This window comes from Tyto alba, unplaced genomic scaffold (assembly GCF_018691265.1).
Source record: "Tyto alba isolate M040663 unplaced genomic scaffold, T.alba_DEE_v4.0 Super-Scaffold_21, whole genome shotgun sequence".
In the NCBI taxonomy this organism is placed as follows: domain Eukaryota; kingdom Metazoa; phylum Chordata; class Aves; order Strigiformes; family Tytonidae; genus Tyto; species Tyto alba.
This window is the reverse complement of record NW_024881295.1, coordinates 10,593,282-10,881,639: the sequence shown is the minus strand read 5'-3', so window position 1 is coordinate 10,881,639 and position 288,358 is coordinate 10,593,282. Positions and strand designations below refer to the sequence as shown.

General features: G+C 39.2%; 3 protein-coding genes and 1 long non-coding RNA gene across 28 annotated transcripts; 2 read left to right on the top strand and 2 right to left on the bottom strand.

Moving 5' to 3' along the window:
- Positions 1 to 313: 313 nt before the first annotated feature.
- Positions 314 to 33,915, bottom strand: ETNK1 (ethanolamine kinase 1). The gene is made up of 8 exons (XM_042795211.1): positions 33,584 to 33,915; positions 21,445 to 21,704; positions 20,458 to 20,598; positions 19,657 to 19,799; positions 13,005 to 13,088; positions 11,179 to 11,339; positions 8,539 to 8,612; positions 314 to 7,347 (listed from the first exon to the last, which is right to left on the bottom strand). The coding sequence occupies exons 1-8, from the start codon at positions 33,737 to 33,739 to the stop codon at positions 7,275 to 7,277; spliced, it is 1,092 nt and encodes a 363-aa protein (XP_042651145.1). The 5' UTR covers positions 33,740 to 33,915; the 3' UTR covers positions 314 to 7,274.
- A 16,254-nt stretch (positions 33,916 to 50,169) lies between these two features.
- LOC122153689 lies at positions 50,170 to 57,245 on the bottom strand. The gene is made up of 2 exons (XR_006165532.1): positions 56,547 to 57,245; positions 50,170 to 54,604 (listed from the first exon to the last, which is right to left on the bottom strand). It is a non-coding gene; the product is annotated as an uncharacterized LOC122153689 (long non-coding RNA).
- Positions 57,246 to 57,399: 154 nt separating this feature from the next.
- Positions 57,400 to 125,133, top strand: C2CD5 (C2 calcium dependent domain containing 5). Of its 25 annotated transcripts, none has more exons than XM_042795153.1 (30): positions 57,404 to 57,524; positions 57,732 to 57,859; positions 61,826 to 61,912; positions 63,767 to 63,938; positions 66,193 to 66,288; positions 66,852 to 67,007; positions 70,301 to 70,499; positions 73,105 to 73,256; positions 76,099 to 76,293; positions 78,702 to 78,787; positions 79,729 to 79,761; positions 84,455 to 84,563; positions 86,358 to 86,423; positions 98,702 to 98,816; positions 101,445 to 101,573; positions 103,290 to 103,481; positions 106,252 to 106,438; positions 107,458 to 107,622; positions 107,947 to 108,087; positions 110,842 to 110,905; positions 114,231 to 114,292; positions 115,288 to 115,386; positions 115,810 to 115,899; positions 116,680 to 116,767; positions 117,833 to 117,919; positions 119,407 to 119,457; positions 120,509 to 120,580; positions 121,415 to 121,605; positions 122,342 to 122,488; positions 123,175 to 125,133. In XM_042795153.1, exons 2-30 carry the CDS (start codon positions 57,770 to 57,772, stop codon positions 123,304 to 123,306), a joined length of 3,453 nt encoding a protein of 1,150 aa, XP_042651087.1. In that variant the 5' UTR covers positions 57,404 to 57,524; positions 57,732 to 57,769; the 3' UTR covers positions 123,307 to 125,133. The 25 variants fall into 25 exon arrangements, with proteins under 25 accessions (XP_042651104.1, XP_042651087.1, XP_042651086.1 ...); XM_042795152.1 differs by having other exon boundaries at positions 120,479 to 120,580; XM_042795150.1 differs by having other exon boundaries at positions 101,445 to 101,633; positions 120,479 to 120,580.
- A 20,621-nt stretch (positions 125,134 to 145,754) lies between these two features.
- ST8SIA1 (ST8 alpha-N-acetyl-neuraminide alpha-2,8-sialyltransferase 1) lies at positions 145,755 to 279,147 on the top strand. Its single transcript, XM_042795337.1, has 5 exons — positions 145,755 to 146,033; positions 179,022 to 179,166; positions 215,479 to 215,588; positions 221,662 to 221,754; positions 266,672 to 279,147. The coding sequence occupies exons 1-5, from the start codon at positions 145,783 to 145,785 to the stop codon at positions 267,156 to 267,158; spliced, it is 1,086 nt and encodes a 361-aa protein (XP_042651271.1). The 5' UTR covers positions 145,755 to 145,782; the 3' UTR covers positions 267,159 to 279,147.
- The last annotated feature ends 9,211 nt before the right edge of the window (positions 279,148 to 288,358 follow it).

Sequence of the window (288,358 nt, the reverse complement as noted above, 5' to 3'; positions counted from 1 at the left end):
AGCCCAAACTTTGCATGCTTTCCTCCATTTCCTCGGTAGTAGTGATCCCTCCCAACAGCCACACTTCACCTAGTTCCTGTCTCTCAAGTTTTAGTGGTCAAAAACTAAGCCTATTTAATATGCAAAACTATTAAAAGAGTTCACTTTGTGCAAGCCAAATACTGGCACAAAGTATTTATTTTTAGCTGGGTTGTTAATCTCAGAAAGAGGTATGCATTTGAACAAGTCAAAAGCCTTTAAGAACTCTTAAGTATTCTGTATCAAGTGCTTTCAGACCTGGGGAAAGCAAAATCATCACAATACATGCTAACAGTGCAGTTAGAAACAAACTTTATTGTTGCAATTTGAAATTATTTACACAATATAAATCTCTTTGAAAGGTACATCATTTAATCAGTGGTAGAAGGCCTTATAATAGCTTCAATAACATTTAGTTGAAAAGAAATACAATTCACTCCGATGGATAAATGATGCATCTAATTCCACAACATACAAGAAGGATCATGGGACTTTTGGGGGGGATGACAGTGCTGGAAGGTGATAAAGGTTTATTTGGAAATTGAGCTTCTTTTATTCACAGGACATAAATGGGACTTGTGTTTAAAAGAACACTGAAAAATATGCAGTAACAAAAAACCACAAAATGGCATATATCCCTAATATGCTATGGCCCTGTTTCTGCAAGTATCTAAAGGTTTTTAGACAGCTGGACTAAGAGGCTTGAGACAGAACCAATGAATCTAAGTCATATTTAAGATTGGATACATTCTCAGTGCTGAGACTATTCAAAGCACTTGTGTACAAAGCAGCATTATTAACTACCACAGACTGCATCTGAGATACAAAATATTAAAAGAAACATTTCTAGGAAAAAACAAAAACCAAAACAAAAAAAAAACCCTTCACACTGAAGACTTGGACACCTACCATTTTTTAAAAACACTTAAGAACTACTACTACCAAAGCTGAGAAACATATACTTTTTTCCAGTTCACGCTGCATTTTATGGCATTGTATACATTTTTCTTGTTTCTTTTACATGGTCTTTTTCACCTTGTTTTTTGCATGGGGAAAAAAAAACCTTAACACAGAAAAAACAGTTGCAATACCACAAAAATAGGCTGGTGCAGTACCTGAAGTTATTTCAGCGTTTATTTTCAAAGTTTGTTAGATTTCAAGTAATTTGCTTTCTAAATGTTCACACAACTTTTAATTTCCACCAAGTTTTCTCTGTCATTTCTCTGTAAACATCAAATCAAACATATTTGGGAACCCCATTAGGTTCCACAACATAGGGAACCTGAGACAGCAGCTCAACAATTTTAGAAGGCTTCAAAAACAGCTAATATAAAAATCGTGAACCAGAAGTTTGGTAATCTGGTGAAGTATGGCCACCTGTTCTAAGATCATAACAGGCTTCAGGGCCATTCCAGTCAGTTTTCTGACATTTCACAATAATAATAAAACCATTAAATAAAGGACTTGTGCAGACTACCACTTACACTATTAAATAAACAGAAAATCCCAACACACACTTAAGTGTTGCAGATTAATCAACTGCATGGGGTTGTTTTGGGGTTTAATAATCTTTTGAAATGTTTCTTCTCTCTTCCCCAGGCTGACTCATTTCCTAATCACAGGAAATTAATCTCTACAGATCAGATCAATTGCAAAAGTCACTTTTGGAAATAAAAAAATTAAAAAACCAAACAATGCTTTTTCCAGTGTCTCACCACATCATTATGACAGAGCACCTCCATACACCCAGCACATGCAAACGTTTCACACATTTTCCTTTCCACTCCAGAGGTCTAAGTGCCACAAATTTAGCTTTCTTCCAATATGTCCCAACTGCTGCTGAAAGCCTCTTTCTTAAAAGTTGTGTGGTTGGCTAACAGAACACCTACCTTGCTCAAGACCAAAGGCCATGGCTGTTTGTGTCTTTCACAACGAATGAAAACAATCAGCTTGCAGTCCACAGTAATAAAAAGAGGGGAAGAGCATCAGCTGCAAAACTGCTCAACATCAGCCTTGCTTTGTGTCAAGGTCTGATCAAATGCTTTCTGTTCTACTACCATTCCAACCAGCCTGGTGTGGAAAAGATGATACGAGACAGTTGCTAATTCCAGTAGTTTAGTAATCTACCACACCTTACAATGCATCCAAGAGCACTAAACAATACAAAAACAAAGAATAGACAGGAACCTCAAACGCAGATGGGTAAAACGTGGTCAACCTCCTCGGCAAACAACAGGAAGGACTACCCCAAGCAAGAGATGATATTCCACTGGGCTACAGAACAAAGTTTTGTTTAATCAGAAAGTTACCCAAATTTGTTTTAATGTTTGTTTTTTTTTTTTTTTTGTAGAAGTAACAAAATAGTATTTTGTGAGATTCTGTTAGCTACCAAAGACTTTTAAAAAAACCTGAACTTCATTTTGAAACAAACTTTACAATTTGCTCTTGTCCTTAACCATTGTCCAATACCTTGCTACATCAAAAGCTTAAGCATGAGTTTCCACATGTACAATTTCCTTTTACTTATATTTACTGAGCCCATCCCTCCTCTTTACTAACACAGCTTTGATAAACTCAGTTCCCAGGACTCTTCTAACTTCAAGTGTCAACACTGATAACCATGCATACCTTTCATCCAGTGCAGGTAAAGCTGACAGGATGTACAACCTGTATCAAGATCAATTTGTCAGATGGACAATGAGATTTGCACACCAGTATTTTCCAGCAGTTATTAAACACCGCAGTGACAGGAATAAACTAACAGCTTGAAGGACACTATGGAATTCAAAACAGACAGCAAAAGGCAACAGTAATGAAATATAGTCAAGCATTTGGGGAAAACTATGCTTCATTACATCTATGCTTCCAAGATTAAAAGCCTCTTCAGAAAGGGACTTCCTACTTAAAAAAATTCTGATGAGCAGTTATGTACTGACATAACAGACCACGATTTTAGTGAAAAAGGAAACTGTGATAATTAAGTATGGAAAGGAATCTTTTCTATTCATGTTTCCCCTACTGAAGTACAGTTGTGGGCACGGGGGGGGGGGGGGGGGGGGGGGGGGCGGGGAGAGAGAATGGCACACAGGGAAAATACCTCAGGTAAATTTCAAATAGTCTGATGGGGCTACTAGTAGTTCTAGTGTTGGAAAATGACTGGCAGAACTATTTTAGTGATTTGGGCATTTAGCATAAGCATTTACAAGTTAGCATCTAATTCTATTATAAGGCTATATCCACGAAAAACATTTAAGTTGGGGGACTTCTATCACAACTAACTCAATTGCTGTCACCGTGGGAACGCACACTTTAAGAGTACTTCAATTCAACATGCTTATGTTTAGAAGTCACCAGCATTCAAGAATGTATAGGAATTTCTTGGAAATTTAAATAAACAATTTTAACAGCTTTCCCTATGCCACAGGTACCACATGTACCTCTGACACAGTCTGCCCTATTATTAGAATACACTTTCTCTTCATTTTAGTACTGTAAAAATTCCTTTATTCCCAGAATCATTCCCAAGAGCAAGATGCCAAAAAAGCTAACAGGAAAAAAACACTGGATGCCCAAGGCTATAAATGGGTACCTTAACATAAAACTATTATGATTTGTTACAGGTCAATTTAACAAAAGAAGTCTGCACACAGTTAGATTTCTTCTTTACATCAAAATTTCTACAAAATAGGAGAGAATACAATGCAATACACAAGTCCATAAATGCAAGATACAATACAATTCACACTAATTTACAAATGGTTATTTACACTGTTGTATATACACATACAGTCAGACCTGGTTAATGCAAATTTGGTAAGTCTTTTTAAAATTCAAATCAAGAAGTATAAATGAAGGAATTAAAAATTATGTGAAAAGAGACTAGTTATCATTCAGAAATCTTTCATGCTTAGGTGACCTAAGAAATTAGGCAGGAATTAGCCAGATCTGACTGCAGAAATGAGAAGAAAAATTCACACTATTCTGCTTTACAAAAGCAACCAGGCCACTATGGTCTATTGACTTGATGCTATTTATGCAAGAATGCCATTACTAATAATCCTCTTTATATTTACAATATAGGTTTAGCTACAGTAAGAATTATTAATTTTGGCATTCATGCCCTTAGCTTAACATAAAGGCAACAGAGTATCTTCTTGGCAAGTCACAGTCAAAACTACTACAGGATGTTTCTAGAGCTCAGTCATTTTTTGTCCTCTTTCAAATACCTTAACATTGCTAATAAAGAGACTGAGATAAATTAATTGAAACAAGTACATGTTCTCTAGTACCTAACTTACATTCAGAATGTCCTGTATTCACAGTTTCAAGCTACCTTATAATCTGCAATGCTATTGCAAACTACTGCTTCAAACTTAACACATCTGTAGATATTCCTTAGCAAGTCAGAATATCGGAATGCTACTGGCTCAAACGGACATGGAACAAGGCTCAAGGTAACTGGCATTTCATTTTGGAAAATGTTTTACAGTATTTCCTCAGAACTTATCAGGATTTGTTTTAATCTGTGCTTGTCTTGAAAGAAAGCTGATGCAAAGCAGCATTTAAGTGTGTAAAATGAATTTCAACATGCAAAATGAAAGCCTCTACCAGTACTGCAAAGTCAACCACCGTAACCTGTGATAATCCTTGTGCTTCTTCGAAGTGGCTCAGGAAAAGCTTGCAGTATTTACTATCTGCTTCAAAGTGCTTTTATGGGATTCAGTGGAACGTCAATCCACAAGAATGAGATTGAGCTGCACTCATGAAGAGCTTTGGTTCTGCAGAAGCAAGCTTCCACTCCTACAGTTATTGCTACTTGAACTATACAAACAAAAATATTACTGAAGAAGAAATACACTAACTCCAAACTTAAATAGTACTGGTACCTGAAAAGGGAATGTGTTTTGCCAACTGTTGGGAAAGTTAGGATCTCTCAAGTGTTGGGTTTCCCAAGACCAAGTGAACTTCACAGTTTTTTTCAAATATTTCACAAATACAAACCAACACTGCCAGATATAAAGCCACCTCTTGAAGAAAATAGTAGTAAGAGTTCAAAAACCTTCATCCATCTTGCTTCCAAGCAGATCTTGCTGAACTCAAAGGGACTACCAAGACAGCAGGATGTTATTCAACATATGTCAATAATGTCAACAGGGAAAAAGTACAGAAAATTAAAGTCTTCAGTGCTTTTATGAGCTCTAGCAACATCCTTGATAACTGCTACAAAGGAAAATATAAATGTCTATTTTAGCTATTTGTTTTTATTTAACTACCAAGAAAATTTGTCCAGTAAAATAGCCTCCAGATAACAAATGCTAACGGAAATGGTTACCTAATTTCAAGTTACAAAAAAATCCCAGTTCTCCCATTTTTATCAGTATTTTTAAGGTTTTGACTGAAGGAATTTTTTTTTTTTAAATTGGAAACATTCAGAGATGAATATAAACAAATTAAGAAGGAAAAAAAATCCCAAACCTTGCTTTTGTAAAATAACAGAATGCCATTCAAAATGGTCTTTCAAGGTGAAAATTTTTCATTCACATCAATTTTCTTTGTCCTGAATCAATCCAAGCTTTTGTAAAGCACATATGTATATATATGTGTACATATGCATACACATATATACACATACACACACAGCTGTGTGCCATAAAGCAATTTTGAATAAATATCTTTGCTGGAGTCTGTACAACAGACTCCCCACAATATTTACTCTTCAGGTAAGTTTGTGTTTGCGCGCATACATGCACACACACAGACTTTGTATGTGTGGGCACTTATGTGACCAAAGTGCAAAGTTTTTCAGAGTATAATCAGAGTTGAGCACATGCCTGCCCAACTCCACACTGCATTGTTGGGTTTTATTTTTCTGTTGTGGGTTTCTTCCCCTCCCACCCCCGTTTAGATTTAAAGCCTCTTTTCCATGCAAGCTTATGCATTGTTTTTCTAAGTAAACATTTTCTTTTCAATTCACATTTTGTAATCCAGACCATTCTTGGTATAATAGCTTTAAGAAATAAGAAAACTGTGTGATGATCAAAGCCCCATTGTTCAAGTCGTATACTTTTCCATATTATCCTTCAAACTGGAGACCTTGAAAAGTAATTTGCTGCCACAGGAAGAAAGAGAGAGGGGAAAAAAAAACAACACCAAGCAAAAACAACAAAACAAACTATAAAATAAAATTTAAAAAAACCCAAACACATAAAACCAGACATACCAGAATCTGCAACTACAAGACCAAGCATTTAAGACTAGAATCCAAGGTTAGAAGATGACAAAGCAGAAAAATGTCAATAATTCACAAACTGTAAACCTAAGCGTCTTGCTCCCCAGTGCAACAGGATCTCTGTTCACTAATCTTCAATTCAATAATCCATTCTGCTAGATACTGCTGACGCACATCAAATATAGACACCAGAATAGTGTTCAAATTTAGAATCAAGTTTCAAAAAGGAATATAGATTTGGAATAGTGGTCTTTTGCTTTAAAAGTACACTAAATAAACAAGCAGCTTTCCCACAGAAGTTAGAGATGGTACATATCCTCAAAGAATGATGGCCACAGAAATTTCACATTTCTACAGCTTAACACATCAAGAAGGAAAAATCAAAACATTATTTATCTTTCCAGCAAGCTGGTTAATTCTTATACAAAACTGAAGTACCATCATATGGAAAGCTACCTTGTTCTTTTTTTAAAGAGATGGGGGAAAAAAAAAAAAAGATCATCCTAACCTTTTTCCCTAGTTACATCACACTGGTGTTCTCACAAGTCTATTATCACTCATTTTACTTGTATACATCTAAAAGGTTAATATTCTCTCATCATGTTTTCTTTAATATAAGTTAATGCAACTTCAATAAAATAAGTTGTTAAACAAATCCTTTGGAACAACTTCACTGTCTGAACTCAACTTTTACAGAAACTGATGAAAGCAGCAATGGAATCATGTTAAACTTATAATAAATAATTCACATACAACATATGTTAAATCACAAAGAAGGATTAAATTGCCATTTCTACAACTTTTTATAGGTTTAGCAAGTTTCTAATCTGTTTTATATCAACAGCAGTACGTATGCTCTTCATATTAAATTTAACATCGAAGGACTGTTTAGAGGCATTATTTATAAAGCAAGAACCACCAAGTGAGCATTATAGAACTTCAATAAATGTTTAGCTTTTTTTCCAGTATCTGTTCTCAGAAAAGATTCAGGGGTTGTCTATCCACTTGGTAAGTTTCTCCCTCTTCATTACTCAGGAAGAGTTAATGTCATGACCTCCAGCTTCATTTTGAAATACTGGTTAAACCGAACAATTGCATACCTGTTCAAAGGGAGAGAGAGATTTGAAGTTACGAGCAGGTAACGCCTTATATGAACACAGTCATGCTAGGTAGGACTAGTCATAAGCCCACCTACCCCAGCACCCCGTTTCCAACACCGACCCTTCGCAGATGTCAAAGGAAGACATTAAGAACACAGCAACCATATTATGGTACCTCCTTCACCACTACCACCCACCACTCCCAGCTTGCTACAGTTTGCAAAACAAACACTCTTCCAGGATTATCAGAGGTGGTGCTTTTGTGTTTAATAGTTCTTAATACTGTCCAACAACTGACAGCTACAATTCCAGAGAAATCTGATCCTGATCATTGAAAGAATGACATTTTATTCAAAACTGACAAGCTTGGGAGTTCTACCACCTGTGCTTTAACTTGTTTTTTTGTGCCATCTAGCGGTTACTAACAAGTACTTCTACTTGAGAGTAGTCACAAGAAGAAATCCACACTTGCCTCATTTACAAAATGACACAACTAAGCCTAGTGAACTGGCTTAGTCAGTGCAAAAAATTCTGAAGTGGCATCTTTTACCAAGCAAAATTATTAATTTTATCACCTCGCCAAGTCCTTTATGGAGAGATCAATTCCTCTGCTTGTTGCCATTAAAGACCAATTAAAAAAACGCCAGACACATATCTACCTGAAACAGAACACGACTGGCCAATGTATCAGGAAACAGAACTTAACATTCATTGACATTACAAAGACTCTTTAAAAATGATTAGGAATTTCCAAGATCAACACTCCATGCAGTAAGAAGTAAACAAGCTCTTTTACAAAAGAGCCCTGTTTCTTGACTCTTGCAGTTGGAAATGTAGGTCTTGCATCTGACAGATAGTATAACCATGCTGACCCAACTTGGCTTTTATGCCTTTGTCTCTCCAACAAAAAACACTAAATGTCCAAAACATTTATTCCTCTAGTTATCTTCCTTGCCTTGCTATACCATGCCTTTTAGCGAAGGACACATACTCATTTAGAGAACTTACAGCAACAAAAAGCACAGACAGCATTTACTGGCTTGTCTTCTCTTAAGAGTTATAATATGATCACACAGATTAGGTCTGTTGCTCAGACCTCAGTTTCTAATGTTTGGGCTGTTGGACTAGATGGCCCCCCAGGTCCCTTTCGGCCTCAAGTATTCTATGATTATGTGTAGCAAGCATACTTACCCTAGAAAATCAAAGTCAATGGTGGAATATTTGGCTTGAATTAGAGCCCACAGTCCCCAAAAGAAGTGGGAAGCCTGAAAGGAAGAAATTTTTTAGTGAAAGCTTAACATTCTATAAAATCAAACATGTAAACATATTCTCACACTGAGACAAAAAGTTATTTACAAAAGAACTCTCAAAACCCAATCTTTTTGTAAAGTTATTTAATATCTCTTTACTAAAGAGATTGGTAAACAAGTATTATAGAACTAATTACTGGCAATTGGAGAAATAAATCTACTGGGGCCTTCTGACTCTCCATGTGTTATTTTCAAGAAAAGTAATGTTGCATTTATGAAACAGGTCATCTACTAAGTAAACTGCTGTACAACTATATACACCATGTTAAAAAAATGCACAGAAATACAACTAATTTCTACTACTGCTAATCAAATACGTATTATTCTACATGTATTCAACTCCAGTGCAAATATGGAATTCCTTTTGAATCTTTGATTACAAGCTACTAGGCCATTATAACTACAACTCACATTCACTGCTGACTTGGATCTATGTAAGAGAACCTCTAACTCATCAGCATTTACACAAATTTCTCATCTGTTCCAAACTTACTTCCATTAAGACTCCATCTAAGTAGTCTGGAGGCCTATGTTCAGTTTCAGATTGAAACTATGGATTACATTAATGATACCATTGTTAGTATACTTCAAATGAATAAATACATGTAATGGCCATGAGCCTGATAGTCTCCCTGTGGAAGACATTTCTAGACCACCCAGGTTATAAACTATATACTTCAGACTTCTGTCCAGTAAGTAACTGCTTACATTAATTACCTAAATTACTTCCTGAAGTTTGAATGTAACACTTTACCATAAGTGTAGACACATGCATACAGACACGTCTGAAAACATCTTAAAATGGCAACTACTGTTATGTACGTGTGAATCTCCTGTACATCCAGTTTAGCTAACTTCATCTGATAGTGAGCGGTTTGGCATTTTACACCAGCATCCATAAACTTTATTTCATATTTTCTCTTACCAAAGCTTCCCACATTAACTGATACAAGAGTGTGTGGCAGTATTTGTGCATCATGTGTGGTCTATATGCAGGTCTTGAGCTGTTCTCTAAACAGAACTCTATCCTCTTAAACATTAGTGCGACCATAGTTTAAAACTGACAAAACAATGCTATATATTTTAAAACAGACCACCAGCCTACTTAATTGCAGATCTAACTTTCCTAAATGACCGGGACAGCGTAAGTTAATGTTAACTGCTGGATAAGAGATTTTAAATTAATAACAAACAAGCCAGTATTTTTAAGGGCTTGTTTATTAATCATCTTCCTAGAATGTGAACTGTATTGCCACACAGCAATTATTCCCTTTTGCCAGAAAACTGAAGGTATTACAGTAACAGAGGTATGCTTGGATTAGTCAGAAAGATGACTGAAATAAGGCCAAACTTGCTTCTTAGCCTTAGCCCTCTTATGAATAGTTTGGCATGATACTCTTCAGGAGAAAGTAAAATAAAGTTATCTAGCTATTGGGTAAAAGGCACTTTTGCAGTAACATTTTCTGTCACATCCTCTAGGTAAAACAAGATCAGGGCTAGTCAGAAAACTTAAAAATAATATGAACCTGTAAAGGATTTATGGAAATCCCAGAGAGATAAATCTTGGAAAAAAAGAGACAGAATCAAACTGCTCCTAATGGTATACATAATTGGGACATTCAAAGACTCAATGCCACACTTGTTTGACTTCTTATTCTACCTCCATGAATTATACTTGATGTTTTTTCCCCTGAAGGACAAGGCACCAAATCAGCACCAAAGCCAGATCAAAATTGAACACACTCCATCCTTTCAAAGGGAAAGAACAAAGAAGTAAAACTTTTACATCCAAACTCTATGAAAAACAGACCAACAGACAGGAGACAGCTTATGATGCACAAGACATAGGAAGAGCAGGGAGCAGACTCACACAGCCAGCCCTCACACTCTGCAACAAAGCAAAACTTCTGGGGAACCACAGGAGACTACATGTGCACTTTGCTACAATTTAAACCACTAAGGTGACAAAAAACAAACATGAAAGCAAATCTTTCCTGCCAATACACTGCAGACAAGGAAGGAGTTCAGGTAGTACTGAAAGTTTCTAGTGACTCAATTATGGAAAGGGGGGAGAGAGGAGAGCAGATTATTAAAAAAAAAAAAATCAAATTATCCTAGACTTACTCTAACAAAATTTTACCATCTTTTTTTTAAAAGGATTTTAAAGTCAGAAGATGTATAGGTCTTTATGAAGCAATACCTTGCTCTTCTGTCTTCTTACCATTATAAGTTCAACACAGACCCACCATAAAGGTCTAGCCAGCTCAAGAACTTGCCAGAACAATAAATAGCCAGTAGAAGTACTAGCTAAAAGCTCACCTCCTTGTTTTCTGATGCTGTCTCTTTCACTAGAAATACTCTACAGAGAACTTTTAACACACAACATAGCATAGAGCAGGCTAAGGAAGTTTTTCTTTCCATGCCGCAGCACTCAGTAAGAAACTCACAATCACATTTGTCCACAGAATGACAGGCTTCTCTATAGCACTTAATATATTCTAATCAAGTGTTTGTTATTTACCAGTGCAAACTGATTGACTTGGACATATAGAACTTCAACTTCTTTTTCACTGACTTCTGTGCCAAATCCTTTATATTCTTTGTAGGCCTCAAGGTAAGATCTCAGCCATTGTTCCTGTAATTTTCTGTTAGGATAAAGGCTGTAGTCTACCTCATTTACTCCTAGAAAAAGAAGAAAATACCTATTAAAACCTTACAGTGTCTAATAGAACCATTAGAATCACATTACTGGACTACTTTCTTCCCCTCTACCACCACCCTCATCCATACACATGCACAAACATCCATGTTTTTACTTTGACCTGACTTTATCAGATACATGTTGGCAAGAACTTCTCATACACAAATCAGTGTTCAAACATCGTAGAAATATTTATGCTGGATATGTTTTCAGCCACATACAAATTCTAATTGTATTTTGAGATTCAACAAATTTAGCTTTGAAAGAAACCTCAAAAGTATTTGTATTATGAAACAAAATCCCTCCTAAACTTACCAAATATTACACACATCTCATAGGAAAAGGGACTTGCATGCAACAATATCCAAAGCTGAATCCAGATGCACATACATTATCACCAACTAAGTTCGCATTTGAGAAAAATTTGTTAGAAGTCTAACTCTTTCTTCCACAGGTTATTGGTAGAATTAGAAGTCTTATCTCCATAGCCATACTTTTTGTCCCATTTTTCTTCCTATACTGGAGATGCTTAGTCACTAACGATATGAAGTTTGCCAGGAGTCCTAAGCCTGGATCACAGTTCACTCCCACTAGCTATTACTCCCAGAGCGTATGAGAATTCTCCTTAAGTCCTGCTTTATGAACAGTGCAATCCCCTAGCACCTAAACTCTTTCCTGTGTCAGATCCACACAGTTAGCTTTAAAAGAAAATAATAATCAGATTTTTACTGTATGGATAGAGAATAGCAGAGGTGAAGCACAACTCTTCTCCACTGGCCAAAAAAACCCTATTTGTACCTTTAGTCATCTTACCGTACTTAGCTCCTTAAAGATGTAGTCAGACTCTGACAAGTCCCAGATGAAAAATCAAAAGTTCTCAAATATGTTTTGTAAAGAATTTAACTTGCTTTTCAAATACTTAAATTACCAAGTATACGCTCTGATTTTTTTTTTTAAGTTACCTATACTTAACATTCAGTTTATCAAACAATGACGAGTAGATAAAGGCTTCTAATTTCACCATACTGCACCTTCCATCTGTACTAATCATTATGTAGCTTTTTCCTGTTGCCTCATCTTCTGAAATAACACAGCATACACTCAGGGTTATGTCTCTCTTATGGAGAAAACTGAATGGGCATTCACTGAAAAAATTTGAACTAGTTAATGAATGAATCTACCAACACCTTATTCCTATCACACAGTCTTAGACTTTACTTCTCATTTTAGGACATGACTCAAGGGCAAGTACTTAGCACACACATTCAAAGCCACTAAAAACCCCACATATGCCTGATATTTGGAACTGTGGAACCACACTGTATTCTCAAAATACACCTATTGCTGTAAAAGACTCATCTGCAGTATTTCATTACAGAGTACTGTCTCCGCTGTGTCATTTCACAGAACGATACCGTAGAAGCTGTAAGTTCTGTATTTATGTAACTCTACCAAGACTTAGGACATGATGTTCCCATTTCTGGCCTAGCCAGGCTGCAAATGAAGCACATAACTGACCTGCAAGATGAGACATTAACAAATTTTGATACAATCAGGTGAGCAGCTATATACATGTACATAGATATACAGAGAAAAAAGAATGAGCTTTTTTTATAAAACCTTTACCTCAGAAATCCCATTTTTACCTGCAAATTCATTGAAGTGATTTCCAATGTCATAAGCCAGGTAGTTGTATCCAGAATACTCATAGTCTATGAACTGCACATCACCTATGTGAGACACAACAACAGCAACATCAGAGACCATAACAACAGAAGTCACAGCCCTAATCCTTTGGTGTCCTTTGAAGTTTGGGGGGAAAAACAAAACAAAACCACACACCCATCTTACTTGTGCCCAGTTGTGTGCACTCAGACATTCCAGGGTATGGCTGTGATTTTTATGATAGGAGATTCTCTCAAATATTAATTCAAAAATGATCTTAAATATTTACTTAAGAGCTTACAATTCTCTATTTTGGAACTCTGAATAGCAGAATTTCAATTATAACTTCTACCACATGAGGGCATCCCTTACCTTCAAAATAAGACATACAGTAGAGGATCCTTTATTTAAACTTTATGTAGAAATAGATCAATTTTTCCCTGACTTAAAGAATAGTCCTGTTTATTCTCACACAAGTGTGCAACCACAGTGAACTAACAGGTTGCAACATGTTGCTATTTTCCAGTTCCTCCAACCACACTTGCAAAAGCAAGACTATTCTTAATTGTTGCTTTTTTTCAGCTGGCTTACCAATCCTCAAATCCTCAAAAATATGAAACTGTGGTGCTGTGCAAACAACGGCCGAAACCAGCAACCACAGCCCCAAACGTTTCAAAATTACATTTACCTACAGTGAAGCTGGGGAAAATGCTTCACTTGAGGTAATAAGCACTGAAGCTGCTTGAGAATGTCTACACCACATCAGTCAACACATTAACAAAATGGATTAGGTAAAACTAGAGCTCATGTATTTTAAGGGAAACACCAGCCAGCAAAATTACTAAGAACATCAGAAAAGGAAGCAATGAGTTAACTTAAGAGCTGTTTGCACTAGAACATTAAAATGCAAAATCTTACATTTTCCACTGCTATGCTGAAAAGGGTATTTTCAGCTGCACCCTTCTCCTTCTCTATACCCATTCTTTTGATGACTAGCTGCATATTTACTTGATAAAAACATATTCCTTCTATTACAATGAACAATCTTCTTAGCATGACTTCTAACATCTTACAGATACTAATGCCAAATATCAGAACTCCAGGTAAAAAAACAAAAGTAAATGAAGAATAATGTTAAAGTATTTCCTAGACTAAGGATTTTAAGTGTCTAATATACCACTTCCTTAACATTTAGGGATATTGCACACATCAAATACAATAGTTTTGCCAGATAAATGTCCTGACCAAATTATTACAGAACAACTTTGTAAGTGTTCCTTACTATGCAGTTCATCTTTACCGTATTTGAAATACTAACACATTAATGTTTTTCCAGACTGATAAATCTTCTCATCTGAGCACTTGTAATTGAAATTAAACCCTACAACACAAAATCACTTAAGTCACAATCCTCCAAGTCCAAGTTTACCCTTACTTTCACAGAAAGAGAGGACTGTTTACCAAGGTTATGAGGTAAATGGCCTGCACAGTGGCAGGCTCCTCCCGGAAAAATCTTGTTGGCAGTGGAAAATTGAGGCTCTCGAACTCCGAAGGGACAGGAAATTATACAGCAGCTGCAGTCAAGATCTTATAATATTGTCACAGATTAAATTCTACCACTGCTTGACTGTCAGGTTCATATGCTTGCACTTCCCACTGGTTCTTTAGTACTACTTCTAAAAAGAAACACCTGTAAATTACATGCCAGGCAAAATGCACAGCCCAATACTGGTTAATATTCTGCTACACAACTGATCTTCTGAACTCCTTCAGGCTCCCCAGCATTTCATTCGTCTTGTATTTAGAGGTTTGGGTTGTTTTTTTGTTTGTTTGTTTTTCTGTTGTTTTGTTTGTTTTTGTTTGTTTTTCCTTCTTTCTCCCTCACATAAAATACAAACACAGCAAGTAAAAGTCTGCTTGCAAAATAAGAACATAAGAAGTATTTTAATTTTTTCACGTGCAAATTTCATTTTGAACACATCTATGTGCTATTATGCTTTTTTAAGTACAACTAACATTTAAAACTTACTTTCAGATATAAATACAAAATTGAATCTAACAAGATTCAGGTGAGGCCATTACTAGGCACTCTCCTGTGGGGAAATGCATGTGAACAAATGATGCGATAAACCTTCAGTCATTACACAAGTAGCACAGTGCATGGTACCACAAAAGGCAGCAACAGTGGCATACCTAATCTGTAGCAGATGAAAATTTGGCAAACTCACATTTGATAAGACAGAAGTTCAAAGTGAACAAGTCCTGCATTTTTACTAATCTCTTTCGGACTCATGCTACTGTGGAACTCAACCTTAAGTTTTGCATGAAGGTTCAAAATAAAGATGCACAGTTCTTTCTGTGAAACTGAAAGCAAGCAAAAACTTTAAGTTTGTCACTTCATAAATGCCTACCACATACATGTCCCAGCTGCCTTGTTTTAAAAAAAAGCAGAAGAAACTCTGCATTAATTGTTTAAATATCCAAAGTATCAGAAGTTCATTTTAAGATTTACTGCAGTTCATATGGCAAAGCCACTTCTAAAAGATATGGCTTACATTAGAAGTTAAGGAGCTAGCTTTTGTTTAGAGGTTTCTAGTATCTACAAAGAGTTTCTACATCCTACTGATACCACTGGGAGCTGGCAGATCAACAAGAGACACTAGTCTAAACACATTTGTATTTTATTGAGGTGAGACATGACTTAAAACTAAGCTACATCATCTCTCTGGAGAAGCTATTGTTAATCAACAGGAACAGAGATATCAAGAGAACTGAGTATTTCAAGTTGAAATACATTCCTTTCTTCCAGGGGTCTCCTAGTGTAGACAACATGCAATGTAATGTATGAAAACCACATAAAGATACAAAATGGAATACATGTCATGTTCCATATACCAAAAATAATTTTTTAAAATAGATCACGTAGTAGTCAATAGAGCATCTGCTAGATCTCCTCAGGGAACTGAAAGGTTAGGATGGTGATGACATCTCTCTCTTTCTAGCTGCTCTTCACTTTTAATGGTTTAGTAAGGTAAGCACTTTCAATGTGCTAGTCCTAGCTGTAGTTACCACAGCAGAATGATGTATCCTGAGTTCCATCCCATCCTGCTCATCAGGTGAGCCACTGAGGCCCTAGAAGACAGCTTCGGTAAAGACAATGATCTATGCTATAAACATACTTGCATACTTAAATTCACAAAACGGGTCATATACCCAAAGAATAATTTTAGCTATAAATACCCAATAGAGCTTTGCAAAACAAAATAGGTTTTTAGATCAAAACCAGAAGCCTTAAACATACCTCAGTCTTCAGAAGCACTGAGCACCCACAGACTCCTACCAAAGATCATAGAAAACATTGGGTAGGCAGAGGGAATAAACAGAACAAAACTAGCCATCTACCTACACACTTAACTTCCTGGAAGGTGATTTTAATACATTCAAAAAGAACACATATAGATACAGACAAAAAAATACTGATATTTGGTCTTATTAAATAGCAAGTATTTGAATACTCTTGAAACACCAGGTATTTTTGGAAACTCCCAGGTCACGCTGGAAAACAACAATCCCAAACTTTAAGAGCATCAGAACACAAGGTCTATAAATAAGCAGTACCAAGCATCAAGCATATTTTGACTACCTTGATGTCCAAATTATAATTAAAAGCAACATGAAGCTGACTTGCAGCCTTCAGCGAGTAGATGACACTGATAATTACAAGTTACATACAGTAACACTTGCAAATTTTCATATCCTGAGTGACTGAAAGCGGACATTAACAAAACAGCAAGAGGCAGAGTTCTCTCAGCCACAGCATGAACAAATTCAAATCAGATGAGTAAAACTCCCATTAAGTGAAGCTAGCACTCAACATGCTATTCCAGTCTCATAAATAAAATTTAAGCACATGAGACTGATTGTTCTTAAAAGCAGTACATGGCACAACTATGATTTTTCTTTCAAGTCTGAAAACTTAACGCGAATTTAATGAAGAGGACAAGTCTAAAGCAAAGCACTGGAACAAGTAATCATTCTAACTGCATTGGAGAGGAGTCCTCATATCTGCTGTTAAGTCTCTAGCTTACACACATCCACCCCATACCTAGTAAATGTGCAAATTAAACATTCACAAACATGATACAGTGTTGCTAAAACAAATAAATGAGAGTTGGGGTTTTTTCTCCTAAGTAAAGTTTGCACAAAGCTGGTAGTGTTCATCTGGCTTTTCAGAAGCTGGCACAAAGGAAAAAAAAAAAAGTAGTTCATCTAGAAGACCAATTATCTCTCCTTTAATTCCAGTTTAAGGTCATCATGGTCTTTTTCATATGCAGAAGCTTTTCTTGATGGAAGAGTAAATTTAGTAAGAGTACAGCATCACCAAAGCTGTTAACTACCTTCAGACAGTTTGATGCCAGCCCTAATGAAGCGCATCTTTAAAGATTCTATTTCATGCTCCGGCAAAGCTATTTGTATACCAATAAGCTTTTCCTCTGCTAGACAGAATTCTAGTAATACATGCTTATTTTCAGATAAAGCTGAGCTTCCACTTCCAAAATCAGGTTCCTCATCTTAAGATTGTACTAACAGACAGATTGGTGGCTTTTGTTCTGTAAGAAGTACACTATAAAAAACAGCTTTCAAATGACAAATATTCTTTCTACAGATGGCATTGAGGTTTGGTTACTATGAAAATGGTACCTGCTGTATCCAGATTGCAGAAGTTTTACAACACAGTATACGTGCAACATTCAAACATAAGCTGAATAAATAAATATTTTGTATTTCTAGGTCTTTTCACTTCCCAGCTGTTTATAACTAGCTTGAAACCAAAGTACTTTACACCCCTCCCTCCTCCCCACCCTGTCCCCAAACACTAAGCACTCACACACTCGTTATTGTAGGATTGCTCCTAAGTGATGCACTGCTGGCATTGCTTTTTCCTCCATTCTGTTTACAAAAAAAAAAAGCATATAGCATTTGTTTTAAAAGTAGGAACTTCAAGCCTATTGACCGTGATAGTGAACCTTTTAAAGGAATGCCTCCAATTTATTTTTTTGCAGCGTGGTTCTACTATGAGAAGTGACTATAAAAATTATTTTACCCCAATGGATCTGTTCTGGAATGCTAAAGCTCAAGGTAGTTTCAGCACTGAAAACACCCACACAGTAAAAATAGATTTACTTTTGGTACTACAGTATCACAATTCTAATGTATGCAAGACCACAAGCTGATTTTTTTGCCTATCTTCTAAGGCTTCCTTTCCCCCCTCCCCCCCCCTTTTCCTCATTTTTCCTCATCATTGAAACTAAGTTAAACCACTGAAGTTTGGTACTGAATTATGAGAATTTAAAATTTATGTTAATAGCGTTGTACAGTTATATAAACATATATATACACCTATATAACTAGAAGTACTAACAATTCCCTTCAAAAGTGGTATTACCCAGAGGGAAACTTGTATACAAACCAAGACAATTTTCTCAATTTTCTCAATGCGTTCAGTGCATATCTGACACAGAAATTGGTTATGCATTGCATATACAGCCTGTTCTCATACTAGAACCAACTCCAGTATGTTTTTGTTAGTTTTTATTTAGAACTTAAGGCACATAAGCTTAAGATGTCAGAGACCAGTGATGACTGATGGAGAAGACTTCAGTTCCATTCAGTCATTTACTTCACACACTTTTGGTTTACACATCAACAATCTTATCAAACTGTCACAAACAAGTATGGAACTACTAGCAGGAATATGTTGTCCTTACTTCAAAAGAAAGTATGTACCTAATTTGATGAATTTGTTGCACTCAGCTGAGCTCATAAATTTGAAATGGGTGGAAAGTTGTGCATTTTTACTGCACAACGGCTATTTTAATGTTGCAAGTTTGCCTTTGTTGGTTTTAATTTCCTGTTTAATTGATTCATTGAGTAACCGAACCTCAAACCACTAAAATCAAGAAATAAAAGAAACTGTGGGTTTATACAGAAGCTTTAAAGATTTCAATAAAGGCATTCTTTAATAATATGGATTATGAGTTAAATGTCTTATAATAAAAATTAAAAAGTAATGCATCTTAACTAAGACATGTACTGCCTACAACTGTACAAAGATTTCTTTTGTACATACATAAGACGCCTATGTACCTCAAAGAAAATTGAGTCACTGACTATAGTATTAAGTATCACTAAGATACTTCATTATGAAAGTGTCTTCCCAGAATCACAAACCAGAAAAATACATATAGTATAGGATATAATGTCTTCAGGTTATTTTATAAACTTGTATAATTATTTTTTCCTTCCTAAAAGCTTTACATGATTGGAACAGAATTAACATGAGCAATTACATACTTTGAAGTCTAGTCATACAAGCAAGCTAGGGATTAACAGATCCATTAATCTATGGAAGAGAAGCAAGGAACACCAATATTCTTCCTCTGTACAGCAATGTACAGATGAGAATTAGCTAAGCAACTTAGTATTTACACAGGTATCGCCACCATTACATTGGGTCTTAAAAGCCCAAACTGAGTTCACTTGAACAAGTCAGTAAAATGACACCACTGATGTAAACAAACGCAATCACAGCATAAACAAAGCCACTCACTTACTGTTTAGTTCAATACCTACCTCGCTTCTTGTTGTAAATAATATTCTTACACAACAGGTCATTGTGACAGAGTACCACTGGTGATCCTAAATTTGACAGTCTTTCCTTCATCCAGGCCATCTCTTCCTGAAGAATTTGAGGACTTGGAATATCACTTAAAAACCTTTTCAGGTATAAGAGGTTTGAAAGTTAGTATTTAATACCACATGTTCCATACCGAGCATTTGTAACGAAATAACTTACTTTCCTTTCACAGGTCTATAATGACTGCATGTACACCTTTTACTCCTCTGGAAAACACTTTGGGAGCTCATCCCACCACCCAGAACAGCCTTTCATTGACTTTACTTTTACATCACCCAATTTTGGACAAATTTAGAAACTGAATACAGGACAGCTAAGAAATACAGGTTAGAATGAACAACAAGCAGTATTCCTGCAACCCCAGGAAACATACTTTTAGTATTCACCCCAGAACACAGATCTCTACTTGAGATTGATGGGTCTCTTAAAAACTCAGTACAACTACCTGAAGAAGTATATGACTTGACCCTTGTTCTTTAAAAAGAGTGAAAACTACCATCATTTAAGTGTCCAATCAAGCCAAGAGCTATCTGTATATATACACAAGAAATTAATTAAAAGAATTTCCTTATCGTATTTGACATATATACAACTACTTCAGTATACAAGAGTATGACAAAACTCAAAAATTTTACAAACTTAACATTATATGGTAGTGCAAACTTTTTTAAAAATATATGTCTACCCCTCAACCAGAAAGAATGGGAAGTCAGGAAAGCACATAAAGAAATACCCACCTTTTATTTACTTCCTCATCTGCAAATTCTGCGGGTATGAGAGAGAAGTATTTCCCCATCTTGAGCCACAGATTAGATTTAGGGATCCATCCATTGTGTGCATGAATAGTATGGATTTTAGCAAGCTGTCTGGCAATGAGTCTAAAAAAAAAAAAAAACCACAAAAAAACGTTTACATTGTTATGTTTAACGTATATCTGACAGTCTTCATTATATATTTCCTAGCAACAAGAGAAGACAACTGCAATATACTTAACAGAAAAACTGTAAAAAATGCAGCAAGGGAATCCAAAGAGGGTTTAAACATGAGCAGCACAGCTATAGGATATCATCTTTCAAGACTTAAAACATCATTAGCAGTGCTACTTGAGGGAGGGGAGGTGGGAAGGATTGGAGTTCAGTTACCGCATGCATATTTCACCTGTATTTACAGTCTACTCTTCAGCTTGTTTATCTTTGTAAGAGTTGGCTCAAATTAGCTGACATTGTTAGGCAAGTAAATTTCAGTGCATACATGAAAAAATAAAATCTGAAGACATCAGCACTTTCTGTTCATTGATAATAGTTTAAAAAATTTTGTCTCAGTGGAAGACTACCTTGATCCTATTCACAAAAGGAATATATTAGAAACAGAGCTAGGAGTACTTGCTTTAATCAAGCCCAGAACCCTACAACTTTACCATGTTAAATGATTTCCCTAACAGTATTGTGCAAGTGTTAAATATTCACAATAAGCAGAGCTCTAATGATTACATGTATAGTCTTCTGGGGAGGCAGCAAGGATCATTTGTTCAGTACTAAAATACCGTAACTAAGATAGAGGACAGTGAACTGTCAAGACTGTGAATATCAACTTAGTGCAGGCTTATAGAAATACGTCTTTTCTGCCTGCTCATAAACTAAGCTTGAGATCCCTTGCCCCTGACAGACCATAAATGAACGACAGAACCTGAATAATTAAATAATAAAAAAAAATTTAAAACTTACCTGAAAATATCTGGATTGCATACATGCTCTGGATCCAGGGCTTCTCCCTGCATGAACTCGTAGCACAGGCCATTATTGAAAGTACAGTATAGTTGAGGTGCGCAGCCATGGGCCTGCAGCACGCGGAAACTCTTCACTTCTTCATCTCGATCTACTAAGAGCTCGGTCTTATTTCCATAGATCCTAACTAGGACGACATCATCCGTTATGTCACCCACATAGCAGCCAATTAACTTATTGGTGATTCCATCGGTGAACAGCTGAAAAGTAAAAACAATACATAAGCAACTCAGATCTGCATCTGCACTTTTAATGTGCAGGAAAAGAATGCAGAGTTATTTAGTTCACAAAACACAAATGTTTACTAGATTGAGCATTAACAAAATAAATCTTTAAAATACAGGAAAAACATGAAGAAAATTGCAAGGATTTTTACCAGGAACACATGAGAAGAGGAAAATTTGAAAACATGCTACAGTGAACTAAATAAATATTACATATAAATGGCAATAACTGAAAGCTCAGTACTGTAAAATGAGTTTCCACATAACCACTCTGAAACTGATGGATTAAAATGGCTGAAAGCAAAGACCCAACAAGGCAGCACTCCTAAACCAGTAAAAACCCCCAGTCATGAATACAGGCAGCACAAAAAACCCCACTATTTTGATGCACTTCAGAATTTCAGTATTTGCTGATCAGTGCACAACTAATAAAAGATACTCCTGGAGTTCTAAACTACTCCTTTCAAAAAGCAAAATAAAATTCAAGTCAGAAACAGTTCAAATTCAGTGGTTATCATCTTCCCACTAGCCTTGATGTTTTACTGATTGAGAACAATTCCTAAAGTCACTATGGTTCCTTTGCAATTTGAAACCGTATTTAAAATTCAAGACCCTAGCCTTCAGCATCAAGTATCATTCCAAATTTTAAAACTTCTAACCAGACCTACTATCCACTCATTTTACTTCATAACTGGCCTACACCATTTAAAAGATTTAAAAAGCATTAAGTCCTTACCATTAAGATGTAGATAAATGCAATTTTTAAATCCCTGCTATTTACTAGACTTTGATCAGTCTAGTCACTGATGCCTGAACTGCAGCAAGTAACTTCCTACAAAAGTATTATGTTTACATCTAACGACAACCTACTCCCCGTCCTTTCAAATAAGGAGAGAAGTATGGATAGTACAAGCTCCCAGCTATGGAAAAGGGGGAGGGAAGGAAGGTGGACAGGAAAAAAAAAAAGAAAACCCACCCACTCTACTTAGCTGCTGCTCCTCCTTTCACATTTGATGATGCCTAAAATATGTTGCAGATGCTACCTGACAAGCAGACTAGATCCTGAGTAACTGGGCTGTGCATACCCAGCTGCACATAGTGAAGCATTCGAAATCCCATTCAATGCCTGCAAGAGTAACACAGCAGCTCCTAATCTCCTCCTACAATCTGGGACAGTTTTGCAGCTCAGAAAAACAGATGTTTCACACTTTCAAACTCTTTGCACTCTGTCAACTCAGACTGAATGCGTAAGAACTTGCTAGATGAACACTACCCATATTAATTCTAGCTCTTAGGCAAGTGACTGAAGGACAAGCCATTAATGTTCTCCAGTGACAAGCAGTATCACAAGCAAGAAAACCAATGTTTTCATAACTATTGAACAATCTCTTGCAGCCTTCAACATAAGTAAACAATTTAAAGTCAAGGTTCTCACAGCAACTGCAACTTGTATTCAACTATAATTTTTTTTTAGCATTTAGAGTCATGTCTCTTCCTACTCTGTTGCCCCCAAAACCCTAATTAAAACTTAACTTTAAAAGGAATACGCCCTCCCACAAAGCACAAAAACGCCTCTCAGGCAAATAAGCAGCAAGAAGTAGCTTCAAGTTGGTTAACATACAGTTAGACATACACAATTTTCCCTTGAGTGGACATCCTGCAAGTTTAACTTAACAGCTTTCTTTAGGAGATGCTTTCATCATTAATTCTCATTTAGTTAACTCTTCTGGCATATGTACACGAGACAAATGGAGATACGGTCTGTTCCCCTTTATTAGAAATTTTTCAAAGTATGCAGGTCCTTGAAGCTGCAAGCAGCTTTTATTTAAAGGCTACTTGAAGACCCTTGATATTTTTAAATCCTAACTGTAATGCAAGACAGAAAATCAGCTGAAAAATTAAACCTATTTATCAGAATTAGATACTAAGTGTTCCATGACAACAGTTTGAATTCTTTATTTACTGATGTCCATTCATGCGGCCTCCCATGTCTTCTACCTCAAGACCTAAGCTGGGCCCAGAAGAAAAACACTAACAAATGGAGCAATTAGTTGTGTTTCAGATTTTATACTAAACCTTAATGTTTAATGAATAAGTACTTTTATTAAAAATACACACCAACAACAGACAAATTCTCTTCAGGCATCATCTTTTCTTAGAACCTTGGACTGTTTGGGTGGGGGTTTTTTGTTGTGGTTTTTGTTTTTTTTTGTTTGGTTGGTTGGTTGGTTTTTTGTTTGTTTTTTTTTGTTTGTTTTTGGTTTTTTTAAAATGCAAGTCAGAAACTTTGACTTTTCCTCTCCCCCCCTCCAAGAAGTAGCCTTTATTTTGAAAAGTAAAGTTGCATCATTCAAACACAAGTGACAGCTTATTTCCGAATCTCAGGGGTTTAGAGAAATTAAGCATTAGAAGCAATTTAATTCCCAAAGAAAAGAATTATGAAGCTGGGTCAAGTCTCCCTATTTAGGAAGACACGACTTTCATATTGAAAGATGCTGTGTTTTAGTCATTATACCTTGCTTTCCTCAGCACCCCTATGTGATGAGGTCAACTCACTCATCAATAAATGAAAAAAAGGACGAGGGAAGCTTTAATTATCAATCACAAATAACAAGAAATAGCTCAAGTTCCTGTGGAAAGATGCAGAATAGCTGAGGATACAAATAAACTCCATTTTCTTAAACAGTTACGAACACTCAATTCTGAGGTTCAGCAAATCTTTTAAGTTTAAATGGGGTAACCATAAATTCAAGTAAACCTACTTACAAAGCCTCCTTGGTTGACTCAAAGTAAAACTGCACAATTTATGGACACATTTTTTTACTAGCTATTATTTTAATAACCTAGGAAACAAGTAATGAAAAATCTTGTCTTAAATAGTCTTCATAACAACTAAATGTTAAAATGTTAATCAGTGCAACTAAGAAAACTATACCATTTAGCACCACAGATACAGGTTTTCACATTAAAAAGAATACACCTGTACTATAACATTATCTTTTGCTTGACACTTACATAGCCATTTTAAGTTTTCCCTGCGTACATAAGCAGATTGTTGCAACAATGCACATGCTATACTGAGAGATGAGTGATGTGCTTGAGCAGCGTTACCTAATTTGAACAGGCAGTACTTAAATGCATTTCAAGTATGGCTAGTAAATAACAAATAACATCTTTATATTATAATGTATTCATTCATAATCTTCCCCCCCGCAAGCATATCGTCACAGAACTATTTCAGAACTATTGAGATCAGAATGGACCTCCTGTTTTCATCTAGTTCAACCTCCCTGCTCAAGCAGGGCCCACTAGAGCCAGTCATTTGAGTCCAGCGAAATCACCAGAAATTCTCAAGACTCTACCAACCTTTTTGAGCAACCTGTTTCAGTGTTTGGCCACCCTCACAGTAAATAAAAAAAAAAAAAAAAAAAAAAAGAAGTGTTAAAAGTGTTTTCTTGGGTTCAAATAGAATTTCACATGTGTTTTACTTTGTGCTCATTGCCTTGTCTGTCACTGGGCACTGAGAAGTACCTGGCTCCCCCTTCTTTCCCTCCCATCAGGTATTTATACATATTGATAAGATCCCTGGCAAGTCCTCTTTCTTCCAGGCCAAACAGTCCCAGCCTCACCTCATATGAAAGATGTTCCAGTTGCTCAGACATCTTCATGGCCCTTTGCTGAACTTGCTCCAGGGAGCCTGCACCTTTCTCATACCAGGGAGCCAACATGACACAGCACTAATATGGCAAATCAGTGCAGAAGTACTGATTCTCATACCTTTTAGCATAAAACCAGAATTAACTCATTAAAAAGTTTAAAGAGCACTTTGCAGAAGTGGTATGTGTGGAGCTGTCAATCAAGTTAAGAAGTATCATGTCTGCCATACCTAAATGAAAACTTCTGAAATGTAGCATTAGAGAAAGCTCTTACGCTGTCACTACAGGGCAGAAAGAAAAGTGAAAGTTCTGTTGAATTAAGAATGATCAAAACCAGTAAGTATAAATAAAATTCACTACTTCCTCTGAAGAAGTCTATCATCTTCATCAAATGGCAAAGGCAGCAAACAAAATAGACAGCAATTCCTAACATACAACAGCACTATTTCAAATCACTGAAACTTGTGCTACCATTTTCTACTTGTTATAAAACAATCCTCTGATAAAGCTTGCCTTTCTCTCCCTACAAAACTGCCTTATGAAAAACACTAGGCTATAAGGTGATCGCAAGTAGTGATACCACAAAAAATGAGATGTTAAGTAGGGCTGATGCAAAGAAACAGTAAGAATTTGACTTGTTTATGCTGTTAAGCAAACTTCTGGCCACTGTAAAGCTTTTGTCATACTGCACAGGTCTATTATCCTCTTAAAGCAGGTCTCATTAGTGTTAATAAAAGCAAATCTACAACAAGGAAATTGGACTCCCTCAACTGATAATTTAGGAACTCTACTTCCTATTAGCATCCATTTGTAACATGCTGCTATAAGTAATTATTTACACGCAGGAGCATTCTAGTTATCGCTTCTTAAAAAGGTAGAAGGGTTTACTTTTCTAATAACATTATTCAGAGTAGACAATTTCCATATTCCACAGCAAGTAAACATCTAATGTTTGCTACTGGTAAAAGAACATACTACTCACTTCTTTTATTCATAATGCCTTTAGTGTAGCATTTAAAGAACCAGCTTAGAATGCCTTGCCTGAAACGTAACCTGAGATGCAGCAGAGCAGAACAGGAGTTCTGTAACAAAAGCATCAGTTGAGCAGCATAAAGAGACTAGACTCTGATGACATAGATAAAATAAACTCTCAAGGCCATGTGGTGTAAGATGAAAGAATCTACAGAATGTTATGAATAGCAGGTAGAAATTTCTGGAAATTTATAAATACAGAGAGCCAATAGGATTCAAGAACACAATGTAATGCATTACAAAATCCAGCAGCAAGATTCTGGTATCACACTGCAATAGGTATTTTCAAGTGAGGTGACGCAAAGCTAGCACTAAATTCTGAAAACATTTCTGGAAATGGTATTTATACTGGCCCACAGTCCAGTCCGAGATCTAGTTTGAAGTCAAGGCTTTCTAGCTCTTGGGAACAAACAGAAACTGTTTACTGAAATGCAGAGCAAAGGTGATAAAGCTATAGGTAAGCTTGAGTTACTCAAACGAAGTCTCGGAAAGCAGCACATGGTAGAAACAAGACAAGCCAAGTGAGTCCAGGAAGAGCAGAGAAAACTCAACCAAGACATGAAGCATCTTTGAGACACAGTTTCCCCTAAAAGTGCCCTTATCAGCAACGATCAGGATTAGGTTACTGAAAAGGACATGTGATGGATATATTCACATCTCATAAGCAGGTGGTTCAAGAAAACCTTATATCTGATCCTATTGTTTCAGGTGTTCAAAACAATGAGAAGAATGAGAACAAAATTAAGATCACATGTAACAAGCATAAACAGGCAGAAATAAAATGTCACACAGCAAAGTAGAAAGCGCTTTATCACTCACAGAATACATATAAAACCAAGCAGATTTTTTTTTCCTTCTCAACTGTTGTTACATCCATGGCAGGAGAAATACACAAAGCAGTTTTGCACTGCTGTAGAAACATAAGTGATGTGAAGTTTCAGCATGAGTAAGTAGGGATTGCACATTAAGATCTCCAGATGAAACAGACTTTTAATACGTTCTTCTTTAATGCTCACAAAACTTCAAATTTATACTGTAAGATGTAACTTTATATTTCTGGAAATGTATAGTCTATACAGGCACATCCACAAGCACGTATCGTTCAAGACTTTAATTTCTTGAAACAAGGCTAGTAATTTCTCCATCTCTTCTTTCTGTAGCTATTCATAAAAGGACAAAGTACAACTACTAGAAAACGCAGGCCTTAGGTAAATTTTCATATATTCAGCAGGGCTTATGAGAAACATCATTCAAAGATCCCCAGGCTCTGGAGCCATATCCTCTAGATCATTACACTCGGCAGGTGAAAGCCATTGTCTACATTATTTTGGTGGCCAGATGATCACGAACAAGACCATTTGGTATTAAAAGTAGGCTTTTGGCTAGCAGGGAGCCAGGAAGATGGGCACCACTCTATGGTAAGTTTGGCCTTACTTGCAGTTTTTTACTGAAAAAAAAAAAAAAAAACCAACTTACTTTTTACTGAACTCTCAGGGTGCTCTGCCATGACAGCAGCATGGCAACAGCAACACCATCAGCACCTATGCTATATAGTATAACGTAGATTTTTTTTTTTTTTGGCTACCAGTCAACCCTGCAGCTTCAAGGAAGAACTCAGCAGGTTTTTTCATTGCGTGTGGGCTTGGATTTTTTTGTTTTGTTTTGTTTGTTTGGTGTTTTGTTTTGGGGTTTGGTTTTTTTTTTGTTGTGTTTTTTTTTTTTTTTTTTTCTGTTTGTTTGTTTTTTTCTTAAGGTCTTAACTGAAGTTTCACATCCTCCATATTCTCAATATAAACACCATTTAAAATTAAATTCAATAGTTTATGATTAATTGCTATAAAGGTGTCACCCCTTGCAAGGACTGGTTCTGATCTAAATGTGTGACAAAGTGAGAAAGCTGTTTTATGTTTATGTCAGAAGAAAGCCCCAAAAAGAAGTTACATATTTTTCATCTTCTTTCTGATGAATATTCTCCTACCTGAAAAGTCAACATCAGGTAGCTAGTTAAGAGTCTTAAAGTGGTGAATTACTTTATATGTTTTTACAAATTTTCTGATACTGATGAAAACACAGATAAATCAAAAGAAAAGGTAATAGAGAAGAAGTCTAAGATTTTATTCTAACTGAAAGAATTAATTTGCTGCTCCTCCCCCTGGAAGATTTTGATATGAAATGGCCATGTAACTGGGTGGGGCAAAGAGGAACTAAAGCATCTAGATAGCTACCTTCCTTTCCAATGTTAGGAGTCCACAGCATACGTTACAAGCCATTACATAGCCAGATCCAAGCTGTGCCTAAGCAAATATCGATTCTCTGTAATCAGAACCACAGGAATCAATACAAACATACCTATATCATGCACAACTGGATTACATCATGCACTGTGATGTGGCACATCAGTTACATAAAATGTCACATACACAGTTGCTGCCCCACCCACTGATACCATAAAAAACCTTTGCAACAAGAGATTAAGATTATAAAGTTTAATCAGAAGCTTATTAAGAATGGAGAAACCGACCCAGTCTCAAATGACATTTAATACTGTCTACATTTCCCAGTTACTGTGACAGTACATTCAAGGTACACCTCAAATTACAGTTTTTCCACAATGCATCAGCAATGTGGCTCATTCTGCAACTCTAACTTTTCTTATTCTTTCCTTCACTCATCGCTTCTCCATTTAGAGATGTTACCACTTCAGGATGTTAACCTGTGAACTCAGTCCTTCCTCTTTATGTGGTAACTACTTTCGCAACTGAAGAGCACGTCCTAAAAAAGATAAGCAATAAAAAACTCTTGAAAAATGCAATGACACTGGGATTCAAAATAAAAAGTTAGTTTACTTTGTTTCCAGAGACCGCATTTTCTGTTTCCATTCAATTATTTCAATGCTTTAAGTCCCACACTCAGTCTGTTTAAATAAACTGTGAAATATTTTAACTAGTACAGAAATCTGAACCTCATTATAGTTTGTTATAAAGAAAATACCAAGATTGACACACACAAAGAACTCAAGAGCAGGAGCCAGAAAATACAGCTTGAAAAATTGCTGAGCACAAGTCAGAAAGAAAAAGCAAAGACACGGGGGAAAAAAGCTAACCTGATATATATATATATTTAAAAATAAGGGGGGCAGGGGGTGGTGTTTGCTTTGCTGGTGAAAGTATAATTCTTCATGAGCATGGCTCCATCTTATATGTTCATATTTCATAGCTACAGGAACCAACTTTTGCAAAGAATTACAAAACACTGCAGTAGTGAAGTCATGCAAAGTGTTGATAAATGTAACTACATGTACATCTTGCCAAAAAAGACACAGTACCAGAAAACAAGCAAGGTCCAATTATTTCAAATAAAAACCCAAACCTAATTACAATTATTTGGAGATGATAGAAGCTTGCAGGATTTGGGGTTGGGGGGAGGTAGTCTTACTGAAGAATTTGACCCCCATTGAGAAAACTTTTTTTTTTTTTTCATCTCCCCTCAGGTTTGGGCCAGGACAAGAGCACTGTTAGTATGTCATTTATCATTTTAGATCTTTGAACAATTTTGCAGCTGATTTTTTTCACGTGAGATACGCTACTCTATCCAAATTAACACTATATAGTCTTTTCACCAATAAATAGAAGCGGCCTTTATTCTCAATGTTAAAGATTACTTCAGAACGTAAAAAAATACAGATTGTTTCTCCCGCACCATAACATCACACTGAAGAGAAGAAATTATGTATTAAACCACCGAATCCTTCATTATGACCAGAACTACAATATGTAAAGACCAGAGGTCATGGGATAAAAAAATCCTGAATCCACACTTACTGAAGTGGTAACTAACCTTCCCATCCTGTAACCAAACACTGATCCTCCTTCCAATACTGGCACAAATGAATCTCCACAAAAGAGCAAAAGTAAAAAATTCTTAAGGTGGGCAACAGATTCTAAACTGTGATTTTATTTTTACATTAGGAAGGGTAATACAACCTCTTTAAGATGGAAAAGAGTTATAACAATTAAGCTTCTATATTTCATTAATAAAGAATTGTCCAGAACACAAAAATTGTAATGTCCACTGTCACAATTCAAGCCGCTTACCAACTCAAAACAAGGTTTAATTGAGTTTTGAAGAGCATTTTTGTTTATGAAATAAAAAAAAGCCACAAAACTTTTTTTCATGTCCACCACAGCCAATTTCTGAATTTAGTAAGCAGTGAGCTTTTCAGCAGGAGGTTGAGAGACACCTCCAGAGATCCCTTCCAACTTGAACTGCTCTACAATTTTATTACTAACATCAACTGTTACAGAATCAAAAGTGACTGCTGCAAAAAAGCACAGATTTTTCTTAATGACATTGCTTTGTATTATTGTAAAGGAAAAAAAAGCAAACCTCAAGAATTTAGGTTAGAAAATATAACACCCAGTTCTGTGCAGCTCCTAGTACATCCTCAGACAACTGCAAAGTATCTACACAAGGATCAGGAAAATTTTGTTTCTCCTTACCAATGTGAAAACCTGAATATTTGTACTTATCTGTAGTAATAATATTCACACATAAGTTGAGATAGAGGAGATATATTACAGTAGAGCTGCTTGCAATGGAGCAAATAATTGGCAGTGCTTATGGGTTCTATAGACTTTCTGATAAGTAATGCAATAAAAGAATAATTTAAGCACAATTTAATATTTAAATTATTTTAATCATCTGTCCTTGACTTATGTTCTATGCTACAACGCAAAAAAATTTAAAATGTTTGAATATATTAATGATTTTAGATACATGTAAATCTTACAGAAAGTGAAGATTAAGCATTAAAATTTTCTAACTACACTGCTTCAGAATTGTTTAGCTGACTAAACAATTTGACACACAACAGTAATTTTTTGCAAGGGAAGTTAATTAACTTTTTAAAGTCCAACTATGGACTCCAACTTCCTAATTGTTTTGGTCCAAGAAGTACTATGAGCAAAGGTGGCTAACAGCAGAGATCAACAGAGGAAGTAGCCATTTGTTCCACGTATCAATGTTCTTCATCTACTTTGCTATGATACTGCTGTTCCAGATTAGTCAGGCATATTTTCCATGCATTACATGATTCTCATTTTCGTCTCCCTCCTAAATATATGGCACTCTAATGAGGGAACTCCAACCTAGACCTTCACTCCATCCTCTTAAAAACGGTCACCTTTCACTTCAGCATCTTACTGTACATGTGATGCATGTGTAACAGACTGCAGCAGCAATGCTGGTAATACAGCTAGCTTCAAATTACAGGCATTCTTGTTTTGTACACACAGCAGTTTAAACACAGACTAAGGAGTTAAAAATAAAAGGCCACTAAAGAGCTTCAGGAATAGGATGTTCTCCTGCTGTTCAAAGGAAGCAAAAGGAAAAAAAATGTGAGTTGCAAAGTTTTAGTCTTAAAATAACTTGGCTGAAACAAAACTCAGACAATTTTTAGACAGAAATCTCTAACCACAGACAGTAATCTACTACTTTACTATTGCATGACCAGTCAGATGAGCCACTGTTCCACACCAATGTTACCAGTGGTTTTTATTCTGTTAATTCCTTCTTCCAAAGAGGGAGGAAGGAAGCAGCATTTTTTTTCCTTCAAAGTATGAGAACTTTCCCAAAAGGTTAGAGGCATCCCACCATAAGAAAATGTTTGGGTTTACTTTATTAGCATTCCTGTATGGACGAAGAAAAATAATCTGTTGAGAATTACCCTCATCAGAAAGCTAAAGTAACAAAAACATGTTTAAATTTACGTAGTCCTGCAAGAAGCAGGGACTTGGACTTGATGATCCTTATATGGGTCCCTTCCAACTTGAGATATACTATGAACCCTAACAACCCTGTTTAGTATTACAAGTTGTAAAGCTATTTTCATGACACCTCAAGATGTTGGGACTGTGCTTAGCATGTGGCTACAGTCCTGAAAGAAATTACTTAGAAAAACCTCATTAGCTTTATTTTCACACTAACTGGACTGATATGCCTCAATTTTCTTTTCCTATCAATAAGCTTCAGAAAATTTCAGTCAATTTATGTTTTATTACCTCAATTTGATCAGTTTTCCTATACAAATTAGTTCCAGCAGCTCTCTTCAGAGGAACTTCACCGAAATAAGACACTTACACGTATTAATAACTGCTGAATAACGCAGTTTAACAGCACATAATAAAACACTCAACTAACCACAGGCTGCAACTGAACTGTTATTTTAGCCAGGTAAATCGACTGAAGACTTGTATGGGGCCAGGTTAAGTATATTCTAGAAGCACAAAAGCAGCCAATCCTCCAGCAGATGACTCGTCATAAATACGAGCGATCGCTCACCTCGCGACTACCAGCGACCGAGCGGCGACACTTGCGTGCACGGTCAGGACGCAGAGATGCGGGCACGGCCGTTAACGCGGCCGATACTTACCGAGACACCGTCAGCCTAAAACCGAGCTCCGTCGCGAATCCGAGGCGTGTATTTATATTTATTAATTACATGCGGCAGCGGGGGGGGGGGGGGTGAGGGGGGAGGCGCCGCCAAGGGCTCCGCGGCCGATGGCGCCCGGGGAGCGGCCCAGCCCCGCTCCGCGCAACGGGCGGCGGCCCCCCCGCTGCGGTTCCCCTCCTCTGCCCCGGGGCGGGGGGGGATGTCCCCTACCGCGTAACGAACACGCCCTGCTCGGCACCGACCCCGGTGCGGGCAAAACCCACGGGGCCCTTCAATTCCCCTCGCCGAAATCGCAGCCCTCGGGCCGTCGGCGGGGACGCCAGCCGAGGGCGGGTGGAAGATCTGCTCCCCTCCGCTACCGGAGCAGGGGGGTGCGCGGAGGCGTGGGGAGAGGCAAGTTCCAGCGGGGAGGGCGCGAAGGGAGGAAGAGGAAAGCGAGCGATAGGGAAAGAGGGGGGCTGGGGGATGCTGCCGCGCCGACACGCCCCGCCGCCAGGCTGCCTGGCAAATGGGGCTCAGCGCAGGGGGCTGCATTTGGAGAGCAAGGAGGGAGGGGGAGGGGAAGGAAGCGAGGCGGCAGCTCCCCCGCACAATGGCCGCCCGCCCTCCCCCCCTTCCTTCCTTTACCCTCCCCTCCCTCCTCAAGCTCGGGCTGCCGCATCGCCCCGCCAGGGACCCGGGCGCAGGCCCCGAGGCGCGCCCGGCCTCTCCCGTACCTGCAGCGTCACCTCCTCGGGTCTCCAGTGGGGCCGCAGGCGGCGCAGAAGCTGCAGGGCGCCCTGGCGGTAGCCGGGCCCCTCCCGCTCGCTGACAGTGATGTCCAGCTTGGGCACCTCCGGGGAGCCGGGCGGGACGTGGATGTAGTTGGACATGGCAGCGGGGCGAGCGGTCGGGCGGGACGGGACGCGACACGGGGCGAGGTAGGGCGAGCGGCTGTCGCTGGCGTCTCCTCCGCGGCGGAGCCGGCAACTGAGAGGGGGAAATTTCCACTTCGGCTCTCGATAAAGCGGCTCCACCTCCCCCGGCTGCGGCGCGGAGCAGCCTGGGAGAGCGGGCGGGGCCTGGCGGCGCCCTGCCCGCCGCCCCCCTCACCTGCCCGCCGCCCCGAGGCAGCCGGAGCGGGGGTTGACTAAAAGCTCTCGGCGGCTGCGTGAGGGGGAGCCGCGCGGGCGGCCGGTGCGGGAGAGCGGCCCCCTCAGCCGCCGCCCGCTTCCCCGGGCCAGCGGGGCGTGAAGGAATGCGGCCCGCAGCGCCGCCCGCGCCACCACCGGGCCGCGGGCCGATTTTAATCGGGCTTTGAGTTATCTGCTGCGGTTGATTTTTTTTTTTTTTTTTTTTTTTTTGTCTTCCATTTCTGTGCCAGCCTTCGTCACCCCCACCCCCCCCCCCCCCCCCGATGATTCCCCCCCCCTCCCCTGCGGGGTGCCGGCCTGCCAACCGCCTTGCTCCACTTTCCTGCTTGAGCCAGCGGTAGTTTGATACCATTCGTGGTCCCCTAGGGCACTGAGAAAGTATCACGCTATATGCCCGCCTGATTTAAACATCTTCATGAAGTTCATCCTTCTCATGAGCAGTACAGAGCAGTTACTTTGTGGCGGTTTTGGTTTGGGTTTGTTTTTTTGTTTTTTTTTTTTTTGTTTGTTTGTTTTTTTTTTTCCCTGTTTTATGCTGAAAACCTTGCTGCCTTGGAGTTACTTTCAGTCAAAAAAAAAAAAAAAAAAAAAAAAAAGGGGGAGGAACAAATTATCCTGTCTTTTTTTTTAGAAATATTTTGATGTTACCCCTAATATTCCTACAGCTACCTGCCTCCTGTCACGTTCTCTGATCTTCCCACGTAGGAAATGCTGAAGTTTCAAGAAGTTCCTCTGTTATAAAGCAAGTTTGTCAAGTGAGCCTAACACACAAGAACTACGCAGAGTAATGGCCAGCCTATTCCCTGGAAAGTTGTTACTCTAAATAGACCTAGGCCAGGGAAAAGGGGCATAATTTACACTCAAAATGAACAATGCCATGAGGGAAACTGCTAGTTCTACAGGTTTAGTTCTCATTAATTTCATATGCATTTCCTCTCCAAAAGTGCAGGGCAGTAATAACCTTCCCACTGTGTCATCCATGACCATCTACTTGTGAATGTGTCTTGTCTTTTACCAAGAATTGCTGTTATCTTGTCACTGAAGGGTTTTGCACTACCTCACTATGTAAGTGCATCATCGTGTCTATTCCTGTTATTTCTGTTGAACACCTCACCTTCCCCCAGTATCTCTCTGTTCACTCACCTGTATGCCTTTCTCCTCAGGCAAGATAAAACACTTGGAATAGTCTATCAACAACTTTTCAAGTAACTTCCTTCTTGAATCTTTTTTCTCTCATTCTTCGTGAACATTAATCTTAGTATTCTCTTCCATCTAAACTTTGGTTCAGACCGAGTGTTTAAAATCTTTAGAGGCAGAATCCATCTTTGTGAGTATTCAATAAACAAAATTTCCTTCTGTTGTATTTTAAATTAAAATGTAATGTTTATGGGTTGGTATTATTAGTGTAAATATGTTATTCTATATTAATAGCCTTTTTCTATCAAGGATTAAAAGGGTAAGAATATAGGTGTCTGAATCAAATTTCAAGTGTCATAAAATTTGCAGACCTAAGTGTTATAGCTTGAGTATATTTCTAGTGGTAATATGCTTTTAGCTTGCCTTTGTTTAAATCTGTTCCCTAAAATAAACCTGTTTCAAGTTTTACAACCCTCTTTCATGGGATTTTACGTCTGTCATATATACACTAACTCACCACTTCCTTAAAATCTTCTTTCTCCACCTCACCTGATTGGACCTACCCATTTCTTCTATTAGCCCACTCCACTTTTTCTTCTTTAAAAGTAAGGACATTTTGAAAGTTAAACTCTTTTTTTATTTGAGAAAAAAAAAAATCTTTAAACACACTCACCTTTATACATTGTTTAGTCCTATAAATTAGTGATATCATACTACTATGGTAATAGTATCTGATCAAGCATGTGATACACAGTGCCCTCTGCTTCTGCTCAGGCAGTTTAGTAGATGATAAACTAAGACTCATTTATGGATTAAGGGCAAAGTGACATTTTTGTTGAAATAAAATATCAAAGGTTGAATGTTCCAGCTCCTGTATGTTAATTTCAACAAGAACTGGTCTAAACAGAGATTCAATCTTGCTGATGCTGAACATAATATTCCCACCAGAAGCTTTCTGTCGTTAACTCTGAGAAGCCTTGCTAACTTACTCAAGTCTGACTAAATTTCCAGACGTCAGCTGTGAGTATACTTTAAACATTAAGAGGCGTTGGGGGGGGTGGGGAGGGAAGTTGGAGCAGTCACGGTACTTAGGTTGTTTGGGAATTAAAGGAACTGAACTTCTGCCTACTAAATACTTATAAAATAGATGAAAGAACCAAGAACGCTTAGGCAGTAGCACCTTCATCTTTCTGGTCATGGTATAAAGACACATACATCCTATTTTCTTGTCCTCATCGTGCATTGGGTATTCTTAATTCCTGTTTTGAAACAGTTCAATAAAGTTGTAGTTGGCTACTCACCCCATTTCCTTTCCCTTCTGTTTCCTGCAAATACTTGCTCTGTCCAAATCAAACCCCAGGAAACAAATTCTGAAGACTGGGACTCTTTCTGAAGTTTCTAAGAAGGGTATTTTTTTTCCTTCTTGAAAAATGTATTTTCCTTTTCCCCGCTCCTGACATATGTATCCTACAAACTGTGAAATTTGTTAGTAAGAACTCTAGTGGGTCCCTCACAGGCTACAAAGTGTTCAGGTCAGCAATAGGTTTGTTCTTAGAAAAACCTGATGATACATGAAGTGAGGGTTCAGGAATAAAGAGAATGTGTTTTCTCTTCATGCCTGATACTTTTGTAGGTACAGCATAATAAATTAAAGTCATCCTAAGGCTGACCATAGATGTATGCAACAGGAATCTGAAAAAACCAGGGTGCTTTATTTCTCTCCCAGGCCTCTACTCTACTAGGTGGTCTGGGTACTGACCACAGACAGCCTGTCTGACCTGCTTATCCTCTGTTCTACCATTCTTTTTTCCTTCTGCTAATCAGAAACCTGGTTGTCCCATTTCATTTATTCCTACATTTTTCACCTTGCCTTTAGGTCAATGCTGGATGCTTTATAAGCTCTTAAAAAAAAAACAAACCAACAACAAAAACCACAAAACAACAACAACAACAACAAAAAAAACACAAAAAAAAAAAAAAAAAAAAAAAAAACAACAGAAAAAAAAAAAAACAACCCACACAAAGGAAAGAGTAATGTCAGGTTCAGAACCAGTTTTAACTTCCCAGGTGCAGTTCTCCTGGCTGCTTTCCAAACCCAGTAAGTCGGTAATTGCTTCAGAAGAACTCAGCACATAAATGAGACTATAAATGGGAAATGTACCCCTTCTAGCCATAATTAAATTTAATAACATTTTGCATAGCTGAGAGTCTGAAAATACTTTCTCTTGTCCTAATCTCACAAACAAAAAAACTGAGTCATCAGAAGGTTAAACCTGCCATCAGACCAGTCAGTCAGCAAGTCTGTAAATAATTTTTGACTTCCACTCCAGTCCTTTGATCGCAGGCTTTCTTCAGTGCTTTAAAGAATGTCATCTCTGTTGATTATCCAGCATGTATTTGCGTCAAGATGAATCACGTCTCTGTACACACAGTGTTAAACTGTAATTCAACTCTTATACTTATTTAATATATTGATTTTTAAAGTGTCTGGTGCCCTAGCATCCATATTGATTTACCAGCAACAACTCTCAACACACAAAGTTGATAGTTCTGACATATGTTTATTGCAGTCTATAAACAGATTTCATTTTAATTTTGGTGAAGACTAGCTTGAAATAGATTATTTTATAAAAATCTTGACAGTTTACAAATTTCTCTAAGATGGATACTACTTGGTATGTTGTTGAAAAGGTAAAACCCCTTTTCTTGTGCAAGTTGCTTGACAGAATAGTAAGTTATAGCTTTTTCAAGGTATATATTGAAAACTGCATATGATAGCAGAGTAAAAGCCTCAATGCTCACTGAAGTTTTATGGCTGAATTTTCTACTAGGACACCAATTAGTGACACTCATTTGACACGTTCCATGTGAATAACCTAGTTCCTGACTATCTAACCCCTATTTTTTTCAACATGGGAATGGTGTGGTGCATAAGGTAATGTGATAACAGATATGATTACATGTGAAATAGCTTAGTGGTTTCCAGGTCTTTCAGCTTTTCAGGGTTTCACCTGGAAACCTCAGAAGTTTCTAGTGGAGGTCTAGACATCTGTACCAATAGGCTTGGTTACCTACAGGGCCCCCTCAGATGAAAGCACAGATGTCTTCCCTCTGTGCTGTCCCTGGATCTGAGTCCATGAACTATAGGCTGAGCTGCCATGAGTAGTTATCCAGTTACACGTCCTGCCGGAAACCAAAGCAAACTAAGCAAAATGCTTGAACATGCATGTTAATTAATCTCAGCGCAGCAAAAAGACAAAACCTGACAAAACCTGCTTAAGTCAGTAGGACCAAATACATGCTTACGCTTAAGCAGGTGCTAAATCAAAATGAATGGCTTGGCAAGGAATTCTGCAATTTCTCCCTGCTGGTGGGGCTAAACTGTACAATGGTTTCAGGTTATTTATAACATATTATAGCCACTGGGTATAGAGAAAGAAGAGAAGATCTTCATATTAATTACACTACTCAAAAATACAAGTTAAATAAAGCAGCACAAAATCATAATTAAGGCCAGCATCTGCATTCATCTTATTAGGCATACCTGTATTTTAAAATATGAAGAGTAATTACAAGTTGACTGATCCTTGACTAAATTTGAACACGCATCCAATTATTTACCATATTTTGGTGTTTTTCTCAAGGGCAACCAATACACATACTCTGTAAGTACCCAAAAAGAGTCTATGCAGGCAGATTTAGGATGCTTTTCACACAAAAATTAATTCACCTGCAGCAATATAAGAGGAGGAGTTGAAGGACTTTTGTATCTTTTAGAAATTTAAGCCTTTCTAACATTTTATTGACTAAGAAAACATCCTTCTATGAAGAAAAGTTATAAACCTCAGCAACTGAAAACATTCTCTATGAACAAAGACAGTATCAAATGTGCATTTAGATGTTACGTAAGCCTGTAAAAGAAGAATAGAATACTTTTTCCTATTTTTAAGGTACTATCAGAATGCCATTCTGTATTCTCTAGTGAAATCTGTAATCAATTTCATAGCATAAAAAGTGTGTGGGGGAGTTAGCTGAACTAAATTAAAGCAATTAAAAAATGTGTACAGAATTATCTTGAGAGATTGAGAGTATGGTCATCACATATAAATGACTGCCAGTTCACATTAAACCTGAATCAGTAATAAAGAAGAAGGAAAGGCAAAGAAGGGTGGCAAAGAGGGGAGCTGAGAGGGAGAAGGGGAAAGAAAGAGCAGGAAACTGTTGTGCTTCTATGTCACTGAGAAAATAATTAAATTAAGTGTTGTCTGCACAAAAACACCATTCTCAGCAACTTTCTTGGTAGGTTCAAGAAGTCAAGGACTGAAAAAACCCCATAGAAATTATGCTGTTTTCTCATGCTTATATCTGGTTCCTTTACATCAAGTTGATAGACAGCTAACCAGGAGGGCTCTGGGGCAACACCACCGCATCCTTTTCATAAGTATTTGAGCTTGTGTGCCGAGGCCTGCATGCCCAGTAGACTCCAAGCTCTTTTGGTGCCCCTGTGTGTATCTCTTCTCTAAGCCTTACTTGCATCCTTGTTTATAGCCTATTTCCTACAGAACTAAGGTTAATGTGACCAGATGTTTTGTCTGTCCTCCCTTAATAACTTGAGGAGGAGCGAGTTTAGAATTTCACTGGGACTTTAAATCCCAAAGATAGTTTTAAATCCTGTAACTAGGAATTACCGAGCAGGTAGAAAGAATCACTATTACTTTTTTCTGAAAGAAAGGATAATTGAGATAACTTTTATCTATTCTCTTGCTGCCAATGAAGTAATTTGCTCGGGGTTTTTCCCTGTATTTGCCACTTCTCAGCTGGGTAGGGGGGAGAGGTGCCTTCGCTTTTGAAGGGTGCGTAATCACATTTTCTCTGGACTAAAATTGACTAGCATAACCTAGTTTAGTATCCCCTGCTCAAATTTTGTCTCTTTTTTTCTTTCGTTTGATCCCCCTGCCTTGTTTCTCATGTAGTGTTTGTTCTCATGCTTCAGTCCTTTCCGGCTGGTAGAGTAGAAATACGTAGCTCCTCAATGAAGGAGTTGCATTGCATCCAAGGAACAAGCAACAACACCCCAAGTTAGTCCATGGGTCTGCAGTCATTTTGCTTTTCCTGAACTCTTCTTTTGGTTCTATAATAGACATGCTTCTTTTTGCTTGGTTTGGATTTCTGTTTTTTTTTTTTTGGTTGGTTGGTTGGTTTTTTTTTTTCCCCACTGCCTTTTGTTCTGTTTGTTTTGTTTGTTTGTTTGTTTGTTTGTTTGTTTTTAGCTGATCCCTGTTTACTTTTGTTCTTCTCTCTGTTTTATTGTATACCGGCCTGGGTAATATCAGTTACCCCGGAGGAGCAGACCTCTGAGCGGCCTGTTCAGTTTCCGTTGCCGTCACCAGGAAAACCACCACCGTTTACTTCATTAGGAGCCAAACGAAGTGAAACAGGCTACGTACACCTGCACAGGCACAGGAGCTTGGATTAAAGTTCAGAGTGGAGCACTGCTCCCTCGCTGCGGTCACCACTCACCCAGTGATGGTGTGAATTCCACCCACCTCCTGGGGTGCGGCCCCCGGCAGCGCCCTGGGGGCCAGGGGCTATGGGGGCTCCCCCCGGGCAGGCTGGGCAGGGCTCATCCCACCACCCCAGCCAAGGAGCAGGGCAGGCAGGGCTGAAACAGGGTCCTGGGAGGGCTGGGCAGGGACATTAACGCCCATGAGCACCCCAGGGCCTGGCAGCACCCCCCCTGGCTCCACCCAGGAGCAAAACAACCTGCTCTCAAGGGGGTAGAGAAGGAAACCTGACTTTCAGAGGGGCAGACTTTTTATATTCTGAACCTACAAGCTGCAAGTCAGCATCCTGGGCTGCTTCAGAAAGTCCGACAGGTAGTATCGGTTTCCGTATTGTTTATTTCATTATTTACCCTACAGATTTTATTTACTCCCGAGGCATTGAATCTTAAGGGGTTTGCCAAAGAAGTACAGTAGGCATAAGAGAAGAATGGCTCAGAACAGCCTGATATTTAATCATAGGCTGTAAATATCTTTTACAGACTTCTCTGTTTGCAACTGTTGCTAAGCATGGGAAATTACTGAATTAGTCAGCTTCATTTGTGTTTTTGTTAAGGGAGAGCCTAGAACATTAATTAAATTACATTTCAAGTTTAAGGATAATAAAGCTATGTATTCCCATTGCAAAAGTAACAAACAAGAATATGATAAAAAATAAATACAAGGTAATAAAACAACAGCAAATATACCAAGGGTAAAGGGCCAAACTTTGCCAAAGTCTCCATCTTCCCCTCCCCGGTGTTGTAGAGCTCAACAACCACAGAAGCACAGAGGACTGCAGGGGAGGAGAACTGCTTCCCCGGCTCCTGCCAGCTTGGACAACAAGCAGTATGCAAGCAGGAGGGTAATCAAGGAGAAAGCAAGAGTTGCTACTACAAGAACATCATGTCTTACTAGGAGCTCCCAGTGCAAGTGGAATTCAGAGTTTAAGTTTTATCAAAATACCTTGAAAGAGAACTGGAAGCCTCCCTGCAGTGTAAGCAAACACATATTCTTAATCATTACCAGCTTTCCTAAATTCTTTCTCATCTTCCCTTAAAATATTTTGGTTTGCGCAGCAGATTCAACTCTGTAGCCTTTACACTTGAAGATGTGACATTTCGTTTCTGGTTTGTTTGAATCCACAAAGCTTTTAACACATGAAAAGGAAAGAATAGTCATTCCAGCTTCATCCCCCTCTCTCCAAAGCACCAGAGGTGCAGAGTGATGCCTCTGCTTCTCTCTCACACACTGGAATTTTGCATTTCTATGTCAACTGGGCCTCCCTGCCTGCAATCCCTAAAGGCTGAGGTTCACCCAGAGTACAGCAGAAAATCTTCTGCAAGCAGCTCAAAACTGCACCACTTTGTTTCACTGTGATCTGCGTATCTCCTGCCTCAATGTTATTGTAAGATTTACATTTTTATCTTGACTTTAAGTTTCTACGTGAGCAGCATTTTTGTTTAGAAGACATTGTTTCCCCTGGTATTCGTTACAACTGGCTGTGCTTCGAGTATGTCAGGAGCTTAGTCAGCTATTAGTGCAACCAAGACTTGTTTTTCTTCTTTTTATCCAGTGGAAAAAGTTTCCTGCTGCTCTCCCTGCTGACATTTGATATCCTGTCTCCCACTGATGTACGTCTTTAACTTTTAAAGAACAGCATGTCAACTAGAGCTGTTAATTATCACTCATTTTAGTTTGAGTTGGTTTTTGGTTTGGTTTGGGTTTTTTTGGGGGGGTTGTTTTGTTTTTTTTTTTTTTGCACTGCAAGATTATTTTGGAGGTGTTACTTCTCAGGGGAATGACTTTTTCTAATCCAACTCCCTCTTCTCTAATGAAAATAATCATTTAAAAGATTACTTTCTCATGCTATACAACATGTATTTATTCCATCTGAAGGAATGCTTAGAGTAAGCAAAGCAGCCAGTCAGCAGCTCTTCTGAATGTCTGTTTAAAGTAATATTGTAATTCAAAAAAGTAGGGACTTTGAGATATTTTTTTTTTTAGTTTCTCTTGAAGTGGTTTACATTCTAATAGATTTTCCTGATAATCATCCTTCCTCCTCTTTTTTTACCAGAAATAATCTTTCTGGCACCAACAGCAGCTACCTACATTGGAAAGAAACAATGGGAAGCCATTACTATGCAGTGTAATTGATCCTGCAATCAAATGTATCACTAAGCTATGCTAAAAGCTGTCCACTGGTCTTTTTACAATGAGTAGACAACAAAAAACATTTCCAAAACCTTTTTCATTGAACTCCTTGCTTAGCTTTACAAGTATTTGTTTCCCACTGCCTTTAGGAATAGGAAGCTTTAAGTGGTAAAAAACCACAAGTATACAAAAGCAAAAATACTGAAGAAATGTTTGAAATGTAGATTGACCAATCCCACCATCACAAGGATTAATTGCCCAGAATTATGTATTTATAGAAACACCTGTGATACCCTTCCTTAGCAAGGGACAAGTGGAACTCATGAGATAGCTCTTCTGTAACAGTCACATCTAGTTCAATAAATCATTGTCTTACTTTGCTTTGCTAAATTGCACAAAGTCATTGGCTCAAGGTCAACTTCTATGTGATTCCTAAAGTGTCCCCAAACCAGCCTGGCCACAGCCTCAACCAGATCCTATCTTATCAGCCAGTACCACACATGGGCATGTGATGAAGAAAGTAGAATAAATCCAGATGTTTAAACCTTCAGAACCCATTAAAAAAAACAACCAAACAAACAAACAAACAAAACCAAAACAAACAAACCAAAACCAAGCCACCACCACCAAAAAAAATACAAACCAAAAGTAAACCACCCTTAAAATCCCTTTGATGAATTTAAGGTTGCAGTTTATTTGTAGTTCAGTTTCTGCCAGTCAGGGATTTATTTTTTCTCCACCAAGGAGGAAAACTTTTCCACCAAGAAAAGTTCTCCTTAATCATGTGTTTACATGAAAGTTGATGCCAGAAACCAAACCTCTAGCAGAAGATATTTTTTCCTACAATAACATCTCCCTTGCTTACTCTCTTATAAAGAAAACTCTTTAATTGTTTCCAGAAATATTCTGGCTTTCTGTCCTTCTCTGGTGTATTTAAACTTTCCCTTTTTTATCTCTGTGGTGTTTTTCAGCATTCTTTCTTCAGCTAGCTGTTCAAATCTGATCTTCATAATTCACTAGAGGTTTTCATAAAAAAAGTGAGGCTTCTCTTAAAAAGAAAAGCTCACAAATAAGAGGCTTTACTTGGACAAAAGAGTCTAGCAAAATCTGAATTTCATATAGGAGGGATCACAGAGCAGAACATAAATACAAAAACAAAGCACACTTTTGATGCAGTTGATGAAAGCATACACAGAATCAGAAAAAGGTTAGAAAATTAAATGTAAACAGTACAGTGTTTGTTTTTTTTGAATACTGTATCAGAAAACACAACCTTAATTTTAGGGTGTTAAAGAAGAAAAGGGAATGATAGAAAAACTCCATGGTAGACAAGCTTAGTTCAAGAAGCTCAAAGTTCAAGAAGCAGCTGAAATAGGCACAGAAGTGGCTGTGGAGATGCACTTCTTATGTCTTTGACCTATTTTAAAAAACCCTGAAGTTAATTTTACATGACCAAAAGATGCTTCTGTGTGGACACAAGGTGAAGGAAAGCAGTACAGGTATTTAAAAAATAAGATAAGCTGTTTCCATAGACATAGCTTATGGAAACATTTTCCAAAAAGTAATCCCTACTTTTATGTCCCTTATCAGCAAAACATGGAATTAATTCCAATAAAATTTATGTCCAATGAATTTAGAATAAATTAAAGAAAAGCATTTTTAACTGAGATAGGCATATGGAAAATAGTGCTGTGGGCAGTTTAGGTAAATGTTGTGGCTGGATAATTTTATGACTGATAATAATACCTGCAGTTACTGCACATACCAAGTTAAGGATAATTAAGATAAGGGTAATTAAATCTTATTATTGTAGGGTATAAACTAAATTGGCAAAAGTCAGGAGGGATTTTTTTTCTTCCAAGCCTTGTTCATTATTGCACTCTGTATATTTTTAGGGAATATTAGAATATGTTCACCTATTTTTGGAAGCCTCTGCTTCTTGGATACTGCTGATAACAGAAGCATGGATCACTGATATCATCTGCATCAGATTATTTTTGGTGTCCTCAGTGGAAACCCACAAGGCCTGCAAACACGCAAGCAGAAATTCATAGTGAGAACAATGTATTGCATTGTGTATATATTCAAAAGTATGTTAAAACATGAATGTAGTCATCTTTAGTACATTTTTAATTTCTTAGCTTGGTGCACTGTAAGAATTAGAACCTATTTCTACATCAAGTAGTCAGAACACATGCTGCAGCATGTCGGAGTGGAGATCTGTGAGAAAGAGGGAGTTCTGCCACAGCCTTTCTGCTCCCTTAATGAGCTCCCCAGACCCTCACAGAGTGTTGAGGAAATCCAGGTCCTCAGAGGGCTCTGCATAATTCTCAGTGGCTTTTTCATACACAAACCCAGCAGCGTATCAACTGGTGCTGTGTGCAGAACACAAATAGATTAGCTTTTAGTTTCTATACTTTTGTTTTCATAATTGCGCCCTGATAGGGCATTATTCTGTTCTTATAAACCTGATCGTCATACAAATCTGATATGCGTGTCAAAAAGGCAAAAGGAATCCTCGGATGTATCAGGCAAGATAGTCCCAGCAGGGACTACCTACCAATACAGAGGTACGTGGGATACAGAAGTAGGGGGATTATAGTACAAAGCACTGTTGAGGCCTCATCTGAAGTACTATGTACAATTCTGGACCCATATATTAAAAAACAAAGTAGGTATGGATAAAGAATAATAACATGATTTGTAAATGGAGACCCCCATTCTCTTGTAAGAGAAGCCTGGAGCTTGGCCAGTTCCATCTAGCACAAGAAAAGCTGTGTGTGGGCAGAACCACCCATCACAAAAGTTTCTGGACAGATGTATCTGAAAGAGAAAAGATCCATTTAGGCTAAAAACCAATATTGGTGTGCACAAAATAGGCATAAACTGATACTGGAGTTCTAGCTGGAAATTTCTAATCATGCATGAAGGTTCTGAATCAGCCTTCGAATATGAGTAACAGGGACGAGAAATGTCTTTTAATTTTGGAAAAAAAACAAGCATAGTTAAATCACAAGAAACTAGATAACTCTGTCCTCTTTGGTACTGAATCAAAAATAATAGGCTTCTTAATGTTGGGTAGTATATTATTTCTAAGAAATACCAGACATTCCTGTGTGTTTATTCCCATCTGAGAGGGAAGCGGAGAACAAGAGCTAGTTACTAGTACTTTAAATTCAGTGTCCTACTGTTTTCTGTTGTGGCCATTTGGAATGAGAAAGGTTAGGCAGAGAAGCATAACCCAGTCTACATCCGGCCCACACCTACTTAAGAATTTTGATACTTCTCCTATCTGGCCATGTGATTATTTTACGTGGCCAAAACAGAATTATTCTTTTTCCAGAGTACTCTGCACCTGCATCAACTTCAACTACCTGATTGTGTTCATCACAATTTAGTTACTGCCAATTAACGAAGCTGTGAGTGAGGATTGCATTTTACCACATACCAAAGTACTTTTCAGCGACTGTGTGAAAAAAATGTATACAGCAAACAGAAAATGAAACTGTGATGCGTATCTGGTTTAAGAGCTGAAGGTTTCCTTTCCTCTGGGAGCCATTCAATATCACAGATAGATTTGAAATATAACGTCTGTAACAGCGTGCTCTGATAACGAAGCTTCAGTTTGAGACTGGAAAAGATCATAGCTGCAAACGTTGCATCTGAAAGACTAAGCTGTTACTTCTTTGCTGTGTGCAGATAACAGTGTCCATGGACCCAACTTTGTATGCTTATCTAACAATCACTGATGAGCAAAAAAAAAAAACCAAAAACTTGCAAGATGTAAATTACAAAGGACAAGCAAATATTTAAAATTAGAGAGGGAGTCATCATCCTTTCTACACTTTTCTATTAGTTCCCATAGCTTGGTAGCATCACTCCCAAAGAGATTTTGCCTCAGCCTTTTTGTTCTCATCCATGCTCTGGTCTGTCTAAGGCACCAAGCTAAGAATTCCTGGCTCAGAAGAGTATCAGAGTACGTGACAAACAGATCACATGTGTTCATCTCAACCACTAAATAACATGTGCATTAGAATTACTGCCTGTGGAGAATAACCAGTGCACTTCTAGCAGTTTCCCCTTAGGCCACCAACTCTGCTTTTAGACTATGAGTGGTCTGACCACGCCAACTACCAACACCATATCAGTGGCTATATATTAATTCAAATAGGCGATCTGCAGTATAACTCATCTGTTGTGATAATTCACACCATTTCTTGTCTCAGTGACACCTAAAAACCTAAAACAAGTGCTACATGCATGTTTTTATAATGCAAGATCTTACACAGCAAATACCATAAGGAAAATGTTTAAAATGTTATCTGAAACAGTTTGTGCTTTTTTGAACTTGAAGATAAATGCTATCAAGCTGTTTCCCCACACATGCAAATAACAACAAGGTTAAAATAATACTAGGTCTGTCTTAATTGCAAAACAATCCTCCAAAATGAAGGCTGATGAAGTGATTAATCTGTTGATTTAAAGCACTGAAATTTACACAGCACATTGAGATAATCTCTGGCATAAATGGAAATCACTAGAAAGGAAGGCCACGGATAAAATATGATACTACAGGTGATGGCAGTTAACTCTTTGAATTCAAAAGCTGTGTGAAAATTAGCCTTCAAAAATTCTAAGGCCTTGTCTTCACACAGATCACAGCTATGCTTTGCAACAAATTCTTTAACCGGCTGACCTTTGCAAAATTACACAGAGGCTCGTCTTCGCAAATGGATTATATCCATCTTGCTTGCCTTTCTTCAGTGGAGGTTTCAGGAGTCACAGCAATAAAATCAGGAGAACCACCAGGTTTTCATACTATTAAAAGTCATTTGTGAGACATCTCAAGACTGGGAGTATAAAATTTCAACACAAAATTAGTGAACATGTCTAAAAATGAAGACGGATGTACTAGAATATTCTTATTTCTCCTTTCCTCTTTCAGACTGTTAAAATTAGCCAAGGCAGATCTGTTCCTAGTGCTTACATTTAGTAATGGAAAGATAGCAGAGATCTTTCTTACTCCAAAAGCTTAAATTGTAAGATGCAGCTCTTATGGGATGGCAATCACATACTTGTGTACATGAGAACTCTTCTCAGCTACTATAGAGAGGAATTTTTTGTTACTCCTTAAAAATACAATAGTGTGTCTCCTTATTATGTATTAAGCATTAATTTATTTTTAACAGAATTTCCCTAGATGCTTTGGTGCTAGCTAGCAGCCTACTCACTTAACTTCCCACTTTAACAGGATACCCTCCTCAGGGCCCTGGTCACACCAACACAATTAGACCAGGTCAAATTGCTTTCACCAGCCTCCTCCATAATCCATCATCCTCTGTAATCCTCTTCTACAATCCCTTCCACCTCTCTCCTCAATCTTTAGCTGTCAGCATCCAAGATGAGCAGTAATATGCCACAACTGTATAGCTTCTGTGAAAACAGGTAAGTGGTGAGAAAGTTCTCACCTGTGGCCTCTGCTGCTTCTGCCCCCCTGGGCCAAGGAGCTGGGCATGGGTTTAGTCCTTGCCCAAAAGCTCTGGTGGGTTGGCTGCATCCACCCTTACAGACCATGGCCTCGCCTTGCTGCCTCGTCTTCATTTTCAACCTGCCTCATTACTATAGACCTGACTGATAATTACTGGGCTGTTAACCGAACTCTGTTACCATCACTAGACCCGCTCAGCTCTTTTTTGTTGGGGCGATGTGGGACAGCACCCTGGTGGGTGAGGTCATTGCCCCTGCCTGCCTGATGTCACATTTAGCTCCTGGCTTGCCTAATTAAGGTCTGTGTTTAACTTTCATGCATTGGAAGAGGCTCAGTCATTTTATAGAATTATTATGCGTAATTAAGCAATGTATTTAGCATATATTTCTCAAGTTGTGCTGTTCATAATAATCTTTGCTACTACAATCAAAACAGTCCCTCCCTTAGCTGCTATCAAGACAGTCCAAGGTAATGATCATAATTCTCCTGTACATAAAAGCAGAGAAAGGCAGAACGACTGATGAATGAGAGTTTTTGTACTTTAAAGGCAGTTAGAAGACACTGTCCTCATATTTCAAAAAGCCCTATAAATTTCTGTTAACAGGGTCAAATGCAGCATTGAACACAATTCTGTCAGGAATGAATTAAGATAGTATTCATAGAAGAAGCACAGATGACAGGATTCTACTTTAGTTAGATAGGTTTTACTCTAGAAGTTTTTACTTAAGAAGTAATGTGGTAAGCAGTGAATATAAAGAGTTTATTTCAATGGTTAGTAATTAAGAGAGTGAACTGGATTAATTCCAGTTACATAACAACAGGTCAGACCCAAGACCATCCATCTTTGCTCCTTTCCACTGTACACAATTCAGTTATATGAATCCACAGCTATATATAAATTCAGATTTATTTTTTTTTAAGTGTGCTTTGTGGGGCTTCGGCTATCCTGCAGGTCTTAAACTATGCTTTCTCTGTGAATGGATGCTTCCTTCTGACCTCGTGCAGAACTCAGGAATGCATTCAGGAATCATGATAGGACTGAAAAAAAGATTTGCTTTGTTAGAAGTAGTCATCCTGATTGCGCCAATAATCCATCAGCCAAGGATAAAGAGACTCTTTTCTACTTTAGACGTCTATGTGGCTTCTTATACTGTGTAAGATTTTATCACCAAAGCTCCTTGGTGCAGAGCCTCTGATCCTGTAGCAGCAGCACCGTTCTCTTGCCATACCACACAATGCACGTTCTCAGTAGAAAACACAAAATAAATTTGGGACTTCTATTTGGGGCTCCCTGCCCACCCCCTTTCCCTGAGAGCTCTGCACACAAAGACGACAGTTTCTTCTCTTTGTTCACCTTTTTCCTCATCACTGTGCACTTGGAGGGAGAGTTTTTCTAATCGTTTCTGAAGTGCTTCATCTCACAGCAATCACCATTCCCCCGACTTTGCCCACATGATCTGCCATGACCACTTCGCTAAACTGAGCTTGACTGACATTTTCTGCAGCTGTAGCACATACTTTTCACAACAAATTGAATGGTGATGGAAAGTGAATTATAAGGATATTTCTTTTGGTTTATAGTTTCAGCTTCTAACTTTACCAGCCTGAGTTAGCAACCTAGGTTTTCTGCTTCTTATGTACTTAGGGAGGAAACAGAATTCAGATCATGAGCCCCTCCTGTCTCCTTTGGCTTGGTATGAAAGTTAAACTCTTAATAAACTATGTGAACCCCTCTGCATCAGATGTTTTGATAGCAAATGAGTATCACTGTGTAGCCACAAGCCTGCATTCCACTTTTGTAAGAAGCTGAATGTAAGGCATTACATGCTGCTAAAAACAAAACTCAGTGGTTTGCTTCATTAATGTGTTTTTATTGTTTACACATTAAAAAATGTAATGTTTAATAACTCACACCATCCTGCCTATTCCAAATGGAACACAAGAAGCAAAAGCATCACATGGCTATTAAGAACTGCATTAACTGCAGTTTTATAATACAAAGATTTATTGTTTTGATTGTAATCCAATTTAATCTCTTTAATGCACCAGGAAATAACTTGCATATCTTGCGAAGGATCTTGAAGACTACTCTATAGATAGTTTATGCAGAGTTACTATACTTAAAATAGTCTCCTCTGAGACACAGACCGGCTTGCTGAGCAGCATGTATGTACTCTTGCTGCCTGTGCCATACCTGTTGACGAGACAAACTACAAGGACCATAAGCATTAACCTACCTCAGAATTTCAGGATCATCGTCTTTAATCCTGACAGTAATTTCAATATATAAATACACACATTCATTAATATTTCCATGTTTTGGGATGGGACCTGAATAAATTATCTATTTGCTACATTTATACAGGAAAAAGGAAGAGGAAATACCAACCATGTTAAGCAGAATTAAAAAACTCCAGCTAATACAACCATTTTAATAACTGTGTAAGTCTAATACATATTACAATCACTGTTAAATAGTTAATTTCTTTGTCTCAACTGTTAAAATGATGAAGGCAGAAATGTTGAAAGTGTCACTGAAGGACTAATTATCTTCTAACAATATAAATAATGCTGCTGACAATTACATTTAATTAAATTATTAACTAGAGCTTTGTAAGCATGAAGCACTCTGAATAGCTATTATTATTGTATATTGCTTGTAACAAAATATCTTTGCTAGAGCATGTGTACACAGGATTCTTCTGCAATCTCTATGAACTGATATCCCAGTTATGCCATTGCCACTCATTGCTCATAAAACGCTCAAAGTCGCATGTAATGTTATTTCCTTCACAGAGCTGTAACAAAGATAAACAATATCCAATTACTAGCTGAGAACATGACATCAGATCCAGTTGTTTGATTCCGCCAGTACGTAATTGCATACATTCCTGTGTTAGTGAATATTTATTTTATCCAATTTAAGTCTCTGTGGAAATTGAGATCTTCCTACAGCAATAATAGCATGAAGATGAATATTTTGATAGCTCTCTGTTCTTACGAACTGCTTGGTATGGACCAAATCATAAACTGCTGAAGTCAACAGAAGATTGACTTGAGTAGACTGTTGGGTAGATGTGAAAAAATGTGACATTCAAAAGAATATGAAGTGTTGGGATCTCATTTCCAATGAAAATACCTTCATTTGATATCCAGGAAATAAATGTATATAATTCAGAAATATAATTTTAGGACTAAGACATATTGGGCCTTATTTTTACCCTCTTAACGTAAGCCTCAACAATTCTTGGCTTCTGTTTTTCCTTAAAGGTCAAACAGGTTTTACTCAACTCATTAAATCTGCATGGAAATAATACTTTAGAGTATCATTGGAATTAAGGAGTTTTCATTGGATAAGATTTTTTCCATATATACTATAAGATATTAGCACAATTATCTGGATCTGTCTATCAGTTGTGTCACCAGTACAGTATTTGAATTTCCTGACAATGTTTAACTTCAAAAACTAATTCCAAGATACTATCTCCAAGTAAGTTCTGTATTCCATTCCGATGTAATATAAAAGAATAGACTGTATTATCCTTATCACCAATGTCTGCTCAACTTAGCTCCACTAGTCTGGGAATGACTTTGAATAGATTCAGGAAAAAAGTCAACCACCCGTGTGTACCATTACTCATTTCACGTACTTTAATTCCATCAGCGAAATCATTTGGTATGATCATTTGATTTTTACCTAACAGTTACAGCATCAAGATTAAAAAACATTACTCCAGGCTCACCCTCCCCGAGTTCTGTGCGTTTGACAAGAGAGGGGTGGAGGGAGTTGCCCCAGCAGTGGGGCGACAATCATGGAGGGCTGCAGCCTGCCTACAGTCACTCTCCTGCTTCCTTTAGTGCACACCTTGGCAAGGCCATAGGCCTTTTCTTTTTTGTTCTTCACTGGTCAGCAAAAAATGCAGTCTCAGTGACAGGACTACAGATTCTAAATACTCCAGATGATTTACGATTACAGGCAATTAAAAAATGGCTATCTTTGATAACTTGCTCAGTAACTCACGTTACCATTAGTCACATATACATATTTTGAGTTTTAATTTGTCCTGCTGAGACTTCCATCCATTCCTTATTATGCCTGCTATGTTAGAGAACCTTATAGTAGCAGGAATTTGTTCATGTAGATAGTAATAGACGTTAATACTGCTCTTAATCTTCTGTTTGAAACAGGCTAACTAGTGAGCTCCTCCAGGTTAAGTTTGAAACCTCAGTAACAAAGCCTTGTTCCCCCCAGGAGTTCATAATAAAACCCACCTCTTCCTTTCAGGGAGAGAGTTTCACCTTACTGATTTTATTGAGACAGGATTTCACTCCGTATCTTTTAATCTAATGAGAGGGATTAGGGGTTGCAATGCCACATCAAATACATACAGGCAATAATAAATAGAAGTGATCAGGATTTTGCCCATCTAAATCCTTGTGATGAGCACTCAGCATAGCACTCACAGAATGGAAGTAAGGTTTGTTCTTTTTTTCCGGGATGTGGGGATGCTTTATTAAGACCATATATATATATATGTATCACATCACTCTGGAAATAGAACCCCTCTGAGCATTATCAAAAATATTTTTGGATTGGTGTCCTGTAGATTGCTTTGAAACATGTAGTTTTACAAAGAAATACTGGGATTTTTCAGGCAACCAAAAACTGGCACTGCAGAGTTTTCTTTGTTGGTAACAGTTGACAAAGACTCCTGTTTCAAAGACTACTTACCACAGTAACTGCAATAGAAATGGAGCCAGTACCTTCTGTGAATGCTAGTAAGCAAAAGCACATATAAAGTCTCTTTAGTGTGCTTCAACAAACTAAAAAACAAAAAAAACATTTTAATTCACTTTTGTTCAAATCAGCTCAATGCAATATAATCAAAAAGCACCTTTCCCCATGGTGCAGACACAGCCCAGCATATCTCAGGTCATGCTGTAACCTGAGGAAAACCCAGACCACCACCTTCTAATCTATATCTTGAAGAAGGCTAGTAAACTAATATAATTGAAACCTACCCTGAAGTGATGGGTCAGCAGATTGAAGTTATGGGGGAAAAAAATCTTTTATTTGGAGTATTAATTTCTAAACTAAGAGTTCTACACACATGTCTATCACAAAGGAAGTATCTTTGTTGAAAATACAAGCATACAGTGAGCTAGTAGTTAATCAGAAAACAAAACACAAAACAAAATCCTATCATAGTTACAATTGGAAAAGGAGGGCTACATGGATCTTTACATTCAGATTGTAAAACCTCCCAGTGTCCCCACACAAAACTCTCCTATTTTTATGACACTCATTGTTCCACACAAGTTGTCTTTAATACTGTAATTAGAAATATTCTTGTATAGTTGTGTTACATTGACATTTAATACATGGCAATACTTGCTCAGATAAGATAATGCTGTTCTTTAAGCATATCATACTTGTTATCTTACTGAAACACAACTTCTATTGTTACAACCTGCTAAAACATCGCTTCTAAGCGGAAGGGAAAAAACTCAGCAAGAAACAAAGTGGATACTAAAGTGCAAAGTTAGGTGTCACATGTAGTTTTTTTCCTTATGATGAAAATACACTTCATTTCTGTGGACTTTTAGTATGCTTATTACTGAGAAAGTACATACTGTAGCTTCGGTTTCAAGTATATGCATTACATTGAGCATAATTTGCCCAAACCAGAGGGAAATATAATGCTATTTTAGATGCCTCGAACAGTTTGTATATTCTAGGGCTTTGCCTCAATTTCCAGCAGAGTCCCTTCTAACTTTCACTTCCCTAAGTCCCTGCTGGCCCTAGAGAACTGGAATACTATTGGCAAGAAATGTGCTAAGTAACATGCTAATTTATGGAAAGACAGGTCTCATTCTGACAGTATCAAATGTCCTCAGTCCTAAAACAGATCCAATACTCCAAGCAGGTTTCTTAATGCATTAAATAATATCTATTTGATTTTTCTAAGTATCTAAGAAACAGATTTTAACTGGTTCTCCAAAACAGGTGTTTTTCTTGTTTCCAGTCCTTTCACTACTAAAATCTTCCATTAAAAAGCTGGATCCTTAGACAGATTTTTTTTTTTTTTTTTGAGAAATATGCATTGCATTAATCCCCGTATTTCATAATCCCAGACAGAGGGAGATGTTCACTATGCAACACTGGTAAAGCTTCCCTGGAACTTTATTTCCTGTTTGAGATACTACACTTTATGAAAAAATATAGCCTGTTCAGTGAGTCATCGGGGGAAATGAGAAAGTATGCTCAGAGGCATGAAAAGAGACCTATGAAGAAAGAATGAAAATACTAAAGTTACTCATTTCAAACAAGCAAATTTTTAAAAAGTTAGATTCTAAATGCATAAAAAAAAATCCATAAAAAACTTCACATGAATAAAGGGAACAATTCTTCCTTCTCTCTCATGAATTAAGAGATGGGAGTCCACAAGTGAAATCAGAGTAGGTTGTTAACCTGTGAATTCTATTGGCCCAACAAAAACAGATTACCTAAAAGAATATGTACCATTATTATCAGTCTAATCCAGTAAGAGTCTTCTAATATTACTACGGGATAATCTGTTCTCTAGGTTCAGTGGGTAAAACAGGAACAGATTTGGATTTCATCACACACCATATCCCCACACCACCCCCAATTTTAAATTTAGAAAAATATCATTTAAAAGTTTAAGAATAGGAAGGATTGAGGTGGATTGTCTGGGAGGATCAGAGAGGTCTTTAAGTGTCAGGAGTTTACAAGTGCAGGTTTACAAGAAGGGGGGGGGAGAGATTACCATGTTGGATGTTCTCTTAAATGTTTCCCTTTCAGCAAGCATCTGATACAATAATGCTTGAATTGTTGAAAGATTCTCCCAAAGTGAAGCTATTGCATGGAAAAAGGCAGTGCATTTAGCCAGCTGTTCACTGCATTAACTGACCATTAGTCAGGCAAATTGTCCAATCTTTGGTGAACAATAAAGAGCTCCAGAGTTTTGTTTGCTGTGTTCAGTGACTAAAGAAGGGTTTAGGAAGACCCTGTCAGAGGCACCTACCCATCTCTAAAGAGATAGAGCTAAACTACATTTGTGTTATTTTGCTTATAATGTAGAAGACAGTTTAAATCTTTTGTTCAATGGTCTAGAAATTTCCAGGTTATTGACATTTTTTTTTCAAGGAGTCATAAGCTGAAAAAAAATTTCTACATATCACAAGACATGCTGTAAAATCACAGTAACCACATAGTGCTTCCTAACAATTATTGCATTGTAGTTTAGCTAGCAAAAGAAGCAAAGAAATAGGCATTTGATCAGGAAAAAAAGAACATATGATAAAGTTTACTTTTAAAGTGTTTTTACCTTTTCGTAGCCAGGAACTTGGTTCACACTCCCTACATCTCGGGCTATAAAGCAGTACACCACCAATTAATGAAAGCCAAACAATGCTGTATCTAACATGGGCAAAACGGAATGTCTTTTTGTAGTTCCACCATCTGCTGGTTGTTTTCTACTCTAGTAGGGAATTTAAGACATAGGAACAGCTCATCTTTAGGATGAAAACAGTGCTGAGGATTTAACAACCACAATGTATGCAATTCAGGGGGGTCAATTTCATACTACCTTCAATTTCCTGCCACAGCCCAAATACCCTTAAACAGCTAGAATGTATTTGGTGTATTGCTAGCTTACGCTTTTCAGTTCATCCTTATCCAAATGAAATAATCCGTTCATATGCTCTGTAACTGCTCAATTAAATGAGCCAAAACATTTAAGTAGGCGAGATCAGGAGATCCCATTCAAACAAGATATTTCTAGTCTAAACTAAAACCCTATCATTAATAGTAATGCTTTCTGGTTTTGATTCCCCTTCCTGGGTCTTTGCTCTTTACTGCTATTCTGCCCTGGGAGCAGTCTCAGTCCAGTGCTCCACTCAAACAGGGATGGATAAGGAAGAAACATGCATCTAGCGTGTTTATAATCTACTCGGATATGATGCTTACTAGCAGCAGTATGAATTTTTCCAAAGATAACTTCAAAACAAGCTAAAGAGAGAAGTGTTAGTGATGTTAAATGAAGATAATTGAAGGACACATAGCCAAATACCTTCTATACATTAATGTGCAATGCCACACACAGCTGTATTCCATTTGAATGGTTTGCCTCTGCAGTATCACATTCCAGCCCATAACATGATTTAGTCTTTTTTGTAAGATTAGATAGGGAAAATCTACTACCTGCCTCAACATCTGGGGATTGCTTAATCAAAACACACGGAGATCTTTTACATTCCGATTCACGGCCATGCCATCGGGACAACCCACGCCTCACAGACCTGGCGCCTCCAGGTTCCCTGCTCCATCCTCCCACCTGCAGGCACGCACCTGAGTCACTCCGGCCCCAAACTTCCACAGCACTCTTTCCGAAACAAGAACTTTTCAGGCATCAAAAAGTCAAAACCCGGCTACAATGAACCATCTCAAATCCTATTTCTGATAACTAAATTCCATTTAATCTATTCATAATCCCTCAAATACTGCAACTGTTTGTCTTCGATTAAGGAAAAAAAAAACAACCATAACAAAACCAAAACCAAACCCATGGGGTTTGGTTTAAATCCTTTAAAAGGGCTCTCCCACCGAGTGCCTGAAGATGCACAAGCGTCCCACACCCCGCCTTGAACCGACCCGGCCCTTCAAGCCCGAGGCCGCATCAGCTTCGTCCCAGGGGAGCGCTGGCGGCAGAGACGGCCCCAGCCGCTGGTCGGGCTCCTCGCCCTGAAGGACGGGGCCTCCGTGGCGCCCAAGGAGGCTGAACAGCCCAAGCCGAGGGCTGGGAGCGCTTAGCGTGACACCGCAGCCGCGAAGCTGGAGAGGGGAGCGAGAGGCGGCGCGGCTCCGGCCCGGCTGCGAGGCGGTCTCGGGCCGCCGGCCGCAGGCCCGGGCATCGATAATTCGGCGCTCAAGCGCCCTGACTTTCCTGGGAAGCGGCGCCGCGGCTGTAGCGCAGAACCCATCGAGGAGTCGGCATTCGACTCCCCGCAGGGTCTCCGTGCCCGCGGCGCCATCTTGGCGGAGGAGGCGGGGCGCTACCGGCCGGGGCGAGCGGCGCGGCGGGGCCCGGCGGGAGGGGGAGGGAGCGGGAGCGGGTGACAGCCCGCTCCCGTCCCCACTCCTCCACGCACGCTCCATCGACGGCTTCGCCGTGGTGACCCGGTAAGTAACGCATGCGCCTTAACAGCCGCTCCCTCCCTCCCTCCCTCCTTCGCCGCCGGGCTGCGTCACGGCGGGCGAGCAGCGGCGGCGGGTAAGGGGACGGCGGCAGCCGCAGACCGTTGCTTGGTGCCGCGCATGCGCGCCCGCTCCCCCGCCGCCCGCGCCGCGCCGCTCTATGGGACGTGCGCTGTTGTTTTCTCCCGGTAGCCGGGGGGAGGCGGAGGAGGAAGAAGAAGAAGAAGAAGATGCCGGGGAAGCTGAAGGTCAAAATCGTGGCAGGGCGCCATTTGCCGGTGATGGACCGCGCCAGCGACCTGACCGACGCCTTTGTGGAGGTTTGCGGGAAGGGAGGGGCGCGGGAGGGAGGAGGAAGAAGAAGAGGAGGAGGAGGAGGAGGGAGGGCGGCCGGCCGGCCGGCCCCGGCGGGTGTCGCCTCGGGGCCGCGCACCTGCCACCGGGCCCGCCCGGCTGAGGCACCTGCAGCGGCGGGTGCCCCTTCCGCGGTCACAGGTGCCGCCGCAGTCACGCGTGGTGCCGGGGAGCGCTGCGTGGGACGCTGCCGGCCGCGGCTCCCCTCGGCAGCCCCGCCGTGGGGCGCGTTTCGCGCCGCCCGGCTCGGGCGGGAGCCGCTGGCTTGGCCGCAGCCTTCGGCGCGGGGGGTGGGCCGGCCCCGGGGGGCCAGGGTGCCCGCCGAGGGGTGCGGGAATGGGAAGGAGCACCCCGAGCCCGTGTCCGCGGGGGGTGTTTCTAAAGCAGTTTCTGGTTTACCCTTGTTTTTTAGCTGACAGCGTTTTAGGAACATTCTGCTCTTTTTCAGCTTCTCTTGGCTGAAGTTTGTTAATGAATGGCTCTTGTGGGTCTGGCAGCCAAATGGGATCCGTTTCGGGATTCGATAGACGTGTTGTAAGGAGGATGGAGAAGCAGTAAGAGCATGTTGAAGTGCAGCGGTGTTATACAGGCTTCGCTTTTAAGGCCAATATTCATATTTCTGTTGAAAATATTTGGAATAATGAAATATTTTCAAAGAGGATTTTTATCGTACAAATATTGTTTATGCGTTTAAATGACTTCATTGCACCAAAAGTATCTTACCCCAACCTTCTTTACAACCATATGCTTTACGAGCAATATATAGGTTGTTTCTCAGGAAGGGATTGTAAAGTAGGTTGACGTGATCCTTCTGTCTTATGATTCATTTTTTCCAGTAGAAATAACTTAGAACTTACTTCAGTGACATTCCCTAGATTCAGAAATCATACTCTCAGAAAAAGCGAAGAGGGGTTTAAAAACAGAATGCTATGCAAATGCATCCTTGTACTACACATGGTAATTGAGGTTGGCACAGTAATGGAATTAAGGTGAGAAGACAGAATGTCTTTCTAGAAGAGTCTGGTAATACCAAAACAGATTTTGTGTACGTAAGTCCTGATTTGGTTTAGTCCTTGAAAATTTGATTGATGTTAGACACTAAGCACATTAGTGGGACAGTAAATTGGTAATAAAGTGAAAATTTATTTCTCGTGTGCTTTTCAGTGGAGCTGAAATAGTACACTGTTCTATTTTATTACATGAATGGCAGTCATTTAACTTAATACTTCAGTGCTTGGTTTCAGATGTTTCATCAGTCAGTTTTTCATTTATAAACATTTCTCTTGTCAATTTAAATTTGATTAATAGGCAGCCAACAGCAACTTCGTGTGTGCTACTAGGAGACAGGGAAAACAGGAATAGGAAATACAGTACTCGGAGTTTTGCTTGGTGTGCTTCTATGCTGCCTCAAGGAGAAACAGCTCTCAGCTTTTGGTCACTTGTTCACAACCCTGCTCCATCTGCACCAACCTTGCAGTTTGAGTAGCCGTGTAGCAACATAGGTTTGAAAATTCATCTGGTTAAACGCTAGCTTAGCAAAAAAATAAAAATAAATTTATTTCATAAAGATCCATTTGCTTACCTAGGGTTAATGTGCAGTTTCATGAATGCCTTGGCACAAATAAGACTAAAGAAATATGTAGATGTGGCCTCGGTTTTAGGTCTGCTACTTAGGACTGTAGGAACTACCCTTTCCACATGTGGAGTAGGCAAGGCAGCAGGTGAGATTTATGTCCAAATGGAGCTTGAAACTTTTATTTTTCAGTGTAAGGTTGCTGAAAACCTTTACAAAACATTTTCACTTAAATAAAAATGAAAAGCTGAAGTAAAGTACTAGTTGATTGCTAGCCTTTATTTTCCATGTTAATTTTTTTGAATATAAATCTAGAATTAGAAAAGAAAATGAGAGAAGACTTTAGAGCTCTTACTTGGCTCATCTTATGCATAACTTGGTCTTCACCAGCATGTGTGATCTGGAGCAAATTAGCACGATTTCTTCTGTAATTGTGCTTCTAAATTTGTACAGTGGACAGCAGTGTAGTGCTCAATTATCTCTACTAGCTTTAATGAACCAGCTTGACTACTGGAAAAGTTCAGTTATAGCTGCCTGGGGCTCCAAGGGAACTAATTTACACCCTAGATAACATGTAAATATAGATTGGGTGGAGCTCTGGGCTCTTTTGTTGTGGCATCTTCTGGTATATAAGGTAGCTCAGTTAAAACAAGTGTTCCTGTCGCTTTATTGCTTTGTGTGATGAATACACATCCTAAGTGGCAGTGCTGTTAGTTTTCTGTATGCATACAGGCTGTATCCACCTTTTGATAGCTAGATTATTTTTATACACTAAGGTTGCTTAGTCTGTGTTTTCATACCACTCTGGCTTTTAACTTTAAAGCTTACTTTGAAGTAACTTTTCAAAAAGCATTACTGTTCATTGAATCAAATAGGGGGTCCCATTTTTTTTTTTGTTTTTGTTTCTTTGGTCACAGATGCTGTACAGAGTTCTGTTGACTGAGCTACGTATGGTTATATACGCAGAGCTCGTTGTGAACTCATAGTCCAGTTCTGCAGTGCTTTAGGCTTTTTAAATTAACTAGGTGTGCTTAAGCAAATGCAGAATCTCTTTAGAGTTGGGGTATGCGCCAATGAAAAATAATCACCATATTACTGAAATGTATAAAGTGTTTATTTAATACTTTCTTGTATAAAAGCGTTTAAAAAATTGCTATTCCGTTTTCAAAAGCTAAGCCTAAATTTAGTCTCCAAAATCCATTTAGACTCTTAAAACAGCATTCAAACTACATAACTGCCTTTAACTGCAGCATTTTTTTTTTTTTTGTATCGGCACACTCGTGATTTTCTTAAGAATCTTGAATGAATTCAAAGCCATAACTGGGTATTTGTAAGTACCAGATGTACTTGGTATGAGTTGAAGTACTGATTATTTTGAGAGGCAAGATTCAGAGAAGTACAGGTGTTTGTAAGTAGTTTGGAATGAAAACCGCAGTGAAATAAAGGCTCTTGCAATGTGCAGCACGGTTACGTGATGTATGGAGCATCACAGAAATTCAGTTCAACTTTTTTTTTTTTAATAAAACAAAAGCCACAACAAACAAGATAAGGTCATCCTGAAATAGACTACTGTGGAGACGGAATGAAGATTCCTGAAATAGGCTATTATGTGGTTAAAGGGGCATTAATCAATAGAAGTGTGGAGGCTGTTTAATTTTCAGTAACTGGATGTTACAGGGGTAGATATAGAGGTATGTATATAGATATATAGTCTCTCCAACCTTTTTGCCTATATGCTTTTGCGAATTTTCAGTATTTCAAGAAAGGTATAGAAACTGACAAGGTACTTCTCTCTTGCTGCTCTGAATTTACTGATATTTGTCCAGCATATCAGGATTGCAGTTCGTAGGGATGGTTTCAGTTCTTTTCTGGTGTGTATCTGGGGAGATTTCTTAAATTTAAGAAATAAATTTACCAATGTGACTATTGTTTCTCTATTTCTTTTATAAATTGACAATAAAGCTGTTTTGGAAACTGTAGAGAGAACAGTAACAGGGCATCAACTATCAATATTCAGATAGAAATACTATAAGTAAAAGAATTGTAAACAGAAAGCAAAGAGAATATACCAGGTGAGTCTGAACAGCCAATATAAGTGATATTTTTACCTCTCAAGTGATAGAGGAAGAAAAGAAACAATTCTAATAGTGGGAGAGAGATATTTATTGGAAATGTTGGTACATAGAAAGTTTTTTACTGATACATGTGAATTGATTAAAAAAGCCACTCTCAGTGAAAAGAAAAGGATTTGTTGGTGTTATTGAAATATGTATTTGAATTTATTTGCATGTGTAGATTAATGAGTTTCTAAATTTATTTATTGATATTTTTGTTAGTAATTGAATGCTTGTATTTTTAGGTAAAATTTGGAAATACAACATTTAAGACAGATGTGTATCCCAAATCACTTAATCCTCAGTGGAATTCTGAGTGGTTCAAATTTGAAGTAAGTATTTTTTAAGAGTTTGCCTGTATCTGTTTAGATGCTTTTAATGAAATAATTGAATTTCAGGTGGAAGATTAGTTTTGAGGAGTGAAGTGTGTTTCTGTTTAAATACACGTGAAGACTTTTCAGCAAGCCTATCTACAGTGAGACCTTGTTTGCTAAATGTGTCTCATTGGTTTTTTAGGACTGTTTGTGAAGATAAAAGATTGCCAGATTGGAGCAAACTCAAATGTTATTCTGGGTAATACTAAAAAAGACAAGACAGAGGTGAAAGTGGGGGGAAAAAGGCATTATGGATTAGGCTTTCAGATATCAGTATGGATATGCTTGTATTTTTTTAAAGGGGTAATTTTGAGTAAGGAAAGTTAATTGGTATTTGAAATATTACTTTGGGTTGCAAAAATAATGCACTTGACAAAGAAGAAAATGGAGAATTCCTATGAGAAAATTACAAAATAAAGAGCTTGGACAACAATTATTGGACACTTTCTTTTCCCGTTTCCTTATGTAATAATGAGAGCATGCAGTGTTTTCCTGTAATTGGTTGTTGCTTTCCAGGTCTAATTCATTGATGTCCTTTGACATTATGCCCTGAACGACTGTTCACGTATTCTTTTTTGTTTTGTTTTGTTTTTGTTACTGCATTTTTTTGTAACTTTAAAAGACATGAAATGTAATGGTATTTAGAATAAATTAATTGTTAAAACATTTGAATATATAATATTGGTACATTTATAGTGTTCTAAGATAATATCGCAGTATAAACATGGTTATAAATATATGTACATGTAATTAATGATGTAATAGCTGCTAATGTTAGAAATATTTTAGAGCAAATACAAAATAGTAAGGTTGGGTAGATTATTAATTAATACGGAAAGCTTGAGTAAGAGCATCTCTTAAACATCAATCCATGTTGATTAAGAAAGTAGTACTTTGGTGTACTTTGTGGTGTTGAAATTCAATCAGTTTTAATTTTTTATCTTTCAGTTCCTGGGGTTGTTTTTTGAGGAGGGGAAAGAGCTGATCTGTGTGGAGGATTAGCTCTGTTCATACAGTTTTTTTGACAATAATAGAAGTCTCAAAATTCTATCTGTTTGCGTGGAAGAACACTTAACTGCTTAAGACATCATAAGTGTGTGTGTGGTTTGATCTTTTTGCATGGCTACATGTTATAATTCTGCAAACACTTAAATGAGTCATCCCATTGCATTTAGTAAACCTGATCCTTGGTTTGTGATGTTAAACACAAAAAGTTCTGGCATGCCTATCTTTGTCCTAAAAAATAGTTGAGGTATCTGCAGATGGATTATTGCATTTATTTAAATAGGAAAGTGCATGTCTGACATTACTAAATTTTTACAGCGGGTTGTATAGAATGTCTTGTCTTTTCTTAAGCCACTGACACAAGTTTGGAAGGATGACAGCACCAATAATCATAACTTGAAAACAATTTAATCATAACTTGGAAAAGAGTGTACTAGTCCTCTGAGATGCTTTATGTTAAATTTTAATTCTTTTCAATGAAAAGTATGTATTGTGGAGATGGGTAGACAAACTAGGGAATGTGACATGAAACATACTATGTGGAATTTTGAAATGTGTAATGACTGTAATCTTGCCTTTCTGTTCTTTTCCCAGTGATAACTCTGGTTCCAGAGTCTCACCAGTCTGTGAAGGTTAAAATAAAAGAAGTTGAATGCATTGTTTAGATACAGGAACTTGAAATTACAGATTTATCTGTGTCAGGTCACTGTACATAAATAAGTCTCCTCTTTTTTCCATTTGTTTTTCTGCAGTGTTTTCCTGCATTTTTGTTAAATACTCAGTTTCTATGTTAATATTTGTTTCTAGGTAGATGATGAAGAGCTACAAGATGAGCCTCTCCAGATCACAGTTCTTGATCATGATACCTACAGTGCTAATGATGCCATTGGCAAAGTGTACATAGATATCGATCCTTTGCTCTATAGTGAAGCAGCTACAGTTATTTCAGGATGGTTTCCAATTTATGATACCATTCATGGTAAGATTTGGTAGTTTAGAAGTAAAACAATGTTGTTTGATACGTAATTTTACAATCCTAATTTCTGTGAGATGTCTTCAGAAATTTGTAATAATTTTAGTCTTGGGAGCTGGAAAGCTCCTTTTCTGGCAGTTTTTTTCCTTGTGTCTGGCATGAGAAAATTTCTGGCATAGTAGCTCAGACTAGTGCTTGGCAGAATTCCTTCCATAGAACTTGTGACAAGTGGAAAAAATCTTCACATGATATTTAAAATAGTCACTGCAAAATTGAGATAAAATAAACCAAACCCAACCAAACATACTTTTCCAGTTACCACGTCTTTTCTGAAAGAAATGTACTTTTGCTGAAGTCACTTGGAGTGTGCCTTTCCGGGATGTTGGATAATAAGATGGAGGGACAGGATGTGACATATCTTCAACATAAATTATAGGATGAAATTCCTTTTCCTACAGAAAGTACTCTCAGTGCTAAGTAGATTTCATCAGAATATCTTGCAGGTACAAAAAAATGAAGTAATGGTATGTTTGCCTTTGATTTTAATGGAACACAGCTTTTGTCCCAGAAAGTGAAGGTCAGTTTACATCAGTTAGCTTGCTGCTTGAATACCTTATTGCAGAACATCTGTGGTGGTTATCATTATCACCCTTGTTCATTATCCAGTGTGAATTAAATGACCTAACTATGTTAAAAGCTAATTATAAATCATTGTTGGGAAGTAATTAATGGTATTTACTAGATGATCATCATAACCGGTGCAAAGTATTTTTTACATTTAAAACAGTTATATTGAAGAAGTTTTTTTTGAGAAATACTGCATGTATTTTTCTTGTCCTTTTATTCTGTTCACATTTTCCAAGTCTCTTTTGAAGTTAAATTAGGTGAACGCTTGGGATGTGTACAACTTATATGTCAGAGAGCGTAAGATTTATCATTATTTTCCTAGATCTTTCAGTATTTCACATCTTTCTATTAAAATACATTTTGAATTCTTGTATTTTCATGCATGTATCAGTAGATGCTAATTATCTTGATTTTTCCAAACAGGAATTGATGCTTCCTTAAAAAAAATAATATCATGATTATGAATTTTTATTAGGAATGTTTTTTTTATCTTAACATGATTAGTTGTGAAAATATGTGAACCCGAGGCACTTCCTGTTACAGTAACTGAAGGCTTCTTTCTATTGGCATTTTGGAAGATAGAGCTAAGTGACTTTATTGCAATAAGAATATCAGAGTCAATCTACAAATAGAATGTTTTTGTTTGGGTGTCATATTCTTTTGTGATAAAGGCTTCTGAAGACACCAGAAATCAGACTCATTAAGCAGTTTAGTCCTCACTATGTCAGAACGTATAATGTGTGAAATGATTTTGTTACTGGGTGGGGTAAAAGAAGAAAAAGCTCAGAATAGGAAAGTAGAAAAATCAAGAAGGAATGACTGTGTGTAGAAGTATTTCCATTAGTATGGTTTAATTGTGGCCAAAAATTGAGCTTTATCTAAAAAGTCTGTAATACCTTTTTTTATATATTTCCTCTCATAATCAAAGTATTTTACAAATATTTACTGTTCCACTTTGTGGTTCTAGAAATTTTATTGTTGGATTGAACTTCAGAGAGCAGCTTTACTGCGATTTTGAAACCATTTCGGGGAGAAAATGCAAAAGCTTTTTAGTGTTGGTCAGAGCTTTTTGATGTGGACTGGACTCCGATTTCAAGGCATCTATGCTCAAAGTTAGTATTTCTGACTTCTTGAGCTAAAGATGTCTTGGGACAGCCGTGATCCTTAGGTACTGATTTTATAGCCTTCCTGCATTGATGGTTCAGGGCAAAGGAGCAGGGCGAGCACTCGCACACTGCGGCAGAGGCCAATGCAGTATCAGAAAGCTGATGGCTTCTCTCTTCCCAATCCCATATTTTTTCTAAAGTCTTTTTCAGTGCAGCAAGTATTTGAGGACGGTTGCTTGCATAACTTCAGCCTCAAAGGCTTGGCAGGACTGGAAACTTCCTCTGAGATGATGTCTCTGAGAGGCAAGGAAATGCCTTCCTGCTTCTCTGGCCCAGGCTAGAATTGACACGTGAACTGCCAGTTGAACCGAGCGGTTCTAGGAAGGCCATAGTACATTCTTTGCAGAAAAGCTAACTCATTGGTAATAGAAAGTTCATTAATTATTAATAATAGGGAATAATTAATAGGGCTAGTTTTGTATTCGTTTCTGATACAACTTCTTATTTTTCATATTTTTTATTGATAGGTATACGTGGGGAGATCAATGTGGTGGTGAAAGTAGATCTCTTCAATGATTTAAACAGATTTAGGCAGTCATCCTGTGGAGTCAAGTTTTTTTGCAGTAAGTAGAGGAAAAAAGGTTATTTGATCAGAATGCTTACATAATACTTTCTTCTTTTTTTCCTCCCCTTCCTTTATTTCTTTACCTATTCTGTCAGTTTCCCTTATTTCACCAGCTCATTGCATAAGCCCAGTGGAAATTACATTGAAGCCAGTAGCAAATGCAGAAAATTTAGTTTGCCTATTTTTTTTTTAAATAAGTTTTTACTGTTGATATTTGAAAACAATGTAAATAACTGGTTCCCTGCCCCCCCCCTTAAACTGCATTTCAGTGCATGTTCATATACACATTGTGGTATTTTGGGTACATACCCTGTTACAGGTATGAAGTGAAAAGGTTTCATGATGGTACATGTAACTGGTACACTAGATTGTTATTTTTACTGGGGTTCCAGGGTTTCCCAGAACAAAACTGCTTGGGTATGTCCCCATTTTAACAGAAAATTCTGTGGATTACTTTCTGTAATTGTTCACATCACTTTTCATGTGTAATTTTATGTTTTTCTTGGAATTCTTGGCTCAGACTCATGCCTTACATCTTTTATATATATTTTGTTTTAACAGCTACATCTATTCCTAAGTGTTACAGAGCAGTAATAATTCATGGATTTGTGGAAGAACTTGTAGTTAATGAAGACCCTGAATACCAGTGGATAGATCGAATTCGTACACCAAGGGCATCAAATGAGGCTAGACAAAGACTTATTTCACTCATGTCAGGTATTAAACATGTAGGATGTAATGATTATTGCTGCTTTTAAAAATATTCACCATTTAAATAAGTGATGTGCTTAAGACAAGATTGTACGTGATTTTGGATATATGTTATGTTTATTTTTTCAGTTCACGGTGTTTTTAGCAAGGTCAATGAAACCTCTGGAACTTTCTTGAAGATGTTCTTAACCTGTATGAGGAGTATACAGTTAAAATAACAAACTACTGCACCCTCTTTGAACTACTTTGAATTATGTGAACAAATACACATCATCTCAGATACAGTGTTTATTAATACTTCTTGCTCATTCCATCTTTTGAAAGTTAAGATTGGTTCATTATTTCTCAAACATGCTTCTTTATTGCCTTGCGTCAATTCTGCAGGACATACCAGCAGTTCCTGGAGAGAACAGTGGTTAAAGTTAGTTGATATCTCCACGGTATTGAGTATCTTCATAGATTTTTTTTTTTTTAATATCGATATATTACTAATGCTTACAAACAGCAGTTGTAAACCACAGTCTTCCTGTTTCAGTGCCAGCAGAACAGAACAAAACACCTCAACCCTTGAGTGCTTGTACACTAAGCCAGGAGACAATCAATTGATAGAGGTGGACAATATTGAAGGTGTAAGGAATAGAAAAAAATGATGAAAAATAGCCACTAGAATGATAGGCAGTGGTTTCAGTTTTCTGATGGGCTCTTAATGTTGTCAGATTTCTTGTAGATACAACTGTTTTAAGCAAAATACGAAAAGAAAAAGCAAGTTGAGTTTTGCAAGCATGTATGGAGATCCTTAGTAAGTGGAGCAACATAAAAGAGATCATGGAGATGTTACTCAGTATCTTTATTAGGAGAGCCAGCATGTTTTGAGGAAAAATGTGAAAACACAGTATTATAACTGACGTGGATTTGCTTTTTATGAGGTTTTTAATATAGCTCCCCTGGTATGTCAGTTCACAGGATTAACATTTGCATATCTCTTGCCTTACATAAATAGTGGAAGTGGTTAAAGTAGCACATGTGGAACTATTCTGCTAGATTTTATTAACCACTGCCATGAATAAAAATATTAAGAGGAAAAAACATAGAAGACCTCATAGCAATGCTGTTTCATGTTGTGTGATATAATGCTTCACATTGCAATCATTGTTACTAGTGGCCACACCTAAAGAATCCTGAAAGAATCTGAGAATGGCCTAGGCTTTTTCATACACCTCTGGCATATTATGTGTTGTATATGTAAAAGAGAATTCAGTCTCAACCTTGGCTTGAATGGAATCCATAAGAATCTCTACTCAGGTAGAAACTTTAATACTCTACCTAAATCTTAGAATTTTTTCAAGACCACTAAAGGCATACTTTCATCCTCTGTTAATTTTACAATAGGAACCTGTTCTAGTAATTTTAAAACCAAGCTTCTAGAAATTAATAGTGATCATTTCATTCCACTTGATTTCTTAACATCATTGACTTTGGGATTGTAGTCTATTCGCTGTGACAGTGAGGCTTTTTCAGTTTGCTAACAGATGCTTTTGGAAATCTTTCATTTTCATCAGAAGGGAGATGATATTTCCCACCTACTATTACCAAGGCTATCTAGCTACTTAGATCAATGAACTTTTTTTTAAATTTATTTAAAACATCCTGCTAAGTAAGTATCTATGACAGACCACTGTCTTATATTTATGGTCTTTCAGCCTTTGTGTGCAGCTAATAGAAGCGGCAGTCTCTTGTTTGCAGTGAGAGTGGCATATTTGGTATCATGTTTTCTTTATTTGGTGTTACATTTTGTAGATGAGGCTGCCATATTAAACACAATTAAATTAAAAAGAGCAAGAAGCATTAATTGGGTTGAAATATTGTTGTGATTTGAGCCCAGAGAGCAATTGGGCACCATGTAGCTGCTATTTCACTCCTCCCTCCTATGGGAGGGGAAAGAGAAAATAAAACAAAAGCCTTTGGGATCAAGACAAGGACAGGGAGGCATGACTCGCCAGTTACAGTCACAGGCAAAAGACAGACTTGGCTGGGGAAGAAAAAGAGCATCAATTTAATTTGAACACAACCACCACCAACGCTGGTTTGCCAATCAATCAGAGTAGGACAGTGAGAAGCATTACTACATCTTAAAACCACTTTCCCACTACCCCTCGTTTCTTCCCGGGCTCAGCTTTGCTCCTGATTTCTCTAATTCCTCCCCAGCAGCGGTGCAGGGGACAGGGGATGGGAACTGTGGTCAGTTAATCACCTGTTGTTTCTATCACTCCTTCCTCCTCAGGGGGAGGACTCCTCACACTCCTCCCTTGCTCCAGCGTGGGGTCCGTGTCACGAGGTACAGTCCTCCACAAACTTTCTCCCATATAGGTCCTTCCCATGGGCTGCAGCTCTTCATGAATGGCTCTAGTGTAGGTCTCTCCCTTGTGTTGCAATCCTCCCAGTGATGAATTGCCCCAGTATGGGCTTCTCTCAAGAGTCCTGGCCTTCTTTGGGTGCAGTCACCTGGCCTGGTGTGGGGCCCTCCATGGGCTGCAGGTGGGTGTCTGCTCCACCAGTGCCCTCCATGGGCTGCAGGGGCACAGCCTGCCCTCTCACCACAGGCTGCAAGGGGGGGTCTCTGCTCTGGTGCACCTCTGCTGCTTCCTTCTCTGTTCTTTCACTGACCGCAGTGTTTGCATAGGTGTTCACCCTCTTAAGTATGTTATCACAAAGGTGCAGCCACCACTGCTAACTGGGTCAGGCTTGGCCAGGCGTGTCTGACTTGGGCAGCTTTGAGAACGTTCTCACAGGGGCTGCTACTGTAGGCCCATGCTGCCCGCTACCAAAAAACCCACCACACACACAAACGCAGGACAAATATGCTTAAGTAAGTTTGTAAATAAAAAATTACAGATGCCTATCCAGATGGATTTCAGAGATGTTGCATTTTTCTGAACTGTATGAAGGTGTGTTTAGAAACATGTGTGTTTCAGCACCCATGTTGACCATCACTTTATAAGTAAAAAAAGGAAACACTAATGAAAATAAAAACGAGAGAAAAACTTCTGAAATAGCATGTTGTCTTGGCAATCAGAATAGATTTGGAGAAAAACGGAAAAAAACTGTGGAAATCATAAGTATCGTACTGTGTGATAGGAGGCAGGGACTGTGACCAGCTGCTTGGCATAATTATGTAAGATTGGATCTGTTACCTGTTTTACAGACTTGGTTGGCAATTCCAAAAGCAGAGGCCAGAAACCACAAAGAACAATAAGGAAAGTCCATTGCAATTATGAGCTCTTTTACCTTTTGTTTTGTAGGTGAATTGCAGAGGAAGATTGGCTTGAAGGTCCTTGAAATGAGAGGAAATGCTGTTGTTGGTTATTTGCAGTGTTTTGATTTGGAGGGAGAGTCTGGACTAGTAGTGCGAGCCATAGGAACAGCCTGCACGTTGGATAAAATAAGTAACACATCAGCATTTTTACCTGCATGTAACTCCCCATCCAAAGAAATGAAGGAGTAAGTATGAATTAATAGTTTGTAGGGAAACAAGTTTCATCTCTATTCTTTTCATACTCATTCAGTTTTACATAACCGGTGTGACTTCTTTTTTTCCCCAGAATTTATTTTTCTTTTATAGTTTTATTTGTCTGCAACTCAGTTTATATTGTACAATTTTGAAATGTTTTAGGTTGGATTACTTGCATTATTTCTTTAGAAGCTGGAGTGGTAATCCTTACTTAATACAACATTTTTGAATTTATATAGCAACGGTATTACGTATCCTTGGGTTGTGATCCACCAGTTTCCTAACTGTTAGTTCTGCTTTGACTCTATTGTGCAAACATTTCTGTGAGGGCTTCTTACGATAAACCTTCTGTTCGAGATTTTCCACGTTCAGTACAATCAGGTTTGAGCGTTTATGCTGAGCATATAAGAAAAGATAAATTTTGCATTCAGATAGTTCAGTCAGTGATTTAGAAAGTGACCCAGAAGTAGTCTCATCTTTTCTTGTGTACTTTGCTTTTTGCTGTTGCAAAACAAGTAAGGCTATTGTAAAACAGGTAGAGTTAAACAGTGTACTTGTAGAGAAGACTTTTTAGGATGAGAGGTAGAATTTCTTGATCTTTGTTATATCTACTGCAGTGCCAAACACAGTTTGAATGCAATTTTTAAATGTGCATACAAATTAATAGAAACATACTACTTCAAATTGTTACTACTTTGTTGTTTGGATAAATTAGTTATTTTCTGTTTGGTAGAGCCATCCAATTTCTGGAAAGAAAAAGCACCAAAAAGTATCCTTAAGCTATGTTTCCAGAGGTATTAATTGAATTAGCCATTTTCACTAACTTGAACTATTGAGTCATTACAATAGTAATTAGGCATTTCTGTCATGCAGGCATCAGTATGCTCCGACTTCTCAAAATTACGGGTTTATATTTCAAATCATAGCTTATTTAACTTGTCTTAATTTCTTAATTTTAAAAACATGCCTTCAAAAGAGCTTCTGGATACAATGCAGCATAAAATGACAGTATTGAATAATAAAAAAAAAGTGGACCTGGTAACTACCAACTTAAAAAAACATTCATAAATAAATCAGTAGTTTTTACTCTGGAGCAAAATGTGGAAATTCCACCCCCCAAAAAATTCACGTTCATCTTGGTGGTGGGTATTGTCAGAATCATTGTCCCTCAGTCTAAAAAATGGGAATGTTTCTCAAAGCCATCAAAATCACCTAATACTTTTTTTTCTTGGCTTTACTGACTTGATGCCCTGTTGCCAGAGAATCAATTACGCATTCACAAGCTAGTGCTTAAACTGCTTCTTTCTCTCTCTCTTTTTATTTCATCTGGACTCTTGCATGCTAGGAATTAAAATTCTTAGAATCTGCTTAAAGTAAGAGATCTCCTCTAGCTAAACTTCCCTGAAATCATTTATAACATAACTTTGCAACCTGTTTGTATGTATTGTTTTCTTTTCTTCCACCTTGGCTGCAAATTCTCTCAGGTCTCCGCTGGTTCATCCGCCAAGCCATGGATGCCGCTCGACTCACAACAGCCCAATTCACACTGCTACTGGCTCACGACTTACTCAGAACTTCTCTGTGTCTGTTCCCACTCTCATCTACACTGGTACGAGACTGCTCAGACTCAAGAGCTGGGGAGAGGCAGGCCACAGGCACAGTGGTCGCAAAGTGCAGGCAGGCAGGCAGTGTAGGCAGGTACCACCCATCTTTTCTCCCTCATTTTCTCATGGAGACACCTTCTATTGTCAGTGAAGAACTTCTCTGTGTGCAGCTGCTGAGACAAAGGCAATAGTTTCTTGAAAGTGCATCAGTCTCTTCCACAAAGCCACACTCTTAATTGCTTTTTAATGTGCTTACCTCCTAAGAAATTAAGTGAAAAAAAGTTGATGTATCTGGGGAATATTCATTATTTTACAGTTATTGGAAGAAATCATGTTTTGATTGGAGTTCATAATTGCTTTCAAGCATAATTCAGATATCGTATTTCGGTTTTAAAATGGTTGTAGGAAGGGTATGTGCCATTTGTGGAAGAGATGGTTTTAGAGAGCAGGTAAGTCAATCTGTGCATAAGTGAACTGTTTGTGAATATAGTTGTTCCCATAAAGATTCTCCTCTTTCCTCTGTTTTTAGCTGTGGCATGCTGCTGATGCTATAGGATAAGGAAACATTTTTTTTTTTTTTTCTTTAAAATGCGTATGTGTGTATATACATAAATGTATGAATATGTATAAACACAAATATAATTTGAAATCATTTTTTCTTTATTGAACTAACTCAAAGCATTGTGTATTTGACCAGATTTTTAAGCCATAAAATGTTTTCAGTTTTTTCTTTTGCATATATATAATTTTTTTGTCACATCCCATGCCTTTCATTTGGCTTAATTGTTTCATTGTAGATTATCAGCATCTATCTATAGAATGCTGAATGGGTAAAACAGCATTTCTTTGCCTCTGGCCTCATCCCCAGTCTCGCACCTAAGGAATAACTGCTGGCCCTGCCCCAGTCCCATCCTGGTGTTTGGATCATGCTGCTGTCAGCCAGGTCCTTTGGCACAGGATTACTGAATATGTTTCCACCTTCTTCTGGCAGGATTCCCTTCAATGAAGATCCCAATCCCAATACTCATTCATCAGGACCCTCCACCCCTCTGAAAAACCAAACCTATTCCTTTTCACCTTCCAAGTCCTACAGTCGACAGTCCTCTTCTTCTGACACAGATTTGAGTTTGACACCCAAAACTGGTAAGGCGCTTCCACCCACTTTTTGTTTTAATTTGTGTTTCTCTTTTTATATTTTCATTCAACCCCTTTTTGCTTTTTGGCATTTAAGTTATCAAAATGATGTGGAAATTGGAGACTTCAGATAACACCCTGCAAGCTTGAAAGGGTTTTTGTAGGGTGAAAATTTAAATCCTGCCTATATTTCCACTATTCCGGATAACATCAAAATGACATTTGTAACACAACTGTATTCAAGTAGAAGTAAAACGTCTCGGAGCATTAAGGGAGTCCTAAGTAATTGCCTTTTTCTTATTTCCTCCATTTCATATTACAAATCATGGGAGTACATTTCTCACCACAATATGTTAAAGACAGTGTTACTAAAACAATGTAGTGTTTAAGCCTTATGTGTTGTGCTGTAAGTATATTGTATACATTTCTCTGTGGTTTTTTACTCCTTTTTGCAAATGCGATACCAGAAATATAGCAGCTATTGTCTTTTTATTGTCCTTGGTATGTGGAAATGGCTTTACATACACAGTATACATTTTGAAAGTGAGTTAAATTAGACTCCAGCCATCTTCAAAAAGCATTTTTGTTTCTCCATTGGTCTATCGTAATCTCTTCAACTTGTTTATTCCCTCCTTATTTTTTAATCTGTGGTTAGAATCATGTCAGTAATAATGTCAGCACAACTCAAAGAATTATTGTCTGTTTATTTTCCATTATGTGACCAGTGCCCTGAGTTTTATTACTGTAAGGCAAAATATTTTGCAGAACTGTTTATAAGAGTTTAATTGCTTTTTAAATGGTGTTTTAAATTGTGGTATTTGAAGCTCAGAACATTCTTGTCTCCATCTAATCTAGACAACTTTTAAGCATGTTAAAGTAATTGATTCAGCTTTACTTGATACCAGCCTTTTCAAGAGTTTTCCAAGCAGATAAGTTAAAAGTTGCATTTAAATGCAGTTATATTAAATATTTTACCCAGTTTATTCCCTAGATACCAGTTAAAAAATATTTCCAATTAGGAAGCTGTCTTTCTTAGTACTATCTTCTCTGTCCTGTGTTTAAACAAAGAAAAAAATGGACACTTTTTTTGTCCTTTTTTATAAATAATGACTGTTTTGTGGATAACCTAATGTGGTCACTGATTTAAAGGACCCACAAATATAAATGTGGTTCTCCTATGTAATAAGCATCCAAATTCATGTGTTTGGTTTACCGAATATTTGAAAACCTGTTTCTTTTGATCATATTTTCCATCGTAAGGAGGATATTGTGTAATATAGTCATCTTTATAGATATGAATGTTCTGAATTTATGAAGGTGGCAACTCACGATGAATTTGTGAGGTTTTAAAAGCAGCAATCTTATATCATTCCTGGCATTGTTACGTAGGTGGATGTGCCCTTGTCTTTAGTCAGTTCATTCAGAACAGAAACAGGTTGTGTAATTGGTACCTCTTATTTTCAGGGATTTTTTCAGGTATATAAAGATATCTTTTAGCTATCTTTTTAGTATTAAAGCTAACAGCGAGCATACTTTTGTTTACTAGGACTGTCTTTTTAGCAGTGTTTAACTCTGCTACTGAAACTTGTCTTAAGAGGATTTGCTGGTTGAATTTAAAAATTCTGTATCTTGGTGTGACATACTAGATTTTGAATCTTAATAGCTTAAAAGGACAGTATCTCTTGAGTTGTTCTACCTTTTACCAAAATTGTGATGATGTGCAGAAGATACTTCCGTAACATACTAAATTCAGTATGTTTTTAACAATTCACTGTATATGTTTAGATTTCTGTTTTCATTTCCTAAGATTGTTATGAAGTTGGAATATTTCAGTGTGAAAGTTGGTGATTTTTGTGTTTAAAAAAAAAAAATTAAATTCAAACATCTCATGTGACACATTAAACATTATTAAATATGAGATACCCAGTACTCAGATTGGCTGATGTGAAAAATTAAGTATTTCCTGATGTTTCTGAAGTACAATATATTCTTCTTTATTTCTCAGTCAGGTAGCTAGTGTGTTTACATGTTTCAGATGGAGACTAACCTGGAAAAAGAGTGCAGATACCACAATTTCACAATACAAATAACTAAATAGAGGAGATTGGAACTTGGATATGCTTAAGCATCTAGTTTTCAGTAACTCCAAATCAGGAGAATATTACCTTAATGTCTTTTATAAAATGCAATTGTGATTGTGTTATCCAATCTGGTATAAATATGTAGGAAAATTATTATGTGCTGAGAAAGTTTGTTTTGGTTTGAAATTAGACTTCTGTGAATAGTGATATATTTTATGCCACTGCAAACTAACAGAATATCAGGCTTACAAAAAGCATGACATATTTTAATCATTTTGATGTGACATGGTATATGTTTGGAGGAAATTGAGAAGGTGGGAACTCCTTTTCTTTGTGGGAACTTAGAATTCTACAAGATTCCTCACTCTAAAAATCATAAAACAAATCCATGACTTCTCTGGAAAGTAACTTTTTATACCTAAATAATTAAAGTAATCAGATGAATAGTGTGAGAAGGCTGTGTTATTTAGCCTTTACTCCATAGTGCTTGTTACCAAATTTTATACAAAAAATTTAAAATAAGTGTTAGATTACCATGGCTTTTTTTTTTTTTTAAATCAAAATAATAAGGTCATGATTTTTGAGAACATGCTTCTCATTCACATTGTGGAGCTGTATTGTCATTCCATTTCTTTGTATGTTGAGAAATAATTTAGCAGTAAGTGCTGGTTCATTGGGAGAAAAAAGTGCTTCATTTTGATTTCTTCCGTCTGTTTCTTTAGTCATCTTCTGAATCTACATCTCTTTGTCTCTATTACTTTCCTCCACAGCACCTTCCCCACAGGGACCTAGGATTTTCCTGTTTCCCAGCTCCCCTACACTCTCTTGTGATTCCCCACATCTTAAAAAGTCCTGTCTCCTCCTCTCGGGGTCTAGCCTTAACCCTCTACACTCTAGCCATGTCAGCCCAGTTGTTCTGAGGAAAAGTGTTTCTTTCACTGAAGAGCTGCTTCTGGCTGCTTCTGGTAGGATCAATCTATTATGGCCTTTTAAACAAACTTAAGAAAATGTTGTTGTTACTTGATATGGGGGCTTTTAACACACAGCCTTCTATAATGCTTTGTTTTTGTTCAGTTAGCCTCTGAAAACTGTTGGCTACATGACTATTCATACTATCTCTCACCTCTGCCCTGGAAGCTTGAAACAGCTTCAGAACTTCTTATAGGATCTGAAACACATGTAGTTTATGCTACAGAACTATTCCTTTTCCCTTGCAAAATTTTCTTTGGTAATTGGACTAAAATAACTTTTTAAAAGCCCTCCTCATTCCCTTCACTTTGTTGTTCCTATATTTTGGATGGAACAAGCACTTGTTCATTACTTTATTAATATTTTATTGAAATAATGGCTATCAGATGGCTAGCAACTCTGTTCTTTCAATTATTCTTTTAAACAAAGCCTGTACAAACTTTTTATTTGTACTGCCTCCTTTTTCATTTCACTGACATGCGTTATTTTCATAGATATAAATTAAATAGTTGGTATTACTGATTTTTTCTGTAGAAACTATTTTGATTACTTTGTATATTTTGAGTTTGTTTCATGTCCAGTATTTATGCTATGTTTGTCTGTATTTAATATTGTATAGTCCCTAACAATGATGGTTATAATCAATGCCAAATAGTAAAAGCAATTTAATCTTATTTAATGGGACTATACAGATACCAATATTTTTGTTTCCTTATCCAAGAACAGCTAAAAATATTTGCTAAGAATTCTAGTATTATTATACGCTAGTGATAGCCTTAGTAATTTTTGAAAATGTTAGGAATGAATTAACATACATTATTAAGTCCAGTATTATTTCCAGATTTCCCAGTCTTTGGTTAAAACAAATAACTGTACTTTGATGTATATGTAAAATCTAATTCATGTTTATTATATGCTTGATCAGAAGAAAAGGGAAACTAGCAAAGAATTGTTATGTTAAATTAGTTATAAATTCTGTAAAAGAAGGCCTTGGCTTCATTCATAACTGTTTGCACTGTGGTGTTTGTATTTCATCCTGCTCCTGACACTTTTTTTTGTTCCTTATCCTGTGCTTTCCTATACAATTTAGGTTTTTTTTTTTTTGCTTTGTCAAATTAGCACTGATGGTTTTAGGTAGAAGAAGTACCAATGATAGTATGTTTCTAGGCATGAGATATTACCAAAGAAAATCTGATTCACCAGCATTGTGTTTACTTTAGGAAAAACACAATCTTGGTATGTGTTTATTTCTTACTTTTGTGACGTTTTTTCTTAACATGGAGAAAATACCTTATTGTCATACATATAACCTGCATCTTGACACACTCAGTTAAGAGTACAGTTCCTTGAGAACAGCTAATTCAGTAGCAGAGATATTTGTGTATCTGATAAACTACCCATCTCTTCAGAAAAGCTCCTGTATTGGGGGCAGGGGTAAAATATATGAAAGAAGGAAAGAGAATTACCCATATTATCCAAAATTGGACTTTATTTCTTATTTTTGTTTACAGATAATCTGCAGGTTCTGTGTGTGCAAATACAGTTATCAGATAAGTGTGGCAGTTTTAAATGCTGAGCAGTAGTCAGTAGTTGAATGACTCAGATGAGTGAATATTTCATTGCATTGATATTAAAGAAAAATAATTTGTAGTTAGAGTTTATATTTCAAATCAAAGGCTATGCATTGCCTTTGCAATTTTCTTTTTGGTCCCAGTCATGCATTACATAGGTACTGCTGTAATTATGTGTACAATCTTCTCCCAGTGGTTAAGAAAGGTGATCTAGTTACTCTGAAACTCTCAGCCAGCTTTTTATTACCTTCTTTTTATTTTTTTTTTCTTTTTTAAAAACTGATAATGGTAGTACAGAAAGATACTTGACTATAGAGTAATCTGGCAGAGAGGAGTCTTTAAACAATGTGGAATTAATGGTGACTTTGCAGCCCTTTTTGATAAGGGCTGAAAATCTGATGATGTAGAAACTTTCAGTGGAAAGCAGAAAAGGTAGATCTATATTGAAGTAATAGACAAAACTACCAATAGTAGCACAAAAAAACCCCCACAAAAGTTATGTCAGAGGAAAGAATTGCAAGCCCAGATCTTTAAGTTTTTGTATCTTGAAGTTTTTTTAAAAATCAAGTTGACAACAGAAAAAGACCTTAAATCAGGGGGGAGGTTGTCTAAATGCTAAAAAACCCACTGCTAGTCATGTGAAAACCAAACCCCAAAACACCTTCCCCAAACCCAAATTAGATAGTGATGCTCAGCATTTTTTTTTCTGAAAATTATAATTACAGGCATAATTTGACTGTTTTCCATAACTATTAATATATTTTTGAATCAAAGTTTGATTACAAATTATAATATATGTTTCTTTGAATGTCATTTGTACTGATACTCTTCAGGAATGGGCAGTGGGAGTGCTGGAAAAGAAGGGGGGCCATTTAAAACTCTTTTAAGACAACAGACTCAGTCAGCTCTGGAACAAAGGGTAAGGTATTTTATACTTACATTTCTGATCTACTAAAGTAATAATTTAGCTTGTAGTTAAATGTTTCCTGTTACTTTCTGTTTAAAAATATGTGTAATTTTTAGGTCTGAAAACTTACTGCAAATGTTGAATGTTTAATAGCCCATTTAAACACAAATTATTTAAATTTGAATATATTACTAAAGCATTAGGAGAAGAGGAACAAATAACTGTAATGTGCACAGCACTCAAGTGATTACAGTCGGTATTATAAGAAACAGTTACAGCAAAAATTACTGCTATTCAATCTCTCTAAGTTACTGATGCATGTGTAAGTTTAATACTTCTATCATCAAGTATTTAGGTAAGTTTTTACAGAAGCCAAATTCAGAAACATCGGAATAGCTTTAAGCAAGGTGAAAATCCCATTTGTAATTGTGAAAATTTTCAGTTCTGAAAAATAGAGTTGCTGCATAATTTAGCCTTTGTTCTACTGCATGAAATGGCATGTGTGAAGCCTTTAAAAAATGGTAACTTAAACCTAAACCACTTCCCAAGCAATAAAAGGGATTTGTAGATTTACAGCTTTTTGAAGAATGCATGTAGGACTAAAAATGTCTGTTGTTATGCTGAATAGATATATAATAACATATGTATAATAAAAACCGTGATTTTAATTATTTGTTTAAATTTTGGAATGAGTTTTTGCAACTTTTTTTTTATAGATTATATACTGCTTGTGTCAAAAAGTTATTGATGAGGTGTCTTGAAGGAAGAAATGTGAATTTTATCTGTTCAGAAATAAATTCTAGTTTAATTACAATTTCTACCTAAACTACTTACATAGAACATATACATTTATTGAAAACAAAATTAGCCTCATGTGTGAAATACAAGTGAATGACTACTATTTTGAGTAAGTGGATGATTCTCTTTTCATTTTTTGTGTTACCGTTGCTAAGGGAGGATCACCTCGTAGGTTCTGTAGAATGCGGGTATGTTCCAAAACATTGTGTGACTCTTTTTGTAGCCCTTTTTTCTTCTATTGAGGATTTCTAAACAATTTTTTCAAATATTTTTATTTTCTTTTTTGTGAGACTTCTTTGATTTCTTTGTAATCTTGTTTATGCAGGGGTTTTTAATATTTGTTCTGTTACTTTTAAGAGCATTTATCAGATTGGCATATTTTTGCTTAGTGTTTTGCATGTTGATACGTTTCAGTTAAAATTTTAATTTCTCTTTAAATACAAATCCATGGCTTTTTGCTTTTAACATTTTAGTTTGAAAAAAATGCTTTAAAAAGAGCCTTCTCTCTGTTTACCTTTTGTTTTTGCTAGCATTTCTGACATTTCATGGCTGATCTGTTGTTTCTTTAGGAAGCTTTAAAAAACAATTAAAAATGTAAATTAAGAGCACTTAATGTAATTTTAGAGCTTGAGTTACTTGCACATAATTTTGATAAGGCCTGTGTCTAGTGGAAAAAAAAATACTGTACAGCGGGGATGGGAACATGTTGAGTCTGTTATTGATGATAATGTAGCAAAGCATACAGACTGTTAATTGAACGTATTTTTTGTATCATGCTCTCTTACTGAAAATTCCATACTGGATGTGTTTTTGCTATATTTACCTCTTATGGTTATCTTGAGGTTGACTTACTTAGCTAGAATGATATAGCGTATCTTATAAGTTATTTTGCTTGTTTTAATATTACACACATAAATAAGTGCACTCTAGTTACTTCTCTGGATTAGTTAGGGTAGCACTCATTTGGAAAAATAAAGTATAAATTCAATATGTATATTTCCATATGTATTAGATATATAATAAGTTCTTTTGATGCATAGTTCAATTTATTTGGGTATATAGTAATGCTAAGGCATATTAAAACCACTTCATTTAACTGGATGTCTCCACAGCTTTTTTTTTTTTTTTAATCAAATGTGTTTTTAATCTGTTATTTAAATAACTCTAATTGCAAACCAGAACAGATTTTGTTGGAAGGGTAATAGTACTTGATTTCCTCTGGGAAAATACACCAGCTGTGGAAAACTCACATATGTGTTATGTTATACATGAATACATTTTTAGCAATTCATGGGATGCCTATTGATAGCAAATGTAGCTGTAGCACAGTTGTCTGTGTGTGTATTTTTATCTATAAATGTATATGCTATATCTTCATCAGTGGGGATATTTGAGCTTACTTTACTCAAAAAGAATAGCCTGTGTTTTTGTAGAAATGGACAAATTGCCTGATGGTCTTTTGTATCTCTGTTGACCACAATTTGGACAAATGCTGTTTTATTCCTCCACGTTTGCGTTCTGCAAGTGCTTGAGAGATCTTTACTGCTGCCTTTTCAAAATGGAGATCTGTTGATCTTCATCTCTGAAGAGTGCTGCTGGATAACTGTTGCATTAGAGTTCAGTTCTCTGTGATTCTTTTGGCTGAAATGCTGACTTAGGCAATTTTTCTTTCCAGCTACACGTTACTATCCATCCCATCCCCTCAGTTCACTTGAAGAAAAATTGTAGGATTATTTGGCCACCTTGTGAAAATGGCAGAGAAAATGTGATTAGAATAAAAATAATTAAATCAGGAGAGTAACAGCATTTTCATGTGGACCAGTTCCCGACTCTGGTTCAGCCCAAAAAAAGGTCTGTGAATGTACCTGATCATTACAAGCATTGTCTGAGGGAGTGGTACGATGATGGGAATGAGTGAATAGCTGGAAGGGAATCAGAGACGCTTCAGCTGGCACTAACACCAAATGAGATGTGGGTGTAGCCTTGTTCCATGTGTTTTTTCATTATTTTGTGTGTCTTTCTATGAAATGTGGTTAAAAAAGAATACTAGCAATACATGTATGTGCATAGACAAACTTTTTTTAACTTTGTATTTACAAAGATTTTGTTGTAACTTTATCAAAGTTTCCCCAAATGCCGCCTATAAAATCTCTGTGTAGTTGCAAGGATTATAGCAGTGACAGTTCTTTCAGGGTCTGTGTAGTCAGTGATTGTGAAACGGTGTAGTGAATTGGTATTGGCAAAATGATTGATCATTATCAGTTGTAGCTTGGAAACTTTAAGATCATTGTGTCTTCTCGCACATGGGAATACTCTGTGCTTGCATCATCTTGGTGTAAAGATAATCCTTTGCAAATTGCAGTAATAGAAGAGATTTGCAATATAGAAACACTGCATCTGGTTCTCATGAAATACCTGCTTTCCATGCAATAAGTATAGCTTTATAATTAAAGATTACCACGTGTAATTGAGGCTGGAACTTGTATTTGAGTAATATAATAATAAAAACCCCAAAACCTCTAAATGAGCTTAAAATAGCAAAAATTAAAAAAAAAAAAAAGTTATCATATGAAGTAATGGAATTCCACCTGCATCAGAATGAATGAGACATTGTTAATGGAATGAGAGCATGTCAGAATGGTTTGGTGAGTTGGCTACCCCAGTTTGTGTGGCTGAAATTAACTGTCTCATAACATGGACTTGCAAGTATCGATATATTGATTGAGATAAAAGCATGTTATTACTTTAAAGTTTTATTACTGGTTTGTAGTGTAGGGAATCAGGCAAACTGGAAGTCTCGACATGTTAAAATTACTTGCAGTACACAGCCTTATGAGAATGAACAAAAAATGGAAGTAACTTCTGAATCTCCATATAGATTAAAAAGCATCAGATTTACTTATGCTTTAGAGCATGCAGTATTGTTCACTTTGTTCACTGCATACTGCTTTAGTACAATATAAGCGTGAGTATGTATATGTATGTGTAAATCATAAATGTAGTATAGGCTTAACGGAATTTCATCTAGGTGGCATATGCAGTAGACTTTTTTTTACTGATCTCTATGTTTCTGGGAAAGCTAATCATTTTTAATGTCATTAATGTGGGATAACTATTCAAGGGATAGAACAAATGCGTATGTTACGTATTGAACTATGTTACACAGAATGAGTGTCATGGAATTATACAGGGACAAATATTAACAGTATACATGTGAATCACTGAACAGCTGGTCTTACAGATCCACAGTGAAAGAGGGTTCTAATGAATTGTTGACGTACTGCATTTTTTCCATTTTTCTGCATGAAAGATGTACAGAAAAGGAGTTCAAACGGTGGTGTAGTCAGAGCTTTCTGACTATTCAGCTATACTGCAAAGGGCTTTGCAGGTTGCTAGAAGCTTCTGGGGGAATCTTTTCTGTAGCCCTCTCTAGAGATCCATTGGTACTCTTGAAGACAGATTAGTCAAGCAGGTTTGCAGAGTCCTATAGTGAAATCTTCCTGCTGTTTGATTGTATCATAAGGCACAACTGCTAGTTTTGGTGGGGTTGGTTTTTTTCTTCTGGTTGTTGAAACTATGATTGCTGATTTCAAAGTTTGCCTCCTTAATTTTGAAAGTCTAAACCAAAAGAAAAATCCAGAAAATCAGAAGTTTGTAGGACCATCTAAAAGTCAGAGTTCTAATAACAAGGGTGTTAAGAATTCTCAAGGCTTAATTTTTAAATTTACATTGGGTTCTATTTTAAGAGGACTTTGCATGCCATGTATTGCTGGAAGAACTGTGATCCTCAGTCTGCAGCATGTACACTGCTTAGGTAGAAGCTCAGTTGTACTGTGCTGTTTCAAGTATGTGAGAAAGGAATCTGTACTTTCTCTCATATAAAATTACAGTGTTTCTTTTTTTGCATTTAACCAATCATCATGACTATACAAACCATGATTGCATGATCTTTCTTTTATTTTTCTTTTTTTGCCTCTATGCATTTAGAATTGCTGATCATAAATCTGTTGCCTTTCCCCCATAAGTGTGCTATCACACATATATTAGACATTCCATACAGTGCCTTTGTAGAATATAAAATCTTCTAGTTTTGGGCTCACCCTCTTTGAATATGACTTTTATTTCATCACATGTCATGAAGAAATACTGTTATCACTTACTTTGCCTCTTGTATGAACTACATTTTTGGGTAGTTCCTGAAACTTACTAATTCTTCATTTTAATTATAACTTGGTAAAAACTAATGTATGCAAAGGAATTGGAAGTGAATTTCCTTTGTTCAAGAACTTACAGTTGTATTTCAAAGATTCATGCTTTATTCTTGAAGATAAATATTTAGTTGTTACATTTCGAGCTTATGAGACACTAGCAGAAGCAGTCTCTTAATATTTTTAGGTATGTTTTCCTGTAATAAGACATTCATCATTCTTGTAAGACTACAGTTTGTTTTTACCTTGTGCTTCAGGATCAAACTGCAGTCAGTTGTAACAGTAAGACCTAAAAAATGGAAAAAAATCTTCCTTTATTTTGTATCAGCTAATGAAAGTAGAATTCTGTTGACTAGCTGTGATCCTAAAAGTGGACCATTAGGGGCTTTGTTAACATAAATGTGTGAAGTTTTGATTATTTATTAATATTGTGCTGCGATATGACTCTATGGGGGAAAAGTATTCTGATGTTGTATAATACCTCTGCTTTTATTATACTATGGGTATATGAAGATGTATGGTTATGTAGTGCTTAGTAAGCCTGAAGGACATGTTTGGCCTAATGTAACTGCTTTGCTTGTATTTCAGGGAAATTATCAACTCACTGCATGTTTAATGGCAATCAGCAGTGGTTGGTAAGCAGTCATTTGATTTTTGTTTTTAATCATAACAGGAATTTCCATTTTTTACCTTGACGACCTTTCCACCAGGCTTTCTCGTCCACGTTGGTGGTGTTGTCAGTGCACGGTCTGTGAAGCTCCTGGATCGCATTCACAATCCTGGTATGTTAACACAAGAACAACTTCCTTGCCCAAGGCCAGTCGTAATGATCATGTACTTTTAAGCTCTATAACTTTATAACATATCAGTATTTGAATAGATACAAATCTCTATTCTAACAATGTATTTTAAAAGCAGTATTCTTCAGGCAGTCATTTAAGCTTGAACAATAATAGTCACCCAGAGAGTATGTTTTTAGTGAGAAACTTATCAGCAAGTTAATGAAATAATAACTTTGCACTAAAAACTGTCAATGAATTATTGAGGGTTTAATTGTTTATTATGTTTTAATATTAAAACTTGATGCAAGTTTTCCATCCAAACAAAAATAAGATAAAATACTTGATCTTAACTATGAATGTTTTCTAATTTTCAGCTCCTTGAAATCCTTAAGGACTAATGACTACAATTTAGCTCAATAAATGGTTTTAACCTCTTTTAATAAACTCTTTACAGCTTTGTTTCTGTTTTTAGAAACATATACTGAACAGTACTTAAAGATCTTTATTTAATATTTACCTGGGAACTCCAGGACTGGAACATGTGTAGTTTGCATGTCCTAGTTCTGACATCAAAATTAAGTGACTTTTGACTCTGAAGACTTATATTCACCCAGACAAACCAAGGAATACTCTCTAAAAACTTGGAGTTGACAGCACAATTGAAAATGCAGACAGAGGAGAGTAAAAAATAGCACCTGTAGTGGTTTTGCATGCACTAGTCAGGAGTAATAAAGTTTGTGCAAATGCATCTTTAAAAGCAATTTAAAAAAAAATACATATTTTTTTCCTTTTCTTTCTTCTTCCTGTGGTCCAAGACAAGTAATTCTGAAAGCAGGTAGATTGTTGCTGATCTAAAGATTCAATAAACTGACAACATGAAATAAAATCCAAGATTTACTTTGGATTAAACCCACCCTACTTTAAGGGATTTCTTAAAGCATATCAGTATACAATATTGTTCTTTTATTCTATTTTAAAGATTCATTTATACACTGGAGAGAAGATTAAGAGAAATGTCAAAGTATAATTTTTATGCAAATCTTTCCTTTCTCTGCCACAAAATTGTCTTAGACTTCTGTATTTTCAACAGATCTCTGATACAGGTCACTTATGTGCAAAATTTACCATGTGATAAATTTATCTAAGATTAAATGTTTTGCTCAGAAGTTTTAAAAACTAATTTCTTGCATGATACAATCCTTTATTTTTACCAACTGAATGAAAGCAGGATAAGAAATAAGAGAAGCTAGAGATGCATATTTGCACAACTAAGTAGCTCTTTGCAGTGTTTTGCTGGAACTTGTAGATTGCTCCTGACAAGTGAATGTAAGATGCATGATATTTTGAACTCAGTATATTGCAAAACAATGAAGATAAATGGGGGAATGAAGTCATATGTCTATGGGAGGGAAGGTGAAGAAGTAGAAAAAAATTTCGGATATAGTGATGGTCATACTAAGCATTTGAGTCAAATATGTCTGTAAAATATTAAAGGAAACAAACTGGCAAATGAATATACAGGAAAATGTAGAAGAGGAAAGAACTTTTGAAGGTGGATTGGGAACTTATCGATAAGACAGTAATTGCTATATACTGTACACTTTGATCACGCCTAGTGCAAGATTGCTATAGCATGCTCCTTTCTTCCCTTTCTATTTCAGCCTCTTATTAACTCTGCTGTCTGTGTCTTTCCAGTTCCTGTGGAGTGGTGTTGTCAATTGTGTTCTTGTTGGTAGTTTTTTTTCACTATTCTGCTCCTATAACTGATCTACTAATTTGCTGTTTTGAACTCAGCCTTTGTCGGAATTATGGGTAACACAAGATCATACAAACTGCTAGACTGGAATAGTTTCAATTCAGGTATTTTACTAGTCATTCAGTACTACATACGCTGACAGAAATTATGGCAGCTCAGTGAAGTTCTTAGAAATGCTGTAGGATATTTAGGTTAATGCTTCAAATTTAAATCTGTTTAATGATCAAATGCCTAAATGTCTCGTTTTAATGTTGTTAAAGGCTTTCTTTAAAATTGCAAAATATTGTTTTAGTATAAAATAGTATTGCTAAGAATAATTTAATATCAATCTGGAAAGCTGAATGTTCAGATGATTATTTTGTAGTAGCTTTCAGCTCAGTGTCCATGAAGCAAGTGATTTAGGGAAAGAGAATGGATTCTTGTTTATACAGTTGGGATCATGTCAGGTGTGAATTCATTTTTATTTTTTTAATAAAGTTTTGGGTTTTTTTTATTTTGGTGGTTGGTTTGATTTGGGGGGGTAATGATTAGTTTTGTTTTGATTTGCATGAGCTTGCACTTTCTTCAACAATGACTGCACTTGTGTTAATTTCAGAAAATTAATGAATGTGCTTGTTCTAAATAATAGATATAAAAATTGTCCAAGAGAAAATAGACAAAGAGGACTATCTGTTTAAAGAGGGAAGTCTGGGATTTGTTGGTTCATAAACTGTGTATTGTAAAATGCAATCAGCTTGCAGGATTTACAGCATAATTATTTAAACTTTTTAATCACTATAACACTTAACTTAGAAAAAGCCTCAGTAATCTATTTTTTTATGTAGTTTTAGGGATCAAAGTGTGTAACTTCTTTATACAGCTGCAGAGAGAATGGATGAATTGATGATACAGTGTACACAAAAGCTACATAGAGTACTGGCCTGTTGCGGGGAGAAAGAAAGACTTCTTTTCCTCCTCTTTTCCTCTGGAAATGCAGTATGCTTTGGAAGAAAGGCAGGCAGAACTTCTCTGCATATAATAACCAAGCCAGCAGACCTTGCCAAACTTTGATGTTTTTAAAGCTGTCACAGTAAAAAGGTATAAAGCTGATGTCTGGGGGTTTGTTTCCTGTGGAAACACACTTTCCTCCTTGATACTTCACTGTTCCAGTGCAGCTCTGTGTCGTGCTCTAAACTTCAGTTTAAATTATTGATGCACATTTTTTATTTTACAAATAGTTCAGTAATAGATGGTGCCTAAAGCTATTGGCTCACTGTTGTATCCTTGTTCCTTACTACAATAGGTGTCCTGTAATACCATAATTAGGAGATGTTGTGGTTTTGTTGGTTTTATTTGCTTGTTCTAAAATGATAATACTTTAAAATTAATTTTACTTTCTGTGTGAAAATAATATTATGAAATTATCAGATCTGATACTGGTATAGCATAGTCTGATCCAAGGTGTTAAAAATGTGTTGAAATTTTTCATCTTGTATGCTACCTTGAGAAGTTTCAATTAATTGTTGCTTCTTTGAGATAGTGTTTAGCAGGATGTTGTCACGGAAGAATTTTATTAGAAAAATGGTGTAAATGAGTTATGTACAAACACTAAACATACGTTGAGCCAGGCTAGAAAGTGATCCAGAAATGTAAGCCTAAGAAGCTAAGGAGAACTACAGAGTTCATTTCTTGAACAGAATATTCAAAACACTAACTTGAATTTTTTAGAAATAACAGGAAAATGCATATATATATATATATATATATATATATATATATATATGCATTTTGTAACCAGGGGTGGCTCTTATCCAGAAATTTTGCAGTAGAGAGGTTTAAACCAAACAGTAATTTTAGAGTTAATACCTTGCTGAGAACTGTGTGTATTTATGTTGCCTTGACACATGTGCAACTTGGAAGTATATTTCTTCCTGGAAGTATATTTCTTTTGCAGCTAGATGTGTTGCTAAATGAAGAAGAAAGGAGGAAGAAGGTAGATGAGTTGTTACATGTGGTGTGTGATGGATAGCAGAGTTGCAGGTTACATACAGATTAACTCCATTTTAGACTGGAATAACAAATATGCTGTGCCAGATCTGTTATCATTGAGAAACTGAAAGAGAATATTCCTGTTCATCTCCCCCTTCTAGAGCTTTATTGCCAACTCTGTGATTGTTGGCTAGTACCTGGCCTGAAGGAGAGCAGGGATTTGTACAGCTTAAGGAAAACAATGCTATATCTTTACATGATGTTCATGTTAGCAAGAATGTAATCACAACCAGGCTAAAATTATTTTCCTTTTTGAAAATGTTCAGGTTTCATTTAAGCTTGCTAGTAACCTGTGTAGCATAGAAGGATTGATTGATTTATTTATTTATTTTTTGCCAATGGCAGGGAGGTTTGTTTAATTAAGTGTGTAAGATACAACAGGACCATCTGATCATGGTGAAAAGTCAAAGATTCGAAGATGCTTGAAAATTGAATGTGGAAGTAAAGACTAACTTTATTTGATGAATGGAAAATAAGCTACTTAAACATCTGGAAATTGCATATAATGACAAAATTGTTTAAATGTTTGTAAAATTACAAAAAGGTGATGATAAAGATGAATCTGCAAGACAAAAGTAGAGACACGAGCACAAATTCATAGAAAAGAGGGCACATAATGCAGTGGAAGAAATACTCTGGTGCTGTCTCTGAAAAAGGATGTTAAAGTTGTACTATAAATATAAAAGCATGAAAGGAATCCTGGGTCCCGAAGACTGGATTTTTGTTAAAGTTTCTTCCTGAGGTTAAATACAGAGAAGAAAGGTTCCTTAGGAAGTACAAGGAATTTGTTAACTAGAGACTGCTTTTGCAAACAGCTGTTTCACAGCACTAGCATATACAGTGTTCTTATATAATCACATTTTTAAACTCCTCATTTAGGAAGCTTCTTCATCAATGATTCTTCAGCTCCAGTAGTCAGAAACATAGAAAGAAAAAATTGTTAATAAAATTCCTAAGGGTCTCCTGAGCTCCTTGTGTGATATCCAGACTTGCTGTTGGAGTGTGAAATTCTCCAGAACTCTAGTTTTGTATATGAGGAAATGCAAGAGGAAAGCTTGGGTATGTTTTGGTTCTATAACTGAATGCTTTTCTTTCACAGAAATACAAACATACAGTGAATGTGCAAATTACATTTCATACTGTCTGGAGTGTAAACGTGGCATACTTGTAAGATCACAGTAGAAAGTGTCAAAATGTTTTTGTTAGTGTCTGATGTGGCTATCATTCAGAACTAGTAGAAAACCAACATTTTAAGCTTGACCTTCTTGGAGAATTTCCATGTTGACTTCTTATACATCAGTGTGTGGTGATATGGTAATGGGTGGTAAAGGCAGTTGTCAGAGGCTTTTCTGAACAGTGAGGGGTGGCATGTTTTTCAGTAATATTTTAATGTACTTTTCTGCAACCTTTCCAGAGGATTGAATGAAAACCACCCCTAAATGTTTTTTATGATTAATGTGAATGATGTCTGAATTTTCTTTTCTGAAGCAGATGCACCCTTAAAGTAAGGAAGTCATTTTCTTTGGGACTGTACGTTATTTTTCTTTTGAAGAGTTCTGAGTAGATACTTATGTAACTGAACAAAGGGTGGTCGCTGTCAGTAAGTATAGAGTAGTATTCCTATGTTCTGTTAAGAGATTCATAAATTAATAAACTTGGAATTTAAAATCTTTGTTTTAGAATTGTATAATAGTAAGTAATGTTATTTAATCTGTTCATATTGATTTAAATGTCTCCCTGAAATTTGGCCAATGTTGTGAAAGCCATCTTAGACTTTTCACTGCACAAATGCTCCAATAAAGCTGTTGCTTATTGCACCACTGCAGTTTGGTTTTGAACTGATAGTACCTAAGAGAGGGAACCTCAGTCTTCTGGAAAATTGTTATTCTTGCATGTAACTCTTCCTAATTTCAAAATAAAGGGCTTGACTAAAACTATTATCTTGATACAATTTCCTTCATGGATTGCAGTGAGTTTTTTAGCTTTATGATGTGTCATGCTGTGGTTGCGAAGATATAGTTGTAGAACTTCTTGCCTGGCTCAAAATATGTTATTGTTAGACGAAAACTAGAATGATTCTAGTTGAAAGGACAACTTCCCAACTATGACATAATTACAGGTAAACATGTCCTTGTGAAATGTCTGTGGACAATATTGTAGGACAATGGCATTTAACACAAGTTCTAACTGGCCGCAGCAGGATTATAGAAATAATTCTGATTAAATGTTAATGGATAAGATCATTATCTGAACTGAATCAGGCACAAGAGATTTGCCTTCTGAATGCTAAGACTGAAGTTCCTCAATATGCCATGTTTCTGATAAAGAAATACCATAGTTCTTATGTTTTGTTTTGTTTTTTTTTTTTTTTTCCTTTTTTTTTTTTTTTTAATGGTTTGGTTTGTACTTTGGATTCTGTTAGAGCAATTTGTCTTTGACCTTTTGCACTAATATTTTCAATGGTTTTTGTAAGTTTTGATCTTTTGGTCTCTCTTAATGCAGTCTTACAGAATTCCTGAAGTCTCTTTAAAAGGCACAGTAGGAAAGGTTCTTTGGATCCAGAAATTTAGAAAGGCTTCTCTGACTAGTTTGTCTTAAAACAAAATAAACAGTCATAAGTGTATAGAGTGAATGTAGCGGTTCTAGGAATGTAACAAGTAAAAGCCTGAGGAGTGTAGACAATGAATAGGAAATACAGTGGCAGGTTAATTTCATGCCAAATAATGTCATCCCATTTCTATAGTTGTGCAGTGAGGTAAATGGTGTGTGTGACAGTCAGCCAGAGAGCAGCAGTCTTGTCTGTAAACTTCTGTATTTGTTGAGAGATGAATTTTTTTATGTTTAAAATTCTGTATGTTTCTTTCAAGGACTGCATTAGATACATTAGTAGTATTGTGCTTGTTTTAAGATTCCAGCTAGCATGGCTTGTTTAAATCTTTAAATCATACTTGTAGTTCATTTTGAGATACTAGCTGTAAAATGGATAAAATGTGGTTTAAGATGACCACATGGTGCCTCCAGCTTTGGGTAATATTAGCCCCTTTGTTGCTGTCACTTGAAGATGTCCTTTGCAGATCGCTCATGTTTTAAAATAAGTTGTATTTATTGTACCAAGATGACAAAGCAACAGAGAGATAAAAGAATAAGTAGTTTATTACCTAGCAGCTTTTCAAAGTGGCAGACCTTGCCCTTGTTACTGTAATAGGATCAATTAAAACAGATTCCTAGATCTTCTTTAGTGTCCTGCTCATCTTACGATGAGAGGACCCTTATGCGCAGCTCTGAGGGCTTCACCATTATAGAATGAATGACTGTTTGAAATAATAACTAAAAGCTGGAGTGACAAAATTACATATTTAGGCCTGGCACACTGATTTTCCAGAGACAGTTTCCAATATTTAGCATTTTGTTAGGTCTGGACAGTACTTTGGAACTCTTATAATTCCAAGAAAGTATGGTGAAGGTTAAACCTTTATTTTAAAATATTATCTTAATAGTTTAATTTTAGGTTTAATTATTAATATGTACATATATTAATACTCTCAACATCTTTTTTTGTCTTCAAATGCTATATCTTTTGATTTTTATCTTAGTTTTTTAAAATTTTATTTAAGTTGTATAACAAAATGTTTTCCTTTAGCTATAGATAAAATTGCTGCAGTTTTGGTATTACTGCAGGATTTTATTAATTTTTTTAAAAAAGATGATACTTTTTTTCCATCATGTGCTGTTCCTATGAGATGACCTACATCTACAATTGAAAACAAAAGTTATAGGATGTATTACTGTTACGGCTGTGCAGTTAAAGCTTGGTGGTATGTGCAGCAGATTTTGTTGAAGCAGTGTCTGGAAAACTGTTGCCTCAAAGATTACTTGTAATATTTAGAAAAGGTCACATTATGCTGTAGTCTGTCCAAGTGATTCTTGCATTACACATATATAACTTGCAGTATGTGCCTGATAGACCAGGTGTAGAACAGTGGAGGTTTGCTTTTTTCAGTGTGAAAATCTGAGTAGTTACTCACTTTTAATCTGGGACATTCTGTTTAGATTTACAAAGTTGAATTAGTTTAGGTCACAGATGTTATGTCCCAGTGAACTGTATAAAATACTTGTGTTTAGTGATGTCAGTTATAGGGCTTACAAGGTATTAATCTTTAGGTATCTGAGCATTTAAACTGTTCAGAGGAATATTTACTTGAGATGAGGAACAAATGCAGGGAGACATCTCAATCACTGCTTGCTGTTGGGGATGTTGAGAACATAAAGTTGTTCAGGAACATATGGCTGAGAGAGTTAGCTGATTTGAAGTTAAGGTAGGATTCCAAAATCCAAACTTTGAAGTACAATTTTTATAATTCCCTTTAAAATACCTTAATGGAAGTATAATTTCATGTTTCTGTCTAAATTGCAAATATATTTACCTGTATCGGAGATGCAGAAGCTATGGAGATTCTGTTAATTCTATTTCCTAGTTAAACTTTTTTTTTTTTTTTTTTTTTGTGATAAGAAAAAACAGAGTATTCACTAGCCTTCTAGCTAGTGATACAGGTTTTATTCATGGAATTCAGAGTATAAGAAAAGGAGTTTTGATGGGAATGTTACTAAGAGGAACACTTTGTTATTACTCCAGTTTAGGGTATAAGTTGGTATTAAAGCTAACACTCCTCAGTAATGAGCTGCCACTAAAAGGAATGATGCTGCTTTTCTGTATGATTTCTGTCACATACTCTTGCAGTCTTCTGGTGGTCATGTAGTGATTTGGCCCGACTGACCCAATAGAAAACTAGCCCAGCAAATGAATGATTCTGTGTTCAGTCAGTCAACTGCAATATCTCACCCTGTAAATGCATGAAAGCTGGATGCAGTTTTAATCCTCAGTGTTCTTAAAATTGTTTCTTCAGTAATTGAAGAATTTTGTCAGCATCCAAACTTAAACCTGCTTTTTTTCTCATTCACTAGTTCAGTCTTGAGAAATGAGATAGGTGCTCTGACCTCATCTGGCAGAAAAGCACCAATTCAATATTATTCTCCAGGCTGGATGTTTTTGTCTGTAGGGTAAGCTTTGTAAGAGTAAGTGTACCTGTTCTCTTTGGTGGTGTGATTGCACTGTTTTCTGCTGTTCTAGCGTATCTTAGTTTTCATTTGATAAATCTCAATAATATACTTCCTTTAGTTTCTGTATTATAAGCAAAATTTTCATTTTCACATCTTAGATTTAAAAATTATTATAGGGAGTAATTTTTAAAAAAGGACGGCGTGGCTTTGAAAGTATTTTGAAAGTTTTAGCTAAACCTACAACAGCCTAACCTATTTGTTACCCAAGTTTTGTGCTTAAACTTTACAGACAAGACAATTTAGCTTTTTATATACTTACTTAATTGTTAAATATTTCAGAAAGATGATAGGAAATTTCAGTATTTATGGGATAACCAGAGAGGATTAAATTCAAGGTCAAGGGAAGGCTGCTTGTAATCCTAACAGAGGTGTTAAAAAGAGGCACTTAAAAAAAAAACAACCAACCAACCAACCAAACCTACAAAAAAAATCCCATGTGCTTTTCTGTATAACCTGATTAACGAACAAGAATAAGGGGATAAGGAAGGTGTGGATAATGGTTCTGCCTAGTGGAAGACTCAAAGACTGACTTTGAAAGAATATGTGTGTCTCCATTGCCTCTTTTGAGAGTGAGTCCTTTGTAGATTGTGAAAGCTTTCATAGTATGATTCTCCTCCTCATTTCAGAACTTTACATTATAAATGTAAATATTTACTGAATTATACAATATTAAAATAGGTTGAAATGAATACTACAGTTCTTCAGAGTAATGGTCTCAGGATGTCTAGGTATTCAGCTTTAATACAGTAACTCTTGAGTATGATCTGTGTAATCAAGAGACCATTCTTCATTTTTCTTCAGTTTTCAAAAATCCGTATGGACCTAGCATAATGCAGATTCTGGCTACATCTTGAAAGGCCCTGTACAAGTGAACCTCTAGCAAGTAACTTTGGAAAGGTGTTGCTTCTTACGAATCAGGAAGTATTGATAGTGTCTAGGGTTATCTCCAGGTGAAAGATTTGGATACAGCCTCGTAGAAGTCAGCCTCATATTTTGAAGGAAAGAGATTAGTGAGTTGGTGGTGGATAGAACTGAGTCAAAGAACACTTAGGGTACAAAATAAATGCAGTGCTGTTTGTATCTTTTAAAGCTGTTTAATAAGCTTGGAAAGTTTCAGTTGGAGGAGGTTTGTGTTGGCACAATTTTTATAGAATGCTGTACTGTTGACATTTTTTCTCAAGTCTGCTCTAGAAAGTGTGCTTTGCTTCCACTTTGTTATAAATATGCCAATTTTGAAACATTACTAAAAGTAGGTTTAATATTCAGTCTTTGGTTTCCAATAAAGGGTGCATAATAGCAGTGTAATTTTTGCAAACTTTTTTGCTTAAAGTTATAGATAAACCTTGCCCTTAACTACTCAGTAGATTTGCTAGAAAAGCTTGTGATTGAGTGCTATGTATGCTTGCCTTTTTGCTTCCACCTAGAATCCAGGGCCATTACTTTCTGTAACCATTTCAGTGAGCTGCCATAGTTTTCAGTCTGTACTGTCACCTGATCCAAGCATGCGCCAAAATACCCACCGTTTCTGGCTACTGTCTGCTGAATCTGCTTTGCAAACCCTTAGTTCTTAAGCTTTTGCTGTAGCGAAAAACAACAACAGACACTCTTACGGAGTGTACTGGACACATGCCATCCTGCTTCCCTAACTCCTCTAATTGTTTATGTAAATCCTTAGCTTTACTAAACTTGTAAATGCTACAATGGCATCCCCATGTGAAATTGTGTGGCTCATGTGTCAAAAAAGGCTGCTTGTGAAAATATTTGTCAGAAGAATATGAATGCTACACATTGCACTGCATTCAGTGTTTTGTATCAATATATTACTGCAATGTCATGGTGTTTGATTTTAATTGTAGACAATCATTTTGTGTTTTAATATGCAAAGGTAAGTTCATGTAAACTGTGAATGTACAGTATTTATATATAAACATACTGATTTATATTTTTGGCCTCTTTCTGGAAGAAAAAAGTACTCAATTATATGTCTTAAGCAGAGGACCCAGTCTTTTTTACAAACACTTGTTTATGCATGACTTGTACAGAAATTTTTGAACTTGTGCAGTAAGAATTTGTTGGATTTTTTGAAAGAGATTGGGTCTGATCTTGGTAATACTGAAGACAATGGCTGGAAAATTGTACTTATCTCTGATAAGAATGAAAGTGATCCATTATATTACTGTAAATAATAGCTTTTAAATTCTGATGTTGAACAGATTCTCAGAGGGAAGGGTTAAATGTTGCTTTAGCAAGACGTAGTGTTGAACAACCTCACAAGAAGAAGTGCTTTCCATTATGATAAGGCATTCTTGTAGATGAAATTAGGTGAAAAAATGGTGTTGACTCTCTTAAGAACTTGTTCCTGAACTTTAAATTAAACTTTTAATTTTTGTGGAAGAGTTAAATGTTTGCATAGAGTTTGGGACCCGTCACTATTTCTACCTTTTCTGTTCCCCTTAAGCATATCTGTTCCCTTTCAACATTCCATTCTGTTTCAATTTTTACTGTGGCTACATAACTTTTCAGTGTCATATTCTTGTTTGTAATCTTATTTTTTATTTCACAGCACTTTTCCTGTTCATTCGCAGTCCCTTCACCTGTTGCTCACTTTCAACTCCTTTGTTATGACTTCACATTTTCTTGCACTTTTTGTCATAGAAAGGTCATTGGTGACAAGTAGGAGCAGTTTTTGCCCAATGGTACCTAAAGGTGTGAAGAGAAAAATGATGATTTAGTAAAATTGGCTTTTTAATTTTTGTTTATGTGTAGAAAAAGGTTGCTTCTCCTTTGCAGGTGTTTTTCTGTGAACTATGAAAATTTGTGTGGCTGTTCTGTCAATGTTTATAGGCAGCTGCCTGTGATCAAGTCTGAATGAGCAAGAATTGTCCTGCACAGTCAGTGAACCACTTTTCCTACTTCTTACACTTTTCTGTTCTAGAGAGAAACACACGTTGATAAGCTATCTTCTTGTCTGTGATTGGATGAGGAAGGAGGAATTACTCCCAAGATCCATGTCCATTCCACCATAAAGCGTTAGTGATAACGTTTACAGAAGGTGCTTGTGGTCTCACATCTCTCATAGAGCTCTCCATTTCCTCAGATGTTGTAGCCTTTGCCTAAAAATGTACTTCCAGAGTTGCTCTGTTCACCTACTACTACTGCCATTAGCTGGTGTCAGCAATCACAGCCTCTGTTCAGACAGAGGTGCGCACACAAAAGGGAAGACAGCTCACCTCCCACTTTCCTTTAGGTGTACTGCAAATGGTTCTTATAGCTGAGCTTGGGAACTCCAGCCCTGTGATGTGATGGGTTATTTCTGCACGATTCTCATCTTTTGAGAGCTAGCAGGTACTCCAACCATGAGTCAGGATTACAGTGTATCCTCTCAAGCATTTGATTTTCCCAGTTAGTGAAAGTGTTTAAACAGCATTTTCAGGCTGAGAGACAGCAAAGTGCAGTGCTCCAAGATTCTACTAGTAATGCATTGAAACCTGCTGAGGGTGTGAACTCGTATATAATGGAACACGATTGATACAGTTCATGAAAATCCTGAGTCTGTTTTGTGTCTTAATGTATATATTTTTGTCTTGATTGCGGAGAACTGTCCTAAAAACTACCACTGTAGGTTTTTTTTTTTTCCTGTTCACTGTTCATTTCTTAAAGCAAAGGTTGGATAAACTTCAGTCTGGACACCGAAGGCTGCTGTTAGTCAGTACAATGCTATGAGTTACACAAGCATTAACACAGGTATAGCTGAATATACATACCTCTATACTCTTACACTCTTTTTTTTTTTTTAATTAGAAAATGATGATTAGTTTATTTTAGGAAGGTGAAAGCCTAGTTCTAAATGAAAAGTTGAGGTAAATTCATGAATGAATACATCTTGCTGTACAATATTTTTGTTTCAGTAATTTTCAAAGTAAGTGTATATCTACATCTTTCATTTTTGTTTGTCATGTTGTCAGAGAATTAGTGTATGATACAGGGTTATCATACATTATATTTATAAATATTCTTGATAGTACAAAATTGGTTCCCAATGAATCTCAAGTTTTGACATTGATATTTTAAATTATGATACACCAAGGAGGTCTCAATGGCTAGATGATTGTATCTCTGCAAAGTTAGTTGATTTCAGGGAAATTGTCTAAGAACCTTATCTACTCAGAACCCTTTGCAGCATCTGAGTGCCTATTGTTTGGTATTGTTTTCCCCCTTATTTTATGTATCAACAATTAACATAGTTTTCAACTAAGTTCACTGGTACAGGTAAGCCATTATGAAAAAAGAAATAGTTGACAAACTCTAATTGTAAATGACTACTCACTGACTTCATATGTAAAAAGCTTGTGAGATGAGCTTTAGTTCTGACAAACTAGTTGCTAAACAGTTAGAATAAATGGATCGCATAAACTTACTGTAGTAGCACTCTTTTTGTATTTTCAGTGTAGTAATCAAGAGAAGCAGGTAGGATACATTTTAACATATAACCTCAAAGACAATAAAGGTAAAGAGCATCCACTTGGAGATGAGGGGGGAAAGGAGTGGTTGCCAGGATGCTGAAGCAAAAAAGCATTGACAAATACATAGTCAACATACATTTTGTACTTATTAATGTTATTAATGTAGAAGTAGTTTCAAATACCTATGGCTTCTCAAGGTTAGAAGTGCTGAAATTAGGACCATAGAGCAGTGTGTTTGATCAGTGATACAGCCTTGAACTAATATTTTTTTAAATCTGGTAAATGGAGAGAACTGCTTGCAGTAGGAAAAACTACTGAGGTTATTTCAAAGATGTCAAATGTATACCAAAGTAAATATTTTACTTTATTACTACAAGTACAGTTTCATTACTACTACTAGTTTTTCAATATTATAGAGTATCTGTGATGCTTTGCTGCAAGTTATGTGCTGCTCTCATGTTGTTGGAAACTGACAGTATGGTCTTCAAGTGGATAGAGATTGGAAGAGTATCTACAGTATTCTGGTGTTATCTGTCATGGACAACAACAGGAATGCAGTAATTTGTCAGAACCTGTTCACATGGGTGATAAACAAGAAAATCGGTGAAAAAGCCCCGTTAGTGTTTGCTTGAACTGCAATAGTTAGGAAATAAAAAGTGTCCAGATACAACAAAACACTTGAATATGAAAAATTCAACTTTTCATATTAATTGCATGTAGCTTTATGTTGACATAGTGCAGAATAGTGAACTGATTTATACTTTGTCTTTCAGATGAACCAGAGACACGAGATGCATGGTGGGCAGAAATCAGACAAGAAATAAAATCCCATGCCAAGGCATTGGGTTGTCATGCTGTAGTGGGCTACAGTGAATCAACTAGCATTTGGTAAATCATGATGATGATTTGATTTTCAAAATGCCACAGAAAATTTATTTCATCTTCAGTGGATTAAAAATGATGAAGTATTTCAACACAGTTGTTGGTACTAGGTCTAGTATACCTACTTCAGAGAGTGTGTTAAAGTAACTTTCTGGGATTTTTTTTTTATATATATGTTTTGATTTGGGTTTTTATTGGGTTTTCATTTTTTTTCTAATGAACGGTACAATTTTATTTTTTAAAAAAATTTCACACCTACAGATCTGCTTTTGTAGTTTCTAAACCTAATCTACCTAAATAGTTAAGACTGTTCCTAAAAGTATATGTATTGCAGTTTCATTACTGGGTAACAACTGGCAGACCAGTACTTAAATGGTAAACTTCAAATTTAAGGCACAAGTACTCTACCAGGAGAGTATTGATTGTAAATTAAAGGAGAAGGTGTTCTACTACGAGTGTATTGATTGTAAATTAAAGGACAATATGCTGCCTGATACATCTAGAATACTTTAATTGTAAACATTCTGTATTTCTTTCTGGAAAATGCATGTTGCCACTTTTATCTTTCAGTACTGCAGTAGTGTTTAACATATTAAACTGCAGCTCTGCAGTAGTCTTTCTGAGTTTGAATTCGCCAGCCCTGCATCCTATTCAGGCTAAAACTCACGTTATTCCCTTTGGCTAAGAAAATTCCAATCTTGTGTATTTTGGATACTGATTATTATAATATAATATAAATATAATATAATATAAATACCAATTGTGTATTTGTAAAACAAACTTGGTGAAAGTCTTGGAGATTAGGAGAAACAATTTGGGATTCATCTAATTACTCATCCTTCTCTCTGGCCCAGGAAAGGTTGTATCTCTTTCTAGCTCTGGAAAGTGTATTTATGAAGAGCTCTTTCTGGGGCCAACTGTGTCTGACCGGAATCAAACAGAAAAGTACTCTGGCTCACTAGTTGTTTTGAATTGCTTTAGGAAAGTAACTGAAACAAACTTACTTCTGAACTTACTTTACGTCAAGTTGATTTTGCCTAACTACTTTAAAGAAAAAGCACTAAAGATTTGATTATTTAAAGAGAGAAGTTGGAAAAAGAAGTTAGTTTTACTTTGCAATTGTTAAGTTGAAGAAAGAAATACAGAGTTACACAGTGCTTTCATGAGTGCACACCATCTGTTGGTAAAGTAGTAAGATAACCAAAAATGATCAGTCTGAAAGCCGCAGCATTGATTGCTTTGTATCTGTTGATCCTTCACATTTATTTCTTCACTGCAGGAAAAAAAAAAAAAAAGAAAGAAAAAGAAAAAAAAAACACCAAAACCCCAACATGAAATATTCTATTGTAAAATTATTTAAAAATAAATAAGAAAAATTATATTGATCTTTCACAAAACTTTAAAACAATTTTTGGAAGTCAAATACTTGTGCTAGTAGAGTAGGAAAACAGAACTCACTTTACAGACAAGGCATGGTTTGTATCCCTTATGCTGTCTTGCCTGGTCATGTCCTTCTTGCTTGGTGTATTAAAGACCATATTTACCTCAGACTTGCAACGTGCAAGTTTCCATTGCTGAAGGGTGAACTTGCACTAAAAATGGAAGATGTATTCCTTTGGCTGTCAATCTCCTTGTAAAAAGCATTAATATTTTGTATTTTTCTTCCTACCTTAATTATGGGGAAAGAATGTACAGAGTGTAGTCGGTTATTGGGTTATTTCATACTTTCATTTTTCTTAAGGAATTTAATGTGGTAGTATTTAATCGTTGATATATTAGAGTTCCCATGCTTACTTGCCAGTTCAGCCTGTTTAAAGAGCAAGGCTCTGTCTGTAAGTGCTGGTCTGCCAGACATGTTATATATGAAAAATTATTCTGAAAAGAGAAACAACAAACAAATCCCTGTGTATCATGCTAGATGATGTAGGAAAGTTTTTGTCTGTATTGTTTCCAGTATAGTATTTTAAGTACTGAATGTTAGAGATTTGGTTTTTATTTAACAATTTCAGAAATACTAAAAGCTCTGTGATCATAGTTTGTATTTCTGAGAGCTTTAACTCTGCTAAATCATTAATATGGTCAGCTACTTTACCTGCTAGTTATACAATTACGGTAGTTGTTCATAGTCAAATTTTACTGTTTTGCTACTTTTTATCCTCCAAGAAGCACCCTTGTCAGTGTTGTGTTGTAACTTCATTTTGAGAGTGAATGTTTATAAGGTGGTGAGGCTTTCAACTTCCATTTTACTTTGGTAAAAATTGCACCTTATTTTTTGAAAATGTTTATTTGCTTTTGTTAGTTGGCTGGATTTCTTTGCATTATTGACCGTAGTATTGAAAACCATACTTAACGCTGGTTAGTCTTTGTGATCTTATAGCATATTATTTATAATATAGAGCAAAGCTCTTCAGTCTTTCTGTTCAATCCTTCTGCATCTCTCACTTATACAGTGATTTAAATACCAGAAGAGGATTTTTTGTGAGATTTAATGGATAAAATTGCACAAAAGCAGCAAATTAGTAATTACATTTAATTCACTGAGACTTCTGTACCAGCCTTCTAATCTAATAGTTTTAAATAAAAGTAGCACTAAGTAGTAGGAATTCACTTTGTTGTAATTCTTTTCTCTTATAGTGAAGAGGTCTGTATTTTGTCCGCGTCTGGCACAGCAGCTGTACTGAACCCTAGGTTTCTTCAGGATGGCACCATGGAAGGCTGTTTGGAACAAAGGTTGTCATGGCAGCCTGGCTTCTTTTCCATAGGGTCAGAGAAGGGAGAGGTTGATTTTTTTCCTCAGAGCCAAGATAGTTCTTCTCTATTAGGGTAGGTTACAGTGTTACAGTGCAGGATGCGGGACCAACCACTTTACTGCTTTTCACTAACATCAACAACAACAGAAGTAATGGAACTCTGCACCAAATTAGATATTCTGTTTTTATTTCTAACAGTCTGAATAAGGTAACACATTTGACTACTAACCACAGATCATAACTCAGTTTTTTTCTTTGCTGCTCTTCAGGTATCTTTCCTCAACTTTATATCATGCTATAAAAAATGGCAGATGTATGATAAATTAAGTAAGCCAAAAACTACTGTGGCTGTAATATGTGTATATATGCTCTATATATACTATTTAAGGGCTGTATGGCAGATAAAATAGCTTGGCTATAAAACAAAGATGGTGCCATATTTTTACAAAAAATGTATGTTTTATTTCAAGTTTATGAACGAAATCATGAAACTGAAGGAAAAACATGAAGTTTCCTTTTGTTTCTCCTCTTGCAAATAAAATTTGAAGAATTAATATTGACAAACAGTTATTTTGGGGAAAAAAAGATTAAGTAATGCATACTGGTAATTTATTATGTGTTTGTCAGATTAGTAATCACATATTTCAAGGGATTATTGTAGTTGTAAGTGTATTTATTACACTTTAGCACGTGCATTACTTTTTCCATAACAACACTGTCAATGTAGTATTATTTACTAGTCTTTTACTTCGTCAACAAGAGGCCATTGTCCTCTTGTGTAGACAGACTTTTGAAAACCGTAGCCAGAACAAAAAGTGCTTGTTTCCATATTCTCTGTATGATGGTTCATAATAAGAAGAAACTTGCACTTTTATCAAAGTATATATTTCGCTGCTAATAAGAGTTTTGGCATAGATTAGAAATGCCAGAGGAAGATAAAACAGCTAAATGGACAATGCCCACATTTGAGACAAAATATATTTGCTTAAGTCTATGATAAGTAATGTTCCAGATCTGTCTGATTTACTTAAGCATCTCTTCAAAATTCACTGAGAAAAATTGTTTATGTGAAACAGAATAAATTTGCAGTGGTGCAGTTAACCTGTGCTTTCCTTGTTCGTATTTTTATAGTGGTCATTCCTGGGTATTTCATATGGGGGAATGGGACTAAGTATTCTAAGTGAATACCAAGTTTTACCTCATATCTTATTTTAGGAAATAATCTTGCAATTCTTCTTAAAATGTTCATATATATATATTGTGCTGCTGATCAATAGAATGGTTGGTTTGTTGTTTATGTTTTGCTCATTAGTTTTGTGTAGGTTTTTAAACACATTGTAAAAGAGACTTTTAATTGGGTTTGGTACAGCAAATTCTCTGTACAACTGTTGTACCACGTACTATGTTTAGAATTCCCAGTGCCTAAAGCCGGCTCAGTAATGTTTTAGGCTTATATAAATTGTTGGTCATTGTATGTACTTTGTCTTGATCCCTGCGTAACAAGTTTCAATGTGAGTTTTATTTATAGCATTGTAATTAGTAGTCTGCAGCTGAATTTTATTTTAATTCCTAAAATGCAGTACTTGTCACATCAGTATAATGGAGCAGAGTGTAGCTGCAGTGTATGATTTAAGTAGGTATCTTTAGGTGTTTATACACATGTGCATGTATTAATCATTGTTAATAAGAAGCAGATGTTTTAAGTATGTTCTCCATAATGTATTTTTAGGATTGAAGAAACTTCACCACCAGGTTGTGGATTTTGCCATATACCATATGATGAATTGAACATGCCGTTCCCTGCTCACCTCACTTATTGTTACAACTGCAGGAAGCAAAAAGTTCCTGATGTTCTTTTCACCACAATTGATCTTCCTGTAGAGGCAATAGTTATTGGGAAGGGATGTCTTATTCAAGCCAGGTATCTATCAAAATATTTTCCTAGTAAAGTTTTGGAGATCTTTGAAAGAATTTCTGTTGCTAAAATCCAGTATCTCATCAAACCTTAAATTTTTTTTGAATTGTTAGGAGTTAATGACAATGTATTAGGATACAGGAGAAGGACAGCCTTCACCTCCCCCTGTGTTATGTGTCATGTCTGTTGATGGACATCTGGTGACTTACCCATGTTGATTTAGTAAATGTTCTGAGCTTTTTTTTTAATGCCTGTGGGAATTGCTGAATTTTGTCTGCCTGGATGTAAGCGTTTTCATGCTTTAACTTGCTGTTTGGGACTGCTTATGTGGTCAGATACAGCTATTACATTGGAAGCTCAATGAACTGTTTAAGTCAGTTGTGTTAATTCTGTGCTGATGTCCATAACTGAACATCATCTCTGTAGGATTGTTGGCTATGTCCAGTTTATGCTGTGGTCTTTGAATCTGGGAAAGAGAATAAGGTAGTTTACAGTGGGAAAGAGGGAAGGGTTAGCTATGTACAGTATGTATTGGTGGCCAACTACATGGGTAAATAACTGGTTGGATGATTGGACTGAGAGGGTAGTCATCTGTGGTTTGTAACCTACTTGGATGGCCATGACAAGAGTCTGCAGTGGGACGTGTCTTTTGAACATCTGAATGATGTGGAGGGGATGATGGAATGCATTGTCTTCAAGTTTGCCAGTTATACCACAATGAGTGGGACCAGACAATACAATACCTGTCCAGTTTTGTCCTCATCTGAGAGTAAGAGACAGCAGAAAACTAGGGCGAGTTCAGTGGAGGGACACCAAAGGAGTAAGGAGCACCTGCCATACAAAGTGAAGCTGTGGGTGCTGGACTTGTTCAGTCTGAAGACAGGGAGGATTCAGGGGGACCTAATAGCATCCTGCCAGTACCTGTAAGGAGGTTATGGAGCATATGTAGCCAGGGTCTGCACAGTGGGAGAGTGAGAGACAGTGGGCCTAAGTTGAGCAAGACAGATTCAGAGTGGATATAGGGAAAACCTTCTTACCCATGAGAGCATTCAGGCAGTGGAGAGGATTGCCTAGGAGGTTGTGCAGTCTCCGTCTTTGGGGAGTTTTCAGGACGTGACTGGATAAAGCTGAGCATCCTCTGCTTTGTCTGTAAAGGAGGTTGGACTGGAGACTCCTGAAGTCCCTTCTCTCTGAGTTTTTTTTAATGATCCTGTGATTATCATTCTCTGCCTTCTGCTAGAGCAGAATTACTGTAGCTACTGCAGAGATGTGTTCTATGCTCCTCCATTGGCATTGTCCATATTATTAAACTGTGTGTTCAGCATGATTGTAAAAATTGACTGTGTCATGTGGTGGCCCCCGATCTGGCTCTGAGCACTTGCAGATGTCCCATTTCCTCTAGAATGATTCCTCAAGCATTCACATACCGCCCCCAAAATCAAGAAAGACCTGAAACAATAGTTAGAAAGATTTTGAGGTGAATTTATTACAACTGGGTGAGTTACTATGTTTTCCTGATCATATAATAAATGTAGACCTTAGAAGAAGATGTTGTCTGTTCATATCACTAAAATGTACAGTTGTCATGTGCTCTTCTTGAACGAAAATTTTTCACTGAAAGTAGACAGTCATTACAATGGTGTGGGATTTGAATTTCAGTTTATGAGACTAAACCCGAAGAGTGGAATATGAGTAACATAATGTAGTCAGAGATGGCGTTTCTATGCTCTTTTATTCTTTTAAGATAAGTATTTTTAGCCTGGTTAATGCTTGAGCTGAGGACAGTCATTTTGTTCTGAAGTGTGCCTTGAATAACTGTGTTAATAGGGATTTTAAAAGTTCTGCCTGTAGATGTCATTTCCTGTGCTTGTATTTCAAGTGTTTAAGAGGTTTGCGGCAACAGAAATAGATGTTTGCATTTAGGGTCTTACTAAGAAAAAAATCTGAAGATACGAGTTTTCAGATAAGACAACCTCAAGGAGATCTTGTAAAGAACTGACATTTTGTTATACAGTTGCAGCAACTTAGAAGAATACAACTCATCAGTTCTGAGGCTCAATTGAAAAGGGCTGCAGTAATTGTCCCTTGAAATAATCGATTTTTGTGGAGGGATGTTTAACAAATACCAGACAACTTGCAAAAAAGTTGTGTTTATCTTCAGTATTTGCTTTGACAAAAGTGTGCAGGGCAAATTTTTAACAGTTGCTGCTATATGATAGGAATGTTAGTATATTTAGGCATATATTGAGTAGATGGTTATCTGGAATCAGTAGAAAACTTATTTACATTGCATACTTATTTGGTGCTGATTACAACAGTAACCCTGTGTGATGCATGTTGTTTCTGTCTGATAACAGTCCTTAAGCATGTGTTAAGAAAGGAGATGTGACTTCATCTAGTGATTTACAAAAGCACAGTATTGGTAATTTTTGTATTGTGCTTTGATAGGGAATAGTTTTGAATGTTGCTGAAGGTTATGTATTGTTCTGTTTCATAAGTTTACTTTTTATGTTGCCCAATTTTATTACTAATATAAATATACAGTTTCCTATTAAAAATGAAATCTTACTGAGACTCAGTGCCTCAGTCTGCCTTGATCTTGCTGACTAGAATTTAATATTTTACAGGATTTTAAAATATATTAAAAAGAAACTGATTGTATTAGGCTGTACAATCAGGGAAAAAAATCAAAATACCATGTGATCACTTTCAGTCTTTAGCAGTCCATTAAAACTGTTTATCTGATGCTGATGTCATGTTTGTTTCGTATCGTTAGGTTATGCCGTCTGAAGAAGAAAGCTCAAGCTGAAGCAAATGCGACATCTATTAGTAATCTCTTGCCATTTATGGAATATGAAGTGCACACTCAGCTGATGAATAAACTTAAGCTGAGAGGAATGAATGCTCTGTTTGGGCTGAGAATTCAGATCACTGTGGGTGAAAATATGCTAATGGGGTTGGCAGTAAGTACAGCTTTAATCCGGAGATTCTTTTGCTTTCTTACAGTATTTCTTCAGGACACAAAGACCTACAAATGTTGTGAAATTCAGATTAACTAGAGATATTAAAATGTCATTTTAAGAATAAATGAAGTGTTGGAAAAGAATGCAGCGTTTAATTGTTGACAAATCAGAACAGACTGTCAGCACCAGAAAAAGAAGATTCAAATCTCTTAAGAACTCTCTTACAGGACAAGATTATTATGAAGGTGATGAGAGGAAAAGAAACTTAAAATGGTTTAGTGGCATAAATTATATAAAAATTACTGTGTTCTTTAAAGGTCCTGTCAGAGATCCCTGTTCCTCAAGTTGTCTTACAATTCCATGACAAATAAGGTCAATTAAGCCTCAATAAATCTTTTGGTTAGTTGCCAACACGAGAAAGGTCTTTCACCTCTGGCGCTGAAGAAATTAATGATAGATTGAAGTGTCTTAGAGATAGTCAAGAAATGTTCATTAACAGTGTTATCTAACCTCAGTTTGTCATGTGCAGTTAGAATAGAGAAATATGCTGCTGCTTCCTCATCAGTGTAAGAGTATGCTTGGGTAATACTGACTGCCTTGCATGTTCTTTTGTCTGAACTGATGATCTGTTTTCTGTAAATTGAAATGGGATTGTTGCGACTTTGGTGATGCTGTAAATGGCTTGGCCAAGTTTTAAATCCTTGAAACCATTACTTGCCTTTGCAAAATATACCAAGGCAGATGTTTGAATTCATACTTTGTTTGGAACTTTTGGATAAGTTAAGGGCTCCACCATGGAAAAGACCCACGAGAAGGGAGGAGTTTGTTAAAAGAATAGTGGGGGGTTTTCATAAGGAAACAGGAGAGAGAGATCCATTTATTAGGGGAAGAGATCATGCTGTAATGTGCATGTCACGTGCTGTCTGTTATAGCATAAGCATTATGGAAAACGTTATATGAAAATATTAGAAGTACATGCTTACATAATTGTAATTTTTCTTAATGACTTATTTTAAAAGTCTGCAACAGGTGTGTATCTAGCAGCTTTGCCAACACCTGGTGGTATTCAGATTGCCGGGAAGACTCCAAATGATGGCACCTATGAGCAGCATATATCTCACATGCAGAAGAAAATAAATGATACGATAGCAAAAAACAAGGAACTTTATGAGATTAATCCTCCAGTAAGTAAAGCTTTTATATTCTTAAAGCATTCTGAGTCAAACATACATACACCGTGTATATCCATGAATTCATGCTGACTGAATCATTCAGAACATAAGTTGGTTTTAAGTAGAGATACAGGTTCTTTTCACTATATTTCGGGAACCTGCTGGAATTTTCAGATCTCTTAAACCACATATCCAAATCAGTTTGTATTTATTTAGATTTATTTCTCAATAATTTTTTTTCAAAATGTTATGATTCTTAGAACTGTTAACAAATTGCTTATAACTGAAATTATTTCTAAGCTACATAGAACTGACAATTTTTTATATCCTTATTAGGAGCTACCTGAAGAAATCATCGGGTCTCCCATTCCAGAGCCAAGACAACGTTCCAGGTTATTAAGATCTCAATCAGAAAGCTCTGATGAAGTTACAGAGCTAGACCTTTCACATGGGAAAAAGGATGCTTTTGTCTTGGAGGTGATAAATGTTTTCAATATTCATTTTCATACTTCTCTTAAAATTCTTAAAAAGGGAGAAGTGTTTTCTTACTCATCTCCAAAGACACTTTTTAAATTGTATATAAAATTTTCTATTTTGTATCAGTAGAAAATGTTTTAAGTATTGGATTTTGCATTGGCTGTCTCTTTCTTACTCTGTTTGCTTAAAGCATAGCTATATTATGCCTAGGGACAATATTTGTAAGAAGATTGCCCTGCTATACATGAGCATGTAGCAATATCTAGAATAATAACTAAGAGTTGTTAAGGAATGCTCTTCTGCCTACTTCAAGCATCAGTCATGACTGATCCAATACTTAGATATATTTTTAGAAACATCGAGGTTCAGTGTTGTTACGCTTTGTTTAGGAAAGAGAAAACTTGTTTATTTTTTCTGTTTGAAAGCTCTTATTTTTATAGTTAGATATTCAGAATTACTAGTTTCCAGAACTGGTAGTATTCAAAGCATTCAAAAAAATGAATGTGTCACGAGAGCACATGAAATAAGAATTGCTTTTCTGAATTTCAGCTGATGCTTTTCAGAGTTTAAGAATTTACACATTCAGAGAATGGCTTCCAATTCTTTCTACAGCTACAACTAGAAACAGGAACACTTACAGATAAAGAACATAGATTTCTTTTACCTCTTTATTCACTAAAATCCGAAGATGTAAGTTTAACATTGTACAATTTTGAAGAAAAGAAGCCAAGTACTGAAGAAGGCTATAGTTTTGATCATCTTCTTGTAGATACAGGCATTACAAATACATGTCCTAGGCTAAGAAAAACAAAACAATTTAATTAAATTACAGCCTGTAATTGCAACCCTAAGGTATTTTCAAGGCTTTCCTTTATGTTTATCTTCACAAATCACTATCTTCATAGAAAATAATCTGTGAGAAAGGTTATAGATAGGCAGAATGAGAGAGCGCTGTAACAGCAGTTCATTCAAAAACAGAGGTAAGAAAGGAGAGTGAAAAAATAACGTGCTGGGAGAGGTTGGTATAATAAATTGAGATTGGTTGGTGCTTCTGTTCTCTGAGTAAATTTTTGTTCTCCAGTCCATTACAGGTATGCAAGAATTAAAGTAAATTGGGAAGTCCCTAAATTTAACTTGGATAATTAACTCTCACATTAAAAAGAAATTAGGACAGTTTTCATCAAGTATTTTTTGCAGCTGGTCTTAAGAGGTTTTTTTTTTAAATATCATCATCTGTGTAGACTGACAGGAGTGGAATTGTATCCTCCAAAGTTATGATAGATGCTCTCTGAGGTACTGTATTGAAATGGATGAGGCAATCAGAAAATACTTTGATAAATGCAAGAAGGGTCAAATGGATTTGTTTAAAAATAGAGGATTGTGTAAGGCATTAAAAGAAACCACAGCCCAATGACTGTTATACTGCAAGAGACCTTTTGGACAAGTTATGAAAAATACCCAAAAAATCATAAGCCCAGTCTCCATTTCACTTTTTATTAACAGTAGTATAGGCACTTGGGATAGGAGGAGATCTCCATGTGGAAGGGAAGAATGTAAGTACACTGTAGTGTACTATAGAGTACATTATACATGTTGCTAAAGTTAGCAAGAAAAATAAGATCTGATGTTTAAGGATCATCATTTACTGGTTTACATTATGTGAATGTGTTGGTCCTAGAATATGTGTCCGTGTGTTTTGGTAGCTCAGTCTTTATTTATAGAAAATAAATATATCTGTGGAACCACTTACTGAAGTCTTTGTTAAGAAATTGGATATTAGAAATAATATTCCAGGAGCTTTAGTGAAGCTCCTGAATCTGACCTTTCAAGAGTAAAATCATTGTTCACTGGAAATACATAAGAAAAAGTGGTAAAAAAATTCACTGTCAGGAGGAAATGCTAGGAGATGCAAGGAAGGCAATTATGGGAGATAAGGCTCTCTACATTTATTTTTGTTTTGAAGGGAAAAGAAAAAAAGAATACTTCTCTTAATTTAAATCGAGAGAGAAGGAGAAGGAGAAACAATACCTGTCAGAGAACCCTTTAATACTGGAGTTAACATATAAACAATTTCCAAAATACTTGGTAAGAAAATGTTGGAAGTTAGAGGTAAACTTGGAGCTCTTGCAAATCAATAAGGCAGAAAGAATGTAAAGACACATGACAGAAGTATTTACAGGAGGTATCAAAGCAGGTACACACTCCGTCTGATCTAAAATAAGTCTTTAAAGATTCAGTGGAGCAGAGGTTATTTGGATAGGAAAAACTAATAATCCCCAAATTTACCTTTCCAAAAATTTGATTTTCTACTGTTCATACTAAACAAGGTTTTTAAAGTCCTGGAAAGATTTTTGTGTCATTGGAATAGTCAGAGAATGATCACATAACTATAATACAGACCTTATGAGAGCGCTCGTAGCCAAAGATCCTTAGCTAGAAAAAAATCCAATGTTGTTGTGTGGAACTTTGTTCAGCATTTTAAACTGTTTTAAAAATTAACATTCTTATCTGCTGCAGTTTCTCTTTGTTCTGTGAACATTGCTTTATTTTTAATACAATTTAATTAAGGAAACTATTTTTCAAGTGTTAAGCATATCATTGGCTGCTAGTTAAGATTCAGAGTTCTGTTTGGTGGAATAATTTTTTAAAATCTTAGTTTAGCTGCCAAATGTAGATCTCTGACAGTTTTTACATCTTTCTGAGACTTCTGACTGGAACAGCAACATGATTTTTATCAATTACTCCTTTTTCCAGATTGATGATACAGATGCAATGGAAGATGTACATTCTTTACTGACAGATGTTCCACCACCTTCTGGTATAGTTAAAAATATCTTTTCCTAATTTATACTGTAGGCTGCAACATGACAAAACAGAACTGGTTTTACATAAAAAAGTTCAAGAGTAATAGTGAAAGTATTCTTGAAGTGTGTAGCTTGTCAGGTACACCTGTGAAAAACAAGTCACTAAGCCTTTTATGCTGATTGTTACTTATTGAAAGCTGAAGTGAACACAGTATTTGTGTGGCATTGTGTAGTTCACTGATTTGTACTGTTGCAAATTTGTTGTTACTTCATATGGGTATAACAATTGGATCTTTTCTACTAGTATACCAATTGCTGAAGATTTTTAGACATACTTGTAGGTTGCAGGGTCAATGACAAGGTAAGTACAGGGAACAGAATGGTCTTTAAGTATTTGTAGCCATATATTGTGACACATTGGTGTCGTATTCCAAGAATGTTATTTAAAGTGAGCAATTTGTCCCTCTAGCACTTTTGTTCAACAAATGCATTTGTATTTTCCTTGCTTTGTGATTGTGACATACTGTCAATTTAATTCTTTGTGTTCACTGTGCTTGTAGTCCTTACTGTTAAGAAAAGCAAAGTCCAAAATGATTTGGAAATCTTAAATCACCCATGACATTTTCATCCGAGTCAGTATTGGTGATTTTTTGTAGAAGGCAGTAAAGTCAAATAATAAAAATAGAGTAGTTTCTAATTTCTTAAGCTTTTTTTAAATAGATGTATTTTTATAAAGTGTTGCAACTGTAGAACATAGAACTCCTTAAAGTGAGTGATTTTCAAAATTCAGTCATGAGACTTGAAATCAATGTCTTTTGTATTCGTACTGTGAAGTAAAATGTTTGGTTTGCATTGCTGTCAATAGAACTTTGTGAGGTGTCCATTTAGTTGTCTGCATTTAAAAACTATTTAAGGGAGGAGGTGTAATGAGTCACTGGATGTCTCCTTGCTGATAGGGATCAGGTGAGAATGCATATTGCATTAATGTAAGACTGAGGGGGGAAAAAAAACCCCACAGACCAGAATACTAACAGTTCATAGTTCAACAGCGTCCTGAAAGAAAGTCACTGTCTTTGTAAACAATAGCCTGACAAACTTTTCTGTGAATTTGGCTATTTGCATTTTGAGCCCATGTGTGCTTCCAGTGTTTGTAGAATTTTGCATCAGGATCTGTACCCATAATAAGAGCCAGATTCTTATGCTTGGTTTCTATCAGCCACATTTTCCATTTTGTTATGTTGGTAAGAGCAGTGAATCATTGCTTTGTATCAGTCTTTTATGCTACTTGCGGCTGTATAGATATCCTCCTCAGTGGAATTCCTGGATCTGGATAAGAGGCTAATGTAGTTGCCTATTACATGGAAGTTGCTTTGTACATTTGGTTGTCCTTGTCCTCCCTCTTTTATCTTTGTGAGTTTCCCCATATTTCTTATGAGCATGTATCTGTTCCCTTCCTAATAATTGGTATCGGTGTTTATCATTTTGAGTACTGTTCAGAACTACCCTTGTCATTGTTATCTATTATTACCACCAAATCTTTTATTCCTCGTTGATTATCCATTGTTAGGTCCTGCTGCAGTTGATTTTACTACCCTAAAATAAGGTCATCAGCAGTGATCTCATTTTATCCTCTTTTGCAGATAAGTTATGAATATGTTTGAAGCATACAATCCTGAGTTACAGATGTCTCCACTGTGAAAACTGAGCATTTACTTTGTCCCTCTCTTTCCAGTCTTACAATAATTGCATTTCCTTCAATGGTACTTTGTTCTACCCTCCAGAGTATTAGTTTCTTAACGAGCCCTTGGTGAAGGATCTTATCAAATGCTTTTTGATGTCCAAAGTAAACTGTATCAGTCAGATGCCTTTTGTCTACATGCTTGTTGACCGCTTGCAGGCCATTACTGTTACTTAGAGAAGTAGTATCTGCTTCTCTACAGTGTCTTGTTTCTCCATCTGCCCATGATTTCCACTTTCTGAAATAGCTTCTGTGGGCCAGTAATACAGATAACTCTACTAGGCAAATTAGTAGGTCCCAGTCACTAAAAGCACCTCACTACCTGAAGATTAAAAAAGCCTCTCCTCTTATAATGGGGTAATTCTAAGTTAAGAGTTCAGTGCAGATTAGTCATCTATTTCATCTTTTGCCTTTCCTGTTGTTTATGAGATTCCGTACTTTTAATTTGCCTATTTGTTCAATATCTCCTTCAGACACTTGTTTAAGACAGGCGCTCTGATGGAAAATAAACAAAGGACTGGTTTTCACTACTGTGGAAAGCTCCACTACCCTGATGAACACTGATGTAAAAAAAACCTGCATGCTTTTTGCTATCATGTTGTTACCGCTGCATATTCTTTCTATATCTTGCTGGACTCTTTAACCAGATTTCTGCCTTTGATGTTCTGAAAGAAAATCTATTAATATGTATACCTGTATACCTTTTGCAAGCTGCTAAACACTTTGTTTCGTAGTTTATTGTGTGCATTTACATAGGCCCTACCAGATTTTTCTTTTGTGCTCACTTAGCTATATCTTTGGATTTTCAACATTGCGTATTTGCTGTTTATAACTTTTTTTAGCCTGCTGTTTAGTCATTATACTTTTTTCTTTTTTTCTTTTTTTTTTTTTTAAGTCTCTGTTAGTAAGTGCTAACATATTTGTGCTCAGTCTCTAGGTAGTATCTTTAAAGCATCTCTCTGCTGTCTGTCAAAGGTTAGCTTTTTAGCTTTTCCTGTCACGCCTTTTTAATAAGTATCCTCATTTGTATGCAATTTGTCTATTAGAAACTAGGCAGAGCAGTAGTGGATTTTGGGTGTTTGCCCTTTCTGCAAGATTGCTTAAGTATACAGTGATCAGAGCTAAAAAACTTCTTTGAATACTTCTCTCACTAATTAGTCCTGGCATCAGATGACGAGTTAGCCCGTGTCCATGGGGAGCAACAGTCACTGTTGCATTTCATGCCACTGTAGCCTCTGTGATGTTCCTCAACATGATGATATTTCTGGCCTTGCTTTTTGACAGTTGAAGAAATATTCAGAATCAGAATTCTGTAGTGAATTAGTTTTTTAGAAGTGGTGAGTTCTATCTTTCCTATCCATTTTTTCACTGCATTATGAATAACAGAAAGCATGTGTTTCTTTTGTATGTTATATTGTATTCTTCGGATGCTACGTTTGTTTTCTGAAAGTTCATATTATTTCGGGTATATTATTCAATACTCAAAAACTCATGAGGGAAAATATTTGCAAAAATATCAAGTAAGGTTACATATGTTTGTTTAAAAGTATTTTTATATTTCAGTGTGCAACATAGGTTTCCTCATATATTTTTCTTTACAGGTTTTTACAGTTGCAACACAGAAATTATGCCTGGTATAAATAACTGGACACCAGAAATTCAAGTAAGGTTATTCAAAGTAATTTAAAACTTTTTTTCCAAATTGTGTTGAAATATGCTATTGCAATTTAAATATATATTAGAGCTCACTAATTTTGAAAGATAAATCAAAAGGATACTCTTGTGTTAGAAGTAATAGTAGTATTTTGGTAAGAAAAACAGGGTATGAAAACTTGTGTTTTTTTCAATGCTGTTATGTAACAGAGAACCTAGTAAAAAAAATGTAAAACTTAGAGAATAATTACAGTAATTATGAAGTTTAAGGGTTGGGGATTTTTAAGAGGTTGGCTAGATTTTGAAGCCTCTTGAAAGAAACACGTTGTTGACTGTGTTACTTGGTGTGAGATACTGAATATGATAACATTAATAGGTGAAGGTAAATAAGAACTAGATAAAGCCAATCTAGCGAGTAGAGAAAAATTCCATTTATAATTATGTTTAAACATTTTGGTTATGTTTGTACAACACAGTTCAGTCTCAGAGAGTGTTAAAACAGATCTAAGTGAGCTTTTACACCTATTGGCACAATACAAGACTGTACTTGGAAGAGGCACAGTTTAAACCTGAAAACCATATGGCTGTACCAGCGGCACGCTCTCAGCTTGATGGGATTGCCTGTGTATCTGTATATGACATTCCATTATTGTCTACTTTGTTGTACACAACATAGAATTTTTCAACAGCAGTTAACAGAATATGTGGCAGGTAGAATGACTCCTGTATGAAGCAAGTAAAAAGAAAAGAGTATTTAATATCTTGCTTAATCACTTAATATATTCATATACATTAGTTCACAGAAAGCTTGACTTTTGTTTGTAAAATTCCGTGAGCAATAAGCACTTCACTTGATGCTGTTGCTACAGTTTTTTGCTTCTCTCCCCCTCTCCCCCCCCGTACCATGTTATGCATTATTTGCCTTCATTATTAATGTGTTTTGGTTCTAATAAAACATACGGACATATATTAGAAAAAAAAATGTGTGTTTTTTTTCTAATCCAGATGTTCACAGCAGTAAGAGTATCCAGATTAAGCAACATTAACCTAACAAATCAAACACTTAATAAGAACTTTAATGATCTCTGTGAGAATCTGTTGAAGGTAAGAATTTTATTTCAAGCTTTTTTTTAAATTGTTCAAATGGAAGCAAAGTAAAATCAGACTATACTGAAAATAACATTTTGTTCATAATTACTTTTTGGAATTAGACTACATAGTGTCTGTAATTAGTTTGTAAGCTGCTCTAAAGATAGATTCAGCATTCTTAGTATATTAAGAATTTCCAAAGCTTTTCGAATCTGAATGAGTCCTTTGACTGGTAGTGTACTCTGGAAACAGAAATACAAAGACTGCTCTGCAGTAGATTGCATTATATCCCTGATTTTTCATAACTGTAATAATTCTTTAAGAAAAAAATAATATAATTAGATGATTTCTACTATGAAAAGAGTTTTGATCTTTAATTTCTGTGAAATAAACCACATGTTTTTTAGAGTAACACAAATAATGTCTTGTCTTCAACAGAGCTTGTATTTTAAACTACGATCTATGGTTCCCTGCTGCCTTTGTCATGTAAATTTTACAGTTGCTCTACCAGAGGATGAATTAGTTCAGGTAAGTAAACTGATTCTTTTGACTTTCAGCCTGTAGGCATGCCAGTTTTGGCCTTTAATTAATATTTGCTGCTCAGACTGAAGTAGGCTAGGATTTGATTTACTAGTATGTCTGTTGAATTCTGAAGTAAAACTTAAGGCTGTAATGTTCAGTGAAGATAAAGGATGACCTATTGAGTTCACCCGTTTTGAGAATCGTGGGACTCCATGGCATTTTGTAAGCACAGTGCATCTTAATAGTGTGTATCTTTTTAGTTAGATAGGAAATGAAAAGCCCTGTCTAGATACTCATTACAAGGTGTTACCACATACACTATTAGAATATGGTGCACTAGTTTTCTAAGTATGCTGTTACGATATTTGTCTAATTCTTTTCTTGCCATTTCAAGATGATGCAATATACTTAATTATTTTTAAAGAAAATATTGCCTTTAGAAGTATAGCATCATTCTTCTGTTCAATTAAAAATATCTCTCTTTTACAAATACAATGATAATGGGTTTTATGATTCTTTTTTATGTCAGTTCACCAAGAAAGAAGGAAAGAACTTATGAACAATATCATAAATGTGGGACAAACACTGTCAGGTGTATGTTCTAGCAATGAACCTTAGTATTGCCTTTTATACTCTGTTGTGAAGAGTTTTTAATATGTCTACTTTGATTTTTTTTTTTTTCCCCCTATTATTTTTCTATGGAAAAAGCTGGCTTGTTTGCAAAATGCTCTTTGCAGATTGCACGAGAGATTGTTACCTAATATGCCATATATTTCTGATTTGCAGATTGCAGTCACAGCTGTTGCAATTACATTTGACAAAAACCAAGCATTACAAGCCAACAAAGCCCCTACAGAAAGATCACAGCAAAGAGGTAAATGTTGTGAGGCATGTCAAGATAAGAGATAATATTTTTCTTTCCTCTTTTTTCACCAGTACGTAATGGGTCTGTATTTTAATTTCAGTTACATATATACATTTTTAGACAGGTTCTGTAAAATCATAAAGTCATAACATAGATTTTTTTAGAGTTCATATATATGACCTCCAGCAGGATGACTTACTTATCAAGTGATAGGTATTTGCTTTACTTAATCGATAAACTTAAGGTTACATGAAAAAATGTTTGGTATTTCCTTATTCTTTCTTTGAGTATTTTTCTCTAAAGAATTAGTGTAACAGATGATGACATTTCCAATTTATTTTGAAACATGTGGTGTAAGTCATTAGAGAATACTTGTTCTTGTAAGTAGCAAATTTTGTCCTTACTTCAAGAATGCAGAAAATAAACAATCCATGATACTTCAAAAAACCTCCCTAAAAGCCTTAAGTGGGTCAGTAATATTTTTGGAGATTGATGAAGCATATAGCATTATGGAAGGAATAGAAGACACTACTGCAATCTGCGTATGTCGTCTTGCTAATGAAGCACCATATTGTGCTAGAAATGTATGTACGCAATCTGGATATGGGACTTTAGACAGAACTTTGAAGATACTCCATTCTGAAGAATGGAATTAGGTAGTAGAACAGAGCCATATGTTTCTAAAACATGAGTTATATCTTACTTTTCCAGTAGTAACAGCAAATAGGCTTTTTTTTCTTTTATGTGAAATAAATCAGCTGTTGCTTTTTACTGTAATGTATAGCTAACTCAGATCCAACTGCAGAATCAAATCTAAAATGCATGAATTGAATTCAGTATTTTTTCCTGAAATGTTAAATCAAATCCTGTTCAATGGAACTCAGGTTCTGTTCAGTTTGGCAGCTGGATTTATTGTCAGACACCTAACTGTTCATACAAAACTGCGTCACTATATGCATATGCTGAAAAAATTTGTTCCCCTTAGACCTGTCTAAATTAAATGTGTAGTGCTTGTTATTACTGGCAGATCTTATTTTGGGAGTCAGTTATCAATTGTGTATGTTTTCTTTGAAGCATCTACAGACAATGAAGAACAGCTACAATTTCCACTGGAACTTTGCTCTGATCCTCTTGCTTCTCAACCATTCTCACCAGCTAAAGGTCAGTTAAATGGAAGAATGTTTAACTGTTGGTTTTTACTGATTTTGAGTTCTGCTCTTTCATTGTTGCAGTAGCTTTAAAATATCTGTACTTGAACATACTTTAAATAATCTTTGCTACCTAAGTATAATGGATATGTTCACTCCTGAAGTCAAATGTTTTGAGTCACATAAGATGGGTTGGCTAATCATTCTGTATATATTATTTTGTAGATTTCCTGCAGTTTGTCTACCTCTGCATTTAGAGTTTTGAAAGTGCTGCAAACCACTGGGTGTTAGGTGCCATTTGATTTAAAGAATTTTAAATTACTTAGTAATTAGTCTTGCTTCATACTGTTTTGCTTCTGTAAGTGGCCTATATAAAATAACTCAATGTATTATCAGCCTCAATTAATCTGATAGTTTTTGTGGTGGGAAATACTTTATCTAGCAAATACTGGTTGTTCAGCTGAGCAAAACAGCATGCATTTTTTTTAAGTGAAAGTAGCTTAAACTTGCATAGTAAACAATTCGTACAGTGCACCACATTTTAGCTGTTAAAACAGCTGCTTTATTTTACCTGAGATAGAGCTGCATTTCAAGAATGGTTGCCACAATTCTTCTAGGACTGTATTAAAAATTACATTGTTATTCACTGAAATCAGCTGTCTTTACTTCCTTCTCCATCATTGGATTATCTATCTACCAAAATGGCTAGAGATAGGAAATTTAGTATCTGTGAATTATTGTAAATATTCTTTTACTAAAATGTTAGAGCTTTCTTTTTTGCCCATCATGTAAGTTGCACAGATTTACATGTATTTTCAGAGGTCATCTTAATTTCAGCAATAATATTCTTACTGCTTTGTATTATTATTTATTTTATTTTTATGCATTTGTGTGTGCTTAACTTTTAATTGGTCATATTATGACACCATTACCCTCTTTCATTTTCAAAAAGAGGAGCTGTCCAGAAATTTCTGACTGGTGTCTTTTTCACTGTTACTAGACTGTGCTACTTGTATAATGGGCACTGACCAGCAGAGGGTAGCCTGTTCACGTATATCACTTTCCCTGATGTTCTTCACAATCTGTATTGTACTGTACATCACTTTAGAGGCTTTCAATTAGATAATTGTTTTATCTGTCATTTCTTCACAAGTAGACTCGAGGTTTCATTGTAGTTTCATTTACTTAGCAGCTTATTAACTATATTGATACCTTTTTTTACATACTTTCCTGTAAGATTGTTATTTTAAAAATATTTTTATACAACCTTATACAGTAATGACCTTCAGTAAATGATCATATTACATTTTGCAAGAGAGATTTAATAAAGTTAATTATACTAACTGATTATGTGCTACCAAAGTACAGAGTATGCTATATACAGAATATTTTTTTCCTCATACTTTACTGTAAATTTTTTTTATAAGAAGAAAGCTGTTGTCCTGTACTACATGACTCTGCTCATATATTATCTGAATGGAATTAATTTTGTCTTATTAGAAGTCCTGGAAGGTGCAAGCTCCCACACAGGTATTCCTGCTGCTCAGAGAGGTGAGTTTACTTAATTTAGCCATATGCCAGAACAGAATGAGCATTCTTGGGATATTGGTATACTCTTTTTGGATGTGTCTTAATCCAGGAAGTGTTTACTAGTTAACTGAGAATGCGTGCTCTGGTGTGGCTTAATGATATAATAATATTTTTACAAAGGTCAGATTTGTTAATAATAACGGTGTCTCTCTGTCAGATATATTGATATCACGTTATCTGACAGAAAATTAGTTCCCTGAGAGAGAGCTTTTTTGCTTGTCTTAATTTGAAGTTAGCATGTGTTCCTTCCGTTTCTTCATTACCCTGAAGAAACGGTGTTTGCAAAACTTTTTTTTTTTTTAAAAAGATACGCAAACACCCCTGCAACTAATACCAAAAGTCATAGCAGAAACAACTCTATTTCTGATTGTAATGATTGGGGGGTGGGGAGGGGAGGAGTGGGAAGGGGGTGGTATTGGAGGGGGGATGTTAGGGGAAGGAGGACAGTGTTTTGTAAGGAAGATCTGTTTGTGTTTAAAACTGAGGTGTTGTTTCAGCTTGTGACTCTTATCCTCATCACCAAAACTTTTTTTCAGTCTGTAGGTTAGATATTAATAAAGGCAGTTAGGAAGTCTAAACCATGATCAGCAGCTCTTTGTGAGGAAAAGAACAGCAATGAAAATTAAAATTAAACAAGGCTTAAATAAACTTAAAGAAGCCAGAACTTAATACTTAAAATGAGATTAAAAAAAAAATAATTTAGCATAAGTCATTAATGACTGTATTTGCATGTTTTTTCAGTGATGAAGTCCCAGTCAGGCAGTTGGTTCACAGCTGGGACATCACCAGAAATCGGTACACTGGTTTGGACAAGTCCAAACCTATTCTGTAACTTTTCCTTTAAACAGACCTGGAAAGGGATGTTTGTTCTCTCTCAGACACAGATAATTGCTTCCTCAAAAGGAGCATTGAGATGAGCAAGAGACATCATCCATATTTTTTTTCTTTGTTTTTTCTTTTGTTTTTCTGTCTGTGTTTTCAGCAACGTCAATTGATTACAGTTCCTTTGCAGACAGATGCAACAGCTGGATAGAGCTCATTAAACTGAAAGCTCAGACCATAAGGCGCGGATCAATTAAGACAAGTAGGCGGCTGTTTCTACCACGTTATGATAATCTGAGACATATCTCTGATTTCCCAGTGGTGAATAGTGAAGTTTCCTGCCCAGCAATAGTATTGCAGATCACATGTAGAATGAATACCTGAGTGTGAAAACTGCCGACATTGTTAATGTCTTTGTAAGCTAATACAGGGTTTATGAACCAGTATCATAAAAAGCAAAATATAGTATTTCTGTTCACTTAGTAAAAATTAGTCATCAATAAATGTGTACGCCTACTAATTATATAACATACACTGCATGGATGTAGGTGTATGTATGATCTTGGAAAATTTTTGGTGAGAAACAGGAAGCAATCACCAAGGTGACAGTCAAGGCAATGGTCACTAAATTAGCAAGTGGTGAGTTATTTTTCAGTAGTTCTTTGGCCACAGGTCTGACTATCTTGCTTAAATTAGCAGAGATTAATATCTGTTATAACGGAAAATGCTGCACTGGGGAAACACAACAACTTTCACACTTCTTATCATTTATTCCTCCAGCAGAATATATATTTCAAAATGTTGGCACTTTTTTCTTTTCCTTCACTTTAACTGATTGTATGTGCAGCTACTCGCCTCAATGTTTTCCTTTGCAGGAATGCCACTCTTCCAAATAAATTCCATTTCAGCTTTTTGTCTCCTTTTGCATGCTTTGCATGATAATTTCCTTTCTCACATGATATGGCTGAGCATCACAGGCAGCTGAATGTTGTCACCAAGCTATTTGGAAACCATAATGAAGAGTTTCTGTGTTTTGAGAAACAGTAATCGATCTTACTTGATAGTTACTTTCTCTTCTTTTTTCCCATCTTTTTAGCTGCTTCACTTGATAAAGCAAGTCCATTGGCTGAGGGATACTTACGGCACCGTTCTGTTCCATCATGCACCAATTCTACCGTCTCAGTTGTTAAGATGACACCTCTTTCTTTTCTACCTGGGGCAAAAATAACCAAATATCTTGGGATAATCAACATGTTTTTTATACGAGAAACCACTTCCTTGCGTGAGGTGAGCTGTATATTAGGGATTAGCACTTCTTGTTAATTATAATAATCAAGGGTAAATAACAGAAGAGGTTTGAGCTGAGGTGTGGCACAGCAAGGGGGTAGAGCTCTTGTCACTTGAGGGTAGATGCTGAATGGGGAGTAAGCTTGAATAGCTTGCTATCAAGTCACTGCTCTGTCCCTTGCTTCCTTTGTGTTTTGAGAGATCATTTCTGTAGTGAGTGTTAAGAACTAATGACAGTCATTAGCATACATGAAGTTGCAGGGACCAAAGGTAATGGTCACTCCTTGATAGTAATTTCCAAGAAGTCTAAATCTCTTTTCATTCTCAGTAGAAATTATTTTTTTATCTCCTTCCCAGTTATCAAAAAAAAAATGGGCAGTATCCTTCCTGATGAAAGAAAAAAGTCATTATTCAGTTGTCATTGGAATATTAAATGTTCCTTCAGAGGTGTAGGAATGTCTGATAAGTATGAGTATAAGTAATACACTGACTGCAAAGAATACCAGTCACAAATTAATAACCTACTTTTAATTCTTTTCCTCAAACAGTAAGTTCCGTTGGTCTGATTTTTAACTGTGACCCGTTAAACAGTGAATAGATTTTAAGTTCTGTACAATATACCATTTAGGATTCACTGAAATATTCAGCTGATAAAAATGTAAAAGTATTCAGCATCTTGTAGCTATACCTAATGTACAGTGCTGTTTGTTTGTTTGTTTTTCTTTCTCCCTTTCAGGAGGGTGGTGTCAGTGGTTTTCTTCATGCTTTTATTGCTGAAGTGTTTGCAATGGTGAGAGCTCATGTTGCGGCTTTAGGGGGGAATGCAGTTGTCTCATACATAATGAAGCAGTGTGTTTTCATGGAGAATCCAAACAAAAATCAGGTAAATGATGATATGAAGTAATGATGCTATTGTGATTAATATGACACAAATACACATTTTATATATTTAAAAAACAGCAACCCTGTAGAGCCAGGTCTGTGTAACACTTCTGGATCTCTCATCATAATGTTTGTTTAAAGAAGCCAAGAACGTTCTTGAACACCTGAGTTAACACAAAATTATGAATGTGCTTCATAAATACTCGAATGGATAAAAATACTATGTTTACTAGAATGAAATAAACTGCAGGAAACAGTTGAACAGTAGTGCTGAACTTAGCTTTTCTGATGTTGCAGTGTTCACCCTAACTCCATGTAAAAATAACTGGAGTTGCTGATATAAAATACTCTATTTTGGACATAAAGGGACAAAACTTTATTAGTGAAGATGAAAACAGAATATGGTTGCTTTGGTACATGCAGTATGTTCAAGATAGTCGTGAAAGCAAGTACAGCTAGCCAGATATTTCATTTGTGCTGGTTTTACGAGAATCTGTCTACATGTTTGATAGCACGCAAGTGAGTGGATGTAAAAGAAAATATGGCAGAGATTGCCTCACTAATAAATTGCTATAATTTGTCCTTCTCCTGATCTCTGACTTTTCTACTATCTGTGCAGTTAAAATACGTTTGCTAATTGCATATTGGGATTTTTTTTGTTTTTGTTTTTGTTTTTTTTTTCCCCAGGCTCAGTGTTTAATAAATGTCAGTGGTGATGCAGTCATCTTTGTACGTGAATCTGAGTTAGAAATGTTACCAGTGCAACCTTCTACAGTTGTTTCTCAGTCTACAAGTTCTGGAGGAGATGTCACAACATGAAGACAGAAAAAGTGAAGTAGTCTCTGCCAAATATAAAAATTATTTAAAATGTGGGAATGTTTAGGTTTGCATCTTCAAAATCGGTATCTCCCCATAGCATTAAGAGCCAAAATTCAAGACAATCACTCCACTTTGTCCTTTGTGTAATAGTCAGAGCAGCATATTGATAGATATGCTTTGATTCTTTTGTTATAATTACAGGCTGCTGTGAAACCTAGGCAGTAAGTGAAGCACTGATACGAGAGTATGGATTAAAATCGTAGGCATCACGTGGAACTGAAAGTAAACAAAAATTCTGTTGCATTTTTTAGCTGTTCAACAGGACCATGATAAGTTGTAATTCAGAACCATTTCTGAGTTTGCATATCATAGTAGCTGATTCTCAGCTCAGTTTAAAAAACTGAGAGGTCTGGGTGGGTGAGTGGGAGATAAGGAGATAACTGAGAAGCCTGTATTAACAACCTTTGCCAAAGGAGCAAGAGATTTGTGCATGGGCTAAGAAATGTGGGCTGAACTCTGAACTTACCAGAGATCATAGAGAGTGAAGAGGAAGAAATAGCACCAAAAAGTCACAGTTTGAATTTCTGCACACTAAAAATATTTTTCAACTGTTTGTGAATTGCTGATTTATTTTTTTTAAATTTTTACTATACAGCATATGTTTTGGGTGGGTGTTTCAGGGGTTTTTTGTTGTTTATTTTTGTTTTTAAAAAGGTGCCAGACCATGATGCTGTGTTCCTAGTCATCCTTACGGTTAAAAAAAGAAAAAAAAAAAAAAGAACAAAAAGTTTCAAAGTGTGTTTGGTGCTATTGTAAGATGTTCACTTCAATATTGACAAAACAGATCTCTTTTTTTTTAATACAAGATTCTGTGAAAGAATTGTCCTGAGGCTTTTCTTCAGGTATGATCTCTTGCAAGGATGACGTAAACAGTCCTCCAAAGGTCAGTTATACAGAGGTATACTCCAGCCTCTTTTCCATTTAACAAGTTGGAAATACCTGTCTAATTGAAGATTGACGTATGTTTGTAATGCTGGTTTTCACAAGTTGGTTTTGGTTTGTTTTTTAGTTTTTTGTTTTTTGTTTTTTGTTTTTTTTTCCCCCAGTACACTAGCTGGGAAATTAAGGTACTGCAAAAAAAGGAAATTTGTAATTTCTGGTAAAGGTCTGAAATGTGGTGATATTTTAATGTAAAAAATGCAAACTTTGATTTGAAGATGCATTCTTACTTAATTCTGACAATACCATACATGGAACTTGAACAAACATGTAAACTTGAATGTAAATATTCTGCTTAGTGTTGATATTAAGCAATGGCATGATTATTTGTTAAAAATAGTTATTTCATTGTAAATGAGCATGAAAATCATTCTTGCACAATAAATTTCTTTATAATATTCATTGCCTCTTTATATGTGTAAAAGTTAAATGTGTACGCTGGATACATATTAAGGATGTTCCACCCCCATTCTCCTCAGAGGAACATTTTTTGTATAGAACGTTACGACCTGATTATTTAAAATCTGGAGAGTTAATTATATTTAAAGTGTTTGAATTAGGCACTTACCAGAACACTTTACTCATACAGTTAATTGTCATTTTAAATTCTCTAGCTGTTGCAACCAAATCTGCCATAAATTAAGTCTCCTGTAAATAGTTGCAGGTCTCTTGATTATTTTGCAAGGCAAATCTTGTTCCCGTTGAAGCTGATGGCAGAATATTAACAATTTCAGAAGGTTTTGGATCTGGCACAAGAAGTTGTTTTCAGTGTAAGTATTCAGCATGGAAATACTCTCTGAAGTGTCACATTAAAGTAGCTGATCCTGATTTTTGTTTTGTTGTTTTGTTTGGGGGGTTTTTTGGTAGCTTTTATGGAAGTATTAATGCTATCTGTTCATTTCTAGCTATTTAAAAAGTCACAATTTCTTACAGTGTTTTTCTTTAGACATAAAGGAGGAGCTTTCTCATCTAGAAATTTTAATTCTTCTCTAACTATTATTCCAGAAATTACAAACTTGTTTTTTAATGGCTATGAATTGGGATTTAGCTTTTCTTAATTAGTCTAGCTGGATAAATTTAACCTGTAGAAAGTTGTACACTTTAATTGCTTTGAGTGTTATTTTCTTCTCTGCAGTGTAAAAAAAAAAAAAAAGGGTGTGTGCAAATCCATTGTCATTTGGACCATCAGACCTCATATATTTCTCAGAGGCAAAAAAAGGATCATATAAACATAAGACAAACTTGGAGGAATTACTAGAGTATGTAAGGAAAGAAAAACTAAAACACGAGTTAAATTTTTAAGTCATCAGTGCACAAAACACCTTCAATGAGCTGTGTGCCTACAACTTAAGTTGATTTATGTTCCTTGCTGAGTTCAGAATGGCTGAAAATCATACAAAGGTACCTCATTAGTTAATGGCTTTCATGCCTTTAGTCATGACATAATAACATACAGTTTTGATTGCAGGAGAATCATTGAAGTTTCCACTGAAATGGGAGCGGTTAATGCAAGATACTCCTTTTTACTCAAATGGGACTTCCAAATGCAGGGAGACAAACAGTATCATCTGAGACACTTGTGGCTCAAACAAAAATTGCTTTGTTAGGAATTGACTCTGAGAGTAGCAGTTTGGGGGTGGGAGCTAATGCAACTTGCTTGTGCTGGTTGCAGCTGGAGTAGAGTTAATTTTCTTCATAGCAGCCAGTATGGTGCTGTGTTTTGGATCTGTGATCAAAACAAGGTTCTTTAACGCAGGGATGTTTTAGCCATTGCTGAGCAGCGCTTGCACAGAGCCAAGGCTTTCTGTTCATCACGCTGCCCCCTCCCTGGCCAGTCTGCAGAGGGTGGGCAGGAGGCTGGGGGTGCCCGCAGGGGGGACAGCTGGCCCCCGCTGATCCCAGGGACACCCCACGCCGTACAGCGCCGTGCTCAGCGCCAAACCTGGGGCTGTGGTTGATCAGGGACTGGCATTGGTGGGCCGGTGGTGAGCAATTGCTTTTTGCATCACTTGTTTTTCTTTGTTTTGTCATTTTGCTCTTACTAAACTGTCTCAACCCATGAGTTTTCTCACTTTTGCCCCTCTGATTCTCATCTGCATCCCGCTGGAAGTGGAGGAGCGAGCGAGGAGCTGTGTGGTGTCCGGCTGCCTACCTGAGTTAACCTGCAGTTTTGCTGCTTTCTTGACTTGAGTCCAAATGACAGAGGTTAGAGTGAAAATAGCCCTGCTCTCCTGTCTGCAGCCCTCAGAAGAACCACTACGCTTGGGTTTGAAACCTTCGCATCAATATTGTGAACAAATTGGGTAGTATCACCTTTCGTTAGAGATGAGTGGTAGCATCTGCTGTAAAAGACCACTTTCTTCAGGCACTCCTTTGCTTGCAGCAGGGAAGCTTGGTCTGTGCCAGGCTTTCAGGTGACTGCCCAGGGTTCAGGGCCTGAACTCCCCCTCGGGAGCATAGCAGCAGGCAGGAGGAGCACCTGCAGGTGATGCTGCTGGTTGCTGGTTCTTTCCACGTCTTTCTCTAACCATCACTATTTTAAGAGATGCGTAGTCCTTGATAAGTCAGCCAATGCAAGCTTGAAGGTGGGCAGGAATTAACTTGGAGGGAGATACTGGCTTCATGTTGGAGCCCCAACCAGCTTGGTGCTTTAGGAATGGATCTTTTGGAATAACAACCCTCTTTCTTTATTATTATTTTTTTATTTTTCCAACTAGGAGCTTGTTTTCAGAGCTAGTTGAAAAGTCCTCAGCTTGCATTTTTTTCCCTTGTTAACCTTCTAGTTTGTGAGCTCTGATATGCACCTGTGAGAGGTGCTAAGTGATAGCAAATGTCCTCTAGTGAATGGTGTGAAGTTAACTGTGGCTCTCCTCTCCTCCAGGTGGAATCAAATGTTTTTCCTTGGTGTTTAGTTGAAATCAGAATTTCCTTGGTTATCAAACCTGAGGGTCTAGTTCACTTTTGTCAGACTGAAAGACAGCCCTGCACCTCTCTCACTAGCAACTCACTGAGAGGCGGATACATGAAAATAGAAGCAAGACAGATGCTGGGAATTAGAAACAGTTGCAAAGAGTGAGCTGTGGGTGACTGTGAAGTTCTTGGAGAGCTCTCAGTTCCCTTTCAGTGTTCAGATAAGGGTAGACTGAAGCTTTGATGACTGTTCTGAGTGAGTAACAGAGTTTTTTTGGCAAGCACGTTGTGAACAACTGTGCTGCTGCCGCATCTGCAGATCTTCTGCTGCGCCTTGGGCTGTGTGGCAAGAAAAGTTCTTGCGATGAAGTATTTTTAGGTTTGGTAGATAGGAGAAAGCTCAGTTTTGAGTACTCTACAAAGCAGAAATGAAGCAAAAAAGGATGAGGTGACATGCCATGTCTGTGAAAGAGTGCCAGGCCCTGGGAGCACCAGCAGGCCTCAGTCCCTGCCTGGCCTGGTTCCACCCTGCCCAGGGCCCTGTTTTAGCCCCCGGGGCCGCCAGCCCCTACCCCAGCGATGCCGCAGCCCTGCCCTGCCCGGGCATGGGGCTGCCCCCGGTGCCCCCCAGCTGCCTGCCCTGCCGCCCCGGGGAGCCCCATCGCTGCGGGGGGCCTGGGCAGCGGCGTGATGCAGGGGTAAGAGCTGGGTTTCAAGATGTAGGCTGCCACAGTAGCTTAAATATTGAAACGCTCATTTTTAAACTTGCATAACTTATATGAGTTGTGACAAGTCTTACACGCTGAAGGTTTTCAGTGGCAGGAAAGGACTCTCTTTCTGGGGCTCCTTCCATGCGCAGGCTAGCTTTCTTCTCAGGTTTTTGAGGAGTCAGCTGTGTAAACCCTGCCTGGTACAAGAGCAAGACAGGCTGCTGCTCCTCATCAGAACAAATGATCCCATCAGGTAACACTTTTCATTGGTATACCTCAAGTGTTTCACAAAGTTGGTTGGTGTCATTTCTTCACTTTACGGTTGAAGTAACTGAGATGGAGAGGTGTGAAGCGGAGTGCCGAGGCCATGCTGGGGGCCGGTGGGAGAAGCAGGTCTCACTCCAGGCATCGAAACGCTGTGCTTGTGAGTATGGTATGACAAATGACAATCGGCCAAAGACAGATTTGTGTGGTGCTGGGTCTGTTGTTGTACCTACACAATGAACTTGTTGCCTGAAAAACGGGCCTTAGTCTGCACCAATGTAGCTGGAGTTAATGATCTTAAGTAAGATTTTACTGTGTATATCAGTCAATGGGCAAATTGCTGAATAGATGCTGGAGTCTGAAATTGTTGATTTCATTTTTGGAAACAGGAGTCACATTTCAATTGACTTGCAGATTTTTAGTATAAACATGCACATTCACATTAAATGATGTGCGCTTATTTTTGTTGCAAAAGCACTTCCATTAATGTGGACAGAAATACTTCTTAAATTGTAGGGAGGAGAGGAGCTAGGGTGATTCCAATTTTGGTTTTATTTTCTTAAAATCAGATGTCTGTAACACTTCAATCAAGGAGAATCTTTGCCAGGAAACCTTGTGAGATGTTGCAAACATCACAGTAATTACAACCTTGTGAACAGAATATTTACCCCAGAAAAGCTCTTAAATTTTGAGGGAGTGCAACCAAGCCTGGTAAGCTTTGAAGAGCTGCTGTTATCTCCTGACATGCACTCTGAAGTCCAGAAAAGTAAGTGAAAGCACCTGCTGACAGCAACCTCTTCCTCTTCCTGCCTCCCTTCTCTGCCCGGGCTGTCCTCTCTCCCCAGCCAGCACCATCCCTTCCTGGGATCCTACCCTGGGCTGTGCTTCCCTCTTCCTTCTCTCCCTGCCCCGTCTCTGAAGGGTTTGGTTAACCACGGGTCAGCAAAAGCATGGTAACTCCTTTGCACAGAGGAGAGGAGGCCACCGTGTTTAAGTTTGGAAATCGCAGATTCTGTTCACACTTCTTGCAGGACAGCAGAGCTATATGCATTGCAGAGCCGTAATTCAGTTTTCAAGCTTTTGCTGAAGTTGATGATCTGTTTATACTTTGGCCTCAGTCCAAGGATTGGTGCTGTTTGCATGAGTGGAAATGGCTGAGAGAAGGTGAAATGGAAGAATTGTTTGTTATTAAATGGTCAATCTCCCACCTCTTTCTCAGTGCTCAGATCCTGCCCTTGCGCTGCGTACCACTTGCTTCATTACTGATTTACTCTGTCAACTGAAGCTCTGCATGCAGTGTGATCAGAGTACACTGGTCTGGAGTTATCTCTTGTTTATGCCAGAAACTTGCAAACAGGCTTTTAAATTGTCACTTTAACTTTACATATATCAACTGTTAAACTTATCCAGAGGCCACATGACGAGAATGAACTTAGCAATAATGTGTTCACATTGTTGTTTCTGTTGACAATGTCAGAGCACTATTTGTTGAAGGTGAAATGTTCTCATGTTTCCAATACTGTTGCTGAGTTTGGCTCTACAGCTAGCAGCAGAGCACGTGTATGAGCCAGCTAACAGCTAAGGAAGTTTGGTGTCTTCAGACTATTTCCCCTTTGCCACTGCAGAAGAAGAAGGGCTGAGATATAAAGAAGAGAAAGGCAAGAGATGGGGTAGATAAAAGAAGGTAAATGTAGTCAGGAAAAACAAAGAGTGAGCACAAAATGAAGTTGAGTGTCTATCAAAAAAAAAATGACAGGAAGGAAAATAACTGATTGGAGAGACAGATGAATAATGATTTTTCCAACCAAAACAAACAAGAAATATTGAAAATAAAGTATGATAATGTATTGTTTCAGCAATCACTGCAGTAATCTCTTGCTTTCACGCAAAACTTTTAATCATTAGGGCTTGAGTCACTGCAAAGATCTAGATTGTTGTCTGGATTTACGGTGAGGGGCAACAAGACTGACTCACAGGACTCAACCTCTTGAATCCTACTTTGAGGGTTATTGTGTTTTACCACAGTAAAAGACACGATTGATGGTCTGAGGTGTCCCTACTGCATTTTTATGCCTGGGATTCATGGTCTTGCTGAGTTAAATGTCACGAGGCAGGGTCTAGTTCTTTGTCTTTTTGTCTTGGAGGACGTCACTGTCAAATATAACAGCACTTTTACTCCTCTTATTTGAAGGAAAACAGCCATATTTTTGTACCCAGCTGGACAGCTGTGTCCCAAGAAAATCCCTTATCTGATATAAATCTAGGCATTGTTTGTAGGCTTTGTTACCGGAAGTCAATAAACAAATCTTTCACTGTGCTTGTTTGACATGCATATATTCTCTGTGTGTACATATACATATGTTTCCACCTTAAGGGCAGAAAATTGTTTACTCAGCTTTTCAGACCTCTGTGCACACTGTTTTTTGGCTCTACCTGCCATGACAGTTCCAGCCTCTGCCTACGAAAGGTGCGGTGTGATTAGACAACCATTCTTCATGTACAAGTGTATGTAAGGTCCAGGTAAGAAAGCTCCTGTTTTCCTCTTACACCTGGAGGATGCAAGAAGTATTCTGACAGGATGTGATCACAGTGTTGTTTCCAACAAGAAATCCGTCTTAGAGGCATGATGCAACTAGATTGAGGCACCACACATACCTGTGGAAAATAATTCAGAGATTAGGGACAGAAGATGAGGCAACAGTGTTATGCTGTTGATGAGAAGGAGGATGCCGCAGGGGAAGGTAGAAGGAGAAGACATCTGAAATGCTGCTGCTCTACTCGCAACTCAGCAGGAGTGCTGTGTCTGGTTTCAATTGCTGATCTTCAAGAACAATGTGGGCCCAACAGAGGGGAGAGCTCGGAAGTTCAGAAAACGCCATCTGCAAGGAAAGGCTGACTCAACCAGAGTGAGTGAAATAGTGAACTTCAAGGGCTTTTCAAGGGCTGTTTCCTACCTCTACAGCAGATAGCAGAGGAAGTAATGGGCTTGAAGCAGAACAGGAAAGGTTGAGGCTGCACACAGAGGCACAGTTGTGCAGTCATGAGGAGCAGGAAGCACAGACACATTGCCTGAGGAGGGTAGTGTTATCCTCCACCCAAGGCCCTAGAGACCTGGTTAGATGAGGATCTTTCAGGACTTGCATGTGTGCCTCTGAGCAGGGGATGAATTGGATGACCTCATGAGATCCTGCTTACTCCTAGGACTTCACACTCTGTAGATTTACATGGATTCAGTCAGGAAATAAGAAAAAGATCCTTCTTCCCAAGTACTCAGATCTGGCCTGAGCTGCTCCTCCTAACCTGTGTTCTGGTAACTTTCTTGCAGGAAGCAATAAACTTAATTATATATGAGGAGAAACAGACATTGCTTTTTGCAGTTGCCTTGCCTACAAATAAACTGATGTTATTTTAATAATGTAATTAGAGTGGTATGAAATACAATGTAGTTGTTGTTTCTTCCCTAGGAAGAAAGGTTTATTATGATTTGTCTGAACTCATTACAGAGTTTAGTCTTAAAAAACCCTAACTAGGCTCCTCTGAAATAAAAGGGTTTTGTACTACAGCAATTAAATCAGTGTCTAAATCACTTACGTTAAATTGGAATGTGGAAATAGCCTGGACAGAAGTTTGCTCAGATCTCAGCAATAATGTTATTTCAAATACATGTGCATAAATTTAGCCTGATATTCTGCAGTAAAACAATTGCATTGTCTCATTTAGTTTAACGAACCACAAAGTCATTACTACTTGCAATTAAAAAGGTGGATGGGACAAGCAGCTGTTCTCTCAGGCACCGTGGCCATACTTATGAGAAAAATTTCTCTGAGATGAAACAATGTGAGACTTTCCATAACGGTTTCCCAAGCCATTAGGAAGTCTGACAGTAGAGGCTTCAAGCGATGAATGACTTTTGCGGGTTAACCATAGATTTGTTTGATATCAAACAGCCAGACTATGAAAAATACTAACAGTGTGCCATTAATTTCTCTGCAGCTTGTTCTACTAAAAACTTACATGGCAAACTGTTCTCAAATACCTGCTGTAAAGTGAGTTTAGTGCAGAATGTGTGTTTCTTTTTAAGTGGTAAAAATCAGTTGCTATTGTGGTAAGTTTGCTTCCTTTGAAGCCCTTGGGTGCGGTTTTTTGGACAGCATTTCACAGTGAAGTCCAAGCCCAGTCAACGAAACATCAGTATAAAAGCTATAGCACAGTGCAGACCTTTTAAGGAAATATGGGAGACCTTCGCATGGTGGTGGAACACAAGAACATGAAGGTTTGGGCAAAACAGATACCGCAACTGGGCAAATACAGAAGAAGTAGTTGATAGTGTTTCTCGTGTAGCCATGCACAAGGAAGTACCAGGTTCCTAGTTTCTCTGGTTCCAGTACAAGGCTGCATGTTTCATTGTAGTATTTCCTTAGCCCTGTGCTAGATGGTGGGGCTTCGTTGCAGGTGTCCCAGCAGTTAAGAATGGGGTATGTGGGTTTGCTAGCTTGTTTTGTTTAGAAGTTTTTTCAGGATTAACAGTGTCACATTTTTCTGTAGGAGCTTCAAGGAAATTGGAGTAAATATTTCATGAGAAGTAACAGAGCAGGAAAGTTAAAAGATGGTATTTAAAAAGAACAGTTTGAGTGCTGCTCTTCCTTTATGGAGTAATTGTCCATGGAACATAACTGCACAGGAGCAATTTTTCTACTATCTCGTGATGCTACTTGAGGAGGAAAAAAAATGTACACTCCAATGACAACCAAAGATATTTTTGGCTGGCTAGACACAGATTTAATTCATGTGATTTGCTTGAATGGTATAATTATGATATTAATTTTCATCATGTTGCCTAAATACAAATGCAAGTGCCAGAAACAGAAGACTGAATTGGCAGCCAATGAAACACAGTTAACACACAGGAAATATCTCAGACTAAAGTCATTTACAGATTATGAGAATGAGTGGGAGTGAAGCAGCAAGAGAAAAGGAAAATATAATCTCTGAAGATGACAGGAAATCAAATTTAATTCAAATTTCATTATTGCATTTTACCAGCTATGCTTACTTTTTCCCCAAGAAAATCTCATATTATACTAGCCAAGACTCCCTTAATGGCAGGGAATTAAAATATTTCTGACCCTTTTCTGGCGTAATGTCCAAAAAAATTCCTCAGTTGCTAAAAAATCCTGCTGTTTTAGGTAAGTGGGGTCTGAAGACACCTGAAGGGTCAGAGCAATCTTACGATATCTTAATTAGTGAAAAGAATCTAGAGTCATGCAGAGGACAGATAGTGTGTATGGCTGGAATAAAGAGGGGAAATACCTAAGTGCTGATACAGCTTTTAAGAGTAGTGAGATCTCACCCATAAGTTTTCAAACATCCAACGACACGAAAGATGGGAGAATTAGCATTTGTGGGAGTGTTCTGAAAATGTCAGTCTTAGTCTTAGATGGATGAGGCAGTGAAATAGTCATAAAATCTATTTTCTGCCTTAGCTTTCCATTTTATCAATGGCTATCAAGTCTATACATGTTATTTCTGGATGCATATAATCATAACATGTACAAACATAACTGAGAATCTGCAAACACCTTGTTGCTGTGGGAATGCTTACCTAAAGATGCAAACACATCCATTTGACTTCACGGTTTTCTGACTGTTCAAAAAATCACGCTACCATTTGAAGATTACACAGCAATCGTGTTGAGAGGCACAGCTGGATGGCTTGCGGAGCAACCAGGACAAGACATGCTGCTCATGAAAACCAGATTACAAAATTTAAGGAAGACTTTGCAAATTAAAACACTGGTCTTATACAGAGATAACACAGAAGCCAATAAAATAGTGAGTCTCTGATATCATGGTAGTTACTTTATTTTTGAAATGCTTAAACTTATGCTTGGGTTAATTCCTATCATATTAGAAAAAATTGAGTTAATAGGTTATTAAACTGGTTTACAGTGCTTGAGTGCTCCTAAGTTAGCAGTCAAGAGAAAGAAAATCTTAACAGACATATTGAAAATGAATTTAAACTCTATAAGCTCCTCAATTATTTTTTTCCCCCTACTCTAGGATAAGTTTGAGTTCCTTATGAAATTAAGTAATACGCTTGGTAAAATTTTGTCTACAAGATCCTGTCTCATTGGAGAAGGTTGATGGGTAGTCAGTTTCAAAATGTCTTGCTGAGTTTTTCTGGTTTAATGTACCCTTCCTATGGTTTTATAATGATATTTTAGAGCTACTATGAATCATTTGAGTTGTAAATAATTAACCCCTCTGGAAATATGACTCCTAAGGATATCTCATGTTGGATAATCATAAAATGAGTCACTTAAATGAAACACGTTGGTAAGATTTTGAATTATGAATTTAGAATATTTTGAAAAATTTGGAGTCACTCTTTGAGCAGATAATGACTCAAAAAACAAGTGTATCTGCTCCTGTGATCTGTGTTATGCAGGAAAATAACCGACATTTGAGTTAATCTAGATGGCACCCAAGGCAGAACAGCAAAGGTTATAGTTAAATCCTAGAACTGAAATTTTGCTGGACTGTAGCCCTTATCCATGCTCCAAATTTAGCAACTGTAATGCCTCTAACCTCAATGAGTAAAGCATCCTTTGTTACATCAGTTCTGTGCTGATGTAAAGTGTTACCTGCAGATGTACTTAACTGTTCTTACATATTCATTTCCTCTTCAGTCTCCAACAACTAAATTATCTTTGTAAAACTGCAAACATAGACAAACAAAACTCCCAACTTTCCATCTGAGGAATTATCTGCTTATTCAGCGTTAGAGGATTTTGAAAATCTGCAGAAGAAAAAAATGCAGACTTTGCAAGATGTTGACATTTGTAATTATTGTAACTGCAAAACACAGCGTATTGTTTGTTCCAATAATAGGTCTCAACAGCAATAAAGTGTATACCTCTCCTTCAGGTTCTGGCTGTGGGAAGTATTGTGACAGTTGGATCCACAGGACGTAACTCCATGTGGGTAGAGTTGTGTTTTCTTTTTGCCGTCGACGAGAGGTTTTCAACTTTGCCACAAATCTCGGGTGTACGAGCACATTTTCCTACTAAAGATCCTTTCCTATGCTCTCCTCCTCCTCAGAGGGAAGGAGTTTGTGCATATCCAGGTTTGTGCTCGGTAGAATCACCCTCTGGAAACGCTTCCTCTGCTAATGGCGGGACACCACAATGTCAAATATGGCCTCCTGTCACAAAGCTGCAGCAGCTGGGGCTGTAAGATAAAATTCCCCTTTAAGCCCTGAGCCAGCATCCAGCCTGCACTCCCCTTCAGTCGCTCGGGCCCCTTTGGAGGCTAGCAGCTGAGGCACTGAGCTTGTCTCAGGTCGTTCCAAGGACAGGTTTCATCCATTTCTGTTATTAGCTGCTATAAATCGCGACCACTGGAATGGGGACAGCACCCTCGCAACTGATAATGTGGTAACAAAACCTCTCTGGCATGCCTTTCTTTCCTCCCTTGCTTGGGAATAGAAAGTGGGTGATGATTGCACTGACATTCAGCACAGACACCATCAAAACCACCATCAAATAATGGCTATAGGAATTGTGACAATGCCTCTTTATACTCATGACCTAGAAACAGAAGTCAAATCTAAACTCAGTTCAAGCCTAGAAGAAGTCTGAAGCAAATACCTGGAGAATTCAACATCAGCTTAGAGAAATCCACCACAGAAGTTTCTTTCTTTGACTCTCTGTTTACTTGGAGTCACAGGCTCCTTCACTTTTATACTCTTCAGAGTGCAGGCAGCTACTGCTTAAGTATTCATAGATAATGTTTTCATTTTCATTTCGTTGTCTGTAAAGGCACAATTCTAGAAAGAGAGATCCATTTTTTTTTTCCTTAGTTTGTTCTTACGGTAACTGTAAATAATAGCTTTCACTGCAATTTAGAGGTTCCTGGTGTCCTGACACCAAAAAAGCCTGGTGCTTTCACACAGTTTGGTTAAGTGGCCTATATTTCAAAGCTTTACCAAACACTGCTGGGTCGGGAATCTCATGAGCCATAGACTTCCTCACAGTGGTTGAGCAATTGTGTCTGCCCTGCTGCAATGAAGGAATGGGGAAAAGAAGGAAAGTAAAAGTTCAGTTAACTTTGTCAGTCAACTTCATCTTTCTGCTGTATTTTTCTAAACTACTTATAGCAGGTAATAATATGCAGACCTTATGGGTAGTCACTTCCTTTTTGTACCGCAAGCTGAGTATAGAAGTCAGGTGTAAGAGTCACTCTCTATTTGTGGTAGAGATTTTATGTGGCACTTCACAATGTATTTTTTTCAAACACTTTTCAGGGATATCAGGTCTGTTTGAATCTTCAAGTCCACAAAAGACGCCGTACTATGCAGATAATGACTTTTTTATTGTTTTTTGAATGACCAATGTGTCATTGAATGTGTTATTTAAATTGTTTGGCATTCAGACATTTTTTATATGCCTACCTCTATTTTGGTCCTTCCAGTTCATCAGAGATCATGTTAATGATGGTAAAGCTGCACTTGTCATCTTGGTGTAAGGGGACTCATGAGCAGATGACTTCTTAATTGCACGTCAAAGATTTCATGCTTTGCTTCATTTCTGGTGTATGGGCAATCCTCTCTGAGCCTATTCTTTGTGTAACAGTGTTAAAATATAAGTTAAACTCTTTGATGTTGCATTTCCCATGAAGTTAATAGATAGATTGAAAACTACGTTGCATCTGCAAAAACAAAAAAAAAGACTTTGTTGATATTTATGTTCCCACCCAGCTTATGTTATCTATTAGATTCTACACCACCATCTGGTTGAATTAATGACTTGTGAAACTTTCCTTCTAGATGTCAGACATCCCAGTGTGACATTTGGTAAGACAAAGTAATCCATCTCCTGAGTTTCTTCTCAAGAGAGAAAACTGTTTCCTTGCCTTTTATGTGTTTTGCAGAACAAACCTCAAAACAGAGTAAAAGCGTGGCCCTCTGAAAGTTTTTAAAGGGAATCACATTTGAGTAAGTCACTTGAGAAAAATTAACATGACGAAGCTCCAGAACTGAAGATGTCTGTGTGTCCAGAGCCCAGGTAACCTGTGTAGTGCTGACGGCATCACATTATTAACCGACAACCGTGAAAGAACTGCTGAAAGCTGGGATGCAGAGTGTGAGAAAATGCTCAACTGCCAATGATCAGCGGCTCAGACAGGATGCGTTGTGAAGCACCTTTTATTACGTTCTTGCAAGACCGGGCCCCCCACCAGGCGGATCCGCCGAACAGCCATCGTGCGATAGTTTATATCCCTGTCTCCAGACCACAAATTCCCTCCCCTGATTCCTCACTGGCTGAGTACTACAGGGTGAACAGACTTCCCGAACCGCCTACCAACACACCTCTTCATGTATGTGTTCATACGTCGCATGTTCATGGAAATGAACCTTGGCTCTCTCCAGGGCGGAGAAGTTAATATTCATGAGCTCATCACGCAAGCGTACTAAGATGAAAAATTAAAAAGTTCAGGTTCCCCAAGCCTTTTGGTATCTCTATCCACCTAAAACTAGTTCCAAGTAAAGACCGCTTATCTTCTGGCCACAGGCTGGTTGTGAATCTCTCCTCCTTTATCAGACTTGTTCTGCGAAAACAACATTCTTTCTTTCCCTTACAAAAGTACAGCTGAAGTTCAGCAGAGGCACGTGCAGGTCGCACTAACAACAGTTCCCAAGTCCTCGGTGGCTTCAGCTTTTAAGTGATACGTTGACGTCCTCTTTGGGCATCACTGCAGATCTCTGTACAAGCCTGCCTTCCCTTGGAAACATTATTAAGCCACAAGATACTTCTCTGCTTCTTCACTAGCGCTTTGTACTGTCACTCAGCACACAAAATAAGACTTAAATTTTTTTCAAGTTTCATCTCTGTCCATTGGTGGACAATCTCCATGCCAAGCTTTGCTGTTACCTTCATTGTATTTGTGAAGAAACAGATTTTTATTATTGTTTGTCCATTAAACAAACTTTAAGTTGTCTGTTTGGGTCCCGATGAAGTGATGCTGCATAGCTTCATAGGCCTTTAAAAAATTATCTATAATCATCTTAAAGCACCTAGCTAATATTAGCTGTTGGTACACACAAGAGTTTGAATTACATCTGAATTTCTCTATAATTTGTGTCCTACAGCACTGCACTAGGTTTGAAGAAGCATCTGTTATAAATTAAATTCAGTCATCAGTCAAATTTTTCAGGTGTCTTTTCTCTATTTCCCCTTATAAATGGGGATAAGGGTAATGACAACTTTCTTCTGGAAAACAAAACAAAACAAAACAACACTTTAGAAACCTACTTAAGAGAGGTACTGGTTCTGGTTCCTGTGTATAAATGTTGCTGTATACATATCATTACTGTACACAAGTATGGTTCAATGAATATGCTTGGAAAAACTGTCCTGAGGCCAGCATGTAAATTTTGCCCTAAATCTGTGGGCTAATGGAAGACTTGGTTAACAGAAATCTGACACAAAACCCTAACTCTGCACAGAACTCAGCAATTTCTGCACAGTTTCTGCACCTGAACTCTCATCTAGCCAGGCTGTTTCATTTCCCATCACTATAGCCCTGCCTTTTGCTCCATTTTAAGTCAAGTTTTCTGCTTCTCCTGGGCTGCATCTGGTTTCACCCATGATCCTGCACCCTTCTGATCAACAGGTCACGCTCAGGGTCCAAGCACTTGCCAGAGGCGGCCACAGACAGCCAGAGCGTCTGAGAAACTTCCTCTTAGATGCTTGTCTCTTTTTGGCTTTGAGGGTTGCAGCCATCTTTGCTGAAACTTCTCTTTAAACACATTTTTGCACCACCAGTTTTCCCCTCGGAGGCGAACAACTGAGCAGATCACATGAACTAGACCTACTGTTGCTTCTCAGCTAGTCTCAGAAGCAGAGGAGGACTTCTGATGCCTCACACAAATTCAAGTTTCTCCCTAATGATAGCCAAGGATCATTTGTTATGGGAAGGAAAGATACCACAACAACATCAACAAGATTTTTCCTCTCTGCTTTTCTTCCATACGATTCATCCTAGTCTAGAGGGATTACTGCTTGTGAGACCGAATTTATTATGTCCCTCTCTATGTCAAATGTGACCTTCTCATGAACAGGCATCCTTAAACAATGCTAAATTATAAATGATGACTTCCTGACAGCAACAGCTCAGATTGAAATTTCAGCAAATGTCAGACATGAGGTCAAAATCTGTCTGGGACCCCAAGGAAAAGGAACTACGCTAACAAGGGAAGTGCCTGCTTGCTTAAGAGATCTGCTTGAAGTCTGTGCACGTGTATGTTCCATTGTCACTTTTATACACATTTTATTTCCATTTTAAATGGTGCATAGTAAAATAGGACCCCTCCAGCCACAGTCTTTTTGGTGTTGTAGTTCTAATATGCAATTGATACAAATTCAGCAGGTCCCTTACTCTTCTGAGTAGCCCTTCTCTTTGCGAGTAAAGCCTTTAGCTCCAGCACAGATTGCTCCTATTAGTAAGGACAACTCGTAGAGCTGCAGAGGGGTTCAGGCTCACTGCAGCATGTTCACAGGTGCTTTTCCCTAAGGGAGAATTCAGAGAGGCCGCTGAACTCATCTATTTCCAGTAATGTATGTTCATGTGTGCATTTTGATTTTTTTTTTTCTCTACAGCTATTCGTTGTAATTGATTTCTCAGTTTGGAGAAAGTATGCTTTATAATTGGAGCTTCTTCTGGGCTCTGATGTTTTTCAGTAATAACTTGCAGTAGTCTGGGCTGGAAACAGATTTCTGTCCCTTTGCTACACCAGGCCAGGCCTATTGCACCCAATTGTGCTGAAGGTCAAACCCTTTAAGGACTGTAATAAACCTCTTATGGTTTATGGATGCACCTACTTCTGTTGGATAAAACTATGCCAGTTGTCTTGAGTATCTGTATTATGGTTATGAGAGGAAGATTTGGATGTGCACTGTGAATAGTTACGTGTTGATTTTGAAAAGGAGCTTCTTGTAGTGCACATAGCAGGAATTTCACCCAGAATTTCACTGTATTTCCTTACCTCCACCTTACTGGTTCTCCTGCCCATCCATGTCTTTCATAGGCACTTTTGCACATATTAAAACATGCTAAAGATGTATCTTGAAGCCAGTGCTGTAGAATAGACTCCTGGTCTTTATAGCTTTCCTAGAGATACTCCGATGATGTACAGCAGTGGCGGCAAAGTCATCAAAAATTGCCCGTGCTCCTCTGCTTTATGAGCAAAACTTCTTTCAGTGCAAAAGCAAAAAGCAAAGTGCTTGTGGCTAATGGCTTGATATGTTCCATGTTACTTACTCCTACATGTTTTCTCTCATTCTTTTTCCACCTTGTTACCAGCTAACATCACTGGTTGTATAAAAAAAATGTTTTGAAATTCCTTTCAACACTGCTTGTGAAAGAGGTTCTGTTTTAGAGAATGAACTCTGTCTTTCATCAGCAAGATCCTTTTTTCTCATTTTATGCTTCTTCCTCGTGCATTCTGACTCCTCTCTGCAGATGGAAGGATGACTGTAGATGTTGTCACAGTAATGATATGATTACAGCATGACAGCTGAGGGAAAAAAATGTGGTGAAATTCGTAATGTTTTTTTGGAATGCTAACTGATACAGCCAGGTAAAAACAGATCAGCTTTTCGACACCACACCTTTACAGGAATATTAATTTGATATTGGAGTTATAACTCTCCTCCTCCAATAGGATTATATAAAACTGTCTGTCGTACCAGAGGCTTAAAATGCTTTATCAGTGAGAATACTCATTTGTTGGTGGTTTTAACAGAGCTGTAGTGTAAATGCTGATAGAGAGAAAAATTAGGGGAGTCTGCTGACAGGTGTTTGCATGGACAGCTCTGTGTCCATTCATAAAGGCGTTCACACTGTGTTATTCTTGTGGAGTGAGATTCAGATGCCAGTTTTTCAAACTGTATCAATAGGAGGAATGCAGAGAAATCAGCCTGTTCAAAGGTGACTCCACACAAAAGCTGACCTACAATAGGATCTCAGGCAGGCAACGATTTCTAAACATTTTGCTGTTGTACATTTGGTCAAAACACATACCAGAGGAGCACTGAGTATTTATAGCAGTGGGGAATAAGGGCTGCCACTCAACACTAGATACCAATTTTTTTTTTTTGTTTCAGCTCCCTTAGAAAACAAATCCACCCGTCACATAGACTCTACTAATGGAGCGTGAAATGCATACACAACTGAGGGCACAGTGTAAAGCAAGGTATTTTAATCAGGTAGTAACTTGGAAGATAACAGATTTACTTTGCAGGTTTACAGCACGATAACATTTTCATCATCGGAAAGAATGCTGTAGCCTGAAAGCTGATTCCAATGGAACTCCTCTGCTAAATTCTGCAGAGTGGAGTGTGAGTGGGATGCTGCAGTGGAGGGGAAAGCCCTGTTATTTTGGAAGTGAGAGGGCTCGAAAGGGAGCGAAGACAGCGTGCCAAAGGATGCACGTAGGAGTACGGGGTTCTGTAAATGAAAGCAGGTAAAACCTGGATTTTTTGGGAAGGATGCAGCTCAAGTCTTCATGTGCGTTTTGGGTTAGGGGTAAGGGAAAGAGGGGGTGCTACTTTTTAATGCTTGGAAAAGGTCTTTGCCCGGCTCCCCCAATCAGGGCTGCGCAGTGGCAGTGCCGGGCAGCTGAAGGGGGTGGTGGGGAGGGGAAGGGACCTGGCCCCCCCGCCCCGGCGTGGCTGTGGCCAGTGAACAGGCAATGGAAAACGGGAGGAGAGCCCTGCCGAGGCACTTGAGAGTGAAGCCTGGAAAACCACAGCGCTGTTTTCTTTCCCATGGGCGGGCAGTCACGCTGTTTCTTCAGAGTGTTTGAAATGCGCGCTCTTCCCTGTTCTCACGCACCACTTTTCTCTGTGCTGCTTTTTAAAGACACCTCGCAATTACAGTGTTTGTTGTTGTTGCTGCTGTAGTAGGGCTGCTTATGAACCATGCCCAGAATAGCTGGCCTTTCTGGCTGGGGGTCTTACTTGGGACCAAAGTAATGGAGGTGAGGCTAAATCTCACCACTCAGTCCTCACTAAAATACAGTACAACAGAAAAGAGTCGTGCCTGAATTTCAATTTTCTGCTTCAATTTAAAGACATGGATTGTTGATCGCTACATCTTTACATCTTCTCGATGATTGCAAATTGTGGCTGAAGTACTTAAGACTGTTTGCTTGCAAGCATGATTCATGTGTGGCAGTTTATTCTTACCTTCCATTTATTCTCCACCTGAAACTGTTACCCTCAGCAGAAAGCATTGGTGCGCTTCTCTTCAGGGCTCACTGGCAGAGGGAAAGGACAGAGACTGATAATGCTGCCTGGAAACAGACTTGACTATAGAGTAAAAGACCTGGGTTTGAGCTTGTCCTGGTGTAATCTGTAATTTCCACCTGTATGAGAGCAGAACGAGGCCAAGCATTTTCAGTTCCCCGTGAGAAGTTAGTAGCAACATCCCAAGCTCTGCCTCATCCCTGTCTTGATTCACCTGGCTCCTTGCAGGCAGGACACTGTGCTGGAGTTGGCACCAGACTGACAAGCCTGGGGGCTTCATGCTGAAATATATTCAGAAAAAGAAGAGGAAAGGCCTAGGAATATCTCACAGGTTCACAAACAAAAGATATCCCAAAATCTTGTGTCTCATTGTACAAGAGTCAAAGCCTTTTATTAGAGAAATAAGCCCCCCTTCTGTTACTTTGTGAGGGATTATGTTACTGAAAAAAATAGCAAATAATTGTACCGGTTTTATTTTGACTTATTTCACTGCAAGCAGTTTGGACTGTGAAAGAGCATCAGTCATTCCTACTTTCTCTTATTCTTTACGACTTTCTTGTTTCCCAAGCAACACTGAGCCTTTGGTTTGTCTCTCTTCTCAGCTAAAGGTGAGCAAAGAGGCAGAATTTAATTTGGGATACAGTTTTGCTCTTGTCAATCTTCTTTTTTTTTTTTTTTTTTTTTTTTAAAATAAGTCTAGTTAACTATGTTTTGAATTAGTCTCCAGAGATTTAATGGTTCTGTTTGTTTTTAACAGAGGTGACTGAATAGGTTTTGGCTTATTTTACTGTTGGTAAACAGCTTCTTCACCAAAATGAAAATATTTATCCTGCTCAGAATATTAATTTTTTTTTTTTTTTTTTTGGTCAGAGGTTGGGCAAAATGCCCTGCTCAATTTCTTGTCCCATTTTGTCTAGAGAAAACAGCTCAAATGCTCTATACAGCTCAAGCACATCAGATATTAATGAAAACAATATTTCTTATGCAAGTTTCTGGCATTTTTGTGTTCATTAGACATCATCATGTCAATATTCTTTTTGTCGGTGTATATTTCTACACAGCAACACACTATGAGAGAGAATGTTTTTCCTCCTCTCAAGCACTGAAAGTGCATTAAGATTTCCAAGCTCCTTTTTTACTGAGAACTAAGTAGTACCTGTTTGGGAGCTCTAGCTGAAAACGCTGCATAAACAGCCAGCTAGTATTTATGATGATTTTATTGCTACCCTATGGTCAGGACATACTAAACTAACTGTGTCGAACTTTTCTTCTTGATTTCCTTCCGTCTCCCACAATGTTTTTAAAGCTCTCTTCAATCATTAGTCCAGGGGAAGTTCTGGACTTTTGCGGTTAGAGCTGTAGAATTTGGGGCTGTCTGTTTTCCAGCTCTGAAGCTGTTCATCTAAATCTCGAATTGCTGCTCTTTGCTAGGTGATTAACGGCGGCCTTTCGTCACTGTCCTTTGGACAATTTTGGCAGCTACGAGCTCGGTGGTACTTCCCTCCCCATCACCCACCATCCATGGCCGACACCTCTGTGCAAGATGTGCTGTGCTGACATGCCTTGAGTCAGGCAGAGGCTCATCCTTGTCCTGCAAGGCCGTCAGCCTCTCCCTGCGGCCTTGAGCCTCCCAAGCGTAAAGCGCTCGGGGCCTCAACCTGAAAGCGCCTGAGGTGGCCAAGTCTCTGGGTGCTCCTGAAAATCTGGAAAGCAGCTGGCTACTCACACAAAACTCTTCCTGGGGTTGTGCGGGGGTCCGCAGCATTCCTCGGTGGGTCTGATAGGTGTGCCTGGAAATGCTGGACGCAAACTGATGGCACCAGCCCAGGCTGAATTTGCATTTTATGCAATAGCCAGGGACTAGAGGCTGGGCTCTGAAACCGGGGACTGCCTCTGCGATGCTCGCTGAGAGAAATTGGACACGTCTGCTGTATTTCAGCCTACCCAATTACCCCAGAGGGGTGCTTTCTACTGCTGGAGTCACTCTGGGGGACATGAAATGATCACCCTCTCTCTGGTGGTTTGGGAGGCCCCCTCACCCTGCGGGGCAGGCCCTGGGCTGTGGCTGGGAAGCCCGAGCTGGGCATTGCCGTGAGCGTGCAGAGCTCACGCTGCCACTTCTGGGCTTGTGGGCGGCCTCTTGCGCACCGGGCACCTCAGCAACAACCCCAGCCGAGCTGGGATGCCCCGTCAACCGCCCACACCCCACGCCAGGATTTAATCCCCCGTGTGTTTTCTTCAAAGACTCAACCGCCCCGGCGGGTTCATGCTGACCTAGAGCTGCTGCTCAGGTAGGAGCAGGCTCTTCTTTTCGGCTTGTGGTACACACACACGCGGAGCCCCCTCCACACCCGGTTTGCTAAATTCTCCCCAAAAATATCTTTATAGCATGTACTTTGCCGGGGGGTGGGCACGGTGACCCCGGCCCCTGGCGTGAAGCCGGGGCTGAGCGTGGGGGACCCGTCAGGAGCGAAATGCTCCCACCCGGCCGGCCGGGACACGCGGAGTGGGGACGGTGCTGGGTGCGGGGTCGCCGCCACGGGGCGGGGGGGGGGGGGGGGGGGGGGCGGGAACGGCGCCCGCCAGGGCGCGCTGGAGAGCGGCGCGGCCGCCGGCGGGACTCGCGGCTGCCGGGGCAGAAAGCGGCGCGGGGGTGTGTGTGTGTCTGTCTGTCTGTCTGTCTGTCGGTCGGTGGGTGCCAGCGGCGCTGCCCGCAGCGGCCAGCCCCGAGCGGGACCGTCCTCCCTCCGCTCCGGGCTCGGCCGGCGCCCGCGGGTCAAGCGGGAGAAGGTCGGGGCGCGGGGCCGCCCCGGCGGAGCGGAGCCCCGCAGCAGTCGGGGCTCCGGTTGCCGTTCCCCTCCCTCCCCGCGGGGGTCGGGGCGGGGGCCGGGGCACCCCGCGGTGCGGGGCGGGGTGGAAATTTACCGGGGCCGTCCGCAGCGCGGCTGCGAGCGAGGGAGAGGCGAGCGAGTGGGCTCGGTGGGAGGCGGAGGGAGGGCGGGCGGGGGAGCGGCGGAGCATCGTCTGGCGGGGAAAGCGAGGGACCAAATGCCTGTGAGGAAGGGCGGCAGCCGCCACCGCCGAGAGAGGAGCCAGCGGCGGCGCAGCGGCAGCAGCCCCGGCAGGAGCCCCGACGCCGGCGGGGCCCGGCTCCCCCCCGGCCGGCGGGGCGGCGATGGCGGCGGGCGGCGGGCGGCGGGCGGGCCGCCGGGCTTAGGGCGCGGGCGGCGGCGGGGGGGCTGAGGCGGGCCCCCCACCCGCGGGCGCCGCATGGCGTGGGCCTGATGCCGGAGCGCGGCCCGGCGCCGCGGCGGCGCTGCGGGAGGAGGAGGAGGAGGAGGATGGCGGGGCTGGCGTGGAAGTGGCCGCGCACCCGCCTGCCCGTGGGTGCCAGCGCCCTGGGCGTCTTCGTCCTCTGCTGGCTTTACGTCTTCCCCGTCTACCGGCTGCCCGACGAGAAGGAGATCGTGCAGGGGGTGCTGCTGCAGCAGGGCAAGGCGTGGAGGAGGAACCAGACTGCGGTCGCCCTGTTCAGGTAGCGCCGAGCGCGGCCCAAGGGCAGCCGGGGACGGCCGGGGGGGGGGCGGGTGGCCGCTCCGGGGGAGCGACGGGCAGCCGGGCGCCCTCCCCACCCCGCCAAACCCCAAACTTTATTTTTCCCTACCCCAGCTTTTTTTTTTTTTTTTATTATTATTATTATTATTTATTTTTATTTATTTATTTTTTTTCCACAGCAGGCGGGGCCCCTCTCGCCCAGCAAAACTTTTTTGGGTGGCTCTGTTCCCTGTTTGCAGCGGGGAGGAGAGGGGGCTCGGCGCGGGGGATGGAGGCTTATCGCCCCTCGCAGGGAAACGAGCCCACCTCGGACGCCTTTCCGAGGAGGGCTGAGGTGTCTGAGGCTCTCCGTGTTGCCTGCACAATAGGATGCTGCTGGCTCCCCGGAGGAGGGCTGCGGACAAAGCGAGGGGCTCGCAGCCCCGCTCCGCTGCCCGAGAGAGCCGAGCTGGTGGCTCTCCCCGGGACGCGTCAGGGAAGGTTTGCGTGGACGTTCACGCGTGTGTGTCAGCATCCTCGCGCCGAGGAGCGCTTCGGAAGCTCCGCGCTGGTCCTTGACTCTCTGCAGTTTATTGTGGAGACCACGTGAAAAGGCACCTTTTTCTCTCCCCTTCTTTTGACGCGGCTGGGAAATGGCGATAATCCTCGGAGCCCTTTTCACCTTCCCCGGCCGCCCAGGAGAGGAGGAACATTGCAGTCAGGGGGCACATCTGATAGCGGCAGAGAACCAGGTCCCTGCAGCGGGGAGGATTTTTTGGAATGATCCTGGCTTAAAAAGCACGTGCAGTGGAGATTTGTGTCCCCCTCGAAGATTCCTCACAGGGCTGGGTGAAGGACAGACAATTGGAAGAGAGGCTGATTTCCCTCCCTTTCCTGGAGGGAAGCTGGGTTTTCTCCCTTTCCTCTAAGTAGCAAATGAAACATCAGAGTAAGTGGTAATCAGACTGCTTGCAGAAAGGCCCTCTTTCTGTAGTAAATGCTGGAATGAATCAGATCCAAAGTCCAAGGGACTTCTTTGATTATTTTATGGGTTTTTTTTTAAGTGGTGTATAGCTTTATTTGATATTCCTCACTAGTTTTTGAATGCAACTCAACTTGTGTTTGTCATGAACTGGAGCCGGCACGTGATTGCTTCATATCTTGTCTGCTGGGTTAACAGAAACTTTACAGTTCTTCAAAAGCACAGTCTTCCTTTAGCCCCTGAAGCTTGCAGGAGATAAAAGCAATGAGAGCTAATAAGCGGGCATGTGCTAATATCATCTCGTTGGGTAGGCCTGGAAGAAGTCCTCCCTTTAATACAGAGCTAGCAGTAAGGTACAGATGTAGGATCCTTTTCCTAAAACACCAACACTAGAAACTAGGTTGATCTTCTTGGATACAAATTCATCTTAATACTGTTGTGCCACATGCTCATTTTTGGGCATGGATGAATCCAGATTTATAAAATATTACCCTGATAGGTGATGTAGAAAGAGTTTGATGTATTATTTTTCATATTTGTAAACAAATAACTAATGTTATTTGAAGATTGATAACACTGCTGGAGCTGCAGTTTAAAAACCAGGTTTTAGATCACTTCCACCACATGGTTCAGAAACAAAAACACTGCGTGGCTCGTCAACTATTCCACTTGCCCATATGTCTTTCCACTCCCGAAGCACAGTGATTATCTCAGAGATGCTACTGAAGAGAGTCTCTTGCAATAAAAGGAGCTGTTGTTTCTTGTTTGTGATGAGTTGGTGCAGCACTGAGTACAATGAGCTTTAAATCAATCTGCTTCAAAAAATGAAGTTTTTAAGGAGAAATGTACACTGGAGATACATAGTGAGTATGCTGTAATATTCAAATTATGTCGTAAACCCCTATTTTTGCTGCATAAATTTACTTCTGTTAATACTGGTAGAAGGTTATGAAATTGAAGTCTGTGCCAGGTAAGCTGCTGTATATTGTGAGGTGATTAACAGAAACAATGTCCTGATCTTTGCTATGGTCCTTCTGTCTCTGTGCAAGAGCACTGTAAGAGCCCCAAGTTTCAGTTTCTACTGGGAACTGCCTATGAATGCGAGTCTCTATTTTACTTGGGAAGGAGGTATAGAGCTTCACAGAAATCATGCACGTGGATTTTGAAGTAATATGGCTTTCCATAATAGCCTAATACTAAGTAGGTTTTAGTATATTATTAATATATTATTGTATAAGAATGACATTAAATGCCATTCTCCCTGGCCCTCCTGCCATATTCTGGTTACCAAACTCAGTTTTGAAGAATAAATTTGAATATATCTGTGCTAAAGAACTATATAAGAAAGTGCATACTTTCACATTACTGCTTTGTATAGTACGGTGGCATTTGTGGTACTGTACAGCTGTTTGAATAGCTAGGTTCTTGCTGCACAGGGAAAACATCTGATGTTTTTGTATCCTCCTCCTGTAAACTCGCTGGACTCCTATTGTTGAAGCAAATTATTGTCCTCAAGTAATTAACTTGATGAAAACATACTTTTCAAACCTTAGAAGTGCTATTACCCCTTTGCCTTCTGTACCTGGATCAAAGAGAACTTCACCGAGTCACTTAGCAAGGTCAGTGAAAATGTCTGGGGTAATTTGGGTTGAACCCTGGCAGCTGAGTGCCAGTACCTCCTCAGTCTCCTCTGCTCCTTTCTTCTCTTCCTCTCTGTACCGCCAGAGACCTCCTGTAAAGATCTGACCCATGTAAACTCTTGCTTATGCAAGAGTCCAGGCTGTCCTGGTGCTTGTGGGATGGTTTACATGAGGGTTTTGTGTTTGAATATGGATTTGCAGAACCGGTTTTCAAATATAAACACCTATGTAAATAGCTGCGGATTTATGCTTTTGGGGTGTGTGTTGCCTTAATGCAGCTGCGAGTAAGGACCGTTTTTGTGGGTGTAACAAAATGAGCAGGATTAAGCCTTTGACTCCGGCCTGAATCTGTGTTTAAAGCATGCTCTCAGCCTTGACTCTGCATACATGGCTTCCATGAGCAACCCTGGCGTGATGGGTGCGCTGAGTCCCGCTGCCAGCAGTGCAGTGGGTGTCTGCGCAAGAGCTACCTGTGTTCTTAGATGGAAGGACAGATCCCCCAAAGCCAGAAGATACAATTGAGATTATTAAAAGAGCTCTTGGTCCAAATCCTCTCCTAAGTTGAACATAGTTTCCTTTAAAGTCTTCAAATTCTAGGCATTCGGAGCTAAGTACAGCCCACTAGCAAGCTATTGCTATTTGCATCCTTTAAATTTCAAGACACTAGTGGTTGAGGGTAGTCAACCTCTCTGCTGTGGAAGCGTCTTGTCTCTGACAAATACTGAATAACAGTCTGTCAGTCAGATGGTAAACTGCTTGATCTTGAACTACAAAGTGGTCAGAATAGGAATGAGACCATCATTAGAGCCATTAATGGCTAACGCGTCTAATTTACCTACAGTATAATGGCTTGTCATCCTCTGAGGTGGTTAATGTTATTGCACCCTAATAATTTTCACAGATTGCTTAGGTTTTTTTTAAGGGTTTAGTGCTTAAATTATTTAGGCAAAAATGTTGTTAACTGCTGTTTGTTCTTAGTGAAGCAAATGGCAGACAATAATACCTTTAGGATTATTTTATTTAGAAAGATTGCAGTTGATTAAAGGCAGAGCTGGATCTTTTCATCTGCCTTACGAGCTCCATACAACCACAAATCCAAAGTGCTGTATGTTATCTGACGCTTCTGCCCCATTTGTTGCCCAGGGTGGACCTCCTCTGGGGAGTGAGTACGTGTGTGGGAGGCAGTGAGTGGCCTTTTGACTGTCAGGACTCACACCGAAAGGGTTGGATGGTGATTAGTGACTTAGAGTTTCTTCAGGAAGTGATGGGACAATCTTGTCTGCAAGGCAACAGAAAGGCTACCCGTGACATTCAAATTGTGCTGTTGCTTCTGTTGCAGCAGTTTTGTGTGATGCTGAAGAGTTATCTGGGGTTTATTCTGGGGGTGGCTTGGTTGAGCTGGTGCAGAAGTATCCCATGAACTCTCTGTTTGTGAACCGCTTCTGGTCCAAAGCATCTGCTAGAACTTGTCTCAGCTCCCCAGTGCTGACCCCTCTGTCCCTAGAGCCACACAGGCCAATGCTTATTTTGTCAGGTGGCTTCTCCACTCCCTTTTCATCAGGTTTGGCCCCTTGTCTGTTTTCCAGGGACAGAGAGGAGAAGCTACTGGCCACAACAGGGTCAGTTGCTGAACTGGACAGAATATCCAGATGCGGTGGGCGCTGGTGCTTGCAGCGTGGCTGTGGACAGACTGTGTGAAGCCCCTATTACTGTTAGTTTTTGTGCGTCTTGCAAAAAGAACGCTCTCGCTGCTACATGCCGTGCCGGAGGGGGTCTTCCCACTGTAGCCTGCTCTGCCAGCTGCTCTCTGCCAGCTGTTAATGTCTGCACCTAGAGTGCAATCACAACAGGTGCTGAAGAACATCCCCTTGTGCAAATCATTTTTCATTTTAGATTGTATTAACACGGAACTGGAATTCCAGATCACTTCCCCATCTGGATAAGACAAATACTATTGCCAGGTCAGTGAGAGTTTCTTTAGTTCAGATAGCTTTTTTTCCTTCTCTTTTGATGTGAGCGTTGCAAATTATGTGAGTGTTGTGATCCTTACCAGGATATTTCAAGGAAAATCTGAGATGAAACATCATGTTGTTCAGGTCGACTAGATAAGAGTTTTGCCCTGAAACCATTGGCTATTTTCAAATGTTGTGCATGAGCAGTGGCCAAATCCAGGTCATTTTGCTCTCCTGAGTAGGTGTCACTACAGCCTGGCTGTATTTTTTACCCAGTTGTTAACATTTTGAATGACTTGGTTTTGTTTGTATTTGCTGCAGTGGTGATAATTGGGTATTTCTAATTTGTAGTTTCTCGGTGTCTCCGGATGAGATGGGAAGTTGTTTTGGTGAGGAGGTACAATTTGAAGAGCAGGTTAAGGGTGAGAGGAAAGAAATGTTCTTAGTCCACTTTATTATTTGAAGGCTTTGATGAAGAAAGCCAGCTTTAGAGAGATCTGGCTCCATATCTTTGAGATCGTTAGGTGTCTTTGGACATCTAAATTACATGAAAAGAGTGAGAATTAGTTATCTGAGTTAGCTCCTGGCAAGGTAGGAATTGACTTAAATTCCTGAGTTCCAGCTCATTGTTCCTTGCCCCTAAATAGCATTTTCTTACGGATCTGCCTTCCTCATGAAACAGGCAGTCGAGATCCCTGTTTCTGGTATCTGCTCTTGCAAAGTTTTGGATTGCTGCTTTACATTGAATCTGTAAAAACTCCAGTGCTGCCAGCATTTATGGGAGGGTGTAGCCAACTCCCTGAGGCTCTTTTCCTGTTAGCTGGGAGCATCCAAAGGCCCAGAGCCAGGCACTGGGGAACAGGAGGAGCAGAGACTTTACTGGAATTTAGGTTACCCGACTAGGGCCTCGAAAGTCTGGTATGTACATCTTCAGCCACTGCTGGGTGTATGCATTTTCACATCTGTGCTTTCCCTTTTTCTGCCTTATAGTGGATGGAATGGGCATTGAATCATCCATACAATATAGTAACCGGTGATTTATTCCTCTACTTGTAATTTTGATCTTCAGAGCAGCCAAGAGTGTTGCTCCCATTTGATGTGTGTTCAATGGCATATATAAAAAGACCTATTTTTGAGGCTAGTTCCTACTAGGTAAATGCATAGAAAATGAATTGTTGTTTCCCCTTTAGAATCTATCCTCCCACAGCAAGGATGAGCCTCACTGAACTGAGGAGGCTGTTTGGACTATAGTCTTCTGTTGTTCCAGTTTTCTAAGCACCAAAAAATAATTTAAAATCTTTACATATATATACATATTAATCTTCTTCTATATGCTGCATGTGGTTCCTGAAATGCAAGAAAATTGCTTCTAATGTTAAATCATTTTAACATGGCTGCATGCAGTTAAATTCATACTGAAGCACATTAATCTCTATTATGTAGTATTTGTAAACCTCAGTGGAGAATCAGATTTTGTCATGTCACAATTTTTACATATAGAAGACCAGAGACAATTCTTCTCCCAGGTCTTGGAATCTACACTGATTAGATAAACAGTGGGTGGGGTGGGGACACGGCACTGATAAGTCGGTTAACCCTAGTGAAGTCTTTGTCTGTAAAGTAATTATTACAGAAGCTCTGAGCTTCATGAAGAAGCTGTGCCTGTTGCCTTGACCTTAGCAGTATTTGAAATATTTTAACAAGGTGAATTACACCGTGGAGAACAACATCCTGGCTTTAACCAGGATTCTGGAGGTCACTTTCACACTGCTCTGTTCAGAAAAGAGGTGAAGGCTGTGAAATTAGATTGTTATAAGACATTTCCTGGCCAGTGGAGTGGTGGTGGGTTTTATTGTTGTATTAATCAACAGATTGAATTATTTTGACTTCTCCTATTCCATCTGCCTGGAAAATGCCCTCTGAATTTCTTGATTTAGAGATATTCTTTTCAAGTGGGGATGTGGCTACAATGAGGCTTTTGCAGCTGCTGGGAACAGCTGAATACAAATGGTTAACTTTTTTGTCTTCCATGTTTGCTGTAAGCATCATTTTACTTCCTGAACAACCATTTTGTTTATTTATACATAATTTTATTTATTTATTTATTTGTTTGTTTTTCTCCTCCACCTCTTTTTTGGTCTATTGCCATTCTTGAGCTGATTGACGTCCTCCTCAGCTTTCAGGGGAAGCCCCAGACTCTTTGGATGGCTCTGTTTATAATTATCCAAACAACATTCATAGCAATGATGTAAAGAACTTGTGTGAAATTAGTTACTCCTTTATCTCCCTCCCCTACTGAGTTGCCAGTCACCTTCCTCGGAGTCCTGCAGCTCCACTGATGCTCGGGGCATCTGTTGTTTTCCATTCTTGACATGCCAATCGTTGGCTATCAGGCTTTCAAGGTAAACTGCAGACTTTGCCTTAATGTAGTAGCAAGGTCTCTACTTATCAGGTCTCCTCTGCTCTGAGGATGCACAGCCAGCTTTAATTTAAAAGCTGCTATACAGCTCGCCTATATTTTAAGGAGCACTGGGAAAACAGTTGAGCTATTTTGCTTACTTTCCTGTGGGAAAACTTGCTTTGCCTATTTCTGGAATGTGTGGAGTGGCCATTGCTGTAACAGAGGAGTAACGGCTTTGTATTTCCTGTCAAAGATGGAAGACAAACAAACAAAACACCTCCCCCGCCAGTGAAGAGATTTTAATGTTTTCCTATGTGCTCTCTTGGCCAAATGTCAGCTCTGGTAGTGCTGTTTCGTCTGCCCCAGTGTTCGGCATGTCCATGGTATACGGTGTTCCACTCGTGCTGCTGGTCTGTCAGTACGGTATGTCCCAGCGCAGGGCGATGAAGTATCCACTGCTATAGGTAGTACTCGGAAGTGCCCCAAGAGAACCAGCCCAGAAAGCACTCAGATGTGCAATGAGGGGGTGATGCTGAATCCAAGGCTTGCCGATGCCTACCCCTCTCAGTGAAAGTCGATAAGATTTTGGCTTAATGGCAAATGGGATGAAGGCTTTCAAGTTACTCAGCTACGTTTGAAGCTTTTTCCTTTTGACTGTCAGGGAAGACCTGATTCTGGTTCCCCAGGTACTTTTATACAGTGAAAGAAATAGAGTTATAAAGGGAGTTAAGGAAATTATATCTCCATGGCATGATTATCTCTTGTAACTGAACTTCAGGTCTAGGTCACCACTGAGGTCAGTAGGAAGTCCTGTGAGTAATTACCAGTCTGTACAGAAATTATAATTTATATGGTGCCATAAGTTTGGAGAGAGACATTCAGTCCAAGAACGTGTCTACTGAGATTTATCCCAGCTATGTAGATTAGGAATTTTGATTAAAGGAGTGTTTTTTCCCTCTGTTAGTACAATTTTTAATGCGAAGAAATACCTGGGCTATTTGCTAGTGATAGGCCACCTGAACATTTGCTGGAAGAATGATCCAAATACTTGTGCTGAGGGTTTGGTGGGTACTGGTCCTTCTTGCTACTGGTACCTGGAGGTACCAGCTGTACCAGTTTACTACTTGTAAAGTGCTTAATGCTTTAGTGTAAATTTTTGTCTTCTTTCTGTGGCTTCCACTGAAGCATTAATCTATTTAAAAGGGAATAGAATAGGTCTTCATTCCATATATAGCATTTACTTGAGAAATGAATCCCTGTTCCTGGATAATAACTTCCAGTTTTGCTTAGTTTTGCCTAATGAGTTGCAATGTTAGCAATACTTGCATGGTCATTTTTTTTTTCTAACTGTAGATAAACTTTCAGTTACCAATGGGTAAATATTTTCATTGCATTTTACACTCTTACAGGTGTCACAAGTCCTCACTGGTATTTAAATGATAGTATCTTACCATTTGTAGTAAGTTGTATGCTCAGTACTTAAAAGCATGCGTGTGGAATGAGACATGTGCCTTTGTGGGCAAAAACACAGGAAAGGATTAATCAGAGCCTAAGGCTAATAAAGAAGCCAAAGAACAAATCTTCAGCTACTGATGAAATTTAGATTCTCTACTTTTGACCACACTTTTGATTCTTTGGGCTAAACGACTGATTTAACCATTGTCCTTCTCCTTTAGCTGTTCTCCTTTGTTCCCTGTTCTTTCCATTTATCTTCTGTCGAAGCCCCATCTGGGGAGAAAGACCATAGCCATCATAGAGCTTGTGTGCTGTTTGCTGCCGTTGCCCTGCTCAGCTGCCTGGTACGTGCATTTCCTCTTCCCCCCCCCCCCAATTCGTGTCGAGTGTTCAGTCTCTGTCATCTCTCACTTACTGAGCAACGCTGCCGGTCAGCAGTGCAGCCCTCGTCTTCATGCCATCACGTTTCATTCACTGGCAGCCCCCACGCAGCCATGTTCCCTAATGCCTCATGGGCTGCCTCATGTGGCATCATGCTTTGGGTCCTACGGCGTTGCCCTGTGTCTCAGATCCAGGTGCCTCACAGCACAGGGGCCGTTCGGTCCCCAAAACGCTGGCCCCATGGCAGCACCTCCATGTCATCCTCAGGTGCTCCTCAAGACTTCTGCTGCAGTCGTAGGAGTCATAGGGTGGAATGATATTTGGCTAGTAGCAACTTGGAGCACAGTGAGAGCTGCTTGTGTGGAATGGGAGGAAATCAGGACCTGAAGAAAGGCAGAGAGGCAGAGAAGAGAAAGGAGGTATAAGGCTGGTTGGGGAGTTGAGCATGAGGATTTGTTACTCTTTTCGTCTTGAAGCATCTTTTCAGTTGGTCTTCATGTTCTCTCGTGGTGAATCTGACCCATGGGAGTCATCGATGTTGTGTGTTCACTCTCCAGGTCATGTGAAGGCTTGGTGGGAGCAAGAAAACTGGGAGCCCCAGGAAAGGTGAGAGCTGAAAGATCTGTGAGCTCTGTCCCTAGACTGCAGCAGTGAGTGCTGCAGTAGACAGCCCTAAGTAGTTGGAAGTGTAATGTTTAAGCTGTAATCTTCAGATTACCCTTGCTTGTTTACGGGTGATTTTACTGTCCATCCGCTCAAGCAACCATTAGGTTCTTATTTGTCTGAGCAGGGTTCAGACTCTTTTCAGTCTCCTGCATTGTGCCATTTACTACTTAATGGCAATGCAAAAAGCATGAGAATAAATCCATTTAGGGTATGGCCATAATATGGAATAGAAAGGAAATGCAATATTCATGAGGCAATAGTGGAGGAGTGCTGTTGGATCAGATGAGAATGGGTATGACGGGGGGGAGAAGTGTTTTACTGCAGCTTGCTTGAAGACTGTAGCAGTGCTTGCACAACCGCATGCAGGGCTCCTTGTCTTTCCTGGCCTCCCTCAGGTTGCTGCTCTAGGAGAGCAAATAGTGACAGAGCAACTTGTGCAGTTGTTAATCCTGAAAAGAAGTGAACGGGGAGCAGGCGCAAAGGGCTGTGAAGTGGGCAAAATGTTGGCTTGTTTATTCCCAGAGCCTTTAAGCAGAGGAATGGGTGAGAGCAGTGCAGCGAGATCAGTGAGGTGGTGCCATTCTGAAGCGTGGAGGATGCTTCTGCGTTATGATGGTTACATTATGTAGGATTCTTTGCAATGCATGCTACTGCCTGACAAGGGTTAAGACTTTCCATATTTTTTTCCAAATGTTTGTTGCAAGTGAGGAGTCTGGGTTACCATGTGTATGTGTGTTTGATGGGTGTGATGAGGATAGCCATTTCTGGAGTATGCGAGTGAAGTATCAAGATGCCTGGAGTTCATGCTTGTGCTGGAATAAGCCTGCATGGGCAAATAGAGAGCTAAAGAGCTTGCATCAGTGGAAAGTGCTATGTTTCTGTGTGATCCAGATGTTTCTGCAGAGCAACAAGATTTCCAGAAAAGTCAGAATAAAGAAAGTTTTAAAAGGGAAGTCAACAAATAGAGAAAATCTTCAATGGAAGTATGTTGTGTCTTGGGTAGAAAAAAAGAGGGGAAAAATGCTTTTCTAGCAAGGAAAGGGGAAAAAAAAATCTGTGGAAGGATCTGTGAGGTGCACAGAAAGATCATGGGCTGTGCTGGGGCAGTTGATTGCAACCCAGGTTGAGTGAAAAACACTTTTGGAAGAAATATATGCTGGATTTAATTTTTATTTGCTTCTTACTAGTTCTCTATAATTTTTATGATCATAATTAAGAAATACTGGTAGGATGAGAAACTTAAGTCTGTCTACATATGTCTGTCCTGCACTTCTGAAGAGTTATCTCTAAACCAGATAGCTCACCTGTAAGTCCTCAGGAAGGTTAGACTTCAGCCACAACTATTCCTTGGTTATGTGGAGAGGAGTTTAAAATTTATCACTGTGAGTATCTTAATTCAGGAATGTTGGGAGACCTTTTGCCAAGGGCCATGACCCTGACTGTTTTCAGGCTCCGGAGGTCTGAGGCTCAGCAGTCTGGGGGGTGTCCACCTGCGAAATTTTGCCTGGTTTGATGATGGTTACTCTTCTCCCAGAGCAGAGCAGGAGCAGATGCTGAGCCATGTATGCTTGTGGTTAGGGGCAGTTAATGTGACTTGGGGAATGCCACAGAGTCTGCTATTGCCCACCCTTGTAATAATTGTGACAGCTCCTGCAATCAAGTGAATGTGTGATAATCTTAATTTCATGTAATAAAAATTAAGGAGGAATTTTTTAGTCCTCATAACTAAAGTGAAGGGCTTGAAAACATGAATGGCGGAGTGTGCCCCAAAAGGCAAATAAAAATCCATTGTGGGTGGTTGTTTTTCAGATGTCTAATTTCTGTGTCTTAATCATAATTTTGGGGGCCTGACTCATGATTTTTAAATGCTAGGCATTGTTATAGTGAGAATTACATGTCAGCCTATAATTAGCTGCATTTTTTTTTAACTAAGGAAACTGCAATAGTGAAGGGAATAGGAGAAACAAAACCAATCTGGGCACTCCTTTATAGGTCATATAATTAATTGAACATTTTGTCTTGGCACCCAGCAAGCATCTAGCACAAACACACTTGCTGAGCCTTATGGACAAATGCTGAACATCTCCAGGGTTTAGTGTGCCCAGTTGGATGAAGCACTAAAAATGCACGAGATAATTAATCTTTCTATCTGACTCTAATCATTGCCTTTAAATGTTTAGGCGTATCCAGAAGGGGAATGGCAGAGTGTGGAACTTGAGCTAGCTGATCCAAAAATGGTAACAACAACAAAAAAGTAAACCTATCATTAGAGAAATCATGTGTTTTGATAGTTCTGTTTAGACAACAGAACAAGTGAAAACACTTATCTAGTGAAGTTCAGTAATGGGTCCAGCATGTGATAACATGTTTATTTTTGCCTTGGGTCTTTGATAAGTGAACACAGTACTTTCTCTCATTTTGTTTTAAGAAATCTGTTTTGTGCTTCACTTGTCAAACAGGCCATTGCTAGTGAAAGTCTTGTATTAAGAAGGTTGAGTTTGTTGTTCTTTCCCACCTAATCTGTGGAAAAATGTATTGGCTGGCCTGAGTAGTTATATTGTCAGTTGGTTTTATAAGTTCAGTACAAATTCAGCTTTCTCTTCTGCTGTGGAGCAGCAGATCTACATCATGGAGAAAAGCAGCTACCTCTGCTGGCATGGGGGCAAATGGGCTGGTGGGGTTTCCAGTGGGGTGCGGGCTCTCTTCTCTGTAGCATAACCAGGAGCGTTTGTGTAGTGTGCTTTCACTTGAAATCACGGGTCAGCCTAGACGAATATGAGCTTGCTCAGGAATGCAGAGCTTAATAAATTCCTTCCCAAGTTTGACTTAATTGTTTGGTTTCAGGTGATGTCTCATGTGGCTGTGCAGGCTGTCCTGTGAGACTCTTATTTTCCATTTAAGATCAAGAACTTATTTTGCCTTAGATAAATTAAAAATAAATCCTGAAAGTCCTGAGAAGAAAGTTGTTTCTACTCATGAAATGCCCACGATCTACAGCTATTTCTTAAGCAGTTTGGTAACTGCTGAGAACAGATTAGCGTTCAACAAGTTTAATTACTAAATAACTAGGCTTTGTCATTTCATTATCACCTTTTTAGGTCTAAAGTAAATGAGCTGAATGTATCAGGGAGGAAAATCTCCAAAAACACACTGGCTCTGGATTAGGCCTTGAGCATATGAACATTACTTAAAAGTATTTTTAAACCAACTTTCAGGCAATATTCCTATCTTAAGATGCCTAGTTGAAGGACCAAGTAGGTTGAATGACTTAATTTTTACTTTGATCCTCATACTTAGCATATTTCTTGCATTAATTGCTTGAAGGTTTGTTTAGGATTTTTGCTTACTCTTTTTAGTAGCATCTTTTAAATATCAATACTGTAAAAGACCATAAAACTTAAAGTTGATTCACAATGAAGAGTACTTTGGGTACTCTGGCCTTGTCCATCCCCTGGTGCACCTCCTCTCAAAACAATACTAACTAACATTTCTGTCTTTGTTTATCAAAGTTTGTATGACAGTGAGTGTCTTGCTAGCAGACCTGTGCTGGTCCACTCATCCATTTATTTGAACTGAAGCAGTTCCTGAAGACTCTGCTCAAAGTTATTCTCTACCGCCAGCACTGCTGTGATGTTCTTTCTGCTTACTGGAGCCTCTTCTGAACACCGGTGTCTGTTACTGGTTTATCAGCTCTTTGATGGAGGGATCCATTGCTGTCTTACGCCATAATATTTGGACCCTCCTGGTATTAGAAAGGGAAAGAAATGTTACAAGTGTGCTGGTGGGGAGGTGCCCTTAGGGTTTATTAGTCCCTTTCTCTTCCCAGGCCCTCCCATCCCACCCTACCTGGAGCCCCGGTGGTGGCTGCAGGTGCTGTCCCTTCAGAGCTGACTCACAGGTGACATTGCAGCCATGCCGGCTCAAGAATGACTTCTACCCCGGTGTTTTTGAAGCAGATTACCTTAATAACGCTTTGGATCAACTCCAAAACTACCTCCGTTGTCACAAGCATTTCTTCCCCCTTTAAAGAGTAAGTTGTTCTATAAATAGCAGTGCTAATTAGGCTCTGTTTGTGTCCCAGTTCCCTCATCTCCTTTTGTCCCCAGTGACACTGTGGGCTCTGGAGCGAGAGGCAGCGGGTGCTGACCGAGCAGCCGGCTGTGCTCGGGCAGGGTACGCAGCTCTGCTGGCGTGGGGCTCGTAACTTTGGGTCTCCCTTCTACCCAAATTTTCACAAAACTTGTAGGATCTTGTTCCTGGTTGATACTTTCCCTCTTCCCTGTTCAACCCAACAAATTCAGAAGTCTGTGAGGTGGACAGGACAGGTACATCAACCAGTGCCCTCACTTAAGCTTTGTTTGCCGTGCCTATTTAAAATCTATCCTTTTCTCCCGGGTGCCCTCAGAATTGCTTGCTGGCTGCTGGAGCCCTGCCTCGCTAGCTTCTTCAGCCTTGCTGGGCTGGGCCAGCCCGTGCTCGGCGGGGAACAGCCTCCTCTTCGTGACTAAGGGCAGGCAGCTTCCCGCAGTGGCCAGGCCTCTGTCCTCCTCCCAGCGGGCATCTCCTGCTCGGAGCTCAGCTCAGGCCAATCCATAAACCATAGCGAGCCATCAAGCCGGGAACAGGCAGATTCCTGTATTCGCAAGGACAAGAGCGTGCTCTTTCCTGCCTGTGACAAACTATGTACAATATTCCTTCCCCCTTTCCCGTCTTAGTCTTGTCCTGGTTGCTGGCTGTTCTTGGGGACAAGACGTCGTTCTTCATATATTCTTACTTAAAAATTGAGTTTTCTGTTGGGAAACGTGACAGAACCCTCTTGTTGGATAAGAGGAAGGGATTGTGGAATGGGGTACTCCAGAAGTAAAGAAGATACATGTGTTTGGAGGGCAGGGTGGGAAGGGGTGAGATGGAGGGGCCTTGAGAGGTTGAAAGGGAAGTGGAAGATTAGTAGGGTTTAACACAATAGAGGCAAGTAGTTTGTAATAGCAGGGGTGTTGAAGAAACATTAAAAGCAGAGAATAAAGAAACATTTATGTGAAGCAGTATAGCAGGGAAAGAAACTGTAGTTAGGAAATTTGAGAACAAATATGTGTGTAAATCAGAAGGGCCATCAATTAAGAATGAAACAGTCAGTGAAGTGGACAGTTTAAGAGCAGCTCAGTTAGGCAAGATAACCCATGGAGGTAACAATTAATTAAAACAACATGAGTTAAATTATAATCTCAATTAGGAAGATCCAACTATCTGATGGAAGCAGATCACTTGAGTAAATTGAGGGTCCAGTTTCAATGGCCTCTGTGAGGTATAAGAGAGGCTATGAAACTGTAATAGGAGAGGGCATTTTCATGCCACAAGATAGGAGGAATGGGAATAATTTTGCTTTAGAGATGACTGTTAAAGTGGTGAGATTTGGAAGTAGAGTGATGAAGTATGTGGAGTACAGCCCACTCACTGCAGCTATCTCTGGTACCTGTCCTACTTAAGAGCTGTGGTAGGGAAAATGCCCATATGGTTAGCAATAAGACAGGAAAACAACATTTGTTGCTCTGTTTTTTTTTTCATTCTGTGGTTGCATGTTGCCAACTAGACAATCCACAGACCTGGCATCTAGTGAACTTTGTTTGCTGAGGTTTAGACTGTCCTCTGGGACAACAACAGCTTGTGCTTAGGGATGATGAATTACAACGGGCAATTCTTTAACTTCTCATATCTAAAACTGAGGTTGGTTACTACAGTTTTGGGGTGAGACTTTAAAACAAAGGCACTATTTGTTCTCTGGATGCCACCATAGCATTTCTGCTGAGTTGACATTTCACTTGGTGTTCTTAGTAAGGTCATACACATGGTTGACATTAAATTGATGCTTAGATAATGTGTATTTAGAAACAGGGATTGAAAACTCTACTATGCTGAGGATAATCAGCTACTGCAGAATTCCTTGGCCATCTACACTTGGCTAGCTTTTGTTCCAAATTGTGGAACAACTTTGAGAAGGTGAGGGATTTGTGGGGGCAGACGTGGAGCTTCTGTGCTTCTGCTTGTCAGATGCCAGCACATTCTCCAGACTGATCTCACCGGCCAGGAGGCAGAGTGGAAAGTGGTGAAATTCTGTGTCTTGGGTGTTCTCTCTCTTTCTTGTTTTGCAACATTTTCATCATCTAACTTCTGCCCCAAATACACCTTTCCAGTGGCTGTGCAGATACACCTGTTGGGGATCTGCAGGGCAGATTTGTGAGAAGTGTGCAGCATAGATCAACTGACGGCTGAGTTTTATTACAGTGCATAAGAACACAGAAATGTCTTCAGTAGGACAGATTACTAGATCAGGTCCATTTAGTTTAGTTTCCTATCTGTCAAGGGCTGGCACCAAATGTTGGAGAGAAAGTCATGCAATAGATAGGGATATGTAGTATAATCTCCCAAATAAATCAGTGTCTTGGATTCTTACAGTTATGAGGCTTACCCTTCAGTAACTTAGTTTAATACCTCATTCAAAATTACTGTTGTTAAATATAACAGCCTTTCATATTCTCAGTGCATACATAAACTATCAATCCTTTCTTAACCTTGATTATGCTTAATTTAGGAAATGCGGGTGTTCTCAGAATGGTTAGTTCTTAAATATATATGTCTGTTTCTTATACTGCTGCTTAATCACGTGAAAAAATATTTCCTCTTCACCTAGTATACTTTTTTTGATACTAGCTTGCTTATTTATCTGGTTTATTTTTAGATTGTAACATTGTACCAGAGAACAAAATGCCATCATGCTGTTGAAAACTAAATAGCTCATCTTCAGTCCTGTAGTAAACAGTTTAACTACTGTGGAAACTGAATTATTGCTCTTTAAAATTGTTCAGTTACTACATCTGAAATATAATTCTTCTTTCTAAATAATTAACTGCATTAATTTCTTGAGATGAGTAGCATAAACCAACTAAAGGACATTCCCATCATTAAATATAGATCTATAACTTGTCATGCATTCCTGAGCTGCAAGGTGAATTTTCAAGATGAGTTTGAGACCCAAAAATATGGCAGTTGATGCCCAGTTGCTGGATGCTCTCAAATGCTGTGTCAATTTTCACCAGCTAGTTTCAGGCCCTGGATCTCTGAGTGTAATTAAAAACTCAGTTAAAACTGTTCCTAAAATGCAAATGTCGGGTTAACTTTTGTGCAGTATACATCCTGTGGGTGTGGATTTGAAAGTCTTCTCATGCTGGTCACGGAGATAAACATTTATCTGCCTGACAGTACGCATTTTTCATGTTCACTCAGTAGCAGGAAGGAAAACCACAAATCCAGCAACTGTATTGGAGTCTATTGTTGGTTCATCATGAAATTAGTCTGGTGCTGCCCTGTCAAGCTGAGGAGGAAGGGATCAGAAAGAGAGAGCGTCCTGGGTAACCATCTCTTTGGGCCAGGGACTGTCTCTGCTAGGGAACCCTTATTTTGACATGTAGTTTCCACAATACTCATAAATCATTATGAGCTACTTCCAGTCCAAACTGATGAGTTCAAGATCAACCAATAAATTATAGAATCCACTACTTTCATTCCTCACTCCTCTCAGGATCTTGAATGCCAGTTTCATGGGCCAGGGTTTCTGTTGATTATCACATGCCCAACCTTCCTTTTTAGTGAATAGTAGATCCAGCTGTAAGTTGACCCATCAGCACCCATATGAAAAATTATCCCTGACATGCTTCAGAAATCTCGCAGGTTGCTTGCATCCCTCTGTGTTGCCCTTCCTATAGATGTCAGGGAGATGTAAGTCTCCTCATGGACCCACAGTTTGTGATCCAGAGACTTCCTCAAGTTGTTTAAAGAAGTTTTCTGTTACCAGCACTGTGCCTCACTCTTCTGAAACTGACAACGTGGACACCTGAATAAAAGTAAACTCAGGTTACTGATCTGTTTGTATGAGAGATGGGGAGTTGCTCAAGACCACCTGCAGCTGGAGATGAAGCAATAGATTGTGGGAGGCAGAAGGTGGATGGGAAACAAGACAGTTACTCCCTTGAGCAGACGGGTGCTGCTTGACAGTGGTTAAAGGATGAATCTGCTGTCTTGAAATAGTTTGTTCCCCATGGTGATTATGTAGCGTGAGATGAAGGTAAAAGATCTGAGTGGATGCACTACACTTCATCTTGCTGCCTGTTCATGGTGGAGAAGGCCCCTGGTTATTGGAGCTCCAGAGTTTGCCTAACTCTTTAGGAGCTGTACAGCTCCTCTTCCCCTTTCCTCATCAGTGGGATCATTTGGGCATGCTAGCCCGACACCTGGCATGGCTGTGAGTTTTATGTCTTGTTCGTAACTGCTGTTTTATAAATTACCCTTTCAGCTCTTTTCAGAACCTAGTTCCAGTATTTTTTTATTATTTAGGTTTCTTTGGATTATGGGTAGTCTGAAAACTAGAGCATGGCAGCTAATTAAATGTAGGATTTCAACAGTCCTTCAAGCAAAAATAGTTTCCTGTGATATGTATGGCTGTGTATGTCAAATGCTTCAGGTTTCACTTTCATTTAGAATTTCATAATGTTGCACTATACGTAATTCTTGCAGGCATTACAAGATACCAGATTTTGCATTGCTGTAGTATGCCAGGCAGCTATCTAAAAAGGAAGAGTTCACCTATTTACTACCTTAACTCTAACGAATCCCGTAACTGGGTTTTGGGGAATAAAGAAGTCTAAAAAGGATGAAACATTCTCAATCAGTGGAGCAGAAAGAGGAGGGAAAGTAAACCCCCAGACTTGAATTCTGACAGGAACATTTCCTGCAGCTGTAGAGAAGCTGTTTTGCAGTGCTGGAACCCTAGGGTTTCCCAAAACCACCTGCTTGGTGTGCGTGCCTGTGCAGAGGAGGTGTGCTTGTGTAGCTGGGGGCAGGTCCAGCAGATGACAGAGGCAGGAAAGGTAGGTGGAAACAGCGTCTTGGTAAAGTTAGGTAGGAGTTGTAGCATGTAGTAATCTCTGCAGTTTTGTGTTTGACAGGCTTTTATGAATTCTTCTCTTGCCTTTAGTGTTAACTTGTTAAAGGCCACCAGATTAGGTGGAGGGGTGAAGTTGGATACGTTGCTGTTTTTGCCAGGACTTCAGGCCTGAAAAAACCTAGTACATAAATCATGTTTATCCCCAGGGAAGCTGTTTGATTGCTCTAGGTAATGGTGTTTGTGCATTCCTGACTTATTCTGAGCAGCACAGAGCATAGTGCAGCAAACTAGTTAGGTTAGGATAGACTCAAATATGGTTCCTGTCTCCTCCTCACCTCTTCTTTTTCACTGCCAAACAACTGCCTGCTTTCTGCTTCTGCTGCTGTTTCTATGCCTGTGTGGGCAACCTCTGCCCCCCAAGCCCTCAAAACCAAACCCAGACCACTAAACATTGTGGTGTGTTGTGAAACTCTGTGTTTGCAGTGAGTGCTGCCACACATCCGTTGTTTAATGGCAATGGCAAAATAGCGTGCGATGAGTTAGAACCTGGAGTTGTAGATATGTGATGACCTTGATGGCTGAAGCTGTTTGCATTATGCCAAGGACTGTTTCAGAGCCCTGACAAGACGTAGGGATGTGCCTGTGAAATTCTGGAAGCTTTGGAAATGTGAGTTTCAGAAACTGTGCTTTCAGTGCCATGTGAATATTTGTCCTGAAAGGCCAGGTTTATGTTCCCTTATTACACTGGCAAATTCTTTCTAGCTGGTTGAGAGAAGCATTCAGGGGGATCCTGCCAGCTCCTCTTAGTCTGGAATCAGTCATATAAGTCTCTGCAAGTCCTTTGAAATCAGCAGTTGACTAATAGAAATGCAGAGTACATGTTTAGAGGAGACGTGGAATGCTTAGGTCCTGGCTACTTAAGTCTGACCCAGGACATTCTCGGTGTTTTATATACCCTGGAATCAAAGTGTATAGTTGTGATGGTGAACAGTGAGTTGGTGTTGTGACTGTAGCCAAAGGGACTTGGCTCAGGTCAGATTGCCAGGGAAGGAGTGGTGTGACTCAGAAATGAGAAGATGTGGGTGGGGAGGGGGAAAGTGTCTATTGGACTCTTCCACACCTCCTGTTAGATACTAGCTAGGTTACTTTGCAGTAGTGAGCACTGGTGAGAGTGGAGGTCTGAGCACATTGTGAGTAATCACAAGAGAAGTTTTACATAGAATTGTCAGTAAGTTGGCAGAACTGTTGAGAGCAAATGGCAAAAGTTTACTTCCGTATCAGCGTTTTCTTTTCTCATGAGGTGCTAGAGGAAGTAAGGCATATGGCAGTTTTTGTTACTGAGATATGTTCGGAAAGGAAAAAAAAAAATAAAATCACTTTCCTGTGATTGTGTTCCTATTGTCTAGGCCATGGGATAAGCAACAGATTTTAATGATGTAGAGTCACCTATGGATATAGCAGATTGTGGTTCATCACAGTTACTTTAACTGCCTAGAAGTTACATTTCTCTGCTAGTACTCATACTTATAGTTTCCTCCTGCTGAAAATAATGAACAGGCAGAGGTACTTGCAGATACTGACAACTCTGCCTTAGATACCTGTGTTAAGGTAGGGCAAGTGTCCTTTTGTTGACTGTGGAAAGTCTAGATGACCATCATAAAATCAGTGCCGAGCTGCATGGTGGCTGGGCTGTGGTCTCTTAGGAAGAACACTGAGACTTGAAACACGCCAGTAGACTCTTATGTGAGTGCAAAAGGGGGCTTCAACCACTAAGTGCTCCTGCATCACGAATCAATTAATATAACACAGCTGTCACTCAGCCACCGAAAAAGGAAGTAGGAGAGTTGCAAAAAGAAATCCTGTGGCCCAGCAACAGGCTTAGTGTTTGCTTCTCTTTTGCTTTATCATACCGGAGTCCCAGTTCTGCATTATACCCTAATGATTGTCAATAAACTTGATTTTATTTTTTTTTTTTTCTGGGTTTAGCAAGCTCTGAAGACAGAGAGTCTATATTGCCTCTTGTTCCTGTGACAGGTGTTTGGAGATGACTAAGTGACAGCATCTCAGCTGACCTTGCCTGTAAGAACAGACTCATTTCAACTTGGAGCTGGTGAGCTCCTTTTTGATTTCAGTAAATTTGTAAAACAGGCAATAGCCAGAATTCAAATCAACTCAAGGTGAGTGCAAGATGATTGCCATTTAACTTTTTTCTATGGCTTCACCAGAGGAAAAGGGACTTAAAAAGACTTGGCATTGGAACTTCTAATGAAAATACATTTCAAATTGGATGTGCCTTTCCTTTGTTTTAATCCACATGCTGCATTTAATAAAGTATTTGCATCAGTGAAACTGATTTAGTAGCACCTAGTACTCAGGCAAGATTTAAAACATGTTAGCAAAACTGCTTTAAAAATGAAGCTTGTAACTGCAAACAGCGGAAATGCAAGTTCAGGGTATATTTCAGGTAAATGGCTCTGTTTTAATCTGTGATAATTTTACCATTAATTTTCATCTGTTGGAAGCCATTCGTCATCATACATAAGGATCACTGAATTCAGTTCAGAAATATCTCTGGATACTTGGCCAGCTGATCATCAGCTGTTTTCAAAAGTGACGTTGATGGTTGCAGCAACTCAGGCTGTAAGTGAAGTCTGGTGTCAATGCTTGATGGTGCATTAAATCACAGCCTTCATCCAAAATTGGACTACTGCAGCTTAACTGGTGTATAATTCTGGGTATACAGAAGCAACAAAGAACACACAGTTTTGTTAATGGCCTTTTCAAGAAAGCAAGAGCAAGGCATTATTTGGCATTTATTGGATTTCCCCCCCCCGCCCCCCAGCCAGTAGGAAATGTGATATAAATGACTGTAATCTAAATCATAATGCACCCCCTTTATGAAATTATTCTCACTGTCTAATTTTATCAAAATTTGTCAGAATAATAGAAGTCTTTAAGATAGTCAGTTCCTACAAGTTTCATGAAAAACAGTGGCTGGATAGAAGAGAGAGATCAAAACTGAGGTTTCCTATTTTCTTTGGCCTCCTGATTGACCGATCAGCTCATCCTGCTAGCTGGCAGGGTGTCAGATGGATGCTTTGCAACCAGGCAAAACTCAGTCCGTCTCATAAACAAGTGATAGTTAGGAGACATGGGAAGCAGTTTCTGAAAAGTGAGAGGAACAAAACAGGGCTTCCTTCAGTTGTAGATCTATTCATATGTCTTTGATAGGTTAAAGCTTCCCCCCAAATGTGCAGCTTCATAAGCCTTTGAAAATGTATTGCTCTTTCATGTCTGTTCATGTGATACTTTTATGTATTCTTGTCTCTATCACATGTATAGGCAATTGCTGCCTGCTTGCTTGCAGTTTTTGCATCAAAAAGCACTCAGATTGACCAGTGGAGGATTATTCCTCTTCATTTCTGTGGTCTCAGTTTTTAGACGTTTCAAGATGTTTAAATCTGTGTAACAGAGGAATATATATATATATATAAATTACATATATATTATATATATTTTTTTTTCCTGGCCATTTCACCTTCTATGGAGGGATATGACTTTAACTGATCAAATTAGTAAAAAGCTCCCTATGGACCTTCTTGGATTGGAGCGTGGGGGCACTTTTGTGAGGGGCGTTATGTAATACTTACAAGGCTTTATCTGGGTTGCAGAAGCAGGTGGAGAAGTCAGTGTAGTGTGATAATTGACTGCTTAGATCTAGGTGGTATGTATCATCACTCTAGATAGTACAAGCTCAAATGTAAGATTAGAGCTGCTTGATTTATTTTTAGTGAATCTCCTGGAAGAATACAACCATCCTGTGCCCTTGTTGAAGCCAAATATTTCTCTCTGCTTGTAGCTGCACAAAACAAGCAGAAATTTTGCTGAAAGGAATGAGGGAAGTGGTAAGAACAACTCATTTCCCCCCCCTGCAGCAGCACTGTCATGTATTGTAACTTTCTGTCTCAGTTGATGGTTCTGCTGTTTTGCAAGACAGCAATTCATTAATTTCACCTCATCTCTGTGAAAGCTGCTCTACTCCTGCCAGGTTTATAAGATTAAAAAGAAGAAGAATAGCACATGAAGCAATTAATCTGTTCCCCCTGCCCTGCTCCCCTTTGCCTCTGAATTCTCTCTGACTAAACTACCAGTTCATGCAGTTGTACCGTCTCATCTTCCTGACAGCCCACTGTGAGGGCTGTATGAGGAGGGCTGGGAAACCATCAGGTGAGGCTGCTGGCAAATAACATCCTTCTGTGAGATGCTGTAGACAGCCAGAAGACCTACAGCCCCTCCTTCACAGCTTGTGTTAACTGCAGAAGCCCTGATAGGCTGTCTGGGGTCTGAAGCAGCAGGTCTGGCTTTGTGGATTGGAATTAAACTACCAAGCGTAGATGTCTCTGTCTAAGGTAGTCAATTGCCTTATGGTCATTGGAGAGGAAATAGGGAAATAGGTGTTTCTTTAGTTTGAGATCAGTCACACCCTGAAAGAAGCTATCTCCGCTATGAAGAAGCCTCAGAGTGACTTGGGTAGAAGCATTTACATTTCAAATATGGTAAATGAAGTGAGATGAACCCCGTGTCTTCCCTGGGATGGGCTCTCAAACGCAGTTGTTTTTAGGGGCAGCTGGTGGTGGCATTTGCAAAGCAAAGGAGCAATCTGGTGCAGTGCCAGTGAATTCCAGCATCATTTGAGGTCACTTTTCTTGAGCTGCTGGATGCTTCCCAGAAGTTATCAACTCATGTTCAAATTTGTCACTTCTCAAGGGAATGTGGCTGTTTGTTGCAGTTCTTAGGTGAGATGACAAGTCACTGCTGCTGTCTTTTCTGGATGTGGTTGGGGTCTTATTGGGAACAATACAGGCAACTGGATGGCATCGCACATTGCAGTTGTTTTTACTGCATGAGTAATAAAGCAGCGCTACGGTGCTGTTTTTGCTATTGCAAGTCACAACTTGTGGCGGTTTCTTTATATATAGCTGTACATCTGGTATGAGAATCTTAGAAAAACTTCATCTGACTGAATACTAGAATTCATACTCTATAATTCATACTTTACAATTCATACAATTCATACATTATAATTTGTGTTTCAAAGCTTATAAGCAGGCTTTGTGCATAGCAGTTTGAAGCAAGTTTGCATTAATCAAAATGTATTTTCTCTGAAAAGAGGCTAACAATTCTGTGTTTCATTAGCTTTCCAGATCAAATTGCTCAGTTTGTAAGTAAAAGAATTGGCAGGAGGAAAGGTAAATTTAAAGCTTGTCACATGTTCAGGTAGACATCTATTCACTGAGAAACATCCTGCTTTCTTCTAGTGCATGAACATTGTTCAATAACAAAGATAGTCCCTGGCAAATTTTGGCCTCATCTGTACTTCTGCAATCCAAATGTTGCACAGTTCAGTCCTCCTTTGCACTTGCAATATTAATGAAGGTATGGAATAAATTGATGTGATGCTATTAAAAGAATCATGTCTGTTTACAGTGGTAGAGAAGTATGTTCTTTCAATTACTTTTCTTAAAAGGCGGGGTTTTGATCAAAGGGAGAATGCATAATAAACTGTGAATCTTTATCACATTATCTGAAATTTGATTTTAAATTCAAAGGAGAATCTGGTAGAAATTAAAGAATACAGAATCATCTGAAGATTCAGAGATTGAGCTGAGCCACAGTTCAGTTTTGAGAGAAAAGAATTTAGACAAGCTTAGGGAGTTACAAGGTGCACCACATAATACTGTTGCTACTGCTGTCTTCTGAAAATGGATAAAAGACATAAGATCCTTGAAATGTTAAGCACTAAGTCTATCATTGTTTGTTTGGGAGGAGGGTAGAAGAAAAAAAAATTCTGTGACACTCTGAACATTTCTGGAAAACAGGTATCACTTGTACATTTAAAAAAAAAAAAAGTTGGACAAAATCAGTCATAGATTAGGATGATATGCTGCAATGGTTGATGGCTCAGATTTTGCCTACTGCAAGGCAGCAGGATTTGTAGAGGGCCGGGGTAGCAAGGATAGGGTAGCCCAACACACACAAGAAGAAGTTTTATATTTCTTTTGCAGTCTGGAAAACAGAACTGCTAACTATACTATGTGGGTGGCACCAAATGTTTTGTTCAGTTATTTTAAAATAAATAGTGAAAGCCCAAAGATATAATAAAATACTTTGTTTCCCTTTTGGGTACCTCAGAAGGTTCTAAAGGAAAAGGTACTAATGATACATAAAAGATGGAAGTGCTTGATTTCATAATTTCCCCCCCAAACTAATAATTTGTCAATTTGTAGCAAATTATACAACAGTTTATAGTTAAAATTTCTTACTCACCCTGAAAAGGCACATACTGCTCTACTGCAAAGCAAATGAAGGTGGTTTTCATGAACTGTCCTTGTTCGGAGAAGTATCTATGGTCTCTGCAACCTCTTTCTTTTCATGCAGGTTGCAGTGCCAGGCAGTCAGTACATGCAACCTTTTTATTGTCCTGCCTGTGACCTTTTTATTGTCCTGATATCTTTCCTCTCTTGAGGCAGATGGGGGGAAATATTACATGATCCTCGTAAAGTCCAGATGCCAGGAATTGCTGCAGGGGGTATTGAAATAGGCTGAAAGTTTCATATCAAGAAACAATATAGTAATAAATGTGAGGAGAAAAACTGTCATGACATTAGTCTTCATAAAATCTTACCGTATTGCAGAAAGCTGGGGTGGGAAGTAGATCAGATTATCTCTGTTCTGCTCTGTGGTGTCCACTCTTTTTTGTATTTATTTTTCATTGCATTTAGACATATTCTTTGAGCTTAGGTAACTGGGGGATTTTCAGAAATCAACCTGTGTAAAGCAATGTATTCTTGATTTAGGTGATTTTGGCAAAGGTCTGAATTTTAGGTAGATCTTAAATTAGTACTGCTTTCCCAAAAAAAACAATTTGGTATGCTTTTGTGAATATCAAGAGCATTTGCATTGGCTGTTCTCTTATTCTTTTGGTTCTTGTCCATGATGTTCTTAAGGCAGTTTTAAGATCCTATTCCTGAGTAGTTGCGCTGAAGGTAGTTTTAAATTTCATCTCAGGTGGGGTGGAGAGGAGTGGTGCCAAAATACTTGACAAGGCTGAGGCCAGTTTTCTTTCTGATGTGAAGGAGAAAGACCACACAGCTCTATGTTGTGTGACTTGGAGTTCATTCTGTGTATCCTTCAGCATCTGGTGGTATGAGAAGGGCCACAGCTTCTTCCCTCCATCTCCCTAGTAAATTCATAGTGTTCGCTTGTGTTCTACCCGCAGCTTTGGTACAGGGGTAGTTAGATGTTTGAAGCAAGGGTCTGATGTTTGTGATATCTTCCCTGATAAGAGAAGAACATTACATTCCACTTTCAGTTTCCTTATACTTGTCTTCTGCCCTGCCTAAGGTGCAGGCTAGTGTGGCTTGAACCCCTTAAACAGTAAGGTACTTTAAACACCATGAAAACCTTGAAACCTCAGTGACTTTTTCAAGCTAACCCTCAGTTACAAGAATTATATTGAGCTCTTTGGGAAAGAGAAATTCGATGTGTGTGACCAAACCCAACTAACAATGTTTTCACATACTCAGAAGCCAAATGCCAACTGGAGCTACAGGCTCATGCGACCACACTGATTGTAATTGAATCAGTGATTTTATTGTTATTGAATGGCTTCTGTAGAGCCATAAAATTCTCAGGCTGCCAGCTTGGAGCAAAAAATGGCCACAAGTATAGCCGTTATGTGGCTGTATGAGAGGACTCTCTTATAGCTCTAAGCATTAGCTACTGCCTGCAGTTGGAGGGTGGGATATGGGGCTAGATTTTTTTTAATGTTCTTGTATGGTGGTGGTCATTGGATAGATGAATTTAGAATGTGTCCAGGTGTGAACTTGCTCAGATTAATTCTTGTTCCTCTGCATTTATTTTAATCAGTGATTTGCAAGACATCATTAAAATACTGTTGATAAATTTCTCAGATGAGAAAAGGAGCAGGGCAGCAACTGATCCATGGGACAGGCCCAGGAGACAGAGCAGCCTGGGTTTCCTGCTAAGCTTCTTAATTTTCCGTAGAGCCATATGTGAAATCTCACATTTAGCAAATGAGAGTGCAGGTTGCAGTTACAGATGGATATCTCCATCCTGGGAAGCACTGGCAGCAAAACGAGTGCTAAATAGTTAATTAGTTAAATGTGCTTTGGCCTTGGACATGGTATGTATGGGTGATAATGGAGAGGTCGTTTTGTCCCTGTAGTTGGCAGGGGGTGACTATCCTAGAAATATTATTTCCAGGCTTGGAATATATAGAAGTGGATTTTGAAAATGTAAGAATAGCCACAGGAATGATGGAAGGAGTGAAAAACTCTGTTCAAAGTGAGAATTTTAGGAAACTCCAGCTTTTCTGTTCATCAGAGGGGAGGTTGAAAATTGAGAAGATAGGAATCCCTTAAGGGGGGGTGGAAGTAGAAATAGTTTAAAAAGTCAACCAAAGCCTGAAGTGCCAAAATTTCAAACTCTAAACTGGGTGCAAATTTGTTAAAGGCAAGGTTCTAACCATTAAGCAACAATTGTGGTTTCTCCCCTGCCACCAAAACTTCTTGCAAGAATGTGTGTCTGTATTATTCACATGGAAAAATTTCAGGATTAGATTTTGAGACTCATAGTGTTGGAGGTAGTCAGACCAGTTGTGTTTCAGAGACACTATTGATATTAATCCCTGAGGTATTTCTGATGGGGATGTTAGCTCAGGGTCCCTTAAGTTGCATGTACTGGGGAATAGGTGTTGATTTAGTTGAGGAGTCCACGAGGCTATGGGTAGGTCCTCCTGCCTCTGCTGGGGGATACGTAGATGGAAACAATTAAGCAATTGCACTGAGATGGAGCTGTGCATATCTTCCCTAATGAACCCAAGCGACCTTCCGTACTCTGGATTTCAGCAGTACTACAAATCCCAGGTTGTAAGTGAAAGGTTGATGGTTTTGGCTTGAAATCAGCTGAAACTCCAAAGACAGATTAATTTTTTTTTTCTCTGGGTGTTCAGGTTTATTTGATCCCAAAGCAAAACATGGGAAGTTGAGGTGAACGTGAACTGCAATGTAAAGAAAAGGAGGCTTATGTCAGACCAAATGCTGCAGTTTTGTGCTGCCAGCTCCTGGCTCCATTTGGTAGTCTCTGGATGTAGGCTAGCATGATACCAGCTAAATCCATGCAGCTGAGCAGAGTCTGACTAAAGCAAATTGCTTGACCAACTATTTTTATCTCAAACTTGAACCTGAACCTCAGTCATTATTTTAATGCTGCAATTAAAGCCAAACTGTAATGAAACAGTGATAATAAGTTTCATGTTACTATTTTTGAGTGATGGTTGAATCAGTGCCCTTGTTCAGCGTGGGAACTGCTGGCATTTGCTGGGACCTGCAGAGCAGCATCAAGCTGTAGCCTCTCCTGTCCTCTCCCCCTCCCGTGCATGCAGCATCGTCCTTCACAGGGCAGTGCTCTGCAGACCTGGATGGAGTCCTGTTCAGTGCAAGGTTCAGCAAGTCTGTTGGGGAGATTTGCGATATAACTGCTATCCCCTTGGGGCAAAAAAAGGGGTGGTTGGTAGTGTTACTGGTGTCAGGGCACCAGGAGGCCTTAATAGCCCTAACCAGCCTCACCTGGGACCCATACCCCTGCCCCTATATGGCATGCCATTTAAGATCGGGCTTAAACCATCAGTCCTCCTTCATGAAGCTGCCCTCCTGTTGCTGCTGCCAGACAAGTGGCTTCCCATCAGCGTGCTCTTTTCCTCATTGACGTACTAGATCCCCTTTGCATGGGATTAAAAGGAGAAATTTGAGAGGAAGAATTCTGCTCCCCCTCCTTCTCACTGTGCTGGCAGTGCTTACGTGTTTCATGTAGAGCAGCATCCCAAAGCAGGCACAGCAGAGAGCTGAAGTGGTGGTGGGTGTGCGGGGGAGGCTGGACCTGCTCCACCTGTGGAGAAGAGATAGCTAAAGGGCTGTAACCTCCTGGCTGACAACCTGAACTGTGGAATTGCCCATTTCTGCTTTTAGATGTTATATTTGCCAGTTTTAAGCCATTTGGGATGTTTGAACTAGCTACTGAGTCATTATTGGCTGAGACTTGAATCAAACCAGGGTGAGATTAAGCGTTAACTGGCTGCAGGCTGAAATCAAACTGAAAATTTCATTAACTTAAGATGAAGAATAAATAGTTTGGGATATTTATGCAGTAGTTTGGGATATTTATGCAAGCTCTGTCACTGATGTATGAATTTAGGTTTAAACTTTGCAAGGAGGTCTGGTCACTTTTAGGTGGAGGAGGGTGGCACCTGTACTAGCCCTTTGGTCAGAAGTGGACTTTTGAGACAAGTCTCCTGATTGTCCCCAGTTACAGCACTGCAGTAATGCACTCAGTGTGCTACAGCCACTCACAGGCTCTTTGTGGAATCAGACCAGAGTTACTCTGCAGTAAATCCCATGAAAATAAGGTAGTGTGGATGTAGGATCCTTGGCACCAACTATTTCACTCTGCTTCTTCCAGTGTGCAATGTCTGCTGGTATAACCTCAGCACAATACACCGTGGGGATCGGGCTGACGTCTCAGAGCTGCTGCTCAGCTCCCGCCTTGTGCACAGGTTGCTGCTTGAGTTGATGTGGAGAGCCACATCAGTGCTAATGCTGCTTTGTAGTTAATGACCTTCTTGTTGCCCAATTGTGGCTGAAATTTTAGAGGCCTGAAGTGAGATTCTCAAAGTAACTTTTCTCCTGCTTCTCTCGTAAGTAGGTATTTGTCCCTTAAGTGCTCTCAGACCTGAGGGCCCCTGGTGCCTTTTCAATACCAATATTCAAGTTGTTTAATTCCTCTCATACGCAGGTCTCCTCTGAATTGAAGATAACTTCAAGTCAAAGTATATTATTTATGTCCTGTAAGTGAGGGAATGCTTGCAGTGGATCGAAATCCTTGGCTAAAAGCTGCTGTAGTTTTGCAAATTCTATCATAACATTGTAGCTGTACATGTTAATCAAGCTGAGCAAATCAGTTCACAAACCCTTATCCTGCAAAGTACCCTGCTTTAGGGTTGGCCTTTGAATTTGTTCTGCTTTTTAATGCACGTTTTCCTATGGAGCTTTTCTCACTTTGTAATTTTGGGATTTGGATCAGAAAGAGAGTCTGAATAATGTAAGACTTCTAATAATTATTCTTTTCTGACAGAAGGCGCATGTGAATGCGCAAGATGTTTGTGCTTATACATGCAGATGCACACTTGAACTAGTGACCCGCCTATCTGTGGACCTTCCAAGAAACACCTACTGCTTTTCATAACAGGTTTATTAACAAGTGATTCAATGGGACCAGAAGAATGCATTTTTTGGGAGGGGAAAGAGCAGGTGTATATATATATCTAGTTTAATAGATGGGGGGAGGAGAGAGGAATCATACAAAGAGCTGTTCCTTAGCTCATCAGTTTACCCTGTCTAAGGAAAGATTCCTTACTATAAAACATTCCCTAGATACTTTTCAAGTGAGCTATCAGTTATATTTGTGCTTCTTGCTCAGACCAGACTGCCAGAGAAGGTATGAGTGGCAAAGTTCCACTCGGAAATTTTAATTTTGTTACACAGTTGTATAAAAAACAACTATACGTACAGTTGAGGCTTTGACTGATCTTGGATTACCTTATGCTTTCATGAAAAAGTTGCCGTGGGAATAGAATATACAAAGAAAAGGAGGGGAAAGATAGGCAGAAATTATTTCCTTTCCACTTGACAGAGAGAGAAACATTTTTCCAAAGGCTGCAAACTGGAGTTTGTAGACAGCCAGAAAAGTCTCCACTCTCAAATCTTTTATTTGGAACAATATTCTGTGCCTGTGTTAAACTGTTTGGCAAAGGTTGTTTGGTGAGAGATTTCAAATGTCCTCTAGTTTGATTTTTCACAGTTCTGTGCTGAAGGCTTTATTTGGGCATCAGCAGGAGAGTGATGTGAAGCCTTTCTTTGGTGGGTATAGATAGACCCATTGGTGTTTCTAGAAATGGAAATTGCCACTCTGGCTAACACATTGCTCTGTTCTGCTCAGAGGGAGACAAACCAGCTCTGCAATGGACAGTCTAAGGGAAAACAGTTCCAGAATCACAAAACTGCTGAGCTGGGAAGGGACCTCAAATGATCACCTGGTCCAACCTTTCGTGGGAAATGGAGCCTGGATGAGATTATCTAGCACCTTGTCCAGTTGCGTCTTGAAAACCTCCAGCAATGGGGACTCCAGCATGGCCCTGGGGAAGTTGTTCCATGGAATGATTGTTCTCACTGTAAAAAATTTCTTTCTTATATCAAGATGAGACCTCCCTCAGTGCAACTTGTACCCATTGCCCCTTGTCTTCTCCATATGTCTCCTTGTGAAGACAGTGCCTCCATCCTCTTTGGAACTGCCCTTCAAGTACTGGAAAACTGTGATGAGGCCCCCCCTGAGTCTTATCTTCTCTAGGGAGAACAGACCTAACTTCTTAAGTCGTTCCTCATAGGGCAGGTTTTCTAGGCACTTGATCATGATCATGGCCCTCCTCTGGACCCTCTCCAGTCTATGGTCTTTCTTGACTTATGGGGTCTAGAACTGGACACAGTTTTGACTTCATTAGTTTGAGGTTGACTTGTGCACCAGAGCACAATGATTTACATCTTTTCTGAAATACTTATTTATACAGATGGAGTTATCCAGGTGTGTATGGAGAAAACATGGAAACAAATGAGTGCCCATAATACTTCACTCTGAGCAGCAGGATGCTCTGCGGTCGTGAGCCCTGCACACTCACAATGTAAGGTCTGGATACGTGGTAGAGCCTCATGCTCTCTGGTGCAGTGCTGTGGGGTCAAATGGACAAAATATTGAAATTTTGAGCCATGAAGCACCCTGACCATAAGCTTCTGATTGAGTCTCCGTAAAAATCAGTTACCTCTTTGGCTGCCTGGGGGGACTGTTACAGGGGGATCTCTTACTTTGCGGCTCTTGGTAGAAGCCGACTTGACTTCCAACAAAATGTGATATCCAGTTACCTTGTGTAATTTGCTTCCTTTTAACAGCTTAATTTGCCTGCATGTCATGTGCAAAGGCTACTCTTAAGTACCTGTTATAGGATAGGAGTGGACCTCCTGCCCTCAGTCCAGCTTCCCTGCGCTTGCATCCTTGCTGTCCCATGAGAGCCTTCCTCCACGCGAGGAAGCGTCCCACAGCCCCGGTGTATCAGTCGGGGCAGCTCTGCCCTGGAGCTGAACCAGAGCAAAACACTGAACTTCCCCCATGGGGAAAGCTAACGAATAGCACTGAAAACCCCTAGGTTTTTTGTTTGCCATGCAACATTTTCAAGCTGTTTCCTCTTCTGCTAAGATTACAAAAAATCCACTCTACGATTTTCATCAAACTTTCAGTTGAACTATGTATGGAAAATAGTATTCAGACAGTTACAGAAAATTATTAACTTATGGAAAAGTCAATTTTTGATAGGGGAAAAAATGATTTTTTTTTTTTTTTAAACCATACATTTTTAGAGAAGAAAAGTAGCTGTAAAACTTAAATTTAAACATTTCTGTGAATGACTTAATGGTTTTAAATAAAGTCTTGTCTGTCTCTTTAGTATTCCTTTTAAAATAAATGAGAAAAAAATATATAATAATATATTAATTACTGTAAAGGCATAATTCTGCAATGAAAATTTTACATACTTTTATTACATATAAAAACTAGTAGAAGTGTCACCCTTCCTATAGAGAGCCACTCCCATGAGTGCTTTGGAAAGATAGGATAGAACTCTTCATCATTCTGTATTTTAGGATATTAATTGCTGAGTTTGCTGTGATACAGTTTTTGCTCGATACAACCTTCAGCCACCTTACCAGCTCTCCAATTTCTACTCAAGCTGAGTAGTAAGTGTTTTGGGGAAATGAATATGTAAGAGGAGATGCAGTTTCAGCAAGGAAACAAGAAGTATAATATCCACTAGATATATATAATATATATAATCATACTGGGATGACTCAAGTTGGACTTCAGTTGGAAGGCAGACTCTAATACTGCTGTGAATTTAGCGCTAGGATATTTAGTAACTGGAGAGAGATGCCAAATTTTTCCATGCTTAAGTTATGTAACTGTGGGGTTTTAGGAGGCCTGCTTTTCACAAATAAGGTTTGGTACTGACTTTTCATATAACTCAGATGTAATTTTCAAAGTTGCTTCTCTGATCTCTCCATGTGTTGGAAACCAGTTTTTTATTAATTAGAATGAGTTCTAAAGGTTGGACTTTCTTTGATGAATCTTGGTTCTATTTCTATGCCACTCAAAAGTGAATGGAGGTTTAAATTTTTTACTATCTATTTCAAAGTTTTTTCTGAAATAAAATCAGGTTTTCTGGCCCTCCTGTAAGTAAAAAAAAAGTCACCCATGGTTCATCCACTGGCTGGGAAGATGAATGGCTTGCTTCGGAGCATCTGAGAGCAGCAGGATCTCAGGTGTGAGGGGTGGTTGTCAGAGAAGGCGTGCCAAAGCCCTAATTAATGTGGCTCTTTCTCTTTTGGTTGCCTTCACTAGGAAACTGCTGGAAGAATGCTGTGACCCTGGGCAGCTCTTTGCTATGACAAAGCTGAACTCCCCGATGGGAAAGAACCTCTGGTTTGATGGGGAATTTTTATATTCTGTCACTATCGACAATGCAACTTACTCGCTTTTCCCACAGGTTAGTAACCTTTTTTTTTCATTTCACTTTAAGTATTAATACACTAAATGATAACATGGTACAATTGAGTATAAATAGGCTAAATGTTCATCAAGAAATGGTATCTTCATTTCTCAATACAAAACAGTCGCCTCTGCTTTTTCACTTCTGTGTTCTGAAAATTATGAAATGTTTGCATGCATGTTAATATTTCCTTGTCCACTTTTCAGGTGTGCAGATGTACACAAGGGATGAGATTGGGCCACACATCTTGATTTTTAAGATACTAAGTTCTGGCTATATTAAGAAGGTGATTTCTGCGTTTCAGGCAGTGGGAGCATGATCTCTCATCTAGGACTGCTTCAGTTCAGCTCTGTTTAGCTAAGACTTGATAGTGCTTTGTGTGAAGGTGTGCAAGTTACTTCCAAGTAAATTAAGTTTTTTGATGACAAGCAACACAAGCCCAATAACAGAAGCCAACAACTTGACTTTATCGATTCTTGCTGTATTATGAATATTAGAAGTGGTTTGTTGTTGTTCAGAAAAGGTGTTTTGGATTAAGTGCAGTGTTTCCAAGCACCAGGAATTTGTAATAATGGTCTGGGCTTCTTGTATTTTTAATTACTTTATGGACTGGTGTTAAATAATCAGTTTATTATATTGAATTTTGTATGTGGAAGGAGAGATGTTTTATGTGGCTACACATTTAAAGCCAATCATCTAGATGTATTAATTGATTTATGTGTTAGTTAATTTCTCAAATTAAAGGCATAGGTGTTTATTAAGCCTCCCAGTCAGTGTTTAGTCATTCACACCAGGCTTTTCGTATGTTGCTGTTTCAGTTAAACATGTAGCAGAGTTCTTGTTAAACTCATCCTGCAAATAAAACATCAAAAAGATTGTTTTTGTTTTTTTTTAAAAATGTAGTTTCCAGATCTCAACAACAGAGTCATGACTTCAAATGAGTTTCTTTTAGTGGAGAAAGAGTGAGGGGGAAGTGCAGTGTAGGGAAGAGGAGATGGGAACAGCCACTTTCTGTGTTAAGACATTGTCTGGAAGAGTGGTGTTACAGCTGTGTCGTGCTTGTTTAGGCTGCCAGTCCGCTGTCTTGTCACTTGGCTGTGCCTGTTGCAGTGAACCGGGTGATAGACCTCTGCCTCCCTCAAGCTGCTCCCCAGCTACTGTGTCCCTGCAAGCTCAATGAACCAGCTGAAATGTGCATGGCAAGTGTTTTTTTTTTTTTTTCTGCAGTGCATCTGGAAAGGGGCTGCCTGGCTGGAGTGAATTTCTCTCCCTACCTTTGAGACTGGTATAGAAAGTTTATGGTGTGTCTCAGAGTAGCAGTTGTAAATCTTTTTTATGATGAATAGGATGATTTGTTGCTACAATATTGCACTGTTTATTAGAGAAAACTGAAATCCTTGGCAGAGCTGTGAACTTTGTACCACACTGTAGTGGTTTGAGCCCACAGGCCAGCTGAGCACCACGCAGCCATTCATTCACCCCTTCCGCCTCAGGAATGGGAAGGAGAAAATAAAGTAAAAGGCTCAGGAGTCAAGATAAGGACAGGGACAGGTGGGTCACGGGCAAAAGACAGACTGGTTAGGGGAAGAAAAAAGAGAACATAACTTTAATTCAAACACTAACAAGAACAAAACTTGGACGAGGTGGGACAGTGAGAAGTGCCACCACATCCAAAAAACTGCCTCCCCCCACCCCTCCCTTCTTCCTGGGCTCAGATCTGCTCCTAATCTCTCTACCTCCTCCCCCAGCAGCGCAGGGGGCAGGGGATGGGGGTTGCAGTCAGCGCTGCCACTTCTTCCTGCTCGGGAGGTGGGGTGAACACTGCACATTCCTCCCCTGCTCCACATGTCTCCTCTCTCTCTGGAGACAGTCCTCCATGAATCTTCTCCACAGCGAGTCCTTCCCACGGGGTGTAGCTGTTCCTGAGCTGATCTGGAGTGGGTCCCTCCTACGTGTTGCAGTCCTCCCAGCGCTGAACTACAACAGTGGGGGCTGCTTCTTCCCTCAGAGTCCTGGCTTACTTTAAGTGCAGATGCTTGTCCTGGTGTGGGCTCCTCTACAGGCTTCAGGTCGGCCTCTGTGCCACCACAGACCTCCATGGTGGCAGGGGGGTGTCTCTGCCATCTCACCATGGGATACAGGGGGCTCTGCTCCGGCGCACCTCTCCCCCTTTCTTCCACTGACCTCGGTGTTCGCATAGGCATCCTTCTTGTAATTCCTTCTCACAAGTCCCCAGTCTTCTCTCAGGTTGCCCTTCTTAAATACATTTTCACAGAGGTGCAGCCACTGTCACTAACTGGCTTGGCCTTGGCTAGAGGTGGGTCTGACTCGGAGAAGGGGGAACTTTGAGCAGCTTCTGACAGGGGCCACTACTGTAGTCCCCTGCCCTGCTACCAAAACCACCACCACTCAAACCCAGCACACACACAAAGATACTGGCACCAACTGCTCAAAATACGTACGTCCTTCCCAGTGTTTCAGAAAAGCCTCGCCCGGGCTGGCACAAGGAAGTCACTATTCTGTGATATATTTGGGGTTTCAGATTTGGTATTCTTTAGATTAGACCCTAGCACTCTGCCTGGCCACAGTGGTGTCCCACCTCCTCTCACAGGAAAGAGTAGAGTACTGGATGGGCTCCTCAAGGGAGGTTAATGGTGGTCAGAGTGGAATCATGGTCTTGGGAACTCCAGTGGTTCCTGGGCTCCCAAGCTCTTTCCTCAGAGTTTATCAGTTGGCTGGATTGAGAGCAAGGATCTAGAAAGCCTTGGAGAGACAAACTGCTGAGGGACAACATGAGCTAAGGAGTTGGGACTTCCAGTGTCCCTTAGGCTTGCCAAGCAGGCTGTGAAGAGCATGGCTAGATGCTGTTGCGGGGGTGGTGGTGGTAATGGTGGATTTTTATGATGCTCTAACCCTAGAACAATGCTAGAAAGCAGCTCTGGGACTGGAGCCAGAAATGCTATTCCATTAATGAATTGATGGGCAGTTCATTTCTGACAAGTGTACTCACTACTACTCTCTCTTTTCTTTCAAGTACCACTGCTTCTAACTTGGTATGTTATTCCTATGTATTTTGCCCAGAGGAATTTATAGACCTTTATCAGATGAAATCTTGCTAGGCTTAAAAACTTAGGAAGATTTATTTGTGGTAAATTCTTAAACGAAGTATTTTTCTACTTCTCTCCTTGTTTCAAGAAAAATACTCGTCTAAATTTTTCAGGCTTCTACTTTGAAGAATGGTGTCTATTAGCTTGCTAGCAGCTGGTAAGCGATTTTTGTGAAGATGAATATTCCTTTCAAAAGTAGCCAGAAGCTTAAAACCACTCATAAAATATGGGTAATACTCTGAAACGCTCAGGGGATGTAACAGGAATGTAAAGGGCCACAACTATGTTGATATAATCGAGAAAATATTTCTTCTGGAATAAATAAAAAAGGCTCCATCTGCATCAATCTGCTAAGCTTAAGCTATTTTGTGCTTGAAGATTTCTCAGTCCTGAACTAGTTATTAACTTACAGGATAAAGTAACTCAAAACTAAATAGGAAACTTGCTATATTTTATGACATAGAATCAGCTGGCTATGCATCAATGGAGACATACAGAAATAATGTAAGTATGTCAGAACTTAATATGGAAAATGTCACTTATTTTTAAATGTGAACAATACAAAATAGAGTATTTTTTCTTCTGAGTAATCTGTAGATAAAGTTCTTACGACTAGTTCAACATTTCCTGATGGAGTGTTTTTCCAATACGAATGCTATTTCATCAAAACATAAATTTATTATCAACTCGTTGTTTTTCCAATTTTTCTTTGAAGTGAAAAGTTTAAAAGGTTTTGGTGGTGTTATGACCTTTTGTTTACCATTTTTTGAATGTGATAGTTAAACTTTTTTTCTTTTATCAGCTCCATTGCTAGTTTATTTTTTTCCTCAGACTTTGCTTGATTATATTCCTCCTCCTTTTATTTATTTTTTTAAGTTTTCAGTTGGCCAAGGGAGAAATTTGCAAAAGAAAAAAAGCTTTTATGTGGAAATAGTAATTCAGTGTTTCATTTCAGTTTATGAGAACAAAATTTGAAGTTGCAGAGTTTTACATGAAGCAACAATTCCAGCTGCTGGAAGTGTCTCCTCTTATACTCTCCCTCTCTCAGTGTCATTTTCGCCCTGATTTTTAGAATTTCATTTTTTTGAAGCAGAAATATGACATAAACTACCATTCTTCCCATCCTGGAGAGAAAGTGCTGGTGGCTCACTGTTGATACCTAATGGTCAGGAGAAGATGTGGGGTAGAACGTGGCTCATCACAGAAGATGGCCTAGCGTACGGTGAGGGTGGGCATCCCACCTACCTCTCATCTCCCAACATGTACTACAGTGGCACTGCCTGGAGCTGTTGGATAGCAGAGTGTCATTTCAATTAAAGTCAGACGTTTCTTGACAGCAGCTTTGTTGTATTACTTGCTGTGATCCTATAGCATTATTTCCTACTCTTAGTAGACAAAAAGTATAGAGTCTGCATATAACTGTAGGTGTAGTTTAATATTTACAATGAGAGGTTATTTCTACAGTGTACCTACCACTTTTCTAAAGCTTTTCATGCAGACTTGAGTGTGCAATTTTGATATGTATCTGGGGGCACCAAGAGTCCAGAGATGCAGGCGACCCTGCTACAGTCGAGATCAGTGGCACAGTTAGATAAACCTCTGAATAACTGGGTTGCCATGTCTCAGGTTGGCCACTAAAGGCCACGGGTGACTTGTAAATGTATTTCCTCTCCATTGTGGTCCCAACTGGGACAGAAAACATTAAGCAGAAAATGTAACCATCTGTTGGTGAGCGTTCGGGAGTCCTGTCCCTGACAGGACAGAGACATACACCCTCCTTGTTCCTCAGCCTGTAAATTTAACCATGCAAATCTGGTCCTGTTGTGTTGTCTTAAGGCATGACAGAAGGCATGACTGGTGTTTTCCACCCTTTACTGTATGACTAGAATGGAAGAAACCAGGCTTCCATATATTCCTGCAGTAATTTTTAGGTGCTGTGAGTAAATGTGATGTAACCACAGGGATATCTGGGATGTTACTCAAAACCATGTGAGAGAAATGTGAACTAACACTCATCTGCTTTTGAGTTGGAGAATAAAACAAGCTACAGTTTCAAACTGAAGTCTGAAATAATTTTGCACTCCTTCCTGTCTCTTTCTTCCTCAGAGTTTCAAAAGCAAATTTCAGGCTATCTTTACTGCTAAAGGGAAAAACCCCCTAGCTGTTTGTGCAGATAATTGATTTTTGTTGCTTGTTGCAAAAGCTTCTAGCAAGGAAGAACTGGGTGAATTTCTGAGGTGGTCTTTCCCCTTCCCCAAAAATGTTAAAGAAATAGTTACATCAAACGGAACATTTCACTCTGCCATGTCAAGTATTATTTTGGAGGGTAAAGAAGTGAATACATTTCAAAAGAAATTTCAGATGTTAAGCTTCAACTTTTTTAATTGGACAGAATAAAATAACTAATTTAAAATTTTTTTGGTTTTATTGTATTTCACCTGAAGGAGTTAGACACATTTAGTACCAGTAAATAATTTCAAATTGCTAAAATATGATTCCTCAGCCACTCAAATCTCTTCTAAAGATTCACCTGCGAAATGCTGTCAGCTAGAAGGATGGCTGCTTGCAGTGAGCTTCTCGTGAATAGTCATCACAAATGGTGTTTGAGAAATCCAAAGGAAATAGCTTCAAGCCACAAATAAATTTGGGAAGGCTGGCAGCTGTTTCTGGCTACCTTGTGATCAGGAGAAAGGCAATATTTTTCAAATTATTAATTAGAGTTTAAATTATTGTCCTTAATATAAAGGTGGGGAAGAAGTTAATTACTGTACTTGTAAGATGGAGACATTCTCTGACATTTTCTGGGTTATTTGGGTGAATGTTGTATAGGGTGGCAGTGAATAATTTTATGATTATGCTGTGTGATTTGTGGTTTTTATTCACGGGACCTGTTTCTGGGAGCTCATTTAATTTTTCTTGGTTGCTCACAACATTCCTCATTTGGCCAGAGATTTTATCATGTCCTTCTTTTATGCTGGTACTTGTGCTGTGTCAAAGCAAATTCCCTGGTCTTACAGTTATAGCCCGCAGCTACTAGAATAATTTGTAATTATTTCAGGGAAATAATTCAGATTTGGAAAGGGAGTTTGGTGTAGAGTCTGCAGGCTTTCCCCCTTTTTGCATGATGAGGATTACAGAAAAAGCATACTCATCCTGAAGAAGAAAATGGCAGTTCAATTCAAGTAAAACATCAGGTCTAGGAGCAACAAGTACTGGGAAGGGTTAGGAGGGAACACGGCTGCTGTGCAGTTGCAGGGTGGGATGTGAAGCTACAGCTGTATAAGGAGTGTGAACCCCATTAAAGGGACAATGTTAACTTGCTTAGCGCAAACGCTCTGTGTTGTTTGGACCGATTTTAGACCCAGGTGATCCAAGAATTGTGGAATAATTGTGGTAAAGTGGGAAACCACCTGAAGTGAGGGGTGGGGGGAGGGGTTAGCATTTGATGGAATGCAGTGTTGCCAGGAGGCATGAATTATTGCCTGTGGTCCTGACTTTAGAAGCACTCCGTTAATTTTTGCTACCAATCTAACTTACTGAAGTACTCTGTTCTTGGTAAATCTCTGTAATTAATGGCTGCTTGGAGAAATACATTGAAATACTGGCTGTCATGTGTGTCCTGATTTTTTTTCTTGATGTCTTGGATAGGGGCATGACGTGCCTGCAGACCTCATATTTTCTGAGCAACTCTTATATTTACTTGCATTAATTCTTTCTACTGTCTAAATAGTACATCCCTGACTTTTGTTGTGTTGTATTTAATTAGGATTTGGGGGAATTTCTTGGTGCTGTTCCTTTTCTTTTATTCCTTTTATTTTCTCTTTTTTCTTTTTTCTTTTTTAACTCCCCAAGCATACTGTAATGCAAACTGTTCTTGATTTGGTCTACATATATTTATTAAAAATGAAAATGTAATAAACATTAATTATTGCAGACATGAAAAACATATTGTATATTAAAAGGCAGAGAGGTAACTATATATTGTGAAGTAACATGTGCATGTTAGGAATGCAGTTAAAAGGAGGTGTTCTAAATTACTCAAGCAATTGTATCAGGTAGTGCTTTTCAGAAACTGGGATGTGAAATACTACCTGTAGAGACCTGACAAATTGTGCTCTTTTGGAGTGCAAGTTTTCCCTTCAGTCCTGGATAATCTCTAGCCACTGGCATCAGGGTGATTGAGATAAAAAACCTGGCTTAATATTTAATTAAGTGAAACCCCTACCTTCACTTTGATTCCATACTGACCAATTAAGAACTGTGTAATCGGACCATTTTGTGCAGCCTGTTGGCAAAGCTGGAAGAGGCTGTCATCTGTTCTATCTGGTCAGTTAAGCAAAAGCCGCAGTCCATCTGAGACTATCTAGACAAGATGCAAACATTTCTGATGGTGAAAATCAAATTTATGCTAAAAAGACTGAGATGCAATATATATAGTTTGAAGTAATTAACTAGAGGTTGGGCAACATGCTCCTGTTGAAGGGTGTTAAAGCAGACCAAGGGGTGGATTTCTGTCCCTGTTGATAATGGGATGTGTGCTTTGGCCTCTCTGGGCTTGCTAAAATGTCTTTAGCCAAGCTGCCTAGCCAGGCTGTCTTTGGTGAGCCTGATTTTCTGGTGTTTATCTGCAATAATGCACATGCCAAATTGGCTTTATCTCAGTCAGTGCAAATACATAAATAGATGCTGACCTTTCCAAATGTAACAGAGAGGAAGGGAAGGACTAGATCTGGCTGCAAAGTGTCAGATTGGCCTGCAGGCAGAGGAGGAGGAATGTCTGCCCTAACTCAACCTTTCTATTTCAAATCTAAAATGACAGAGCGTCAATCACTCTCTTTCCTATGTAACGCAAGAGCTGATGCAAGCACACACACCAGTGCCTTTGCCAGACAGAGCCTTATGCCTGTGAGCATTCAAAAAACCCCCACAGATCGATCCCACCTCTATTTGGGATTTTGGGGATGGGAGGGTGTGGCAGAGCAAATGTGGTCCGGTTTCTGCATTGTTCTGGATCTTGAGCAGTACCAAAAGAAGTACAAAACCCTGTGGGATTGTTGTGGAGCCACCTAAGACAGAAGGAACATGAGATATTTTCAAGAGGATAATTCAGCCATGAGGGTGTTGCCACTTGGAGTAATACTATATTTGGAAAACGCTTCAAAGAGCATATTTATTAATTCCTATTGGTACTCAGGGCTGTACATTTACTGACTGGTAAAATGCAAGCCTGCACATGGAGCAGCCTCTGAGCATGAAGAGGCCACGGCAGGGTTGGAAGCACAGGCAAGGCTGAGCTATGTCAGGGTGGCGTGCTGTCCCGGGGGGCGAGGGGACACTGTGGAAGGGCATCTGCTGGCAGAGGCAGGGAGGATCTTGTGGCGGTGCACGCCTGTGCACATTTCTACTCATTAGCTGCACAACCGAAGCCTTCTACCTCAACTAACGTTTTTTTGGCGGTACCTAGAAGTCACAACTACAGATGTTATGCTGCCGGATTGTAAAATACAGACCAAAAAGGCTGAACCTGAAGAGGAAGTGGGCAGCCCAGGCGAAGACAGCCAGAGAGGCTCTACTACTGCCCTGAGAATTTTATGGGCTTTTCAGTCAATGTTCATCTGCTTTATGGGGATGTAAACTTGCTGCTTTATAAGCAAGAAATGTTGTAAGCAGAGGAATAATTAAAGGAAGTGGTCACAGATGAGAAGCTGTAGGAACTTCTGATGGCTACGAGGAACTACAGGGCATATGAGCTGCCTGACTGAGGGTATAAAAATAGAAATAAGAGTGGGTTCTAGTCTGCCCAAAGGCAACACAGTTAGATTTGTTTTGTTTGTTTTACTGTAGCTTTATATAACCGACAAGATGCTAAAAGGATGTTCTTTCTCCATGCAGGGATTTTTCTAGCAGTGGACTCGTTTATATACCAAGACTTCCACCTACAGGTGCAATGAGACCTTTGCTTCTTCGATAGTTGTGTCTAAGCTTTGTCCTTTGTATCTTGGCCACCTGTTAGCCTGTATTATTATTTATGATTTTTTTAATTAAAAAGTAATCTTGTTCAGTTTATAGACTTTATGTGACCATATATTTGAATTATTCGGTGGTCAGATTTCATTACATTAATTTGCTGTATTCAGTAGTTAGCTTTTTTTGGTGAGATACTTCTAAAATAGGCTTAATACCAGTACTGGCTTATTTGGGGCTTAGGTTTGGTTCCATTTCATGCCTGGCATTTACTACCAGGCAGAAGAATGTGTAGGAATTGATGAAATATTACGTACTTCTTTTTCATACAGTTGTTTGGTTTCTTAATATGGCTCATGTAAATTTTACTGGAGTGTGGCAAGATACCAGATTATGTTTAGAAAATATTTCACCTGCAGCAAAGGTGGTGCCCCCCTCTTCTCCCAGGTATTCCTAAATACAGGTGGAAGCGTGGCTTAGCAGAGTCTGCAGGCATGAAGAAAGTCAAGGAAAGTTACACCACTGCAGAAACTATTAAGAAGGGGTGGCATGGTTACAAATCTTGTAGGAGGATTATATAGTGACTTTCAAGAGATCTTTTATGTCTTCTTGCTTAGGGGGGAATGTAAGCCCAGCTTTACATTTAATGAGAAATCTGCTGCATTACAGTTCAGGAATTGACTTATGTTGCTAGGCATGGTTGATTTAGAGTCCTTATAACCTGATATGGCGTGGAGGGGAAGGCTGCGGTTCTCTTCTGGAACAACTTTTATTATCTGAATGGCTTCCATGAGGCAGGCATTGGCTTTCAAATGACGTTTTGGACACTGGGAAAATAACAGAGTTGTGATTTTCTTAGTATACACTGGATAAATCCCATGATGCTGGATGTGTGGGTAAAGTACTGTTTAACTTGCTGTTGCTCAGATCAAGAATCCAGGCTGTTTTTTTTCTTCTTGATCCACAGATTTAATACTTTTTCAGAGTTTAATGAAAAATTTGACAATTAAATCTGTACTGCAGATTGTGTATTGGCCAATAATTACCAACCTGAGGTGACAGTTTTGTGTGTGGTGGCTAAAGGCAAGGTAGTCTGTAGTGGCAGGGAAAGGCAAGATAATTGAAAGCCCTGGTGTCCTTCCAGCTGAAATGAATCAGGATATGACATTTAACAGCCTTGTGAATTTGCACTTGTGTAGTGTAACTGTGAATCCCAAATGCAGAATGAAATAGTTCCTTCCAGTGTGGAGATGGTGTCTTTTTTTTCTTCTTCTTTTTAAGTTTATTTTTTAAAGACTGTCTTAGACACTGCTGCGAACCATGGGCATTTTGGGCAGTTGGCAATGCTAGTCTAGGTCTGCTGTAGAGAAGACCAACTTGCAGATATGCACATCTGGCTTCGCCAGTGATTTGAAGGAGGAATACTTAAGCTCAAGAACATGGCTTAGGCTCACTGGCTTTAGTCCAGTCCATCAATCACAGGACGACTGCTGCAGGCAGTCACAGGATATCTTTATGTAGGGTACATTATTGCCAGCACAATTCTGCACACTTTCCTAGGTGAGCCCTTGATCTATAAGCTGAAAGTCAGTTATAAAATCATGTGAGTGGGGCTGGGGTGGAGGTTTGAGGTTCCTGCATGCCAGCATGGTGGCTGCAGTAGAGCTACCTTAATATTGCCTCATGGAAGCTCAAACTCCAATATTTTCCAATTTTATATTTTTCTCAATGTAAAATGTACTGGACTAATGGTCTCCAATTTCAGAAGATTCAGGTGAAGGACACTGTGTTCTGGATGATCATTTGATCAGGAAGAAACTACCTGAATTATGTCCCAAATATTAGCTCTGTGGGACCTGAAATGTTTTCTAGGAATTCCCCAGTCACACAGATGCATTTGGGTACATTAATTCTCTGGCATTAAAATTGCATGATAGGTGAAGAGCAAAAATTATACATGGGAGGCTGTGGGGATGGATTTTCCTTTTCCTGGAGAATATGCCTTTATTAGGAAAGGGTCAGCGAAGTTTTCTTTATGAGTAAATTATCCATTTTAGTGTGAAGGAGTAAAGGTTGCGATCTGAATAGCTTGATGTGAAACAGCTCTTGGAAGTCAACTGTCTAATAATAATAGCGTATCACCCTTTTCTACCTACTGCTGCCCTAACTAGTTTTCCTAGCACAAGAGCTGTGTGGCCAAGTGGGAATGAATGAAGAGCATAATTCCTCACATCCTGTGCTTGAGAAGTGTGGGCTTATGGTTTTAAGACAAGATTCAGAGTCGTAGAACAATTTAAGCACAGGTGTGTTACACTGACGTGTGTTGCTGAGTCGTGCTGATGGGGGTATCTAGTGAGCCATTAAGTCAGATGGGGATAAATGTACTATGTAATGCTGATAGACCAATTTCTCATGTGTATAACATCTCCTTACTTATGGTTTTATGGGCTGTGACCAAAGTGTTTGCAACCTACTAAGTCTCATGGTAATGAGGCTTTCCTACAGTGACTAAAGGAAAGAAGTCAGCGTGGTGAAAGGCGATAGTGGTGAAGCTAACATTACTGCATTCTTCGGTGGTGTGCACGGGCAGGTGACTCAGAGATCCCTCCTCGCTCACCTTTACTGTATCACCTCACTGATTTTGTTGTATCTAGCTAAGTATGTCATAGCTATCTGCAAACGTGGGCCAGGTAATGCCTATGAGCCACATGCAGTGATTAGGAGTATGCTTGTTAGTTCCCTCCTCTACCTGCTGTACTTGGGCACGAAGCACCAGTTAGAAAAGAACAAGGACTTCAGTTGTATCCCCTCAGTTGAACAACACCGAAGCAAAATCAACACCTGTTTTCACACAGTTGGCTTTGCACTCAGAAGGCTACACAAAGAAATGCATTCAATCATACCACATAATCCAGAGGTACAGCACTATTTATGATTTTACTTTTACAAAATCAGGCTTTTAGGGGAAAAAGCCTTGCACGTTCACACAGGGATTCACTAGGCAGTGCTACACAGAAACACGGGGACACTGTCAGTTCATTCTGATGGTATCATAGTGAAGCCTGTACAAAGTCACTGTGGATGGAATGCTCAGTGGTCACTGCCCTCTTGCCTCTCCCCCATGGCAGACAGTTCTACCCAGGCTGTACCCAACAGATACCGATCTAATAATTTTTTTATACCTTCCAGTAATGGAAATTCCACACCCCACTAGGCAGACCATTCCAGTGCTTTTCTGTCCTTAGGTGTAGAATGCATTTCCTGGTGCCTAAGTTAAAATTCCCCCTTGGCTATAATTTAAGAATTTTTTTTTCTTTTCCACAAATGACTGCTACCAAGTCTTCCCACAGTCACCTTCTCTAGGCTAAACAAGCACAACTATTTTAATCAGTTAACTTTTTCTAAACCTCTAAAATGTTTTTGTGTTTCTTATAGTCTGTAAGGAAGATATGTGGCAATTAACCATGTGGTGCCCTCAGAAATGTATCCTCAGACTTTCCCTTTTGAGATGGTACAAAACATCAATGCCATATCCTCTGAAAGGCAGAGTTTAATGGCACCTTTCTTCTTGAACAAGCTTGTATTTAGTGTTGCTGATTATTCCTGTAGCCAGGAGGTCATTGGATGTTGCTACTAATGAGGCAAGCCTAGTGTCCCAACATACGTCCTCATCTTTTCTCCCTGATGATGTGCACCAAGGACTGAACACGGAATGGAGCTCAGATATTTTCTCCTTTCTGAGGTAAGATATCTGTGTGCTGCAACAACAGATTTAACAGTCTGCTTCAGCTAATCTCACCTATCTCTCCGTCTCAGTAAACCGAAAGTACTTTAAGATGCTGGAGACAGACAGACGGACAGTTGCCAGTGGTGAGCTTCTTGTCTAGGGAGCACAGTGAAGATTGCATGGAGCTACTATTGCACATCTTTGTTTCTCAGTGTATAGAGCCAAGCTGAATGAGACCTGCCTGCAGGGCATGAAATAATACCAAGCAACGCTTTGTCTCTGTTGATGATTTTTAACGAGGTTGTGAATATGACAAGAATGTAGAATGGGAATGTGTAGTATATTCTGGTTTTTAGGCTGGCTAACCTGTGTGTAGGCTAATTCATTAATAGACATTCCTCCATCCAGTCCATTTCCAGCCTTTTCCTCGATCTAAATCCCACTGGTTTGTCTCGGTTCCTTTCCCTTGCAGGAGGGCTTGGCATATGCACAGTGTAGCTTGTTTTTCAGTAGCAATGCTGCAAATTTAAGTGATGAGACTAGGCTCAATAGGAGACAGTTTAGATGAAAGGAGACAATAAATGCAAAGGCTACCCAGATCTATTCTGTGATCCACTATTGTGCCAGACGAAGAACTGAGAAAGCCAAAGATAAATAATCCTTGGTGTAAGTATGATGCTCTTTATAACAATTCCCTCAAGCACTTTACAGTAATTCAAATTCAATGTATGTTGTTACTGCACAGCTAAATCTATGCCTAGAAATCTCTGGAGACAATTAAAATGAGGGTTTCTGCATGGGGAGTATGTGGGGAAGAAATACTGCAAAACCCCTTTTTCGTGTACAATAAATAGATATAGATGCTGAACCACTATTCCTTTTGCTTCACAGACAAAAAAAATTGGAAGAGACTTAGAGAGCCCCTGTGATATTCTGGGCAGCATATGAATATAGCAGTCAGGAGCTCTTCTCCACTCCATGGCATTAAGGCCTTTGAAAAGTGGGAGTACCTCATTTCAGCTTGCCAGCACTGCTTATCCTGGCTCTGGTCTCAGCAGACCTTTTACAGTTCCAGTTCCCCAGTTTAGGGTCCGTCCTCTAAGTGATGCCCAGGGCTTGTGCCCCATCATCCTAGAGTGGCTGTGGTTGGCACAGAGGTTGCATTTGTATTTTCAAGGTGGTCACTAAGCAGGGAAATGTGGGTGCCACATTATTAAGCACCAGAAAGAATCATGACGGGGAAATGAGTGACAAGCTGTGTTGCAAAATAGGTCAAGTGAAGCTTGGTTACACAAAAGTCACTACCAGTGTTCCAGTTGACTTCAGCATGGCCGTGATTTAGCCAACAGTACCCTCTTGCTGAGTACAGTTCTGTTATAGACTCTTACATTTGGTTTTGTGTCTTCTTCCTGGGTAACAAAGAATTACTTCTTTTTTTTTTTTTTTTTTTTTTTTTTTTTTTTTTTTTTTCATTTCTTGGCCTTTATTAGCCTTTGTTTTCACGTAGTGAATTTGTCTTCTTCATCCAGTCTGACTGAAAAATGGTTGTTTATACCCTTTAAGATAGAACCTGAGTGAGCAGGCAAGGTAAATCTGAAACAGCCGCTCAGATGAGATAAAATGGAGCTTTCTGTCACTGCTTTTATTTGCCTTCATCTCCTTTCTGTTGCATATACCAATAAGCAGGGAATCATCCCTGACTTGATATTTTGCTGAGTCCTTGCAAGCAGGCCATATGTAAGTCTTGAAGAATCTTTGCACGCTTTTCTCCTTCTCCCTCTATCTCAATGAGCTGATAATACTCTAAGACTGTTAATTTTGCAGGGCAAAGGCAGCCTTTTTTGTATGCTTGTCCCAGTCTGTGTATGAGGATGGTGCATGCAATGGTGGGCCACAATGGTCAACATCACCATATTAAAGTGGGGTCATCCACAATTTTTTTGGCATTTGTTTTTGATTTAGTTTTTAAGTGGTACAGAGATCCTTGGCATCTGACCCAATGAAAAGTGAAATCACTGGTGTCCTGGTTTCCTGATGCAGTAGTGGGAATGTTACTTTCTGCAGCTTTTTCTTGAGAGAGGATGTGATACTATCCTCTTCAGGTATGAATTTATCCCAGATTGTCATCAGGATGCCTGGATAGTCTCTTTGCTTTGGGATTTTCAAACTGAATATGTGGAAGTTGTAGAGAAAACCTATGCAGTGATAATTAGCAATGGTGGTTTCCCTTTAAAGTTTGATATCTGGTCCCACTGGGCACTTGTAAGGCTGAATACTTTTCTGAAACCCGCTGTTGCGTGAAGCCTACAAAGTAAATAACTTTTCCAGTGAAGATCAGAAACTTGCTTTTTGTGATTTCAAAAGGTCTTCTTTCATCAGAGATGAGAAATGTAAAGGCAAAGTTAGAAAGTTCGGAGTGGTTCTGCTCCAATGTAAATTAGATTCTTCCTGCTACCTTCATTGCTAGCATTTTGATCCTGCAAAGAGCATAGCTGTAGAACTCTTCATTCACAGTAACTGGATATGCAAGAGAGAATCTCTGGTTTTATTCGTTTAAATACAAGCTTTCAGATATTCTTTTTTCTTCCAAGCACTCCGAAGTTTGATATGCCAGCTACCTCCACCCAATATCACTCTTGTTAACTATATAAACTTGATTTTTCATGCTGATTTTGTTTGTAAAATGCATGTTTATAACTATGTCTCTGTTACCGTTCCTCTTTTCTTTCTTCTACTTGTGGGTACTGGTGGGTCTGCACTTCATATAACTTTCCATTTTATTATCTTTGCCAGCTTTAGTTGAGGGTAATATTTGTGTAGGGTAATAACCTGAAAGGCCAGCTTGCCCTGGCAGGGGCCTTAATGTAATGACTGTTACTGACTCAGGTTTGGTGGTTCCAGCAAAGTGCTGAGGGGAGCTGGAATGAAGTGGATTTAGCGTAACAGGCTCCCTATAAGTGTAGCTCTATTTAACTCGCACATATTGACAGAATGTGAGCTTATAAGAATGGCACCTTTTTACTCAACAGAGCCCCTTCTTTCATATCTCCAAGGTTTATCTCCCCACTGACAAAAGCAAGTTTTCACTCCTGTCATTCCCTCCTAACACATCCAACTACAGAAAAGCACATTGTATTGTCTGTTGCCCTGCTCCTAACTAGCATTGCCAGCTTAATAGGGTTTTTATCATACATTTGTCAAGTGCTAAAATTTTACATGACTCTGTTACCCTTGCTTCTCCAGGGAGCTGACAATATACAAGGCAGATCAAAATCAAACAAGATTTACTAAGAGACCTAACAGGGGTCTTGATTTCAGAAATTACATGTTCTCATAACAGGCACTTTAAGTCTGCAAGAGCAAAGCTCTGGCTTGTCAGTTGAGACAGTATCTTTCCTTGCTAAGCTGAAGTACTAGCTGGTTTCTTACTGAAAGGAGTAAAACCACAGTAAATATACCTTTTGTCTGATAGCAGCAGAATTTTTGATAACGCAGAAGTAAGATGAACTAGTATGTACTATATTATAGAACTATTTGTGGTTAATCCTATTACAGGTAAGAGGGTGAGGCCAGATCAGTATTTTTCAAAACACACATTCCAGTGTACTTTTTTGTTGGCTCTTGTCAAAGACATTAGCCATCTACAGCATCCCTTTGAATCAGTGTCCCCTTCTCTGATAGAAAAGACCTTCCTCCTCTTTCCTGCTACACAGCACATAGAAATTTACCCCGACACCAAAAGTGAGCCTCAGACTTGACTGTTCAGAGGGAGCCTAGTTCATGACTTCTTAATGTCTAAGTAACTCAGCCTGTCTTTCTCCTGTGTTCCAGCCCAAGCACCCTGTACCAAGCCATTGCTGACAGCTCCCCGGTCTGTTGTTTCAGTTCTTTATCCTGCTTTCCTTACCACGTTTTTGCCTGTGGCTCTGAGATCTCTTCTAGGTAGTCTCCAGCTTTCCCCACCTGCTGCTGCTATTCTTCAATCTTTATTAGTGTCTGTTTCTAGTTGGCCTTTTAATCACAGTTCGGGGGTCAACTGACTCCCCCATTAATGCTTTCTGGGCTGCTGTCATGTTGTGTGGACTTCATGCAGCTTATCGTGGGCCTTAGAGACAGAGAGTCATTGCAGCGGTAAAGATGAGGAGCATGAATCTCATTTTGCACCTGTTTCACAGCAGCGTAACTCTTCTGGTTTCTCTGCTTTATCCTGCTGTGGGGATTTGAATCCTGCATAAAGATGAGACAATCTCCTTCCACGTAAGTGCTACTCCATTAGTCTGATACTGGGGTAATTTGCACACCTGGAGTGAAATTCAAAGTGTTCTAGAAATGAATTGCAGGTTTTCTTGGTCAATTTTTCAACTGCAAAATGATTTGCTCATCATTGGTGTCAGACAGGAGTTGCAGTTGCTTTGCTGTTGCCTATTCCCTTGTTGTCTAGATGTCTTTTTTTCCCCCATAGTAAAACTGTGTAATAATGTTCTCCTGTTACTGTGATAGCTTTGTTGTGGCTTTGAAGGTATAAGAACACAGATAAAACAAACTTTGTAAGGAGAGGTAATATTTTTTTATTAAAGCAAGATAAGCTTAGCTCCCATAGGGCAGTCTCTGTCTGCAGACCCCACAGTGCAGATTTTACTGTTCTCTGTTTTATGGACGGGGAAATAAGCAGGTACCAAAGGTGATTAGCAGAACATCGAGCAGAACTCTGGTTTAATGAGCCCATATGATATAGGTTATATGTTTGTTTTGCCATGTCTGAAGGAAACTGCACAATTCTTAGAGGTTTTTAGTGCTCATATAGGGTTTTGGTACATTCTGTATTTGCCTGATCTAAGCCAATGAGCTTCCAGTCTTGTTCAGTATAACTTGGTGGTGAAAGAGGACTTGAGAAGGTTCACTGGCCTGAAAAGGTCTTCTTGTTTGTTTTCCTTTCAGACTGGGGGACTAAGCTCATAATCTGTGCTTGATGCACTAACTTCTGAAATTTAACTGGCTAGTTGCTAAATTTCATCAGGAAAAGTAGTCAAAACAGGCAGAGTACTTACTAATCACAGGCAATATGGGGTGAAATGATGATTCTGCACAAGGACCACACATTCAGTCAGGAGTTTTGATTAGTTGGGTTTTACTTAACTTCAGCTGCATTATGGCCCCTCTTTCCCCCCCTCTTTCCCCCCCTCTTTCCCCCCCTCTTTCCCCCCCTCTTTCCCCCCCTCTTTCCCCCCCTCTTTCCCCCCCTCTTTCCCCCCCTCTTTCCCCCCCTCTTTCCCCCCCTCTTCCCCCCCTCTTCCCCCCCTCTTCCCCCCCTCTTCCCCCCCTCTTCCCCCCCTCTTCCCCCCCCTCTTCCCCCCCCTCTTCCCCCCCCTCTTCCCCCCCCTCTCCCCCCCCTCTTCCCCCCCCTCTTCCCCCCCCTCTTTCCCCCCCGCTTTCCCCCCCTCTTTCCCCCCCGCTTTCCCCCCCTCTTTCCCCCCCTCTTTCCCCCCCTCTTCCTTTATTCCTCCATAATTAGAATTTTGTTGCTCATAATTATTTTCTGATTTTTTCTGCAGTGGGAATTTCTCCATTATGGCATTGCACTATTTTTGTAAAGATGTTTTTCTTGTACATCTGAGCCTGCAGTATCCCCTGTTGTTAGCTCTCTCCCCAACCCATTATTTAAGAGTATTGGCACATTATCAATTTCTTTCTTTTGCTCTCTCCACTTGTTTCTATGTGTTTTTCGATCTTTTTAGACCAGAAAACTACCCTGATTCCATTCTCAATTAACATGTTGTGATGACATTTGTCTGTGGCATTCTGAAGTGAATTTGATATTCTTTTACTGCTCTACAGATCAGAGTTTTGGAAATCGCATACAATTATTTTGTTAAATATCTCATTAGCAGGCCAGGTACGGCTCATTTTTGAAATCTCTTTAAAACTTGAGTAAATACAGAGAATCTAAGGTGTGCAGCATTCCTAATTTGACAGCAATCCAAATCAGTTATTTAACAGCCCTTTTACCTGTAAATTTAAGAAGTTTCTTCCATCTTCTGGCAAATAGGTCAACATCTCATTTACTGTTGTGCTTTCAAGGAAGCTAAACACAGTAGAACTTGCTAAAATGTGACAGGTATGTGTGTGGCTTTGATGAGTAGCCTTTCTGCCAGAATTCATGGAAGTTCTCTTTCAAAAGCACTTTCTCTGAAATTATGCTTTCAGGATCTTTTTCATTTCACTAACATATGCCTAACTGCCATTTACTGGCAGCGCACTCCAGATTTCTGTCAGAAGGAGTAAATTAAAAATCCATGGTTTTGTACTTTAAATTTTTCTTTTGATTGTCATATCTTTATGTTTTGCCATCAACAGATGTCTAGCTACTTAGTCGAGGGAAAAAAAATGCTGTCTCTGCAAAAATTATGAGCTGAGTAAAAATTATTTTTTACTTTGGCGGTGTGTTAAGAACAATTTACACTGTGCATTGATATTCTTCCCACTCCTTTGGAACTTGCCAGGAATCATTTACAGTAGTTTGATTTGTATGGGGAAGAGAAGCTTTAATTTTAGGGAAGGAACAGAAAATAAATCAGTTATGATGGAGGCTATATTGCAGCCTATAGGTTCTCTGGGGTGTGGAATCCCCATTGCCTGTGCTTGCAGTGCCATGGAAAGGCTAGTTGCAGGTCTATGTATGATGATGATTATTATTCTATTGGCCACACTTACTTAACATCTTCCTTCAGATATTTTGATACCTGCAGGTGCAAAGTGCTCTGTGTCATTATCTCCAGTGCAGTAGGCTTAAAAGCAGCAGGAACCCTTATGACCTGACCTGACCTGACCTGACCTCCCGAGTAACTCAAGCTGTAGGGTTGCATCTGGTGACTTCTCAGTCTAGTACAGTAGTGGGGTGCTTCATCTGCAGTATATTAGTGTTACAAGGCTGCAGTTACTGTGCTGAAGCACACTCACTGCTTCTGGATACAAAGGACTCGTTATGATGGAGCATTTACCATGCTCCAGTAGTGAGCTCCAGTAACTCATTGTTGCATCCAAAATATATCTTATTTCCACCATCTTCAGAAGTATAAACGTGGGAATAGAACTGCTGACTTTGCTTGTCCAACTGTGCAATACCAAAATACATCACTATAGCTTAAAACATTGATTTTCAGAAAATTTGCTGCCTAGGTCTACAATGCAAACAAGATAACATGTATTACCTTGCCAAATCATTGAAACACGTGAACAATCAAAGCACAAATTAAATATAACACACATCCTGATTGAAATCAGAATACTGAGAAATGCTAACCATTATCCTAAATTTAAAATTCATGGTGGAAAATACAGATTTTTATGGAGAAAATATTTTCATTTCTGTCACCACAGCTGCTTGGGCTATTAGTTGAATGATTGAGATTTACTTTTGTGCTTTAGTTTCTTTAAAGCACCACTCTGGCTGTGCAAATGGATATAAATTACACTGGTGTTTAGAGACAATGAAAGTTGGGATATCTTGGGTGTCTGATCAGCTGTGTAGGATATTACCTCATCTGCTGCGTCAATGACAATAACTTGCTCTTCTGTTATGTTTATTGCAAAATCATTGCAATATTTTTTTTTTCATTCATTTATGGAGCTTGTTGTTTTAGCTTGATTCATTGTAATTTTCCCTGTTTAATGCTTATTCCCAGCCATTACAGTCTATAATTGCATTTTTGTTGTTATACTCTCGCTTTATATGTATATGTGTGTGATATATACGAATATAAAATTACATCATTCAGCACTTTAGAAATAACAGACAATATTGTATTACCAATGAAATATCTGTTGAAAACTATTCATGTTACAGCTTGATATTTCTCTATATGTACATGTGCTTCTGGTTAGGAATTACGGATGTTTTTATCTGACTAAGGTGTGAGCTTTTTCGTTAGAGGTCTGTCCTTTGTATCGAACAGATCTGCAGGCCTCAGCTAAAACCTTTCTTTCTATCTGTCTGCCAGTGTCTCTTCATTTTGGAATACTTTTCTATGCATGTCAGCAGAGTGAAAGGGAGAAATGCTGAGTCCTGTCTGCCTGAAATCTTGCATCCTGCTGTGTGATGCTCTTGGAAAGGATATCTCTTCACCTTTTACTGACCCAATATATGAAACTCCATGGAGCTATTCCCTGGGCCACTCAGTGGGGAGAGGCAGACCGGTGGTTGTGGAGAAGTTAACTGTACCGTGAGATAGTGGATGTGACTGTGTGCGATTTTAATGAGAGGTTTCTGGGAGGTGAGGCTGCAGTCCCAGCTGGAATGGAATTTCATGGGTTTTCTCTGGGTATGAGATTGTGGTGGGAGTCATGCTGAAACTTCTATTTCTCTTTAACAACCTGTGTGCTTACCAGGCAAGTGCACTTGGAGAAAAAAATCCTAGAGCAGGAGAGGATGACTAACTTGTATATTGATTGAACTGTAGTAGGGGAATGTGACTTTGCGGATGAGTCTTATTCATAATATCTGAGGCTTGAGGTGTTTCATCTCAAGCCCTGCATGACCTGACAGAGCACTGCTCCTACCCTGAAGCACGTGGGGTTTGTTCTGTTGTGGGGTGAGATCTCTGGGCATGCAGCAAGCTCACAGCTCCGTGTAGAGTCCCGTTACGTATCAATTACTGTAGCATTTCTTTGATGTAGTGAATTTGGATGTATGAATTTTAAGTAGGAGTGGGAGAAGTGATTTAAACAAAATATTGTAGCCTGTGACCCACCACTTTGCTAAACTTGATGTGAAATACTTGCCCATTTTGAATTCTAATGTAGAATCATTGCTAATTTATCTTTAGCATAGTGTTGTAAAACAGCCTCCTCTTCACTTCACTGAAATATTTGGAGTGCAGTATTTGCCAGTCAGTTGTATCTACAAGTATCCTCTTCAGGCTTAATGAAATCTTGGTGAAAATTTTCACTGCTTAAATGGAAGCTTTGCAACTAGACTTTGTTGTGAACGAAAAATGTAGGCCATTAATTCATTAATACCTATAAACTTTTCAGCTGAATCTTGATTTAATTTATGAAAGATTATAAATTTCATAGGCTTCCAAGATTTTCATACAAAAACTCAATGAAACTCAGTAGTTCTGGTAAGGATTCTTTTTTGGATTTAACCCTGAAATGAACCAGTGTGATTTCAAAGAGAAAGAAAAGATATTACATGTGTGAACTTCTGTGCAGTAGGACTGATCCCTATTATCAGACTTGTTAGGCAGTTTTATCTAGTGCTGTTACTCTGCTAGACATCCAAGGGGCTGAGGGAGTACCAATATTGTGCTAGACCCTTATCTTTATTTCCAGGTTCCCTTTTCTGTCATCAAAGCCCCCAGGTCTTTCACTCCTGCTCAGGAAGGACAATTACCTTTCCTAGGTTTTTACCATCCTCCCCACAAGAGGCCTCTGATTTAGTAAACTTATTACAGGCATCTAGGCTATCTCTACACTAGCCTTTAACAAAGATGAGAGCCCTACTGATCTTATTTCACACCAAACAAGAGGTGTTTACCTGGGGGACAGGCATAGTTGATAACAGAGGTAAAGTTTGGTGGTATCAGCAATGTTTTTGACAGGACGTAGGGCAAGAGCCCATCTCTCCACCTCCTCTTTTACTTGCTCATAGCCTCCTGCTCGCAAAACAAGTGCAATTTGTCTTCGGTAAAGCTGCTTCTCAGAAAGTACTCTTCTCAGTGTGACAGCATGAGACAGGTCAGAAATGTGGCTTCCAGCTCTGTTTTACGGTCTGGATTATGACCATTGCAGCTAAGATTACATTTGTGGTTGTCAGATTTTGGTGCCACCGTGTATGTTGTGGCCTCTATGCCCAGGTGCTCTTCTGCGTTGGCCTGTTACGGTTTGGCAAATTGCTTCCTTCTGCAAGTGGGCGTGTAAGGGACTCCTGGTACCGTTAAACCAGCCACAACTTTCAACTGTATACCTTGGAGATGTACCAGACCGGTAAGCTTTATTATGGATGTTTTACGTATACTAGGCCAACTTGTCTGTGTTGGTGGTAGAAACAATCAAGGTCAATGCCCAAATGTGCAGTGCCTTGCTAAAGCAAAGGAGGAACTGAGTAAAAAAGATGAGAAAATGTAGGCTGTGGCAATCCAAGACAGAGTCACATTTGTTCCCAGAGAAAAAATTACAGATCTATGTTGAGGGGAATGAAAATGTAATTAGGAGTAGAAGAGGGATACTGTTAAAAAGAATCTATTTAATCTACTTGTTTTCTGCATATTCTGAAGTCATTACACTCTTGTTTACTGGAAAATAGTACAGTATTGTTGTAAACTTGATTGTTACAGTGGAATGGTCTAATAGTCTTTTGTTTCCAGGCATCATGAATGGCATTGTCAGGAGACCAGCACAAAAATGGAAGATTGAAGTGGTCCACTTGTGCAGAATCATTACTAGTGATGGTAAAAATACAAAAAGAGAAAAGAACCTCATCTGATTTTCTAATCATAGGTCATATTTTGAGAGATTGTATCTGCAGGGGAAAAAGCATCTTTTTTTATTTGAAGTGCGAAATTTTTTAGCTGGATACAATTGAGAAAGAATATAATGTACAACATTCACAATGTCATTTTACAATCTTTTTTTTTCATAGTCTGCCCTTTAAAGGCTATCCGGACATGAGTGGAGAGCAACACCACTTGAATATCTCTCTTTAATTGACTGTCGGAGAGAGCTCTAAAAATAAACTTAGAGATAGTTGGGGAAGATGAAACTAGAGGACACAGTTACACGTCTTATCAAAAGCCAACAACCAGCCTGTGACTGTTTTTTTTTCTGTGAGGTTCCTCATGTGAATAAAGAAAGCTAAAGGAAAAGTTAGAGGATTAAATTTGGGGAGTATCAAAATCAGACAAGTCGGTTTTCAAAGGGTGGAAGATCACGTCAGTTCCTATAAGACTTCTGTCTTTGTTAAACAATGAAAACTAAAGCTGTACAATGAGTATGAGAGGCAGAGTGGAGTGGTTTTCTCAGCCAGAGAAACAAGTCTGGCGAGAATGTGTTTAAAAATGCTGGAAAGAAGCTACTGTCATCTGTCATGTTTGAATGTTAGTGTTATATTTGAAAAAGTACTGTGAGTGGGTTCAGCAGGAGGCTCATTAATGACCTATCATCACTATTGGGGACCCAGATGTTCTCCACTGATAAACTCCAAGTCCTGTCCTCTTTTACCTCCATCCTCTGCCAAGTTACGAGGCTACAATGTTTACTGTTAGGAAACTTCTCTCCCCAGCCTGGTGTTTGAAAGGGGCTGAAGCAGGCCCCAAAAACTAAGTGGAGGGAAAGCCCCTGAGACATCGAGTAGCTTGCTGGTCTGTAGTCAGGGAGTAATCAACCCAATGCCACCTTCTTATGCTCATGGTTTGCTGCTGAATGAGTCATCTTGACATTCATTAGTTTGCCCTGTATTTGCTTTTGGTTTAGGAATAGCTTTTAATGAAAAATAAAGTTAGTTTTAGTTTAATAGAAAGCTGAAAAACTATTTGTCTGGTTTGAAAATATCTTAAAACAAACCAAAGTAAAACAAAACAGAATATCATGTCTTACTGGCTAGTCTGATTTCCGTGGTGTTTTGTTCAGCTGACAGAAGAGTTTATTGAAACTTCTGACATTGTCTTCTCCAAGTTGCAACTGCTAGCAGAGGACAATGCATCATTTTTTTTTAACCTCGTCCCTCAGGGAATGTAATTATACCTCTAAGAGGTTTGGTTGGGTTTTGTTTTTTGTTTTTTGTTTTTTTTTTTGTTTGTTTGTTTTTTTTTCCCTGACCAAACGGAGTAGAAAGCGGAATGTGACAGACATGACTGAGATGCGCCAAAAATGAGCCATCAAGAACACAGGGGTTGTATTTGCTCAGAGCAGCAGGATAATCGAGGTATGAAAAAGCATTAAGCGCTGTCCCACAGAGGCGCGCCGTTCGTTATTACTGCAATTCTGCAAATGAAAACCGGACCCAAAGGCGAGTGCGGCCTGTTATGTAAACTGAGGTAGTCTCGGCGGGGGCTTGGACCGTGGCTGCGGGTTTTGGGGGGAGAAACCGTGAGAGCGGGGGGGGTGGGGGGGGCGGGGGGGGGGGGGGGGCGGCGGCCCGGAGCTGACCAGGGTCCTGATGCGCGGGTCAGCGCGTGACCCCGCGGCGCCTCAGAAACCGCCCGTGTTGACCAGTTTTTCACGGGCGACCCCGGCTGGAGCAGGAGGTTGGACTAGGTTGCCTGAGTTACAGGATGCCAAACCCCAGTCTGTGGAAAAAGGCGTGGCATTGTGTGGCGCTGGTTTGGTGCTGTGCTGCCTTTCTGCAGGCTTGCAGTTGCCTCCGTCTGCGCAGTTTAACCCGACCTCTGATTTTCATACGCCGATGTGTGAGCTGCACTACTGAGACTTCAGTTAGTCTGGTTTTGGTCCCTGAAGCCTACCTGGCTTCCCTGTTTTGCTGTGCTCTTAGTGGAGGAGCTAGCCCCAAACAAACTCTTGTGTAGGCTTGCAACAAGTGGCACTTTCTCTTTGCTTTTTAGGAAACCTACACCCTCATATAATGAAATGGCACTTTCCCCCATTTTAATCTTATATTACTAAGGGGTTTATTATTGCTATACAAATGGTTGTTGTTTATTCAGATCAGTTCATGATAAGTTATTCAAACAAGCTCATTAATTACTCTCCTGACTCTATGTGAAAATACATTTTAAGGAGTTTTGTTTTCATTACATGGAAAAAATGAATAGCTTATGGAAACTTCATTGATTCTGTAATTGCAACAGCTTTTCCCTTCTGCCTCCCTGGACTTCTAAACTTCTGTTTTCATAACCTTTAGACATGACATTACATGGCACTGCAATTTCCTCTAATTGATGCTTTGTTTGGTAAACATACCTTTCTAAACATTTTGGTAGTCCCTCATTATATGTAAATCCTATTATGCTGCTAACCACCTTTTTAACTTGTCAGCGAGGTCTTTTAACCTTAGCTCTACGTTTCTGCAGAAAGACTGCCCTAAAGAAAGATAGTACTCTAAATGAAGACCTGTACTCTTGCTTTACATGCAGTCCTTAAAATTATTTGTGTTGTTTTCTTTACATACTATTATTTGCTTTTTAACTCTTATGGGTCAACTTTTCTTGTGTTGTTAGTTACAGAGGCCAGCTCACATGCCATCTAGATTTGTGGATGAAAGATAGGCTAAAGATGTAAGATACAGGCACAAATGTAATGGCTCTTTGGAGATGGATACATTTATTGATTCCTCAAACTGTTTCTTATTTCTTAGTTTATTTTATATATTTGGTTTGACTGTGTGCTATGGGAGGGGGAAAAAAAGTGCACACTTCTCTGGATTCATGCCATTGTTTCATCCAATTCAGTGGTGCATTTAAATGAACCCACTGTGTCTGTAAGGTGATATTGCATGTTGGATTTTTTAATGTTTCTGGGCAGCCCAATATCATAGGGCTTTTTCATCTAATTGCTACCCATAAACTATTCTAAACACCTAGAAACACCAGAGCCCCTAAAATGTTTCCTAGCTAACCTTTCTCTGTTATGGTTCCCTTTGCTGTTTATCTACATTTACCTAGTTGGAATCAGAGGGAGTTGTTTGGGTTTTACTATAACAAAGATCAGTACATAAATCGGCATCTGTATTTTAAAATTTGGAGTTTTCAGAGTCTAAAATTGGTCTAAAATAGTTCCTTATCTATAAGTGAAGCTTTCATAAGAGGCTTAATTTTTCTCATTAATAGAGGAAAAAAAAAAGAGCTGCAATTATTAACAAAAGTCAGCAGTGCTTCCATGCTGCCAGAAACCAATCTCAGTGTTTCAACTCCCCTCAAACTCTAATTGCAAATTTCCTAGAGAGATCAGACCTTGCTCATTGTCTGTGATGTCTTTTTAACTAGTGATTCTCAAGAGACGTCGTCGATTCATCTGAACTGTTTAGAGGTAAAGCAAAGGCAAGAAACATTTTTTGATTTGTAGATCTTTTCCGTGCAGAAGCTTATTGCTTAATATACTAGCTAAATGGAAGTGTATTGCTTTTAAGACAGCCTAAAAAATAAAAGCCACAGCTTTAAACTTTGGTATCTATCACATGATAACTAAATCTGTATTTTGGTGCCTATATAAGCTGATTTATTTCCTTTGCTGCAGCTCCTTATTCATACCGGTGGCATCAGAGGGCCCTCAGGAATTCAGAGAGCCATTCCTTTGTTTAAGTGTTATTGTCTTTTATACAAGTAGAATTGGAACACCTTTATATTTTTTATGAGCTGAAACTGACCTTATTTATTGCATATACAGTGTGCTTCTAATAAGATTTTAGAGAAATTTGTGTTTCTATAGCTGGATGAGCTTTCTAGTAAATCAACCACATTCATGCAGATGGGTCTCCTGACACCTTCAGAGTCCTCCTGCGTGCTGTCTTTCCTACCCTCACCCATGTTTAATGCAGGCTATTGTTGAGTTTCACAATTATTTGTATTCTGTTCGTGCGATTGTAGAAACATTCATCCTGCATCACTTCTGCAGGGTTAGGATTGATCTTAAAATGCTAAGGAACTGTGTGACTGTGGATTGGTCCCGGCAGTAACCTTGCACTTATATGAAACTGTGTTAAGAAGACCTTTGCAAAGCTGGGAAAATAAGTGAGTAGTACCCCTCACTGAACAGTAGTTGGTGTTGCAAAATTTCCACATATTTTCGTATCTTTGCTGACAGGATGTTGTCCCATGCTCTCACAAGAGAATAATTCAACATGAGAGGACGTTGTCTGCTTATTCCTACAACAGGCATAAGTAAGCAGATACCCTGCAATTTTCCCTATTTTGTTTTGGTTTCAGCTTGTTATTATTATCCCATCCTGAAATCACTGAGGGAGAAAGTACAGTTGGAGTTGGAGGTCTTTGTCACTGGAAAATTGTATTATTTGTTTTCTGTCGACATTTCTCTAACTGCAATGTAATAGTTATTTACTTTAACATAAACTTTGGTGCATAGAAGGTAAAATGTATATCTATATACAGTAACTTCCTCAGCTAGGAAATTGTATGATGCAATGCAGAATAATTGAAAAGTTTATACTGCATTTTCCCAGGCCTGCAGAACAACTCATTAAACTCTCATAAAATAGTAACTGTTCTTGTTGTTTAATAGACATGCATGACATTAAATAAAGTAATTTTTCCCCCTGAAGTGATGATTTGTGCTTACCCTTGTTTCCATGATACTTCCAGTCAAAACTCAAAAATGTTTCCATGTGCTTCTTTTGACTTAAGCTTAAAGCACTGTATCAATGCAACCCTGGTGTATATAGTTTGATATACTTAGCTTTTTCTCTTCTGCTCAGACTTGGAGCAGATTAAGAAAGGAACAGGGGAAAAGTGGAGGATAGCCAAACCATTCAAAAGCAGCATCTGAAAGTTAGATCTCTAAGCCCAAAAGATAACGGGTTGCTGCTAAGCGTTCAGTGCAGTACAATATTAAATAGACACTGGAATACCCGGTGTGTCTGCATGCGTTTCTGCCATTGAGTGCCGGTGAGCTGGGAAGTGAATTGCTGCCTGGTGTGTAAATGCTGTACAGTGCGAGCCTTTAAGTCTGAGTCAGTTCAAACCTAAGTGGGAGGGTGTTGTGTACCTCCCTCCGGAGGTGCTGGCAAAGCAGAGCAGGGCTGAGGATCCTACACAATGGATGGTGTTTTCATCTAAGCTCGTCATGACATCTGGTGCTGTCAGGTGGTTGGGTAAAAGGAAGGATTTGCTGAGTGTTTCTGTGGCTGTTGGCAGTTTAATGGTTTGACCTATGAATCAGAGTTTATCCTTCTTATCACACAGGATTAAAAAAGAAAAAATTGAGTTATTCACGTGTATGAGATGGTAGTTAGGGAAGCCAACAGAGACAGTTATTTACAAATTCTGGTCAAGCTGTTTCTCAAGGAATGTGTACATTATTTTTCCATTTTGAGTGGTTTACATGGGACTGGGCTGTTCCAATGAACATCTAAATCCAGCTATTTGGAAGGAAGCTCGAGTCCTTGAAGCCTCTCAACTGTGGAAATGGTAACGTCTTCCAGGATAAGAGACAACCTCCCCACACCCAGTAGGTTGAGTTCCTTTGTTTTAATTAATCATGAAACAGTAATTCCTTTTAAATGTTCTTAATCCAAAGTTTGGGGCCCTAGTGCATTGCAGGTCATAAAGTTTGGATCCAGAAATCTTCTAGAACTTTGGAATTTCTCACTCATTAATGTCTCTTTGTCTTATAATGAATTATCTTCATATTTCCAGAGCATTCATTGTTTAAAATACTGTTTATGATACACCATCAGTAGTCTGTTTTCTAAGATGAACCATTACAGTCTCCAAATGTGATATTTTTTTTTTTTTTTGTCATAATTCCCACACTGTGCTATCCTGCCTGTGTGAAGGCTGATTCCATTGAATTAAATGCCACAGTAGCAATTTGAAATGTTCTTTTAATTCATGGCAAGTACTCACTTGCAGTGACTTCACGCGGGGTGGAAGGCTATTAGGGAGCACACCATTTTGAAGTTTCTGCTTAAAGTACAGCTTGAACTAAAAGTGACTGCCAGCTAGTTACTGGTACTCAATGTTTTTTGTGAATATGCAGGTATGCTGCAAAGTGTTCCCTCTTTTGTGTAGCGTTGCTCTGCAGTTAATATCCCATGTGTCCTTTTGGACAGAAGAGGGTTTCCTGCAGCAGCAGAGCAACACATTCAGTCTCGTAAGTGGCCTTTTGCAATCCTGTGTTCCCATACAAATATTTCATGAGAGATTAATCTCATGAAAAACAATACCACCTGAAGTACATATTTGTGAAAAGCACAAAGTTTACATGAGCTTGAATGTTAAATTTCACTTCAATTCTTGATAAAGGCACTGTTGTCATGACTGAGACATGCTTGCATGGTACTACAGAGAAGCTTGCCCCACCTGGACCATTTTTCTTTTGTGCAAGCAGTGAGGTTCAAGCTTCAGAATTGGTTAGTTGACAGTGCCTCTGTGGAGCAAGGAAACTATTAAAAAAAAAGAAACTGAAGAAGGTAGCTGGTGGTTCATTTTAAGATGTCTTTCTTATCTCCTAGAGGCATTTCATAGTCAATCACTGTCACAGTTTCTTCCTTTAATAATTGCTTTGTAATCAAATAATGGGGGGTTTGGTAGTATCCAAGTCCAGAATTTGAAAAACCATGATCAGCTTATCTATTGATATTCATAATTAGCATATGCAGAGAGGGAGCTTGCTACTCAGGGGCTCCAGGGGTTCCACAAAATGACTGTAAGTATGCTTATACCTATCCCTCTGCTTTGTGACAGCATTACTTTAGAGACAAAGTTTTTGGCTTGCTTCTTGCTAACATTTTACACATTATTTCACATATTAGTGGAATTTAGAGGATTTTGTACGAGTGTTAGCTAACACACACGTTTAGCAAGTCTCAGTGGAACGTCCATTGTGTTTCTGACAGATTTTGCGCATGCGAAATATAGCTTCCAACAGTTTCACAAATGTGCTTTTATAATACAGCTTTGTGTGAACACAAAACAATTTAGAAATTATATGGCATTCGGTAAATGTGCCAGTAAAGTATCAGTGTGGTTTCTTGATGTGTTAAAATGCATGCATCTTCCAGCCCACAATGTTCACTCAAGATTTATGATAAAGAAAATACTTTCTCCCTTTTCAGCTCTCAGACGCTTCCATTTAATCCCTGTTTCTTCTGTTTCTCTATATGAAAGTGATTTCTAAATTATTGTTAAAATTTTAGATGCATTTCAAACTTTGTGCAGTCATTTCAATCAGTAACTGCAAACAAAAAGGCCAGGCTGAAAATAATTTACGATATAAAATGTCTGAAGTTATGAATTACTACATGCAAGACCTTTTAGATAACAGTGCACCCAATTTTAAAGGAAATCTTCCTGAAAATGAAGTCCATCTTTTATTTTTCAAAATTTCCAGTTTTCACTAAAAAACCCCAAAAACCCTAACCCTAAGCATTTTTTTGGGGGGTGAAAACAGTTATTTTCCTGAGAAAATAACAATTACTTCTAAAGGATAGAAAGAAGAACGTCAGTTGTCTCCCTGTGGTGGCACAGCGTAGGACGTGGGCTGAGCAGTCCTCCCTCTCTTAGCAGAAGGAGCAGCTCCTCCTCCCCTCTGTGATGTTCATTACCTTGGGGGCAGTAGTGCCTCCTTGCTCTGGGCTCCTGTCCCTGGGCTGGGGCAGGACGGGAGCTGTTTGGCAGAGAGGAGTGAGTGAAATTTGGGCAACCACAGCCACCCCCCACATTCCCCTATAGAGAACGTGCCCTCCCCGACATTGATGTTCTTTGGAGCTGGTTGCTGTCAAGCTGTCATGCCTTGACAGCTCTGCAGGAGGAACAAAAGGCCCATCCGACCGGGGATGACTTGTAAACAATGAAGAAGGAGCATTTGCCACCCTGCCATGTCTGACACTGTGAAAAAACAAGGCCACATTACCTGTGGCTGACACACAGCACTATCCTTTAAAGTGTCAGCTGCATCCTTATGCAAAGGTGCAAGAAAATGTTTTATTAAGAGCTGAATTTGCTTTATTATTAACTCTTGGGGTTTTGCTGGCTCCTTAGGAAAATCAGTAGAACAATGCCCTTCTCATCAGGATGCTGCCTTCTCAAAAGGACAGTAAAATCACAGCATCTCTTGCAAATTCAAAATGCTTATTTAAAAAACATTTTATTCTAATTTATGTTCTCAGTGTTTTCAATGTTTTTGACATCTTTGGCATTAAATCAGAGGCTGAATACTGTAATTTCTCCTGTTTTCCCAGTAAGAACTTGGTTAATGATTAAAGTCTTTGGCAGGGAGTGGGCAAAAATTAATGCATTAACAACCTAGCAATGAAATCAAAGTGAATTAGAGTAGCATTATCTAAAATAAATTATATTTTGTTAGTACTATGTAATGTTCTTTTAACTGATGACAATGATTTATTTCTACTTAGATGAAAGATGAAACTAATCAGTGAATTGCTGGATAGATGCTTTGTTAAATTAGTCCCATATTCAATTGGGAGTCTTTAATCTATTGCTTTGTGTGCTTATTTGTCATTGAATTTGCAGTGGGATTTGCAGGTTCTTCTTTTGTTTACATGAATATGAACTAGAACATCTTAATTGATTATCGGTGGAGTTTCATTGTTTCAAACCAGGGAAAATGAGACAATGGGGCCTTTCCATCTTTGGTTTATGTTTGGAGATGCCTTTTAAAAACGAGCTTACAAAATCCTTTTAAGAATTATGTGAAACTTACTTTTAAAGGAAATTCATTCTGCTTTTTTCCAATATGCAAGGTGTTTTTAGTTAACAGTATTTGCAAATTCTGTGGTAACAGCTGCTTAAAAATGGGGATGAGTTGGTCATTTATTTTTACATTTTCTCTGTTACGCTAGATGAACTGATGCTGTGCTCTTTTTCCTAGCCCACCCACAAGACTCTGGCTGTTCATTAAAATTTTATGAATGAAGAAAATAACAAATGTGTTGACAATGAAAATAACAGCGTTTCAGGAAGCTAATACTGATGGAATTGCTTTTGTTACAACTTTACAGCCCAAGTCAGCATTTGTTAGACCAGCTTACAATTCTAAGGAGAAAAACAACTTGAGCTTTTTGTGAGCATCCAGCATGAACGACAGCTGGGTCCTCACAATGTAAGAATTTATATGCTGTTAACTATGAACTGACAATTTGCCTAGCAAAGAGTTACGCTGTGGGAGGTAAAGAAGGAAAACATGAGAAGGTTTTTGTAAGTCCTGTGAAGCATATTTTGACAGTAATAGAAACCTAGAAGCAAACTTGGGTGTACTATATAGTATCATCTCCAAATAGCACCATCACCTTAAAAATATAACACTCTTGATTGAAAATTGCTTCTTACTGAAATTACAAGTAATGCCCAAGTCTATTTTACAAAAAAGTAAAATTCTTTTAATTCTGGAGCAAGTTGTAGCATTATTCTAACCCTTCAACCCCAACATAATATTCAAAAAAATCTGAAGGCAGATCACCCACACCATGAAGATATTATAAGATCACTTGGCATGAGGAAGCAAATCATTACTGGAGTCATCTTTGGTGTTTTTTACCCTTAGAAGAAAAAATGACTCCAGGTTTTGGTAATTAATTAAATAATAAAATCAACTTTAAATCCACAGTGAATACCCTGAAAAGCCAGTGGTAAGAACAGCTAGAGGATGCAGGGAAATATCTTGGAAGCCCACTAGTGATGTGGGAAGCTAGTAACAAGCTGAGTAAATCAACTGTGTGTTAGGGTTGGAACTACCTTTTGGTTAATTATGTTGCAATTTTACTTAAGCTGTTTGTACCTCCTATTTTGGGTGGCCCAAAGGAAGAAATGAGCTGAACGCTTACGGAAGTCACAGAATGAAGCCCACAGCATTTTAGCTTTGAAGTGCCTTTCTCTGTGCTATCTGTCCCACGCGCACCTTTTGGATGTGGAGGGGAGGGAAGTGTGCCGTCACACTCAACTCCCTGCAGCAGGTCGGGTATGCTGCTGCTAACTAGATTACAGGATGATGATTTCCTAACAATTTCAAAGCCCAGGAACCTGTTTCTTTGAAAGAGGGAAGAGAGAAATGCCTTTTGTAGAGAGAAAAATGAGCCATGTGTTTCATAGTCGCTGATGGGCAACATTTGAGCCTAAGACTTGTATGATTTGTGTAAAGTCAGGCAGTTTGTTTGAACAAGGAGTCTCAAGGCAGAGTTCCTGAAATGCCCCTGCAGTCTCAGCAGTAGTACAGATCTGTGATGCAAATGTTTGAAGAAAAGTCATATGCAAGATAACAAATGCAGGTTTCTCCCAGGTCATCCTAAGCAATTGCTCTTGATTAAGCTCAAAGCAGCTGAAATCTCTCCAGGCAGCAGGGACACTTAATCCTTAGGCCTTTACAACCCCTTGCTCCACCCCGTTATGGTACTGGAATTAGGTCTTCTGCATAATGTCTGTAGAGAGTTTGTAAGTATGGTCTTCTGGAAAATGCACCTGTTGAACATTTTAAGCTAAATGGTAGTATGTAGACTCTGTCCAATGTCTGTGCCATGTCCTGAACTTTTAGTGCTTTGCTGAGGGAGGCAAAAACTTCTGTGGGCTCTTGTGGGCATGGTGGCTTTTCACAGAGAATTGTGTTCAGTCTGGTCTTCCTCCAATGTCCATAGAACGAGTGGATTTCTTAACAGGTTAGATAGAGGGACAACTGCTGTGGTGATTATATCTGCCCCTTCTACTTTTCTTTGGCTCCCTCAAATCACCCTGGCAGCTCTTATCTTGTTCTTTTGTTTTCTGGACTCTCTGAAGGACAAGAGTTTCAAAGCTTCACAGGCTTTTAGAAACAAAAATATGTATGCAAATGACCACTAATATTATCATGTTTGAGCCTAACAGGATATAAGCCTCCCTTGAAGGACAGCAAACCATCTCGAGCAATATCAAAGGATGTTTGCAACTCACAGAATTTTGGAGCACTTAGTAACTCCTAATATTTATTTTGGGGGTCTAAAGCCACTCAACATGTACTAAAGCCACAGAATTTATGTGACAGAGTGTCCTCAACTCATAAAAGCAATAGTTAATGGCTGCTGCCTTTGCCTGTGATTTGACACAGCCTTGCCTGCGTATAACTAGCTGTGTTGGAAGGAACTCTGATATACCTTGAATAAGAAAGGTACTGCTATTTATAAAACATCTCTTCTACATTTCCTCTGATTCTCATCCCCCCCACCCTCTCTTTACTGAGTACGTGAGCTCTCATTTGGTCAGGGTCACCTCAGAGATGAGATGTCCTTTGAATTTCAAGATACGCTCCTCATTCAATTACTGTGTAAATTAAAAAATATTCTTGAGAAGGTGGATGCAGTACAAGAATACAGCTGCATTCTTAGCATTGCTCTGCCATGCTATCACTGGGTTCTTACCAGTGGCAGGGCCTCAGGAAACTAGAATTTATTTTTCTGCTTTAGCATATCTTAATCCAGAGTTAGGATAATCAAAATGCTTTAATGTTTTTCATTAGAAAGCAGGTTGTGGCTTTATAGTAGCTGAATGGAATCTAGTTTGCTGAGAAAAGAAGATAAAGCAAATAAAACTAAGGAAGAAAAGAAGTAAGACAGTATAAATAAGTCCTAACAAATACAGACTTTGTGCTATAATGATGGGTCTGTTTTCTGGACCATGTACACCGTTGCAATGCCTGGTAAATATGTGATGCAATGTTAGACATTGCTCTGTATGTGTAAGTGAGGACAGATGCTGCTGCCTCTCTACCTTGTCCTCCTGCAGAGCAGGATTGTTTTGCGATGCTGCATCCTTTCATTGTGGCATCTGCATTCTCGGAGGCCTGTGCAATAAATTCTGTCTCTACTGCAAAGTCAGGTTTTGACAGGTTTGATAAATAAAAAATCCCTGCACAATTTTTTTGCATGAGGAGAATATTAACTCTTGCATTGTGGACAAATTCCATTCTCTAACTAAATCACACTGCTTTAAATTCACATCTTTTCACCATCCTTTGCTTTTTTGTATATGCTGGGCTGCACTGATGCACTGTGTGCTGTTTAAATGACTGTCCTGACCTCACTAAAGGTGAATGACTTGGCACCAACAGGAAGATGTCCCACCCGTGGTTTTGAGATCCTCTGTAATGAAGAAGACTATATAGATCTAATTTATTACTGTGTTTGATGCATAAGATAGCATGACAATTTGACCTTGCACTTTTATGCCTTGCTAATCAGCTTCAAGAGATCCTTAGTTAAAATGATCCCTTTCTAATTGTAATTTATGCTGTGTCTGGGCAGCTGAGCGTTTAAGAAGCTGCTGTCAAGCTCTAAATATCTTTGCCTAAGGCTTCAGAGTGACTCGTCCCAGTGACACAACCATGGAGGGAGCCAGGATGACTCCTGATTCCCAGTGCCCTTCTGTCATCACCTTGTTCCCTGTTCCTTCCTTCCCCAGAGCTGTCTTTTGTATAATCAGCTCAGGAAGGTGACTTTCATGTGTTTTTTTTTGTTTTGGTTTGTTTTTGTTTTTTTTTTTTTAATTTTTAATTTTTTTTCCTGGTTATCTTACTTCCCCTGTGTCCTTGCAGCTTGTCTAGAAGGCTCATTCTGACCTGACTGCCTGACTTTCAGGACTTTAGGCAGTTTTGGTTTTGCATAGATGTTGTTATTTTCTGTATCACGTTTGCTGCGTCCTGGTTTGGGGAGTGGGGATAAGACTTGTCCTACATCTACTTACTAGCTAATTTCTGTACTTTCTTTTTTTCCCCCTAGCTTCTAATTCTCCCTTTTCTTTCATCACTTTGAGCCCTGCCAGCTCCCTGGGTTTTCCAGGAGTGGCTGCTACAAAGATGCGTGTGTTCTCCTCTGTAAAACCGGTCCTTGTTTTGTGTTGCTAGGCTACTCCTTTCCAGCTGCCACTGAAGAAATGCTCCGTGGTGGGAAACGGTGGGATCCTGAAAAAGAGCGGCTGCGGCAAACAAATAGATCAAGCAGATTTTGTCATGCGGTAAGACAGAAACCTCAATGACACATTGTCTCCCCTTCTCCCTGCTAAGTCTTGGAATTTTCAAAGCTATTCAGTTGCGATTAATCAATTATAATTTGCCTTCTTTCCCCCCAGCCCCCACCCCTTTGTAGGATGCTTTACACAAGTGAGTTGGCTAAAATTGTGAGGAGAGGCATAAAAGCGAGTTTTGACTGGCTTCTGCAAATGGGTGTGTAGTGTGGGGGGCAATCTGCAGATGGATGGGTTAAGGTTGTGATAGATTGGGCAGTGTCATAGAGAGGGACTAAAGAGCTGGTTTTCTCTTTAACTGTGTAATCTTAGGCAGTGTCTCATCCTGCAGTGTGCTCTGTCCTCTGCAACTCTAAATGCTGTCATATGCAACCCATTGAACTTGAGATGAGTAGGTACTGACTTATGGGCCAAGGTTTAAGGAGTTATTTGGAACAAACTAAAATGTTCCTATGTTTTTCTTCCCTCAAGACTGATTTCTGGCTGAGTGTCTGAGGAAAGCCCAAACTGCTTTTCTTGTTGCATGTTTTTTGGGATTCCTCACATTTCCTTTCCCTCCAGCCTTCCTGAAGTTATAAGAACCTGTCAGGAGGGATGTTGAACCAGCCACTGCTTTTGTGTTTGAATCTGGCACTTTCTAGGTCTGCATTCTTTAAGGAAGAAAGACAGAAATTAGTTCCTCCCTGTTAAACACGAACAAGAATGACATTGTGGTGGAGAAACTGGAGGAATGCTCCCAAAGAGATGAGAAATTAAGTTTCTTTGGGTTTTGAGATGGATACACAATAGACACCCACTTTAGCAAGTCGTCTTATTAGGTCCTGATGGCATATTATAAAGCCATACAAATTTGCTGCAAACCAAACGGTATTAATGTAGTTTCTGGTTTGCATCTCAAAGACCAAAAATACCTTCAATGTTAAAGCAAAGAATTACAACAAACCAAAGGCAAAAGGAAATGTATACTTAGATCATTCACAGAAGAGTAGATGTAAGGCACAGGGGAGAGAGGCAGTTTGCTGATTGCCATTACTGCAAAACTGCTTGGGTGTTCCACAGACTAAATGTAAGAAACTGCAGGGTATATACCGTGGTAATATTATCTCAATGCAGTAGGAAATTTACATGCTGCAGGAGCAATCAGTTACAGAAACAATAGAAACTTTTTTAAAAAAACAGCAGTTGTAGCTTGATCAGAAAAATCCTTTTCTCTCCAGGGAGGGTAAAGCAACCATTATCTGTACAGAACTTATTTTGAATTGGAAATAAGTGATATGGAGAATCCTGCAAAAATCCCAGTAGCTGCCTGCAGGCTCTATTGTATTAGTGATGTACAGTCATATTTGTGGAAAATGTTTCAATTCTTTTGGGTTAGAAACTAATACACCACTGGGAGAAAATATTTTTATAGCAGGTGGAAGACAGGATTTAGTTGATCTTTCTAAATCTGATTTCTATAATCTGAGAGCTGAGAGAGAAAGAGCACAATAGTGACTTGCATAATATCTTTCATGTTTTTAAAAAATAAATTTGTGTAATATCATTAAAGTATTTCTTCAAGGTGAAATGTCATGCCAGGTTTTGCCCTTGTTCTTTTCTTCCTTTCACATGGTTTTTAATTTCACTTACATGTACTTCCATTAACTCTGTCATATGACTGCAGCCATCTTCTCTGATAAATTGTAATCACTAAGGTTAATTAATGAGTTTAAACTCATCTTGTTGCTGAGCATCTTCTACAAACACAGTTGTACCAACACAGAGATTAAAAGAGCAGCAGTTTTCAGCCCCTAAGGCATAGCACACTGCATCTGCAATGAAAAAGGTGCATGGTATATGGTCTACGTGTTTAGGTAGTGTGGTTATAATAGGTTCTTCTCCTGAACCTGTCTGGTTTTCAAGTTTGTAATCCTTATTTCTAATAAAAAATGTTAATTTGACCTTCCCTTCCTGCTAATGCTTATTTTAAGAGGTAAGTGTTGGGTACTAAACCCTAAGCAATGTTAGTGTATGCATTTTGACAGAAGAAATACATTTTCTTGGCATTAGATTTTGAAGAAATATTCCTACATCTCACAATTCTCCCTTTCCCCAGCCACTTTCCATGGCTCTGTGGTGGTTTGTACATCTCCCAGAGAGAAGGTTTCTCTCTGTAAAATAGTAGGGGATTGCAGGGACTTCTCTGAGCTGTTTGCTGGTAAACTTATTTCAAAACTAGAAGCAACTTGTCACTATTTCAAGTGACTAGTGGCTGTCCCAGTTTGGGGAGGCCAAGCTGTTACCTTTTCATCACACTGTACCATGCTATCTAGCCATACTATCCCAGGTGGAGCTGGGGAGGTTAAATACGGTGGCACTTTGGGGATTGTAATCAAGTCCAGAGAAACATGGCTTTCAGCTGCCTTATGTGATTATTGTCTTGATGTTGGCCAAGGTGCCACAAAGGAATAAAAATGAATGGTTTCCATTACATATTAAATTCCTATTAGTCCCTAGTGTTTAGTCTATGTGTGTATATAATATTCTAAAATAGCTAGATAGTCATATAGTATCTACCAAACGCACATCCATCTGCCAGATTGCCTGGGTTCTCTGCACCTGTGGAGCATGGTCTGGGCCAAACCCAGAAGAGCCATTATTCAGCCTGGTGAGGGTTGAAGGATCCCTCTCATTTTACCCTTGCAGCTGTTTTCTGTGTATTCAGTTGGAAGGTCTCAGGTGTGAAAAAGGCACACTGCTGTGCCTGTTGATGATTTATTTTTTTTTTCCCCCACCTAAAGGCTAGGTCTAAGTCATTAAACTTAGTCATTAGACTTCTCTTCTTCCATATAAAAGACCAATATGTTCCACTCTTCGAGTTAAGCTCATGTCAAAAATGCTGGCCTGAATTGCTGTCCTGGTACTTCCTTCTTCCTTGCATATTCATGTATGTACTCCTCAGTACCAGGACCAAGAATATGGTCATTAAAAAGACCTTTCTTAGGATACATCTTTTGTTTCTTGATGTGTTCCTCAACTGCATAATATTTGGAACTCAGATGACCTTGTTCAAGAATATAATCTGAAAGGCCAAGAAGTTTCTGTCAGCCAACTGATTTCTTGCTGAGTTTACTGTGGATACTCAGGCCACTTCGTAATATTTCATGCAGAAGAAGCTGGGAATGAGACTTACTGATGAAAAGAATTAGATGTGTTTAAATAATGTATCTGGGACTGGCTTGTGAAAGAAATGTCGTTGTTGAGATCTTAAGATGATAAAAACTAGGAAGAGTTCCTGGTCCTTCACAGTGCTTTTAAATAAACTTCAAAAAAAAAAAAAAAGGCTTCTTAAAAGCTTGCTTTATGAGTTTGTTTCTTCAAATCAAAGAGCATTAAACTGTAGTCTGCCAGAGGTCATTTATGCTATCTCTCTGCTCTAAGGCAAATCACCTATGTCTTGCTTCACATTTGTTTGGCCTGCCATTGAAAACTGCTACTGAGAGGGTTTCTGAAACCTCTCTGAATTGTATTAATATAATTCATTTGTATCCTACCCCAGTGCAGGTCCATGAAGCAACTCATTGCTGCCTTTATTTATTTAGTTTTATTTTATGTAAATCTTTCTTGACTTTTTTTTTTTTTTTTAATTAGGGTCTTATCATTCTTTATGTCTGGGAATTAAACTTCCTCTATGCTACTAGTCTTTTCTTTTTTTTTTTTTTCTTCTCACTGATTGCATTTTCTGAAACCTCTTAGTTTGATTCCTCTTTTCTGGCTTCTTCAGTTGTTCTAGCTCCTCTTAAATTGTGGTAGAATAAACTAGAAGCTGTTTCCTAACTGAGATCTCAATACATTGTGCACATCTTAACAAATGTAGTCAAGAAAAGGAGAAAAAATTCTTGGAAATTTTATTTTATTTGGTGAATGTGGTTGAATTCACGTATGTTCCATATAGGTGAGACTTTGCTTCTCCTTGGCATTTCCTGATGGTGGGAATTTAAGAGTATGGTTTTGAGAGCTGGTATTTGTATGCAAATACATGCAGATCTAGCACTACTCTGTTTTTTTCTTAGGGAATGTGGGATGTTTTGCATTAACAAAAATTGCAGTGTACTGTGTGCACACTAGTGCCCTCTCTGGTCACTGACGTTGCACAAAACTGTTACACGTGGAGGTGCAGCCAGGAGTTTGTGCAGCCTCATTTGCTGCAGTCTGCTCTCTCAAGCACCTAGATCCCTTCTCTGAACGCTGCAGGAGTCAGTGAAAACACTAACGGAGGCAGCGACTGCTGTGGAAGCGAGGGCTTTCCTTGGGAAGAGACCGATTTTCCCAGCGTGGCGGAAGTGTACGGCAACCTGTAATGAAAAAGCCCAACAGTTTCTGCATTAGCCCCTGGAAACTGCCATAAAAATTGAACTGTAGCTCACTTTCCCAGCTCCCGCTTCTCACTGGTGTAGGAAACGCACCTCTGAATTACTAAGATGATAAAATTGGATAAGCAACTCGTTGTTGTTGGACTCGAGGCTTTCATGACTTTCCCTGGCTGCCTGGAAGACGCATGCAGAAGTAGAGCGCTACAGAGAATTTAATGCAAAAGACTGGGAGAAGAGAGACGCAGCTCCTCGCAGGCGTAAGACCCGCAGCGAAGGAACCCTTGTCTCCCTGGTGCCGAGAGGAGAAGTCATGACCATGAAACAACTCTCCGTGCCGCTGCCTGCCCTCTTCCAGTGCTGGGGCCTCATCCCCCACGGGGGTGGGTGCCTACAGAACTGAAATGACTGGGGGCTGCCTGACGCCCTCCTCCTTCAGGGTGAGCGTTTGCTGAGCATACGCTATCGCTGGGAGCAGGGAGAGGGGAGCTGGCACCCGAGCGTGCCCTTCGCTTTTCCTCACCTCGTGTGCACTGCCTCTGCGCTGCACTTCTTCAGCATGCTGCAGAAAACCAATGAAACCAGCACACACAAATGGGGATGCCTTAAAAATTGGAGGGAAAATTTGGCTATGGTAGAGCCCAAGACTTTTTTAAAAAGCCCAACAAGCCCCCAAACCCAAACAACACAAAAACCTAAAAGCTTTCTGAAAAAATTCCAAATTCTACTTTTCTCTGAGTATCTTGGTTTCATTTTTGCCCCTTAAGCATTAAAAATATATTCCTCGTGTTTTTGATTTTAGAAGCTGAACAAATTTGAAATGAAAAATACTGTTTCGACATCCATTTTTGGTGGAATTTCCATGCATTGAGTAAATTCCTCCTGCCTCTAATTTCTGTAGAAGTGCATAGGCTTGGATACTGTTGGAATGTATTTACATCTTTATCTACTGCACCGTCCCTCTTCTCCTTGGTCTTTACTATGAAGCATTTAGGACTGTTCATTGTCTGGAAGTTTCTCTCTGCTTCTGTTTTTTGGAGTCTTGGCTCTCTGTCTTCCGAAGTAAACTTGCTTATTCACTTTATCATGTTATCACCTTGCCCACCAGGACAAGACTGTGAGCAAAACAGATGCACATATTTAAATAGACACTTAAAATTTTCCTCTGTGTTTTCTTGGTAAATTTTGTATGCTAAAGATGCCCTGCAATACAGTATTAAAAATGACAGTTGCCCTTTGTTTGCAAGACATGTAATGCTTGTAACACTACAGAGAGGTAACAGTGTGGAGCCTGATACTGGTAAAGACAGAACGGATTGAAAACCAGAATTTCTAAAAGAATTTGGAAAAAAAAGTCTTTGCTGTAGACAATATCGGCCTCTTCCACAGCCTTTCAGCCTGTCAGAGATGCAAAGACTGTCTTTGTTTTTGCTTAGTAGTTACATAAGTTCATCCCTGCAAAAGGCTTTATTTCTACATTTCCCCACACTGATACAAAAATGTGCTATTGTGCTTATAGGTGTGGTACAGTAGGGAACATTTGTAGCCTGGTCTAGTATTTATACAGCTGGTTTACATATTCTGACAGAGTGCTTTTTTAAAAAAAAACAAAAACAAAACAAACCACCTGCAAACTTACAGATTAAAAAAGACTGAGTTTGAAGCTTGTCAATCCTGAATGTCATTTAAAATCTTGACTCTCTTTCTGTGCACAGGTGCAACCTTCCTCCTCTATCCAGTGAATACAGCAAGGATGTTGGATTGAAAACCCAGCTGGTGACTGCAAATCCCAGTATAATTCAGAAAAGGTAGACAGCATATTGTTCCTTCTTTGGTCAGGGGAAACAAAAAGAAAAATGCGTCATCTGTGTTACTGATATTAATGCATCTGAGTTATGTTCTTAACAGTCTTCTGATCATGGAAAGGGATCTGGAAAAGGTGAAATAGGCAATGGCTTGTAATTAGTCAAAATAATTCAAGACTGAACCCTTGATCCTGTCGCTGTAATCAGGGAAACTAAAGGAGGCTGGCTTTTAGAGAGTTACTTCTACCACACTCCCCTCTGCTTCCAGCTCCCTTCCTTTCCCACACGTGGGCATGGGCCAGAGGTGCTTTGGCTGCTCCCAAGCCAGGCACGTACTAACGGGTGGCTCAAACGGCTCTGCTGGTCAGGCCAGATGGCTGCTGCATCCCACAATTAATGAAGATGCTAATTTGGGTTTCTCTTTGATTCCCCACTGACAACATCTCTGTTTTTACTGTCTTTGTATTATTGGTTTGATACTGACTTGTGGGTACAAAGGTGGTTAGGATGGAACTGTTTGGCAGGTTGTCATCATACAAGCCTCACTTTCTTAGGAAACTGGGACAAATTTTGTTTATTAGAATTGGTTGAAATTTTCCAAATGTCAGTAGCTGATGAGAGAGGGGAAGAAGGAAGGGAGAAAAGAAAAAGTCAGAGCCATCTCTCTGATTTTGCCTTTCTGAATTTTAATTGCTATGTTATTTGTTTATCACCCCAAATGAGGTAGGCTGTTCTCAGGCAGAACAAGATCTGGTAGTGACCTGCCATGTTCACTGAAAAACACAGAGAAAAGGCATAAACTAAGGGGATGAACAGGAAATGATTAGGCATAAAGAAATGTATAATGTTGGGTACTGAGAGGTGACGGATTGTGAAAGGAAGCAAAGCAGGGAAATAAAATGAATAATAGAAAGCCAGGTATTTTAGAAATAAGAAAGGCGCAGACTTGGAAATGGATGTTAGTTGGTATTTAAATGTAGTATTTTTCCTCTCTATCAGGAATTGAAGGGTTCTCTAGTTTTGTGTGTGGAAAAGATGACAGTCTTTGAGAAAGTAGAAAAGAGAGGGTGAGCATGAGGGAAATGGAGTAGTAATCATCTTCAAGAGCTGATTCCAGACAGAGAGTGTCTAAATAGGAGAAGGCATAGAAGTGCTTATGGGATGAGATCAACGCATACCAAGTGGAATTGGCAGAGGTTGGCACCAGGTGCCAGGCGAGAAGAGGGAGCTGCTCAGGGCAGTGGGCCTGAAGATGGGGAATCTGAAAATCCTGTGGGATATAGATGGCTAGTGAGGTTGATTTAAGAAGTGGGATGAAATAAGATCAGTTTGGCCATGGCATTTTGGATAAAATGAAGAGCAGCAGTGTGAAACGTGAAGCTTACAGAGGATTTTACAGTTGTCAAGACAGGATTATTGAACTCATGGATATTTATTTTGCACCATCAATGCACAATCAAATATTTATTTTTCCTCCATCAATGCCTAGAGTGGAAAGCTGGCTGTACTTAGTATTTTTGAACAGAAAAGGAAAAGGAAAAAGAGTTTTAGTGATGCTACAGGGAGACTATGGAGCTACACTACAGACACTGTGGTGTTACCCAGCAAGAAGGAAGAGAAGGAGTGAGCATATGGTTGAAGAAGCAGATGGAGAGAGAGAGATGCTACTTTGTGAGAGGGGCATATCACAAGGAGGAATGGAGGGGGAGGGAAATGGAAAAAGAGAAAGGGAGGAAGGAATAGACAGGCAACAGGAAATGGGATTGTGTTCAATGTCCGTTTTCAAAGTGAATGGATGATAACTAAGATGCAAGACCTCTGATGAGAAAGTAATGTGGGATGTATATGCATATGTATTGATTAGAAGGAGATATACTACCAGTAACTGAGAATGACACAGAGAACAAATTCATAGCTCTGAAAATTGGCAGAAACCTCCTCTGAGGCTTGGAGCTCTTGAGAGATCTGACACTTTGCTTCCTCTGCCTGGTCAGGAAGATATTTTTTTTTTATTATTAAATAATAGCTCACTGATGTTTCCTGTCCAAACTCATTATTTTACCTCCTGTGTGTTAAGTTACAGTTGGAAATCTTGGAAGTTAAAACAGAAAAAAAGACTACTGCTCTGTCAACAAATAATCAATTTCTATGTAAGGAAGCTGCTTTTTAAGGAATTAAGACTGCTTGTAAATCCAGACTTTCATGAAATTCAAGGACGTTCAGATTGGTGATTTACATAAATGTGTTTCTAAGCTATAAGTTAACTATCTTCACAGAATAATATTTGTTATCCTTTTTCCCCCTTCCTCTTGTCCTTAGTTTAAGTAGGTTGATATTGATGAGGCTTGACATCTCAATTATCTCTCAAGTGTGTTATGGCAGATTTAGTGAATTGGTCCTGCAACACCATTCATAGATTCTAAAAGATTTATCGTTACCAGATAATTTATGTTGAGGCATGTTGGATAGGGCAAAGTTTTCATACCAGGGATGTGGAGGCAATTTTCTGTGTTGTTCAAAACCCAGAATTATTGCCTTTAGAAAACTAAATTGTTGGCAGTAATTATTGCAGAGTGATATCTGAGCTACCACTGCTTCCTCTAGGCTTACAGCCTTAGAATGGGAGTCAAAATTTTAATCTGGGAGTACATTGACTTTAGAGATACCTTCTAAACATTGCCTTTTGCAAAACTCGGAGATCAAGTTCCTACTCCCTTTTCAGCAGGAAATGTGACTGTGCAGATACTACAGTTTTCACTTGTAAAATATCATGCTCAGTTCTCATTTCGGTTTGAAAAAATGATGAGGACTTTCCTACCCTAACTTTGCTTCAAATAATACAGCAGTACTGACAATAGATGTATTATGATAGAAATTTCCCTGGCTGACTGAGAGAACTCATGATGACTGCCCCAGTTTCTTTTTTTGTCTAAAATATTTCACAGGCATCTCCCTTCAATTAATATTGGAACTCACGGTCCTTCGAGCCTGTGAAAAACTCCCTTTCCACTTTGTATTCAAAACTAACTTCTCTGTCAAACCCTGGCTTGATGTTGCAATTGGGATTGAAATGTCTCATAAAGCCACTCCTGGGGCCACTGCGACCTCTCCCACCCTCTACCCTTCCCCCCCCCCCCCCCCCCTAATGTTGAAGCACTGCAAAAAGGTTGGTGTCTGTGATGTTTCCAGTTCATTCCTCTACCACCCTAGTCAGCTTGGCCTTATCTGTAGGGAACCACTTTGTAGGCAGAAGATTATTCTGTATTTGTCCTGGTTTTTATTTTCTTTCCATGAATAGCTTTTATAAGTCCCTGCCAGGAAAGAGGCAGTGCAGTAGCGAGACCTGTCATGTGCTTACAGCTGTTCTTAGACTCTGGGAAAAACCAACAAGGTTATGTCATTTACAGTGACATAACAATTACAATATTATATATTTCTATATTCTGAACACTTGTCTACAGTTGTTGAGAGGGACTAGTCAGTGGATTGCATGTGAACATAAAGATGCTTAAATAGGTAGTGATGAGTTTTGATCAATGGCATAAGATTTTTGACTAAAATGCAAAGAGTTACTATTTGGGATGTGGATATTGTGTGTTACTGAAGTCACTGGCTCTGAGATCTCTGAGAAGCAAATTCTAGCAATGTCTTACCATCTTCAACAACTCTTGCAAATGTCATAAAATAATACTCTTACCTTTTTGTCTAAACTTTTAATTAAATCTGCAAACAAATGCTGCTTTCAGCATTTTTCCTTTCTAGCCTCCATGTCTACTTACCCTGTCTAACGCATGCACACACACATTATCATTAATGTGGATATAATAGTCCAAATAGGTGGTTTCCCAGCATTGAGTAACTTTCAGATCAACTGATGTTTGTTGATGAGCATTATATCCATGAGCTGTGTGAGTGTTTATGGCCTGTGTAGAAAAAAAATCTCTTTAGAAAATGGCACGATGACTATGGTAACATTCTTTATTTGCCATAATTCATCATCAGTATAACCGACAGAAGCCCCCGAGGTATGTAACGCACACCTCCAAACACCATCTTTGAGACATAATCTGGTAATTGGTTGTATTTTGTTGGTAATTGGTTGAATGGTGTGAAGCTCTTCCCCCCTTCTACTTTCAGGGGTTTTCCCAGCACTGAAGGAGGAAGGAGGCATGGAAGGAGACATGTTGCACGTGGGGGAGAGCAGGCGGCCGGGTGGTTGCTCTGGGGCAGCTGCTGCTGCTGCTCTCAGCTGGAGGAGCGGGTGGAGAAGGGGGGCTCGGGGTCGCTGCCCTCACAACCCCTGCTAGATGATGAGTAATTAGATCTGCTCCTTTCCCTGGAGAAATCCTTCCCTGCCTCCTTCTCACCTCTGAAGCGAGAGCTCGGACTCTTCTGCTACCTGCGCCCTCCATGCTGGAAAGCACATCGGTGCGTGCCAGGAGCAGAGCGTGGACTGATGCCGCTGGTCGAGCAGGAGAGGAGAGCCCTTCTGCTGAAGGGAAGAGCCAGGGTGCCCTTCCCCACCTCCAGCTCGCCCCTGCGGCTGCTTCGGCGCCGCGCGGGTCCCCGAGAGCGGCAGCTCTGTGCGTACAGAGCCCGCTGCTGCCCCTGTTTGATATCCTCTCCGTTCAACACGTAAATCCACCTGGATGAGGACCGGGTCACTCCTGTATGTGTTCAGGGCTTTGGAGTTTACCGTGATCAGATTAACTATGAAAATTTCTGTGAAATACCTGTGCTGGCATTGGCAGGGTAAGGGTGTGGGTGATTCATGTTCCTGTTACTACAGCGTTTCTACTAGAACGTGCCTTGTTGCTTTGAATACTTAAATAAGTGAAGGGTTAGTTGAGGTGGTATCAATCTTCATTCTTTGAAGTGTGATTATTTTTCTTTAAGTCTTTATAGTGGAGTCTCTCAGCAGTTCTGTAACAACGACAGTGGAAACAGTCTGACTGAAACGGGTAACCAGATTTAGGATCAGCCATTACACTTTGCAGCTCAGTATGAACTTCCATGCAGATCAGTATGAACTTCCATCGCTGAATGTAAACTTTTTTTCAGTAAATCCATTCACTTTTTTGATCTTTGCGATGTTTGACAAGTTTTTGCTGCATCCAGTTTCCTACACTAAAGCAAGATGAATGAATGAGGCTAAAGGCTAACAAATGCAATGATTCTGCCTCTGAGCTTTGAAATGTCAGTTAAATATCGCTGTTGTTTATTAGGTTCCCACGAAATTTGAGTGGGATTAAATTTGCTTTCCAGTTCTCCCTGCATCTCAGAGACAACTAGTAATCTCTCCTGGATTTGGTCCTGAAGACATCTTTGAATCCAATTGACTTAAGCTGTTAAGAATAAAAAGATGGAACCGAAACAGTTATTTAATTTGATAAAAGCTTCCTTCATCTTTGATTAAACAAAAGTACAATATTAAGCCTGTTGTTGACACTCATGAAAACGGTACGTGAGAATTCCTCTTGACTGTGTCTCCATGTAAAATCTATATATTCCATTCCTAGGTAGTTACATTTTAATTTGGTAATTGCAAAAGATCAGAAAAAGAAAGAAAAAACCCCGCCCATAAAATGTTCTTGAAGGAAAACCCCTATTGCTCATCTTGTCCTTTCTTTAGGAGTCAGGTGATGAGATTTTTTCCTTGTGAAGTCTTTTAATCACCAGATTTTAAATATTTCACAGAGGTTCCTCTTTCATTCCTGGTATCTGAAAACATCTCAGATTATTTCATTGAGAAGTACTCCAAAGTGATAAGAATCACTGTTTTCATTCACATTGCAAACCTTCCCTTTTATGTTCTTCTGCAAGAGTCTGTGAACATCTATGCCAACAGCAAGGGCATAGCGTTTCTGGGAAGCACTTCTTTAGAGGCAAGACTATAATAAACCCTTGTGTATATGGAGGTGGCTTGGAGCCCCATTTGTTGGTAATCAATCTTTTCCCTCCTCTAATGCAAAGTTCCTTTAAAAGCTTTAAATTTATTAACTGATGAAGCCTTGGGTTCTCTCTGCGAGGAACACCTATTTTTGTCCTTATTTGAACAGAAAAGGAAGCGAAAGTGCGGTGATGGAGATGGATTTCTGATTGAAATATCCTCAAATTTCATTGCTAATGTGTTCATTGTAGAATTGGAGAGGAATAGGATGCATTATCTTACATGTGCCTCTGTATGTCTCCTACCTTAAAATGGGATTTTGATGATAATCATCGTTAATCTCTATTGTGAGTGTCATTTTAATTGCAAATCTTTGCCTTACCAAAATCACCAGTGATTGCCCATATGTGCTGATATTCATTAACACATTGTCTCACACGTTTTCATTTTCTTGGCAAGCCATTGCAGGAAGACTGTTGCTTTTCAGGGTTGGTGGTTTTATTTTTTTGTTGTTTTTTTTTTTTTTTTTTACCCTACCTCCTGCTGCCTTCTTAAGACCACTGTATTGGAGTCTGCCAGCAGTACCAAACAGAAAGACAACCAGCTGTCTGATTTTCCATTATTAGGCTTGTGAAACGGGAAAGCAGTATATGTCCTTGAGCAAATAATGCTTTTAATTAAGGTGATTTTTTTTCATCCCTATATTGTTGCAGTAGGACTTGATATGAGAGCTTCTAAATCCTATTGCCAGTGTGGGGAATAGGGTACCCAAGTACCTCATGTTTAAGTATATGAGTAGTATCTTTAAAGTCAGTGGAATAATTTATATGTGTTTTACTGGATCAAACAATTTAGTATCTTGTAAGAGTGATCCAAGTTTTTTTCAGGGTAACACCCACAAAGATCTTAAACTGCCTAATCCATCTTTAGGTAACTAATCTTTGCAGTGTTTGGCTTTAACTCAGATTTTTCTAACACTATTTCATTTCTTGGATTTTTTAAGATATTGTTTGGAAAGCAAATACATGTGTATATATATATTATTATTTTAAAATTAAGATACAAGGCATCCTGCAATCTGAAAGACTGCAAATAATTAAAACACAGAAAACTACTACTTCTCTGTCAGACTGTGACATTCCCACTTTTCCTTTTGTTCCTATCTCTGAAAAATAAGTTTCACTGTTAGCAACATCTGCAGCTGTGTGATCCCATAAACTTCAAAGAAAGCCTCCAAATTCAGGAGATGGTCGCAGGAGTGTAAGAATTATCTGTATGAGTTTAGCCACAGGCTAAAAGCTTTAGGTTAAGCATAGATGTCAAAGAGGCAGAGAGGTTAATTAGTATCTATTTTCTCATTAAACAGTGTAAGGGATTGCTGGGAATGAGATAATCTAGTTGAGAAGACCAGTAGGTTTTATTCTTCTGCTAATCTCTGCTGATTTGTTCAGACTTGCAAGATTCCAGTGCTGCTGATCTCGAGCAGAGGCTGATGGGCTGTGTGGTAGGTTATTCAGCAGTCACCAGTCTGGGCAGCAAGGTAGGTTGGGAAACCAGTTGCTGTGTTGGTCAGCAAGAGCTTGTGCCTTAGAAGCTTCCTCCCTGTTTTTATTTTTGCACTTTCAACTGGGAGAAGGCAAGATCTGGCCAGTCATTTTCAGAGATAACTTGTTATAATGAATTCAAAAATATTTGAAATGTTTTACTAGTGACATTTTGGTTTTCATAGACAATCATATAATGCCTGGAAAGATTTGCTTGTTTGTTACCAAAAGCAATGTTTTTCTCAATAAAAATTTTAGGACATCATTTCAATGTGAATTTCAGTGAGAAAGCTAAATCAGTAGGACTTTGAATAGATGATGAAGGAAAGGACAAATGGAGAGAGAAACACCAATGTGGAGTCCTTTTGGGGAACAGATTCTCTCCTGGTGTATATCACTGGATCTCTCCCTGCAGTACTTTACACCCACCAAAAACATGACTTGGATTTTCTTCTCATCAGGGAGGGTTGGATCTTGCACTGACATAAACTTTGTCTGGACTTGCTTTCCAAGTCAAAATATCCCAGAGGGTGTGGATGAGACAACCTCTTTTTCCCAGTCTGCTCTGGAGTCCGGGCAGCCTTCTCTGTCCATCCTCAGTGCTGGAAGTATAGCCAGTCCTTTGAGAAGGACATGAAGGCAAGTTTTGTTTGGAAAGCATCAATACTAAGAGGCTGCTAGTAGAGGCAAGGCAGAAGCTGATGCTTCATAGTGCTAAGCCATTTGGTGTAGTTTTTAACCGGAGAGTTTTCAGCTCTAGGTACTGGTGCTAGTTCTTTTCTAGCCAGCTGGCACCCTAGATGCTAGCCAGGGTGGAAATCAGAACACCTTTTTGACCCCAAATTAGTTATTTCTCATAACTGGTTTAGTACCAGCATGTGTAGGTATCTCAGCAGCATTATCTTACTGAAGTTTGCTGTGTAGACTTACTGAGTGGCCAAAGTGCACTTCACTAGTCATGAAAATAGTCCCACAGAACCCCCTGAATTACTCCTAAACAGTCACACCTAAAGAAAATCCTGTTACATCCCTGGGAAATACGAAGATTTGTTGACATTTGTTGTTTCTCAAACTATTATGCTCCCCCTAAAGCTGGATGTGCAATTTAAAAATCTAGGAGTGTGAGGTTGTGACTCACGGAATGTTTTCTATAGGCAAAAACCGAGCTGATTAAAAGGACAATTGGCTTGAGTCAGAACAACACCTGCAAGGCAATACTCTGATATCATTGAGGAAAATAGCATTTGAGAGACTGCAATATGCTGAAAGAAAGAGGAGATGTAGTCTAGAGCACTTCTAGTGCATTATAGTGAAGGAGTCAATACAGTGAAGATAAACATTTAGTCTTAACAAATGTTTCAGAAGAAAAGTGAGAATAGAGAACAAACAGGTTAAGAGATTTTTAGGTAAACCAGAAGTTAGAGGGATCTAGAGAATTTTTTTTCAGGATTTTGTAAGTAAATAGCCAGAGCTGTATCAGAACCACTAAAGAAGGATCTTTGGGACTATTTTTTCACATGTTCTCAGTGAATGGTAAAAAAGGAAGAGTAGTACCTATTTTAAAAGAGTGAGGAAGAAATAAAGACAGAAGGAGTTCATTATTCTGACTTAGTTTAGTACTAGAAAGAGTGTAGAAGTGGTTAAACACTGAAGGAAGTATCTAGATGTTCAGGCAGCCTTTCACAGGAGGTAACAAAGTTAAATGGTATCATCAGGGAGGAAAAAGTATCATCAGGGATTAAAACCTATTTTCAAAGCAGAGGTGTGCAAGGTATGAAAGTCAGTTTTTCAAGTCTGTCTCAAAGTTGTGAGCTTTTTCTGATACTGATTGATTTATGTTCTATAAGAAGACTTGAAAACTATAAATAATTTAATTCTGACAACCCTGGAGTGTGTTTTTAAACTTGAAGGTAGGGGAGAGAGGGAGAAGAAAGTGTCAAGCAGCTCTACCACAGACTGATTACTGTTCATTAAGAAGTCTTTGGAAGAAATGTTCAGATTTTATTGTAGGGGTGTCTGTGTTTCACTTTTATGCAGGCTGACAGAATGAACAATTAGGTAACTGTGTATATGCAAAATGGGTAGAATATTTATGGAAGCCATCTTTTCAAAATGACATAGCAGAGGTGAAAAGACAGTTGATTTTTTTTTTTTTTTTTTTACCAGAATGGCCCCATCTTTGTATTTCTCTTATGAGTTAGCTAAATCTGTGAAGAAACGTAAACTCAAACTTGAAGGATTCAGCTAATACATGACCAAGTCATGGTCTGCTCTTGGAAAACTCTTTTGAGACCTGCCAGGACAGCAATGTTGCAGTGTGCAACAAGGAGATTACAAGCAGGTAGTTTCCTCTTTATTCATCATGTCTCAAAAGAGTTCTGCTTCCTTTGTTGGTCCAGGAGCATGTCCAGTATCTTCAGAAAAGCAACAGTAATATTCTTGTAGCTATATTAATTTAGGGATACAAAAGATAAAGTCTGTAGGGAGAGAGAATATTCAGTAAAAATATAGCCTTGCATTTAAGCATACAGAAACCTTTCCACAAAAGATAAACAAGAGAAAGTACCAAATTAAGCACCAACAGTTCCAAGAACTATTTCTGTTTTTTATGATGAATCAGCTGATCTAAGATACTACCTCTCCTTATAGATCTTGCCTTGTTTATCTGCTGGGGAGGGAAAGGCATAGGTCTTTCTCCAGTTCTCCTTGGCTCCATCCATACCCTGGCAGTGTAGCACCAGTAATCCCCTCAAGTGTTGACCTCAGACCCACAGAAGTAGATGAAGTTACACATACATTGCAGTGGAGGAGCTGCCTCCAAAGCAGATGGAAGCCAGGATATTGCCTCTGTTCTTCTGGCATGGCAGCCTGGGGCTTTTCCTTCATGAGTGCTTTTAGTAATGCAAGCCTGATTTGGTCCAGAGGACAGGTTTTGGTGACACCTGAAGTTGGACTCAGATTCATACCATAGAGGAAAGACAAGCCTGGTTTTTGAAGGCGGTTCTGGAGTAGCCAACAAGAGACAGCATGTCGTGGTTGCAGAGAGTTCCTGGAAGGGTTTCCTTGCGCCCTGGGGGAGGGATTCTGTGGTGCAGAGGGACTCAAAGAAAGTGTAATGTGTGGCCTACAGTGGCATCGGTTCATCTGTGTCTTCCACCAAAGCTGTAACAGCGGAAAGTCCTCTGCAAGAGGGTAAGAGGATTTCATAAAGTGGATGGGGAGACAGGGGAGACAGTCTAGTCATGAAAGAAGTCTTAGTACCTGTGGAGCTCCTAGTGTGGTTTTGATTGTCCAAATGTAAATGGAGAAAACACACAGCAGAGGTGTCTGCATTTTGGGGTGTGATATGAGAAGCTGTCATGATTATTTGTAAACATGGAAGACTGTTTTATCAATTTATGGTTTAGTTTTCTGACTAAGCTAGAAATACCTTAAAAGGAGAACATAGCTACTGCTTCTGTGCTTGGGTTCAAAGTGAATGGGAGTTGTGTTTATTTTGGCTAAATAAGAAAGATAGGGCTAGAGGGATGCAAAGAGGTGATTAGGACCAAAGGCTGAAGGGTAAGATGGGAAATGGTCTGAACATATGGCATCATCCATCTTACTGGGCAGGGATACCCCTCGTGTGCTCTGTCTGGCTTCTCGTCCTTTCCCCATGCAGTGGTGAGCTAAGCTGGGGAATGTAGCTGTGTGCTTGCACTAAGCCACAAAGACTTCCTCTGATTTTCATCAGCATATAGGACATACCAAGGGATGGTGTGGCAATTTGAGCTCTACCTTCTATCAGTTGTGGCATCCCTGTAAGACTGAAAGTTTTCAGTGCATTTACTTGCATTAATTGGGGATCCCTGCCCCACAGTGCTAGATGTTGTCTGAACAAAAGACAAAAAGATGGAACAGGACAGCTTCAAAGAACTTGTGGAGGAAGTGAAGGACAAAGAATGATACAGAGACATAGACAAGTTCAACAAAGCCATCCTGTTTGACATGACTAGCAACAGCTTCTGCATTGCCTGAGTGCTCTTTCTTTTTTTCATAAAGCCACTCGGCCAATGCACAGGCTGAATTCAGTTTCTTACCTTTCACTATGCTGTCCTTACAAACAAAATCTGCTTCTCTTTGAACATCAGGCAAGAAATAAGTCACCTCTCTGAATTTGATGCAATTTCTAAAACAAAAAAACCTTACGTTTACATTAACGGAAGCCTTATCTTGAGTGCTTCAGAGCAATTTCTGCCAAAGTCCATAGATAATGTGGTTTCTTGTAATCTGGCTGCTCTGTACACAGTATTCACTTTTTCTTGTTTCAGATTGCACTTAAATACCAAACACCCAGTTACGTTGAAAGCTCCAAAGAAAAGTCAGTGGCATCCTAGTAAAAAAATAAGGCTTGAATACCTGGGGATTAATCATAAAATAAGCTCAGGCTTGCATGAGTTTAAATTCAATTAGAATAGAAAGCTAGATCAGGGTGCATAGACAGCTTGTAATGTTGAACTATATTATTAACAGTTAATAAAAGATGGAGCTATAAAGTGTGAGTATAAAAGAATTCTAGTAGAGTGATTTAAACACTCTTCCTTGAATATGTGAATATACAATTGTAAGATTTGGCATTGCTGATTTTGTCATGCTGTTTATGCATTTGAATAACTTGTGTACTTCTTACTGAAGCAGGCAGGCTGCTAAAATCAGACCCTCAAGGTTTCGACTCTAAGTCAAACTGCACACTAAAATTAAGTGTTCATTTCACATGATTTCTGAAACAATACATGAGATTTCTAAAGTGTCTTGGAATAAGAAATTTTAGCCACTTTATGAACTCCTTGTACATGAAGTCTTATAATTCTTTTTAACTTCATCTGTGCTAGTCCTTCTAGTTGGCTTCTTTATAGGGGTATGGATTCTTTGTGCTTTAAAAGGAAAAGCATTTTTCAGACTAGAATGTTCCACTGTGACTTTCCTACCTTTTTTTTTGCTTTATTGTATCTAGAAGGATAGCAAACAATGTGCAAAATACATATATTCTTGGATTTCTAATTCATTTATTTAATTACATACTAGGAGGGTGTTGATTCTTGTATGATAATTATTACTTCTGCTACTGTTGGCAGCATTTACTTACAAATAAGACAGTGTTTCTGCCTGGGTTTATGCCCAGAGCAGTGTTTCAAATCAATAGCAGTGGTGAATACAGACTGTTCTCAGAAATACTCTTGGCTCAGTTTTATAGTGATATGCCTATTTCATACAGCAGGTTGGCATTAGTGAGTAATGCTGATATGAAGCACAGTGCAGAATAGAGAGCTGAGTCTGTCACTGTTTCTATGGCAAAAGTTCATCCTGTGGCTTAAAAGACTGCGGTTCATTTATAACTTAAGTCAAAACTTCCTTCCTGATTCTGGTCAAACTCTATCAGTGTCAGTCTCGGATATCTTAGAATATCTAGTAATGAAGTACTGGAGTACTGTAATACAGTAATGTAGACTTATACCAGATGGTTGTATTTATGATGCAGCTAAGAGAGACACTAATCTAATATTACCTTTTCCAACCCCACTTCAAGCAGAGACTTGGCTAAATCCTGTGGGTAGATTTTTACATACCCAAGTCTAAGCATGTAATTTGTAAAATTCTGCTTACTCTCTGGAGAAACTGAATGGATGCAGATTTTCATAGCCTAGGTTACTTGCCCAAGTAATCACCGAGTGCAAGTACCTGGAGGCAGAACAAAAATAAAAATGAGTGTTCGTATTGGCACAAAGCTGTCTGGATACCGCTAACAAGTAAAATGGGAGGCAGTTCAGAATTGCAGTTTCTTCATGGGTTGTCTGTTGGCTGGAGTCCACTCATGCCTTTTCCCAGTCAGTCTCCTGGTGAATGGTGACTTAAGCTGTTCTTGTCCTTCTGTGTCAGGCAGAAAGGAGCCTTCAGAAAAGCTGCAGAGTGTGGGTGGTACTAAAACATGTTTGACAGCCAGCTGCAAGGTTTACAGTTGGCCTTCAGGAAGGGTTTCTGACTATTGATCGTGAATTGTAATGGAGAGCAGGAGCAAAAAGGCTTGTTTGTAGGGCACGATATAAAAGATTTAATTTCCATCCCACTTCAGAGGTGTTTTTCTTTGTAAATGGAATAAATGTAAGTCAAGCTGCTGTTTACAGAATGTTGCAGAGCTGAAGCATTTAGCAAGGCAGATGAAATATCATTGTCCCTCATTTTCAGATAGGTTAACAGAAACACGAGGGAGTCGTCATCGATCAACACTGAGTCAAAGTGAAGTCCAGAGCAGCATATTCCTGGCTCCTTGCCCCATCTTCAATCATAGGTGTTTGTTGAGGTACCTGGTGTGAAGAGCAAACTTACATTCTTGGTTGCTCACGCAGTCTTTTTCATGAGTATTAAATCTGCATAAAGAGATTAATGGGACTTGCCAGAGAACCTGTTTCTGTCTACAGAGTTGTTAATTGCTGTTCACACACTGTCAGAATATTGCAGGGCTTGGTTCTCATCTCTGACGCTTCTTCCTCAGATACAGAGGTGTTCATCAAGTGGCAAACATACTGTTCAGGTAATTTTCCTCTGGCATGGGCTGTCAGGACCCTGAGCATCCCACTTTCCTATACGGCGGATGGTATTCATCAGTTGTTCAGGAACATCCCCCTTTCTATTAGTTTTTCACACTCACTGAGCAGTCACAGCATAGAAAGACCTTAACATCCTCCTTTTATTTTTGTTACTGTTCCTGGATGTTGCTTGGTCAGCTCAGTTCTAGAGCACTATTTACCCTTCATCTTATTTTGCCCTATGCAGCCTTCCCTGAAAATGTGTCTCTGTGAAATGAAGCCTTAAATAACCACCATTAGCAACAGTCCTGGAAACCCAAGGGAAAAAATATAAATTAATCAGTGGTGGTGGTGAGTGTTATTTACTTACTTAAAATAAAGTGGGTGTGAGATATTAATGCTTTTTCTTTTTCCTTTGTATGCTTACTAGTTGCAAAGGATGATTCTGTCCTATAAAGTGAACTGTCTTTTAAGAGACTGATTCCGTCTTCACATGGAGAAAGGCATGCATGCGTGACAACCTTCAAATTGTGTTCAGGTGGCTCTACTATGGATCCGCTGGCTATGTTAAGGCAACAGAGTTATGGCAGCTGAAGCCCTGACCCAGAGTTTTCAGTGTGAATTTTGGTTGTTTTGAACTATTCCGAAAGGCTTCTCATTCCCCGAAGAACACTTACTGTTCCTACTGGCAGGGACATTTTCATGGTCAGGGCAGGAAGTGGAAAGCAAAATTTCTGTTGTGTGCTAGCTTTCTGTTGTCAGGAAAGATCATTTTTGCTTCAGATCACTTGTTTGAAAAATTTGTTATAATGATACTTACTGTCAAAGAAGGGGTTGATTTTAAGAGTAGATGTTTGTGGAGCTCCTGGTGACCATGGTTAGAACTCAAATAACATCCTCTGCTTAAAACTGGAGTGAGACTGCTCTTGCCTTTGTATCAGGGTGAAGTTCTTAAGTGAGTAGACCTTGGATATTTGTTAATCTCACTCCCATTTTCTATTTTATGCTTTATTCTACTCTTTAATCTGACTTTGTATGTAAGGCAGCATTGTCTAACTGGGGATGTGTGTGTGGGCTGAATCTAGCCTTTGGAAAGCTTCTGTCCAATCAATCTGCCTTTCTGTAGGGGAGATGGAGAATAGCTGGTCAAGCAGCAAACACAGTCTGACTAGCCAAGTGACTCCTTCAGATCCTCCTCACAGCCTGACAAAGGGAAAATTGCTGCTGCTGCTGAAACCAGGGAGGTATGGGCGGCCTGGGAGGTCCTACAGACAAGGTAGAGGAAGAGAGTGGTGTGCAGGTGGTTGGCAGATACAAGAATCTGAACCCTAGATCCGTTTCTCATCTTTCTTGAGTTAGGTTTTACCCTTTCCTCACTAAACCTGTAACGCCAGCTCTGCGTGGTTGGAAACAAAACTATGACAGTGTGAGGAGAGTTGGCAAGGATAATGTATCTGACCGATGTAGGGGCAACATCTGCCCCTCACAAGGCACTGTTCCCTCAGTATTTCATACTGACTCGTCATGATCGTCCTTTAGCAGCCACCTGGCAAGGGCCCCTCTGTGAATTGCTTGGAGAGTTCTTCGCAACTTTCTTCTGCACAGTTTGCCTGAAGTTTTGAGTCGTGCAGAGTGACTGAGCAGTTGCGTGCAGGGACTGTAATCACGAAGTGCAAGCTGTTCAGGCAGCTCTGACAGCAGCAGCCTGAAGAAAGAGGACATCCTAGTACGTGATGAACTCACTGCTTTCAGGACGGAGGCTCACTAATAGAGCTAGGCATATGTTGTCACTGTTTTTCTGTGCATATCCTTTAACTTGCTGAGAAAATTTGCTCAGACTTAGATTTTTTTTTTTTCTTCTCTTTTTATGTTTGCTCACAGCAGATAAGTATGTTTCTTCTTAAAATGTTTGCTGAATCTGTAAATTTGCCCTGAATTCTATGGGGTTCTTATATGTAGGGAAGAAAAAGGGGAAAATAAAGAATTTTAAGAGAAAACTGCTTACAAGGTAGGAACCCTTTAGCTGTCTTCTGTCTTGCAGTGTTGGACTTTATGCTGAGTGAGAACAACTTGAATATGGAGTGTTGAATACTCACAACAAATGGCTCACAATTGCACAACACAGGTCATTTCAACAAATAAATAATTTTCAATTACTTTTTTGTGTGTGCATGGACCACTTCGTGGACAGTTTAATAGCCCTCTCAAAAACTGTGGTCTTGGTTTATTTGCTCTGCCATAGTCACTTAGCTCTGAGTCACTGTGAGTTGAAGCAGAAATTATCTATAAGTCTCCTTTGTATTTGAATTATGTCAAGCAGTCTGCTTCATACCATATAAGTCTTGACTCAGAGATCTGGCTGGATTAGCCACACAGGCACAGCTGGAGTTACAGATAATGGATAACATCCTCAGCTGGTGTATTATATCCATATAATTCTAGCAAAGCCAACAGAGCTACACTAATTCTCACCATCTGAACAGCTATAGTTCCTGCAATTGCTCGCTTTCTCTCAGCTGCCAAAGCTTATGTTTGGGCCTTTGTGCTTCTCCAACAGAACTTAATGATATCCCTTGTGTTTGAATAGGGCAGAGTGCCCTATTCAATAGGTTTACTTGCGAATGACTGAGTGTTAATGCTGGGAGGTGCTTTTGCCTTTCCTGGAAACTGAGGTATATGCAGCGCTTCTGGAGGACCAGTTCTAGGTTAGTTGTGAGGTACTCCTGATTTTTACTGTACTTTTAATTTGTAATGAAGGTAGCACTGAACTAAAGCTCGTTATTTAAGTTAGCATTTCATAAGACCATTTCATACTGTAACCCTTAATTAGTCAGAGACAGATTCCTTGTTTCCTTTATAATTTTAATTATTTACACTTATGTATCTGCTTTCCAGATGTCCACAATGAAACACAAACAAATACAAATTATTGCAAAAATCTGTAACAAACAAGCCTATAGTTCCTAAAGACACAGGCCAAGAATTTCTGCATATTTTTCAAATAGTGTTTTTCCCTAGTCCTTGGGAAAATGTTCAGTACACAACACAACACTCCAGCATTATTTGTGGTTTTGGCCAAATGTATTAAAAAGAGTAGGATTGGAGTAACGTGGATGAGTGAAGTACTGGCTCGGAAGAAATTTAATAACCTTGATTTTCCATGTGACAAAATACAGAACTTGCTATTGTAAGTGCAGTTGTTCAGTCAGGACAGCTGTAGAGCTCTGGGTCCAACTGCACTACAAATGGTTTTACCTAACTGTGGGTATTACAAAGTTCAGGGTTTTCTCCAGGCTTCTGTGGTTAATGGAGAGAGAGGGAGGGAAAGAGAGAGAGAGAGGGATGCCTTGTGAAGATGAACTGCCCTTGGGAGGTGCTTATTGCTCTGAGCTGGCAATAGGAGTGATTAAAATGACCTGCTTAGATTGAAAGGTGTCTGAGACCTCCTCCAAAGCCAATCCTCTCTGGTCTCTCAATGAGAGGAAAAGTTGGTGAGCAGCTGCTGGGTTGTACTTTAAAAAGCATTTTTGCTACCTAGTGGCAGCTTTCGATTTAGAAAGTTGTTCCATATAACAAATTTTGATTTGTTACCATTGTGCTGTAGACTTGACGTGGCTCTTGCTATCTGTTTGCTGCCACCACACAAACCAAAAATTGTTTGCTAACGAGTGTTACTGCAAAGAGACCGAAACAGGCTGAATGTACCACTTGAGGAAATGGTTAAAAAATACCCAATTCTCTCTCCCTGTCTTATATATGTACATATACTTGTGTATGTATATATATATGTATAACATCAGGGTTTACTTCTAACAGCCTACTCTTAGAGATGTGAAAATAGTTATTTTGTTAGCTGGAAGGTCCAAAGAAAGTAAAATAATTATTTTGATCTATCAGAAGTGTTTTTGAGGGATCAGACTGGAGTATTTAATCTTGTTTTGAAGCACTAAAAGTATTTCTATTGGAGAAAAATAAAGTCTGAAATACAATTGAAAGCAAGACCTGACTGTTTTATTTAGAATATATTGAAATGTCTTGATACTTTTCCCTTCCACCTCTTACTGTGAGATGATTTTCATATAAGCATTTCAGATAGAAGGCTCTATCAAAAACGTTGCCTAATTCCCATCAGTTAAGGTCAGCAAGCAGAAAACCTCTGAATCAGACTTTAAGTAGCCTTTTATTCTCATAGTAGTGCTTCATCTCCTAAATCAGTTACTCTGGATTTGCAATTATGTAATTCAAAGCAGAATTTGGGTTTGTTTCGTGGGAAAACAAAGTTATTAAGAACCAGAAGGTACTGCTTATTAGCTGAAATAGTAACTTCACATTGTTTTTATTCAAGGATGAACTACAAAATGATTAAGAGTGCCCTTCTAGCCATGATTAATATTAATGTAAGTTTTAGTGTTTCCAAAAGGCTGTCGCTCTCAGTTCCTATATATTTTCTTGTGCCTATACCTTTAAATTCATGTGAATTCTTTAGAAAGTGTAACTGGATATTTTTATTGTATATAGCAGGGAAGGCTGTCTAATAATTTGAAAGATGACATTTTGATGACTACCCATAAAACAGCAGCCTGCTTTTGGCCGCCAAAACGCTAACATTCATTGTTCTAGGAGTCAGTCAGCCCATAATACATGTGGCAGCAGCAGTGTATTATCTGTAAAAAAAGGTTGTGTTATCGCATTTTTATTTTTTTGTAATGCATGTCCAGACTCCCATAAAAGTTTTAAGTCACAGTGTACATTCGTCTAATAGGTTAATGCTATGACTAAGGAGATAGACTCTAGTAAAGTAGTCTTTGTTTTTAGGATGACTTTGCAGTCTTCCAGGGCTGCCTCCCATTTTTGGCTAATATTTTTAAGTGTTGTACATGCAGCAGTTACAATACTGAACTGATATAACTGAGAAGCAGCCCTGTGACTCTAGTGACAATATAACTGGTGTTGCCCATTATGGTTGATAAATTTCTCCTGCAACTGAAGTTAATTGCTAATATATTTGTCACCCTCAAATCCAGTCTACAGATACCATCTAATATGCACCTTGCTGCAGCTCAGCTCCATGACCAGTTTCTCTCCATTTTTTGCACAACATTGCTGCTTGATTTTGCTTTTGCCAAGGGACACATTGAGCATCTCAAGCATGAGGAAAAGCTCCTTTACCTTTCCTTGTATTTAAATGGCCAGAGTGGGTGTAGTTTCACAGCTGCAGTTTCACAGCTTCACTGGTAGTGAGAACAGTTTAACTGATTATAAAGTGAGAGAAAGATACAACCCTTTTCACTGAGCATGGAGAACTGAAAGTGGGACCTGGCAGTCGCAGGCTGAGGCCAAGCACACGTGTGAAGCCCTGGAGCTGGTGGCTGAGCTGGACAGAGAGCTCACATGTGGCAGCAGTGCCTGCTGCTTCACCCTGCTTTAGCAGAAGTGAAACATGAATTTATATCCTCCTTCTGGGAGATTAGGAGATCCTAATCTCCACCAGCTGGTGACTGAATTCTGCTGTGAACTAAGAAAATCAGTTTTTCCCTGTTTACTTACCCTTCTAATGAATTAAAATTAAGCTAATGACTGTAAAGTGTTACCTCTTTAATTTCTGATGTTTCAAAAAAAATTAAAAGATAATCAAGTAATTTATGGATGATGAATCATTCCCTCAGATAAAAGCATCTTTACACCAGTTGGTGAAACCCCTCAGAGTGGTTATTCTTCATGTAAACTTTAAATTTCTGTCCCGTTTCTATAGACTCACAGACATAAGGGCCTTATGCCTTAGGTGTGTATTTACTTAGCCAACACTAGAGATGGATTTAAGTGCTACGTGTGTCCAACCCCTAGCTGCTTGCTACTGATTTGAGGTGGAAATTGTGGAATTTGGTGCATGTTCTGTGGCTGTAGCTCAGTGCACCTCTGAGTGTGGCATTAGCAAAATTACAGTTTTGCATTGAAGCAACCCTCACAAATTTCATTTTACTGACTTTCCTTGGAGGTAGGAACCCCTAGCAGGAGGCAGGAACAACCATTTTGGGAGAACAGGTCATTACATTTTAAATCATCACAATGAATGCAAGTCAAAGCCTGAAGCAATTCTGCAAATCCATCTAGCTGTTTCTGTTTAGCTTTCGAATGTGTATTGTAACCCCATCTAAACAGGCATCCTTTTTTCTTGTCCTTACTATAAGACATCAAAGGAGTGTTGCTCTTGAGCGGCTGTCAGTTACATCTGCCAGCATCAATGTCCCTTAATGTCATACCTTAAGCCACATAATAATAATAATAATAAAAAAAAATCATCCTGAAGTACATTTAAAAAGTGAGAAATAAGAAGTGATTTGTGATCGATATACACTGCTTCGGAAAAAAACCAGAGGTATGGGGAATTTGTAGTTGTTCAGTGTTTGATAGAAGGACAGCTGCAGTAAGCCATGATGTGGTATCTGGAGGGAACATTATAGTCCACAATTTTGAATGCTCCACAGAGAGCATCTCTCTCTTTCAGTAAGCAGCATCAGCTGGTTTGCCTCAGCACTGCAAAAGCTTAGATGCTCTTGCTAAGAGTTCCCTGTTGTAGAATGAGAGGGAGAGCTTACAGGAAAGCTTTTTTAAATCAGCAAAAGTGGGAGGTTGATCCCTGAATTACACAACAGCCATGCTAGCTAAAAATGGATAGGAAACAGATGTTTTCAGTATCAAGGGTTTTCTCTCCAGTTAACCAAAAATGTTCTCTTCACAAAAATGAAAATGTAATTTTTTTGTTGCACTGATCAGCTGAGACAAACACATGATTCAGAGTGCTTCAGGACCGAAAGAGGAATAGAGGTTCTTGATTATTTCCTTCTCTGTTACAAGCAGCCCTTTCTTCCCCCAGCCCTAGGCCAGTGTAATATGTCTGGCACATTTAGCAGAGTCACAAAGAAGAGGATGGTGTGTCTGCCTTGCTGCTGGCGGTGGTTCTACCCCCAGGAAAGAAATATTCTGAGCAGTGCTTCAGTGTTGAAGGTGAAGGCGGTAAGACTACTTGGCCTTTACATGTTGTTCTGCACTCACTTTGCCTTTATCTTGCTATGAATTAAATGGAAGGAGTTCTATAAAAGTGTGCTCAAGAGATCTGAGAATGACAGCTGTTGTTTGAAATCCCAGAGATAATTAAAGCTTATTTCCTCACTGATCTTTGACTCAATTACAACATTAGACTTTGGTTCCTGTTGGACATTTTTTGCTTCCTGGGAAGCAAAGGCAAAAATACCCTTGGGTCCACAGCTAATAAGGCAGTACCTTGTTGTTCTTGGAGGCCTTGTTTCAAGGCAGGCAACACAATCAGTTAGTGCAAAGACTGTGTATGTTGCTGTGTATTATTTTTGTGGTAAGAGCTACCTGTGTATTACTGTACAGTGGAGGATGTGAAAAGATAAATGAAAAACAGGGACAGAAAAAAGAGAAAGCAGTGGGAAATGGGCTTGTAGTGACATCTGAGAGTTCATGAGATGCTGTTGGGAGGTGAGGAGGAAAGGCAGATATAAGAGAGAAAGAGGAAGGGGGTGACAAATATGCGGTGTAGGTACTTGCTACAAGATAATTTATCAGGAAACATTATGAGATTTTACTTTGTGCTGTAAGTCAGTTGACAAGGGTCCTCCAGAGAGGTTTGTGGGGTAGGGAACATATTACTTAACCGTCTCAGTTTAATTATTACTTTGCTAGTGTTTCCATAAGCAAAATAAATGCTTTTGCTGTCATGATTGCAACTCCCATTTCCAACTGAATGAAATCTGAGAAAGAAAATCAGAGAATTTATTTACGTATTTATAAATCCAAGTCCTGGAGAATTGGGCATTTGAGGTAATGGTTGGGTTTGCTTTTTCTTTCCCAGAGCTCTCCCCTGCAGTGGTTGAAAGTGGTTATTCCAGAATCTTAAACCTCCACAAGCCCATCACCTGTTTGAAAATGGATGCAGGTGTGAGTTCCAGCACTATGCGTGGTATGAGCCCGCTGGTTAACCTGAAACACTGAGGAAAGTTGTTTGTAGGTTTGAAACGGGCAATGGGAGCAGCCCTAGCAGATTCGCTGCCGTTTGCTCACCAAAACCTGAAGCCTCTAATAAACCACCAAAAATCAATCTGTTGTCATCAGCCTAGCTACAAAATAATTTGCAAAGATGTCTCCTCATCAGCCTAATGATAGAGGACGTCCTTTGCCTGCCTGGCCCTTGATGAAGAAAAGCCCTCACAATCAGTCATGATGGAGGTATTGAGAGGTTTTGAAATACAGAGAAATAGTGCCTAGATCAAAGGGGTGATCAGCTGTTACTCTGCAGTTAAAATTGTTCAGAAAAGCTCTGCAGTACTGACCAGGAGGTTTTTGTTTTGTTTGTGCTGACCCTGGTTTTTGTTTTGCCTGGCTTCCCTCTGGCATGAGAGGCAGGTCAGGCAGGCCGCTCTCTGCACCCACAGACGTGGCAAAGGGACGTCCAGGATCCTCAGGAGCAACTCTGATGGATGTTTTACTCCTTGTTAAACTCTGCCCTTAGCAGGAACCACCTGGTTCCACTGAACAGCAGCTCTCCTTGGGTGACGAAATGAATTAAAAATTGCAGGTGGGTCCCATTCATTTCACATCAGAAGCAGTTGGATGAAGTCTTTTTTTTGTCTTTTCTTCTTTGTTTCTGCCCTTTACACTGGTATTTAAAAACAGTGTAGCAAGCCCATCAGCTCTGCTTTTCCTTTCATTTACCATTCCACTTGCTGTGTTCTTGTCTTGGGTGATGACCTGTCAATCACTTGTTACCTTCTTCTATTTTTAAGTAGCTTGCCGGAGGAAATTGCCTGGTTACACTTTACTTTTCCTCATATTGTGTATCATTTAAAATACACTGCCCTTCCTTGGGAGGGTGTGTTCCCTGTGTGCCTTTCTCTTGGCTTCTCTTCCTTGGGGCCGTATGGGCCCCTCCTCTGAGGAGCTTAGCGCATCCTATAATGTGCCGTATATTTCCTTCCTCCTCATCTGTCTTATCTTCCCTGCTGTCCCTCCAACAATTTCAAACAGATTAATGGGAGTAGAGAATGTGTAACAACTGAAACTGGGTCAGGTCCCCATTTGTAATCATTAAGTGACATTATCATGGCACGTACACAAACACGTGTACACACAAGCCCCAGATCCACAGCTGGGGTAAAACTTTCATGCTACACACTTGAGCTGTTGGAAAAACTCTGGTGTGAAGAGCACTTTGCAAAGTCTCCTAAAACTATTTTTTTTTTTATCTATCTCCCTAGTGGCAATATTTTTGAGGATTTAATTCCTTTGTGTAGCCACTGTTTTGGCTTTTGTTTTTGCTGGGTCAGTAAAAGAGTATAAAAATATATGACAACCCTCATACTCTGTGAGGCTTTAGTTACAGCTGTTTGAGATATGTTTCTTCTATATTATTTGATGTCTCAACGGCGTCTAGAAGTCTGCTTTGTTTTCCTTCCTAAACTGTAACCTTTTCATTGCAGAGCCTGTGTTGGGGACATGCTATACTAACCATTTCAGACACTGATTATTGAGCATGGTAATAGTGATAAAACTAGGGAAAAAAAGGGGGGAGAAATGTCATAGTTCATCATGAGCAATGTTTATGGTTTATAGAGTTATAGGCACCAGCCCATCCTTTTCTTAATTAATCTGTAAGATGACTGGCTGCATGATTCTCCTTAATGAAATAGGAAGTGGCTGGATGATGGAGCTAACTGGTCGGTGTTTGGTCAGCATGTAGTTTGTAGGGACAGGGGTGGCCTCCAGAGTCTAGATGAATGTTCATTGGTGCTAGGAGGGAGAGAAAAGATTTTGCTAACAGATGTTAGCAAAACATGAAAAGGTTCAGAGAAATCCTGCCACATTTGGAGCCCTTGGGCATGAATCATAGGCCAGAGATGACAATGGAGAAATTTTTGAAAGGTGTTTATACTTACATATAAACCTGTGTCATTTTAGGTCACCTTTGTCTCTCACCCTCTCATAAACTGAACTCAACCTGTGACTCCCTTGTGGTTTGCACATTGATAGTTTTAAAAATTTACTTCCATATCATTGCTTTTTAATGTTTCGTTGGGAATTTGCTCACTCTGCTTTTATGATGCATCTCTCAGAGCATCTTTTCTCTGGCTCTGACCTCAGCCTGTTCCTAGGTGGTCTATGTGACCTTTGCATCTTTTTTGTCTCTGCCTTTTACTTGTCTCATTATATTACAAACCCAGCTTTGCAACAAAGACATGATTATCCATTTAAATAGTTTGCATCTTCTAGCTGGTGTTAGTCTGTGGAGCTACCTCATTTCATAACATGCTCAAAGTGCTCCAAGGTAGAGATAATTTTGCACAGCGCAATTTTTTTGCAGAGTGACGACTGTGTTAAACAGATCAAACAACGTGTTAACAATGAAAAAGCAAGAGGATGGGCCATCTGCCGGGCAAGACATTGCCTTGGGGAGTTAAAAACTGGTATGACGCTATTATACCTGATCTTTGACCACCTGCGCTAGTGCTGTACAAGCAGGCTTTCAGGCTGTGCTGATGGGGCTTTGTTTTTATTCATGATTGCAGCTGCAGTGTTTTCACTGTGCTCCTGGTAAAAATGTTTTTATCATTCCTGTCATTTTCTGCATGCTAGGCATCTCCGCACATGTCCCTTCAATATTTATTTATGTGTCTAAGTAGTCAAAGGAGAAGGAGATTTTTTAAGTTGCCATCTTTCAGGGGTTTTGGCTCATTTCTTGCACAGGGTCCAGTCAGGCTGATGGACTGTTGTTGACTCCAAAAGGCTTGGAGAAGGTCCCAGAGATTCCTCTTCTCTTCCTTTACTCCTATTCCTGACAAGTGTGCATGTGCATGTTTCAAAATGTTGCTGCTGGCCTAATTGTGCCCTCATTGAGAAAAATCCTGGAGCGACTCCACCAAAGTCAGACATGACATCAGCAGCGTTGTTCAGGCAGCGAGCATCCGGCCCATTGTTCCTGTCCCACAGCACACTTCCCCAGTCCCGAATCCGGGCGGTGTAACTACGTCAAATGCATAACATCTTTCAATAGGAGGTGCAGCCTCAGCACTTTAGGCACAGCACGGGGATTTGGATGAGGTCAGTGTTTACACTGAGAGAATTTGTGTCATTTTCTATAATTCTTTTGTCTAACCAGTGTGTTTGGTGTAAGATCCCGGCATTAGGTAAAGCATTATTCTTTGCTGGCAAGCAGATTACTTGTCATAATATGTTCAGGGTGCACTGCTGGTGCATAATATACTGATCCATCATCCCCTAAATTCGCAAGGATGAATGCAATCTCTCAAGCTAAGCTGATACATACCATCTCAAAAGTACATTCACCTGGGATATATATCAGGGTGATATTGAATTAATCTTTGTTAGGTTTAGATAACTTCATCCCAGTGAATTTCTTGGTGTGACAATGATGCAGCTGGATATTAAGTCCACTTTCCTCAAATGATGACAGCTTCACTTTCCAGAGAATTCTTACTGTATTTGATTTAGGCAGTGTGTTCCTGTGTGCTGAAGGCAACAGGAATTTCTTTTGGGGCACTCTGGGAGTAGGATCAGACCCTTTTGTATGAAACAAGTTGTTGTCTCTTTTCTTTGACAGCATCTGTTTCTAGAGCATGATGGGGAGGGGTTTCTGTGTTTCACCATCTCTAAGCTCTTCTGCTTTTGGCCATTTTCCCTTGGTCTCATTATAGCTTTTTCTGTCTCTCATTGAGCTGATGAGGCACGGGCTTTAAGCAGTGCTTTTTTTGCTCGGTCACATTGAAGATACAACATACGTAGGAGGACTGTTCCCTACCATACAGCCAGTATGGGTGAGCTTGCATCTGGGATCAGAAATTCAAGAGTTATAAGGACTGCTTGCTCACTAACATTCCCTGTTCACCACAAATGTGCATGTGATTTGCACCGGTGACAGCACTAATCCAGGAAAATCCACTTCTAAAGGTGTTTTAAGTTTGCACAGTTTCTGCCTCTGGTTCGCAAAGAATTTCAAGAGCCTGTGAGGAATTCTGTTACCTCTCAAATATCTCAGCAAGTCTTGCTGGCATTCCTCCTCGTTACCCTTCTTCATCAACAGCCACCATGTGCATGCTGAGAGGCTTGTCCCTGGCTGTCGCTGCATCTGTTATTTAGGGCAGCAGTGTTTTGTTTCAGAGCATGCCTTCCTCCTGGTGTGTCTGTGCACGGATTAGGGCAGCTGTGTCCTAGTCACTGACCAGTCTTGGATCATTCTTGCTCTCATTTTCTTAGTCCAGTGCTCTTCTGGGGCTGGCCTTATCCAGCGTCCTTGGAGTTTAACCCACACTTTTTTTTTTTTTTTTGGTGTATTTCCTTTTAAGATAATGTTTGTGATTTGGAGAGGGGGAGTGGGCAGACAAAAGATGAAGGTTTGATTTTGATCTGAACTTTGAAGCTGTGTTCATCATTCATCAGGGAATATATGTCTTTCTGGTGCTTGTGGTTATAAAGCATTAATATATCATGAACATAATTTTGAATGTAGATGTCATGAAAGGATTTCCAGAACCTGGATTATTCTTGCCCTTCACAGTTTAGAAAGTATGGTTGGGATCCATAGCTTACTTTTTTGATTATAAACAGTTCCCATGCCTTGATGGTGGGGCTGTAACTTCTGGATAGCTCTGGGGTACATTTTCCAGAAAAATGTTTTATTAATTGAAAAATACAATTTACTACATTTTTGCACCTTTCAAAGCTGCTTACAGGTTCTTCTCAAGACAGTAGCAGTTTATTCAATTAAAAAATTAGTTCGTTTGGACATTTTCTAAATGGTCTGCAGTGAGGATAACTGAAAGTCCAGAAGCAAACATAAACAAATAAAAGGTCCAAGTATAAACACAAAAAAGGATGGCAGTCAAGAGATCTCAGGTCAGGAAATGATTTTGTATTGCAGAATGTGGTAAGATCCTTCTCTGGGTTGTATTGAAGATGCATCTGTAGACAAGCATGACATGCAGGGTGACAAATGCAAACAGAGCATTCTCTATTGGCTTGAGTAAAAATAAAAGAATAAAATGAAATGTTTTGTTCTTTTCTTTCCAAGGCAAGAAAAATATTTTTCCTGTTAAGGGGTGTTAGGAGCAGCCGCCTCCTGCAGCCCTGGCCAGGCCCTTCCTGCCCTGGCTGCTGGAGCCCAGTCTGGTGCCCTGGGGTCCAGGGTCTCTGTCCCAACCAGAGGGACGTGGATTTCCAGGTTCTCATGCTCCCTCATACCCTCATCAGTTAGTCTGACCAGATTTGGTTCTCCTCACCACCTCCCTTATCATTTGCTGGTCAGGTTTGTGTCCCTGTATGCTCTTGTTTATGAATTTCTCCTTTTTTTACTATCCCTTTTTTAAAAAATTATTATTTTTTTATTTATTGAAGTGGTCCTTGACTAGATACCCTTAAGGAAGCAGACAGTCTCCCTCCATGTACCCTTACATTTCCTATTTTTCCCCTAATTTTTCTAGGAACTAAAAAGTAATTTAAATAAGAAATAAAAGCTGCAGTATATTTTCTCAGTGTAAGCCTTAAAGAAGAAAAAGTTTTTATAAAATTGTTTATTGAAGTATTTAGTGAAGAAGTATAGAAGAACCATATAGATGTATGTTAAGGAGCACGGGCAGGGTAGAAAGATTTATGCAGTTGTTCCAGCACCACTGGAAGAAGAAGTGGTGGCAGCTGAAAACAGTAGATTGAAGTCAAAAGAGGAAATGTTTTATGCTAAGATAACCAAAGGTCCTGGCAGAAACATCCTGAAGACCAGCATGAGGGGAAAGAACGTTAGGGGAAGTATGTGCTGGAAATCAGTGCTTTCTACCAACATCAGAAATCCGTTTTTGTATCTCTAAACACAAAGTTTGTGATGAATTGTTTCTTTTGTATTTGCCACTCAAGCTAGCCCTCAGGATCCTCAGTTTTTTCTCTGCCTTGATGAACCCATCCGGATTTAGTACCAAGTGCAGGTGGCATTCATATGTGTTTAATCCTGTTTTTCAGATCATGTCTCCTGTCTTAGCCCATTAGATTCTTTCACTGCTTCATCACAGTAGGAAATTGAAAAATCTGTTGAGGAAAGCGTCCTGCAATCTCCAGCACATGGAGAGTGATTTAAAAATGTTGGCTGACAATCTTGTTTTTATCCTCTTCTGCTACTCTGCAAGAAGTATAATAGATTTCAGCTGAGCTCAAATCCATCACCCAGAAACAGCCAAATGGGAGGTGGGTGCAATCCATACTAAGAAACTGATCTTACGGTGTGTAAGACATAAGAAAAGTTAGCTTACTCCCTGCTTTCTTGGCTTCTCAAAACTAACAGGAAGAAAAAGCAGTAAAAAGTTACTTTTTTTTTTTTTTTCCTTAAAGAGAATAGTTTTACTTACAAAAATAATAACTTATGAATTCTGTATGTGCTTTTTAGGTAAAACTTTTATTTTTAAGCCAATAAATTCTCTCTGGATTTTTCTCTTTACATTTTATACCAGCAAATGTACTTGTCTGTAAAAGGCAGGAAATAGTATTCCTTCCCACACGAATTTCTCCAGCTAAGTTAGACACATTCAAATTTAAAGATTGAGTTTCTGTATCATGTTGTAGCTTTTGGGAACAAGCTGAATGATTGAAATGAGTTCTGTTTTATTTGGATAACATAGTCAACGGCACAAACTGTTTTCATACTAAGTTTGGTCACTCTCTTTTTGAGGAAGTTTGTTTTAATCATTTTTTCATGGCAGTTTTCTGCCATCTGGTCTGGAATGTATTACAGGCAAGAACTTCTACAGTATTAGTTAAATGAGAGATGTTCCACCCTAACAGTTTGTACTTCCTGCCTCCTCTCTTTTTTTTTTTTTTTTTTCCTCTAGCACTGATGCTTTTTAAATTTCTGATCTGAAAGAGTAAATAGTGAAAGCACAGTGATTTTGAAGATACGAGGAGCACTTCGGTATGTTAAAGCTGATCTGCTGGAATTTTTCATCTTAGTTTCATCATTTTTCCACAATAGCTGGTTTGTTGGAAGAGGAAACGGAAACCTGCCAAAAGCTGTCACTGTGCTGAGAGAGAGCCAAATGGTACTTCTGAAAGATAAGGCAGGATGGGAAAATCAAGCTGTCAGTATGTATAGTGGAATTTAACAGGGCAGAGAATAATGTGGTTCTCATGGAAGAAAGATTGCCCTGGAATGTATTAAAAGTAGAATTTGAATCTACATGTTTTATTTTAGTAGCAATTAAAAAATAATAGCAGTTTAAAGTGACTCTGAGAATGGAGAGAGGTGGAAAAAATAGATTGCACATTTTTTATTTACCTCTGTAGCCAATTCCTGGCACGTGGGTCACAGTGAGATTTTCCTAGTATACTAGCTGAGAAACGCTTAGCAAAATTATCTCTTCAGCTTTAATGGATTTCTTAGCTAATGTGTACTTCATTAACAACAGTCACTACTCTTCCATCAAACATACAAATAGCAGTGCAGATGCTTAAAAGTTTTATGTCACTGAAATATTAGGATTTGAGGAAGGAAAATGGGAAAATAACTTCTTCTGTTATGATTGTAATAAGCTATTCTTATTTACTAGATTTCTTGGTAACTTATGGTTTAGCTCTGAATGCTCAACGCTAATGTTAAAGAAATGTAAATAGAGAGCTTTCTAATACAAATTAAATTTTTTAAAGTTATTTGGGAGCCTTATTTAAAATATTGTTGGATATTTAGAAATGTAAACCTGGTAACATAACTTTTAAATTGTGAGTTTGAGTGTTGTGATCCTAGAATTTTATTCTTTATCATCACTAGTTTTCAAACGTAACAAAGATTTTTTTCTTTTTTTAATAAGGTTTTTATGTGAACGGTATGGGTTGATGATCTGTCACATTTATATCAGAAAATATTTCATGCTGTGAAGTTTCTCAATGTTGTTGTGGAAGAAATTTGAGGGGTGTTTTCATGATTCAGGACAGCAAATCAGAAGGTGGCTACTTGAATCTTGCAGGAACTTTCCCAAAGGAAATTAAATTTGGAAAGATGACAAGCAAGATATTTTAAGTGGGAGATTGTACGGATATAGAAGATGAAAGCATGTGAAAGCATATATCACCATACTCAGCAAAAATGTAAAAATAAAGTAAAAAACTGTCGACAGTGCACGGATTTTGCTGTAAAGGGTAATTATACAATACTCTATCCCCTCCTGCTAGAGTGGGGAATACATTACTGTGATGCTTCCAGGGGAGGGACTGCCTTACTGTCCTTCCTAGGCTGCTTCTTCCCTGAGATAATTGCTTGGTCCAGTCGGAGCAGGACCAGTGCTCTGCCCCTTCCCCTGCCTTTGGTGGCCTTGCCCTGTTTTTATTTTTCCTGCAGGCAACATCTGGAGCATGAAGTTTACTTCCAGCTTCAGACATGAACCTGGCAGGAGAGCAAAGCCCTGCCCTGGGCAGGCTCAGCTCAGCTCAGTGAGCTGGTGTGTCTGCTGTAGCCATGCATGACATAGTGTGTGCTGTAGCCATGCACGACCACAAACCTTTTACCAGCGGGAGGGGCTCGGAGCAGCAAAGTCTTTAGGGGTTTGCATTTAATTCCCTTGTTAAGATCCCCCAAGACTGGCTTGTATAGGCATCATTAGGAGCCACATTGGTTGTTCGTGGCCAGTAAAGCTACGCAGCATCAAGGCAGGTCCGCTGGCTGCCTCCCTGTGCAGCCCTGGGCTCCCCGTTGTACTCCCAGAGATGGCTGTGACAATGGCAACATGTGGCTTGTTCCTCATCTCTTTTGCATTGCACTGGTGCACTTCCTCTATCTGATGTGCAGTGGAGACCTAGCTACGCCAGTAAATAGTGAGGGCTAGGGACCAATCCATGGCTCCTATGCAGAGCAGTGCAGACTAACTTACGAGGACATTGATTGAGTCCCTGTAGTGTATTTGTCTTGGAGAGAACTAACTGGGGCACCTGGAACAGAGACAAAGGGTGAGCTAACATCATTAAGCTATGTGAGCAATTGGGAATTCAGCGCTTCTGCTGGCTTTGAGGTCCTTTTTAATTTAACGGGGACAATAAATATCTCAGCACTGTTACGGCACTGTGTCCCCAGCAGTTATAAGGTATGGCTGTACAAAACTGTCATCCTGAAAACAGATGCTTGCACAAGTTCTTGCTGTTCTCTCAGGTAGGAGAATTTTTAGCTCAAGCCATAGACAGTGAAGATGGTATGGCTGTGCTCAGTTGCCTGTACATTTGACTTTGTATGTCTCAATTTGTCAAGGTCTTAACCATCCAGTCTTACAAACTGAGTCCAATGAGTTTGGAACCATGTTGGATGGGGTTTGAGAGCTGGATCATGGGCATGCTGAGCTGAAAAGTAAAAACAGTTTAATGAAAGTGTTGGGAGAAAACTGGTCTCTGCTTCTGGGCTGATCTAGAAGTTTTTTATCCATGTTACTAGTGTGAACTGTGAGTTCGCTCACAGATTCTGCAGTATAAGTCACAGATGGCCTTTTAAGATCATCTGTGAGATTTTTTTTAATAGCAAATGTCGTCATAGTTTAGAGGCAAGAGGACACTGATGATGTGTCCTGATTTTTTCTGCCTTTCTTTTCTTCCCCCACTGCCTGACAGTTGTAGCATTTGATTCGTTATCACAGGTTATGTGTTAGTTACCGGACATTATGAAACATTTCAGGGCTGCTGGAAGCTCATAAACAGCCTTCTGAAGTCAGCGTCTCTTACAGTGCTGACACTGCAGGATTTCCAACAAGCTCTTTGCTCTGCATCTTCTCCGTTCCTCCTTGGGTTCCCTTCTGGCATCTCAGCTCTGCCAGAACGTCTGGCAGCATGTCCCTGACCCAGCCACAGCAGAAACTGTAAACCCAGGTGATCCCTCCGGTCCTTTGTTCCTGTGCCTTTGTTTCCCTGTCTCTTGGGGAAATTTGTACATGTTGATACATACAAATGAGTTGTTCGTGAACAATTGAAGTTAGATTGTGCTGAAAAAGATACAGCTGCTGGGCTATCCCAAGAGATCTGGTGGTTGGTATAGTGTAGCTGAACTAGGTCATGCGTCTGCCCTGTGCGTACCTAGTATTCCGGCACTTGGGAGTGCAGTGAATGGCATTAAGAAAAACACACCAGACACCTAGCTGGCATGTATTGGCTGAACTACTTTTGCCACCTGGCTTTCTGAAAGGAAATTCATTAGGCACACTAGTAATGCCCTCATGCAAACTGTTTATGATTATGACTCCGTGCTCCTAGGTCCATTAAGAGGGAAATGGAACTGGGTAGGGCTGCTGGAACAGAACACACAGGACTCTTCTGCCAGAGCTTTGGTGCAGTGTGCTGTCTTAGTGGTTTTTTTTTCTCACTTCATGCGCCAGCAGAGTTGCTACCATCCCTCATTTCTCCTGGTACATTAAACATCCAAGGTTCAGGAATGCAAATGACTATGCTGAATGAATCATCTCCATAGCCTTGTGCATCCAGATAATATCATTGTTGTTAGTGATATGTTTACAGTGTGCTTCTTGAATAATGCAGTATACTGGTTATCTGGCATATGATATCATAAAGACTGACCTAATATACTCACTTGATAACAGTTAGTGTAAATCCATTGATACCAGGGGAACTGTATCAATGTAAAGCATCAAGACAGGACCTTAACGATCATATTTCTACTCCATTTCAATTTATATTCAAAATAGAGAAGTCTTTTAAAATGCAACATTCTTCAGGTTGTTCTTTTTAATATGAAAAATGCAGATGTGGGGGGGGAGGTAGAAGGAATGGTCTAATTTTTATAACAAGCAGGACCAGTCTGAAGAGGACTTGGTATTACAAGCAAAGTGCTGGATTTGCTGGAGCACATAAGGTTTCTGACTCTAGTTTGGTAAAGCAAAGCAGCACTCTGCACTGTGGTTTATTAGACTAGCAGATTAGGTAGGGCAAATTTTGGCCTTGAGACAAATTCAGATAAAAATATGTTGCTTGTTAAAAAGTGTATTTATTTTCCAAATCATTATCTAGACAAAGCCTCTGGATAAAAACCTCAGCAATAGCTCCCGAGTTTTGCACATCACCATATAAACTATTCTGTTCCCTGCCTGTAAAACAAAAGGCTGAATTTCACCATTGTTACTGTTTGATTAGCTGCTTTGGGAATATGTATACTGAGCTGCTAGAAATGTAAAGGTCTATCAGCCAAAGCAACTGATCACTGAATGATCCTCCCAGCATTTGGAAACCTTCTGGGAGTGTAAATACTTCCTCAAGGGGGAGTTTATGGCTGTGGCTGTCATTTGTCCCATGTGATTCATGGCCAACCTCAGGTTCTTCAGAGCTGCTGACAGACTTGACATTTACAGCTACTTTCAAACCTACAATTTGGCCTTCTCTGAAAAATATCTTGGCCTTATCAAATGGATGCCCTTAAGGTGTTGTTTTCCTGTTTCTGATTTATGCTGTAGACCCCAGAACATACCTTCCTTCTCACTTCAAAATACTTTTCAGCCTGGTGGTTGGGTCCAAATCTAAAGTTTTTTCAGTTAATGTGTTACTGCTGCTTCAGGGAGACAAGCTGCTAATGGTAGCTTTTGTTCCTGTTTGATTATTCAGTAATACTTTAAAATAATGGCTTAATCTGTGTTCACATCTTTGGTGTTTATTGTAATAGCATAAAGCATGTGGAAGTTATTTAGTGTTAATGTGATTGTCAGAAGTCCTTTGATAAGAATTTCTACTGTAATTCAGTATTAATTACTCTAAGCATTAAAGAAAAAGAATTTATTGTGTTGCCTGAATCTGAAAGAAATTTTCTTGATTCTGTAGGAGAGATGGCAACTTGCTTACCTTAGTCATTTTAATGTGAATATCTGTAAAACCTGACGTTCTTATCAGAGGGAAAAGGTAGCTCAAATGAGTACAAACCCAGAAGTCTATAATTTGACTATAGTTTCACATACAGCACTTGTTGGTAAGGTGCTTACCATCTGCTCCACAATCCATGTGATAACCAGCGGTGACCTTCAATCTAACTCCTGTTGCAGTAACGTTATCGCACCTTCGTGAAGGGAATTGGTGCGAAGACCTGAGTCAAATAAAAACAAACAAAGCTAGTTCTGGTTGTATTTTACTTTTTGACTAAAACTTCCAGGTAACATAGTTTAAGCTGTCCCCAACCAATTTACAAAACCAGTCTGTATAGTTTCAGCTGAACAACGTAGAGCTCGGTTCAGAAAACCGGCCGAGGCAGATGCCATACTTTATGAGGGGCGAGTAGTCACCTCAGTCACTGAAGCTGTGGTAGGCCCAAATTCAATTTCCTTTTCTGTGTGAGGAAACTTAAACCTCTCTCTCTCATCTAGTAGGAGGCAGTCCTAACCACCAGCAAAGGGGCATGCTGGGCTGGTGCTGTCAGCATCATCTGCTGATACTGTTCCAGTTTGTGTGATTAAACAGGGAGGGCCTGAAGGCTGGGTGTCTCCACCACCAGTTTAGATGGTCACCCTCTTCTTCTCTTCCTCTCTGATTTAATGACTGTTATATGTCCGGTAAAATTAGCTATAATAAGGGGGATTGAAAGACCCTCCTTGACTCATTGCTGATACCTGAGATTGCATTGCCCAGGTGAATATCCTGCCAGTGTTGTCTTCTGGAGTCAAACTCCACCCAGTTCTGACAATTCGTTGTTATTGACTGTTCCCTGAGATAGGAAGCAAGAGAGAGAAGGGTTTTCTTGCCTGGTATTTTAGAATGTGAGAAGGTGGGACCACATCTGAGTTATGGTGTATTATATGAAACAAGAGGCATAGCACATGTAGACACGTGACACGGGAAGAACACCAACTACAGTTACAAAGCTGCTCTGTATAATATAGTATCAATGCCTTTGAAAACTAAGAGAAATAGGGAACTTAATGTTTTGCTTCACTTTCCTCAACCAGTGTGCAGAGGATGGTAAAGTACTCTGTGACATGCCCTGCCTTTCAAAGGTGTTACTTTGTCTTAGCAAATAGCATTTGTTTCCTGCTACTTTAAAAGAAAATAAGTTTGTTTTTTACTGATTTTACACTGTGTCTCCTTTGAGTTAAGTTAATAAGGGGCAAAAAGGTGAAGGAACTCTAGCACTTTCACAGATATCAAAACAGTTGAAGAGATTAGCAAAAGCTCCAGCATGTTTCAGCTATCTGTACCTTGATTTTTATTTTTTTTTTTGATCGAGAGTGTTCTAGCTGTAGCAATTTAAATTGGGTACAGGCTGTACTAACAGTTGAGGAGAAACCTTGGCAGTTTAATCATGTTGAAAAGAAGTTTAAGTGGCATTCTCAGCATTAAACACCATACATCTTGGAAAATATATCTGGATGATCTACTCAAAATAGTGAACTCTCCTAAGGGCACCATACTGGAAGCACAGTGCTAGGAGCATCTATCAAGCCTTAAGAAAAGGTAAAAGGAAGTTGACACTACTAAAGGGCAAAGAAAAGGGTGATTAATGGAAACAGAGAAACATCCTACCAAAAGCTGAAGTTGTTTCCAAAGGAAATGGAATTTATTATAAGCTCTGGCTGATTAAGTATTTTATCCATGTGGCAGGCAGAAGAAAGCTTCCAAAAAGAACTAACTAGAGGAATGAAAAGCTAATGCTATGTCCTCCTTCCAGCAACAGCACAAGCCAAAAAGGAGCAAAAACCATCCAGCCCCCCACCTGCCATGTGTGTGTGGTCAACTGATGACCAGGTATAAAAGAAGTGCTTAGAGAAGATACAGGGAAGCTGTATGAATGCTTTGTATCTGTGTTCAATGTGGGAGAAACTGAGGAGATTCCCTTTGTCTATGGGGAGACTCAGCAGGCTGAAAGTGAGGTAATTATTAGAGAATTTATGGTATAGATAGATGATAGATGTGAATGTATTGGCAGGACTGGATTCACCCATAAGTGCTGAAGAACAGTAGTGTGTACTTCCTCACTTAAAAGTGCCTTGGTACTTGACCGGAAGGTGTTAAAAATGGGATCAGTGTTTAAAAATAGTTAAAATTAAAAACAGTTCAAGTAGATCTGTAATCCTGACATGTCTACCAACCGAATTGGTAGAGACGATATTTTAAGATAGTATTAGTCAATACCTGGATAAATATATGTCCTCTTGTGAAGAGTCAGCACTGTTGAGTCCAAGGGAAATTTTATCTTGTAAAACTTTTGGAGTTCTTTAAATAGATGCATATGGATAAGGGTAATCTATATCCAGTAGATAAAGTCTATTTGCATTTTTAAAAGGCTTTTAACAAAGGGATCGAGGCAATCATGACATAAGAGGGAAGGTATTGGTAAAATATTTGGTTAGAAGGATGTGGAGAATAAGAGATTAGGCAAATATTTGGAAGTAAGATTCACTGGGGTTATTGCATTGACAAACTATACCTGTATCAGGAAATCTTCTGAGCTGAAAAGACTTGGATGTGCAGTTTAAAAGATACTGGTTATGTTCTTAACTCTTCCCTAGGTATCCACATATGAGTTGCGGAGTGAAGCGCGAGCTCTTTCAAAGATTCAGTGTGCAGCAAATGAACGCATCTCTAACACTGTTGGAAGCCTTGAGAAGCATCTACTAATGCTTCTAGGCATAATTGAACAGCACCAGTATTGCTGAGAAATATTGGTCTAAATTGATAATAGATGAAAGTAAAGTATTTTTCTTCAGAAGGGACATTCCAAAAGCTCACTGAAGGTAGTGACTTCAGAGTCTACAGCTGTAGTCCTTGGGCATGCCTGAATTTTCCTGGCTCAGTTCCAGGGATTTTACTAATGGCATGAGCTCTTGTGCCAAGAACTGGAAGAGACTTCCTTGTCTGTTAAGCTGCGGTTTGTTTCTCTCTTTTTCTTTTTAACCTCGTGTTTGGCTTCTGCTAATCTAACTGCTCCAGACCAATTTATCACCTCTGCTGCTTATACTCAGGTGGCCACTAGTTCATTGCTCAATTGCAATGCTCATTGCCCTAGGGATGCAAAACAGGTGAGGTTGCCCAGAGAACACGGCTAATAGAGGAAATAGAGATCTTCTTCTGCATATTTTAGAGTTGTGTGAATCGATTTTACCCATCTAAAATATTGTGGATTCATCACATATTCCTGTGGGCTCTGAACAACTGATTTTATTAAGCTTTTAGTTATCAGTGTTGTTTAATAAGGATCTGCACTCCAGCTGCAGGCCATGTGGCATGATCTCAGAGATCCCTAGTGATGCATGTACTATAGTTTAAAAAAAATCCTCATATACTTAAAAAAAGAGCCTATCCTATTTACAGTTGTCGCCATAATGCCTGTCAAAGCACCTACTGTTTTAAATAATTTCTCTTCAGTCTACCCTTTTTGTAGCACAGAGCATCTTTAAAAAGAAGACACATTCAATTCAAATATTGCTTATTTCTCTCTCTGTCCAGTTCTCTAAGAGGTTGAAGAGAGGATATAGTCGAATGTCACCTTCACTGACACTTGCAAATTATTAATATGCGAAGGATGTCATAATGTTAAAGAGAAAACTCAAAAGACTTGGCAGAAGTATTCTCAGCTATGAATAGATCTTTCGTGGCTGTATTATTTGGTATGTTTTATACTTGAGTTACAAATCATATAAAGCCAGCATGAACAGACAGGAAAGCGCAGTGTTAATTAGCTATGTGTTTGCTGCAGTGCTGTTGTGGGCAGTGATTTACAGACAACCGTGTCTGGATAGTAGATGGGTAAAAGATCTAGATGTGCAGGAGATACTGCACCCTGTTTGGTTGCTGTCCCAGACACAGCAGACTGTCTTAGAGAACCTGCGTTAATCAAAAGTAAATCTCTTGAAGACTCTGGACTTTGTTGCAGTTCTTTTTCCCATTGAAACCTGAGAAAATGTGTGATCTGGTTATGTTCCTTTTCACAGGCTCGCTCTGTCATGCAGTCCAATGAAACTAAATGCTAAAGATACCAGACTTAGTTCTGTGTTGAGTTTTTTTCTAGCTGATTTAATTGGTTCTCTATTTCTCATCCTCCAGACTTTCATCTGTAAAAGCTGTGAAGAATGCAGAAGATTTAGAAATACTAGGCAGCAATTTCATTTTGACAATACAAGTAGTTTACAGCCATGCTGTTCTGCCTATCCTTTTATATTATTTCCATTTGTGTGCGACTTTAGCAGCCACAGTCTTGAAAGAGTCAAACTAAGATGAACAGCTCATCTTTTGAAAGCTAAGATTCAAGCTGTCAGATAACAGAAAGAATTGATGTTTAGCTCTGCTGGTTTTGGAAAGAGTAGCTATTAAAAGCACATTCTAATTTGAGTTGGCAGAATAAGGATCACACAGAGTCCCAAAATACCAGTGAACACTGATTTTAATGTTTCATTGCTTTGGTGTATAGGATAGCTCTCTGTTCCATTGAAAAACAGAAAGTCAGCTTTCCCTTGGCACTATATATAGTATTCCCAGGGTGACAGCGTAAGAGCAGTAATGGGTGGAGGTTTAAAAAAAAAACCCTAATTAATACTGAATTCAATCAGAAGGGGAGCCTGTCACTTCATGGGGATTAGAGCCTACCTCTGCAATGTCTAGCTGGACTTTGAGTGCACTGTATTATTCTGAAGGACGTGCTGAGGTCAGCATGTCATTAACAAACACGCTGGTGGAGAAAGATGTAGTCTGCAGTCACTGTGGAAAGGATGTGTTTCCTTGCTTTTGAGTCTTTGGAGCTGATGGTGGGAGTAACCAGAATCCCTGACCTGGAAAATGCCATTAAAAAGGTGTATAAAAAGGAGAATCAGGATAATCTGTTTGTCTTTAATCTTTGGGACCAGAGACGAGAGGAATACACAGGTTCTTAGAGACTGAAAGCCCCTGTCCATAAAAAAAGAGGAGTCAATGTGGGGTCTCACCAGGCTGCAGACTGTGCCTAAGGAATTAGCTGAAGTGAGTTTTGGAGACAGTCGTACCCTGAGAGGAGGGAGCATCTCCGCTGGGAGTCTGAGTGGAAGATTTGCTGTCTTTGGGTCCATAAAGGGTAGTCAGGTAAAGGAGAGAGGAGGGCAAAAGGAAAGGAAAAGGTGTGAGTAGCATCACCCCGTCCATGCCACCAGCTCTCAACTGGGTGACCATGGTGCCCGTGGAAGGGGAGAATTCCTTCTGCTGAAGCTGGTTGAAATGAGTTTAAACAAAGCACTGGGGATCTGCCACAGGAATAAAAGCCACCTGCATTGATGGAGAATGTTTGGCATCTGTAATAGTATTAGTTTAATGATCAGTCTTTATGACTGATCATATTACTTCATGCCTTTTCTAATCACTCTGAAGTGCATTGCAGGCCTGAATTTTTTTGTCTGAAGCTCCGAGCATACCTCCAGTGAGATAAGAGTTGGTTTTGCTGTTGACTTTAATGGGATTATAATTGAATCTTAAATCAGGTAGCTGTTCTTAGGTTAAGTGAACGGTGGCATGTATAGTTGGGGAAACTCTGATAAAACAAGAAAGGGTGTCAATTTTTAGTACTTTCAGTGCTTGTTTCTGGCTCCCTGTGTGGACAAGTAGAATTAGCCTACGTTGCACCTAGTGCATGCCAAAAGTGCCTATGTGGAGAATGAGCTCACGGAAACTAGTGTGATGTTAATTCAGAAACAGTCTGTGTTTTAGCAACACTGGCTACATAAGCCTCGAAGGGGCAGATAATCAAGAAGTGCATGTTATGAACAAGAGCACAGGGCATTAAGGAGTGCATCACTCTTTGAAAGCATAAAAGCAGTCTGAGTAATGAGTGCAGTGAAACTCCTCTGTCAGTGCAGTGGAGGTTCAGATGTGTGGTTGCAAGCTGACTTCTTGTGATCTCAGCTGTAAGCATATTCCAACAGCTGCAGCAAATTGCTAAATCATTTTTAGATAATGCTGACATCAGATTATCTAAATAATTTTTCTAAGGTTATCCTTTGCCATAGGGACAAATACATAAGTCTTTATATGCTTCTTGCTCCATTCCCTTGAGCTCTTTTAAAAATAATATATTAGTGTTTTGGCATCTGAGCAGTTCCCCTCATTACTCAATCTTTTTTTTTTTTTTTTTTTTTTGATAAACCAACTTGCAATTAATCCAGAGTGCTGAATTTGTGACTTTGCAGATGCCAACATAGTAAATAACTGGGGTATCATCACAGGCATGAGATAGTGACTCTCCGGGGAGATCAAAAAGCAACTAAGATGCAAGAAAATGTTGCCATTGTTAACTGCAAACAGGTTAGCTCAATGTCACTGCATCAAATTCTTTGTGGTTACTGGAAATCATCTCTTAGTACCAGAGAGCAGTCCTGTCCCCGAATATCTGCTAAAGAACATCAATAAGAATATTAAAAACAGATTAAAAATAAAACCCAAAACAATTAATGCTCTTAAGTCTTTGATTGTACTGTCATGACAATGTACTGTGGCAATTTTCTCTTGAATGCATCATTCTATCTGGAAGAGTAGAGCAGAGCATTTGACAGAACTCTACAGCTGGTATCAAGGAAATTATTTCTCTGATATCAGTGCAGCCTACACATGCCTGTTGAATGTTGTGCTTTTTAAGATCATCTGTCATATGTACCTGACAGCAAAAATGTGTTGTTGATGATTTTATTTGCTTGGTGTCCATTAATGAGAGTAGAGGAAGTAAAACGCCCAGGCTGATCGTGCCTTGATCTGCTATCACCAGCATTCACAGTCATCGGCACCCCTCTGGGCTGCCGTCAAGCTGCCGGGACGCATTACTGCAAATTACTGAGCAACTTGTGTAGTCCTCAGGTGCTGCTCAGGGCTTGGGATATTCCAGATCCAGTTTCATCTAAATGCTGGCAACCCACCACATGTTTGAGTGAGCTTGACTGCAGAAGGTCAGAGGACAACCTTGAAAGCAGCTCAGCCGTTTTTTGCTCAGAGCTGAGCTGGGGAGGTAACGTTGCCTGAGATGCACTCTTGCACGAGGGGCTGGATCATTTGATGCTTTTCTTTTGACACCCGGTGCATGGGCAGGAGTTGCACAGCTTCTGGGCTCTGCCACTGAGAGTGCTGATGTTCGAAGCATGTCAGGTAGAGGCGAGCACTAACGAGGAACCGGCGGTTCCTCATTCAAAGAAGGCTGGGTGAGGATTGGCATGAGGGAGGACGTTTGTGCCCATCTGGATGTGAGGACTGCACCAGGCTGGCAGCGTCCATGCCAGGACGAGCAGGAACAAAACCTGTCATCATGCTTGCATGTGCACTACAGAGCTGGTCAGCTGCAGGGGAAAAGCCCGCCTGGTCTCTGTCAGGCGTAGAGTAGCCTCCTCGCTGTCTGCTGGATGGATGTGGTATGGTACCCTCAAAGCCACAGCTGGAATGGAGTTGCTCGCAGGATCCCCTTGTCTGGATCGGGAGTTAAAGGAAAATATACTTGAGTTTCCAGAAACTTGCTGATGCACAGCGTTTGTCCCCAGAATTCTCAGCCTCTGACTAGCCTGTGAAATGTCAAGAAGCTGGACAGGGTTCCTATTTTTACAGATGGGAAATAGAAAATTTCATTTGCTTCTAATATCTCCCCTCAGGAGGAGCGCAAGATGGGCAACAGCTTTTTGGCTGTGTTAGGCCCTCAGACCAACTGTAATCAGCATGTTTTATGTTTCTACATGGGCTCCTGGCCACCCGTATAATGTCCATCTGTTGAACTGGGCGTGACGCCTACCGACACCGCCGTCCAGATCATTTGCGTGAGGCGCGGGCTCCCAGGAAGTGATGTTCCTGAGGGACGGTTTGCAGCAGCATGACAAGTGCTGTCCCTTCTGTGTGAAGTCCCTCCCATGCACCGCGCTCACGGCAGTGCCGTTCACTTCTCGTTACTTTAAGGCATTTGGGGAGATTTCATCTAGAAGAAATGTAAACGCGTTGTGGCAGTGATAGCAAATGAATATTCAGAGACAGTCCCTGGCCCTCTGTGACTGCATCTGAGCAATTTTAATGTATTCGTCCTAGAGCTGTGCAGTGCTTTTCTGTGTATGGTAAATTTGCTGAAAAATGCAGTTTTGGAATAACCACATCTATTTGCCATCTGAAGTGAAATTTGTTAACTGGTTTTAAGTGGGAAATGACATGGTGAAACTGGCTTCCAGGAGTGACAGAGGATCTGTTTGTGCCTACCCCTCAGCCAAGGTGCAAGGACCCCATCGCATCAAGCTGTGTGCTTCAGTTCCCTTTACTGTGAAAGGAAGTTTGAACCTGCCATCTCCCTCCTCCCAGTGGGTGTCCCAAGCTATGGGCAGGGTGATAGTCTGAGAGCCTGCTGCTAGTCTTATTCTACCTTCTATAAGCAATTATAGTTATTAGAACAGGGTTTGGATACTGAGGCTCTAAGCACCTGAGTATTGAGAGTATTAAACTAGGGATTTTTTTTTTAACGCTCCATGACTGTGCCCTGATGGAAATGGAAAAGTCTGATAGGATGGACCCAACTCCTGTACCTGATAATCTGACACGTTGTCTTGCTACTTCTTTGGAAGAGAAGATGGTAAAGGCTGTTTTGGGGAACAGTTACTTACAGGGCTGATAGTAATGGAGTGAGAGGGCCCATATGAGAAGGTACAGCCAGACAATTAATTTCTGTCACAGCACCTTGGTCGTGGCTGGCCTTCTATATTCAGCTGTGCCTTGTCTATTTCTACAGAAAAGAATGCAAATGCAATAAGTTATGAAATTATTTTTATTGTTTTGTTTTGAATGTTCAGGTTGAGTTGATTTCTTGCTCAGAAGACAGCGGATTTGTCTACATTAGCAAATAGCACCTGCAGTAGGAGCAGATCTGCAGAGCAAAACAGTAATGAAGATCAAGCCAGAGGATTTACTTCAAAATACCTTTATTCTAATTGCACTTGAAGGAAATTTTGAAAGAAACTTGTAGCAGATCAGGAGACCAAATATGGCATGTTGAAAATGTCAACAAAACCTTTCAACTTATTAGGAATATTTCAGGTTTTCTGCCAAAACAAAATCTTCAAAAAACCTGGAACGTGTTCATGAGACATTTCAATGCTGTTGAAGCTGTATTTTTTGTTTGGAAGTGTTTCAGCTGAAACTTTATCTAGTGCTTCTTGAGGTCATCTGGTATCCTACTTAAACCAATGTATCTTGCTATGTGTATGATTCTTGCTGTTGTTTCACAGAGGTCTATACACAAAATTATCTCTTCATAATACTTCAAAAAAGGTATTCCTATACCTATCTCTCTGCCTGCACCACAGAAGAGAAAAAAACCCAGTGCTGCTGTCTCAACTTGCTGTTCTAACTCCTCTGCTGCGTGACTATGAAATCAGTCATGACACATTTACCTTAACTGCAGGAAACTGAGAGTGAGGGGGCAGCAACAAAGGGCAAGCTGGGCATTTGGGAGCTGAGAAAAAAAATTAGGGATCAGGAGAGCAACCCAGCTGCAATGAAAGGAGTGCGTGTGAGGCTTGTGCAGAAGTGCCTTTTAATGTAGTAAACTTTGTGTGCATGCTGAAGGCTATAGATGCTGTCATGTGGTAAAGGTGGGGAGGGTTTACTGGCATTCTGAAGATTGCGTGGACTCTGGGAAGAAAGCAGATTATCGAGACTAAAATCATAGTGACTTTCTCATGCAAAAGTGTCCTCCAGTGCAGTCTGCACCTAAGGACAGCAAGTGCTCCTGTTACTTTGCAAGTTTGTGGTTTAGGTAATGGATTGTACTCATGGCTCTGGCTGACGTCCATATCAGTTACATCCAATGTTACATATTTGGGATACTTTAATATTTCACTGAGATGCGATTTGTTTAGTGTCGGATGTCAGGACAGGTCAAACATCAGTGCAGGTTTTGGTGTGTGTGAGTGACCTAAGATTTCATGCCAGATGTCTCATTCATCTTGGCATATCCAGAAGCATATGGCAAGGAAAGGTTATAGTCTTGACAGAATACTGGTTTTGGAGTAGTATAGAAGCCTAACATCAGGGATAAAATAGACATCAGCAAATTGCTATTGGCAATTTAACAAACTAACCTGATGTAGTTTTTATATCAAGAGATGAGAAGATTTATCATATTAGAGGAACAATCTGTACATATACATTGCCTTCTTCATAGTTGCCAACTAGTTTCTCCTTTAACTTGCATGCTACAAATACCATCTGCTTTTAAACCTAATCAGTGTGTAAATCCTGCTGTCTTAAACACCAACTCTGAATATTGTTTGGTGCCTGTTGCTAGATTTTTGTGGTGCCACTTATCCTAAACAATTAATTGATTTCTGTTTTACTTGTTTGTAACAAAGTGTGTTCTTTGAGATTTCTCTCTGCTCCAGAAGAAGAATTAACTACTATGGTAGTACAACGCAAATCGCTATACAGGCATAACAAAAACAATTCTTGTAAGTTTTAGAAGTCCGAAGTTTCTATTTAAATATTTCTTGGTATTGCTTGTTCAGCATGTAACTTGGATTCTTTTTTGTATGCCTTTAAGAAGCAAGAGCAACACAGACTATAAAATTTCTTTTAAAGATTCCTGTGCCTGAAAATGTAAGTTGGTTTTAGGACAGAAAGAAAAATGTCACTAAAAATGATTGATTTGCAGGAAAACTGTCAGTGTTCATTATGGGTTTTTTGAAAAGGTGAAATCAGAAATGTTAGGATTTTGGAGTTAGCAGGATACCAGATAGTTTTCTAAAAACATAAACCTGAATAGATAGTTGAAGAGAGGCAGTGTCAGACAGTCAGAAGTTTGTCTGGACTTTCTCTGGGCTCGAGAATGGTATGCAGGTAATTGTAAATATGCTTTTAGCTGGGTTTTGAAATGACTGGGAAAACCTGTGTGTGACCAACTTGTTTTTCTCTGTTGTTCGCAGGTTCCAGAATCTGCTGTGGTCTCGCAAAGCGTTTGTGGACAGTGTGAAGGTGTATAACCACAGCTACATCTACATGCCAGCCTTCTCGATGAAGACAGGGACAGGACCCTCCCTACGTGTCTATTACACCCTGGAGGACTTCGGTGCCGACCAGGCAGTTCTTTTTGCCAACCCCAATTTCCTGCGTGACATTGGCAAGTTCTGGAAGAGCAAAGGTATCCATGCCAAACGGCTTTCCACAGGACTTTTCCTAGTCAGTGCTGCCCTTGGTCTCTGTGAAGAAGTAACAATTTATGGCTTCTGGCCGTTCTCGGTGGACCTGCACGGGAAGTTTATTAGCCATCATTACTATGACAATGTCTTGCCTGATTCTGGATTCCACGCCATGCCGGAGGAATTTCTACAGCTCTGGTTTCTTCATAAAAGTGGTGTACTGAGAATGCAGCTAGAACCGTGTGAGGACCCTTTAATCCAGTCTTCTGCCTGAGGATCATAGGAGTTGGTTTGGGAGATCCAGTAGTTTTTAATTTCCATGCTCTCCAATGAGAGTTCTGTTTTCTGTTGATTCTTTTTAAAGGGAAAATAATTGTGGATCTGCATGGACCATAAAAGTGCTACTCGAAGGCCGAATGGAATATGTCCTTAATGTATAGTGCTCTGTGGAACTGTGGTGGGGGGCAGTGAATCTTTCCATCAAGTCCATTCAGCAGCGTCTTGAAAATAATGTTAGAAGCAGCACAGCTAACCTTTCTGGGGAACATTTTTAAATGACTGATGTAAAAAGGGCATTAAGGCTCAGAGAGACACAGGGCCACCCACAAACTTTTGCTGACAGTGCCAAATATGACTGTCTGTTCAAAAATCCATTTCATTCCAGATTGGCACCTCGTACAACTTTCCTTTTTCCTTTTTTTATTTTTTTTTTCTCTGTTTGGGGGTGTGTGTGTGTATAGGAGAGCAGATGTGTGTTGTTGACTTTGTTTCTTTCTATTTTTTTTTTTTTCCCCCCCCAATGGAAGGAAAAGGAAAGGCCTAAAACCCCCAGGAGCAGAGTACCATCAACTCCACTGAAGACTCTTGAGAGAGTGAAGGGTGCTAAGAATCTGATTATAAGAATGTCCTAGGAATGCCCTGCTACTGAGTGTGGATCAACCTACCTGTTGTAGATTTTATCAGGATAGTTTAGGTCGTTGCACTTACAGCTCTGCTGATGCTTTACTGTGGGTAAGAGATGGTTAAGGGAAATGGGTCTGAAACTAAAATATATGTGTTACAAAGCCAGTAGTGAAATGCGGTCTGGTTTCAATTGACCTGCTGCAAGATTTCCACAGTGACTTTTGTAGTAGGGATGGTTCCTGACCTGTTTTGCTGTCCAGCCTTAGGGATTAAATCTGTATTCTTTTGGACTCCAGATGTTCATTGACTGTTGAGGGGATTTGAGGTGTTCAGTGGAATGTAGAATGAGGTTCTTCATTTTCTTATAGCAGAAAAACTGCAGAAATGAATGTAAGCATCATTTAAAATGAGTTGAAGCTTTGAAAATCCTTTCTTTTTGTGTGATTAGCTCTTCTGCTTGGATTGTAACGTTAGCCTTAAAGATTTGTACTTTTCTCGCAAAATTGTCTGTGGTTAGAGATAGTCTGAAAAATAAAACAGCCTTTGGGAGCACTGAAAAGCTGTGTAGCCAACAAGAAAAAAGGGAAACATCAGGCCCTTACGTAAGGCAGCCTCTCTCCTCACAGTGGGTGAATGATGCCAGTGTGCGCGTTGCACACACGCTGCTCCGGCCAGCGCAGCGCCTGAAGGACTGTTTTATTTTGGGTTATTACTTGGGCAGCAGATGGTCCTATCGCTATGTAAATGAGAAATCTTTTTGTTTGTTTGCTTTGGTTTAGCACTGTAGGACAAGAAGAGAATACCAGCTCAGTCCACAGTGCAGTTTCAGCTGCGAGATGTTATCACCATTAACTTTAAAAATCCAGATCAGTGTTCTCTTTCTTGTCCTTCCATCATTAGTAGCTGAAATTCTAGTCAAAGTGTTGAAACAACAAAACTGTCATTGGGTTTCCACAACAATTTCCTGTGCTACCTGTTTTAGCTCCAAAGTGCTAGTATTTTGGGGGATGTGTCCTGTCATATGTTGATAACGTCTCTCTTTGTAGACTACCAGCTGCAAGTTATATAGATATAATTAAAAAAACAAAAACAAAAAAAAAAAAAAAAAAAAGCAAAATCCGTGGCTCTTCTTTAAGTATGAATAATTCAGCTATGTATATAGGACACCAGAAAAAAAAAAAAAAAGTTTTGCTTTTTAAACCTATGTTTCTTAATAAAGTCTTTCTTAATATGGCTATTCCAAGAATAAAGTGGGCACTGTTCCATAGGATTACAGGACTGTGCTAAACTATAACATGGAGATTTGGATTAAATAGCGTTCTAGAGATTGTTCTGGTAAAATCCAAATGTGCTTCTATAACTCATTTTATCTTTGTCCAGGTTTTTATTAAAAGCACAGTCAACACACTGATGGAATGTCACTTGATAACTCGTTCCCTTTTGTTATGTTTGTTTGATATATGATGTGGGTACTCAATGAGGAGGGATTTGAAAGTAAAATAATTTCTTTAGTGCTTGTGGCAGAATTTTACTGAGCTGCCTTTCTTGGAGAAGAAGAGGTGCTTGTATGGTTTTTATTGTACACGTCAAGTTTCACACTTTTTAGTGCTCTAAAGATTGCATTATCTGTGAGAATAACAGTTGAAATATGGTGTGCTAAAATGGCACTTCAGCAGGATGACAGCATTTCCTTAGAGGTGTGACGGAATGGGGAGAGTAGGGGGAACTGCCTCTTTGCTGCTCATTTTTTTTGTATTTTTACCAATACTTGGGAATTTAGTTCTGAAACTCTCTGACAGCTCTCCAACCCTTTGGTAATAATATTTTTTCCATGTTTTGGGAAAATAATCAGAAAAACAAGAGAAAACCATGTATTTTTGTAGGAAAACTCTGTGCAGTGTTTCATAATGTCTGGCTTGTTCATGTTGAACTGGCACCCTGGCTATCTGGAGATGTTGTATTTCCTACCTCTGTAAGTCTGAGGCAAACTGAACATGTAGTCTGTGGTCTTTCTGAGTCACTTCTGGTGTCTGCAGTCGTGACGTTTGCAAAGAGAAAACTTCCAAAATATTATGGAGGTAGGTGAGACCCAGGCTGTGTGTGATGTGTGACTGATGTTAGAGAAATTGATAATTCTGGCTCTGTTCACATTTATGTATAGTGAATATAACTGCATCTTACAAAGACAACTACATTTGATGGGGAACTAAAGGCTTCAAGGATGAATAATTTTCTATAACTTCCATAAAACTGACAGCTGAGGAAAGAAGAGAAATGAAAATAAATGCTTCTTTTGAGAGAGCAAAATCTGTTCTAGATGGCTGACTTGTCAGTCCATGGAAACACTGGCCAGCGATCAGCCTTTTGCTCAGCAAGTAAAAAGGGATGTAGGAGAGTACTGCAAGTGTTTTGTGGCAAGAGCAGTCACAAGAAAAGAAAAAAAGCAAAGCAGCTGGGAGCATGAGAGTAGCAGCTGTCTGACAGAAATGGTGGAGTCAATATGCTCTGTCCATGCTGCTGCTCAGCCTGAAGCTTGCCTTGTCTAACTCTAGGAGTGTGTGTGTGGGTCCATGTATAGGATTATTGATGGGAAATATGGCATTGCATGCAAGGGACTGAAGTTGTATTGTTCTTCAAGAGGGAGGTCACACCATGGGATAGGACCATACTTCTGCGTAAAGACAGGCACAGTCAAATCCAGGAGGCTATCTGTAAGGGTTAGCCATGAGAAATCAGCATCTCACAGCCAAGGCAAACTTTGGGCAGACAGTTTATATCCATGCAGCATTTACTTATTGATTGATTCCAGTTCATTGATGTCAGTGCCCTTATTCGAATCTCATTGCTTGTATTGCTGTATTTTCCTTGAAGCAAATTGAAATCTTAACGTTTATTTTGTTAGTGGAATTCCCTACTCTGGCTTCTCTATTTCCACTGCCAGTCCCTGAATTTCTCTGATAGTATAGTTAAAGCTGCACAAGTTTTTGCAAGGTTGAAAGCTACTGCAATTCATCTTCAATAAAAACTATTTCAGACTGGCCAAATTATTTGTTAATGTTCCTAGCTATTAATTTTATCATAGAAGTGACAAGTTACAGAGTGCTGGAATCATTGTTCTGTATAGGAAGCATTGCCCCATGTTTGCAAGTAGAACAAATTAAATCCCTTTACAAGAGCTGTTCATGTACTGAAATTGCTCTAGATACAATCCTTTTTGGGCTGTATATGCTTTTGAGTAAATCAAGACTGATTTTTGAACTTGCGCCAAAACTATGTAAACCTCCTTCCTGTTGATTATGAAGCCTTTGGAGCTCCTTCTAAAACAGACAAGAAATCAGAAGCCAGCAAACTAAAATCATAGAGAAGGGGTGTGTGTGCTTGTGAGAATAAAAACATTTATAATTTTGGCACAGACCTTGCTATAATATCTAAGGACTCTTATTCACAAATGTATTTTTATATTTTTGCTGAAATGAAGATAACAAGTTTGCGGTGAACCAGCTACAAAAGTCAAAGGTCCAAGCCTCTGTTACAGCTTAACTTTTGTAGAATATAGAAATATTGGCCATTTTGTCGACTTGACTACTTTCACCTTTTTGTTAGTTTCATCAAAATGGTGTCATAACATACCCTGCTGAGTTTACACCTCTGTGGGAGCTGGAACTCAGCAAAGGATCTGCTTTTTCAAACTGAATGACTGAACTGTGGTAGTTATGTAAAATCCTTTGTCTATATATCTTCATGGAAATTGTTTTAGTATCTGGCTCACCCTTGCCTGTAATTAGTAGGGAGAAAACGAGCAAAGAAACTTCTGATCCAGAACTGCCTGCTTTGGTTCTTTTCTTCAGCTCAATGGAGTAGTAAGTATTGGAAGAAGTCCAGGTTGTATGGAGGACAGGCAGTTCTTGAAGAGTTGGGTGGTGCTGGAAAAAAGGAAGATCAATTCAGTGGCGTAACAAATTGTAGTGTAGCAATTCTTGATAATAAATCCCCAGTTCTAAGCAACTGTAGGACATTTTCATTTGGTAATGACTGTGAAAAATGGACAACCTATGACCTACTGATGGTTTTCTGCAGGACAGCAGCAAAGCAAAATGCTACAAGGAGGGGAAACTGATTAAACGGAAAGGGAAATACAATGGAACAAAGAACGATGATGAAAAATCTCTTTCCATTCCCTCCTGCCAATCCCTCCCCAAAATTCATATATAAAATGGACTAACGAGCTAGTATCCTGAGTCATTATCTCCTTCATAAAGTTACATGGTGATATTTCCAATACCTGATACTTCCTAGTAAACAAAATTCATCAGACCTTGTCCAGAAATGCCTATTCCCTGGCTCCATGGCTGTTTGGGGGGGTGCTCTGGGGGCTGAGGCTGTTGTGGTATGCTGTGACCTCCCTAATGGGACCTGCTTCTAATGTCATGTGGTTCCATCAGATCTCCCTCTGGGATCATCTGGACCTGTATTTGTGCCCCAAGAAGTCATCCTAAAGGATATCTCTGCTCTATCCTTCCTGATGACCATTCTCCTTGGGGTAGAAGTGTGATTTAAAAAATCAGCCATAACGTAGCTAATATACATTATTGTTTTGAATCATCTTCTGAAGTGTTGATAAATCCAACAAGAGTTAGCTCCAAATTGAAAATATGACTTTGGTTAGGTGTGGATAATTCCATCACTGGAAAACGGAAAAGGGATGGAAGAAGGCTGTGTTTTTCAAAGCAGACATTGTAAAATAGCTTGTCTTTCCTTGAATTCCCCAATTTTGTTACTTGGAATCTATCAGATGTTTGACTTTCTGGTAGTTTTTGAATAGAACAATTATTAAAAGATTTACTGTCCTCTTTGTTAAATATTAACAAACTAATTTTCCTGAGTGTAACACAAATATCCAACAGGAGGCTTAACGTGTTCTCCCTAGCTGATATTTCTTTGACAGCAGTGAGAACTTAAACAGCTACTTATTCCTCCCCAATTATTCATTTTCTTCAATTTGTATTACAGCAGGTTGAGCCCTAGTGTATTCAACCTCTTCAGCTTAATGCATATACTTAAAAATGAATCTCACTCTGTCTTTCCAGCTGTAAAAAAAAAATAAAATAAAAAAAAAGTTGTTAATTGAAAATATTTGCGTAGGTTTTCTCTACCATCAGGAGAGTCAGGCACCTCCAGGTGGTGATTCATGCTTTTTTCTGAACGTGGGCTGCATTCAGAGGTCTCTGCGGGACTCTGGAAACACCCCAGCTGTGTCTGCAAGGCTAAGCTGTGCAGGCCAGAGCACAACCTGAAGCGTTTTCCCTGGCCATGTCTAGTTTGCCTGTGCGCGTACTGCTGCGGCTTTGCCAGGTGCCCGGCGATGCTGCCCTAGCCGGCAGCCGGGCGCTGCGGGGGGCCCGGGGTGCAGCTCGGGGACCTGCTCCCCGTAGCCCATGGGGATGGTGCCAGCTGGGTCTGAGGAGTTTGGGTCACCCGGGTGGAGGCAGCGGGTACGTTCAGGGCAGCAGCACGAGGGGATAAGGCTGTTGGCTGCTGCTGGGACTTGGCAGTCACCAGAGTGGCTCCGCTGCGATCTGCCGTGGGTACAATTCAGCAAGTGCTGTTGCAGACCAGGTCCTAGATAATTACCTGTGGCAAGGTTAGCCCTCTCCTGCTTCACAGTCTTAAGTGCTGGGCTTACTGGAAATGATGGCAGCTCATCCCTTTGGAGACCAGGCTGTGTCTTGCCCTGAAACACTTTTGATCACTGGCAAGTCTCAGAAGGGCCTAATAAAACTGCATCTTAAAATAATATACATGTACTCTCTGCTTCTGTCAAGTTGGTCAACTTTCTGTTGAGCTGAATATTCATCCTGTTTGGGTCCCTCTAAGGCAAGTGAGCCTTTAGCACTCAGACCACCTGGAACTTACTGTGCTATTTGGTGTCTTCACCTTCCAAGTTAAACCCTTTTTCCTTTTAGACTAGATTTAACTATTATGAGTGAATCCAAAGTGAGTGTAAGAAAGCAAGACCACAAGTAGTTGTTCTCTGGGTTTATGAATAAGCTGGTGTTCAACAAAACACTGAAGTACCTTTTGAATAGTTCCTGTTAATTTCTAATTGTATATTCAATGAATTGTTTTGCTCAGATGGGACCCGTAGCAAAGATGAGTTGCATAATTTTCTGTTTATTGGAAGGGAGCAATTACAGATGCATAATATTTTTTAAGCTAAATTCTTACCAAGAAGTTAGGAAATGTAGATTCTGTGAGAAGCTTTGTCATTGTGTGATTACCTTGGTAGCAAAGGAAACATTTTCACTGAAAAGAGATGCACAGAGGAAAAGAGATTTTGATCAGAACAGTATAATCTTGAGCACTAAGATCCAGATTTTAGTCCCTGCTCGGATGTCTTTGACCAGGATCTTGGTGTGCTGTGACAGTGCCGTAATCACAACTTCTTTTTCTTCTCTGCATATATTAATTTTTGTAGAAAATGCCTGAACACTTTTTAAATAATCCCTATGTGCAGTGAAAATAAACACTCCTTTTTTTCAAGAACACAAGTTTTCTTTTCAAATAACCATTGCTCTTAGTGTGCGGAGCAGAACTGACAGAAGATGTCCAGTTTTCAGGAGAATGCCATTTTGGCGTAGTCTGTCAGGGCTCCTGCAAACACGCAAGTTGATTGCTGCCTCTTGAGCTGTAGAGTTTCAGCAGATGATACACACTGTGCTGCAATGACAATAAAGAAAGATATTTTAGCCTCAGATCTGCCTGCTTGATGCCTCCCATATGCTGAGTGGTATTTCTTAGTTCTGCAAGGGCTCTTCAAGCGTGGACTTTGATCCTGATCACACGTTGACTAATTTTAGAGGACTGGACTTTCAATGTACTGAAAACTGAAATGAGCATTGAAATGACTGGAAGTAAGTCCTTCAGTGGGTCACTTGGTCACATGGCAGGGTTTGGCCTGTTACAAAACAGACCTGTCCATATCTGAAAGCCATTTTATCTGAGTATGAGACTTGTATATATGAGGATGTCACTGGAAGGTTCACAGGCAAGGACTGATGCTGCCTGATGCTGCACAGGCAAGGACTTCCAAAAAACACTGTGTATTTATTTATATCAGTAATGAAATCCCCATTGAGCCAGTATTGGATTAGGTCAGCATTCTGTGCTCTTGAAACTACTACCCCATAAGCATTTCCAAGAATTGTTCCATGCACAGGCAGAAACAGTAGATTTTTCTTTTGTTACTGCTCTTCACTTTGCATTGAAAAATGGAATTAAGTGTCAATCAGAACTCTTATCTACCCTTTTTGGAGGTCTCTGTAGACTGCCTAGATACTATATAGGCACACAATTGTATAAATATAAGCAAAATAGCTGATAGCCTGAAGTTTATAGCTCAAACACTGATTAGTATCTTCAAGAATTACTTTAAAATCATTTAGTGAGAAAAAAAAAAATTGCAAAAATTTTACATGTGGAAAAGATGCCATTTTTTTTTCTCCTAAAATACACTAATAACTGAACAAACTATATGTTAGAGATATGTGAGTGTTTCCCCTGGTTTTCAAGTTATTCTACACTTCTAGCTTTGTATTCAAGTCCGTATCTCTTCAAAGCTTCCAACTGTAGACTACTCTGTGTGGTGTCGTTAGGTAAAAAATTAAGTGTTATACTCAATTATAGTCAAAAAAGAAAGAAAAACTCAAGATTCAGATCTTCTGAAGTCTGTTACTGTTTATGTACTGCCATTTAGTCTTTGTGTCTAAAGAACTAGACAAAGATCAGAAAGGAGATAAATATGCAAGATGACAGTCTTGTAAAGATAAAGGGATGCAAGCGCATATTTAAATTCTTGGCTGAATTGGGACCTAAAGTTATTAACAGATGTTGGGTCTTTATTCTTTTGCTTCTCTTTCCCTCAGTTCTTGTTGTATTGGGGTGAAACCTGCTGTGTTCACAAGTTGTTTAAAATCTCCTTTGCACTACAGTGAAATTTCCTCTGGGCTCTAAACCTCAACATGTAAGAGAGAGACATAAACAACTTCAGGTTTATTAATACCAAGTGCAAGCAAGCTCGTATGAAGTATTTCATGTCTTCCTAGTACTAATTACTATATTAATTTAAAATGAAGGCTTTCTTATTTCTGATACTACTTACCCCAGAATGTTTGAAATCTTTCTTCCTGCGGTGATTTCTCTGTCAGGTGAATGGAGGTTGTATTTAGCATAGATGTTTTGAGAGTTAGTTAACTCATGCTTGGGAAGTAAAGTGAAAAACCCAGAAATTGTATAAAATATAAAGATTTATCTGCTTTGAACAGTGAGAACAAGCAAACAAATAAACCCTTTTATCTGACTGAATTTATGCTGCTGTGTTAAAATCCACCCTTATTGTTAGTAGGTACAATAAAGACTTTACCTTCAGATAACACATAGATTGTAGGAAAATGAAAAGCCATACATTTTAATGAGAAAAGGAAGTTTTCTTCTCTCTGCCCTGCCCTTCAATTTATAAGCCAAGTTCTTTGCTCTCTTTTGCTGTTCTGATTCCCCTCTGGTCAATAGAATTGCCTAGATTTTAACCAGCTGTCTGTTCTCAAACCTGAGGGAATTCATCCTATGAAAATTTTAAATTAAGATATTTTAAAGCAATGCCAGATTATGCTACTTAGTTAAAGGTTCCTATTCTGTAAGGTACTGATTTTTTTTCCACAACTGTAACTCATGAGTAGTTTATGCTATTTGTTGGTCACTTTTGTAAGGCAGATATCTTACTGCATTTCAAACATCTGCTGCACTAAGGTGTCACAGTCTGAAATCAAATCATGATATAAGTCATGTCCTTGTTTCAGCAAGTTGCATAGAAGTGATCCATGTACTGCTCTTATCTGTCAGGTATATTGTGTGAGCCAAGTGAAAATGAAAAAAGGATTTTTCTACAGTGTGAAGCCTCACCATTGACTGGTTGTATCTGGGAAATAGATATCCTCAAGTAATTTATTGTCGATGATGGATCTGCTGCCTGCTAATGTTTCTACTCATTGTCAAATAATTTTGTTAGACTTTGTTGATATAATGATATGATCTTTTCCCCTGCTATTTGACTGCAATTTTTCTTTTCTGATAGTTTTTGCAGGGAATAAATCTTTCATTATTCTCTTTTTTTTTAACAACAATTTATATTTAAGGCTCAACTCTAGTCTCAGATGCTGGTTGTATTAACAATGTTGGTCTTGTGCTTTTTTCCTGTGTTGTGCACAGTATCTTCTTTTCATAATACTATGTATGATGATCAACAATGAAGTCTCGACAAATTATCATCCTCTTAACCATTACAAGTCTTTGAGAACTGAAAATTCTTCTGGCTTTTGTAAAACCATCTGGCTGTAAGTGTCTTCAGGCTTTAGCCTAAATTGCACACAGCCAAATCTTGAATCTTTGCAATATCTTAGTGCACTCATAGTCGATCTGCATCAATAATATATAAATTAATTTCCAAAATTGCTTTCAACCTCAGCAAAAAACAAGGACTATTTAATAAACTTTCTTAATAATGGCCTGTAACTATCATGGTGGTAAAATTTTTTAATTTTCATTTTATGTCTCATGGAAGTTACAAGCTCAGACAAGGATATAAACAACTTGAATCAGTAACCAGTCTAGTTGTCCTCTTGTTTTTGGTACCTGTATTCTTTCCACTGATCTTATTATTTTTTCATTTTTTTCTTTTGTTTGCATCTCAGTGCAGTGAATATCTTTCAGATTCTTATCCAATACCAAAATTATTACTATGTGTAATGTGGAGGAATTGCACTTAGTAAGGTTTCTGTTCCACTGTAGAGTTTGCTAGTAGTCTGCATTTTAAATGAAGGGAAGTTTTATCCTCTTCTCGAGGGAGAACTGTTTGGGTGAGAAAGCAGGGCATTAAAAACGACTGCCTGGGTCTTGTTCTGCTTGTGCAGAATACCTGCACTGAGGGCAGAGGGCAACCCCTGGCTTCTGAGCCTCCTGGGGCTTTGGGAGATGCTCAGGGGTGCTGCCTGGGCTGTACCTTTGTGCTGAGCAGTGGGGCCGGGCTGGCACAGGTTTGGGTAGTCCCAGGACTGCCGGGTGCTCACAATCCAGCTGGGCAAGAGGAGAGCCAGCGGGGCAGTGGAAGGTGATATGAGACCCGGGATGAAATGTGCAGCGTGGTCCCAGCCCTCGCTTGGTGGGGGCTGAGCAGGAGCTGCTGCCGTCTGCTCCCTGCTGCGTGCTCCCTGCCCGGGTTGGGGCACGGGGCACCCGGTGCTCCGACATAGCCAGCCTCACTAGCCCTGCTGGGGAAGGATAGTTTTGAATCTGGGTAATCTCCCAGCTGGGAACTCGTGGAGAATGGTTATGTTGTCCCCTGCTCTGCCTTTGCTGGTCCTGAGCAAGCGCATCGCCAGAGCTGGGTGCTGGGAGCTACTCTTGGCCGAGTGGCTCCGCACTGCAGCCTCGCGGTGCCGCAGCAGAGCCGAGACATCTGCTGAGGGACCAGCTAGCAAGGGCATGGGCTCTCTTGAAAGCAGAAGAAACTTCAAGTGCAACAGTTATAACAATCAAATAGCAGCAAGGCTCTTTCTCCTTTGTTGTAGAAGGGAAGACAGTGCGAAGCATTTTCATGCCATGCTTTAGCCACTTAAAGGTCAAGAGCAAGAAGTTTGAATGTGCGGTTTGCTGTAAATTATGATTTTTTACCACAAGCATAGGATAGGAATGTCTCCAATTTTTATTTAGAAACCTATTTTTTTAAAAAAAAATACAAATTTGAGGACAGTTATTAGTATCTAAGTTAACAACTGAAATCTTGTAGAGTAATTTTTACATTCTCCAGCTCTGGCAGTTCAAGGGGACACAGCAATCCTGCCTTCATGGTGGAAATCCTTTAAGGACATCTAAGTCTTTCTGTTTCTTGGGTATACCAGACACTTTGCTTTAACTTATGTCAGTGCTGGTTCCATCTGGCTGTTTCTGAAAGCTCAAGAGAAAAGCAAACAAACAAAGACATGAACGAAATTAAAGGTGCCTCGCTGTGATATTTTTATAGAGTGGTACATTGCTTTGATAATGAACTGTGAAATGTAGCATGTGGATGATGATGAATGTAAAAGACTGCATGTGTTTTTATTTGAATGTTGTGTCCATGAGCTGGATTATTAGTATGAGTTCTGTAGTGTAAAAATACTGAAAAGATAAGTGAAATGAAAAGCAGTTTTTTGCAGTGAACCACATCCTCTTTTGTCTATCTCCCTGTTCACAACTGGTCTCAGATTCTGGTAATGTAAACTTTACCATCAGGGTGGTAATAAACAAAATGCTGTATTCCTAAAGTTAAATACGCTTCCTTCCAGTATTGTAAGGGAAAATCTATTTGCATTTCCAGCAGGTCAGACTTCTTCCCCGGGGTGGGTTCACGGGGCTGCACTGGCAGGGAGATCAGTTGGGCTCACTGATGATGCTATACCGTGTATTTCCTGCCCACAGAATTCAATTGTCTGTTCCTGTGCCAGGGAATAAGTGACTGTGGTTTGATGCAGTTTGCTGTTTGTTTATGTCTGGAAGCTGAAGTTCAAGCTAAAATGCTAAGAGGTCCCTTCTGTTTCTTGTACGCACAGACATGCACACAGCTTGAGGAAAGAGTTTTGAGCTTGATTGGAACAGAAATGGGCCAGGCAAAGGTTTTTCAAAATTACTAATTTTGTGTTTACCTGACTGAGGTATTCATGAGAAGTCCATGATTTCAGGAGGGACTGACATTTGTTCCCTTATTTCTGAGTTGCAGTGATCCTGGAACACCTGCCCAGCCATGGGGGCCCAGGGAACCCACAGCTGGCTCATCACTGGGGTTATACCAACTCCCTGGTGTTTTGCTTTGGGAACAAAATAGGTTATTTGAAGGCAAGCAGCCCAGGAGGCATTGCTTGAAGGACCGTGAGTGGCTTCTGCTTGCCTCCACCTATACCTGCAAGGTCCCTGCTGTCACCTTCCCTGTCATACCATCTGCACATCTTGGACCTCCTGCTTTGTAGATGCCCCTACCTGCAAGGCTGGCTATAAGAGAGGGCAGACCTTCCTGCTGGTGAAGTGCTCAAGCAAGTGATGCTTAAACCAGTGGTGAAACGCACCGTACCATAAACGTATGTTTGGAAGGAGCTCAGTGTTTGGTTGAAACAAGCTGACTTGGGATCACTCTGTGGTTTGTAGTAATGCTGGTATACCGTAGCCCAGGCAGGACAGACGCAGGGTATCTCCTGTCTCTTTATGCACTGGGCATAATTGTCATTTTTGCTCTCTCACACAATATCTCCAAAGGAGCGATGTGATATGGGATGTCAGTGTTAGCTGGTGAATTTTGCCCTTGCGTAATTCTAGTACTTTGATTTGCATTCCTTCTTATCTTGCCCAGTTTATTGAAAAATGTGATGGTAATGTGGTAGTTCAGTGTCTTGAGATGGTTTTAAAGTAGATAAACAAACCATTATGCCTCTGAGGTTGCATAATTCCATGGATTTGTCTTACCTTCAGTGACTGGCATGTAATATTTATTGTATCATTTATGATGTATGTAAGCTTTACAGGCTGGATGTTGTATCAAAATGATGTGAGCACTTGGGTAAACATTTCCTTGAATCACCATCATTTTGGCATACTCAGGGGCAGAGGTACTCGTGTGGAGTGTGTTAAACATCACAAAATGTGTCGTCATTTAGAGTTTTGCGGAGGTACTTGTGTGGAGTGTGTTAAACATCACAAAGCGTATCGTTGTTTAGAATTTTGTGATTAGGGCTTCGATCTAATTCTCTCCAATGTAGCAAATGTTTGCTGTCGGCTAACACTGTTACAAGGACTAAGGGTTTCTCTTTTTTTTGCCCGGCAATAATGTATTTTCTATTATGTCAATAGAGTTTGTCCGTTTTCAAGTAGTGTGCAGTGCTCCTTTGAAGAATGTATCTTTTTCAGGTGGTTTCATAGTGACTGTACCCCAAAATGTCTAGATGTCTCTCAGTAGCAAAAATTGCTTTGTTATTGAATGTATTATTTATTAACAGTATCTTGTTGTCTTTTTCTAGTCGCATTTTACAAAATATGCCACAAGCATCTCGTGATTTTTATAATGAAAGTCTTATTTATAATATTCGTGCAAGTGGACAGAAACAAATTTCAATTTTATAGTAGTCTATGCCTTTTTTCATAGCTGCAGAGTCTTAATGAGCATGATCAGAAGGGACAGGCTCATTGTTTTGTTTAATTTTGATGGAATTTTTCAAAGGTAACTATTATGTTATTTATAATTTGGATTTAATTATCTTAACAAATAAATATGTCCATTTTAAGAAATGAAAATAGTATTTGTGGGGCTTCTTTTTCTTCTCTTTTCCCCATTCTCTAACTCAGTATGTCCAGACAATCAAGGTCATTTCCTCTTCTTCTTTATGTTGTCCTGTATAGTCTATTGTCATGTCAAGATTTAAATCCATTGTTGCCCTCTGATATTTCTGGTTATTCTCCTTACTGAATTCCTTTCTTTGTAGCTTAGTCAGTGAAACAAATTTATCTACAGTGCTAGTCTGAGAATTAACCTGGGGCTGAACCTATGTATTTTTGCCTTCCCAGAAAAACTCAGAAGCACAGCTTTGGGTTCACACAGGAATACCAAGAAGACACAGGCATTTTGTCAGAGAGGTTCCTATTCTGCACTCGAATCAGTGTAACCGAATCCCACTTGCTTGGACTGAATGTTCCAGTGCTCAGTCTAATACCCACATAAGAGACCTTGAGTACATTTTTTAAAACAAATTATGATTCTGGAATCTGAAAATCTGATTGACCTAGCTTAGATGTTTTAGATTTTCAGGCCAGATTTTCCAAGCGCAGATTTTCTATGTTCCTTGTGAGGTTGTGAAAATGTCCTCTCTCAATTTAAACCTCCCCACCCCCCTTTAAAACCAATGGAAGATATAGGATCAAATGGTCCTGGCCATTACAGGGACAGTTGGAGTAGGTTCCTCACCCCGGTAAATATAAAAAAGCAAGCATCTCTGTCTATCTTAATTTTATTGCAAGAATTATCCGTAGCAAAGATGGTCTTTGCTAAAGGAAGAGGTGAAGACGCTCCCTTTTCTTTAGCCATGATTGTTCTTTTTCAAAAAGCTGCCAATTAAAGATGAGTGAGAGACTATTTAACTTCCAGTTTACTCAGGTGTGGGCAGATATGAATTGCTGAAGCCAGTTGAGGATGAAGTCCCAGTGATTATGTTTATACTAGAAATCCTCAGATGATTCCTTAACTTTCCTTGGCTCTCTAGCATGTTTATTTCCTTTCCATAAATGCATTTTTCTACCCAGTGAATGAATGGGAGTTCCTTGTTCTTCTCATTTAATATTTCTTAGTTTTCAGAATATACCATCTCCACCTAGGTCACACACTACATTTCCTCCTGTTGCAAGGAGGGACAAATGTCAATGGGGGCTCACAAAATGAGAACTCTCTGCCTCCAAGGACTTCTGCCAGGTGAGTTGTCAATGGGTAGAAGCTTCTGTGCAGGGTCTGTCTGCTGTGCACTTGCTTGTATAGTGCACATTGACAATACTGCCTTGAATGGTGAGAAGCCTGGGTCAAATCTCCAACTCCTTGAAGCTACATTTCACTGTCAGCTGGTGAAGTGCTACTTGAAAGCTGTCTTGTAGCTACTGTTAGGTTTTTCCCTCCAGGAGGGAATTGAACCTTAGCTATACCGCTGACCCCAGGATTTTTTTTTAGCCCTGTGCCTTTTCTTCCTAGACCTTTAACCTTGATAAGCTAGTATTCATTCCTTGTATGGAAATGTTCTGTGGAAAGGCAAAATGTCAACAATATCAGTACCTCAGACTCCCTCCATCTGACTCTGACAGGAGATGCTTGAACATCATCGGGAAAGTTGTTGCTGGGACAAGAGGAACCGCCCCAATGCAGGAAATTCTCCTGGTATCTCACTTTAAATCCTCTTCTACCCAGATTTCCAGCCCACTGCCACATACCCAACTTGGTTTGGTGAGGGTTTACTTAAGCACTTTGGCTTCCAAGTATCTGTTTCCTTCACGTGCTTTCCCAGTTCCCCTCTTCCTGGCATTTTAGCAGAAGTGTTAAACAACTTCTATTGCTTGATCTAGAAGTCTGGTAAAAAATACACTCCTAAATTAAAAGACCAGCAGTCAGTACGAACTGCAGTGTAAGTATTGTGGTGTTAATGAGTATGGTTTAACAGAGAGGTCCCCATCTGGTGCAGGTGTGCCTGACTGTTCAGATTTATGAAGTTGTTGCATCAGGCTTTTGCACAGGGATCTACCAGTTGGCTGTGGCATGTTTGCTTAAGCCCGTTCAGCAACAAAGAGATTTTAGCCTCCTTCAGGTAGCAGAGATGATGTACAGCATATGCTGTCTTCCTAATGACCATGAAAGTGGTTTATGTGTAACATGAGTAACAACTTCAGGTAGAGGTTTCTGGGCAAAGATACACAGGACTTTGGAGAAAAAGGTTCACTTGTGGTTTCTGCTACAGATTGCCTGTTTACCCCCTCAAACTGATTAACCTTTATGTCAAATTGCTGCTATCTGTCAACAAGGACCAACTCTTCCCAGTTTCACAGATGTTAAGGTAAAATATTTTTAATGTATTTTGAAAAACTCCGGCAGAAAGAATTGGAGTCTGGAAAGAAATGAGCTGCCTTTGCCATAGAAGTTCATCCAGTTGAATGCTAGTCACAGGTCACCATGACATTTTGCTTCGCCATAGTTGGTTAGAGAATATTTTAAGTGTACCACGACCATGAATGGTAGCATTATGTCCATCTTGATTAAATTTATGCTTCATAGACCATCTTCCTGTATTGCCCATTCAGTGTGGTCATTAACTTCCAATCATGTAATGCAGATTTTTCTCCATCTATCAAGCTGAAGGCGTTGAATCTTTTCTCCTCCAGACTAAGACTCCCTCGCCTATTTAGTTATTGTTTTTAATGAAAACCATCCAATAACTATGATTATCCCTGTTGCTCTTTCCTGCAGTCTTTCTGGTCCTACTGCTTTCTTTTTGAGATAGAAGGTTTAGAATCCTATGGTTATTAAATTACAAGGTTTCTTTTCACTATTTTCAGTGGTTGTCTAATCAGACCTTACTCATCTCCAACTTCTAGCCTCTTCCCAGACAACCTCAAGGTCTACAAATCTGGTGGGGTTAGCAACTGAAACTAAAATTTAGAATTAGAACATTTTTGTCTTTGTGTTTTCTTTAATGTAAAGGTTCTATTTAATTTTTGTATTCATCCTGGGTTTTGATGAGAAATCTTAAAATACCTAAAGTAGACTTCTGACTAAGGAGAGACTGAAATGGAAACCCTATCCATTTGGACATTTTTAAAGAAAGATTATTAGGACCCAATTACCTTTTGTGAAAATATCTGCATGGGCTTTTTTTCTAAAGAAGAAAAATAATTAATTTAATTATTTTGAAAGATATAGTGAGATGGACTCATTAACTCTCATCCCCTCTGCTACAGACACCTTTTATTTTGCAGGTATTTAACAGGAATAAGACTGTAATGTGTTTTAGTCGTTGTCAACCCAATTTGATCCAGTTCTCAAAAAGATCACTGTAGTATTCTCAACATTTTGATCTGTTAATTCATCTACTTTGTACTTCTTCTTTATTGTGTACCTATTAATGAGCAAAAAAATAGGGTTTTCTTAATCAGTACCAGCAATGCTGACAACTTGCAAAATGGTTAAAAAAGTCAAGCACATGTATATACTGCCAAAGAAAAAATCGGTAGCACAAAAAAGATTCCAGATACTTTTCAGGCAGAATATATGCATAGATTTCTTGGAACTTTGTATTCACTATTTAGAATTAAAACTGGTGATACTTACAGATGTACCTGTTGAAATTAATCTATAACCATGTTATTATACAAAAATATTTCATAAGACATAAAGTACTTTCCCAAGAAAGGGAACATTCCTTTACTGTTATGCAGGCTTACTACAAGAAAGACATTATAGATGATGAGGAATAGCTATTCAGAATCCCTGTTTTAGAAATTATCTGTCATGAAACTAAAAATAAAATACAACTGTATATGCCAAATCATCATCAGACTGTGTGTGGTGTTTAAATTTAAAAAGAAGTATTTTAAAATAAAACAAAGTACTTGAAAATCAAGTGAGTGTAACATTTTCCAGTAGAGAGATGAGGCTGAAAATATGCATGGGAGAGACAACGCAAAGTTCAAAATAGTTCTATCACATTCTCTTTTACAATCCTATGCCATAACTGAGTATTTTTATCTTGGGTTAATGTGTTTTTCAGAGTCCCTTTTAAAATCTAGATCTCTCAAAAATTGTTTAATTCAAGTTATTAAAAACAAGATTTAATTTGAAGGCTTCAACAGTTTGAACATGTATTGCTAGCAAAAGGAATTTTAAAAATCTGATAACCCATCTATGGTAGATCGGGCACTTTGCCATTCAGTGTTAACCGCTTGCTTTCCTCACGCTCCCCATCTCCAAATCTATCATTCATTGCAATTGCAAACACTTGCTGGCTACTGGCAAATGCTCGATAAGAGAAACCACCTTTGGTGACATACCAGACATGTCTGGGACAGGGAAAGTGACAAAAACATGAGAATGAAAGGAGATCATGAGTGACAGCGGTATGGCCTTAGTTTCATTGGGTGACATGGCACTTCTGGCTTAGATTGCATGTGGCCCATCAAATGTGGTTTTAACTGTCTGGATGAATAATTGTTAGAGATATCAGCCACCATCAAAGTTCATGACTGATAGAAAAAGACAAGTGCAAAGTTTTTCACATGGCACAGACTCCAGCAGGCTAAGGTACAGTCTTCATAGCAAGAGGGCCAGGGCTCTGGTGGACAGCAAGTTGAGCGTTAAGTCAACAGCATGCAGTAGCAATGAGAACCACCAGCCACACAGTGTAGCCAGGAGGCTGAGATAGGTGATTTTTCCCATGTGAGATAATTGTGAGTCTGCATTTGGAGTACTACATCTGATGTTGGATACCCTGGTATGACAGAGATACTGAAAAAATTGGAGTGACTCCAGAGAAAGGTGGTATGGCCATGGGGTGGGAGCACAGGAAACCCAAAGAGAATGGCAGCAGCTGCCCCTTTGTTCAACTTGAACAAAAGAGGTCTGCAGGGACAGCTCATGGTGCTCTTCAGCTTCCTGCTGGGAGGAGGAGAGACAGCAGAGCTGTGCTCCTCTCAAAGCTAAACAGTGGAAGTATGAAAGGCAACAGCCACAGGTTGCAGAAAGGGAACCTCCTGTTAGAAGGAAAAAATTTTGCTGTGAGGGTTGTTGTACACTAGACCAGGCACCCGGGCAGGCTGTGGGGTCTCCAGCCTTGGAGATCTCCACCCCGGAATGAGACTGGACAAGACCCAAGTAACCTGCCTGAAACTTGACGTTAGCTCTGAGCTCCAGACATCCCCTCCAACCTGCAGTATGCTGTGAGTAGTAGGGATGTCAATAATACTGTTGTGTGACAAAGTGGGTCCCAGAGGGTGAATCCTAAAACTTGTCTGGATGTGAGATGCTACCACAAGATGTCAAGTTCTGTTTCTTTGCCCATGACATGGAACTGCCAAGAGACTTACATTTCCTTTTCCATGAGCTGCAGGAGACTAGAGCAATTACATTGTACCAGTATCATTACGAGAGATGGCAGAATGTCTTCTTAAATCTCTTTTCCATTCCAGATGGACTTGTGTAAGAGCACTTCTTTTGATATTGTTGGCCTGCCTACTTGGAAACAAATTACCTGATGAGACTGCTGCTCTTTCTTCAGCGGGGCTGTTCAACAGCCTAAGGGACCTCACTCTTTTCTTTTGCAAGTCCAAGTTTTCTTTTGCTCAAGCAAAAATCTGACACGGAGAAGGACATCCAGGTGGTGTACAGGTGTGTATCTCCTCTGTGGGCAGCAGATTGTACAGGCTGGCAGGACAGTGCCAGGGTGGCTGGGACAGGGGGGACAGAGCATCTTCCTTCAGGTTTCTGTGGGGTCGGGGCCCTAGTCTGTGAGGGCTGGTTTCTCTTTGCCTTCTAGATACCTTCCTGCTCCCATCTGCACTGGCCAATCCTTCTTAGACCTTTCATCTTTCCCAGTTTTTTGAGTACACCACATTTTGCCTTATTTTCTTCCATTTCATCTCCTACCTCTTGCTCCCTTCCACTTCTTTCTGATCTCCAACCTTCTACCTCCCTGTCTGCTCTCCCCGCTCTGGTCACAGGCTTTGCATCCTCTCAGCTCCCCACTTGTTTCCACTCGGATCCCTACAGGCATTGCTAAAACTGCTGCTTTGCATTAGAGATATTTGACAGACTGAGGCAGATGCTGTAGGGAAAAATGCCACAAAAGTAGCCTGAAGAAAGCAAATGCATTCTATCAGTGCATATTTTGATGGTGTGAATTCTAGAAAGCTCAAGGTAACTGCACTGAATAAAAAAGAAGTATAAATATCTATTTATTCAGTGTACAAAGAAGAGATTCTTGTTCAGAAAAAAAAAATGTAACTCAGTGCAGGTGCACAAGGGAGGTGGAAGAAGTTGGGAGCTGAACGTTGCACAGAGAAACTTAATTCTTGTATTTTCTAATTCTGAATTAATGTTATTAATGTCATGATTTAATGTTATTTTAGATATAATTTTATGTATATTTCCTCAGGCATTTATGCTAGTAATTTCAGATACTTGTTGGCAAGGGAAGAATAACTGAAATGTTGGAATAAATGCATAACCCTAGTTTGATGTAATCCACTGAGTGTCTCTAGACAAACTTTCTCAGTTACTTCTACATGTATCCACCTGTAAGCAGGCCCTGAATCTAATGCAAGTGTTAATATCAAAGCTGAGCAGCATTTTGTCAGGGTGTGCTTTGCTCTGACATAGTCTGTACTCACGTCTTCAGAGAGAAATAGAAGGCACAGCAAACTGGAGCAGGCAACCTCAAGCATATGAGAGTGATAAGGAAGTGAAGGCAAATTAAGATTAAGTTTGATCCTCATACTGCTTTGAGTTCGCCCAGGTTTGGAGCAGCATCGTCAGCTCACCTGATCCTGTGGTGACCCCTGAGACCGCCCAGTTGGAGTCAGTGAGGAGAAATGGGCATCTCTTGGGTGCAGTGAATGTCTTAAACTAGATCAGATGAACTACACCCCTGAAGTGCTTATTCCATTCTTTATTACCAAAGCACATCTCTGAGCTTCAGAAGGTCCATGTTGAATTCTTATCATTGGTGCTGAAGTGGTCCCTTTGTCCCTCTGTTTCCTACCTGTAAAATTCTTCTCTTCCTTTAGATTTAGCCTAATAGTGTTACAACTTCATCCAGAATCTTTAGGTGAAACCACAATACAAATAATATTGTGTAATAATACAAACATAACATAATCATCATACAACATAAAATAATGGGTGATCTTGTCCCTTTAATTTTCTTTCTTTCACACTTCTACTTCTTAAAGCAGTTTATCCATTTAAAGTACAGAAAC

Excerpts from the sequence above, each read along its gene's own strand:
- C2CD5 (XM_042795150.1), top strand. The coding sequence starts at position 57,770 with ATGCCGGGGAAGCTGAAGGTCAAAATCGTGGCAGGGCGCCATTTGCCG. Across the intron at positions 70,500-73,104 it reads CCATCCAAAGAAATGAAGGA|GATTCCCTTCAATGAAGATC; the intron begins GTAAGTATGAAT and ends TTCTTCTGGCAG. Across the intron at positions 121,606-122,341 it reads AAACCACTTCCTTGCGTGAG|GAGGGTGGTGTCAGTGGTTT; the intron begins GTGAGCTGTATA and ends TCTCCCTTTCAG.
- ST8SIA1 (XM_042795337.1), top strand. The coding sequence starts at position 145,783 with ATGCCGGAGCGCGGCCCGGCGCCGCGGCGGCGCTGCGGGAGGAGGAGG. Across the intron at positions 179,167-215,478 it reads CTTACTCGCTTTTCCCACAG|GCTACTCCTTTCCAGCTGCC; the intron begins GTTAGTAACCTT and ends TTGTGTTGCTAG. Across the intron at positions 215,589-221,661 it reads CAAGCAGATTTTGTCATGCG|GTGCAACCTTCCTCCTCTAT; the intron begins GTAAGACAGAAA and ends TTCTGTGCACAG.
- ETNK1 (XM_042795211.1), bottom strand. The coding sequence starts at position 33,739 with ATGTCCAACTACATCCACGTCCCGCCCGGCTCCCCGGAGGTGCCCAAG. Across the intron at positions 8,613-11,178 it reads AAGTCAATCAGTTTGCACTG|GCTTCCCACTTCTTTTGGGG; the intron begins GTAAATAACAAA and ends TCTTCCTTTCAG. Across the intron at positions 7,348-8,538 it reads ATTGACTTTGATTTTCTAGG|GTATGCAATTGTTCGGTTTA; the intron begins GTAAGTATGCTT and ends CCCTTTGAACAG.